At 38.1% G+C, this 288,358-nt stretch overlaps 1 protein-coding gene and 1 non-coding gene across 5 annotated transcripts; one reads left to right on the top strand and one right to left on the bottom strand.

Annotated features, from left to right (window-relative positions):
• Positions 1–67,021: 67,021 nt before the first annotated feature.
• PRDM5 (PR/SET domain 5) lies at positions 67,022–261,098 on the top strand. 4 transcript variants are annotated; one of them, XM_026499257.4, is made up of 16 exons: positions 67,022–67,403; positions 86,419–86,502; positions 131,493–131,615; positions 156,667–156,841; positions 159,101–159,275; positions 160,532–160,624; positions 160,888–161,009; positions 164,670–164,749; positions 169,215–169,299; positions 170,517–170,674; positions 189,224–189,317; positions 193,282–193,442; positions 196,571–196,664; positions 215,243–215,328; positions 249,718–249,822; positions 259,170–261,098. In XM_026499257.4, exons 1-16 carry the CDS (start codon positions 67,311–67,313, stop codon positions 259,332–259,334), a joined length of 1,893 nt encoding a protein of 630 aa, XP_026355042.1. In that variant the 5' UTR covers positions 67,022–67,310; the 3' UTR covers positions 259,335–261,098. The 4 variants fall into 4 exon arrangements, with proteins under 4 accessions (XP_026355042.1, XP_026355043.1, XP_057166022.1 ...); XM_048212274.2 differs by lacking the exon at positions 67,022–67,403 and adding an exon at positions 83,986–84,411; XM_026499258.4 differs by lacking the exon at positions 86,419–86,502 and having other exon boundaries at positions 67,050–67,403.
• Positions 166,216–166,327, bottom strand: LOC113255843 (U6 spliceosomal RNA). Its single transcript, XR_003316464.2, has one exon. It is a non-coding gene; the product is annotated as a U6 spliceosomal RNA (small nuclear RNA).
• Positions 261,099–288,358: the final 27,260 nt, after the last annotated feature.

The raw sequence follows: 288,358 nt of genomic DNA, 5'->3' as shown, positions 1-288,358 counted from the left end.
CAGGCCCTTTCCACTTGCCAAAGCTGCCTTCCTGACAGAAAACCCTAAGGGACTCGGCGGTGTCGCCACAAGGGTCAGCTGCCTGTCCCCAAGAGAAGAAGGTCCAGAGTGAGTGGGGCCACACCTTGCCACACCCCTGACTGGTGAGCTCAAGTGCTGAATTAATTCCCTCGACAGGAGTGATTCCTCTTGCATTTTGCAACATGTAATAGAACCTTCAAGTAAATGAGGGGTATTCCAATACTCATGTGAAAAATTAAAGTAAAACTCGGGGTTACTCTCTAGTCACAAGAGCTGAAGACAACTGCTCTTTTCCTTTGGATTTTGCATTATTTTACGAGGTTGAGCCCATTTGAGAAATCCCATGACATTTTTGGTTGACACAACAGTATTTCAGGTACGCATTGGGCATATCTGCCCTTCTCATTAGTGGGCTGATTAATAAGAACATGTTTTAGGTAATTTACCTAAGTTCACTATAACGTTCCTATAGAAAGAAATGACAAGGGGAAAAAGATATAAGCCCTCTGAAACCAAGAGAAAACTTTTATTTAAAGTATTCTGCCTCTGTAGAGCTGCACAAAAAGTCAATGACGATAAAGAATAATATATTTCTACAGAAAGTCATAAAGTCAAAGGAACATTCACTTTTATAAGTGGAGAAAGTATACAACGGCTTAGAAGACCCCGAACATGATCTTACTCTCCCAGATCGATGATGGACAGTTTAAGTGAAAGATTCTTTTCCCTTTAATCCGGGATCGCGAGTATGTGCACCCTCACCAGAATCAGCCGCCACAGAGAAGTCTGGAATCAGCACGCTTCACCAAATTAAAGACTCCATGTTTCCCCTCACGTGTTGTTGTTGATTGCTTGGAAAGCCAATATTTCCAGCCCATTTACTTCAAATTCATTCCACTCCAAGGTGTTATTTTGCATGGCCAGCACTCCCGTGTTACCCCTGGCACAGCTGTTGATTTCTCTGTAATTAAAATCCTTGTGGGGAGAGCAGAAAGCTGGCCTTTTACATCATTTTCTCATTAGTTTGGTTTTTCATTCCTCTTGGATCATTGTTTGGGCTTGTCACAGGGAAACTTTCATTAGGGTCTTTTGGCTGCAATGTTGTTCTAACAGAGCAAATGGAATTTAGAAACCCAAACAAATATCTCTTCATCGTTTTCAGTGGATAAAAGAAAGACGGTACTAAACAAAACAACTGTTAGGGGTGTTGTTTCAGCTGTTTTCACACTTGATCTTCAAGTTTAGGTACAGACCGTATTGTCTAAGAAAATTTTACAAATGTTAGGTCACAATGTTAAGGGAGTTAGTTTTCTGGAAGGTATAACAACTAAGTTCCAGAGACTCAAGAATGTGGAAACTCCGTCTGTGCTGTTGACTTCTTCTCTTGGTTAGGAGCATTAGTCTTGATTGCAGACCCGAAGAGACAATTAGAAATTGTTGCTTTGGGGCATTGCATGTCTTTTCATTTTTATTACTTTTGACCTCAGCCTTCTCTTTCCAGATTCAATTTACCAGGGCATATTTAAATGCCTGTTTAGGTATGTATGTATTAATCTGTAAGACACACATCTATATACCCACCTCTAAATTTGCATCGATTGTAGAAGCCCCTTCTAACTGTGGCCAGGTGTGTTATTGCTAGATCAAACAGAACAGAGTCGAGATAGTTGCTTCCCCTCATGCTTGTGCTCTGGACTAACCTTTATCACCAAGGCATTTAGGGAAGGCTGGTACCAGGCTTTCACACATAGCTAGATTATAGCAAGGAGCCATAAATAAATTCAAGGTTGCTGACACCATTGCAGACATCAGTTTTTCTCAAAAGAGAAAACTGCATTGAAACTAAATGCTAGCCTTCAATCGTTTTCTTTGTGTTGACGTTAGTTTTACTAAAGTTTCCTCTCACACTTCCTTTGCCTACTTATAAACCAGAATGGAGTCCCCAGAAAACACCGCTAACCGAGTCTCGGAAAAACACCTGCATTTGAAACTGTAAAAATCCAGTGGCTTCCCATTGCCTCCATCACAAAACAACTGTAGAAAATTTATCACTTCGATAAAAGAAGAAAAAGTATGTGTTAATAATTAGCTATGCACGGGGACCTGGCCAACCCTACCATTTAAATGTACTATCCAAACATTACACTTCACCGAGGGCCACCTAAAAATGACTGCTTGCAATAGAGGGTAAATGCCCTTCTTCGGGGTCTGCTTAATGTTATGACTTGAGCTTCTGTGATTAGTTTCTTTAACACAGGCCTCGTTCTGAGAAGCTTATGTAATGGTCCTGCTGTTTCAGTCCTAACTTATTAAAAACATTCTGTGACCCTCCACATTTGCCATCTAGATAACGTGGGTGCCTTGAAACAAGGGCTGTAAATCTACAGTGTTACGAAACAGATGGGCTCAAAGGATGAGAAAGGAACAATATACCTTGTCAACAATTCAGAAACAGAATGGAAACCACCTCACCCCTCCACACCAAGTAATTTCTAGCAAGTCATAAAATGACAGAGCTAGAGACTACTACGGATAATTAATCGTGGAAGAGCTCTCGCAGCGGATCCAGGGGACCGTCCTCAGTTTAAAGTCAAAGAAATGGTCTTAGAGCATTCAGCAGGTTGCCCGGGGTCACAGGGCACGTTACAGAGGCTGTTCCTTGATTCCTCCTCAAAGGCTTTTTTTTTTTTTTCCTACAATATTTCCTTTGTTTGGCACTTCCATTCACAGGCACAATTTTAAAATGAGTTAGCAAACTTTAACCTGAGAGTCGTAATTACTTTTCAAAAGTATGTTTAACCATCCAAACTCCCAAGTATACGTTTCGGAGTTCAGTGGGAAAGCGATGCTGGGAATGTGACCATCCATGACCTCTCCGTGTTTCCAACTCGCAATAGCACCGAGCATTCCAACTACTCACATTGGAGCTTTACTATAGAAATAGCATTTACCAATTTGCAATAAAAACATGAAAACGAGAGATCGGCCTAGAAGTCAGTTCTCCTCTTGGCCACGCTTCGGCCGCATTCCATGCCTAATCAAAGTCTATTTTCTTTCGGTAAACAAGTCCGGACCAATTCCCACTAACTGAGGTGTGGAGGCGCAGTGATCAGGGGGAACAACTGCGTAAAGCTTACGAGGTACCAGTTGTTTGCAGGCCTCTGCGTGGAACTAAACATGCTGCCTGTCAGAGCCAAAGGCATCGCCGGTAAATGCCAGAGCTGGTGCGCAAGCCTAGACATCCCCCCGTCCTTTCAAGTCAGAACGAGCCATAAACACCGCAAAGAAGGGTGGCCGCAGCGGGGAGAGGAGAGGATGCTGCTGCTGGGTTTTGTCACATGTGGAAAAATGCAGAGGCCTTGTGGAGAGGCCAGCCCTTGCAGCGCAGGAGCGGGGTGCAGCCCAGGGAGGCCAGCCTTTGCACAGAAGGAAGAGCAGGAGTGGGGTGCAGCCCGTACAGGGCTCTCTGCGGCGGCGGGCCTTCTGCCTCTCCCCTGCTACCAAAGCGCTGGCAGGAGCCCGTGATGGTTTCCGACCCCCCAGTCGGCAGCACCACTGGAAGCTTTTGTTGTTGGCTTTGTTTGTTTTTCCTGTCTCTAAGATATAAGATTTGGGGGATTTCAAGTAAGACTAGTGGGTGAAATAAAAATCTTAGCAATAACTCATGGCATGGGCTGCTTTAAAAGTAAGTATAGAAAGTTTACACTACAAAAGATATCCTCTTGTTTCCTTCTAAATGAAGACATAAATCTAACCCGAAAGGAGAAGTTGAGAGGGAAATGTTTTATTGCTCTGCTCTTGAATTCCAGAGCCTGACTCTTGGAAGGGAAGCATTTGGGGGACAATGCAACTGGGACCAAGAGAAAGAGAAAAGACAAGTTCAATTAAGCCAACTTTGAAAAAAATTCAACCACAGAAATCGTAACTATTTCTATGGGAAAACAGCACGGATGTCAGCTAACAATGTAACTATGACGGTTTCATTCCCTACAGCACGGGTGCTCCAGCCGGGGAGCCAATGGAAACTTACACAGAAGGGTATAGGCTGTTGGGAGATCTGGCTGGCTGGCTGCACAGGGAACCAGCTCTAACCCGCCATGCAGCCCTGGGAGTCAAGGGGTCAAGGCAAGGAGTCCAATACCCTGGGCCCTGCGTGGGGGGAGGGGGGATCTCACTGGCTGTGGGTGGCTTAATAATAAAGTTCTGATTCATAATATAAATAATTCTATGCACGCTTTACTTGGATGAAATCACTAAAAATGCTGAAAATGAAATGGCAGAGCAAAAAAGCGACATTTTATGTATGCAGCAATACTAAATGAAGAAGAGTTCATAAAACCTCTAGCAAATTAGGAAATGTGTTTCAGGAGTGGTAAAAAACCGACAGCTTTCCTAGATGATAAAAACTTTGGCTGTGAGCTTTATCCAAAGATTCGTTCATGTTTCCAGTCTAAGTAATAAAAGAGATCTTGGATATTTTAAAATCCAGTTTCTTCATCCGGTACAACCAAGGATACAACTTTACATTCAGATAGGTTTTCACACTATTAAACAAGTCCAATAAAAGGATTTAAATATTGCAGCATTTAGTACTTCCTGTGGACACATTTTTTCATAAAAATAATTTGACGGTATTATTTTTAACTGGTACAAGCGTAGAAGACCCCACACTAGTCACACCTGATATACTGGTACAGTGATTTACATTTTGGAACCCTCACACCCCCATGAATCCACCTAGCCCTCACAGTAACTTAGGTAGGTCTTTGATTCCTACCTTTTAGTTGAGGATAGCGGGGCTCAGAGAGGTTAAGTGACTTCCTGAGGGTCACACAGCGGCAAGTAGCAGAGCCAAGACTGAGCCAAGGGTTCTATCCTCAAATCCAGGTCTGCTTCTCTTTTAATTTGTAATAGAGCGCTGTTGTCTTTAGATGTGAGCTTCACTGGGCAGGGAGTTTCATCTCTTGCCCACCTCCCTATTCCTAACGCCCAGATGAGAGCCTAGCTAGTAGGAACTCCCATCAGATTTTGTTGAATGGATTATTGGTTATGTTATTATAAAATCAGTACGTATTTGTCATGGACATTTTTGAAAATCTAATAGGAGTTTTTTTTAAATGTTTTTTTATTATATTATGTTAGTCACCATACAGTACATCCCTGGTTTCTGATGTAAAGTTCGATGATTCATTAGTTGCGTATAACACCCAGTGCACCATGCAATACGTGCCCTCCTTACTACCCATCACCAGCCTATCCCATTCCCCCACCCCCCTCCCCTCTGAAGCCCTCAGTTTGTTTCCCAGAGTCCATAGTCTCTCATGTTTCATTCCCCCTTCTGATTACCCCCCCTTTCTTTATCCCTTTCTTCCCCTACTGATCATTCTAGTTCTTATGTTCCATAGATGAGAGAAATCATATGATAGTTGTCTTTCTCTGCTTGACTTATTTCACTTAGCATTATCTCCTCCAGTGCCATCCGAAAATCTAATAGGAATTTTAAAACAATACCAATATCTAACCATTCAACCATAAGCACTATTGTATTTTGGACAATTTTTTTTTCATTCTCTATGCACATTTATTCAGATTTTAAGTTTTTTTTTAATATTTATTTACTTTAGAGAGAGAGGAGAAGGAGAGATAACCACAAGCAGACTGCACTGAACACAGCGCCCAAGACTGGCCTTGATCTCAGGACCTGAGCCAAAACCAAGAGTTGGACACTTAACCAACTCCGCCACCCAGGTGCCCAGATTTCAGTTTTGTGTTGTACTTTATGACTATGATAGGATGTATCAGGCATATGTATGTATGTATATATGCCTATATGTGACCGTTTTACTCTTTCTAGCATCTTTTGAGAAATTTCACTATTCTTAATCCATATAGTTTAGCTGAGTTGATTTTTCTCCGTCAGAGCATTTAGCCTTTGATTGGTTCAATAATCATTTAGAAAAACAGCAATAATAATAGCTAATATTTATTCAGTGTTTACGATGCTCCAGGAACCCTAATAAAACATGTATTAATAATTTGCATGTAGAATCTCATTTAATTTCCCAAACAATCATATAAAATAGTGATTATTTTTCCTTCCATTTTTAAAATGAGAAAAGTGAAACAGAGAAATATAGTAACTTCCACAAATCACACAACTGGTAAATGGGAGAGCCAGGATTTAAACTTGGGGAGTGTGCCTGCAGAGCCACTCTAGGCCATGTGGGGAGAGCCTGCCTGAGAGTAAACCCAAGATGGAAGACCGGGATGGACAGAGAAGTTGACTCTGCCAGCATTTGTCTTCCCCAGATCCAGCTATTTCTGAGGACATTACCATTTCTAAATAGACTGGTACATGTGTGAAATATTCAAGGATACTTATGACTTCATTATCTTGATAGCAAAAGACCAGAAACAGGCCAAATTTGGCCATTACCAAAAAAAAAAAAAAAAATAAGAGTCCACTATATAATTTAGGAACTTTCTAGATCAGTTATCAAAAAGTACGTGGGACTTTTAAGGCTAGGTGGACACTGTAGGCACAGAATGCTAAATTCGGCTGAGATCACTCAACATTTTCTTTGGGAAAACAGATACGATCACATGTTTTTTAAACTAAGGAAAGTTCTCCAACAACCCCCAATCTTATATATGTATACTACATATATTAAATAATTATTATAAACTCTTCACTCTTTTTACCATAAATGTCCTGGGCAGGCATTGGGATAATGACTCAACTGCAAGAAAACAATCAGTAAGCCATTGCTTATTTCAGGTTGTTGACCCGTGTGTACCCACCTCACGTAAAAGCTCTTCTAACAGAGCTTGTGAACGTTTCAACTGATTTAGCTCTATTGTCTGCTCAAATACGATGACTCCCCATAATGTGCAGCCGTCAGTACTTCTCAGCTAGATACCTTATTGATATTCAAGGAAATCTTGTTAGCTTCCCTTTTAAATATCTCTATGCATTGCTATAATCCCTGAAACCTAGCAACACTCCTTTCTCTACCTAAGGAAGGAAAATCCCATAATCTTTTGACTTTTGTAGGATAATTTTTTTTTGGAAGCTCCCTTAGATAATCCTGATTTAATTTTGATGGTATCTAAAAATAAAAAATGGAAAACATTACACAGGTTATATTATCACAGATCAAACTTTACCATTAGAGTATGAGTTTCTGCCAAAAGTAATCTGTCAAATGGCTGAATTGATCGCTCTCCTCTGACATAAGCAAGTTATACAAGTTAAAGAGCAAATACTTATACCGATAGTAGGTAAGTGGATAGAACAGGCTGTGATGTAGGTTATGTTTGAGAATCAAAGAGGCTTCCTGAACTCTGAAGAAATAACGAAAATTATTGCACCCATACCCCTCAAAAAGAAAAAGGCTTGGAGAGATTCAAAGAGGTCTGCATTGCCAAAGGTAAGCCCTTGGTTTAGAAGAAGAAAGAAAGAAGAAGAAAGAAAGAAAGAAAGAAAGAAAGAAAGAAAGAAAGAAAGAAAGAAAGAAAGAAAGAGAGAAAGAAAGAAAGAGAAAGAAAGAAAAACATTGGCAAAAATCAGAATATATAGGGGAAAAGAAAGAAAAAATGGCAAAAATCAGAATATACAGGGAAAAAAAGGAAAAAAAAATGGCAAAAATCAGAATATACATTGTTTAGAGATAATTGTGGTGTTCACAAAACTGTTGTCTGATGATACAAAATGCTCTTCTTGGGTTTAGAAAAGAAATTCTTCATTTTCTTAAGAGTATTGCCAAGCGTGTTTTCATTATATGTCTTACTTGCCAACAACATAATCCAGGCAAGACTGTAAAGATGGGACATAGACAGGAATCAATGCTTCAAAGCTCCATTATATTCCTCCATCTCTCTTCACCACCACAAATGGGCAAAAAGTATCTTTTGGTCATTATTTGCTTCTTCTCAGGATGCATTGAGGCTTTTTGGCCCTGGAAAGGAAGTGGTGGTGAAAAATGATTTTTTTGTTCCTGATACGGGGAAATCTAACCCATCTTTCCAGGGACAGGGCATGCCTTTTACTGGGACTCTTATTAATGAATGTTGCAAAGCCTTGGCATTTATTTAAAAAAAAAAAATCATCCTCAGTCTTCAGGAAAATTAGAATAAATAAATAAAATTCTAAAACTAAGATTAGCAATGCTTTCAGAGGTATTCGACTTTCCTTGGCCTAAGGTATTCCATTAGTATTTATTTATTTATTTTATTTATTTATTTATTTATTTATTTATTTATTTATTTGAAGTAGGCACAACAGCCAATGTGGGGCTTGAACTCACAACCCTGAGATCAAGAGTCACCTGCTCTATGGACTGAGCCAGCCAGGCGCCCCTCGTTAGCTTTAATGATATTGAAATCAAGTACTTTTGGGATTCACCAGCTTTCACTTTATACATTAGTAGGAGACCACCACAACAAAATTATTTCTAGGATTTCATATAAATGAAACCATACAAGATATACTCTTTTGTGTCAGGTTTCATTTGCCGAGGATCATGTTTTTGAAATCAGTACATTGTTCCTTTGTTATTGCTGAGTAGTAATTCGTTGTTGAATGTACCACAAATGTATTCACCTATTGAAAGAAATTTGGGTTGTTTCCAGTTTATGGCTATTATGAATAAAGCTGCTATGAATGTTCATATTTAAGATGTTTTGTGGACATACATCTTTATTCCTCTCAGATAAAGACCTACAAAGAAAATTGCAAGATCATAGGGTAAGTGTATTATTTACAAGGAACTACCAAGTTTTCCAAAATGGTGCTATCATTTTATACATACGCCAGCAATGTTTAAGAGATCCGGTTGCTGTCCTTATACATACTCACTGACACTTGGCATTGAGATTATTATATGTCAGCCTTCTGGTGGGTATGTCATGGTACCTCATTAGAGTGTCTTTTTTGCAATAATAGGCCATTTATATATCCCTTTTCTGAAGTTTCTGCATAAAAATCTGGTCTGTTTTGGGGCCCTGGGTGGCTCAGTCGGCTAAGCATCCGACTCTTGATTTCAGCTCGGGTCATGATCTCAGGGTCGTGAGATCAGGCTTTGAGTTGGGCATGCAGCCTGCTTAAGATTCTTTCTCTCCCTCTCCCTCTAAAAATGTCTGGTCTGTTTTTATTGGCTTGCTTATCTTCTCATATTATATTATAAAAAGACATTATATATAAATATAGGTAAAGACCTAAATGTAAGACCTGAAAGTATAAAACTTCTAGAAGAAAACATAGGGGAAGAGCTTCAGGACTTTGGATTTGGCAACAGTTTCCTGGCCATGACACTGAAAGCAGAGCTAACTAAAGCAAAAAGCTACTAACTTAAAAGCTTATGTGCATCAAAGGAAATAATCATCATAATGAAATGTGAGAATGCAGAATGTAAGAAAATATTTGCACGTCGTATCTGATAAGGGGTTAATATCCAGAATATGTAAGGGCCTTCTACAATTCAACAACAATAAAATAGCCTAGTTAAACAATGAACAAAGGACTTGACTAGACAATCCTCCAGAGCAGATATACAAATGGCCAAAAAGCATATGGGAAGATGTTCAACATCACTAAATATAAGGAAATGAAAATCAAAAGCACAAGCAGATATCACCTCCCATCCATCGGGACGACCGTTCGCAGAAGCACAGAACATAACAAGTGTTGGTGAGGATACAGACAAATCAGAAGCCTGTGTGCAGCTGATGGGAAGGCACTCGGGTGCACACCTATGTTTACTGCAGCATTAATCACAATAGCCAAAATGTGGAAGCAAAACCCAAAGGTCCACAGAGAGAAAAATAGATGAAGAAAACGTGGTATATATATGTCATGCAAACTTGAGAAACAAGGAAATCCTGTCACATGCTACTACATGGACAAATCTTGAGGACATTATCCTAAGCAAAAGAAGCTGTCACAAAGGACACATATTATATGATTCCACTCACACGAAGCATCTAAAGGAATCAGTCATATTAACAGAGAGTAGAGAAAGGGTTGCCAAGAGCCGGTGGGGGGAATTACTGCTTAATGGGTATAAAGTTTCAGTTTTGCAAGATGAAAACATTCTGGAGATCTGTTGCACAGCAATATGAAATACTTAACACCACTGAATGTAAACAAAAATGATCAAGATGGTAAATATAATGCCTTTTTCATCTCATTTCAAAATTAAACATAAACAAAACCCAAAACAGATGTATGTCTGCACCCCACGTGAAAATGTGATCACATTTTAATACAATCACCAACCACACAGGACTCCTGCTGGTCAACTCTATTGATGATATTATTATGATAGGCCATCACGAGCAGAAAGTAGCAGACATTCTGAACACCTTAGTCAAATAGTTAGGTGCCTGAAAGATATCTAACCTGGAAAAGTGCAGTCTTTCTACCCTAGTGATTTTTTTTTCTGGAGTCTAAGACATAGCAGAGTATGATCTCCAAAATGGAAGTATGAAATACAAATTGTTGTACCTTGCCCCATCTCCGCTACCGCCAATAAGGAAAGGCATAGGCTTGAAGGGCCTTTAAAGAGAATTTAGGTTTTGAAAGAAGCGTATATCACAATGTGATAACTGTACATGTATATACATACACATACACACACATACATACAAATACACATGTTTCTCTCCACCAGATAAGTCATAAAGCTGCCAGCTTTAATTGGCCCTGGGCATGAGAAGTCTTTCCAGCTGGTTCAGTGTAGGCATTTTCAAAATCGATGACTGCATACCATATGCTAGGAGTGCGGTTGTAAATAGAGCACATCTGGAAGGGCAATTACACTTTGAGACACCGCCTTACTAGAAAAATCCCTTTTTATTCTCCAAAACCAAAAACCAAGTTAAAAGGGAGTTGATAGGAAACACCACCTCTACTTATTTCAAGTGTTTGAAGATGACACTAACGTCTGTAATCCTTCCAGAAAAGCGATACTGCTTTGGGTTAATAATTTGATATGGAGGGATGGTTACAAATGCTTCCTCTTGGCATTTTCATCAGAATAGCCTTATTTCATAAGTTAGTGAGCCAATGTTATATTCTGCTAATTGCCGAATATTCCTATTTAAAATCTACCTTAATAAATGAAGAGGGGCGCATGGGTGGCGCAGTCAGTTGAGCTAATGACTTGGTTTTGGCTCAGGTCATGGTCTCTGGGTTGTGCGATCGAGCCCCAATTCAGGCTCTGCACTCAGTATGGAGTCTGCTTAAGATTCTCTCTCCCTCTCCCTCTATCCCTCCCTCCCCCCTTTCTCTTTCTCTAAAATAAATAAATAAGTCTTTGAAAACATAATAAATGGAGGAAATAACTAAGGTATGATTGTGGAGCCATTATGTCTACTATGAGACAGTCTCAAGGCAAAATTCCTTGTATCACCTGAGCTTCATGTAATGATTTCCAACCGTCATTGGTAGAACATGGTGATATTTAAGTGACAAACCTTAGCATCAGAGTAGAGCCCAATAATCACTGAAAGTCTGGGTACACAGCAACTGACAGTAAAAGGTCACAGGTCCCTTTAGTGAAGTGCAGCATAAATGTCTACAAACCAGGCTCAGGCCTTATATCGGTGCCCTCCTTTAAATGCAGCACTCTTCAGTAACGGACCTCTGGAAATTGCATGAGAAATCATCTCTCTCTACTGTGGTCATTCAAGTCAAACTGTTGTGTTTGCTAGATGTAGGGTATTCTAGAACCTTAGTCAGTTCCCCCCTCTTTTTTTTCAGTTCGATGATCCCTATTTATCCAAAGTTCTCTAGAGGAAAGGTCCAAACTTTCTGACTACCATTCCTACCTCCCACCTACTACGATAACCATGCCTGTCTTTGCTCTGGTGGTTGAGAGTAGTTATTCAGCCGTAAGCCCATTTCGACAGCAGTATTTTCTACCTTCGTCCCTTTGGAAAAAGAGGGGAGTCAGCTCTTCTTTTGACAAGCAAGGTGCAATGAACCCTGGGCTCCGGGTGCTATGATTAATCTAAATCCCCCCAAATGTCTCCATTTCCATTCTCAGTTTCCCTGTCTCCCAATCAACATTCCAAATTTCATATAAAAGATCAAGAAAGCCTATGACTAAACTGCCTTTCAATGAACTAAGAATTTAAAACCCTGAGCTTTCTACCTCTTTCTTTAAATTTCTGTAGAAATCAGAAGAAACCACCTTGCCCTCCAGTCCTTGTACTCCCCACATAATGGCCCATCTCAGCAGCCCCCAGCCCACCCAAGCCTTGCCTTCAAAGGCCTTTATTCCAGGGAATAATTTAAATAACTATTTGCTCTTGCCATTTCCCATTTTCCATTGATAACTGAATTGTCTCTAATCAAATCTAAGAAAATCAGATAGCCAAGCGTTTCCCATACTTCATGTTGAGTGGCCTGCAACTCTTTTGAAACTAACAACTGAATGAGTCAAGTTTCAACTGCCAGAAATAAAAACTGTTCTAGCATTCATAAAGAGAAAGAGATCTAGTTGTTTACAAATCTAAAACAAAACAACACAGAACTCAGGAAGAACCAGATAAGCACACTTCAGAGCAACGCTGCTGAAACGGCCTGCCAAACTCTTATCATCCGCTAGATTGGAATCAGGGGCTGTCAGTGGAACTGTTGACTTCAAAAGCACGCTGCCCGCCCCACGTTCACAGCAGCATCATGCACAGTGGCCGGGAGATAGAAGCAACGCAAATGTCTGTCAATGGACGAATGGATAAAGAAAATGTGGCATACACGTATAATGGAATATTATTCAGCATTAAAAAGGAAGGAAACTCTGACACATGCCGCATGGATGAATCCTGAGGACATTACGCTAAGTGAAATAAACCAATCACAACGAGGCAAACATGGTATGCCTCTATACGAGCTCTCTAGAATAATTCAATTCATAGAAATGGAAAATGGAATGGTGGTCGGTAGGGCCATGGGAGAGCAGAAATAGAGCCATTGCTGTTTAATTAGTAGAGGGTTTCAGATCTGCAAGATGAAAAATTTCTGGAGGCTGGTTACATAACAATGTAAATATGCTTATTACTACCAAAGTGTATACCTAGAAATGGTTAAGATGATGAATTTTATGTCATGTCTATTTTATAACGATTAAAAATAAAAATTTTTAAAAAGCAGATCGCCTTAGCTGAGACCCAGGGATGAGGTTTTGACGCTCTTACTGCCATCACTGCATCTGGCTACTAATCGAGGATGTGACTGACACTTACCTCTGATGAATAAAAATCCCAAGGTTTCAAGGATTGGGCTTCTTAGCAGAGAACCTGAACAGTGGGCAAGTGGTCTCTGTCCCCAGGTCTTCACAACCCTGCATGACTATTTCCAACAGCCAGCACCTCCAGCCAGCTTCCGGACACTCTTGCATGGAGTACAGGAAGGAAGACTCACCAGAAGGGTCAGTGGATGCTAAGTGCCGGTCCACTATATCCACCGCAGAAAAATGTTGTTCTACAAAGGAAAAATACTTAAAATACATTTTCAGGACTTCTGGTTCTACTGAGAACATGGGCAATTTAGTTCTGAAATTTCCCACTTTCCCTAAAACCTATACAGAGAAATAAGGGAGAAAAATGGAGGAGGGACCCAAAAAGTTCCCACAAACTGCATTTTCTATAAAACTACAAAATGTAGAAACCCCCTAAACCACAGATCATACGTAAGAGGCATTACCACAGGCAGGGGCAGGAAAACTGCAAGGCCAAAGAACAGAGTGCTAGGAAGTTGGTAAGGACAGATTTCAGAGATGTCTAGAAAGTATCTGCTCCCAGGAGACAACATTGTCATGAGAGGGAGCTGCGGAGAGCAGTGTGGAGATTAAACAGGGCTCAATAATGCTCATATCCAGCCCCAGAATGGGGAGAGAGGCAGAGACAAAGAAAGTAAGGACTACAGCCAAGGGAGCCTACAGGTGGCAGACCTTTAAAAGATCTAGCAAAATATGGATCTGAGAGCGCAGGCATTCTCAGAAGACAGTGAAACTTCTTGATGATGGTCAGAAGGAGGCCTCTGGACAGGGAGAAGGGAGATTGAGGAATCCATGGACTGGCGGCAAAAGCCCTCCTGAGCCAGATATGACGCTGGCTAGTGCAGGTGTGATTACACAGATTAAAGAGAACATCTTTCACTCAAGCGCCGTGATTTTCAACCCAGGGCAATGTGGGCAACGTCGGGAGTCATTTTGGTTGTAATGCTAGAGAGCCTCCTGCAATGCTCAGAGCAGCCCCACAAGAAAGAATTACCAAGCCCCAAATGGCAATGGTTCCAAAGTTGAGAAACCCTGCTCTAGTGACAAAAAAGGGAGCCCTTGAGCCGTGATTTTTAGAATGCTACCTTGGGTCACCTCTTCCTCCATTGGAACTTCCTGCTAATGGTCCAGGAAAATCAAATTCAAATATTAAAAAAAAAAACAGCACAGATCCTATGAATTATACTATAAAGGAAACTGAAACAGAGGCTCAATTTTTTCCAAAGATAATGAAAATTCTGAAAATATTGCACTGAAAGAGGTGAACATAATAATCCAGCTGCCCTACAGAAATTTTGAAAACTGGTAGAAGACTACACAGAACACATATACCATGACCAAGGGAGAAGCCAGACACACGAAGGCATTGGGCAACTACGATTTGAGAATTTGAAGAGGACCTGGAGACTATAGGCGATTTAGAATATGCAGGAGTTCGAGAAACCACCTGAACAAAAATACAAAGTCTCTAAGACTTAGAACTATATTTTTTACAAGAGCAAAGAGGGGCACCCGGGTGGCTCAGTCGGTTAAGTGTCTGACTCTTGATTTCAGCTCAGATCACGATCTCAGGGTTGTGAGACTGAGCCCCATGTTTGGCTTTGTGCTGGGCATGGATTCTACTTCAGATTCTCTCTCTCTTTCTCCCTCTGTCCCTCCCCCTACTGCTCTCTCATAAATAAATAAATAAATAAATAAATAAATAAGCAAAGAGATCACATAGTGAAAAACATTTATTGACCGAGAAAATAATACAAGACTAAGATGAGACACAGAAGTATAAATGATTATTTTCACTGACTTTTTAAATGTTTAATAACTGATTCACAAAACCGATTCAGAAAAGTTAAACATAAAAAAAAATCAGCAAAGGTTAAAAAGGCAAATAAAAATCAAAATAAATTAAGACTTAAGACATTCTGTTATCTGAAGAAAGCTTTACAAGACTCTTGAAGGACACAAAGTAGATCTGAATAAGTGAAAAGGCATGTTTTTGAGTAAGAAATTTTAATGTTATAAATATGTGATTTTTCCTTGGTTAATTTATAAAGTCAATGAAACCCCAATTAAGTTACAAATGTTTGCAACCAAATAAGTTAATCCTGAAGTTATTCTGTAAGAATAAACTAAGCAGAAATGTCCCAGAAAACTGAAAAAATAAGTAAATACAATGAGAATTGACTAGACCAGTCATTTAAATGAAGTGTAATGTCTTAGTAAATAAAGTACCATGATGCTAGGGCAGGAACAGATGTAAGGATCAATACCGCAAAGTAGAAAAACCCAAAATAGACTCAAATCTGTACAGGTGCTTAGGATGTGTCAAGGGAGGTGTCTTCAATTCATGGCATAAAGACAGACATGGTTTTAGAACAACTGGAGAGCCGTCTGGCAAAAAAAAAAAAAAAAAATGGCGAAGTTGAAGCTTTTCTTCATAGGATTCTATGGGATAAATTTCACATGGATTTTAAATGTAAAATATGAAGGCTTAAAGTATCCTATGTAGTAAAAAAAGTGGAGAAGTGAGAAGAGGTGAGGAGAGACAGGAGAGAAAGGAGAGGAGTATGCGTACTTTCTTTTCACCCTTATGGAACGATTTCTAAGATATATTGCTAAGTGAAAAGAGTAAGGCAGGGAACCGAGTACCAGCGTACTACCTTTTATATAGGAAAGAGGGAAAGTGAGAATATACATGCCTAAGTACTAGAAGGGTATCAAAGAACAAACAATAACAAATAAGTAACAAAAAGTGATTAGCACTAGGGAATTATGTGACCTGAGAGCATGGGAGACAGATTTCTCCACATAAATCTTTTCATAGCATTCTGAAACTTGTGAATATAATACCTGTTCATAAAATAAATGAAAATTGTTCAAAGGATAGTAAAAATACTCACTGGTGTCATCTACAAAACATCAACTTATACAAACCTTCCAAATTTACTCTAGATCCCAATTCACAAAAAGAAGGAAAGAAGAAGTCACGGTCACTCTGTACAAGTACTCACAGTTCAGGTATCAGGAGGATTGTTTAACTAATGTATATGCAAAGAAAACTAATATTTTAAGAGAAAACAATCAAGTGGAATTTATTTTTTTTAATATTTAGTTATTTCGAGAGAGAATGTGAGTGGGTGAGGGACAGAGAGAGAGGGAGAGAGAGAAACTCAAGCCAACTCCATGCTTGTACTCATGACAAGGGGCTCAATCTCAGGACCCTGGGATCATGACCCAAGCCAAAATCAAAAGTCGGACACTTTCACCGACTGAGCCACCCAGGCGCCCCCCAAATTGAATTTATAATAATGCCCTGAGGACCTGCTGTGTGTGGTAGTCTGCTGTGCATTGTGACAGAACTAGAGGTGTGATCTTGGTGAGGAAAGAAAATTCAATATCCGGAAACATACACACCAAATCTCACCTCCCACGGAAAGGTAGCAAGGGGGTAGTAGTATTATGAATAGTGAACAGGATTAAAAACAGTAGGCAAATAGGGTCAAATCAAGTTAGAGACAATCGTAAGTTAGTTTCATGATTAACTATGAAGGGAAACTAGACGTCCGCGGGTCACAGACAACGCTGAGTTGGGAGTCAGGCTTCAGGAGAAATTCACACTTGTTCCACTTCACTCTTTTATCTCTGAAGTATTTGCAAGTTAAATTTGATTGAAAAGAATGATCAATAATATCAAACTTAGAAGAGAAAGAGATCTCCAAAGGGGATGACTCAGAAGGGCAGCCCCCCCCCCCCCCCCCCCCCCCCCCCCGGCTAAGAAGGGTGGGAGACAAGGACAAAGCTTTGTAAATGGGGCACTTTATACTTTACGTGCCAATAGCACGGACATCAGTCCCTACGGTCTTTTGTTAACACCAACCTCTCTCTCCCTTACTCTCTTCCCACCTAGTGTCTGGCTGGTTTCCACAGCAGCCTCACTTCCCTTGTCTAGCGAAGAGTACATGACCCTGGGCTGTTGCCCCAATTTATCAGACCTTAAGCACAGAGCCATCTAAGGAAATCTTCAACCTCTCATGGACCTCCCTAAGAAGAAACTTGACCTTCTGGGACATATCCTTTGTTCTGTAAGGGATGGGCTAGAGTGTTTGCTGCAGTATTTTCAAATGGCTTTATGTTCTGTATAAGTCCAAACAGCATCTTGTGTCTCTCAGAAATTTGGATGCCAACAATGCATATGTGAAAATGCAGCATTTTGCTGTAGGAATGGCTGCCAGAGACATAACCACAGAAGGACCAGATTTTAGCCTCGAGTAATTGGCTTTTACTGAGACATGGTAGCTTCTTGGACACAACCTTATGTGAAAGGACAGGGATTAATGCCATTAATATGATGAAATGATTTAAGACAGGATTCAGTCCTGATCTGGAAAGGGGATCGTGTACTTATTTAATGTTTGTTTTAACTCTGATTTCCTCAGTGGATTTCCACAAAGGAGGATCTTCTACTACCCATATCTTACGGAAAAGGAGATCTGGTGCTTTTTCTCCTTCCTCTCCCCCTCCTCCTCTGCCACCCCTTCCTCCTTCTTCTCCCCCTCCTTCTCCTTCTTCTCTTACCATTAAAGATGGTTTTAAAAAAATTTGTTTGACTGCACTGGCTTGATAGGTCTAGTTGTGAAAGGTTTTCAGAAACTGTGCAAATTAGCTCCAGTGTCCCAGCCCAAAGCCATCCCACCTCTGAAAAGCCTGAAAATGTACAGTTATTGTAAGGATCTGTCCCACTCACCCTAGCACCATTGGGTTCTTCCATGCTAGATCTGCCCCTACGTCTTTGGGAAGGTAATGTTCTTTCTGGGTGGGGAAGGGGGTGACATTTTATCTAGAACCATCCAGAAGTGAACTTTTCATAAACGGCTGTTCAGATGCTTGCAGGGGTATATAATTAATTACATACATGTGTGAAGCAGGCCAAGTGTGAGAGTAATGGTAAGCTGTTCGTATTTCAGAGTAAGGAAGAAGACAAGAAAGTGCTCCCAGCAGGGACACAGCAGTGTGAGCAAAGATCCTGAGGTAGGAAAATATTCAGTGTAATGAAGGTACTAACAGAAGGCCGGTATGAGCTAGAGCAGGGATTGGCTAGGGATTGACTTTGTGCTGTGACTGAAGAGTGAGCAATTGCAAAGGAGACAGTATGGCTTGGAAAGCCTAAGACATCTATTATCTGGCCCTTTAGAGAAAAGGTGGGCTGACTCTTGATGTAGAGAATGGAGAGGCCATAGCCAGGGAGGGACATGGCTGGTGAAGTAGGACCTGAATGATGCAAGCCCTTGAAGGCTTGAGGTAAACTATTTTGATTTTATGTTATGGGCCATGGAAAGCCACTGACATGTTTTAAAGGGAGAATGCCATAACCAGGTAAATATTTTCAAAAGAGCACACTGACTTTTATGTATGGGAGAAGTAGACAGAGACAAAAATAGGAATGAGGAAACTGGCTAGGCGGCTATTGTGGTAATGCAGAGATGAGGGTACTCCGGGCTGGGGTGGTGTCAGTGAAGAACCAAGAGGGGGGCACCTGGGTGACTCAGTCAGTTAAGCGTCTGCCTTCAGCTCAGGTCATGATCCCAGGCTCCTGGGATCAAGCCCCACATCAGGTTCCCTGCTCAGCGGGAAATCTGCTTCTCCCTCTCTGTCTGCCAACCCCCCCCCCCCCAGTTAGTGCTCTCTCTCTCTCTCAAGGTAGATAAAATCTTTTAAAAAAAGAAGAAGAAGAACTAAGGGGACTCATACATACATAGAACAAACTGGTGGGTGGCAGAGAGGAGGAGGAGGATGGGACGATGGGCAGAATAGGTGAAGGGGATTAAGAGGTACCAACTTCCAGTTATAAAATAAATGTCATGGAAATGAAAAGCACAGCATAGGAAATATAGTCAATAATATTGTAAAATGTTGCCTGACAACAACTCATAACTACTCTTATCATGGCGAGCATTGCATAATGTATAGGAATGTCAATTCACTATGTTGTATACCTGAAAGTAATGTAACATCATATGTTGACTATACTTCAGAATTTAAGGAGGATGGGGTGCCTGGCGGCTCAGCTGGAGGAGCATGCGACTCTTGATCTCTGGGTTGTGAGTTCAATCCCCATGTTGGGTGTAGAGATTATGTAAATAAACAAACAAGCAAACAAACTTTTAAAAATAAAAGGTGGGGGGAAGAAGTGTTAAGGGGTGGAATAGCCAGAATTTAGGGATTTATTTGATGTGAGGTTGGGGGTAGAAGGTGATATAAATCTTTTTTTTCTTCTTAGTTATCTTGCCTCAAGAATATCAACTGAAATTAGGAAAAATGGAACAGGAGATCCTTGAGGTCTCAGTTCCAAATGTCTTACTTTTGTGATGTTTACACACTGATAACTTTGTTACTTCTGGTTATTATTATTATTATTATTTTAAACTTACAATTTAGGGTATGTTAAATATAATTATCAAACAGTTTAAAATTATACTATTAGTCAAACATAAAATGAACATGTATCAAATATATTATGTAACTCATTAATAAATGAAGGACCAATAAAAGAGTTGTAATTGGTTCAAAGGACATTTAAGAAATACCTATCTGAAATTTCACAAAGAAATGTTAGAATAAAATCGCTACATTAGATATTAAACTGGTGATTATCTTACAGGATGATTTATGTCTGTGGTTATCTGTTCCACCAGACAGAAACTATTTATATCTCTGATGGACAAAAATCTGTAAATTCACCTTTGCTTCTATAGAGTTAAAACCCAGACAATCAAATATATCAAGCCCAGGACTACAATAAAAGAACACTCAATAATCTCTTTCCAAGTTTCATATAACTTTTCTGGTAGGTCCATTATGTTGTTCATAGTGAAATAAATGGCATTGCTCATTTAAACATAATTTAGATTTATATTAATTCTACTTCTGCTCTGATTTCTGTCATATTCATATCCAAGTAAGGGATAATCAAAAGACATCTTGGCCATAAGAACGATAGCAGGTGAAAGTGAGTTTTATGTAGAATGATGGTTAGAAGACTTCTTTCTGACTTTAAGTGCAAGTCTTCCATTTCTGGGCTATTCACTAAAATCTTAAATCCAAGAGTCTGCCTTTAAATACACAAACTTGAATTTGTAAGGAAAAAGAAATTCTTCTTAAAACTGAGAGCAAAATTAATGATAACTTATTGCAGCCAAAAACAAGATTTAAGGATATTTTTCTTACTTGTTTCATATGACCTTGGCTTGCCTAGTTGGCAGCTTTGTAATCTGAACATGGCCGCTGTGAACCAAAAAGCTGACGGTTTTTTTGAAGAGAAGATTATCAGGATTGCAATTGTTTCTAGCAATTGTACTTGTATGTAAGCTTCCTGTTCTTCTCACCTAATAGTCACACTTACGGAATGATTTTCTGTCATTAGACTAATTAGGAAGCATATATAACTAAATGTTGTAATACTCCATATTTATTTTAAACCTATATGTTTTCTCAAAGCAAATCTTTGTGGGCAGTAACTTGTATCATTATCCATCTCACTTGCCAGTGGGAAGTCTGAGCCATGAGAAGGAAACATCATGTCTGTGATGTCCCACTAAACAATTTGGAGAAACTAAGAATGTATTTTCCTGGGAAGTTGAAGGAATCAAATCATGAGGATTTAGTATTGGCCTGGAAATGTATCTTGAATGTCAAAAATAAAAATTCTGAGATGAATAATTTTATAGAGGAATTCTAAGAATCTTTGGCTATTTAATAGGTGTTGTTCATGACTAATGAGGTGTTCTATTGTGAACTTGGATAAGGTAACTCCCAAAGGTGCTTTCACGCAATAAGGTGGGAAGGAGGCCATATCACTCGTAGTATCAGACTTGGGAAATGGAAATGGAATTGCTCCCAGGGCTAGGATTTGTCTGTCATTTAGTACTAAGTAAGCTCGAAGGCCCAATTCTCTTTCTGTTCTCGGTAAAACTAATGCAAAAGCCAGAAGAAAATTAACTATGTCTTACTGAATTCGGACAGTTCTAGAAATAATCCAAATGGTCAAAGGATTTCTTTGGCTTGTGGCATGCATATCAGTTGCCTTCACAAGTCCTTCATTGGGTTATAGTCCTATATCTTCCTCATTTTCCACTGGCCATTCAGAAAAACAAAATGATGCTTTCTCACAAGCACTTGGGAGACCAGGAAATTCGGAGCAATCTTGTACTGGAGAGGAAGAACCCATGTTGCTTTATACCTATCACACAGGTAAAAAGTAGAGTTTTCGATAAAAAGCATTTTCCGTTATCTAAAACAAATTTAAATTCTCCGTTCAAACATAGAAAGTATTGATTAAATAAATAAGACTTCAAAACAATTTGTTTTAAAATGTCATGGATTTTTTTCAAAGAGTAGAACTACTTTTGGAATTCAATTTCATATCTAAAGAGAAACTTCAAAAGCAACTTCACTTTCTTCAACAATATCTATAACCAGAAAGAATCTAACACCCACATGTAAATATTTCAACATTAAGATGTGTGTACTTTCAAGCAACAGTCACATATATTAACTTGACTTCATTTTCCTGGATATATTTACTAGGGAAAGTTCTCTTTCTGTTCTGAAGGCTTAAGAGAATACATGCTTGGATCTTTCCCAGTTTAGCATGAAGTTACATCACCTATTGTGATATAGTAAAATCCTATTCATTCCCATTTTCTTCATCTTAGACAGTTGTGAGGTATTATAAGAAGTGAATGGGTAATCTCAAAGAGAATGGAAACTTCCCTCAATGGAGACTGAGGAAGGACCAAACCTAACACGCTAAAATCTGTCTTGGAATTACTTTTTCTACTTTGAGAATGATAGTGATAGCAAAGATGATGATGATGATGATGATGATGATGATGATGATAAAATTAATAGTAGTAACAGCAACAGTGACTAAACTTAACCAGGCACAGTGCTAAGTACTTAGCATTACCTCATTTACTCTTAGCCCTCATCTCTCTGTGATGTCTGCCTGCATAAAGGAACAGTCAGGTAAGCCAAAGTTATCAAAATCCCACTTTGGGGGGATCTACAGACATACTCCAAAGTGGCTCACTATATATTCAAAAATTTTTTAATTTCCTGTTTCATCATAATCATATATGTTAATTTTACATTCTACTTCGTGATACATAAGCCTTTATTTTACTATTAAGGTAATACATTCTAAAAGTTAACAATAGAAAATTTATATAGCTAAGTAGATATACAATAGAAGTATATATACAAATAGAAATATAATCAATATTGCTTACTTGATATTTGAAACTCACTTTCATTGAAGCAGTCTTACTTCATGAAGTAAAATATCATCAGAGATTTTTCTTAAAGATGTTAAGTCAACTTAATAAGCTAACCATTACTGGGGCTCCTGGGTGGCTCAGTCGGTTGGGCATCTGCCTTCCACTTAGGTCATGATCTCAGGGTCCTGGGATTGAGCCCCGCATCAGGCTCCCTGCTCAGTGGGGAGTCCGCTTCTCCCTCTTATTGTCCCTCTGTGCTCCTTCTCTCTCAAATAAATTAATAAAATTAAAAAAAAAGCTAACCTTATTGTTAAAACAACAATGAATTAATTCAGCTTATCCAAGATTTTTGCCCTCTATCTTTTCTTCTACCCTTGAAATTTTCCCCATGAGCTCAAAAACTTTTGATCAGTGCCTTCCATAGCTTAATCACAGAGAGTAGCCCAAGGCTAACAAAGCAGCAAAGCATTTGAGGCCACAGCTCTGTCTTCTCCCAAGTACAGTTCTTCAGGTCATCTACTGCACGAGTCTCGTTTGGTTTGTTCCTCTCTCAGGCCCTGCAAATACAGTCATCCTGGACATGAAACAATTTTGGTCATTCTGACATTCACCTTTTATTGCCCTCAATTTAGAGGAGTGAAAGAAAAGTGAGACTGTAAAACAAAGGCGGCGCACGTCCAATTTTAAGGTTCACCGTCTTCATTTACATACTCACAAAAGGAAGTCTTCATGTCCTCTCCACAGAGCCCAGGAAAGGAAAACTGTAGATGTGCTTGTACTAAAATTTCTTGGGAGTCTTTAACATCAAAGCAGTTTTTCTTCGGGGCGCCTGGGTGGCACAGAGGTTAAGCGTCTGCCTTCGGCTCAGGGCGTGATCCCGGCGTTATGGGATCGAGCCCCACGTCGGGCTCTTCCGCTATGAGCCTGCTTCTTCCTCTCCCACTCCCCCTGCCTGTGTTCCCTCTCTCGCTGGCTGTCTCTCTCTCTGTTGAATAAATAAATAAAATCTTTTAAAAAAACAAAACAAAACAGTTTTTCTTCAAGCCTTTCAATGAAAGTGACACTCCAAAAGGACCTGGCATTTTCCATTGACTTCTTGTATCCCAGCGCTTCACTGCAATGTTTTGAAGGTTCTTACATGTAAACTGAGAAGTCTTAGAGCAAATTTCTTTCAGAAAATTGTCAAAATGAGCTGCCAAGCATGGGTCAGTTGCAAGGTAAGAGGATGAAGGATCAAAAAAAAAAAAAAAAATGGAGACACTTCAGGAGAATTCAGTGGAATAAGAGCACTTACTTTGTTTAACTATTTCTTCCTAGGACTTGGGACAAACTGAGCCGCTTCACAAAATGAGCCTCTCAGAGGTGGCCTTAAAACCTTCCATCCTCTTCCTGCTAGTACGCTGTTGGTGGCCATAGGAGGATCTTAGGCTATGTTGACTTGTTGTCATATGTGAACTTACTGCCTTCAGACATAAATCAGATAATAATTAGTGAGGTGACAGCCCCTGGACTGCTTTTGAAAAGAAGGCTCTAGTAAAGAAGAGTAGAAGGAAAGATGGAGTGGGGTGTCTTATGAAAGGCCCCTCCATGTTCAGTCATGGTCAACGACCTCTCAGTCAGGTCAAAACAGAAAGAACCTATGTGAGATGAGAACCACTGCCATTCCACCAAGATGATTTTCCACTATTCTGAAACATTCATAGCATTCTTGGTGGGTTAAAAATTTTCCCCGTTGCCGTGGAAAGAGGGAGAAGAATGACACCGAAGAAAATAGAGGCAATGTGATTTTAAGTTGTGCTTAGTCCTTGATCAAGATGTAAACAAAGGTAGAGCAAATATATCTATTTCCTCAGTCTCTCCTTTCTCCTCACCCCTCCTCCCATTGACTGACTGACAATTTTCAAGTCCGTGCTCTAAGCGCATTGACTGGACATCCTGGTCAAAGGATTCATTCTGACTAGTTTCGCTGGTTTAATGCAATTGTTCCTGTCGCTGTACGTTTGATCAGTTATCTCTATCTTTTGAACTTTACAAATAATGAATAAGCCCTGCATAAGCTGGTTTAGAGGAAAATAGCAGAATAAACTTGTGTAGCCGAGGATTTTAAGGAACACCATCCCAACTGAAGCCATATTCCATGTGGATCGAGAGCAATGAAGAGCTGTCTTCAACACTGTGCAACTGATAAGCTTGCTTTTCGATTTCAATTCTTTTTAGAATTAACAACCGCTCCAGGGTTGTTACGGAGTTATATACAATGTTTTCAAAGAATTTCATTTGGTCAGGATGCAGCGACTCTACACTTCATCTATCATCGAGAGAAATCTGTCTGGGGGTCCATTTTGCAGGATACTCTTCATCGTGTATAGACGAGAATGCAAAGTTTTGAGGTAATTTTTTTTATATAGAGCACACCCTTGAAATATTTTTTCCCAATGTACTATTAGTTATGAAAACACTCAGAATGTGTCCATTCTTCTGCCAGTAAGAATATCACTTCTCTGGCAGTTACTGAATATAGTCTCTTAAGAGCTCTATCCATCCTATATAGCTATTTATCAACTTTCAAATATAATGTGATAAATGTTGTGCTGATCGAAATACTTAACACTTCACCTCGAACATAGGTCAATTGGCAATTACCCATTAGGAAAGCTTCAGTTGTAAAATCAGCCCACTTCTCTGGGAAATTACCAGCATGGAATTTAAGCTTTACGTCCTGTTCAACAGCATTACAAAAACACTTAAGACTGTTAAAGCTCTTTCAAGAGTTCATAATTAATTTATTGTACAGTTGTACTGCCAAAAGTAGAGAGTTAATTGATAGACCAAAGTAGTCCCTACATCAGCCCTAATTTATGGAGCTTTGCAAAAGGACAATCCCTGCGTAGGGGGAAATAAACCAAGGCTTCTCAAACACACCGGAGCCTCTTACTCACTTGGTTAGCTCTTCTACACAGAGAATAAATGCTGTGACTTTCAAGATCACATGCGCTCTTTCTGTGACTTTTACCCCCTTGCCTGCACCTGCACTTCTGTTGTGCTTGGATAACAGAGCGGACAGCTCTGATTCAAATCATCAAGAGCTCTGTGCACTTTGGAGTTCTCTTGTTTTCTTTTCTACTCAGTTTTGTTTGGCCTCAGTGACCCAGATGTAAGCTAACACCAGATTTAACGTACTTTATTAAAACTCCGTACAACTGAAAGAATAACCCCGTTAGGTTTGACTCTTGCAGACGTATTAAGAATTTGAATAACCTCTGATCATCACTCATCATCCTCGAAGTTATTGTATTGTACTTTTTTTTTAAAGATTTTATTTATTTATTTGACAGAGAGAGCTAGAGTGAGAGAGAGAGAGAGAGAGCACAAGCAGGGGGAGCGACAGGCAGAGGCAGAGGGAGAAGCAGGCTCCCTGCTGAGCAGGGAGCCGGAAGTGGGGCTTCATCCCAGGACCCCGGGATCATGACTGAGCCACCCAGGTGCCCCTGTACGGGAGCTATCATAGCCTCTGTTAGAGCACCAGCTTTCAAAGCTCGTTCTAAAATGCTATCCGTCCATTTATCCATTTATCCGTCCATCATACACTTGCTAGGCACCTCTTGTGTTTAAGCCATGGAGTGGGTGTTACAGGCTTTAGCATAATGTGGCAGATAACCAAAGAGAGTGTGAATCTCTTCACAAACTCAAGTAAGCAAAACACAAAATCTCATTTCTTTATTTTCTTTAAAGCCCTCATCCTGTCAAACTGGGAGATCGTCCAGCTTCAGTCATTACTAGGTGCCCTGTGCGTAAGTTGTGCAAAGGTCCTGGAGTTTTATATATGCTCCACTATATCAGAGAGGTCACAGCTGGTTGTTTCTTCACACCGGTCACTGAGAAGACACTGGGGGGTATAGCCTAAAGAGACCCAACAGGACCGCTTGTTCTGATCCTGCTACTCTACCCCTGGCCATGGACATTCTAGGGGTTCAAAACTGACTTCTTTTTTTTTTTTTTTAGATTTTATTTATTTATTTGACAGAGATAGAGACAGCCAGCGAGAGAGGGAACACAAGCAGGGGAGTGGGAGAGGAAGAAGCAGGCTCCCAGCGGAGGAGCCTGACGTGGGGCTCGATCCCGGAACGCCAGGATCACACCCTGAGCCGAAGGCAGACGCTTAACCACTGTGCCACCCAGGTGCCCCTCAAAACTGACTTCTTTCAGTGTACTACGCATCCATCGCGTTCAAGGCTCTGTCAGGAAGCAAGTGCTGGTCCCCTGTGCCCCTCAGATCTCTGTCCTCCCCCCAGTCTAGAAGGATCACGTGCTCTACTCTCCACTTCTCCAGGACACTGCCTGCTGGCTTCAGCTTTAGGAAAACGGAGCCACAGAAGGAAGCATCCAGTGGACATGTTGTGCTTTTTGCCTATGACATTAGTCACAATCCCCAAACAAGGAGAGACGCCAGAATCCCCAGAAATTTCCCTGACTTTTGCGCTGGTGAGACCATCCTTGAAATAATCTCTGCGGCCAGGCAAACGTCTGGCGTTCTGCAGGGCTGAACACGAGTTCCCTGCTCTGAGGTAAAAGAGATGGAATTAGCCTGACTTAGGCGTTAGTCTTCACTGCTGGAGGCTGGAGGTAAGCCCACCCAAACTGAAGAGCTATGACACAGAGAAGTTGGGGAGAGAGTCTCCATGTGTTTCATTAGACGGTTTAACAAAGTATTTTCATCCCCAAACCTCATATTATTTTCTGGTGACTCTGTACATGGAACATTTAAATGCCAGTTTCAACTTTCGTAGTTGTCCTAGTAAATGAAATGCAAGAGACGGCGAACCAAGCAATCGAAGCTGTGATTACAAACCACTCCATTACCGACCAGGCACATTTCATTTATTCGCCATTCGCTGCGCATCCAGCAGGTGCCACGTTCTATGCTGGGCACAAAAAATAAAAAGATAAAATAAATAATCCCTGCCCTCAAAGAACCCGGGTTGTGTTCTTCTCACTGATAGCTCCCTATTTCTCATACCGATTAAACATATTCCCTGCGTACCCTACTGTGCGCCTCGTGCATTGGAAGCAAATAAACATGTTAAAAGGGTGGCAAATTTGAAGACTAGGAAGGTATTTAAAAGCTTGCGTAACATCCCTAATGTAACTTCTGGCAAATGGATTTTCAAATCCCTTTATTCTCGATGCTTAAAAGCCTAACATTACAACAGCTCTGACCACTTCTTAAAAAAAATTCAAATGTCTCTTTCTCAGTCTCCCTTTCTGATTCTTGTTAGGTATTTGGTTCTTTGGACCACTTGGACCTTCTTGAAATTTCTCTTGCCTTGGCTTGGCTTCCAATTCTCCTCACCATTTAAATTTCTGTTTTGTCTTCACTCCTGCTCTTCTCTCCTCTTTACTAACACTTCCTTCCACCACTACCATCGCCAACTCTGGTTCTGCCTCCCATCCTGGCTTTGTACCCACTCATACCTGGGAACATCTCTCCATCTTTCTGGAACCTGCCAAACTTGATGCACTCCGCTAATTGCAGGTGTTCGACCATTACTTCTTCAGATAATTCTTAAACGAATATCACATTTCCTATTCTTTGCCTATATTCAGGTTCCTAATGTCTGAACGTCAATAGGACACCTCCCCCCCAAATTTTCAATATTATCCAGACATCATTTTAGCTCAAGAGCTGACACCTACTCTCACCGCTTGATAACTTTGAATAAGTCATTCCGCCTTCTAGTCTCCGTATCCCTGCACTACAGCCAGAGGAGGTTGGGCCAGGGGATCTCAAACATTTCATGCAATCCCAAAGATGTCATCCTAATTCATTTCCAAATCTGAAGTGATCTCTACCTCAAAAAGCACATTTTTTTATCCTACTCTCTAGTTTCTGTCCTCTTTTACTTTTGAACTCCTTTCTGTCTTTCATATTAACTGTCACCAACGTTTTTCCCTCTTCAAAATGTGTCTTTCTTTTGACTCCTAGTGTCCTCTCTTCTACCACTTTAACTATGTTTTAATTTAGTCTCCTTTTTTCATCTTAACCCAACCCTTCTTTATACCTTTCCTAAAATAATATTTTTATCATGTCATTCCCTGTGCAAAAATCCTCAATGCTTTTATTGTCAATGTCAACTTGCATCAAATTAGACCTATTAGATAAAAATAGCATGCTTACCGTTTACAAGAGATCTAGGTGCCAAGTCTAAGGCCTTCTCTGCAAGTGCAAAATTTCTTTTAAAATATTAAAGTGGATTTGTGGTTTATTTCACAATATTTCCATATAATAGCCATGTATGATGTAAGGATTTTGTCAGGGGCGGGGAGTAGTGCTGAAGTGGTTAAGTGTGTGGACTCTGTAGACAGACCAGCATTTGAAGTCCACTCCACTTCCTACCAGCTGGGTGACCTTGGACAGATGACAATCTCTTCGCTTCTTGATTATCCCCATCTGCCAAAAGGGACAATAACAATACCTATAATATAATCTTGTTCTGAGGATTAAGTAGTGAATGTCAAGTGCTCTGCATAGCTCCTGGCCCATGATAAACACTCAGTTTTGTGTTTGAGCTCCACACTCAACAATTAGGATTAAATTCTGGTTCCACTCCTTGCTAGCTCTGTGACTCTATGCAAGTCTCTTAACCTTTCTGAATTCTCTCGTCTGGAGGGAATGATAGTACTTACTTTGTAGGACTGACCTATAGATAAATAATTTGAGGTGGATTTACCATGAAACTAATGAAGTTTAAGTGTCGGAGCCTCTTATTTTCCTAGGCTCCTTCCAAGACCTCAATACTTAACAGGGTAGGGGCGAGGGGGGTTGGCGGGAAATCCACTTGTATGGTTATACGTTTTTATGAAATTTACAAAAGTAAGATGCTTCATCCACACTTGGTTATGACTGGTGGTGCTTTCTACTCCAACTTCACCCGCATCACGATTCCCCCGGGTGAGTGGAGTGGCCCGCGGCATTTTGGGGATTAGCCAAGGTAAAACTGAGCTGAGGATTCATTTAGTCTAGGTTTATGGGGATATTTTTCTCTGAATCACACAACTTCCTGTGTAGTTAAGTTACTTCTAGCTGTCCCTCGTGTAGACGTGATTTCCAGAAACACTGCCCCCCAGGCTGTGACATGACTGAACACTGCAGGGCCAGAGGTCATGGGATGAACATTCTCTACAGTGTCCAGGGCTGACATGTGTGGATAATGGTGGCGAACCTAGGTGCGCAATGCGCACAATCAGGAACCAATGCTTGTATTTTAGTTGTGATGCCTGTGGTGTATTCAATAATTTTCTAATATATCATTTTAGCTATAAATTGGAAAGACACTTTGAATAAGTGAAAAATTGTAGACTTTTGATTTGGTCCTATCTTTTGTCGTCTGTAAATCTATTTATTGAGGAACTAAGTGAAAATTTAGGTAAAAATTAATGAAATTTGAAATAAAAGTGTTAAGGTAAGTGATGAAATCAATGTAAATTATTCTGCTGTTAGAAGAAAATTATAATAAAAATAGATTATTTCAAATGCTGCAATTAATTAAAAGGAAGAGACAGGATTTGAATACAACAATAAATAGGCTCTTGGATTGTTTGATAATTAATTCATGAAGAGAAGTGAATCATATAAACACTAAAAAAAGATTTGTGTATTTTTTTTAAAGATTTTATTTATTTATTTCAGCGAGAGAGAGAGAGAGAGAGAGAGCACAAACAAGGGGGAGGGACAGAGGAAGAAGCAGACTCCTTACTGAGCAAGGAGCCTGATGCGGGGCTTGATCTCAGGACCCTGGGACCGTGATGCGAGTGAAGGAGATACTTACCCACTGAACAACCCAGGTGCTCCAAGATTTGCATTTCTTGATGATTGCATGTTAAATACTGGCAGTGACAAAGACACATAAAACACTCGTAGCCACCATGACAACCAAAGATACCCATTAAAAACTGGCTAATTGTCAATTTAATGAGTGTGATCACTCCCTGCACACACACACACACCTCGGCCACGCACAGAACTTGAAATGCCCCGAAGTCTTACAGTTTATTAAAAAAAAAAAAAAGTAGGAGCCTTTACTGAACTTGACAAAAATCTGGAGTATTTCTGTAACTTTACCAATAATGATCTGTGAGCTACATAATGCTTTTGTAAACTGTTGGTAATAAAAATAAATTTTAAGTAGTGGAAAATTTAAATTAGCTTCCTCTTCTCTCTGTGGAAAAAGATATTGCTAAATCTTTATCATCGGAAATGCAATCAAAAGGAATACACCAAAAATGAGGCAACAAAACTATTACAGAAGTGTGTCCAACATATCATATATTTCTCCCCTGGATTTTGGAATGTTTGTGGTTTCATCAGCTTTTCAAAATTTGTTTTTGGGGTATAATTTATACGCTACATAACGCGCTTATCTGTTTCTCAGCTATTAAAAATTTATAATCTATTATGTATTTTTTTCATTTAAGTAAATTCTCACTTTCATACTCAATTTTGTGTCTTAATTTTTTATTCTTTTTCTTTCATGTACCACCCCCCCCCCAAAAACCCAACAACACACACACACACACAACAGCCTAAGCATGACATCCCACAAAATCTGGATCCGCTCTGACATGTTTTGGAGGAGCGCCTGGTACATAGGAAGCTCTCAGTCAGTGTTCACTGTGATTGCTGTCCATCGTGTTTTATATTTCTGGGCTTTGGGAGAAAGCATGCACTAACAGATCGGGGCATTCAGGTTTGTGAGTGACAGTTTCACTTATCGAACTCAAATTCCTTTGCCTGATATTCAAAGCCTTCGTTTTCTTGGTTCTAGACTACCTCTTATGCAAACATTTGCCTTTGTCCTCAAGTTGTATCTTTGATTCTATTGTGATTATTTTCTCTTCATTACTGACACTGCCTTTGCTTTAATTGAGGAAAAAATTAAGCTGATGTGAAAATGTTGTGCACCTCCTGTACATTTTAGTGAAAAAACGTTTCTAAATCTCAACTCAAGCATACTCGTAACTCTGTGAAATGAAAGTAAATTTAGGTACAGAAAACGTACATCTACACATAATTATACTACTGGCTATCTCTGAATTGTATGTGGTGATTATTTTATTCTCTATGTATTTCTGTAAATGCTGACTGTTCTATAATAAACATTTACTCAGAAAAACATGCTTAAAATGAAGTGAATCAAGTAGATTTTATTTCGTTATTTTTAAAGGGGAGAAAGTGTCGTGAGTATAATGTGCCTTTATTCAGACTTTTCAATAGGCCATTCTTAAGAACATGGTATTCTAATTGGAGCTTAAAGGCAGGAACCTGGCATTCCTGTGATCTACTCCCAGAAATAGTATTAACTTATTCAGTAGCCTTAAGCTCTTCACTTAACCTTTTAGTTTACCCCTTTATCAAGAGAGGATAATAGCCATTCTTGGTGAATTACAATGGCAAATTAGCTTAGGTTTGTAAAGGGTTTTAAAGACGAGTCTCTGTATTAAATTGCTTTGTAATTTTTGGTATTAGTCAAAGAAATAATGATGATGGTAATTAATTATCTTAAGTGTCTACGTTCCCATGGTAAAAGAAAACAGAACTTTATAATAATGTATAGCGGAAAAGCTTGGGATGGGGCAAATGGCTTGGGGAATGAAAGCAGGCAGGCTTGACCATAAAAGTCAGGTGAAAGCATCAGAGTGTGTGTCCTTTCTCCAGGACCCACAGTTGGTTCTTTTAAAATTGTATTTATTTATGTACCTTTGAGTCTGAGGAGCAGTCAGGAAATCTGGGTTGAAAGACAACATTCTTGGCAATATTATTTTAATATATGAATAGAATGGAGGAAAAAAGCTATAAAATTGAGAAATTATTTTAAAGAAAGCCTCTTCCACATGAGGTAGCAACTGAGAGCATAATGTCACTTTCCGAAGCTGCTTTCTGCTGATCAAAAATAAAATTCTCCAGACCTGACTCAACCTAAACTTAACTTAGTGGGGGGGTGATGATACTCCTGTAATTTCTGAGATTTAAGAAATTAATGGACTAGCTTGAAATACTAATTAAAGTCAAATGGTTTTGAAATAACTTCTAAAGGCAAATGTTACCAGTTTTTATCTTCATAAATCATTTGCTCATAGCAGTCAAAATACATTAGAGGAGAAAAAACATGCTTTTTACATCATCAAAAGTGTAGGCAAAGAAAACAACATTATGGAATTGGGGGGAGAGGAGTAGAATTTTCCCTAAGGGTGGAGGGCCCTCTTAAATACTGACAAAAGGCCTTTTTAATTGTTTAAGAAAGTAGATTATGTCTTTGATTTCTTTTGAGAAACACAAGTTCAAAATCAGTAGTGAACATGTGGTTTGCGTTGAGTTCATGTCAATGCGATTTGTTCCAGGTCTTATATCTCTAACTGTCCTGGTCCTATCAACACCAGACTGTGCAGGAAAAAAAAGAGAGTGGTGAAGCTCAATCTCTCAGAAGCAGAATGTAGTACAGGAGACATTATATGACCTTGCCCATGCCCTGCAGTGAGACCACATCCTCGCCTTAATCCTCATCCCTCCCAGTGTCAAGGGGACACCCCCTTCCCGCGCCCGTGCGGAGTTTTGCTATGTAACTACAAAAGCTGTCAAAGGCAATTTTTATAAAGTAAGGTGTCACCTTCCAGACGCAGACCCTAAGACTTAGCCAAAAAGTGGCCCAGCAGTTTCACATACTCTCAGCAGCACCCCAGGAAGCTTGTTGCCATTATAAAAACTTAGCGGGGTTTGGTCTTGCAGGTTCTGGCTCTAATTTTGTTCTTTTGAACATTATCTTAAATTTTCCAGGAGTTCCTTGCAGGTTTACAATTTTCTTGATTTTACTTGCTTTGCCGTTCTGATGAGCCGCGAGTAGAAACAACTCAGTGCTAGGAAGTATGATTCATGGATTTGCTGAAGACGTTATTCACATCGCTCTCTTAGATATGTCCGTTCTCTTAGAACACAGGGCTTTAAAAGTCATGGACTTTTTGTTGTGTTGTGAAACGAACATATCTAAGAGTCTCTGCTTCTGTTTCAAGAATATGAATCAGATATTCCTTGTTTGATTTTCTGTCTGTAATGTCTCAATCACTAAAGTAAACGGAAAACATAAGTATGGAAGGAAAGTTTGATTCCAAAATTTCTTATGGTTCTTGCGACTAAATGCTTTGTCTCTGGGGCATAGATTTTTGGTCAGTTAATCAACAAAGAGAGTCATGATTATATAAGGAATATTAATAATAGTAAAAGATTAAATGTCGTAAGATAATACTAGATATGGTATGATGTGTATTTTAATAACCTAACATCTTTCACAGTTTGGCGTTTATACTAAAGCTCTTCACCTTCTGAGATTTTGGTATTATCTTTTTCAGAGTAATTTTTATGTGTTTTGCATAAACAAATACATTTGAATAGCAATTTTAAATTGAAGTGAACTCTGGAAATTCTTCACAGTTTTATTTAATCACTAACTTGCATTTACTAATAGACTCTCGAAGAACTTGGTGGGGAAGTCAGTCAACTCAGTTGCCTGAATAGAATTCAGAGAGAGAGGGCATTAAGAGCCCTTAGTTTTAACATTAACCCTCTCAGTTTAAGAGGAGAAACCTTGCTTTTGAAGCAGGCAAGCTGGGTCTGACAACCAGGGGAGGGTCCCCTAGGACCAGCCAAGAGGGTCTTTGGCTTCATGCAGGACAGAAATCAAACATGAGCTGGAGAAAGTGAAAACAGAGTTTATTTGATAGCATGAGTGACAGACAGTGTCTGGGAGACTCGGAAAGGAAAGGAGAGTGAGTCTCACCATCATCTGGGGCTAGGGGTGTATACTAGAGAGGGGTCTAGGGTTTGTGTTCCTTCAGGAGTCCAGGGTAGGGTCCAATCCCAGGTGAGTGTCAGGTGAACAGTAAGTGTTATTCTATAATTTACCTGAGGCAGGGATAGTCATGCCAGCGTCAGTTTTGTTAGAAGCTGAGTTTTGTTTGAAGCTAATGTCCCGGAACATGTTCGGAATCTGGCTCTTCTTAGGTGATAGCAGGTGTTTGGAGCCTAAAACAAAACTCAGAGAATGAATGACTTTCTCTCTCCGCCCTTGAAGTGGGAACATAGCTCCTTTGGCTTATTCAGAGGCAAATTACGGAACGTGAGTAAATGGGGCCTCGCAGAAAGACAGCAGAGATGGAGCCCTTCTGAAATGCAGTCCTTTCAGCTTCCCCATCTCACTTTCACTGGCTCGAGGATGCAAACTCTAGACTCTTCCCTCTACCTTATTAATTCCCTTAATGTCATTATCACATATTTATATAAATGTAGTCCATTGGTCATAGATCTTAAAGGGGCAAGAAAGTTGAGATTCTGGGGGTTTTGATTTAATTCAGCTTCAAGAAACATCTTTTAAAGTCAAAAGTTAAGTATTGTGCTTTATATTTCCTGAGCACACTTGTCAAAGTGTTGACCACAAGTTTGGAGGCCATATGCTTCTTCTAATCATCTTTGGGCAAAGAAGGATCAGCATATGCCCATCACACTTTTATCCACACCTAAGTAAAGCTTTCCAAGGGAAAATTACACATTGTTTTACATTTTTCGTTTCAGTTTCCTATTTACCTATGTGGGTTATTAACGATTGCCCATATCTCCATTGAGTTCCAGCCAGTCATGGTCCTCTCCCCTTCCCTCGGCAACTTGTAGGGACACAGTGAGTAAAACAATGGGCCACTCATGGCTAAAGTCCTTGAGATTTTTCTCAAATAAATAATATGAATCACTTTTGAAAAGAGTACAACACTATCACAGTCATATATTCTTAATTGAAATACAAATCTTGACCACTGATTTGCCTTATAGTTATAAGTGCTCCGTGGGTAACGATATTTTAGAAATAATAAGAATAACTAGCATTTTTTTTAAAGATTTTATTTATTTATTTGACAGAGATAGAGACAGCCAGTGAGAGAGGGAACACAAGCAGGGGGAGTGGGAGAGGAGGAAGCAGGCTCACAGTGGAGGAGCCTGATGTGGGGCTCGATCCCATAACGCCGGGATCACGCCCTGAGCCGAAGGCAGACGCTTAACCGCTGTGCCACCCAGGCGCCCCAACTAGCATTTATTGAACACTTAGTACCCTTAGTGTATACTAAGCTCTCGCTCTATGTTTCACATTCATCATCTCAAATGCTTTCTACCACAACCACAATAAAATTTAGGTTAAATATATTTTTTTAAGATTTTATTTATTTATTGGTCAGAGAGAGAAACAGCAAGAGAGGGAACACCAGCTGGGGGAGTGGGTGAGGGAGAAACAGCAGGAAGCCTGATGCGGGGGTCGATCCCAGGACCCTGGGATCATGACTTGAGCCGAAGGGAGATGCTTAACGACTAAGCCACCCAGGTGCCCCTTATGTTAAATATTTTAACATTCTACCTGATAATCAGAGTTTACTATGAAGTAAAATAATAGAATGGAAACTCCAAGCAATAACAAGATAATTTAGGCAAAACATCTATTTTGTACTTCATTGAATTATGTAAATCTAGGTAAAATAAATTATTTTCCATGTAAATGTATGTGCACACCTTTAGAAGTGTTTGGATCATTCAGGTAGTGCTCTGGTTCAATTTTTTGTATCTGAATAGTTTTTCTAAGTGATCTAAAAGTTTCTTGTGTTTGTTAAGATTAACGAGAAAGTCCCTGTGGGAATTCAACCAGTGTTTTACTAGTAAGTGCTCCATAAATACTAGCCTCTCTTGTTGTTTTGTTATTCATTCATAAATTTATTCAATAGTATTTATTGAGTGACTTCTATGTACCAAATATTATTATAGGCAGTAAGGATACAACAGCAAGCAAAATAAACAAAAATTCTTAGCTGGCCATGAATAATGAGAGAAGATTTTGCAAGGTAGGACTAGGCTGGAACTGAGGTTTATAATAATAGCAACTTCTGAATAATGCTTATTGTTATTTCTTACTATTAAATTCCTCACCTGGGCATTGTGACAGTTATTGAGATGTCTGTAATTTTGCCAATTTGACAGTCCTTTTAAAATTTTTACTTTTTTTTTTTAAATTCATTTGGTTGTATTTATAGCATGCCTCCTTTAAGATAGTTAATCCTCTGAAATGTAACTAAGAGACATTTAGCACCGAAGTGCTAAACTTTTGCATTTGCAATTCCTACATACAGAAATATCTTGCATAGACACACAAGCAAAAGATATAGTGAGGGGGAAGTATCCAAAATGTTAATACCAACAATTTACAAAAAAAGAGATGGTGACAACTTTTCACACTTGTCACCTATCATGGGTCTCCGGGATAGTAGCGTAGGTCGGATATTTGTCCATCCAAGAATTGTTAGGAGTCAAGTAGAACTCCCAGGGAATCTGTGGTGCTTCCTTCTTTTGGACCATTGAGCAATTCCTCTTGACCCCCATCCTTCTGTTCCTAAAGGAGTAAAGTCCAGAAAAGGCATCTTATAGATTTTGACAAAGACTCTGAGCCTAAATACCTTGATTTATGGATTTGTGGCCTGAGGTGTGGAAAGAGGTGCGTTCGATGCAAGGAGAACTGATAAGGGGGCTAAGAGAAGAAGGAGGGGGCAGAAGCAGACCTACTTCATAGTGGGCATCAAGTGGTGATTGGTGGTGAAGCGGCATACCCACTGGCTGCCACCTGCACAGGACTGTCCCCACATGGACAACTGATGCAAGATTTTGGATAAATGAATTATTCATCCGTTTTTATTCTTGGGGGACCATTTTTCTTGTGTTTAAACTTTTTGGGGGTGATAAAATTGTATGTATCACTATACTAAGACACTAAAATTCTATTTGAAATTGAATGGTTTAAAGAGAAAGTATAAAATTTGGCCATGAAAATAGCCATCAATTAGAGAATAGAAAGGGAGGCATCTTTCTTAAAATAAAATTTCTCATCTTTTAAAAAAATTCTCATCTTTCAAAAGTACAGCCAAAGTGATTTTGGGTTTCAAATATATGGAGATATTTGAGAAATTGTTTATATGCTGTAGTAACTTATATAAGGAAACGTGGTATGAACTTCGTTTTGGAAGGTGTGTGAAAAATATTTGAGTCTTAATCTGAATAGAAGTACAGTATTTGAATGAGATAAGTGGGGGGCTTTGATAATTTTCTTAAATATTAAGATATTTATAACTAAATATCTTAAATAGATATCATACATAAGCTTAAAATTTAAATATCTTAAATAGATATCATACATAAATATCATATTGTACCAATAAACCAGTCTCTGACTTTGTAGACAGCAGGGTAAAACCTAATTAAAGAAGCAAATTTTCAGTTAGAGTATGCTGTTTCTCAGAGACCTCTATAATTTCCTTTATTTATGAAAAATTGTGCAACATCCATATAAATGTAAAAGTACTTGTAATCAAAATGATTACAAGGAAACGGCAAGGTTTGGGCTAGCAAAGAGAAATGGACAGGCTCTTCCCGATTGATGGATTTAAATGATCAAGGACAAGAAGAAAAGAAGGAAGACTTACATGACCATGAGAAGATGAATTTAAGGAAAACAAGAGAAGAAATGGCAGTGGGTTGTTTAGAACCAATTACAGAAGCGCTATGCCTCCTGTCATATTAATGTATGAATCCTATAAAGTTATTAATATTTAATATTGTAATTACTGTTTGTAAGAGTTTAATTGAAGAAGGATGGATTGAATGAGTACTTAACCATGTATTGAATAAAAAGTTTGATGTAACAGATGAGTTCACCTTTGCAATTAATTTCCCACAAAATTCTTACACTTGAATGTGTGGAAGCCATGTTTTCCTTAGGTTCTGGGCAGTCTGATGAATGTCACTGAGTCTGAAAGCAATGCACCGTTCCAGAAGACCTGTGCTTCCCAGGGGAAATAACCTAGAATGGTACACAGGCATGGGACCCGTAAGGAGAACCTTTGGCGTGGATGTTTAGATGCACACGCATTAAGCCCTGTATTTACTGAAATTGCTTCCTTTTGCCTGGAAGGAAAATGAGGAAGAATTTAGTTTTAAAGTGATAAAATCTTGTGTAAATCTGGTTTAAATGACCTAACCTAATGAATAATTTACTTCTAAAAAAAGACCATTTATATTTGCTCATTGTAGAATCAAACATAACAAAAAATGTAATCACTGCTGTTATACATTACCAAGCAATATTTATTTTACTGAATTAAAAATAGAACAACACTTATCTATAAACAACTACTTTCTACAGCGTACCACTGCATCTAGGGATGAGCAATTTCTCTAGTTGAATAGTAAGAAATGGTTGACTCTTGAGTTCTTCCAGAAGGGGAGGTTACAATTTTGTGCTTTGCCTTTTAGTAAAAGAAAAAAAAGTCTGAAGATGAGTAGGAGAGAAAGCAAGAAAAATTATGGGTAACTTTACATGTAATTAATAGAATTAGAGATCACTTTTAAGTCCTCTCTTTACCAAGGCAGAATGGAAGTGAATTTTATAATTGTTACATATAATAAACTTTGCAAGGTTTTAATTAGTAAAGAAAATCAGCCTTAAAATTGTCTTCAGCAAGTTAAGCATATCATTACTTAAGAACTTGAAAACAGATTTGGACAATGGTCTTTAAAAGTCTAGTTGAAACGTTTCATGGATACTGTGATTTTTATAATTTAATATTAAAATAAAATATATTTACTGGAAATTCAGCTATTTGAATAAAAGATTATGCTTTTTATTTTTAAGATTTTGTTTATGTATTTGACAGAGAGAGAGAGCACAAGCAGGGGGAGCTATTGAGGGAGAGGGAGAAGCAGGCTCCCCACTGAGCAAGGAGCCCAACATGGGGCTCGACATGGGGCTTGATCCCGGGACGCTGGGATCATGACCTGAGCCAAAGGCAGATGCTCAACCGACTGAGCCACCCAGGTGCCCCAAAAGCCTATGCTTTCTTACATTTTTAGTACTTCAAATAATGGGTGACTTTTAAGCCATTTCAAAAGATCAATACATATTTTTTGGTTAGTAAAATTGAAATGCCGAGTTACATATTTGAGCACGTGAGAGTATGTATTTTATTTTTTATGAACATCTTTGAATCCAGGGTGAATGATGTAATAAAGACAGCCTGAAGGAATACTGGTATCTTGGCCAGCCAGCTGAGAGGACAGACTTTACTTGTGTGGAGTTTGGCAAGAAAGCACCTCTTAGTTTTCTGTGGGAAAGTGAAGAGTAGGGGTGGGAAATGGGGTGGGACGTGTGATGAAGGGCAGGATTCAAGGGAAGAGCAGCTCCGAGACACAGGTTAGACCATCGGGGTCCGGACCCATGGTACTCCATATTTGTGGGCCCAGCAACCTCTCTTACCTGTCTCATCTAGTCTCTCTGGCACCTCAGAATTCCCGGGGAAATTCATTTGCAGAATTGGACTAATTGATTCAGAATGCAGATTTTTTTTCCTCAGGAAACACTGGCAATCTGTGCAGGCTTCAGTAAGAGCTTCACACCACTTCCTGAATTTGCCATCAGAATTTGCCTGCGTTGTTACAAAGGTTGAGGCTGTAGGAGCACTGGCAGACACCGGTACGCGTCTTGGCTAGGTTTCTCTAGGTGTAGAATTTAATGTGGATTAACTAACTCCACAATCTCAGAGATGAGCTTGAATGGTTTAGAAAAGAGATGAAAGACAGAAACCATAGCATTCTGACAATAAGTTTATTAAAAAATCCATCAATGTTACATTTATTACACGAGAAATGTACTTCATATCTGGTTTAAACCCACTCTCCAATCTTCATCACCAGATTAGCTCCAAAAGATATTGCATTTTACAAATTCCGAGAGATTAAAAGGAGGCAATCGACTTGGAGAAAGAAATGCAATACCTTGACACTTGTTTTTCATAGAGGATCAGATTTTCAAAGGGATTTTGTTATTAAGTATCATTAGGGTTAGGCTTAATATCAGGATCCATATACCAAGGGCATGTTACATCCACAGTATTATAGTCTGAAAGGGCCAAAATGTTTTTGAAATGTGAGTAGTTTAGCTCCTATTTATTGGTAGGGCCTGATAAATAGCCTCCGATGTACTTTAAAATCTTTCTTATTATATTGTTTTCATGACATTCTTTTGAGTCAGGAGATTACTACCAACTGTCAATTATACTTAAGTGATGGAAGGCAAGGGTAGCAGAAAACTGTGGCATGTCGTTACGACAGCCCTGGCAAACTGAAACAATGAGGAAAGAATAGGAAATCAAGAAATAAAGACTTACAGATTCAGGTTACGTGCTAGAATGATCCATTTCTAGAATTCAAAGTTATCTTAGAGATTCATGGGCCCAATTCCCTTGTTCTGCAACTGAAGAAACTGAGTTATAGAAAGAACTTTGTAGCTCCGAGAATGCGAATAAGACAGGCCCCTTCTGTTAGACCCCATTTCTGGCCCTTTTCCCACAGTGGCTTGCCATGCTTGAAGAGAAAGGACCTAGAACCAAAGTCCAGAAAGGCTGCAAGTAAAAGAGACCAGATGGGTGAGTGCATCTGATGTTCAGCTTAGACAAACTTCACTTTCCTGAGACGACCATGGAGGGCGTCAAAGAGGAGGTAAAGGGTATATGTGTGTATGGGTCTGTGGTTCTGTGTTTTGTTTTAATGTTTAGGTTTGAAGGGTAAACAAATTGAAAGGCAGAGCAGTGAAAGGAGACATTCCAGTTAAAGCGAGTAGCGCACTCCAGGTGTAGCACGAATGCAGCGGGTGTGTTTGCACAAGGTGAAGGTCAGTTTGACTGCTGGATAGGGTTCCTGTGGAGGTTTAGTAGCAAATAACACTGGAAAGGTCGTAGAGGCCATGCCGCCGAGAGTCAGCATGGGGAAGGAAGGCCATTCTGTATGGATAGCGACATTAGGCCTTGCTGGGGGAGGGAATTTGCTTTGGTTTGGGGCCCAGGTGTCCTATCTGTCCAGATTCATGACTATTCTCCCTGGCAAGAGGTACTTGCCGATGGGTAATTCAGATTTGATTATAACAGCATCTGGAAACTACTAGAATTTTCTTCCTGCTTTTGATTCCTCAAACCTGGTCATTTGAGTCAATGCATGTGTGCTTTATATGGATATGCACAAGAGAGAGACCCCCAGGTGAAGCCCCAAATCATTACACGTTTGTTCAAAAAGGTTTGGTCCATTCTAGCTCATCTCATGGGTCTCTGGGCATTAGAATGCCATGAAAATCCCCCCAAGAAAGTGAATCATAGACCTTTAGACCCTATGTTTTTTTGAGATAGAATGTTTGTAACTTGCACTATTACCAAGAGGTAGAAGTGTTTCTTGAGGGGGATTAAATCTATTTATCTCTGTACATCTTCGAGGGGAAAAGTATTAAAAGAAGTTTTACATTGTGCAAATGCTCATTGATAGCCATTTTTATTACACGTGCATTAAGAATTCTTGCGATGTCGATGGACAAATTTTATATCCAGTGTATTATTCTTGCAAACATTCCTTACAAGCCATTTAGATCATGTGGCAATTACTGCAGAAAGATGGTAACTTATTTTTCCATATTTATAAAGTTGTCACAAGGTGAAGTGTTAACGACTTTATGATACCTTAAGCTGTGTAAGGCAAATGACTAATTTTTGAATCAAGGACAAAGCAAACTCAAGGTGATATAATAACACTTAATCTTTATAAGTAACACCTCTGTCCTCCTTCCTCCCTCAGACCCCAAATTGTCAAAGATTTTACAAATATCAATTTAGTCTCATTTTTTTCAGACTATTATCCTTTTTTAAAAGAAAATATATGGGTTGATTTAAGCCAAATTTTTTTTTTTATCTTGCATCACTAATTGCATTTGGACATACAGTTTTTAAGGCCAAATATTTTTTTAGACGTATTATCTCCATTGCTACTTGGGCACTGGTACATTATATTTTAAAGGTGGATTTTATTGCTCTGTGGAATTATGTACCTCTGGGCTTGCATCTAATTCAAATTAAAATAGGTCACAAATAACTAAGAATCCATTTAGTCCCAAATGTTTCTTTCTGAGTTACAGATGTTTCTTTCTTCATTTTTCTATGTTAGGTGCATTTGGTTCCTTTTTAACTTTATAAATGGAGTTAAATAAATAAACGTTTCCATTGGGAAAATTGGGAAAAAGAATTTCATCAGCTGCAAGCTTCACTGCATAGGTAAATTTATGTTTATTCTGTAGTAAAACAATAATGCATGTCCCTGGCCTGAATTCACAGCTAAAATTTAATCTGTTTAATTGGGCAAGTTCAGTCTGAGGTCCTTCTGTCCTTCATAAAACTGTACTCTGGCAGTTTACGATTCTAACAAACCTCGAAGAGTGAGTTACGGTTTGGTGCTCAAACTGGGAATATCCACAGGATTATTCAGAAAGTAATATCCCAATTGGGGGCACTTTATCTTTTTACAATGGGATATTTAATTTTACTGTGCCTAGAAATATTTGTCAAAGAGGCAAAAAAAAAATGTTTGTTTAAAGACCTTTGGTTCTTTTCCCTCATTTTCTAAGGTAATTAGTGTAATAATGTTTCAGTTCCTTTGGGGAAAATAAAGTGTTTCAAAGCTGTCAAATGAGTTTTAAAGAGCAGTTGAGGCTGTATACAGGTTAATGAATCATGTCTGAATTTAGGGCTTGAGTTCTCTCCCATCCCCTTGGTCGAGTGTTTTTCGGATAGATTAAATATGGACTGTGAACTCACAAATTAGGTGCACTCTCATGAAAGTCTTTAAGCACCATTGTGCATGCTCTGTTGTTGTTGAATGGAAAGAAAATTGGCATTTTTTTGAGTACCGGCTTATAAACATAGTGCTCTGTGTGTTATAAACATTAAATCATCCAATACTCTCTCTATACATATATCTCCATATACTTTGCATATGTATCTCTATATAGTAGTAACCCCTTTTAGTAAAAAAGAAAACTGATTTTCATACATTAGAAAAAAGTTTTCCACGTGGACCTGGAAGCCAGGGCATAATCTTTCAAGCTTCAAAGTCTATTCTCCTTTTTCCTTCATTTTTATTTTTTAAAATTAAATGAGTGATGCAAAAATCCATTCTCTTTGTAAAAAACTAGAACACTGTGTTTAAAGCTAAAATACCTTTAAAAACCACTTCTGATCCCAGTCTCCCCCTTCCCTCCGCTGAGACAAGCCATTTTATGCATTTATAATGTGTGTTTTTCAGAACTTCAATCTCGTCTACTTACATATAAGTATCCATAAAAATGTACAGCATAGTTTGGGGTGTTCTGTTATTTTTATGTAAATAATACTGAGTAGAAAATTATGCGGGTTGCTTTTATTGCTCAACATTATGTATTTGAGACCCGCGGATCTTGAGACACACGGATCTAGCTGATTCATTTTAACTGCTCTATCTGTGACTATATCATATTTGAATTTCTAATTGCAATTACAATGAATATTGTGACAACATTCTTTTACAATTCTCCCTGAGCATATGGGCCAGTGTTTCCGTAAGAGTGGGAACCTCCCTATAAGCAGAGCTGCTGAGTAAAACAGTATGTCCATATTTAGTTTTAACACATACTACCCAATTTCTCCCCAAAGTGGATCTCACACTTTACCTTTGTGCAGTGTGAGAGCACCGCACCCCACACCTTGCCAACGTTGGGGGCCTTGTTCAGCCTTCAGAGTTTTTGCCTCACTGATGGGACTAAAAATGTGATCCCACTGGGGCTTCAATTTGTCTTTTCCTGAGGACTACAGAAATTCATCATCTTTTCAATGGCCATTTACATTTTTACTTTTATTTACTTTTTCATTTTTGCCCACTTTTCTTTTAGGTATTTGTCTTTTTCTGCCGGTATGTCGTGTTATCTATATTGCAAATATTTTTCTTAGCCCACAGTTTGTCTTTGAATATTGTAATGGTTTCTTGAATGGGTCAGAAGTTTTAATGCTCCATTGTTTCAATGTTTTACATTAAAAAATAGTCTTTCAGTTTTCTCCACCCCAAAGTCATGGAGATATTCTTCTATATTTTCCTCTTGTAATTTTAAAGTTTTCACTTTTATGCATAGCTATGTTAGATGATTGAAATCTGTCTTGTCTCTCGAGGTTTCCATATAGTGTAAGGCTAACAGTGGAGACAGATCTCTGTGGAGAACAAAGTTACTAATTTCTCTGAGGTCGAGTTCAAAGAAGTCCTTGGCAGAAGATTTCCAGTCTGACCACAGGAGCCAGTAAGGTTAACCTGCTTTGACAGTCTTTACCAACCAGAGAAACAGGGAATTTAGAAACAGAGGGTACGTACTGGAAAGTGTTCGATATGCTTACGAGTACACCATTTTGTTCTCATCCCTAAAGGTTGGGGGGTGGTGAAGAGATGTATGTCTATAGAAATTTAAGGGTGTGCTTAAACATAAAGAGTAGAGCCAGATTCTTGTCTGAAGATTTGTGAAAAGGGGATAGCTATAGTCGTAACTCAGCCTTGCTGGTCATGGAGGGACCAGAGTGTAGTCTGTGTGAGTCCAAAGTTATATTCTAGAAAAGCCACACCAACATCCTATTTCCCCGTGAGCCTTTGAGTATCTGGAAGAGGACTCCAGGGGTTCCCTGTGGCTTTACCTGGAAAAGCATGGAGAGTAGCAAAGGGAAACTGAGGCCATGGGACTGTCCAGCTGGTCCCTCAGCTGAGCTCTTGCACACCCAACCTGGAGATCTCTATTGGCAGGTGAGCCCCATGTGAGTGCTGCAGGCAGTAAAGTGGCCCCTCAGTAGGGAGGGAGTCCTTTGCAACAGAGGCAACTCACGTAAAGAAGAATTGGTCCTTAAGAAAATCAACCTCAGGCCGGTGATGGGTAGTAAGGAGGGCACGTATTGCATGGTGCACTGGGTGTTATACGCAACTAATGAATCATGGAACTTTACATCAAAAACTAGGGATGTACTGTATGGTGACTAACATAATATAATAAAAAATTATTAAAAAGAAAAAAAGAAAATCAACCTCAAAGCAGACAAATCAGAGCACAGACACATGGACCGAATTTCTGCTCCCTCCTCCCCTCATATGCTATATAGAAAGAGGCTATTGTGAGAATTTAGGGTGGGGGTGGGGAGAGGAGAGAGCTATTCAACTAGAGAAAGAAAAGGGGAGAATAAGGAAGATGGTCACATCCATTTTTTCCCTCCCTGATGCCCGAGATACAAATCCAACAGCTAGGAAGTGGGGCTGTTGGGTTCAAATTCAGGCAGGTGGATTTCAACATTGATCTCTTAATGACTGCTAATGTTTCTTCTCAAGCATGGTATTTGCTCCTAATTTCTGGTTTATATCTGTTTTCAGATTCTGGACATTTCTTTTGAGTTCTAATTTGCTAATAATTTTCTTTTCAAAGATTAATAGATGGGATGCCTGGGTGGCTCAGTCAGTTAAGCATCTGCCTTCAGCTCAGGGGATACCAGGGTCCTGGGATCAAGTCCCACATCCTGCTCCCTGCCTCAGTGGGGAGCCTGCTTCTCCCTCTGCCTCTGCTGCTCCCCCTGCTTGTGCTCTCTCTCTCTCTCTCTCTGACAAATAAATAAAATCTTTAAAAACAAAAGATTAACAGCTGTTAGCTTTTATTTGAAAACTTCGGGGCAACTATTAAATTATTTTTCTGTTAACTTGTTAATATAGGGAATCAAAACAATAGATTTTCTAATATTGCATCATCCTTGTGGTCTATTTTAAATCTGGCCTGTTGTTAGGTATTGTCTTAATACACTGTGGAATTTTATTTGCTAATGTATTAACATATCATTGAGGCATTAATTCATGTTCAAAAGTGAAATAGAACTGTTCTTTTCTTGTGGTATTGTTTGTCCACTTTTTAATTCAGAATATTAGAGGCTGTGAGATTAGACGACTAGATTTAATATTTTTCTAAATTATGGATCTGTTCATATGAAAGGAGGATTGTGGGCTCTCTGATCTTAAATTTGTCTCGAGCCAGGTGCCTTCTGTAAATTATCTATGGAGCTTATGTTGTTGTTGTTCTATTGGGTTTTCCACTACTTCCCGTTTGGGTGATTTATATCTTCCCGGAAAACGATCCGATTCACGTAGAAGTTGTCCGAGGTCTCTGGTGCCTTGTTACTGATGGTAGTAACTGAAATCTGGTCATTTTATAAAACATTTTGAATCACTAATGGTCCCTTTTACGGCCCAATTGTTATTAGTTGCATCCTCACATCTTTCTTGATTATAATTGCCCTTAATTTGTCTTTTTTATTAGTTTTTTTAAATACCATTTTTTTTGTTTTAATCAATTTATTCCTTCTTTTGTTGTTTTCTGTTTTATTAATTTATTCTCTTACTATTGTTGTATCTGTCCTTCCACTTTCTTTGGGTTTGTTTTGCTTTTTCCACTCCATTGTTTTTTGATTAAAAGATGTAGTTCATTTATTTTTAATACTTCTTATTTTTTTAAATAATCAAGGCTGTATATCTTTTCAATTAAGTACCACTTTGTTTACACCCTGTGGGTTTTTGTTTTGTGGGGCTTTCTTTCTTGTTGGCAAGTTCTAAATAATTTGATTATTATTCATTTTTAATTTTATTGTTCTGTTCAATATGTTCAGTCCTTGTGACATAATTTCAGGTTGTTGTTTTTTTTTTAATTAGTATACATTAGTATACACACAAGTTTAGCTTGTGTGTCCCTGCAAGAGGGATTCTGGGAAGCTGTGCTGTAGAGGGCTATGCTTTGGCTTTTATTTTTTGAGTCCAATCACTGACTCTATCTCATAGTTTTTTTCTTCTTTTTAATAATTAAAAAAATTAATTGTGATAAAAACACATAACAAAGTTAACCATCTTAATTGTTTGTAAGTCTATAGTTCAGTAATGTTAAGAATATTTACATTGTTGTACAACAAATCTGTTGAATTTTTTAGTTTTGCAAAATGAAACCCTATACCCATTAAAGAACACTCCCCATATCTCCCTCCCCCTAGTCCCTGGCAACCGCCTTCTGTTTCTAGAATTCAATTATTCTAGATAGGTCATAGGAGTAGAATCATATAGTCTCTGTCTTCCTGTGACTGGGTTATTTCATTTAGCATAATGTCCTCAAGGGTCATCCATGTGGCAGTTGTCAGAATTTCCTTCTTTTTTAAGGCTGAATGGTTTTCCATTGTATGTTTATGCCACATTTTGTTTAAACATCGTCTGTTGGACATCTGCGTTGCGTCCACATCTTACAGATTATTTTAAACCCCTTTATATTGATGGTAATTCTATGTTTTGACTTTTTCTTCTTATTTTGTGTTTTCTCTTTATTATTCTCCCCCCTTCGTTTCTTTAACTTTTTCTACTTCTTCAGAATATCCTGAAAATTTTAACACATATACCTAACTTTTTCTCCAATAATATCTAGAGCCAATCAACCAAAATTAGGTCCAAACCTTAACATGCTTTTGCTCACCTCTGCTTTCCTCTGCCTCCTCCACACACACACACACACACACACACACACACACACATAATATATATATATATATATATATATACCTCTCGTTTGCCGTATCAACAATGTCTGGAATTATAGGTCAAGGTTGATATTTGAACTGATTTTTGGAGTTTTACAATCCATAATGGTGCAAATTTACTTATTTTTTGCTCGTCACCGTTAATTATATCACCGCGTCAACTTACTTTCATTTCTCTTCTTGCCGGATCACATCTTTCAGAATCTTTCAGTTTTGGGGGCAATGTTGTGAATCCATCTACATTTGAAAATGTCCTTATTTGCTTTTAGGTTTGCATGGCAACTTGGTTGGCTATAAAATTCTAGGTCCAGTTCTCTTTTCCTTGATCAGTTACCTGTTTTAAGATTTTGTTCATTGTTTTGCTGAGTGTGATATTGCTAATAAGAGGACTCATGAGAATCTGACTCTTGTTCCTTCCTGAGTTTTGTGTTCTGTTCCGTTTTTAGTATTATTTCTTCATTCATTTCCTTCTGAATTTAACTGGGATGGTTGCAGGTACTCAGTGGGCCCTTTTGATGTGAGATTCTGTGGCATTTACAAGATCATCCTGTTAGCTATTGACAAAATCAAGTCTCTTGACTCAGCCTTATGCTTTTTATAATGGTCATATAGGGGAGGAGATCTTACAGCTTTCGTTTAAAATTTTAGTCATGAGACAGGTACAATAATAAAAAACTCACTAGCTTATAAATAAAGAACAATTGGATCCAAATTGTGTTTCTGGCAAATGAATTAATTTGAAGTTACCTGCTCAGATGGCTAAAGCTTTTTACTAATATTTGTGGAGACTTCGATTTTCCATTTATCTAGTTTCCAAATAGCCCTTCCCTCTTTTTTTCCTTACGATGTGAACCATCTCCCTACAGTTTGCATTTCCTAGATATGGTTCTCAGGTCCCAGAGAAGACAGTAGAAAATTTATCTCAAAGGCACAGAGAAAGGATGTCGTTTCCTCCAAGAAGGAGTTTTGGGGTATTGGAGCCTAGTATCTGAGGTCTGGGTAATTACTATGTAAATTTTCCTTCTTTTTCTTGAGTGCTGATCAGTTCTGTTTCCAGTGCCCTGTTCCTTTACAATGTCTGCAGTCTGAATAATATCAAAGGGCTGACTCACCCACTCAACTACATTTTCTTCAATTCCCTTTTTTTTTTGACCGAAGATTTCCAACTAAGATGGAAGTCAAAACACTCTTCTGTTTTAGATTCAGAATCGTGTATTATTTTGAAATATTTTAATAAATCATTCCACAAAAACTTCAGACTGTTTTCTTTCCTTCTGGGTATGTAGTTCTATTTCAGCTTACAAGAGAAGCCCCCTTCATGCCTCCCCAAAAATTTCCAATCAGGCTCTGAATATCAACTTCAGTTAGGCCAACTTCTAATCATAAAGCTTCTTATAAAAAAATCCTTTCAAATATCTTATTACCAGGTTTCAGCCAGTACAAACAATAAATATTCCTGATTAGCACCGAACCCCTTTTAAAAGTTTTTTTTTCCCCCTTTATCTTTTAAAACAAAAGTATACCTACAGGTGACTCAAAATCAAAACCAATAATCTTTTTATGACTTAACCATAGATGTAAAAGGCATTCTCAAAGAAGATACAAAAGAAGCAGTCCCCCCAAGATCCAGGGCCACTCCCAAGGACAGCCAGAAGAAAGCAAGACAATTTCTGAGCTGGTAACAGTTGGTAGGACACAGATCTAGATAAACAGGAAAACACTAGCTATCCCTAGAAGGGAAAGGAGCAATAACCACCAGACACCCCAAAACCACATGCAGAAGAGTCACAATTCACAGAACGAATTCTTACAAATGTTTCTTTCCTGCTAATTTGAATTTGAAAAAGAAAGGTCCAAATAAAATGTAACCTTTCTCTGTGGACTGCACCCTACAGACACTGATCTCCAAGAGCTGACTCTGGTAAGAATTCTTATCCTTCACAGGCTTCTGCTGGTTTCCCAGGATCCCATCGTTAAACTAGTTAAACAAGGAGACCATAGGACTGATGTGGCTCCCATGCCATAGTGGCCTACAGAAACAAACCAATATCTAAGTCTGTAAATGCCCCAAGCTTACGAAATCAAAACACCGAGGACAAGCAATCACTAGCAGCCAAATAGGCTTGAAGCTATTGCCAATCAATGATTTCATTACTTTGTGTCCACCATTTCTCTATAAAAAGTTTCTCTCCCCTCCTATCATTGAAGCACTGCTCACCACTTCCCATTCGAGGCTGCCCAATCTGAATCGATTCTTGCCCAAACAACGTCTTAATAATTTTAGTATGTTTCTGCAGGGTTTGGAGCAAGTGGGGTGTACCAATGGGTCCCTTCCTTGTCACCAGAATTATAGGAGAGGATAAATAATATCTTTCTGAGTTCTTGCCTGAGACCCCCAGTAATAAAAGACAGATTAAAAAAAGAAAAACAAACAGAAGTTTATTAACATGTACGTCTCTCACATATGTATGTGGAAAGCTGAATAATTCCTCCAGGTGGCCCAAGCCATCATCTTAAATACCATCTTCAGCTAAAGACAAAAGATGTTGAGGGAGGAGGGAAGAAGCCAGTTATGGGAGGTTAGCGGGAAAAGCACGCTAAGGAGTAGGGTTCGTTATGTGGATTTTAGTCACTGCTTCTCCATAAATAAGTTTCTTATGATTTAAAACCACCCTGTCCTCCTGACGCCTAAAGGGAGACATCCTACAAATGAAGATGTCCTTTATAATTGTGTATTACCTTTGCAGAGGATAACTTCTCCTCTATTTTCAGAGCTTCTCCTGGGTCTGCTGTTTCTCGAAAATAAGCAGCTTAAAACAATCCTTTATGACCAAAACACATATTTTGAGGTGGCCAATTCTGCTACTCTTCCAGAGTAAGAAGTCAAAGGAGTCCACCAACTCTTGAGAAACTTTTGTTATAAAGAATTAGAGAAATGACGCAAGAAAAGTAGAAAACATGTATAAATGTTAATTTTATCCTGTATACCAGTCAGTTGCCATTTACAGTCACACAAGTTGTGCACTGCCCAGCCCCGGAGGGAGCCATTGTCACCGACTCTGTTCCGACTAAAGCCCTTAGAGGCATGTCATGTATGACGTGGGTCACTCTGTACTGTAGCACTACCTTTAAAGTGGGATGCTAGATAAATAAGGATATAAAATATAAGACGCAGTATCCACCTTCAAAGACCTTAAAATCTGTTTAGGTAGGTATGAGAAAGAAATGCCCCCCTGCCCCAGCACACACAAACCTAACAATACAAGATAGTGATTTTTAAGTGCCAAATTAATGAACAGACAACAAGAACTATGGCTCTATAAAAGCAGGAGAGATCACTTTCAATTTGGGTGATCAGAGATGGTTTCATGGAAAAGATGAAACGTAAATTGGACTGTGAAGGATGGTAGAAATTAAACAAGAAGTTAGTAATGAAAAAGATATCTCAGGTGATGGTAAAAAGGTAAGCACAGTATTGAGCCAGGTGAGATAAAGTTTGAGGAAAGAGACAATAAGTGAATTTGATTGAACGAGGAGTCTAAACGAAAGAGTGGGAGTTCAGGTTGGAATGGTGAGATGGAACAACGCTGTGGACTGCCTTTTGACTTCAGGATAAGGATTTTTTGAATATCCAGTTGGTTTGGTATGTGGAACCATTCAAGTTTTGAAGAAAGAGAATGTCAGGGTAATACTTAAGGAATATTAATCTAGCAGTGATGTCTACAATGTATTCAAGCGAAGAGGAGCGAGAGTAGCAAAATCGGATGTAGAGCTTTGAGGGTCTAAACTATGGATAGTACCCGTCCTATGGGAAGACGCAAAACAAGAAAGAAAGAAATCTAAGGCATCTGTTCAGCAGGGAGTCAGTATTTCAAGAGCAGATGCTGGCAGAACTGTTTCCAGAGTAGGAGAATCAGAGTGATTAAACGTATTGAGGTCGTGTCACTAAAGGTCTAAAACAAAACAAAACAAAAAATGAAGCCGGTTTGTTTTATTTAGTTATTTTAGCTATTTACTATTTGTCACTGTCTATTCTTCCTAGAACCAGGGTTTGACTCCTATGATTTCAACTAAAGATATTGTATGGATCAAAAAGGTTCTTTCTTAATAGAGTCAATACTTAGAAATTTTTCAGATTTTACATTAGAGCTAAATGTCATATGGACTATTATTGGGATAGGAAATATTTGTCCTTTGAAAGAAGTGATGTTGGTATGAATAAATATTTTTATATTTATTTTTTATTTTTTTAATGTTTTCTTATTATATTATGTTAGTCACCATACAGTACATCCCCGGTTTCCGATGTAAAGTTCGATGATTCATTAGTTGCGTATAACACCCAGTGCACCATGCAATACTTGCCCTCCTTACTACCCATCACCAGTCTATACCATTCCCCCACCCCCCCCCTCCCCTCTGAGGCCCTCAGGTTTCTCATAGTCCATAGTCTCTCATGCTTCATTCCCCCTTCTGATTACCCCCCTTTCTTTATCCCTTTCTTCCCCTACTGATCTTCCTAGTTCTTATGTTCCATAGATGAGAGAAATCATATGATAATTGTCTTTCTCTGCTTGACTTATTTCACTTAGCATTATCTCCTCCAGTGCCGTCCATGTTGCAGCAAATGTTGAGAATTCGTTCTTTCTGATAGCTGAGTAATACTCCCTTGTATATATGGACCACAACTTCTTAATCCAGTCATTTGTTGAAGGGCATCTCGGTTCCTTCCACGCTTTGGCTATTGTGGACAATGCTGTTATGAACGTTGGGGTGCATATGGCCCTTCTCTTCACTACGTCTGTATCTTTGGAGTAAGTACCCAGTAGTACAATGGCTGGGTCATAGGGTAGCTCAATTTTTAACTTTTTAAGGGACCTCCACACTGTTTTCCAGAGTGGCTGTACCAACTTGCATTCCCACCAACAATGTAGGAGGGATCCCCTTTCTCCACATCCTCTCCAACAATTGTTTCTTGCCTTGTCAATTTTTCCCATTCTAACTGGCATAGGGTGGTATCTCAGTGTGGCTTTGATTTGAATTTCCCTGAGGGCTAATGATTTTGAACATTTTTTCATGTGTCTGTTAGCCATTTGTATGTCTTTGTTGGAAAAGTGTCTGTTCATATCTTCTGCCCATTTTTTGATTTGTTTATTTGTTTCTCGTGTATTGAGTTTGAGAAGTTCTTTGTAGATCTTGGATACCAGTCTTTTATCTGTAGTGTCATTTGCAAATATATTCTCCCATTCCATGGGCTGCCTCTTAGTTTTTTTGACTGTTTTCTTGGCTGTGCAGAAGCTTTTTATCTTCATGAAGTCCCACAAGTTCACTTTATCTTTTGTTTCTCTTGCCTTTGGAGATGTGTCATGAAAAAGGTTGCTTTGGCCAATGTCGTATAGGTTGCTGCCTATGTTCTCCTCTAGGATTTTGATGGATTCCTGTCTCACATCGAGGTCTTTCAACCATTTGGAGTTTATCTTTGTGTATGATGTGAGAGAGTGGTCAAGTTTCATTCTTTTGCATGTAGCTGTCCAATTTTCCCAGCACCATTTATTGAAGAGGCTGTCTTTTTTCCACTGGATGTTTTTACCTGCTTTATCAAAGATTAGTTGCCCAAAGAGCCGAGGGTCCATTTCTGGGTTCTCTATTCTGTTCCATTAGTCTATGTGTCTGTTTTTGTGCCAGTACCATGCTGTCTTTCTGATCACAGCTTTGTAGTACAGCTCGAAATCCGGCATTGTGATGCCCCCAGCTTTGTTTTTCCTTTTCAACAGTTCCTTGGCGATATGGGGCCTTTTCTGGTTCCATACAAATTTAAGGACTATTTGTTCCAGTTCTTTGAAAAATGTCATTGGTATTTTGATTGGGATGGCATTGAAAGTGTAGATTGCTCTGGGTAGCATGAAGGTTTTACCTATGTTAATTTTTCCGATCCATGAGCATGGACTACTTTTACATCTTTTTGTGTTTTCCTCAATGTCTTTCAAGAGTGATTTATAGTTTCTAGAATATAGGTCCTTTACATCTCTGGTTAAGTTAATTCCAAGGAAACGTATGGTTTTTGGTGCTATTGTAAATGGGATGGATCCCCTAATTTCTCTTTCTTCGGTCTCATTATTCGTGTATAGAAATGCAACTGATTTCTGAGCATTGATTTTGTATCCCACCACATTACTGAATTGCTCTATAAGTTCTAATAGTTTGGGAGTGGATTCTTTTGGGTTTTCCATATAGAGTATCATGTCATCTGCGAAGAGAGACATTTTGACTTCTTCTTTGCCGATTTGGATACCTTTGATCCCTTTTTGTTGTCTGATTGCTGTTGCAAGGACTTCTAGTACTATGTTGAATAATAGTGGCGAGAGTGGGCATCCTTGTCATGTTCCTGATCTTAAGGGAAAGGCTTCCAGCTTTTCCCCATTGAGAATGATATTTGCTGTAGGCTTTTCATAGATGGTTTTTATGAGATTGAGGAATGTACCCTCTATCCCTACACTCTGAAGGGTTTTAATCAGGAAAGGATGCTGTATTTTGTCAAATGCTTTTTCGGCATCAATTGAGAGGATCATATGGTTCCTGAGTCTTTTCTTGTTGATATGATGTATCACGCTGATCAATTTGCGAATGTTGAACCACGCTTGCATCCCAGGTATGAATCCCACTTGGTCATGATGGATAATGCTTTTAATGTACTGTTGGATTCTATTAGCCAGGATCTTGTTGAGGATTTTGGCATCCATATTCATTAGGGAAATCGGTCTGTAATTCTCCTTTTTGATGGGGTCTTTGCCTGGTTTGGGGATCAAGGTAATATTGGCCTCATAGAATGAGTTTGGTAGCTTTCCTTCTGTTTCTATTTTAGAAATAGCTTTAGGAGAATAGGTATTATTTCTTCTTTGAATGTGTGGTAGAATTCCCCAGGAAAACCGTCCGGGCCTGGAGTTTTGTTATTTGGAAGGTTGTTTATCACTGACTCAATCTCTTCATAATTAATTGGCCTGTTTAAGAAATCAATTTCTTCCTGTTTCAGTCTTGGTAGTTTATAGGTTTCCAGGAAGGCCTCCATCTCTTCCAGATTGCTTAATTTATTGGCATATAGCTGTTGATAAAAATTTCTAATACTTCTTCCAATTTCATTGGTGTTGGTTGTGACCTCTCCTTTTTCATTCATAATTTTATTAATTTGGGTCCTTTCTCTATTCTTTTGGATAAGTCTTGTCAGCGGTTTGTCAATTTTATTAAATCTCTCAAAGAGAGAGAATTAATAAACAGCTTCTAGTTCTGTTGATCTGCTCTACTGTACTTCTGGTTTCTAAATCATTGATTTCTGCTCTAATCTTGGTCAACTGCTTCCTCGTGCGTGGATTAGGCCTGTCCCTCTGTTGCTGTTCCAGCTTCTTGAGGTGAGAATATAAAAACTACATTTTAGATTTTTCTATTCTTTTGAGTGAGGTTTGGATGGCTATGTATTTTCCCCTTAGGACTGCCTTTGCATTGTCCCATAGGCTTTGGACCGTTGTGTTTTCATTCTCCTGGTCTCCATAAATTGCTTAAATTGATTTTTGATTTCCTGATTTATCGAGTCATTCCTTAGCAGGATGGTTCTTAGTCTCCAAGTGTTTGAGTTTCTTCCAAATTTTTCCTTGTGGTTGAGTTCCAATTTCAGAGTGTTGTGGTCTGAGAATAAGCAGGGGATAATTTCAGTCTTTTGGTATCAGTTGACACCTGTTTTGTTTCCCAGAACATGGTCTATTCTTGAGAATCTTCCATGGGCATTAGAATAGAATGAGTATTCTTTGGTTCTGGGGTGTAGTGTTCTATATATATCTATGAGGTCCAACTCGTCGAGTATGGCATTCAAAGCTCTTGTTTCTATGTTGGTTTTCTGCTCCGGTGCTCTGTCTATTGCTGATAATGGAGTGTTGAGGTCCCCTACTATTAACGTATTTTTATCTATATGTCTCTTTATTCTGGTTAAGAGTTGGCTTGTGTATCTTGCTGCTCCCCTGGTGGGGGCATATATATTTTATAATTGTCATATCCACTTGTTGGATACATCATTTAAGAATAATATAGTGCCCTTCTGTGTCTCTAACTATAGTCTTTAGTTTAAAACCCAATCTGTCTGATATGAGAATTGCTACCCCAGCTTTCTTTTGAGGTCCATTGGCATGAAAGATGGTATTCCATCCCTTTACTCTCAGTCTGAATGTATCTTTAGGTTCAAAATGAGTCTCTTGTAGACAGCAAATGGATGGGTCGTGTCTTTTTATCCAATCTGCAACCCTGTGGTGTTTTATGGGAGCATTTAGGCCATTTACATTGAGACTGATTATTGAGAGATATGATTTTAATGATGCCATGTTGCCAGTAAAGTCTTTGTTTCTATAGATTGTGCCTTTCTGTTCTGTATCACTCTTGGGCCTTTTTACTTTTATAGAACCCCCCTTAATATCTCCTGTAGGGCTGGTTTCGTGGTTATGAAATTGGCCAATGACTGGCAATTCTGGAAGGTCTTTATCTCTCCATCCATTCTGAATGACAGCCTTGCTGGATAGAGGATCCTTGGCTGCATGTTTTTCTCTGAAAGAGCTTTAAAAATACCCCCCCAACCCTTTCTCTCATTCCAGGTCTGTGTAGACAGGTCTGATGTAATTCTGATGCCTTTGCCTTGGTATGTGAGAAATTTCTTTGCCCTGGCCGCTTTCAATACCGTATCCTTGGATCTAATATTTGTGAATTGCTCTATGACGTGACGTGGTGTAGGTTTGTCGTGGTTGAGCTTGGGAGCGGTCTTCTCTGCCTCTTGGACACGAATGTTTGTTTCCCTCGCTAGATTAGGGAAGTTTTCAGCTACAATTTGTTCAAATATCTCTTCTAGACCTCTGTTTTTCTCCACCCCGTTGGGGATGATTCTGATATTGGAACGTTTCATTGAGTCAGTAATCTCCCGTAACCTACATTCCTGTGCGTGGATTTTTTTGAGTCCAGATTCTATTTTAGTTTTTTCTTCTACTAACCCATCCTCCAATTTGCCGAGTCAGGCTTCTGCCTCATTCACCCTGGCCATCAGAGCCTCTAGTTTTGACTGCATTTGGCTCATAGAATTTTTAATTTCTGCCAAATTCGCTCTCATTTCCGCCCTTAGAGATTCTATATTCTCATTAACATTTTCGTTAATACTTTTTTCAAGTCTACACATCATCTTGACCATTGTTACTCTGAACTCCATTTCTGATAATTTGGTTATATCCCTATCCATTAGTTCTGTGGCAGAGGCCACAGACTCATTGTCTTTTCTTTGCTGGGGGGGACTTCTCCTTCTCGTCATTCTGATGAGGAGAGGTTGCGGGGTTGTCCAGAGCCCAAATTATTCACCGGGACCCAGGCCGTGCGCCCTTGTTTTATAGGGATCTTAGGGATGTGGGCTTCTTGATTTTTCCACCTGCCTTCTGGGGGAGGGGCCTGCCGCTCCGATACTCAGGCAACCCTGTTTGGGTAGAGACTCCATGTCCCCTGCGAGGGGGGATGGGGATGGGCACTCCCTGAGCCGGTCTTTCCAGGCTTTTGTTCTCTGGCGGCTTTCCCTGGCGGTTTGCTGTGCCTCTTCTGAGAGTCAGAGCAGCAGCGGCCGAATTTCAGCCTCTGTCACAGAACAGAGGGATCGCGGACCTTTCTCCACGAATGTTCTGGCCACTTTAACTCTGTTACTGTTGGTGCTGCTCAACCCTGCAGCGTCCCGGGATGTGCGCCCCACACCCGGCGTCCCAGCCCTCACTTCCAGGGCCGGCTCGTCTCTCTCTGTGTTTCTAACACCGCCAGCTGCCAGCCGCCCCTGCGCTCCAGGCTCACGGTCTCAGTCTGGTTCCAGTGAGCGCACCGGAGGTCTGTGAGAAGTCTGGTGGCGTGCTCCCCTGCTCACGGTCTCAGTCTGCTGTCTCCCGGGTGCCGGTCAGTGAGTCCACCCGCTCCCCCGTGCAGGTGGCTACCGCTTCCCGGCGCCCAAACGCAGCAGCTTCCTCCCCCTTCCATTTATCTTCCGATATGTGTGCCCAGTTTCACGGCTCCCCTCTTCGTACCTCAATACTCAGCGCTGGAGATGTTCATTTGTAGAGATCCAGATGTATCTTCCTGCGTCTCAGGCTGATTCCGTGGATGTTCAGGCTGGTCTGGTACCTATCCAGCTCAACTCAGGGGACTGGCTCAAAAAGGGGTCCCCTACTCCTCCACCATCTTAACTCCTGAATAAATATTTTTAAATGAATGAATAAAGCACTTTTTATTCCGTGTGTTCTTTAAAAATAAGTTAAAACTCTTCAAAGCTAGTTAAATTAACAATTTTTTTTAAGGAGGCTCCACACCCAGCATGGAGCCCAACTCAGGACTTGAACTCGTGACCCTGTGATTGAGACCTGAGCTGAGATCAAGAGTCAGATGCTTAAGCAACTGAGCCACCCAACAACTTATTAAATTTACTATATTATGCTATATTTTAATTAATTTAATTATATTATGCTATGTAGTTAATATAAGTTTGCTATATTTTAAATTAAATTTGCTGCATTATGGATTTTTAATGTCTTCCTTTTGGAAGTTCCATAGCTACTATATAATCATAAGCATGAGAAATATTTTACTTATTCTACAATCATTTTAAGTTTCATGGGCCAAACTCTTCCCTCAGATGTACTTTTTATAACTCACACTGAAGTGAGTGGAAATTTAGTTAGACTATCTGAGGGCAAAATTTGGAATCACATTTGCAAAGATATTGACTTTTCCTGATTCATGTTTTATTGAGAAATTGGACATTTAAATTGGCTAGGATTATCTGTAATAAAGTATTTGAACTTGATACCATTTAGACATATTGGGAAAAGAAGAAAAATAATGTTTTACTGCAAGTTGCTACTTTTCAGATTTTGACTTTCATTTCCCATGAAAAAAATATAAAACTGGAGAATTAAACACCTCCATATTTTTCCCTACTGAGCTTGAAAGTTAAAAGGCATTGCAATTGCATGAGTAAAATATGTTTTATAGCATACAATAACACTGGAGCTGCAGGAGACTGTCAGAAAAGGGGAAAGGAAATAGAAGTGTGGAAGAGGAGCGTGTATGTGCAATATTGGACCCAGGAATCCAGAAGGGTGAACCGAATAGTTTTAAGATTAACTCATATTATTTCATCTCTACGTTCTCATTGTGCGATCATTACAAAGATTTCATATGGTTCTGGTTTTTTTGCTGTTGACCTTAATTATCTTGCCTAAATATTAGAGGAATGCAGTGTACCCAGACCAAACTCAGTCCTGTGTAGACAGAATTCTGCAAGGGATCTGCTGCTTGTGCCTTTACACACTCTGGGCACCAGACTTTTGATGGCAAAGCAGAGAGAGAAGTCACTTAGTTCTACCGTCCATATTTAATTAATTTTGGAGGAATTTTTTTAGTTCTTAATGAAAGATTTGTTTAAGATGATCACGCCCATCCCCTTAATGAGAACGACCTGCAGCTTATTTCTCATACCTATTTATAATTTGCCGTGTGCAGAATTACTACATGTACTATCTACATGTGTTGGGTGTCAGTGTCTGTGCTGGGTCTCCCCATTTTCCAACCTTGTGTGTAAGGCATCAGCTCTGGCCCTTTTGGATCCTCTTCTGCGTCAATCGTGCTTAATATGTCCCCACAATTGTTCTTCCAGGTTAGAATGTCATATCAAGTTGTACCTTCAGGAACCTTGCTGATGAGTTTCATATTTGCTTATGCGCTCAAACATTTCATCCATAGATTATCAATTGTCATCAACTGATGTCTAGAAAAGGCTTTACTCTTCTCCTGTGAGCTCGGCACGGTGATTTGTGTGTTTGTGCAAGGCCAGAGCACTCCATCTCTAAGGTGACTTCTCCATATTTGTGTTCCCTTCCTATTGGTATATAAATTCCAGCGTGACAGAAATACTGTTAAAGCATCCTTGTAAGAAACACTTTATTTCTCCACAAATTCACTCTGCCTCCAACTGGGCAAAAACACAGATTGCATGAGACAACCTTTGAAATGCATTAAATAGACTCCTTTTCTCTTCTTCCCACCCTGAAGTAGTAGTATTGACTACCGTATTATTTTCATGTGTTGCTGAATTTGCAAAGTCTCATCACTCATATTGCTTATTCTCTGTGCTTGACCCATTATGAGTTCTATAAATGCTTCTTGCAGGAGTCTATGTTGATTTCAAAGATTTATCTTTTAAATAGATAATGTGTAATTTGAGTTAAAAATTAAAGAACTTCTACAAAGTTTTAAGTAAGTGGGGAGTATAATCAAGGACTTCAAACTGATAAAATTAATACACTTTAACTTCTGGAAGGTTTATTTTCTCCCCCATTGGGAGACACAAGTGGTTTATGAGCTCAGAGAAGGACTGCTTCCTACAAGTTCTCACTGGAAAATTTTAGTATCCTGCTTATCTCTGTGGAAGCATTCTTGTCTTATAGTCAGCATCATGTAGCTATGAAGATGCTCTTCTTGTCCTGGAATGATGATCGGGGGCTGCCATGTGCCACAGAGCAGATTAATGGACTCGCTTCTGTGTAATTAGAGCAAAACCTAGATGGCTTGGTGAAGAAGACTAAAGTATAGCAATGAAATGTAGTCCTAACCCATGGTAATAATAACAGTAACAATAATTTCTGTTGATTTTGAACCTATTTTGTGTCCAGGGTTCTGGAGAGCTGGCAGGATGATCCTCACTATAGTTGAGTGGCTATTAACCTTCCCTACGGCCTCATGTTAATACTCAGCTCCATGACTCAAACTCATACTCTGATTCCCGAATTCTTGCTGTTTCCATGGCTCCCTACCACTCCAGCAGAGACTGGGAAGCACTCCTAACAGAAGGGAGTTCCTCATGGTAGAAACAAAGGAGGGAGAATATTTTGGCAGTTGCGTCTGGGGAAGAGGTTTCCAGAAGCTATTTTTGTGGGTAGCCTATATAATTTACTACAGACTCTAATATGGTCTGCGTGATTTAAAAAAAAAAAACTCTTCTTGCTTCCTTCTGGCCTAAGATTCTTTATGGTGAAACTTTGCAGAAACGTTCAGAACTGATGACTTGAGGAATCAGCATGACGCCAATTTTTTTTTTTCACAGCTGCATAGTGTCCTTCAATAAAGAGAGACTTATAATAACTGAGTTCTCAGACAAAGGGAACAGCAGTGCAAAGGCTGGCTGGATTATAATTCACGAAGGAAACATTTGACCCAATGGTAAAAGAGGATCTGTTATTTTTGCCACATTTGATTATTTAAAATTTGTTTTGGTATCTTTCCTCTGGAGAATATACCTGTCACATAGCCAGAAGTCTTCCAATTTGGTTTTCCATATGTTGACAAGTTTCTTGTAACAATAGATTTACGTTACCTTCAGGGCAAGCAGTGTTGGTAACTTTCAGAATAATATATTGTTTCTTATTTCTGTCATGTATACAATTTCAGTACTTCCCAAATTAGGTTCGGATATAAAAGCTTAAGGTCTATAGACCTACTTCAGCAACAGAAAAGTTTGTTGGTATGTTAGAAATAAGTGACATTAATATAATGCAGACTAATTACAAAGACTTTTTAAAACACAGTAAAATAATGTTAATGAACATTACTGTCTTGAACTCACCTACTGACTAAATAAAAAACTATATTCTTTGTTCTTAGGTAAAATATGTTAATATAGTCCTGGGTTACAATTGGAAACAACAGAGAGAAATTTTAATATTATTGATTGCCAGTGCTAATTTGCTGTGATCGTACACTTAGCCTGAGAGGATGGAGTTAGAAGCTTACCTTTGTGGTGATGAAATACTACGTGAAACTTCAAGCTGTTGAACGTGAGAAAGAAACTGTAGAGAGCAGGCCTTATGGAGACCCTGATTCAGTGGGAATTACATCATTGGTTGTGTATGTGCCCCTTTTGATGGAGAGGTCGCCAAGACATCAGCACTCAACTGTGTTGTTTATTTGAAATAACATTTTCTAAGGAAAGCGTGGTTCGTGCCTCTCTGTGCTAAATAATTAGTAAGACATTATTATAATAATTATTAGTTTACTCTCTACATAGTTTCGGAGTTTATAGAAAATGATCACTTTAAGAGTTCTCCTTACTCATTTGGAATGGTATGCTGTGAAGGTACCCCCTCTACCCCCTTTTTATAGTAGTTCAGCTCTGAAGTCACCATTTTATTTCAACAAGGGAAATGAGTAGAGCAAATTGTGAAGTTCTGACAAAACTGGGGGCATTGGTATTGCTTTTTTTTGGTTAATTACGGATTCTTCTTAGTATTATCTCTTCTGTAGATTGAAATGTGTGGACGAACAAGACTGTAGTTATAAATAGGCCAAGCTTCAAAATATGTACCAGGTTCAGGGAAACTTTCTGTAAAAGCAGTGTCTTATCTTACAGTCACTCTCTGCAGAGGAAATGTTTTTGGAGAATCACAAGACTTGATCTTTCTATTCAATACAGTTGATTGAATCCAACTGGAGCATTGGACAACAGAGTAAGTATTTTATGGACTTTGGCCAATCAAATTTTCTGTCCAGTTCTAGAGGAGGAGTTGGGTGGGGCATTGGGAGGGGAGATGAGAGAGGGACACAGAGAGAGAGAAGTGGAGAGTTCCTCCCTCCTCTCCTAAAGCTCATGGGAAATGTAACTGGAAAGTGAACCAGACTGAATCAGCAGGAGACAGAATCAAGGACATAGGAATCAGCCAGTCCTGGGTTTGAATTACCTCCACCACTTCATGGATGTGTGAAATTGACTATGATTGATCACGTCTCTGGGATTCAGTTTCCTTGTGTGTAGAATGGAGCTAATAAAATTTACTTTGCCAGGCTGTTATGGTAGGGCTGTTAGGGCTTTAAGATAATGTTTACCAAGCACCTAGTCTGGTTTCTGGTATATACTAGGCTCAATGCATGGAAAGTACTATCCTTGGTTTCCTCCTTGGTTTCCTCCTTGGTTTCCTCCTTTTACTTTCCTTCAGCTTCTTGTTATTCTTCCATATGCTGCTCCATGAACAGCACTGACTTTTGGGGACATGACCCCTGATTTATCCTTTGGCTTTTCTTTTTACATTACTCACTTTATTCTCAATAATTTCTAAGTTTTTTCTTTTTTTCTTTTGGTTATTGTTATTGTTTGCTGTTGTTTGTTTGTTCTTTTGTAATCTCTACACCTATGTGGCACTCAAACTCATGACCCCGAGATCAAGAGTTACGTGCTCTACCAACTGAGCCAACCAGGTGCCCCTAGGTTTTTTCTAATTAAAGGATTTTATGATTATGTTCTGGTACTGTATACAAGTCTTTGGTATCATCACTTAAAAGCACTAGATTAAGGAAAATTAAATATGCACTTTTTCAGGTTTCAGGGTCATCTTTCCATGGTGCTAATGCTATTGCAGAATCAGTGCTAAGGAGAAATGATTTTAGAGCAAGAATCCAAAAACCCCACTCTGGATTTTATTTTCAGAATTTTTTTTTTTTTTTTTTGAGTTACACCAAATCCAAATAAATCTTTATTCTTTTCTTCCCAGGAAACTTGATTTTGTATTCATTTACTACAAAATCCTTCTGACTCCAGGAAACTAAAGACGAATAACCTTCACTGTTTTTTTGTTTTGTTTTGTTTTGTTTTGTTTTCTATCAGGCTTTTATTCTACCATGGCAGTTGGAAACAGTCGTTAATAACCAAGACACAATCAAAAGAATTTTGCAATATGGGTGGTAAAATAATTAATTAATATAGAATCATAATTCAAGTCTTTCCTTGTAATGAAAAAACAAGGCCTGCACCAGCACAGAAGCTTGAATTCAATAAGTAGAGTTTGCTTTTTTTTTCAATGAAAAAAATTTCCTCCAGAAGCAAATTAAAATAAGGAGAAATGTTTTTAGAGTCATTTCTCTTGCATCAAAATAGTGCAATATTTTCTAGAATAAGTAATTCAGGTGCATGGTAGTACATTGATGTCAGTATTTTGCTTTTCTTATTTTTTAAAGACTGGATTTCAACTCTTGATATAAAACAGACTTTTAATTTCCCGTTTTTCAAAGATAGTATTGAAAGGTCACTTTCTAGCTTTTAAAGTTCTAAGAAGTGACTCATTGTACAACTACTGTCTTACAGGCTTCAAAATCAAATTTCCGGTCAGTATTATGCATTTTGATTTGGCAAACATGTATCCTTTTTTGTGTGTTGTAACAGAGATTATCATTAAGAGCTTTTTATTACTGGTTTCCATCTTTTAGGCAGATCTTCTAAACAGTCCATCACATAGGTAAAAAGAACATTGTAGTCTTTGATGAAATCTACTGTTTGTGCCAGTTGTAACAAAATCTCTGAGAGAGATTCATAAAAGATCTGGAAAGCTTCTCATTTTATTACTTTCAGGCTTATCTTTACAAGCATTAGTTTTTACTATTTATTAATTAATAAAGATACATACATTCAGAAAGATGAGCATTCTCAAGCTGACAACTTTGCTCCCCAGAAACATAACACGCAACAAAAAGGGAGATATGCCAAACAAGGGTCATCAGTGAATGAGAGTTGTGTCAGACCAAGACCAGAAAACATTTCTTTTTCTCTCTAATGATCAAAAGCTGTGGAAACTTCTGTGCCCAAAGAGACATGGCAGAGCGTTTGACTGAAAAGCCAATGTGGCTTAAGGGCCAGAGCTGAAAGGCTGTACCTGAAAAATGACTGAGTGCTCTGGGGAAAATGCCATGACCACCCTCTGGATTGTGATCTGGTTCCAGCCGGGCTCCGTGGACCTGGTCTGGTCTGGCCTGGGTGTAGCACTGGCTTAAAGGACCCCAGGGAAACCAATTTAGTCCAGATTCTTTGGGGTACAAGTGAAATTTAGGCATATTATTCATTCACTAGTTTGAAAATCTCAGATTAGCCTCAGAATTGATTTTAATCAAGAAATATTTACTGAACACCTATTATGTGTTTCAAGGCCAACTAATTTCAAATTCCATTCAAATGAACTATTTATTTATTTAAAAGATTGTATTTATTTATTTTACAGACAGAGAGAGAGGATGTGCTCACATGCGAGCAGGAGAGGAGCAGAAGGACAAGCAGACTCCATGCTTGGCCCAACTCCAGGCTTGATCTCAAGACCCTGAGATCATGACCTGAGCTAAAACCAAGAGTCCAACGCTTAACTGACTGAGCCACCCAGGTGCCCCAAACTGTATTTATTTATTGATTCATTTCCACCCTACAGAAGGTTAGATAGTATCTTCAATGGTGGGTCAAAGGGATGGAAACTCAGAGAATAATTAAGGCATTGTTCTTCCCACCCCTGACAAAGCTACCCTTACATTTTTCAAAAAGAGGATCATTTATTCTATTCTTTAAAATCTCCAAGTATTATTATATGATTTTAATAAAATTCTTCTCTTTAAGAAATTAGGAACTATTTTTGTTCCAAGGCTTTTCTTAGTCAAGAAATAGAAATCATTTCCATGGTGTGTTTGTGTTGCTGAAAACAAGACAACAGGCTCAAAATGGAGTCACTTATGCTAAGCTCCATGTTACCAAACTGAGATTCAACTTAATTACTTTTGGCTCTTATAGAAATGCAATTTTAAACCAGTCAATCAGGAGTTGCCTGATGAGCACTAGATAGGTAATCTGCCAGATGGATACCTGCCATCACCTAAAAGAAAGTAACCTTGCAACAGCCAATCTGCTTTTTTGTTTATTATAATTTCCTTGTTCTTGCCTCCTTCTGCCTGTAAAAGTCTTTCATTTAGTACAGCTCCTAAAGCTGTTTTCTGTTTGCCAGATTGCATGCTGCCCTATTTGTGGATTGTTGAATGCAGTCAATATAATCTTTAAAATTTGCTTAGTTGAATTTTATTTTTTAACTATGTGGTCGTTAATGTTGTCAGAATTATTATTATTATTTTTAATGTTTATAAGCATCACCAAATGTTTTTAGGAACATCAAATGAGTTCCAAAAGAGCTCAGGGTGGAAAATTATCAAGAATATCAAGAGAAATGAATAGAAAGCTCCTAGTTTGTCTTAAAGGAGAAAATATCCTTTTAAAATTTCTTCTGAGCAGTACCAAACTTTATTAAAACCACTAAAACAAGACTTCTGTTGTTTTATTGCTGTGATACAGGATTCTATTGTTGGGGCGTTCTCTCCCATCTCCCCCTCCTCTTCTGCTTAGTTCTGAGGATCTACGACTGGTCTGGTGATTTCCAAGCAAGAAAGGACTCAGGAATGGTGTAACTTGGTTAGTGTTACGAACTTTCCCTGGGTTACAGAGCCATACAAGAACTAGTTTCTGCTGGATTTAAATATTAAATTGTTCGCAACAAATTTTGGATTAACTTGAAATGGATTCGTTGCAGACTGTGTACACCCCCCTTCTCTGTCCTTTAATCACCACACTTACTGATCCCCTATGAATTCAAATCCCTGAAACAAGCTTAAAAAAAAAAAAAAAACGATTAACTTAGATGTGAGAAGCACCCAAAGTTCCTAGTCCGCAGGGTTGGTTTTCGGTAGCCGGGCAATAAGCATACTTTCAGAGTCTGGAATTCCATGAAATTGTTTTGGAGGATGCCCCCAGCTGTGTCACGGTCATTGCGTTTTGCATCTAAAAAGAGTAAAATTCCCTGACTTGGAGTACTACTAGCTCGGCGGGGGAAAACCCAGAGCTGGACAAGGGCTGGTCAGTAAGTCGCCGCGCCGGGCGCGGGGAGCAGGCGGGTCCTCTCCTCGCGCCGGCCTCTGGGTTTGAGGCCCCGAGGTCAGCTCCGCTCCCGGCACCGCGCCCGGCGCGGGTCCGAGCCGCCAACTTCGGGCCAATCAGCGCGCGGCGTCTCTGAGACCGCAGCGCCCCGGCTCGCGCCCCCCGCGCCCCCGCGGCAGCAATGGCAGCAGCGGCCGCGGCGGCTCCGGGCTGAGCCAGACCCGGGACTAGGAGGGGCTGAGCCGCGGGGGATCCTGGAATCGGCGGGGAGGTGGGGATTCTGGGAGGAAAACTACATTTCCTCCTTTCCCGCCGGCCTCTCCCCTCCATCCCAGCACCCCAAATTTCGATGTGTCGCCGCCCGGGCGCAGAGCGCTGAGCGAGGCGGCGGCGGCCGCGGCCGGGAAAATGCTGGGCATGTACGTGCCGGACAGGTTCTCCCTGAAGTCCTCCCGGGTTCAGGACGGGATGGGGCTCTACACGGCCCGCAGAGTGAGAAAGGTGGGTGACCCGGCGGCAGCCTGCGCGCCCCTGCTCCTGCGGCGCTCAGTGCGCCTCCCGGGGTCGCCCCTCTGCCGGGCGGGGGCTCCCCGGGCGTCGCTGCCGTCGCCCTTAGCCGGGGTGGGCCGGGAGTCCCGCGGGAAGGCCGGGGCTGCCAGGGCGGCCTTCGCCTGCCCGCGCCTCCCGAGAGGGCTGCGCCACGTAAGTGCCCGCGGGGCGCGCTCCGCTACCGGCCGGTCCAGGGGCGGACCTGCCGCGGGCCGCCCTGCGGCAAGATGTCTTTCCTTTCCCCTGCAGGAAGTGAGTCCGGATGGAGCCTCCCTCTTCCTCAGTTCGGGGAGTGAGCTGCGTCTTTGCGTTGGCGGAGCCGCGCGTGGGCGGGTGTCTGCTTAGGCGCGCACGCAGCCCCGCCGCCGCTTTTCTTCCTTTAGGATGAGGAAATGTGGCCAGAAGCGCCTCTCTGTCTCTACAGGGATTGGGAGGCGGCGCCCGGAGCGCAGTTCCACACAGGCCTTAGATTCTCATTCAGACTTGCAGAAGTTCTTTCCCTCCTTCCAAAGTGGGTTTTGTGGATCCTGGCAGATGCCAACTGGATAATCTTAGAATCTCTGATCTTTTTTTCTCTGCCTTAAGATTTTCTGTGACTAGATCTCTCCTTCCAGAAATTTAGACGCACATGAGCAAGGCAGGCACATTGCAGTGTACCTGCGGGAACGGCCTGGAATGTTGGATGTTGAAAGCAAAGGCTTAGGAGGAGAAATTACTGGAAAATTCCAGACCTTTGGAGTTGATGAGACCTGTGTTACAGCTGTTTCACAGGATATGTAAAATCTGGAATCACGAAGGCAGTGGTGAAGTGCTCAGGGTAATGAGCCATCGTTTGTTGAGCAAATACTTTCGGCCAAGCCAGTACTTGGAACTTGACCTACATTAGTAACGTCACCAGCACAACTCCCTTGAGAACAGTAATCCTCATGTAAGAGATGAAAAAACAGAAGTACTGCATGGTTAAATTTCCTGCTAGGTTAGTGAGTTAGGCTTCAAGTCCATGGCTTCTGGGTCCAAAGCGCATGCTCTTTTCAGATCTATCCCTGCCAGGTACCCCCTCCCCACCCCCCTCCTCCGCTCTCTCCCTACAACAGAGATTTTGAAAAATGGAGGTTTGGGCAAGAGCAGGCTTGTTTAGCAGAGGTATGCTAGCAAGAGGTTCACAGAATGCACCCAGAGACACAAGGATGCTTTTCATCTGGGTATAAATCTCCCTCCAACCTCTCACCCAAAGAGCAGGGGGGGAAAGGGAGCCCCGAAGCACCCTTGACAACATGACCTAAAAGAATCTCCTAGGATAAGACTGGAAGAAGCAAACCCCATATTTACTTTTTCAAATGGGGGTTTAGAAGAATGCTCAAAGGTGAAAACCAGGAATAAACACTTTTTCTGAATTTGAGTTGAACTGAATAGATGTTTTTGCCAAATAGGTAAATGTCAAAGTCAACATTCTTTCAAGGCAGAAGTTGAAATTCTGCATTTAATCTTTTCTCACAGGATGTGAAAATTCCCAAATGGGTTTTTTTTGAGGGTCTTAGGTTTAAGTGTAATCACTTAAAAATTAAACACAGTTCTTATTTTGTTATTAATAGTTACATATTAAAAAGTTATACAATATTAGAATTATTACATAATTCCTAGTTGTCTTATAATACTATTTAGGTTTTTAGAAACAGCTGACCAATGTACTTTATTTTGATACTTTTATAAATTCCAACTTATTTTTCCATGTACTTATTTGGAAGGTTTTTATTATTTTTGGGTATAGAATGAACTGCTTCCAAAATCTCCATATTCTGTTTATTATTGCAGTACTAAATAGACACCTTTTCCTGCCTCTTGTAATTTCTACATGTAAAACCCATAGAGATTTTCATCCAGATGAAATCTAGAATGCTAATCTATATTTCAGGTGAATATGCAGATGTTTGTATTGAATTCAAATGACACATTATTAGTGATATAATTTAGTTATGATCACAAGATATTCAGTCATAAAGTCATTGATCATGGACAGGTTCATTGATGCCAGAAATGACCCAGAATTAGGCTTCAGCTCCTTTGCCTTCCAAAGGCCGAGGACCACACTGAAGCTGAACAACAGATTTTAACTGAGTGGTCAGGTGAAGCTAAATGCCCATGCGTCCTTACCTGTTTGCAGTAGTTTCTCGATTCTTAAATATTTTCCAGGTTACCTTTAATGGGTCTGCTGGCCATAAATCAAGGATCAAGGGGCCTGAGAAGACAGTATTTCAGCAGTTAAATTAAAGACCCTGCTTTAAAGTTAAAGTTTTCATATTCTTGGAATATATTTTAGAATGTATCGGGTAATATATATATATATATATATATGTTGAAAGTTACAAATTTTTGTCACACTTTTTTTTTTTTTAAAGATTTTTTATTTATTTATTTGACAGAGATAGAGACAGCCAGCGAGAGAGGGAACACAAGCAGGGAAGTGGGAGAGGAAGAAGCAGGCTCATAGCAGAGGAGCCTGATGTGGGGCTCGATCCCATAACGCCGGGATCACGCCCTGAGCCGAAGGCAGGCGCTTAACCGCTGTGCCACCCAGGCGCCCCTATAACACATATTCTCATATAACATTTCGTTTTAAAAAAACAGTTGCAATTCAAGCCATCTATTGATTTCAAATTCAAAGCATCTAATCCAGACTTGTACTGAAGTTGGGGAATCTTTTAGATACTCCACTCCTGCTATATTGATCAGGTCCCTTTGAGATTTCCTTTACAATGGGTCCCCTTAATCCTTTTTTACGTCCACCCCCCCTTCCCCCCCCTCCCCCCACGCAGTGATTTCTAGAGTGTGGTCCCTGCGCAGAATCACCCAATGCTCTGGCTCCACCTTTGCCCTGCTAGGTTTTTCCTTGGCAGTTATCTTTTTTTTTTTTTTTTTTTGCAGGCCTGCTGCCTCTCTCTCTATCCCCCCCTTTTTTTTCTTTTTGTATAAAGTCTGCATAGTGACAATAAAGTGAAAAGGAAAGGACCTGCTTTCCTTTCTTCCCATTATGGAAATTAGAGGTTAGATGAGGAGAAGGTCCTCTGGCAGCTATTTCTGTGTAAGCCATGAATTGTTCTTTGAGAAAGAATGGATGAGACTGTTGGAAGGGCCTTGAGTAGAAAAAGGATGCCTGAGTTTTTTCATGGTTATACACATTGCGATTTGCTAATGACGAGGATAGGTGGACACTTTTGCCTGCCGTGTGCCAGAGCCTGTTCTAAGTGTCTCCTGTGTGTTACCTCATGAGCACAGGTTTAATGCTTCAATGAAGATGTGGAATTTTAGATTATAAAGTACAATGCAGATTAAAATTAATATTATTACTTAGAGGTAATACATGAAATATCCATACAAAAAAAGTTAAGCAAACAAATACCTTAAGACATTGCATTTTTTAATACTGTGACCATTATTCCCCTTCATGGCCAATGAGATTAATCAGTGGATGGTGGTGGTTGACATTATGCTTGGAACCCAAAATGTGGACAGGTGAACCGCATGGTTCCTCCAAGCTCTCAGATTCTGTGATTTTATGGAAAGGGTTAAGGCAGGAGCTACAGTACTACCAGTCTTCCTTCCCTTTGGGTCTGTTGCAGACAGTTGGTTTTTCTTCCCCTCTGACTTTCAGTCCTTTAGCCATTCATACGTGGCAGGTGCTATGCTAGGCTCTGGGGGTACACAAGTGAGCAAGACAGAAGTGTTCTTCGTCCACAAGGAGCTTGTTTTCTTGTGTGGGGAGATAGGCAGTAAAGAAGTAAAAAAGTAAAAATTATCATGAATATTATCACAATAATTTCAGCCTGTTTATCTGGATTGATTTTGCTGGGCACTACATTAGGTGATGAAATTGCTGAATTAGAGTCGTTTTTAGTCTGGTCAGGGAGACAGCAAAGGAAATAGTTTTCATCCGATCTGACTGGTGCAATGACATTCAAGCAAATGAGGTGTGAAGCTGTGGGGTAAGAGGTGCTGCAGGAGTTCAGAAGGAGAGGAGACCCCCCCCCCCCCCCGCCATTGTCATTATAGTAAGTGATGAGAAAATGCGGCGGGAGGCTGGAATCAAAGAGGGCTCTATGGAGGAGTGAATTTCTTGGGGTTAGTCAAATTATTATTGTTGAAATATCTTTCGTATTGAGCATTTTAACTTCACACATCTGTTGGTGTGACACTTCAAGTAATGGCTGGGTGACAGAGACTAAGTGGTGGACCCGTGATACCGATTTCTATGAGTCTGATCAGATTTTGTGCTCTGAATCCACTTGGGTGGAGTTGAACAGTTTGTAGGTAGAATTGTTGGGAATAAAACAGAAGCAGTCCTTTAAGGGCTAGTAGCCCTTGTGACAGACCGTATTGCAGACGAAGAAAGTTGCTTAAATACTTCCACTGAGGCACCACCTTGGAGACTGGCAGCCTGAAAGTGTCACACACAATCACCCATAATGCAGTCTGGGTTTTCTGTTTCCTATGCACTTGTGTACGTTCTCTCATTTTATTGTACGACGGTCTTCGAAGGTTTATTCTTAACCCCATTTTACAGATTACATACTTGCTGGATCATTATATTTTGTCAAAAGTTTTGCAGTTGCCCTTATGCTGACCTTTAAATTTTTTTTCCTTTCCATTTCATTCTTCACTAGCAGGCTAAAGGCATTCTTCACTACCTGATCAGATACGTAGTTCTTTTCCTTTATATCTAAAAGCCCTTTAACTTGTATAAGCTTGAGCTGGGTTTGTATTTTTAAAAAGAACCAAAGACTAACAGGAAAGCTGAAGAAAAGCTGAAAAGGAAATAACTAAATATAAATGAAATAAAATTATGTCTCTCCCAGATTTCTGGTCCCCCAGTTCCAGAAGAAGCAGTAAAGAGCATTGCCGAGGCCTGTCTATACACCAGCTGCAGTGAATTGACCCCGCTGGGGTAGCTCTGTTCCTGGCTCCCTTCCCTCTCGACCTTGTGCTTTTTTGCCCAGGTGGCTGCTAAGTGGCACCCTGTGCCCATGAACCCTAGGGCAGTGTCCCAATCTAGTTTGCCTTTTTCATGGACAAATGCAGGTTCCTAATTCAAACTTTGTCAGATAAACTGGGATTTTATACACAGCTACTTTTCAGGACATACTATATTGACTGCTGGGGTATGAGTTTCCTGTTACTACTGTAAAAAATTATCACACATTTAGTGGCTTCTGGAGAATATAAGTCTAAAATGAGTGGGCAGAGCTGATTCCTTCTGGAGGCTCTAGAGTCTACCTCCTTGTCTTTTGCGGTTTTCTAGAGGCTGCCCACATTCCTGTGCTCATTCCTTTACCCCATATCATTCTGACCTCTGCTTTTGTGGTCGCATTTCCTTCTCTGACTCTGACGCTTCTGGCTTCTCTTGTAAGGACCCTAGTGGTTAGATTGGCCCAACCCAGGTAATTCAGGGTAATCTCCCCATCTCAAGATCCTTAACGTAATTACATCTGCGCAGTCTCTTTTTATCAGGTAAGGTAACATACAGATTCTGGGGATGAGGATGTGAACATTTTTGGTGGGCCATTATTATCCTACCTGGGCTCCAAAGTATAATTCTTCCTTGCCTAGAGTATGTGGAACATTTTACGATGACTAACGGGTGAGTCCTTCCCCACATACTGGTCCTGATAAAAAGTACCCATTGCAAAGCTACCACGTTGATGAATATTCTGCCTCGTTTTCAGTATTGATTCTGGAGAAGATCTTCAGAGTTCTCATTCATGCAATAAAACCTGGATGAGTGGTTCCCTTATAACGGGGAGGAACAGGTATATTTATAGAAGTAGAAAAAGAACTTCGGAAGTAATGGAATTTACCCATTTTTGTTTTACAAATGATGACACCGAAGCCCAGAAAAACTTCACGTGGGGCCTTGCAGCTAACAGCTACCTCTCAAGCTCCTTTCTTCCATAATGCCAGCTCCCTCTCTTTCAAATCAAGGCGAGCGCCTTGGTTCTCTTTGAGGAATTTGCAGTAAAGACATTTAGTGAGGTCAAATCCCAAGTGAAAAATACCTGAAAGAAAGGTTCAAATCTGAGTTTATGAAAAGAAAATAAGCGGGGGGGGGGGGGGGAGGGGAGGGGAGCAAGTTGTATAGGGTTAGAAAAACATGTGGGAAAGAGGTACCCTGTAAAGAAAATTAAGTAAAAACATAGAGGAAAAATCACCATGCATAGATGTTAATATAAGGGGACTGGATTTTGTTGAATAAAGTGTTTTGTTGATCAGCTTGGAAGGTGAATCTGGTGAAGAAACAATGGATCTTTATGCTAGGGCTAAAATTCTGCCAGTGAACGTTTGCTTAGATTTCCTGGTGGCTGATGATAACTAATCTGGAAACATAATCAGTGGGAAAATCATCACCAGGATGCCTGCCATATGTGCTATCTCTTTTTTATGTTTACACATTTACCCTGTAGGATAGTGACTCAATGCAGCTTTGTATTTCCTGGTGTTATTATAGATTTTAAAATGTATAACTAATCCACTTAAACTGAGGTTTTCTCAGAAGCTTCATATTTTGCTTATTTGTGTGTGATAATAATAATGACAGTTAATTTTTTCAACAAATATTTATTGAGCATCTGAAGTCGTTAGGCACTGGGCTAGTTGCTAGTGACAGAAGGGTGAATGACTGAGACCACAGTCACTGAATGCGTCCCACAGTTCACATGGAAATCCTACAACAAGCCTACACGGTGGCCATTATTATCCTTGTTTTATAGATGAGGGGATTGATTTTGAGGAAGGTTATGTCAGTAATAAGTGGATTAAACAGAATTTGAACTCAGATCATCCCATATATCCTTCTCACTGAAAAAAGAAATTTTTTTTCTCTCTACTGATAAGTGCTGTGTCCATGCTCATATAACATAATACGGGCACACATCCACTCACACACTTTTAAAATATTATTTTACAAAAATGAGAGAAGAGTAAACTCATTTCATCATCAAGCATTTCTCATTTAATGGTATCTTATGGGAATCCCTTCAAATCATCTACTTTGGCTGTAGTTTATTATTTTTAATGACTGAATATATTTTATGCTGTCAGCATACCACAACTTCCATTTATTCAGATCGTGTTTTACACAGTTATTCAAGATTTATCTTCATGACCAAAATCTGTACTGGCCATTATGACTACAGTAGCAAGCAAAAGAGAAATTATGGCTCTTGTGGAGCTTGTGTTTTACTGAGAAGAGACAGAAGCTAAACAGTGGACATATTAGATAAATTTTACACTACCTTACAATGTGATAAGTGCTTCGGAAAAAAGAAAAAGTAGAGCCAGGTATGGAAGATTTGGCAGAGTGCGGGGACACGGGTGTGGGGATGTTATTATAAATAGGTGGTCCAGTGAGTCCTCACTAAGCAAGGGAGGTTTGGGTTGTGACTTACAGGATGGGAGGAAAGTTGACTTCTAGAGGAAAAGCATTCTAGGCAGCAGCTAGAGCGAAGGCTCTAAGACCGGAGTTTGTTTGCTGTCCCAGGACAAGGAGGCCAATGAGGTTGGAAGGGAGTGAGCAGTGGCCGAGTAGGGGAGGAGGTCAGAGAGTTAGTGAAGGGAAGTGTACTAAGAGCCACATTTCTTTCTTTCAGGCCATTGTAAAGGTGTCGACGTTCCTTTGAGTGAAACAGGGAGCCGCTGCAGGGTTTTGAGCATAGGAGTGACATGATCTGACTTGAGTTTATCAAGGGTCGGCCGCCAGGCAGGTGTGTAACCTGGAAGACTTGTTAGGATTCTGTTGCAATGATCCAGCAGAGAGATCCAGCTAAGAGATGGTGGCTTAGACCAAGATGGTGGCAGTGTGGCGAGTTTAGTTTGAAGATGTCAGTGACAGAATATGCTGATGAGTATGGAGGAGAGAAAGGGAAGAATCGACGATGAGTCCAAGGATTTTAGCCTGAGAAGTTGGAAGGCCTGGCTTGTCTGTCGTCAACAACTGAGATTGGGATAGATTGTGGGTGGAGCAGGCTTGAAAGGGGAGGATTAGGAACTCAGAGGAAGGCAAGTTGATTTTGAAGTTTCTGTTAGACAACAGAGAGGGATGTCAGAGAGGAGGTGAGATATATTTGTATATTTTTATAATATAAAATAAAACCCGGGAGAGGGTTCCTATTCCTTACCCAATGGTAGAAATCCTCTTATGGTTATGGTGTATGTTCCTGAGCCTGTATTACTTCCTAACTTTCTTCTAGCAGCAGTGGATCTTTATTCGTGTTCTGGGGATGACAGTGTGCTACTTTTCTGGCAGTGGCTCAAGACTTCTCCTCATTTGGAAGAAAGGTCAGGGCAGGAGGTGTGGGGTATTGTGCCATTCTTGCAGGAGCTGCTGTTCCCCTCTTGCATGCCTGCAACACCGAGGAGTCTCTCTGTTCTCCTGTCTGTGTCCCAGTCTTTCTTGTATGGGAGACTCTTCCTTGGAGAAGAGTCTGCCAGTGTGTGTGAACTCCCCTTAGGTCTGGGGCTTCCACGGGCTCTATACATGCAGGCTGTCTCACACGCATCCTTTGGCAGACCACTAATATGTTAGTTGATTTCTTACCTGCTTCCCTGGTGGCTGGCCGCTGTTCCTTCTGTCATCTGCCACAGGTAAGCTAGTGCTCTCCTCAAGAAAAGTTATGGTTTTGTAGTTTGTTGGCCTTTTGTATTATTAGGGTAGGAGTGATACTCTTTTTAAATTTTTGGTGGATATTTAACTTAAAAAGTTTTAAAATTAACGGCACTTATTTTTATTTTTTTTAAAGATTTATTTATTTTTTTTTTTTTTGAGAGAGAAAGCATGAGCTGGAGGGACAGAGGGAGAGGGAGAGAGAACTTCAGGCAGACTCTGCACTGAGCATGGGGACCAACATGGGCCTCGATCCCATGACCCTGAGATTATGACCTGAGCCAAAATCAAGAGTTGGAGGCTTACCCAGCTGTGCCACCCAGGCGCCCCTAAAATTAATGGCATTTAAAAAAATATTCTTACATTTATTTTTATTTTGTTTTATTTCATTTCAAATTTTTATTTGAATTCTAGTTAACATATGGTAAAAGTGGTTTCAGGTATAGAATTTAGTAATTCATCACTTATACCCAGTGCTGAACACACGTGCCCTCCTTAACACCCATCACCCATTTAGCCTCTCCGCTGCCCACCTCCCTCCATCAGCCCTCAGTTTGTTCTCCATAGTTAAGAGTCTTTTATGGTTTGCTTCTCTCTCTTTTTTTTCCTTTCCCCTATGTTCATCTGTTTTGTTTCTTAAATTTCACATGAGCGAAATCATATGGTATTTGTCTTTCTCTGACTTATTTTGCTAAGCGTAATACCTTCTAGTTCCATCCATGTTGTTGCAAATGGCAAGACTTTGTTCTTTTTGATGATGGAGTAATGGTCTGTACCACATCTTCTTTATCCATTCATCAGTCAATGGAAATTTGGGCTTTTTCCATAGTTTGGCTATTGTTGATAAGGGTGCTATAAATATTGGGGTGCATGTGGCCCTTTGAATGTAGAAAACCCAAAAGACTCCACTTATTATTTTTATTACTTAATAAATTAATCACCCACTTTACGGGGCGCCTGGGTGGCTCAGTCGTTAAGTGTCTGCCTTCGGCTTAGGGCGTGATCCCGGTCTTCTGGGTTCGAGCCCCGCATCAGGCTCCTTCGATGGGAGCCTGCTTCTTCTTCTCCCGCTTCCCCTGCTTGTGTGTCCTCTCTCGCTGGCTGTCTCTCTCTCTGTCAAATAAATAAATAAAATCTTTGAAAAAAAAATCACCCACTTTAGTTCTTCATGCATATATAATATACATATGTATTATGTATATAATACATATATATTTTTTTGGTGAAAAGTTTGTTAATTTTTTAATTATTTTCATAAAATATAGATAGCCTAAAACTGGCTATTTTAAGCACTTTTTATTGAAATATAAGTAGCATACAATGTTATATTAGTTTTAGGTATACAACATGTTGATTCAACAATTCTGTACATTACTCAGTACTCACCACAATAAGTGTAGTCACTGTCAGTCACCATACAATATTATTGACTGTATTCCCCATGCTGTACTTTCTATCTTCATGACTTATTGTATAACTGAAAGTTTGGGCATATTTAGTATTTTTATACTTCTGTTTTCTCACTCTTATATCATCTTCATAAATATATTTTTTATTACTATATAATGCTCTGCCTTATTTTGTTTAGTGCATTCAGCAATTAACTTAATTCTTGTTTGATGTTGACACTATTGCCTTTCTGTGTATCTCTGTCTACTCATGTAAATTCACTCTTTATCATTTTCTTTTATATTTTATAATCATGTAGCTAGATTATATTTCCTAATGTGGTATTACAGTCTCTCATTTAATAAGAGAATTTAACTTGACCTTCTTATGTAGTGTAATGCCTGATATAGCTGATTTCATTCTTGTCATCTTTCTTTATGCTTATTACTTATTTTATATTGTGACTTATTTTTAAATTTTCCTTATTTTGCTGTCTGTTCAAGTCACTGTTCATTCTTTTCTCCCCTCTGATCACTTTGTTAGTTCTACTCTTTTTCTTTAGTGATTTACTTACTCTTTCCCTCTTTCATAATCAAATGGGTGTCATTTTATCCGATAGCTAGAGCTCAACTATTTTCCCACAAAAACACACAATTTCTTCTATAAGATGTTCCATTTCCTTCCTTCTTCCCTCTTCTCCTTCCCTCCCCTGCTGCCACACCATGCTGTGCAACTTTTGGGATGCTTTTGCCTTCCTGCTGGCTTTCCCCAACAATCCTTAAGTTCCATGAAATGGTGTGTTACTTAATAGAATTTCTTTTTAAAGTGTGTCCCTCTTGTTTCAAGAGTTGTTAGTTACCCTATGTAGTCTACACACCCTATTACTTGTCATTAATTTTGTGTGTATATACACCAGCTACTCATTTTCATTTGCCATCTTCTGTCCCCTGTTCTGATTCCTTTTAGTTAGTGACTGTCTGTGATTCTTTTTCTCATCATCATGTGGACATATTCTCCCTGAATCTGTGTATATCATCAAGTAGCTCTCCTTCCACCTGACTGCAAAGGACTTCCTGACTGGCTAAGTGATTTTCACGTTAGTCTATTTCTCTTTCAGCTCATTCTCTAAAAATATTCAGTTGGGAAATCATGCTTCCCCCCCACCCCCCGCCCTCTTAAAAGAGTGTGTGTTTGTGAGTGCGTGTGTGTGTGTGTGTGTGTGTGTGTGTGTGTGTTTGAGGGCTCTACTTGAATCTCTAAATTTCCTTATGCAATTGAGGTATTCCTTTTAATTAAAGTATTCTGTCTCCTGTAGAAGTTCTATTTTACAGAGTATGGTTCTCATTTTTCTGCCTGATCTTTCTCTCTCAGGTGGCTGGGCCCCTTTGTATATAGGCAATCTGCCTTGGTTGTTTTATCGAAGCCCAAGACTGTTCCTCAGCTGTCTGGGCTGTCTGGTCTCCTTGTACTTTCCTGGACTCCAAGCATGGAAAAGACTGTGGGCTGTGGCCCCCTCCCCCATCTCTGACTTTCAAAATGTTCTCTGCCTTCCTTAGTTTCCAGTCCTCAGTACTGGCTCTTCTGCTATTTTCCAGTTTATTACTTAGTCCACTGGAGAAAATGCTTCACACTTGTTCTTTGCCAAAACCTAAGGCTTCACTTACGTTCGGTTTGCTGTACACACTAGTAGCAGTTGTTTTGCTCAAGAGAAGCAAGTGACTTAGGGTTGGGGTTAACAGGAAGGTGCTATATCCATATACCCAGCATCTCTTCTTCCTCACAATTCTCCTGCATTTCCCATTTCATATTTATTTTATAAGGGACTCCTTTCATACAGAATGATTCTGTAATGTCTTGGGCACTAGTGCATTTCTTTTCCTTGACATTTGCTATCTCAGCTGAGAGTAATAGAGACAACTCCAGTAATCTAAACCTTGGGGATTATGTTCTCCCTATAATAAGAAGTTGGCATATAGGCATTTACTGCTATCAGTTCAGTGGCTTAAGATGTTGGGGTGGAAGTCTGCATTCTCTTGGCCTCCAGATGGCTGCTTTAGCTCCAGCTCTCATGCTTTTATTCCGGGTGGGGAGAAGGAGGAAATAACCAAAGCCCTAGGATGTACTTGCCAGCTGACGTAGTCCTCCTGTTGAGAGCCTTTGTGGTAGGTTCATATAATGATTTCTGCTTGCATGTTGTTAGCTCTCTTCCCTATTTAAGTGGGAAGCTGGTAAATGTTTTTCTACCTACGTGCATTATTACTCTCAACAAGGTCAGCATTCCAGTACTGAGGAGTATGGATATAGCATATAATGAGGCAATTTATCTCTGCCCCAACAGTAATAGTAGGGAAAGAAGATTGGATATTTTTCATACTGAACTTTTTAGAAACACACTTTGTTGAAGGCCTAATTGTACTTCGAGAGCAGCACATGGACCGTAGTTTAACATTGAAATATAATTACGTTCTAAGTGGGCCCTTAGACTCCTTCTGTGAAAAATGATCATTATTTCACATATGAATGATTCAACTGCAGACTGATTTACTTCAATATAATTTATTTCATTTATATGTATAAATTTTTTTATTCGCTGAGCCAGTTCGAAGTAAATTGTAGACATTATGACAAATTTTCCCTCAGTATTTCTGTATGAGGACATTCCCCTAAATAGCCATAATATCATTTTAACATCCAACAAAAATAACAGTAATTTCCTAACGTCTTCTAATTCCAGCCCATATTCAAATTACTCCAGTTGCCTCCAAAATGTTTTTATAGCTGTTTGTTTTTTGAACCAGGAGCAAATCAGAGACCACCTATTACATTTGGTTATATCTATCAAATCTGTTCACGGTCTCCCTTTTCCTGTTCCCCTTAATAACTGACTTTCTGAGGAGATCAGGCTAATTGTGGAGTATCTCACAATCTGGATTTATCTGATTGTTTTCCCAGGGCTTTATTTAATGTGTTTCTCTATCTTCTATATTTCTTCAAATCTGGAAGTTAGGTATAGATTATTTTACTATTTTTTTTTTTTTAATGCACTGACATTGTATACTAAACACTTCTTCCTACCCTCAGGATACTTTTTACATTGCAGTAAAGAGTGCAGTGTGAGCTGTGGGCATCGCAGGAAGCATCCACTTCCCTCTCATAGGTGTTTTATCCCTGCGCTCTCTTTCTAGGTAGCACGGGTCTCCCCAGGTGCTGGGGAGAGACAGGACAAGGGGGAAGAGGTCTGCGCGTGTTCACTCGCCCTTTTGCCCGTGGAGGTGGCTGGAGAGTTCTGCAAACACCCCTCTCACGTTCCTATGACAGACACTGGGGAATGAGGGGCTGGAATGGTTTACCTCAGACTACATTATAGCAGGGGTATATAATGTCTGGTTTTCCCCACTGTTAGTAATGCCAACACTGGGGTAACCTGATTTTTCCATTTAAAAGGGAACTTGTGCTTAAAGCAGTAATCTGTGAGCTGATACTAGATGAATATCTATTTCACTATCAGCCTTTTACCTAATGGTCTTAACATCCATTGATGACCCTTGCCTGAATCAGTTACATTTTTAGGGATTTCAAAATGGTTATTTCATTCAAATAAGTAGTGCTTCTTTATTATAAATTAGCATTCCTCTGTAAAGAAGAGCTTTCCCTCTATTGGTTGTTGTCTGGTTCTCTTGATCTAGGGTATTATTGAAAAGGTAGGGCAAAATGGTAGTTCTTTCCCTCTACTGAATTTTTTTAAAATATTTTATTTATTGGGGCGCCTGGGTGGCTCAGTCGTTAAGCGTCTGCCTTTGGGTCAGGGCGTGATCCCACTGTTCTGGGATCGAGCCCCACGTCAGGCTCATCATCTGGGAGCCTGCTTCTTCCTCTCCCACTCCCCCTGCTTGTGTTCCCCCTCTCACTGGCTGTCTCTCTGTCAAATAAATAAATAAAATCTTAAAAAAAAAAAAAGAGTTTATTTATTTGAGAGAGAGAGAGCATGGGGTTGGGAATGGGCTGAGGGAGAGGAAGAAACATGCTCTCCACTGAGCAGGGAACCCAGGGTGGAACTCCATCCCAGGGCCCTGGGATCCTGACCTGAGCCCAAGACAGGTGCTCAACCAACTGCTACCTGGCGCCCCTTTCCCTCTACTAATTTTAACAAGTTGTTACCCTCCAATGATGGCAAATGAGGTTTAAATTTTTTTCTCCTTCTCGGACAATCATTAAGAATTAATGTGTTTATGTGTTAATGTGTTTCAGTCACTTACTGTTTTGTTCTCTTTGATTCTCAAATTGTTCCAAAATGGGCCTGTGGAAGCTCTTTCTAACAGAATTTAAGAGCTGGCAGGAATCTTAGAAATCAGGTACTCCAAATCCCTAAGTTTTATAGGTGAGGAAACTAAGGCTCCGAAGTTTGTGACATCCTGCTGTGTCACAGCTAATCAAGGGCAGAGCAGGGATTAGGATCCAGATCTCTCTTCTTTTTTTTTTTTTTTTTTTAAAGATTTATGTATTTATTTATTAGACCAGAGAGAGACAGCCAGCGAGAGAGGGAACACAAGCAGGGCGAGTGGGAGAGGAAGAAACAGGCTCCCAGCGGAGGAGCCTGATGTGGGGCTCGATCCCGGAACGGCCCTGAGCCGAAGGCAGACGCTTAAGGACTGCACCACCCAGGTGCCCCAGGATCCAGATGTCTTGAAGCCTCAGCTAGTGCTTTCCCCACTGTTCTAAGAGAGAGATCTGTGGTAAATCTTGCTTTCAACTTTTGGCTAATATTAAGCGAAATGAGAGAAAATGGGCCATGTTTATAATCATTCATTTTTTGTTCATTGAAAGTTATTGTCTGGTCCAGTGGGTGGCCAATTGAATAGATTAATTATTTGCTTGTTTAGAAATAGCAGAGAAGCACCATTGTGGGCCGGGCATTGGGCCAGTCCGAGAGGTGAGTTTGCCTTGAACGGTTTGCTGTCTACAGGTTGAGTTTGTCTTGAAGTCACACTTTATTTGACCCGCAGAGTTTTGAAAGCTTGGAATTCATCGCCAACAGAGACAAGTAGTGATTTCATGTACACATTTGAGTTGTCAGCTTCTCTGAAATATTTGCAGATATCTAGCAACATGAGGTCCCCATTGTGATATACCAACTTCAACTTCAGTAGAAAAGCTTAAGTGGGCCTGCCCTTCCAGCTTGCCTCTCAGTCCCTCCCTAATGTGTCCTTTACGTGTTTGTTGTTGGATGACGGATGTCGTGCTGCTTTCCTGCCTGACCATGTAAGCATTTGATGTAGTGACCCCTTAGATAACTTGACGTAAAGAATTCTAGGAAAATTCTTGCAATGAAGGTAGCGTCAATAATGTAGGCACACACGAACATCAAGGAAATAGTACAGCTGACGGTTTTCCTGCTGCTAATAGGAGAGCTTCAGCAGCTTAATCACAGAGAGTAAAACCAATGATGTCAGCCAAAAAATTTTGAAATTTTCAAGAAGATAGTTTGAAATATTGGTTTTCTTCCTGTCATTAGTTGTAAACCTCACCTTAGGTGTTAATTATGCTAATGCATATGTATATATAATTTTTATTATAATGAATCATATGAAAAATGTTCATTTTGTAGGTTGAAAATGATCAAATATTGGTAATTTCATATGGTTCAACTAAAAGAAAAGTAATCACATATATATGGGGTGTGTACCCCAAACCTTCCTTTCACAAGTGTGTTAACCAAGCAGGTTTGAAGCCCACTGAGGTAGAAGAAGCTTAATCTTAGGTTAGAATTCCCATGGGAAAGGGTTGGTGAATAAAGCAGAATTTGCAATAAAATTACAATTAGAAGAAAGTACGACGAACAAGAGGTTAGAGAAGGGGTGGATAGCAGGTGGTAGGCTCCTTAGGGGAAGGCTTCAGAGTGAGAGTGAGTCTGGTAAGTACAAAATCTTCATCTAAAGTCAAATATAAATTGTTTTAATTATCTGCACTGTTTCATACCATATGTGCTAAGGATAATGAAGAGTTGGCTATTAACATTTTTGTAATCTTGCAGCTACAGAATCTCAAGTCTAGTTGATCAGATCATGCTAATATACTCACTGGCATACCTAATAAATTTGCCTTCCCCGTGTATGTTTTTATGTCAGTGTTTTTCAAACTAGATGGGAAGCCATCACTGAGTTGTGAAATTAACTTATGGGGTCAGAACTAGTATTTTTAAAAAAGTTAAGTGAAGTAGTGTATAAAATATAGGCTTGTGTTGTACAGAGTAAGGGTAGTACTGTTTCAAGAAATTTATAGTTTAGTTTTATGTGTGTGTTTCTATGTGTACATGTGAATATGCCAAGCTGAGATGCAAACTTTATTTCTTACTGTGGGTTGAAGAAAAAAGTTGAAAGCTATCTTATTCTAGTTTGGTATTTTGAGTTTATGATAGAGTGCTTGCTCACTCTTACTAGTGAGGCTTTAAAATCTGAGTCCTGATTCTTATTTTGAATTTTCAAATCTGTAATTCTTTTAATAATCTCACTAGACATTGCAACCAAGCAGTCTTTTCAACTGATTCCAGTGCATTTATATGGGTTTCCATCCCTCCTCTTCAGTCCTTTGAACACTGCTGGATTGATTGATTCATTTTCTCCCCCTCCCAGTTTGTACTGCAGAGACAAACTACCGGCATGGGTAGATCAGTTGCATCGGAAAGTGTGTACTTAGATTACTACCTCCTGCAGTGACTGATAAACACTAAATATGTGGCTATGAAAAGATGAACTACATGCATTAGTACCAAATCCTCAAATTTGTTACCAAAAACACACCTTATTTTTTGGTCTGCCTTCCAGATTGGCTTTAACAGCGGTCCATCAGTTTCTTCACTCAGTTCAAGAGTCCGTGTGTTGAGTGACTACTATGAGCAAGGCGTGGCCCACAGAGTTGCTAAAGGTTGTAGTTGATGGGAAGTGAGAAGAGAGGGGTGAGCTGCCTGGGCGCTGGGTCATACAGTCGTGAGGGTTTTGAGTGGTGGGTGGCATGGTGAAGCAGACCGTGCCTGAGCAGAATAGACCACTGCTTCCTAAGCTCTTCTCTGATCTTTGCTGGGTGGTTGACCCTAATCGAGCAAGTTATTTAAACTTTTTGATTCTCCGTGTCCTTCATTGTTAAATGGGGAAATTCTCACATAGGGTTATTTGGAGTGTGACCCACAGTAGTTCAGTATATATTAATTACCCTCCCCTCTTCTTTCATTTCTTTTTTTAAAAAAGATTTTATTTATTTATTTATTTATTTATTTATTTATTTATTTAGTGAGAGAGAGTGCATGCACAGGTGGGGGGGGAGGGGACAAACAGTGTGGGGAGGGAGAGGGAAAGAATCTCAAGCTGACTTCACTCTGAGGGTGGAGCCTGACCCAGGGCTTTATCTTACCACCCTGGGATCATGACCTGAGCCTAAATGGAGAGTACGATGCTTCAGCCAACTGGGCCACCCAGGCGCTTCATTTCTTTCATTTCTTGTACAGCTTTTCTTAACTGCCATTAAATACTGGTAAGGTCCCATGTTGAGGTGAAAAAATGATTACTTTTTCAAGGAAGGCATCTTCGGGGCCGTGGTAGCTGCCTGAGAAGTGAAGTGGCTAGTGAGGTATGACGGGTAGAGGAGGCAGAGCTGGCTTCTAGCCTCTGCAATTCGCTTGCTAAATTTTGTGTCAAGAACTCTATGCTATTATAAAGAGCAGTCTTCCTGTTTCTTTGATGTGCTTGTGCCTGGGTTATTTAGGGTGATGATCTCGATCCGAGGACCCTCTGTAGCTATTTTTTGTCCCTAAATTAACATTAAGGAATAGGCCTTTGGGTACTGCTGTTTTTTTCTAGCTTTTCAGGACCTCTTCTCTTTATTTGTAAAATGAGGGGCTGGGTCAGTTAGCTGTAATTCCTTTAAGGTTTAACATGTTGCTATTTCCAGGAGTTGGGTTTTCTGTTGTTCATTAAGTCATTTGTATTCCTCAAAACATTGCCTTGGTTGGTGGTGGTTTTTCCCTCCAACAATGTTTATCGGAGTTCCCCTGCAGATGTTGTTGGAGTTTTCTTCCTTTGAGGAAGGGAAGGGTTCCCCTGAAGACTAGGCCCAGGGAGGTTGGAGGACTCTCACAAAGGCACACGTGGCTCCGTGTCCTTCTGCACACGGTTTACAGACGGCCTGGCTGGACAAACCCAACCCTCTCCCTGGCTCTCCAGTCTCTGCTTTGGTCACCTTAGTTGAGAAAACAATGGAACCTGCCTCACAAGTAACTGCAAGAGCCAGCCACCTGTGCTTCTCGCTGGGAACTTGTCAGAATGCAGGTCCCCATGCCCCACTCCCAGGGTTTCTGATTTTAATAAGCCCAGGATTCTGAATTTGAAACCAATGTCCTTGTTGATTCTCATGCCAGGTGGGCTCTAAAGCCTGCACTTTGAGAAACTGGTTTACAGTGTGCTGCCTTCGCTGTTGGAAAGATTGGCAGGGGAATTTAAACTTTATTTATGAACGCTCTTCCTCTGAGAATGGCAAACCTGTTTCTTTCTTGTTCATAATTGGGATGAATTTATGATTTTTATGGAAACCAGGTGATTTTCTGCCTGGTGGGCTTGTCTCTCAAGTCAGGCAAAACTCAATGCTTGTCATTTTAAGACTACTTGCCAGAGGCCTTGTCAGAATTTGAATGTTATGCAATTTAACCCTTTTATGTTGGCTCCTGTATTGTGGATTCAGGCTCTCAAGCTAAAAACAGATTAAGTTGGATTTTAAATATGTAAATATTTTGTGTTGTGTAAATTAGTTAATACTTTAAATGTGTCTCACCCATTGGGCATGAAGGTTTGGAGAAAAAAAATTTCCAGAAAAGAAATGAGTTTATTTTTGTTACTTGATTATTGCACTAAACCCCCTTTCAATGTAATCATCACTACTCAGGGTGAAAAGTTTGGACCGTTTGCTGGAGAGAAGAGAATGCCTGAAGACTTGGATGAAAATATGGATTACAGGTTGATGTGGGAGGTGAGGATGTCATTGTTATTTTAAATATTTAATGTTTTTCTTTATACTATTTAGTACATTTACAAGGCTGTTAATAGGTATTGTTTCCAGTTGACTATTTAAACGCTGGAATGTTTCAGTTTTAAGGGACCTGAGTAACTTGAAAGTTTACCATTAAAAAAATACTGTTGAAATATTTTGCTAGATAATTCTTCTAGAGCTCTGAAGTTCATCATTGAAAAGGAGTTTTCCATGCATAAGGATGTTTGGATGTTAAAATAAGAGTGTTCTTGTACTGGATTAAGAATTCAATTTCAGTAAATGAAATTATACTTTAACTTTTATTTCCCAATTGTAGTTCTGATTTCTTAGAAACAGTTCTGAGCTCCTTGTTGAAATGAAAATACCACTTTAAAATGTACCTTACCTATATTTCAAGAAAATGTGACTTTGTAAATAGTCTTTTGCAATCTGAAATTTCCCTAATGCAGGGATCTGTATACGCAAATGTGCATCTGTCTGAGAATTTTCATCCTGGTTTATACCAAGTATATTTGTTGCTGTTCTTTTCTAATCATCAGAAAAAGAAGGGCCTAAGGGATAGAAATAGAGAAGTAAAGTTATAGGGGTTGTTGAAGCAAAAACTTGGAAAAAAGTCAGTTCCAAGAATTGCGTGTGGTGGGTTCCATGAGTAGGGTGGGAGCTGAGCTCTGTGTAGGTGGGGCTGAGAGAAGCAGGATCAGTAAATCAGAAAAGGGAAGAGTAAAGTGGTCGAGAGTTACATATAAAAAGTCTCTGAATGTGTGTTTATCAGTTCGAGTCTGCAGAGCAACAGAACCAATAGGATGGATATATATATATATATGTATATACTTCAACGACTTGGCTCACATGATTGTGGGGTGGCAAGTTGGAATCTGCAGGGCAGGCTTACAAGCTGGAAACTCGACTAGGAGCGGACGTTGCCGTCTTGAGACAGAACATCTCTGGCAGGCCTCAGCTGGCAGTTAAGGCCGTTGACTGATTGCATGAGGGTCGGCCATATGCAGCGTTGGCCGTCATCTCCTTACTGACAGCTGATGTAGGTGTTAACCACATCGGCGGAATACCTTCACAGCTACGCTTAGAGTAATACAATAACTGGCTACTATAGCCAGCTTGACACATAAAGCCATCACAGTGTGTTATCTGCAAACAAAATACATTTTTTTTTAAAGATTTTATTTATTTATTTGACAGGAAGAGAGAGAGAGCACAAGCAGGGGGAGCGGCAGAGGCAGAGGGAGAAACGGGCTCCGCACCGAGCAGGGAGCCAGATGCAGGGCTTGATCCCAGGACCCTGAGCCAAAGGCAGATGCTTAACCGAACTGAGCCACCCAGGCGCCCTAAACAAAATACATTTTTAACCATTATCCATATTGCTGAAACTGCCGGTGGTGGGGAACCGTGTGTGAGGAAGAGATTCTTGAAAGGTTTCTACAGTGCAGGTGATGGAAAACGGAAATTCATAATACAGTCCTCGCTAGAAGTGGAAGATGTTACTGATTTGCCTAATTTAACGTGCTGCTTTAGTTGTTTATGTTTGTGAGCGGGAACATATTTTCAGTGGCTTTCACTATTTTTCTGTACGGTCTTAATTTTCTCAGCAGCTAATTTTTTTTTTTTTTTTTTTTAGTGTGATGGGTTAATGTTTTGCACAGCTGGTTTTGAGGCACTGTGAAGCAGATAATGATCGTGATTTTTATTTCGAAAGAAAGACTTGCCTATAGGAAACGTAAGCAGGCTGCTTCTGAACTGTTCTGGAGCTGACAGTGCAGCAGTGGATCATCTGGTTTTATATGACTTATTCCCATGGGTCTTTAATGTCTTTACATGAGTGCTTGTTTTCACACACCGGTGCCCAAAGAACGATCGATTTTGTACGTTGTAGGTTCAGGTAATGTTACATGCACTTAGTGATTGCTATTCTCTATTTTATTTTACTTCTTAGTTAATATCCGGGTTTTGAACAAGTAATATTTGTACTTTTTATGCAACTCGGAAGAGAGTTGATGAACAATCGCCCCTTGATGAGCCTGCTCTTTTCAATTAAGCCCTTTGATCCTTTTAACCCCTTAGTTCATGTGTCCTTCTACTCCTTCCTCTAGTCCTTCCTCCTCGTAGTCTGGTTTTCAGTTTGGATTTTTAGCCAGTCTTTGCTGGGGTGGGGGTGCAGGACAGGGGAACACCTGCCCAGGGCAGGGGTGCAGGACAGGGGGCAGGGTGCAGGACAGGGAAACCTCTCTCAGTGGTTCGCCTTTTGGGGGAAACATTTGAAACACAATCAACACCTTTTGAGTTCCCCAAGTTTGCTGCCTGCTAGCTTTAATACTGTTACTTTTTAAGTTAACTGGATGAGCTTTTTCCCAGCCTTGAGTTATACTAGTGAAGTCCATTTGTGTTATTTAGTTTTGGAGGTGTTGGTCTCAGAAGGAGCAGAGAGAAAGGAGAATAACTGGTCCTCCTGCAGTCTTCCCCTCATGAAGCCCTTTGAGTCCTCTCAGATGGAGGTAGGGAGCTTCCCCTCTCTGGTGGGTACTTTGGGACTGGTTATTTAGGTCATTTCTAATTTGGCCCATAGTTACAAAGTTAACCACCTGCAGTTCTCAAACAGGTTGTCCTTCTCAAGCCAATAGTTAACCTAGTGTATGTGTGGTTATGGGACATGAACCGGATCCTTAGGCTAGCCTGGAAAATGGTGTCCTGCGAGAGAGCACGTGGCAGAGCTCTTCCTCAGTCTCTATTTGCACTTGGCTTCCGGTGCCAACAGTTTTGGTGGATCTCGGCCAGGAACCCCGAGGTGGCCATTTCATGCCAAAGAACTTGGAGGCACCAGTCAGGAATGAGCCTACCGGTGTGTATGAGTCCCTGTGAGTTTGGGACAGGATTTGAAGGGATCTAATGGGGTCAATTGCTGGTGTTTACTGCAAGCTCCTCCTCTCCCTCCAAAAGTACAGGTTGGAAATTTATTGACGCCCACTGCTTCAGAGAATTCACCAGCACCTCAGCCTCGTTCTGTGTTGGCCTCCAGAATTTGAGATTCAGGTCTGAAGAGACTCAGTCTCGCCTGTCCTTAAGACTTGTTGGTAACCTCAGATTTTTGCTTTTCTTTTAGAATTAAGCACGCTGGTAGAAGATTTATTTCTTGGCCCTGAGGCTAATCATAGAGCTTGAGGTTGGAAACCAGTGCCTGATTGTAAATGCTTCCCGTGGATAGTTTAGTGGCATGAGCCCAGTTGTCTGTATTGTCATCTATTCTGTAGAACAGTCTGTTTGTCTACTTTTTTCCAGGTGATTTGGAGCTTGAGGTCTATTTCCTTCCAGTGTGTTCCTGCTCAAACTTGCCCTAAGACCAAAATCCATTCATGTACTGTGGCTAAAACTCTCAATCGTCCTTCGTTTTTAAATCTCCAAGAGCTTCTTTTTCTATAATACTTTCTTCAGTATTTCAAGGCACAGTTCAAATACCTCTTCTCTAGGCTCTGGGTCTTTATGCTTCCTGCACACACATGCCTTTAAGTTTTGGCACCTGTAGAATACTACACAGATTGTACTTTTTCCTTGCCCAGCCTATCATTCCGGTATTCCAGAGTGGCTGCTGGTGAATCCGGTGTCTGCTTAAATTCTCCAAATACCTCTGCTCTGTTTGCAGTGGGTCTTCCCTTCCTTTTCCAAGGCATCCTTTTGCGTCGCCTGTAGGAAGTTTTTATTTAGAAACTGGCCTGGTAAGATCTTAAAACTTGGTGTCCTCCTGACATTGCCAGTGGAGTCATTCATTCCTAAACTTTGCATGTATTGTGAGATCACAAAAGTCTCAGTCCCATCCGTCTTTCTCTCCCACTCATGCTGGGTCCATGTTTGCTTCTCAGTCTTTGAACAGTTCAGCAGGTGTAGTCGGGTATTTGGTGGTGTGATGTGATGCAAGTTGAGCCAGAATACCATGCCACGGTTTAGTAATACTGATGGGTAATAATATAGAGGATGGGCCTCTGTGGACAAAACGTTCTTGCTGTTAGCTAGTTAAGAACTTATATGCAGAATCCCAGAGAACCAGATAAAACCTGGAGAGTCAAGTGAAATATCTGAATTCTGGGTGATTTTTTATAGGAAAGAATAAAATCTCTCTTATGTAGATACAGGTTGATTTCTTGCTATTAAACCTTAGAAGAAAAGTATCTACAACTTGGTAGAAAAGTAATCTCTATGCATTAAGAAGACAACAACACAAGGCTTAAACTTTGCTTTTTAAAAAGTCCATGCTCTTACTCTTAAGGAGCTTGTGGTCCAGCAGTAGCACAGGTTCCAGAAGTAACACATTGAAGTGCATAAAGTATGATGATAGCGATCAGCTTTACCTTACAATTATGACTTACTGGCATTTAAAAAGTTTTACATTTGTTTACTTTTCTAAATCTATTGCTTTGAGGACTGATGAGGAAAATTACATTTTTGACATCTGAGGCTAGTGGAATTACCAGGGCTATTAGTCATTACATTCTACTAGGTAGCTGCATATTACAAAATGCAAAATATCAAATAATCATAGTTTTATTTATTTTTGTTAGTGGAAAAGATTTTGTACCTCTGGGTAAATAACATGCTTTCAAAAATACAGCTAGAGAAATATGATTACAAGATTTGTAGGTGTTTGTAAGAATTGTTAATCTTCTACATTTTTAGTAAATTGTTATTTCAAAATAAATGTACGTATCAAGTGAACTGGGGCCCCTTCTCTGATTGGTCTTTAAAACATTGTTTGTTTTTGGGAACTTCTTTCCCAACTCCCAGACAGTACACACTGGCGATGTTTCCTAATTGATAACCCTTCTCTCTCTCTTTGGTTCTAACCAAGGAAGAATAGATAGGAGTCAGTTGAAGATTAAAATATCTCCCTCTAAGTTCATGGCTCCAGAAGAGCTGGATTGGAGAATATGACTGGGACCCATGGTCAGAGTGGGGACCTTATACTCTGCTTCTTAAATCTTGGTCTTCGCAGGCAAGAGTTGGGCCTGTGGAGTAGATTCTGAGTATATTTGCATGTTGACTGCAATGAGAAGTGTGACCTGTCTTGCAGGCTCTATTTGCAGCAGAGTCAGAATGGAGGATAAGCAGAGACAGACAGGTCTGCAGCTTGCTGTAGAAGACACATCCTGGGCCTGAGGGTAGGTTTGCTTACTACAGCAGGGAGTGGGGCGTTGATAGGAATGACTGTCAGGGTCTCAACCGTCAAATGAAGGCAAGGAACCATAGAGGAGAGAGACCCAAGGTAAATATATCTTTAATTTCTCTCCCGCATAGAGGAGAAAGTAAGGAAACATGAAGAGGGGGGAGAAAGAGTTTTTGACTCAGAATATGTAGATGTAGAATTAGTTTTTCTCTTTTCTCACACTGAAAAACAATGAGCCAGTTGGAATCTTTGTAGAGAAAAAATAGACATTGTCTTTAGACAACAAAAGTAAGCATGGTAAGTGAAGCATGATAGGGCAAGGAAGAATACAGGGTCAAGCAACATTCAGTCTGATTTTACCCTGTGGATTCAGTAAAGCCCTCATTCTCTTGGGACTTACGTTTCAGTATGAAAGTTAGACATAAAACACCCTTAATATGTAATACAATGAGAAGTAGTGATGTGGATGTAAAGAAAACAAAATAGGGCAAGAAAGTTTATGTCAGATAAGAACTTGAACACATCGATGTTACTGCTGAGATCTACAAAGACGGATTGAATACAAAAATGATTTGCATAACATCAGAGCTTTGCAAGGAGTATTAGAATGTCTTGAGGTTCCAGAGAGAAAACCTGGAGTGGTGAAATGACAACCTGCAGCCTCTTTTCACTTGGGAAATTGGTCAGACTTCTGCTGGTTCTGGATTAGAGGCAAGAGTCTGAAAATCTGATTTCAGCCCATGTAGAGCTGAGTTGTTTGAGCATAGAGGAGCAGATAGAGGTTTTGGCAGGCTTCTGAGGTTGGAGTAACAATATTGGAACTCTAAAAGAGCTAAAAACGTTGCTGATTCCCCCTCAAGACATTTGCAGAATTATGAAACTGCATGGCAGAATGCTAAGGTTCAGCCACACACTTTCAAAAAGCGGAGTGTATCAGTGCGTGGGTGGGTGGTTCAGTGGTAGAATTCTCACCTGCCAAAAAGCAGAGTGTTCTGCAGTCTCAGGTAGCCGGGGAGGGGCCCTCAGTGCACACTGCTTTCAGGTGGAAGCGCTGTAGTGCTGTGCTCTAGGAATATCGTTGATTGCGGCTGGCTAAAGCCTGCCTCAGCTGCAACCCAGCCTCCCCTCAGCTCACTCCCTGATTAGTTGGTGATGAACACTTTCTACTCTGCCTGGCAGAAGTCACCGTAAACCTACTCTGGAGAAACATAATACCTGGTAAAGTTTCTTTTTCTTTTTTTTTTTTTTTTTTAAGATTTTATTTATTTATTAGACAGAGATAGAGATAGCCAGCGAGAGAGGGAACACAAGCAGGGGGAGTGGGAGACGAAGAAGCAGGCTCACAGCAGAAGAGCCTGATGTGGAGCTCGATCCCATAACGCTGGGATCATGCCCTGAGCCAAAGGCAGACTCTCAACCGCTGTGCCACCCAGGCGCCCCGCTGGTAAAGTTTCTTAATACACAGTGTCCAGCACTTAATTAGAAATGACTCAGTGCTAACAGGGGTGCCTGAGTGGCTCAGTTGATTGACCCTTTGACTCTTGGTTTCAGATCCGGTCACGATCTCAGGGTCGTGAGATTGAGCCCTGTGTCAGGCTCCGTGCGTAGCTCAGAGTCTGCTTGAGATTTTCTCCCCTCTCCCTCTGCCCCTCCCCCTGCTCTTTCTCTTTCTCTGTCTAAAATAAATAAATAGATCTTTAAAAAAAAAATGACTTGATGCTAAGAGATAGGACCATATCTAAATCTGAAAGAAAAGCTGGGCAATGGAAACTGACATAGGATAAATAACATGTTTCAGATACTGTATTCAGATATTGATTAGAATTAGCAAATGAGGACTTTAAAATGATGATTGATATGTTCTAGCAAAAGAAGAAAAGATGAAACAAATGAAATAACCAGATGGGGAATTTTACCAAAAAAATTGAGATGTATAAATGTCAAATGGACATTTTAGAAGAGAAAAAAATATAATAAGTGAAGCTGAGAACTCAGTATTTGAATTAGATATTGGATATGACAGAGCAAAAGATAGGTTTAAGGATGAGAAAAAGAAGTCAATAGAAAATATTGAAAATGAAGCAGAGAGACTAAAAATAGATATGTGAGACAGTGAACATATCTCATATCTGTAATGTTATGAGTTTTTAGCATTTGAAGGGCAATAGGAAGAAAATGGGACATAAGCAAATTTGATGAGATAACGGCAGAGAATTTTCCAGAACTCTTTAAAAACATTACCTGAAAAATTGAAGAAGCTCTGTTAGGCCTCAAGCAGCATCAATGAAAAAAAGCAAAAACAAAAAACAATCTACCTACATATATATATACCTTAGTAAAACTGTTGAAACCTAAGGCAATCTTAAAAGCATCCAGAATAAAAAAAAAGAGACCTTACCTTTGAAACAGCAACAATAAACCCAAAAGTTTTTTTTTTTTTTTTAAGATTTTTATTTATTTATTTATTTGACAGAGAGAGAGAGGGAGAGAGAGACAGACAGCCAGCGAGAGAGGGAACACAAGCAGGGGGAGTGGGAGAGGGAGAAGCAGGCTCCCAGTGGAGGAGCCCAATGTGGGACTCGATCCCAGAATGCCGGGATCACGCCCTGAGCTGAAAGCAGACGCTTAACGACTGAGCCACCCAGGCGCCCCCCAAAAGTTGTTTTTTAACAGAAAAGATAAAAAGGTGATAAAGATGGTCAACAACTGGATAATATCTTTAGGGTGATAGAAAATAGTTGCCAATCTAGGATTATATACCCAGCAAAAATATTAAAAAGTGAAAGCATTGTTCTCTGAGCATCTTCAAATATAAACATCTTCATGTGTGACTGGTATTTTGGATTTATCTCACAGCATTAGCCCTAACCTTAAGTCTTTACCCTGTCTTCAAATGAGCAACTCAAGACCACTTCTAAATCCCTGCCAGGGGAAAAAATTTGCCGCTCTGGATTCACTGAAGGGAGGGAAAGAACAGTAGGAGGCATTTATATACACAGATCTGTAAGTCGAAATAGACTTTGCAAACAAGCCAGTGAGAAAAATTTCAAAGTAGAACAAAAGTGTAACAAACTTTGCAGACCATTCAAAAGAGGCCATAACTGATGTCCCAGATCCCAAATTTAGGGGTAATGTTTGTCAACAATGTGCAAATGACTACCTTGGTTTGGAATAAGAAGGAAGAGATACTGATGTATTTTCTCAAAACTAAAGTGATAGAATTTGAAGATATTGAATCATATTATAAAATAGGTTTTTATTTTGCTGAAAATCTTTACTTTAAAATACATTCATCTCATTAAGAGTAGGGACCCAATTTCAATGTTGACTGAGATCAAATGGGAATCTAGGGAGGACTTGATGAACTGTTCATGTCAGACACAAAATAAAGTTTTCTTGAAAAGGTACCATGAAAAATCTCCAACTTTCTTCATCTGGTTCACCAATGATTTGGATGCAGGAGCAGGTGAATTAGGAGACCTCATCAAAGATGCTGTTTGGTCAGATCTATTAAAAGGACAATTTAGCTTTTTATATGGATGATAGAGGAAGGGAAGGAGAAGAAGCTGATTTTCATAATGATAAATAAGACTTTGAACATATTGATGATGACGAGCATGAGAATAAAGGGGAGAAGGCGATGAAAATGGTGATGATGTGGAAGAAGGAGAAAGGCTAAATCAGAAGACAGGAAGATATATATGGGTTAACAGAATACTAATAGATTACAGCTTTCCTTTTATTTCTTAAAATTTTATATTTTCTGGGAGCAAGTTACCATCTCCTGTTTTTTCCTTTTTGTGTTGAATTGTTTTGTTTTAATGAGGTTTCTTTGTTTTTCTTCTCTTTATGATATGACTCTCTACTTATTTTATGGGAGACTATCTTGAGCAAAATGGGGAAAAAATGCCTATCCATTTTTGATCCAAGTTACTCGTTATCCCTTTTTGACTGTACTGGTGTGGAAATAACATATCACCATGCACTGTGGGAAAGAAGAAAATTTTCTCCCTTTGCTCTGCTGGAATCTAGAGTGTTCATCCTTGTGCTTAAAATCCTTGACTTCTACTTCTTTCTCCAAAGGGCTAGGAGAGTACACTATGTCTCTATATAAATATGGACATTTAGCATTATCACCCTATACAAGCACTTTGCTAAATAAAACAAATCTAAAGAAATGGAGTTATATTAAACAGGGAAAGGATGGGTTTGAGATGTTTGGGTATTTTAGTGTTAAAAAGAGAGGAGACAGAATGGGCAGTTACAAATTTGAAAAGATAATGGCATTAAGTGGGTATTTAGACAGCATGACCTATCCCTGGGCATGCCTAATTAAAGTTTAACATGATTGTCTTCTAATGACTTGAGTTCTGCCACTTGATGAAGAATCATTGAAATTGTGTAAGATTTTTTAAAATTGACACTTTCTGTTGTAATTTTGTTCTGTTTATTTTTAAATTGTGTTTTTCTTAAATGGAAAAGAAAAGAAAATAGCTCTAAATCTTAAAAGTATGTATAGATTTCTTTGTTACGGTAAAACTAAATGTATATCTAAAGGATTTGATGCTTTTTCCTTAGAACAGAGAAATTTAAGACCTTCCAAATGTGATTTGCTTAATAAGTAGTTTTGCTTTCCAAATTTGATTTGCTTAATAAGTAGTTTCGTCAAAAAATTAAAGGCAAATAAAGATGTATTCAGATAAGCAAAACCCAACAGACCTACACCAAAGAAATACTAGAGTAAAGGTAGCTCCTCTGGGAGAAAGAAAATGAATTATGGTGGAAACATGGAAATGCAGAATAGAGTGAATAGCAACAGAGGGTAAATATATGGGTGAATAAATATAAATGTTGGTGGTACTAAACAATTGTAGTAATGTTTTATGGGTTTAAAAATATGTACAATTTATATAATGATAATAATTTGAAAGGCAGGAGGGAAACAAAGGGAATTTAAGAGTTCCAAAGTTCTAGCATCAGCAAGTAGATTTTACTAAATTTTCTAAAATAATAGTAAAAGATTGTTTACTAAGAACTCAATTAAAGGAAAAAATTGGATAATAAAAGAATTTTCTTTATGTAAAAATCAGGCCAAGAGTGAGAAAAAAGAAACAACCGGGTCATATAGAAAGTAAATACTAATATGGTAGCTATCAATCCAACTAGATCAATAATTATATTAAATTTAGATGGACTAAGTACTTCAATTAAAAGACTGTTATTAATGGATTGAATGCAAAAACCAACCTGATGTTACATAACAGACAATTTTAAAATATAAAGACACAGAAAGTCTGGAAATAAAAGCATGAAAAAAGATATATCTTGCAAATGGAAAGAAATCAGATGTAACTTCACTAATACTTAATGAGTAGAGTTTAAGGAAGTGAACATTACTGGAAATGAAGAGGGTCAGTACACTAGAAGATATATATCAAATGTGAAAGCAAAAACCAAAAGAACTAGCAATAGAGATGGACAAACAGAGTCCTATGGAAGACTTAAACACATCCTACTCCACTGCTGAGAGAATAAACAGGAAGATAAAACTGGAAAGGATAGAAAAATAATCTCATCATGTAATAATAGACGTGCCCTAACAGACATATGTAGAATACTACCCACTGATGGTTGATCAAATGCACATGGAAAGTTTACCACAATTAACCATAAGCATAAAGCGTAAATCAGTAGGTTTCAAAAGATGCAATCCCATTAAAAGGATGCAAGTTTTGTTTGTTTGGTTGTTGTTTTGGTGGAAACTGGTTGTAAAATTGATGTGAAAATCCAAAGGGATATGAATTGAATTACCAAAGCAGCCTTGAAGTAAAAGATCAAAACTGGAGGACTTACACTATCAGATATCAATATAAAATACCTTAATATAAAGGCATTCTAATTAATACTGTAGTATTGGCACAAGGATAAAACAAATAGACACCGTTTTTGACAAATATGTCATCAATATGGTGGGGAAAGGATGGAATTTTCAGTAACAGTGTGCGGTCAAAATGATACCCTTTTAGAAAGAGTATTTAGACCCCTAACTCATGCTGTATATGAAAAATCAACTTAATATGATTATAAATGTAAACATGTCAGGTAAAAACAATTAACCTTTGGAAGAAAATGTAGGAGAATACCTTTATGATCTTAGTGTAGGTGGAGGTTTCTTAAATGAACAATAAACACTGTAAAGGGAAAAAATGATACATTGGATAACAGTAAAATTAAGAACTGTTCATCAGAACATATGAAGAGAATGAAAAGGCAAATAAAAAATTTGTGGAAAAATTTGTAATGCATATGTCTGAAAAAAGATTTGTATCCTGAATATATTAAGAACTCCAGTTTGATTTTAAAAATTAAAAGAAAAATGGGCAAACACTTGAACAGGCACTTCACCCAATAAGATATCCTAATGACCAATAAACATGAAGCGATAATCAGCTTCATTCGTCATCTGGGAAAGGAGAACCAAAAGCATAGTGAGATGCCGTGATATATTCGCCAGAATGACTAAAATTAAAAAGACAGACAATGTCAAATATTTGACATTATCTGAAACTCATTTGTACTGATCCTGGGTTTTTAAATCAATACAGTCACTTTGAAAAACTATTTAGTGGTATGTACTAGAGTTGAATATGATACAATGTGGCAATTCCGTTAGGCATATTCCCAGTAGAAATATGTCCATATATTTACTAGAAGCCGTGTACAAGAATTTTCCTAGCAGCATGATGAGAAATTGTCCCAAACTGGAAATAACCCGAATGTCCACCTATAAGTAAATGGTCAAATGCAGTGTAGTATATTATAAAGTTTTGTGTTATAACTGTGCTTAACAACATGGGTGAATCTCAAAAACACAACACTGAGTGAAAGAAGCTAGAGTCAAAGAGTCTGCATGATTTTGTTTATATAAATTTCAAAAACAGGTAAGGCTAATTTATGAAAGTATAAATCAAGGTTCCTGTTACCTCATGAGGATAATGACTTGGAAGTGGGGACCTGGAAAGTCTTTTGGGTGCTGTTTCTTGATCTGTCTGCTAGTTATATTGGTGTATTTACTTTGGGAGATTCATTGGTCTATACATGGAAAGTTTCTGCATTTCTTTGGTAATTATGTTACATTTCAACTAAAAGTTTACTTTAAAAAATAGAACAGAATAGTGAGCCAAATGCCCAGCTCATGAACTTCTACTTTCTCACAGTAGCAGGGCTGTCAGGTTGTGCTGAGACTAAACATTGAGAGCACAGCCATATGAAGAATACCTGGATCAAGAAGCCAGGGGGGAGCAGAGATGTCAATAAATTTGGGCTGTTCCAAGGCCAGAAACAAAGCCAGTGTGGCTGGTGGTTAGTGCTTGAGGGACCAGATATAGGGCATGGGGTTAGAGAGGTAGTTATAGGTCAGATCACAAGGTTTATTCCAGCAGCTTAAGGATTGGATCAGGAGAATGATGTGATCCTCTTCAAGCTCTGAGAAGAACTCTGTGTCTGCTGGCTGGAGAACATATTCCTGGAGGGAGCCCAAGAGTGGAGCAGGGACACGGGGTCTGCTACTGTAGTCCAGGAGTGATTTGCTGGCAGCATGGACTTGGGCCTCAGCGTGGAGTTGGTGAGAGGTGGTGGGCTTCTGGGTGTATGTTGTTGGAGGTAACTAACACTGTTAAGGCTTGCTGATTGCTTGTGTGTTGAAAGGGAAGAATTCAGAATGACTTTTAAGTGTTTAGCCTGAACCATATGGGTGGAAGGTGGCGACGGGTGTAAGATAGGGTATGTGGAGAGGGAGAATGAGGGGATGGGGGATGGGTGGTTTACTACATTGTAAACTTTGGAAGACTGGGCATCATCATATTAACCTGCACCCCTTAGGTCTTAGCACAGATCTAGGACATTAATATAATTGAATAAAAGTTAGATTCATTTAATAGTATTAAATAAATTATTCATATTCCATAAATATTTTTTATTGAGGTATAATTGATATATAACTTTATACTAGATTGAGGTGTATAAAATAAATGATTCAATATTTGTATAGATTGCAAAATGATTACCACAATAAGTCTAGTTAACATCAATATTCAGTAAATATATTGAATAAATGTATACACTGTTTTTACCATTGGCATTCTTAGAAAATATGTAACTTAAATGTTAAAAAAGAAGAAACTTACTGATTCCCCTGGTGTTGGGTTTGCCTACTTTGTAGACATTTCTATTTTCGTTGTGTGAAGATGGCGATTTGACTAAAATATGGTTTTTAAAGGAGCTGATTGGTTGGATATTAAACTGGACATTCTGTTTAGATATTTTTTTTTCTTTCTTTCTTTGCAGTTATTTTGTGATTACAGCTGTTCTGATGTTTGGGAACTTGATTCAGCCCCAGCTTTCCAATGTGTTTCAGTTTTTGGAAAAAATGTTTTCAATCTTTTAAAATCTTTTATTTTTCTTTAATGTTTATGGAAGTCCTTTTAGGTGTTTGGAACAAAGAAATCTCTTTACCAAATGTTTTTCTTTTGCAGATGATAACATTTTGTTTTAGGTTCCAAATGGAACCACTTAGTGTAGACATTAGTGGGAGGATACCACCTAGGAAGCCTTGTAGAATGCTGGGAATCCTACAACAAATGTCATAGTGCAGCAGTCTTGACACTAGTCCTATAATAAGGGATAAAGCAAAGCAATTGAATGTTACGTGTCTTCTGGAAATTCTACTTCTGGAACTTTGTTTTGTGGTTGTCCTTTGCCTGCCCTTCAGAAGGTGGCTCCTACCTGAGCTTGTCAACCAATTTATGTCCAATCAACCAAACCTGAGGTATGATTAGAACAATGTTGGGAATCTAGGCAGAGTAGTTTGGTTACCAAAACAAAACAAAGCAAAAACAACCCGATATCTGTATTGTTGGAGTATTTTCGCCACATTTGTGATTCTGATCAATGTAGAGCATCACAGAAATTTTATCAAATAGATACATTTGGCTACAAACAACAGCAGCTCCTATGTATTTGAATAATGAGGACATTTCCTCATATAAGAGGAAATTCAATAATACACAGGCTTCAGGGATGGTTAATTAATTAGCTTACTGATGTTATCCAGGTTCTTTCCACCTTTTGGCTCTCTGCTTTGCTGACTTTGGTAGTGGCTTAATTCTCAAGCTGACAGCAGGTAGCAAGCAGGTTTCGGACAAGATAGTGTCCATAAGGAACAAGAACACCTTTTCAAGGATCCTCTTCCTGATATGTCACATATCCATTCTTGAACTGGCAAAAATGGGATTGCTCGTATCCAGTCGGACATAACCTGGAGCTGGTGTGGGTCAGCTTTTTCATAGACTTCATAGGTGAGGGTGGACATTGGAACAAGTTTAGTGTTCTTTGAGGGAAAAGGGTGGACAGAATGTATACTCCCCATGAAAATGACTGCACTCGTTATTGGTTCATTCAGCAACTCTGTCTCAACGCTTACTCTGTTCCAGATGATATATTAGGTGGTGGGTTTATCAAGAGATACAAAAAAATACCTGGCAGAGAAGGTAAAGCTTAATATCTGGTAAGGAGTGCAATGTGTATATTTTCCATTATTTCTATATTCTCCGAATGTTTTGATTGGGGAACGTAGAAAGCACGCTTAATTAGTCTTTGGTTATCAGGACATTAAAGTCTTTGGTAATCAGATTAAAAGAACAATTCTAGAGTTTGGGGCAAGTATTTCACGTAGAAAGTATAAAGGAAGGGAGGGAAAGTATAAATGAAGAGAGATGAATGTATCAACCAGGTTATTGTTTTCAAAACATTTATTTTCATTACACAAGTCACGTGTGACTACATGATGTAAAAAATTAGAGCAATATACATGAAGTTAAAGTCCCACATTTTCTTTTTTCAGTGTATCTTCTCTTGTAGATCATTTCGTGTGCATTTCTATACATATGTAATACCAGTAGGAATTACATGAATTTTTTATGTCTTATTTCAACATATGCCATAACAGTATTGCACATCTGAGATGTGATTACTGAGAAAGCCTTGTCTTCTTCACTAACAGTTTACACATAAATGGAGGAGGCATTCGTGAATGTTTTTATAGCAGTTTTATTGAGATATAATTCACATACCGTAAAATTCATCATTTAAAATATACAATTCTGTAGTTTAAAGTATGTTTATAGAATGTGGAGTCATCAGCACTATTTGATTTTAGAATATTTTCATCACCCCAAAAAGAAATGCTGTACCTATTAGCAGTCATTTTTGAATATTTTATGTACCCCTCAGTATCTTGTGTAAAATTACATTTTAAAGAGCCATGTTTCTCTAAATAATTTTCTGAACACTTTAAGCCCTTATACTGAATGTTCCATTAACTCCTTAGGACTAGTTTCAGGGAGAATATTTCAAATCCTTAGAAAGATCTCTGAGCAATGAATATATGTTTTTTAAAAAAATTTTTTTTCTTTTAAGATTTTATTTATTTGACAGAGAGAGACACAGCGAGAGAGGGAACACAAGCAGGGGGAGCAGCAGAGGGAGAGGGAGAAGCAGGCTTCCCGCTGAGCAGAAGCCCGATGCGGGGCTCGATCCCAGAATCCTGGGATCATGACCTGAGCCAAAGGTAGACGCTTAACTGCTGAGCTACCCAGGCGCCCCAGTGAATATATGCATTTTTGGAAGTAGAACCTTTAGCAGTCTTGGAGATTTCATTTGGAATTGGTATATGTTTTGGCATTTATTGCATAAATAAAAATAAAGAAATTTCATGAAATTAGTGGTAATCACATTTACTGTGTTTTTAGATTTCTAGTTGCGTAATAGAAAAAGAAGACATTTAGCAAAATAAGAGAAAATCAACTTTAAGAAAGTACAGTGCTGGGGCATCAGAGTAACTGGTATTTGTTACCTCCTAACCCTATAATAGTTAATAATTTTATTTTCTTTATACTGAGAGCTAAAAAAAATGAGGGCCAAGGGGGACAACCTGAGTAACGTACTTAACGTTAAAATCTTTTAAAAGATTTCTGCCCTAGGCATGTGGGGTGGGTCTTGTGGGGTGGGTGTCTTATGATAATCACCTGTGACCAACAAAGAATAACCAGCCCCTGAAAAGGAAGTAAGCCACTGAAGGTGTTTCTCTGATTAGCTTTCTATAAAAGACCAACTCTAAAGGCCCTCATTGGTAACCCTGTCGGGATCCCTCTCACTCTTGAGAGCTTTTCTGTATCTTCAGTTAATAAACTTCTATCATTTAAAAAAAATTTTTTTTTAAAGATTTTAAAAGATCTCCTAAAATAACATTTTTTAAAAGCACCTTAAGTGTACAGCCTTCCACTGTCCAGTATGATAGCAACTGGCTACATTAATGGAGCTGTGAGCACTTGGTATCTGGCTAGTATAACTGATAAACTAAATTTTTAATTTTATTTACTTTTAAATAATTAAAATTTAACTTAAAAAACTAAAGAAGTGTAAAGTATTTTTCAGTTAAGCACTGCTTTATTTTTTGGTAAAACTACATTTTACTTTTCTTTTGTATCATGTGAGGTATCATTATACTGTGGGTGTGTGTCAGGCATGTGCATTGTTTTTAATATTTTATAGAAACATATCACCAGTTTATTTGGTGACATCAGAATAATTCAAATGGTTTTCTGAAGATAAATCAAATGCTTTTTTAATATACACCCATGCAACATCGTAATGTGTTTATTTGAATATTTTATGTAGACAGCATGAGTTATAATGATACTTTTGTAATTGGTAACTTAAAAGAAATATTTGTTATACATTATATGGTGTATGTATTTTCTATATAGACATTACAATAGTTTTAATTACTATACATTATATTAGCTTTCTAGTGTAAACACAAAGTATGGAAAATGTTTAAGCATATGAAGTATACAACTGATGCAGAATTGCGTGGAGATGCAGAAACTGGAACAAGAAAAGACAGAATGAGAAGGGAAGAACATACGCCACAGATTTCACAATAATGACAATTTTATTTTCTGTGACTGAGTAAGAAAAAAGCAATTTTCTTATAAAAAATAAGAAACAAATTAAAGGTAATAGAGATGACTGTGTGGGGTGCCTGGGTGGTTCAGTCAGTTAAGCGACTGCCTTCAGCTCAGGTCATGATCCTGAAGTCCCAGGACTGAGTCCTGCATTGGCCTCCCTGCTCAGCGAGGAGTCTGCTTCTCCCTCTGACCCTCCCTCTCATGCTCTCTCTCTCATTCTCTCTCTCTCAAATAAATAAATAAAATCTTAAAAAAAAAGATGACTGTATGAAGAAATATTTTCAGCAAATACAGAATGAAGTTGATGATAAGTTTCTTCTCAATATTAAAGAAAGAATTTATGAAATTGTTTGCCAGAAATCAGAATTAAATGTATAATAAAAAATATGTTTGATTTCAGCAGTATCTGAGAGTATAATTTTGGCCACCTTCATTCTCACTCTAAGGGAAAAAAAATCATTTTCAGTTGGAAAGATTATAGGAGAAATTATTTCAGTTATCAAAAATTGTTTGGAAAATTATGAGGAAAATCCTGAAAGTGAAAGATCAAACAATTGCCTGTAGAATACATGGTCATTCTGACAATAAAGATCAATTGAGCCAAAGTTTGAGAAATTGCACATATTTTTCTTTGGCTTTAGATACCACCCAGTTAATACTTTCCTCATAGTTTGTTTCAAAGAATTTTCGCATTTACAAAGAATTATCAATACATGGCCTAAATAAATGAACTTGGGGTGTAGACTTAAAAAATGTTTACATGGTTACTTTTTCATGGAGGATGGTTGTTCAGGTATGGTAGATTGAAATATTAAGATTTATGGAATTTTTAAAAAGAGATGAATGCTTCCCATATGACGTAATTCTATATGATACATATTGAAAATATTTGTATTCAGTTTTCTGAAGTAGACTCTATGAAGAGTATTATGGATTCAGTATAAAATTCATTCATTTATGTACAAGTGATTTTAATCATTGCCAGTTTAGAATCATTAAAAACAGTGAAGACAATGAATTTAATGATTTTTATGCTCTTTGCTAGTACTCAACGGTTGAGTTATGGAAGAGTTTTACAAAGATGGCTGTACTGCTAACTCTTGAAAAAGGAAGACTTGACAAATACTCAAAATCAAAGGCAAAGAACATTGTGATTTACATTTTCTCACCAATATCACACTGCATATAAATGAGCTAAATTTGAAGCTCTGAGGAAAAGAAAATCATTTTTTTAACCTAGTTGGTTGTTGAAATTGGAAATTTCAATAATACAAATCAATAACAATGTCTTTATATGTCTTAAAATGAATACATATACTGATGATTTTAATTATAATATACAGTGTTAAGTAAAGTTGCTGTGGAAAACCACAAGAACAATTTGATGAATGCTTTGTTGATAATGATAAATTTAGACTTTTCCATTTATACGGTATCTCTGAATTCAATTTTATGAATACTTTGTTGATATAAAAGCTAATTAATTTACATAACTTGGATAGATGTAGTTTTGAAACTGATATGCATTTTCTTCAAAGTCAAATCAATTCTTATAAAAATGTTGAACCAGTTTTGTCAGTGGGGATGTGCAAGTATAATTTCATTATTGGAAAAAATGTAAGTATCTTTGTAACATCTTTGTGAACCTTTTTTAAGTTATAAATTTTATGAAATCCAAACTGAGATTTAGTATTTCTGATTTAAAATATAGCAAACAAATTGATATGTGGCGTGCTATAAGTGTAAAATACAACCAGATTTCAAAGAGTTTGAATGAAAAAGGATGTAAAATGTTTTATTAATAACTTTTATGTTGACTACATGTTGAAATGATATTATTGTGAAATGTTAGGTTAAATAATATTTATATTATTATAATTAATTTAATCTTTTATTGTTGTTCAATGTGACTACTATGAAAATTGCATATGTGCCTTATAGAATATGTCTGTTGGATAGCACTGGTGTAGACCATGTCAGGAGGAAGCTGATCTCCTTCTTGGGGCTTAGCTCATAGGAGAATTGGATAGCAGCCTAGGTTATATTTATGGACAAAGTTAGCTTTAAAATTTTAGTTTGTGTATCCTTTACTTTAGGGTGTGTATTTGGCACTTGATCTTAGCTTCAGCTTATTTCTTTTTCTGGTGTGTGTGTGTTTTAAATTAATAGACCCTACTTTTTAGGGAAGTTTTAGATTACAGTGAAATTGTTAGGAAAGTACAGTCTCGCCTGCCCTGCCACACACATAGTTTCCTTTATTATTTACATCTTGCATTAGTTTGGTTCATTTGTTACAACTGATGAGCCAATATTGATACATTATTATTGAGCTCTGTAGTTGACATATGACTTCTATAAATGTTCTGGCAAAGATGTATATCTTTGTATTGTACATTCTTTGTGTTTTGACAAATGTATAATGTTGTGTCCACCGTTGCAAGGTCATATGGAATAGTGGCACTGCCCTAAAATTCCTCTGCATTCTGCTTATTCATCCCTCTCTTCCTTCCCTCGGTCATAATAGTTTTACCGTCTCCAGAGTTTTGCTTTTTCCAGAATGTCATACAGTTGGAATCATATGGTCTGTAGCCTTTTCAGACTGGCTTCCTTCATTTAATAATGTGAATTTTAAGCTTCCTTCATGTCTTTTTGTGGCTTGCTAGCTCATTTGTTTTGATCACTGAGTAGTATTCCATTCTATAGATGTACCACAGTTTGTTTATGCATTTACCTCTTGAAGGACACGGTACTTCCAAAATTTGGCAGTTATGAATAGAGCTGCTGTAAATATTTGTGTGCAGATTTTTGTGTGGACATGAATTTTTGACTCATTTGAGCAAACACCTGGTAGCATGATTCCTGATTGTATAGTATGTTTAGTTTTTTTTTTTTTTTTTTGAAACTTCCAAACTATTTTCTAAAGTAGCTGTACCATTTTGCATTTCTGTCAGGAATGAATGAGAGTTCCTTTTGCTCCACATCCTCCCAGCATTTGATGCTGTCAGTGTTTTGGATTTGGGCCAATTCTAATAGATATGTAGTGGTATCTCATTTTTGTCTTAATTTGCAATTCCCTAATGACATATGATGTTGAACATTTTTTCATATGCCTATTTGCAAATTGTACATTTTCTTAGGTAAGACGTCTATTAAATCTTTTGCTCATTTTGTTTTCTTATTGTTAAAGTTTTAAAAATTCTTTGTATCTTTTATATACCAGCAAAGAATATCTTCCAGTCTGTAGTTTATCTTTTAATTTTCTTCACAGTATCTTTTCAGAACAGAAGTTTTTTAATTTTAATGAAGTTTAAATAATCAGATTTTCCTTTCATGGATTGATGCTTTCGGTATTGTATCTAAGAAAGCCATTACCAACCTCTAGGTGCACCTAGGTTTTCTCCTATGTTATTTTCTAAGGGTTTTATAGTTTTTCATTAATATTTAGGTCTGTAATTCATTTCAAAAATTATTTTTTTGAAAGGTGTAAGGTCTACGTCTATTTTTCTTTTCTTTTTTTTCTTTTTAAAAGATTTTATTTATTTATTTATTTGACACAAAGAGAGAGAGAGAGCACAAGTAGGCAGAGTGGCAGGCAGAGGGAGAGGGAGAAGCAGGCTCCCTGCCGACTTTGGAGCCAGATGCGGGGCTTAATTCCAGGACCCTGGGATCATGACCCAAGCCAGAGGCAGACGGTTAACCAACTGAGCTACTCAGGTGTCCCAACGTCTATTTTTCTTAAGTTTATGTCCAGTTGTTCCAGCAGCATTTGTTGAAAAGAGTATCCTTTCTCCATTGAATTGCTTTTGCTCCTTTTTTAATCAACTTATTTTTTTAATGAAAATTCTTGCAGATTACTTTTCTTTTTCTTTTTTAAAAAGATTTTATTTATTTATTTGAGAGAGAGTGAGATCATGAGTGGTGGGGAAGAGGAAGAGGGATTAGCTGACTCCCCGCTAAGCAGGGAGCTTGACGGGGGCTCGATCCCAGGACCTTGGGATCATTACCTGAGCCAAAGGCAGATGCTTAACTGACTAAGCCACCCAGGTGCCCCGCAGATTGCTTTTCAATCAAGAAGTGACTTCAGTGAATTTGTTTCTTATGGTGTCATCGGTACAGTAAAGTACAGAGATAAAGTTCTATAGAAGTTAGCTGCTCAAAAATTGTGTTACGTTTGTTGAAAAAAAATTGTTCTACTCTCTATGGAATGTTTAGTTGCCATTTTGGGAATTATAAACAATAATAATATAATATGGCTTCATATAATACAATACTATAATGTAAATATAATGATTTTAAGTAAGTAATATTTGACATTTCAGATATAACTGGGTGACTTCACTGACATCTGATCTGAAAACAAGGTTGTCAGGTTTTTTTTCTAATAATTAAAAATGATTTCCTTATACTTCTTTTGTCTTGTCATGTGGCCAGAGATTCTTACATACTACATTTTATGATTTCCTGAGCATTTAACATGAAGTTAGTATAAAGATAAGGCCATTTTAATTGAAATCATTCAGATGGCCTGGAGTTAAACTTTGGTACCAGGAGTGGAAAAACAACTGAATTGCTAAATTGGAAAGTTATCCCAGGAACAGAATATGGTTATCACAGCAACTGGCCACATAAATGACTGCTAAGCTAAACAAATGTTAGCTTGATTAGTTCACTGGCAATTCCAACTTGAGTGATGTGGTACATGAAAGAAGCCATGATCAGAAATATGGGTGTTTGGGGAGAATACTATTTGCTACTTTTAAAGGTCATGTGTGTTTCAGGAACACAGTCTTCTATTTATATGGTGCCATAAAAATATAGGTGAACTCACCTCATGCTCTTTTATTTACTAAGCTTATGATTCTGAACTCTGATTTGTTGAACCTACCTTGTCTCAGAGTTAGGATTGGAGTCATTTTCAAAGCAAGCAAGTCTTTATGCTTCTCATAAAAAAAAGTATTTTTAATTTATAATAAATTATATGTGATGTTTCTCAGATGAGGTTTTTCTGGATAGGTCTTGATGACACAACTATTTTGAGTCTTATGACGAATGCCCTATAAGAGTTTGTTTTGTTTTTAAGAAATCCTCTGGATTTGACTGATTCTACATGACATTATAAATTTTTTTCCAGTATTTTACTGAAGTTACATAAAGCAAAATACATCTTGGTTCCTAAAGCAATAGAGAACGAAGGTGGTTTTTATTTTTCTAAAATTTTACATTCATTCCTTTGTGTCCTGGGGATTCCAAAGACTTGTTGTAAGTAGACTACTTGGATCCTTCATCAGATGTATCTCCACTAAATAATGCTTATAAAATTTTAATTTTATTCTGAAATATACATCAGACCTGGAATTTATTTCATGGTCTTAAGTGTTTTTTTCAGCTTTTTTACTTTGTAGGGTCTTCATGTTTTTAGACCTTGTTTCTCTTTAGCTATTTGGCTATACAGTTAGTCCTGCTATAATGTGTTATGTGTGTTCCCAGAATTCAATGTGCTATGCAGAATTGCTCAATAAAAACTATGAAGCTTATGGGAAAAATGGGGATAGGGCCATGATGTGAAAAAATTCTCCAGTGACATATAAAATAAAAGAATCTAATAAAAATGGTAGTAGTTTTACACATGTTAAATAGCTAAGCAATACGTAAATACTATAATAAATATGTCAATTTACTTTTAAAAAGACCTGAAGTGTGCTTGTGGAAGTATATGTCGGGAGGTTTGCAACTTGTGAGTTCCAAAGAGGTAGTGGAAGGAAGGTTATCTGAAATTGGATGGAAGGTTGTAAAATCCAAAATAGATGGATATATCTCATAACACATATGGTAAAGTGAGGTAGGAGGTAGATATTTGGGGTGGATGTGTTTTGTGTATTTCTGTGTGGCTCAGTTGAACTAGGTGCAGTTTTCTTCATCCACTTGGTGTTTCTGGGAGACAAAATTTGCACAAGCAGTTGCAAAATTTGTGTAATGCTGAAATTTTAGTGTTTTAGAAATAATTGTACTTAAATTACTTATCCAACCCAACATGGTACCTACCCTTTAAACAGCTATTCCCTGAAAAAAGAAATATCTGGAAGCATTTTCTTATTTAAGGAGTGGCTGCCAAAACACTCACCTGTTTGTACTTTGCTCCTTGTCTACTACTTTTTACTGAATCTGTCACTAACTTCATTGCTCTGTCCACATCACACTTTCCCCTTACCCTTAGATTAATCATTTCCCAGCATTTCCTTTGAAATTTAACTTTAGCTTCGTCTTTCTATATGGCCAGTTTTCTCACGGACACTTGGGTGAGTCCCATTCTAACTTGGCATGGCCCCCAGAAACCATGCTCAACCTTCTCAGTTGCTTTGCCTCCTAGGTACAAGTGAACGAACCTGTGGCTTCATGGTTGCCCCAGTGAGGTATTTGAAGTGTCTTGACTGGATGATACTGGCTGGGGAAGAAACCCCTGCCCTATATTTCTAATTCTACATCTGGTGAAGACAATGCGGCTGCTTTATCTCCTGATCATTCTCGGTACAGTGCTCCAGGCAGCCACCGTGGATCAGTTGGAATTGACATGCAAGCTGAAAGCTTTTCCCTCTCTTTGTTTTAATCTGTTTTCTGTGTTTATGTGGCACAGGCCTTGACTTCCAGGGTGGCCTGAGCCAGGGCCCTGGGTTGGCTAACTGGTTGATGCAGAAGGTTTGGCCACATGCCTTCAGTCACCAGTTTTGGCCACACAGTCCACTTCAGATATCCCAGTTAGTTCATCTGGGTGGGCCAGGCCAGTCCCGCTTGACATCACCATAGGCAAAGAACACTGTCCATCCACTGCCTGCTAGAGAAGAGATCCCGTCCACAGCCCAGTGGTGTGACTTGCTGCCTCGGAGCCAGGCAGATGATTATGCTGCCTGCTCCACAGGCCACAAGGCCCTGCCATTGCCTCATGAACAGTGGCGCTAGTCTCAGGCCCTAGGCAGTAGGGCCAGGGGCTCCTGTGCTTCAGAAAGACATAGAAGCCTATAGCCAGGGACTAGCTTTCTCAGGTTACCTACAATGCTTTCGGACTGGACAAGAAAAAGAAAGACATTTTCAGAGCAGTGTTAAATAATAGTGGTATAATAAGAAATCTTGTCTTATTCCCGATTTTAATGTCAGTGTTTATGTGTTTCACCATTAAGTATATTGGCTGTGATTTAAATTGGCTATTATTTTCATATAGAAATAATATCCTTTATTCTTAGGAATACAGTGACAAGTGAAACCAGTCAAATGAGTTAGGTCAGATGTTTCATTTTTAAAATCTTCTCTTGAGATTTTGAAGCAGATATCCCATTTTAAATTCTACATATTTATCTCTTTTTCATCTAATAAATAAAGACAAAGAAAAGATAACATTTTACTACCTCTGCTTCCTACTCCCACTTTCCAAGTTTTGTTGATCTTGGATGAAAGTCATTAATGGACTTCGTATCTTAATCTTCTGATTCCATAATAGCATTTTTTACTATTGGATTTTTGTGTTCCTGATTTTGATTACTTGGTCAATTAGGAAAATCTTCATCAATGAAAGTAACCCTGAATCTGGATAAACATTTTATAAAGTGTAGATAATAGCCCAAGATGCATGAAGAGCTAGTAAGAAAGCCCTAATTTAAATTAGTTTCTATCTGCAGTCCCAGAAAAAATAATATACCTGGTGCTGAAAGAAATGCTGTTCTTGCAGAAACCGTTTATTATTTTTTGAGAAGTCATGGCGAATAGGGCAAAGAAGTCCCCAGTGGGGAAAGGTAGATATTGGGAAATGATCAAGTTCTTCAACTACAGAATTTTGGAATGAAATACCAGACACGTTGCTTGAGAGTAGTTAAGTTCGGAAAGTGGTAAACACTAGAAACCAGTAGGGTATAATAGAGCTTGAGTTAAGTCAAATGTTTAATGGTTAATGGTTACATAAGGCCAGAAGAGGCTTGCAGATCTGAAACTCTGTACCCATTAAACAGCTCCCCATGTCCTCCTCTCCCCAGCCCCTGGTAACTCTCATTCCACTTTCTGTTTCTATGAATTTGGCTTCTTTTGATACTTCATATAAGTGGAATCATCCAGTGTTTGTCTTTTTGTGGCTGACTTCTTTCACTTTGCATGATGTTTTCAAGCTTCATCCATGTTGTAGCATTTGACAGGATTTCCTAACTTTTTAAAGCTGAATTTTTATTTCATTATATGTATACACCATGTTTTGTTTATCCATTCATCTGTTGATGGACATTTGGGTTGCTTCCACTTCTTGATAATTGTCAATAGTGCTGTTATGAACATGCGCGTGCAAACCTTGTTTTTTTTTTTTTTTTTTTTTTTTTTTTGAGATCCTACTTTCTATTCTTTTGGGTATATACCTAGAAGTGAGTTTACTGGATCATACTACTGGATTTAGTTTTTTATCTTTTTAGGAACCTTCACAGTATTTTCCACAGTAGTTGCTCCATTTTACAGTCTCACCAATGTTGCACAAATTTTGCGATTTTTCCACATCCTTGCCCAAACTTGTTAGTATTTTTTTTAATAGTAGCCATCCTAATGGGTATGAGGGATAGGTAATGTTTAAGATATATAGTCGATATTCAAAAGCTGTTAGTAACTAGAGTGATGGACCAAATGCTTATGTGATAAAGTATGGCTAAATGTAAAGTCAATTTTTGAAGTCTAAGATGGGAGATATCAGACTTGATATTGACTCATATGCAAGTGTCTTAAGGGTTTACTTGATTTATATGGACATCTTGGTTGGCAGTATTACTTGACAGCTTGATCAAAAACCCAGACTGCAAAAAAAGAAGTAGAGTTTTGAGATCATGGCAGAGAATAGTTCTTACTGTGCACTGGTCAGACCGTATCAGACTGATCATGTCACATTCTGGGTGTTAGCTACGGATCCAGAAATTGGTAAACAACTGACCTTCAAACAGAGAGTAGCTATACACAGAAAGGATTTGGAAACTGTGACCTGTCAGTCAGTTCTGAGAACTGGGGCTCTTAACCTGAAGAAGACCAGAATCATACTTGTCTTCATACGGTTTAACAAGTTGTCATGAGGAAGATGGTGGTGGTTTAGCTTTCCTGTTTGAGGACAGAGCTAAAAAGCAAAACGAAACAACACAACCCATGTGGGACTGGAGAGAAGCATGTTTCTCATGAACATGAGAAAAACCTTTCTGTCAGAGGGGTAGAGTTCCCCTTGGAGGGGAGTGTTTGAGCTCAGGCTAGGAGGAGGTAGGAGGGGTGCTGTGCAGGACAGTCCTCTGCTAGGTGGAAATCTGGCAAGATGGAGCTATGCAAAAACTGTTTGCGCATTCTATGAGCAAGAGAGTCTGAGAAGCTGGGAAAAAGACCAGTTCCATCCACAAAAAGCCTGAAATCTAGTAGTGTCCATTTTTGCCTGACCAATCTCAACCCTACCTAGAACTCCAAGCTAATAAATTTTCCATTAAGAAGACTCTGGACTTCCCAGAATCCACTCTGGGATGATGGTGAGCTACACTCTTTTTCCAAAGTGCCTCCAGGTGCCATCCAGAGCCCAAGACCTGACCCACCGCTAACCTCTCCACGCTTGTCCTCAATATTTCCTGCTTCACATTTAACTCTTTCATTGTAATTTTATAGTGCTTTCATCCCCCACACCCACCCCCAGGCATGCCTTTGCTTTTGCTAGTCTCTCTACCTGGACTATGCCCTTCTTTCTCTCCATCCCTGGCCCTCATTCCTACAGGCTGATGTAGGGGCCTCTCCTTACTGCTCTCTGAATACCTAAGGCAGGCTACTATTCCTGACTTTACTGCACTTTGGGGTATCTGTCCCCACATGCTGGACTGTGGAATAATAGAATAGTTGAATTTATGTATTTTTTTCAGTTTAGGTCATAACATTATATTGTTCTAGAAACCTTCAACCTTAATCTGGTTGCAATGTGCAGGCTGAACCTCGGAATCAGAGGCCAGCTGAACCTCTCCCCTCCTTTTTCGTCTCCTCCTCTTCCTTTACTTTCTACCCCTTTGCTCCTCCACCTCCTCCTTGTTCATCCTCTCCACTTCTTCCTAACTCCTTTGTCTTTCCTTCCTCCCTCCTCTTTCTTTTTAAAAAATGTTCAGTGTCCTTACACGGTGTTCTCATGCAGAGTTTGGCAGGATTTTTCTGTTCCATAATTCACGCATCCCTTAATCAAGCCCGAGTATTTCGAAGACCTCAGATGTGTAGATCCTAACAGAGCTTCCAGATCACTTTTGTGTTGACATGAGGGTTTTTTTTTTTTCAATATGGCAAATGAGGTTCAAACATACCTTGTTCAATTTCTACACATTTGTCTTTTTATTTACTTGTCTTTCTAGTTTTTTTTTTTTGTATTTGTGCCAGTCTCCTGATGCCAACCATCTGTTGATTCTTTAATATTATAGCGACACAGGCTCTGTTTGTATTCAGGGTGGTTTACATTTTTATGTTTGCCAAGACCTTTTGCTGTTATTATGTGGTAAATTAAACGTGAGAACAACAGGCAGGCTAGAAGTCTCTTTACGAGCAGGTTGATGGATTTGTATCTGAGTATTTAAGCTCTTGTGTGGTTACTCGGTTTTTGATCTGTTTTAGTAACAAATTGTAGCTCTAATTTATGTTTAACATAAAAAAGATTTAATGAATTTTTCCTTAAGTTCGGTATGGTATTTTCTACAAGTTAAAAACGCTAGCATTCATGTAACTCCTTTGCATACAGTGGAGGCTCTTCAAACATTGTTGAAAGTTTGCATAAAATTCTACCTGAGGGATTCCATGTTTTCTTTTTATATAGAGAAGATTAATGTTCATGGACTTGCATAAATTCCATCTAATGATTTGGCCTATAATTTCTTTACTGTATGATAAATGACTATTCTGAAAGTGCTTTGTTCTTTGAAGAATTTTTAGGACAGCTTAGATAATTAATGCTTTGATGTGCATATTTGTTACTTTTTAACTTGATTAACGAATCATGTTTTTCTGAAATCTTCCCTTCCATTAGGCCCTAGAGATCAGTCTAAACACATATTCTTTTGTCCACATTTAAGATGGCTTTGTATTTTACAAATCTCATAGAAATTTCAAAACCCGAAGGAGGGGCTTTGTTGACATATTGCCAGGATTTGCAAGTTGTCTTCAGGTTGCATATTAATAAGAAGATTGCAGGTGACCAGGAGAGGAATATATTCTTGTGTATAGAAGAGACTGTAGATCTTAGTATTATGTCCTGTTTTTATCTATGGGTGTCACTTCCAGGTCAAAGGGAGTGTGGGAGTAGTTCTCCACAAGGAAAATCTGTTTTCTTTAGAGTTGTAGTGCTGAGCAGCACTTTTATAGAGTACCTACTATCCATGCAGCTGTTTTCAGATTTAGCACGTTAAGGATCTCTGTTCCCACATTTCTTTAATTCTGTGGCATTGCATTTTCTTTTGGTACCATTGCCAGAGCACCTGTCATCATTCTAATAAATATATCACATCTCTATAGAGAAAAAGGACTCTAATGGGTTGTCTAAGCATTTTTTTACCTCTACGTTCATAGACCTTTATACGGAAATCTGAACTCCAAAAAGCTCTGAAAACCAAATTCCTGAAAATTAAAGCTTTGAAAACCAAATGTAAATTTTATATATATATATATATATATTTTATTTAGCAGCAAAAATGGACTTGAACTTATGTATGACTCTTTATAGCCTTTTGCTTTTATCCTATTTAGCATGACTATCCATACATTTAGTGCAGAAATGTGAATGTGTCTGATTATGGGATGGTGTTCCAAACTCTGTAGAAAATGTTGTGTAAACAGTTTATGCACTATATTATCTTTCTAAAATAAACTTTTTAAAAAATCAGCGTGCCAAAACATCTGGTTAAAGAATTGTGATATTGTATAGGAACATTTCTAATTTCTGTTTAGGTAAAAGCTCAAGAGCCGTAGGTAATTCTGTAGGAGAAAAAAAACCATTAAAGGGAAGTATAATAGACTAATAATATATGAGTAAAACAGTGGGTATTAGAGTCAGTAAGGGACTCTTTGTTACTGAAAATAAAATGTTATGTATATTCGTGAGCTAGAACATGATACTATCCACATGTATAAGTAGTTCTGTCTTGTGGAAGTTCATTGCTTCCAACTTCCCGACGTTGTCTGTCTCCCCCCGGTGAACACATTTGGAAGGTGATGTCATGGGTCTAGTGAGCTGATCATTAGAGTTTAATATTAGAGTTTTTGTGTATGCACAGGACGAGTTTTTCTCACTTCCGTGTTAACAGCTGCCAGAGAAGTGAGATATCTCTGGACAAAGAAGGTGTTGTTGCCACTTTTTAATTTTAGGTGGCTTATCTTTAAAGGTAGTTTGTTGAAAACTTAAAAACACTCCCTCAAGGAAAGCCCTAGATTGGTAAGCACACGGTTAAAAACTCAAACCAATATCGTATAGTACCTTTTGAGCATCAGTTTTTCCACCTTCTCTTTATTGTGTTCCACATCTGTATTCGTAATGGTTTATTATGTCTTTACGAGGTGGAAAAGTAATAGAAAAATATTTATGGTCAGTGGTTTCCTTATGTGTTAAATTCTTGATGCAAGTTTGATATCTCTGTTATACTAGTGAAAGTATACTGGCAGCTGTATAATAAATGTAACAAAAAAACCCCATAACTGAAGGTTTAAGATTTGGGAAAAACAGATGAAATGGGAAATGTAGAAACATTTTTTTTTTTAATTTTATAAGAGGAACTGATTATCTCTGTAACCCAAGAATTAGCATTCAAATTTAGAAATAATATGTAGTAGGTCCCTTCTCTATTCTTTTCCTCCCTTCCTTCATTTAATATAAGACTAAATCCCTTACATTAAACATTTATATTACGCTTAAAGGCATTTGCATCTTTTTATGTAACTAATACTATGTAGATTGTAAATCACCATTTATCATCTCATCTGAAGTGAAAGAAGCAAAGCAGTGAGGACTTGCCTTGGTCAGACAGCTTCAAGAAGCTGGAATTTGGCCAACAGCCCGAATGAGCTTGGAAGCAGATTCCTACACAGTCTTCCCTGCAAACCCAAAGCAGAGAAGCCAGTCACACCCATCTAGACTTCTGACCTACAGAACTGTGAGATAAGAAATGAGTATTGTTTTAAGCTATTCTGTTTAGGGTAATTGTGGTGCAGCCGTAGAAAATGAATACAGGTTTTGGTACCAGGAGCTGTGTATTAGTTTTGTTTTTGCCTATAACAAATCACTACACGCTCAGGGGCTTAAGCAGCAACCTTTTTAAAATCTTCCTTTCTGTAGGTGAGAAATCTGGGTGAGTTCTCTGCTTAAGGGTCTTAAAGCCGTATCAAGTTGTTGCAAGGCTGGGTTCTCATCTGGAAGTTTCGATGATCAGTTTGCTTCCAAGCTCATTGAGGTTGCTGGCTGAATTCAGTTCCTTCAGGTCATAGGACTGAGGTGTTTGTTCTGTTGCCGGCTGCTGGTCAGAGGCAGCTTTGGGTTCCCTATCAGGCCGCCTTGCAGCCCTAACATCTCAGTAATGGAAAATCCTCATGTCAAAGCCTTCTTGGCTCTCTGACTCCTCTGCTTACCAGCCGGAGGAAATGGACGGGTTTTAACTAATCGCATCTTGTGTAATTAGTTAGGCTCCCCAAGGGTATTCTCCCTTTTGTGATATCCTGTGATAGCCTGATCACAGGAGTGATATCTCATTGTCCTCACAGGTTCCACCTACACTCCAATTGCAAGGTATTCTCAAGGGTCATGAGGAGTCATCCTTAGAGTTCTGCTTACCGGTTGCCAACGAGGGACCAAGGCTGTAAGGATATTGAGTTAGTGTAATGTGGTGGGCTCTGGAATCAAACTGTCTTGGTTTGAACCCTAGCATCAATACTTAACTAGCTGTGAAACCTTAGATAAGTTATTCTGATTGTCTGATTGTGTCTCAGTTTCCTTATCTGTTAAACGTGGTGAATACATAGCACCTACCTCATGGGGTTGTTTTGAGGAATATATTGTATATTATGTGTAAAGGTGCTTATTAGCCAAGAGTGTGACACATAATAAACACTCAATAACTGTTAGCTGTTATTACTATTATTATTTGTTCTTTAAAGCAGGATCCTTTTATGTTTCAGTTTTCAGAGAATGAATTCGACTAAATACAAAGCATATGTTCAGTAGAAGTAACATGATACTGATCCAAATGGGAGACTTTCATCATTATGGAATCTGACTCACGTTAGCATCTCTCAGATGCAAGTGTGAGCGCCTTTCCCTGCTCTAGACAGGGGATGTGTGCTTCTAGACAGGCTGGGCCAAGTGTGTGTGGGTGTGTGCCTGTGTCTGGGTCAGGCTCAGCCAATGGGTAGTAGTGCTGGGCATCCCAGAGGAATGCCGGGGGCACTCACCTGGGTCCATGCTACTTTTTGGCTAGCCCCCAGAGACATTTCCCCTACCGGGGACAATGTTGTGGCTGGACTGGTCCTTGTGGTTCTTACTATGATTGCAAGATGAACCTCAGCAACAACTATCAGGGAATTTTGAAAAAAATGTTTATTACTTATGGGTCCTGGAGGGTGCATGGCATGCCTAGGGCCACATGGTGAGGTCATGGAGAGAGAGAGAGTGTGTGTGAAAGAGCGTGGACCTGCGGTTCTGCCTTAATTGGAGTTGAGTGTGGGGTGTCTAGGTTTTTGTGGGTTCACTCTTTATTGGTGAATTTAAAACATAAGAGTGGGTGGGGATTAAAGCAGGGGAAGGGAAAAACAAGTGGTCAGAAGGTCAGTTATCTATGTCAACCAGAGGTCTAAAAAGGGAACTTTATGAGTGGGGCAGCCAGGCTCTTTAGCTATGTGGCTGTCAATATCTTCATTCAAGATGGAGGTCTTTGAAGTAGATGCCAAGGCAGTCAGATCTTAATGTCAGGCATTTACATTACAGTCAGAAAAGCTAATTGTCAGGTGCTCACGCTGAGACCTCAGTGCAGTGGGAAGAGGATAGAGTGGCTCGAGCTGAGGTGAGAGGAAGTCAGCATGTGAAGACCTTGTATGTCTTGCTAAGGAGTTTGGACATTCGACAGGCAATGGGCAGCTTTTAAACAGCCCTCGTATGAGAAGATGTGTGAATTACAAAGAGAACTCTGATGGCAGGGTGAAGGATGAATTTGAAGATAGATTTTGAATCAATGTGGAAAAATACTCCATTATGAAAATGCTGTAAGAAAAGTTTAGGAAGCTTTGCTGGAGGTGAGGGTGGGTCAGACGAGGGAAGTCTGGACCAGGTGATGGTCCTGGTGGATGCTGTTGGCCAGGAGATATGAGCATCTGAGCCAGAAGCAGCTGGGTTTGAGTAAGATTTCGGTTCAAGGGCACATGAGAATCCAGGAGATCGGTCTATGAGGAGGGTCTAAATTAATGCCGGGGAGTATAATCCACCATTCTGGTTATGCATCCCAGAGAAGTGGGACTGATGGCATGTAGGGGACCAAGGAGTTCCAGCTGGCAGGATGGGACTGGCCTTCATCTGGCCTGGGGCAATCCAGCAGTGCAGGGCTACAACTCTGTCAAAAGAAGATTGAGATTGAGGAAAAAGAAGCCAGCCACTAGAAGGACTACACAGGGTGTAAAGCAAGCTGGGCAGGAGTGCAGTCACTTACGGACTAGGCTGGGAATGAGAGATTGTCCAATGGGAGAAACAAATCAAAAATGCAATTTTAGGATTTTACGATACAGAGTCAGAGCAGGGTTGATGTCTGGGTTGAACTGGCAACGGCAGATTGAATAATTTCAGTGTCCGCCCATGTTCTTAAATAATCCATGAACTGGCCTCAGAGGTGAGGAGATTGGAGAGTGCGGCCTGAGAGGCCTGAGTGGTAGAGTCAGAGGGCTCCACCCAAATGGCCCAGTTTCTGGAAGGGACCACAATTCTTGAAAGATCCCTTAGAATGCTTGAGTCCTTTTCTGAAGGGCTCCCCTCCAGGATGAGTTCTTAGTTCCACCGACTCCCTGGGCCCTTGGACATGTAACAACAGCTGCAAGAAAATCTGATCAAGGGGAAAGCCCCAGCTCGGTTTTTTCTTTTCTTTTCTTTTCTTTTCTCTTCTTTTCTTTTTTCTTTTCTTTTCTTTTCTTTTCTTTTTTCTTCTTTTCTTTTTCTTTTCTCTTTTCTCTTTTCTTTTCTTTTTTTCTTTTCTTTTCTTTTCTTTTCTTTTCTTTTCTTTTCTTTTCTTTCTCCCTTTCTTTCTTTCTTTCTTTCTTTCTTTCTTTCTTTCTTTCTTTCTTTCTTTCTATCAGAAAGCATCCTTTACTGCAATATTTGTGTTCAAGGTTTGGACAGCATTCCTTGCCAGGCCTTTTGTTGCCAGAGCAGTACTAGTGCCAGATGCAGCTTGGTCTGTAAGGGGAAGATATTCCAATTCCAGTGATCCTGCCTCCTGGCAACGCAAGACTTTTGGCAGAATTCTTGAAAATGAGCTACAGTAAGAGAGAAGCATGTACAACATAGATGTATGGCCCCTTTTGAGCCAGTTCTTCTGTTTATGTTTGGATGATAGGAAGTAAGAGCTTTAGCTAGAAATTTTGAGTGAGGAACCTAAATGTCTCAGGAGCAAGTCAAGATCAGCTTCTTGGAGAAGCCTTCTTTTTCTGAACACTCCTTAACTCAGGTGGTATGCTGCAAACCACCCTTACTGATACTGTTCTGTGACATACAAGGGCCTTCTGTGAATTATATGTGAGGGTCATATTTTGCCATCTTTCCACTGTGTCACTATATGATTCAAAGATGGAGAGTTGAGTGATGGGCCAACCAACCTAATAGGCTAGATGTGTGGAAGGAAGATTTGAGAATTGTCTACTTTCCTCTTTGTTGCATATAACATATATATATTATTTACATTTTGTGTTTCTATTCCTTCCTGTAGTTACCTGAAACATGCCTTTTGGTATGGTTTTGTCTGCTTTGGAGTCAAAGCTTCTAGAAGGTTAGTCTGTCAGATTTTCTCCTTCTATACTCTATTTTTCAGATATTAGGTATCAATGTTCAAGGCTTCTAAATCAACATTTACCACTCATCTTTCATTCTCTCCTGAAGTCTGGTTTTTAATTCCAAAAGGACATTTCTTTTTAGGTCTTCTTTTTATATATGAAAGTTCCCAAGCTGAATGCTAGGGCGTATCACTTCCTGTTTCTTGTTTCCTTCATGTAGACATTGGCTTTTCAATTCCTGTTAGTGTCAACTCCTGATCACCCAGGCTTACAGTTTTGGAGTATTTGCAACTTTCCTTAGACTGTACTTCACATCAATTTCATAAGTAGATTATACCCAGGTATTATTTTGCAGTTACTTGTTGCTTTTATTTTTAAAGCCATGACTTCCTTCCAGAACCTATTGATTCACATGAGAATCAATTGTTGGTATAATTTTTTCTATAGTGCAGTCATATCTTATGCAGGGCTTAGGTTCTGAAACCAGTTCTCAAGGCAAGAATCTCATATAATTAAAATTGTGGGCCATGAAAAGGAATGGTCCTTACTATTTAAATTTGTTTTCTTTCTTTGATTTTTTCCCTCATTTCCTATTTCCTTTGGTTGAGCAGATGTAGTTTAATTTGTGTAAGTTAAATATGTGTGCAGTGAAACTCTGTTGATTTTGAAATGACCTTCTGCCTCTTCTGTTGACAAATTTGTATCCCATTCATTCAGCACCTGGACTGAACTCATTATGTGTGGGGGGTCACCAAGACCACCCCCACATTTAGAGATTCACTAGAAGCATTCATGGGATTCAGCATATAGTTTTACTTATGGCTAAGATTTATTGCGGTGACCTAGTAAGGTTATATGGTCAGATCATAAGGAGGAAAGGCACAGGTAGAGTCTAGAAAAACCCATGTGTGGATTTCCTTATGCACTCTCCCTCCCATGAGTGGTCACACAGAGCATACACTTCTCTCAGTAATGAAAATGCAGCCACACACATGCGATATTTCTGTACAAGGAAGCCCATTAGAAATTTCGTACCCAAGGTTTTTATTAGGGACTTGTAGGTATTTTCTGTCTTGCATGTAACAAAATCCCAGATTTTTAGAAGAAAAGCAGGTGTTAAGCATAAACTAAATTGTTTGTACAGTCTAGGTACAGTGAACCACCTTGTCCACCAGAGTAGACTAGGGACAGTCTGAGAACCCGAGTTCCCACATGCCAGCCAAGGACCAGTCTTAAAGGCAGACTTTCTAAGCCTGACGGTCTCAGGCCTGGAAAGTTTATTCTTTTTGCACATCTTCTTGATTGGAAGCTTTCTGTAATGTACTCTTCTCTGCTCCGACACTGATTTTTCATGTTTGTCCATTCTTAGGACCTGGCACTGTATGTTACTTTACACCCATGGGCACTAAATGCTTTTGGAATGAATGAAGTTCATATATATATCACCTTATAATAATCAGCACATTGCTTTGTGAGTTAAAGAAATATTTGTTTTCTGTTTCCTCATTAATACTGAAGATGTTGAGGAAAGGAACTGTCCTCTAGACTTTCATTTGTGCCTTTCATAGTACATTTTAAAATAACTGATAAAGAAATGTACAGTAAATGTTATTTAATAAATGTTGTTTACTGATAAATGTCACTTTTTAGAATTCGTTCATCACAGAATTATGAGAAGGGAAAGGATAAACTTTAGTAATTGGGAAACATTTATTATCTTAGGTTCATTCTTATGCGAAGATAACTCATTTGGTCTGTGTTAACCATGTACATTTTAAAGATGTCAATGAAGAGAATATAATTCATTTAAATGGCTTGGGTAGATTTAATTTTAATTGCCTGTAGAAAAACCATGTACTTTAGAAAAAAATCTGAAAACATGATGACTATAGCAGTGGAACATGGGTTAGAAGATGAGGATCAAAGGAAAAGTAGATTTTTTTTTTTCATTTTTTTCTCTGTGTGGACTGCACTCTGCTCTTTGGCATTCAGTGTTTCCATACCTTTGCCTGAAGTTTCAGATACAAAGCATCTTATTCTAAAAATGCCATCAAAACTGTGATCTCTGGATCTTGGAAATTATCATTGTTTTTTACACAACCATTTCCAATGATTTCATGTCTGATGATTGGAATTTTGCTACTCAAATTTGCTTATTATTGTTTGGCACACTTTGTGTACCCTTTTAATATGCCATAGAGAATGTTCTCCAGAAGTTGACTTCAAGGCTTTAAGTCTGTGTAAGTTTCAAATCTATATTAAACAATTGGGTAACACTGTAGTCTCATAAAACTACTTAGACTTGAAGTTTTGTGAATTGTTTCTGATAGATCTGATGGATGTTACCAAACTGTCAGGAGACATATTGACTTTATTAATATGGTTTTCTAAGTTGTTAGTGAAATAACACTTATAGAGATGTCATCTGCCTTATGATACTGAAGAAAATCAAAAAGTAGACAAGCCACTAAGTAGTCAAAATAGATGCCACAGTATTCACACACTAACCCTTGCATATTCTTCACAGAAAACCCCTAAAGCAATGGGTATAAGAAGCTAATGTCAGCTGAATTTACCTTAGTCTTTTTTTTTTAAAGATTTTATTTGTTTATTTATTTATTTACAGACTGAGTGGGGGGGGGATGGGCAGAGGGAGAGGGAGAGAGAGAAACCCAAACAGGCTCCATACCCAGGACCCAGCCCGACCCGGGGCTGGATCTTACCACCCTGAGATCCTGACCTGAGCTGAAATCAAGAGTCAGACGCTCAACCGACTGAGCCACCCAGGTGCCCCTGCTTTATTCTTTATGCTTAAAACACTTGTCTATCCAAAAATGTCACTGAAATCTGAATACCTGAACATGTTTGTAAAACTATAGAAAGGGACAATGGCTGTGGAGGCTGTCTCATAAATTTACTCTGGAAAAGCTGATGCACTTTTGACTATGTCTTTCAGTTTGTTAGTTATTCCTTCTTTTAAAAAAATAGATCAATTTTCAAGATACCTTGGAAGGCAAGGAAGACTCAAAAAAGGAGTGCTTTTAAAAGTTTAACATTAAGTCTCTCATTACTCTTATAAAATATTTTTGAACTTTAAAAAGGAAATAAAGACAATGGCAGTTTTTTAAAAAAGACACATTAGCTGAGCTTCTGGTGAATAAAATATTTATTGAGACCATCACCAAATAAAAAGTTTCTAACCCAGAATGGTCAGTTGCCCAATATAGATAGGATGTACTTACCTACGTAAACTTGACCAAGTTGCTCCGTGAAACTTGCCTTTGTGTCTGACCGTATCTCGTGAATGTGCTTGATACAGGTTAGTTGATTATAAAGGCAAATCAGTCAAGTGTAAGATATGGAGCCGAAAAAGCCTTGTGATTTTAAGTTGCGTAAGTAGCCCTGACGCCCAGATCATGGGTCATATGGCCCTTTGTGTGCCATTTTATGTCCTGGGTGAAGAGAGCTTTGACAGATTCAGGAGCATCCATAGAGGACAACCAGGACAGTGAAAGAACCTAAATCATATCAGACAAGGAAAGTGTTACTTGTCTTGTAGAAGAGAAAATAAAGAGAAGGAGGGACTCTTGCCTTTAGAAATTTGGAGGTCCATGTGTGTAAGAAAAATTAAAACTACTGAAGAGAACAGGCCTGGATGGAGTTGATGGCGGTTGGTCATAGAGCAACATGTACCACTTTGGCCGGAGGTTAGAGTGTCGATTGAGCTGAAATGGGATCTGGATTTGCTACTACCTTCTCAAGGCACCTGCTCTTACTTCAGGTGTTCAGGCAAAGGCTATTTGAATATGTGTTTGGATGTGAATCATGCTATGTAAGGTGTCATTCATGTTTGTTCCTTGGAAGAAGTTAGCGTTGCAGAAAAATGGTGCCTGTATTTCCAGCTGTGCCATTGGAAAGCAGCGTTTGTGTTGAGGGTGTCTGTTAGCCACCGTCAGCCTCTGTTTCCTAATATTTTGTGATTGCAGATATCCATCGGTATACAGTGCTGTCCTGCATCTTACTTCATTCAATGCTCGCGCAGTTTCTCTGAGGTCATGAGGCAGGGACTATCACCCCCGTTTTGGAGGTCAGGACACCGTGGCTCAGCTCTGTGAGAGGGAATGACTCACCCGAAGTGATAGTCAGAGCTTACGTAACACCTCGCTTTTTGATTCCTAGTCCAGCATTTTCCCCAAGCCAGAATACTTTTCTGACGTTCCTTTCAGCTTGACATATTTAGGGCACTAATTATTTGTAATGAAAAACAGACTTGATTTTTCACATCAATCCTTTTAAGTCATTTAACTTCCTGTGCATTATATTCTGAATGCTGTTCAGTTAAAGAGACTGGGATCTGTAAAAGTCTGTTTTCTCTCTGTCTGCTTTTCCATCTGAAGATGGGGGAATCCATGGTCAGGGAGATTAGATAGTTTGCGCGGGGCGGGGGAGATATAAGCAGATATGCCACAGTGATATGTGTGTGTATGTGTGTGTCTCTGTGTGTGGGTCTGTATAAGCCCAAAACAAGCAAGAATTTTAAACAGAATCCTTTGAAAAATCAACAGAAAAAAACCCCATGCCCTTTGTTTAGAAACCATAAATCATTAGTTTCCTAGTGACAATCCTTGCTGATTTCTGAAAGTGTGTCTCTCTTTGGTTTAAATCTGACAAAGTGGGGCTCCTGGGTGGCTCAGTCGGTTGTGTCTGCCTTTGGCTCAGGTCATGATCTCAGGGTCCTGGGATTGAGCCCCACATTGGATTGCCTGCTCAGCAGTGGCGAGTCTGCTTTTCCCTCTCCCTCTGTGATCTCTCTTATTCTCTCTCTCAAATAAATACAGAAATTTCTTAAAAAAAAATAAATCTGACAATGTTGTGGTGTCTGAACTGATTACATGAGCAAACTTGTTTTCTGTGCTTCCAAAGATATCCTGAAATCTGTTTAATTAGACACGGAAGGCAGGGCATCTGGCCTAACATCAGTTAAAAACAGAAAAAAAAAATGCCTGTAATTTAAATATAAAAATATGATGACATTGTAAACTCTAAAGATATCCATACCTTAAATCTTTTTTTTTTAAAATGATTTTTTATTATATTATGTTAGTCACCATACAGTACATCCCTGGTTTCCGATGTAAGGCTTGATGATTCATTAGTTGTGTATAACACCCAGTGCACCATGCAATACGTGCCCTCCTTACTACCCATCACCGGTCTATCCCATTCCCCCACCCCACCCTCCCCTCTGAGGCCCTCAGTTTGTTTCTCATAGTCCATAGTCTCTCATGTTTCATTCCCCCTTCTGATTACCCCCCTTTCTTTATCCCTTTCTTCCCCTACCGATCATCCTAGTTCTTATGTTCCATAGATGAGAGAAATCATATGATAGTTGTCTTTCTCTGCTTGACTTATTTCACTTAGCATTATCTCCTCCAGTGCCGTCCATGTTGTAGCAAATGTTGAGAACTCGTTCTTTCTGATAGCATACCTTAAATCTTAGTGCTTAAAACTAGCTTCTTTGAAAAGCCTTGTTGAAAAATAGGAAAGGAAATATATTTTATTTAATAAATTAATCATATAACATACTGTGACTTCTTTTTAAGGACATTATTACTATATATTTTGAAACTGACTGTACTTCACTGCCATTAAATTTTACCATATGTTAAATAAAATTCTATTGGTTACATTTTGCCATGTCTGATGGCAAATATGACTGATCTCCTATTAGATAGTGAGTAAAAAAATTTCCCAGGCATTCAGAATAATAGAGAAGGAGAATAATAAATAACACTGTAGATTTTTTTCTTGTGAAAATTAACTATCCAAATAATAAATAGGTGACCCAATTTAACACAGAAAAACAATTAAATATAAGGAAAGAAATTTGTACTGGTTACCTATTGCCAGTTTTTTCCTTTTATTTGTAAGTTAGGGGGCACTGGGGTGGCTCAGTTGGTCAAATGTCTGCCTTTGGCTCAGATCATGATCTCTGGGTCCTGGGATGGAGCCCCGTGTCAGGCTCCCTGCTCAGTGGGGAGCCTTCTCTTTCTGCCCTCTGCCTCTCCCCCTGCTTGTGCTCTCTCACTTGTACTCTCTGTCAAATAAATAAATAAAATCTTAAAAAAAAAAAACAAGTTAGGATTTTTTCTCGCTGAGCTGAATCTTTTTGTGTGTGTGTGTGATTTCTTCCGTTTTTTACTGGGTGGGAAGACAAAATCCAGTGTGACTTAACATTTAGTACTACTCATCTTTGGTCTGAAAAAAGGGACAGATCCACAGTGGCATGTTCTCTTGGACACTTCAAAAGTGATGTCCGTAGCGTTTAACAGAGGCTAGAACCTGCCAAATTCCTACACAGTTACAATTTACATTTACTATTAAGTGGCAAATTCAGAAACATATAAACACCTATATGGAAGTGTGAATGTTTTCGTTTTTATATGAGGGTTTCTTTTCCCTTCCCCACCTTAGCTAATTTTTTTTTTTTTTGTGTAACTGGCTTAGGAAGTCTGTGCAAATCAGACAGGGTTTGGGATTGAGATGGTTTTTGCTGCAGGAAGAGACCATTCACTTCATTACAGGCCCCCAGGCATGCAGAAGGAGATCCTCAGTAGGACAGTAACCAATACATTTCATTTTCGTGAAAATTCAAAGAAAAGATGATGGTATTTGGAAGACCAGTTTTGACAGGAAAAAAAATACACTTTGGCTTCAGAGCTTAGTTAGATGCTGGAACATGATACTAAGAGGAATATCTTCTTTATTTGTTAGACTTTAAAGATGTTCAATTTATTACCTCAGGGTTCAGTATCAAATTAAAAATAGATAAATGGAGACTTTAATGGTAGCCATCTGTCTGGAGAGTTTTTACTTGGTTTCTCTGGAGTGGAAGGATGGCTTAGATTATCTTTGAATGTCTCTTTTAGATATTTCATGAGGAGAATGCTGTGGTTAGGGTGGGAAGATGCAAGTCATGTGTGCAGATTATCTAAGAGTTTCAGTGAAGTGTTGAAGACCGGGATAGGGGAATGAGGCATTGGAAAGTTGGAGAAGACAGGTAGCCTGCAAAGATTGCGGACGAACTTAAAAGTCATTTGGGTAAGGGTATTTAGAACAAAATAAACGGGCAGTGGTCTGTTAATGACCAAAAAAATTATTTCGACTACGAATTGTTATGAGAATAGAAGTAAAAGTGAATCAATATCTAAATTTGGATGTATTGAGGGACGCCTGGGTGGCTCAGTCGGTTAAGTGTCTGCCTTCTGTTCAGGTCATAATCCCAGGGTCCTCGGATGGAGTCCCACATCTGACTCCTTGCTCAGCGGGGACCCTGCTTCACCCTCTGCCTGCCACTCCCCCTGCTTGTGCTCTTTCTCTCTCTCTGACAAATAAATAAATAAAAATAAAATCTTAAAAAAAATAAATTTGGATGTATTGAAAGTGACAGATTTCACCAGAATTTTAATATGAAATTAAATTGTGCTTGTCTTTTAAGCTGTAATATGATGTAAGAAGGTAATAGGCAACGAGAGAGTGCTTACATCTAATGGACTGGAAATGAGTCACTAATACTGAATAATTGGACATAGTTGGAGCCAAAGGGCCTGGGAGAAAGCTGAAATATACGAAGAACAAACAACGCCCCTGGCAAAATGTGCTTACTATAAATCAGAGAAATCTTTGTTATATTTCACATCTTTGAAGAAAGAATTCCAAATGTCAAGCCCATCTGATACACACTGTACTTAATACCAGGCGATGAATGTGTGACTTAGAAGGGCCATTGACTAGTTTCTGTAAGTAGTGCTATCCTGTCAAACTGAGATATGTCACTGACAGAGCCATTGGTGTTTCCCTACATAAAATTGGCTGGATTGTGTGGATTTCAACAGTAGTGGTGTTATGGGTGAGTGAGAGTCTGTTGTGTGAATGGAGGTCTCAGTCCTGGGATTCCCCAGAAGATTTACGTGGGGATCTGCACTCCAATAAAGACAGCCAGCAGGAAAGTAGCAAGCACAAAGCAGTTCATTAAAGGGAACGTACACCCTCAAGGTGGGAGGGGGCAGATTCTGAGAGGTGGAACCCAGCCCCTAGGTTGTTTTGAGATTGGGTATTATTGGGTCTCTCTGGGTGGGATGGAGCTCTGACTTCCAGTGGGGTGGTCTCTAAAGGAAGCTGCTTCTAGTCTTTTGGGAAACTCCTCCCACAGGTTGGGAGGGGGAGTTTGACCCTATGAGCTTTGTGCCAGAACCTTCTTGGCAGCCTTCTCCCTGGGGGGAAGGGAGGTTGTACCCATAATGCAAATGTATTATAATCAGTCTAGGGGTTACCCTGGGGCAGAGGTGGAAGAAGAGAGGGCCCGCTCTGCACCTGTGGCTCTTGATCTGTCCGCCCCAAGGTCTTGGAAGCCGCAAGGTCAGGACGTTTGTATTCCCAGACTTTCAATGTGTAGCTTACTTATCACAGTCCTTGCCTCCAGCTCCTGTCTTTATCATTCCTCTCCCAGGATTTGGGACTCTGCCTTGGGGTATTCCTTCTACTGCTAGAGTCTAGCTTCTGCCTAGCAGTTGGAGGTTTTAAATTGTGGTGCTGAGAACATTTTTCTTTCAAGTGTCTAATGGCATTGCCGTTCATTCTGCTTAATTTAGCTGTTTGTCAATATAAACAGTTTTGTTACTGTCGCCGTGGAGGAACCAGGAAAGGAGACTTTATACCCCAAAATTTAAAATTATTTATTTACTCTGCCTAAAGGAAGGTGAGTTGATGTCCTCTTTGAAGAGACTTATAGAGGGTCCTTTCTATCTGTCAGTGGGCAGTGAGGGTTCCGCCTTGAGGGGCAAGTAGGAACATGGTACAGTTTTCTAGTGCCTCCTAAAGGAGATCTTCTCAGCATGAGGGGTTTTTTAGTGAGAAGTTACAAATTCCCGTAGCTTCACACCTAAACATGTGAGAGATAAATAGTAGGTGTTTATACTCCTAAGTTCTTCTTTTAGCAATTACAATATCAAAAATTAAATTCCTCCTCAGTGAGGTCTGGTGTTTCATTAGCGAGATTTTTAAAGGATTATTGAGAATCCTTTGGCACTGAAGAAATCAGGACTTGTTTGAGAAACACGGCAGTGAATATATAAGGTAGTAGGAGCAGGCAAACTATGTTTTCTGGACAATATATGCTAAAATCCTGACATATAAGTTTTTGTAGTGAGTGTAGCAGATTTTTCTATGTAAGTTTTCGGGGGTAACATGACCTGTGTAGATGGCTTCCTAATCTGGACGTCAGTGTGTGACTGGGCCTGTGCCGTCTGTCTGCTCTCAATGCCCTCGTTTTCTCCGTGGCTCCTTCTGTTTCACTTCCAGGGCCCTTCTATTTGCCTTTTCTGGGCTGTTCCCTCTGTCTGGGCACACTCTCTCCAGCCCTTCACTGGCCCCCGGCCAGTGCCTGCCTTCTTTAGAGCTCTTCTCAGGTCACCTCGTTTCAGACAGGCTATGCTTGACCATCTCCTCTGAGATTGCTTGGCTCTCCTCACTCTGCTTGTTCCCACTCTGCATTAGTTGTCTTCACAGCTCTTCTCTTTACCTGAAGTTATATTCTATGCTTGTGTGTTCTGAAGTGCTGCGACGTCCAGCTTCATTTGTCTTGCTCACGGAAAGATTCCCAGTGCCTGAAGCTGTACCTGGCACGTGGTAGGAACTCAATAAATTATGTCCAGTGAATGCATGATTGTCCAAATGTATCATGAAAATACATACCTTAGTAGCCTGGTTGTGCTTTATTAATTAAATAAAATTTTGGAAATGTAGAATTTGTTTATCCCCACTCCAAGTCTGCAAAGGTGAATTTATGTTCTTATATTTGTGTTACTTGGTGTTAGAGATCTGAAGTGCTAATCACTCATTCCTTCTTTCCTCCTCTCCTGGACTCCAGTTGAATATAAACACATAGTGAGTTGGATGGAGATTGATATATGCATTATTAAACTGAGCAGTGCCTGATAACGTACAGTGCCGGGGCTTCGGAGAAGTTCTGTTTGAAGCAACTTGGATTCAAGAATGTCCAATGGACTACCCACTCCTTTGGCAGTCACCTCCCTCCCTCCCTCCATCTGAATCTTGAATGGGTCTGACCAGGACGATTTATGGCATGAAACAAAAGGCAGAGGGCCCACCGTCCTCAGCAAACTATGAGCAGGCCATGAAAAGACAAAATGGAACCTGTTTTATTCATCAACTAGTTAAAAATGTGAAAATGTGGCTCAGTGGATGTCAGCTTCCACTGGTTTCATTAGCAAGTTCTCCTCATATGGAAATGATTCAGTAAACAGGTGGAGAGAGAAATTGAAGGGATTGCTCCAGCTCCACCCCCCTCAACTGGGAACCAAGCAGTAAACCCTCCTTTGTGGAAAAAGGGGGACAGGTTGCAATTACGGTTATCCCCTGAGTGATTGCAGTTGCAACACATATATTAAAATATACCTACAAACAAATAATTTTAACCAGAAAAGAGCTATCAACACAGGATGTTTCTGAGAGTTGCTTGCAATTGTGAGTCATCTAGACATCTGCCAAATAAAATAGGAGGCTCTATTTGTACATATGTTTAAGGGGAAGAATGGATGTTAATCCAGCATCTATTCAACACCTGTCAATAAGAAGGTATATATTTATGAGAAAATATCTTATCCTACCCTTGATATGTTTAGCATGACTAATACTGACTTCAAGTACAAACTCAGGAGCTTTTTATGTTTCAGGTTCGTGGGAGTAAGGGAGAAGTTCTATACATTTTGGATGCTACCAACCCACGACACTCCAACTGGCTTCGCTTTGTTCATGAGGCGCCATCTCAGGAGCAGAAGAACTTGGCTGCCATTCAAGTGAGCTTATTTGCTTCTTATTTGTACTATGCACTGTGAGGGCAATGAACTAATTTATAACTGCACTCCCTGTTTTAAGTTGACTCCCAATGACCTGCTTCAAATAACAGTAACTAACTTATAAAGCAGGGAAATCTCATCTATTCAGCATATGCAGGAAAGGGGCAAGTCTTGTTGTAAATTGACACCAGATCACTCTCTTGATGAAAATTCTTGAGGGAATGAATTTCATGGTCTGATACTGTCCTTGGCAGATTTTATTTTCAAGTACTTTTAATTCATTCAGTGAACATTTATTGATAGTTTCTTTATTTGACGGTTTATTTGGCTCATAGTACAATATTCTGTGTTATTGTTTGGGAAAGGCTTCATGGAGAAAGTTTACTGGGGTATATCCCCATGGCTAGATTTTGAGCTCCTTGAAGATTGTGTATTAGTCAGGATTTTCCAGAGAAACAGAACCAACAGGATCTATATATCTATAGCTGTAGCTGTATCTATATATACATAGAGAGATTTATTCTAAGGAATTGGATTATGGAGGAGGAGATTTATTCTAAGGAATATGGTTATGGAGGAGGCTGGCCAGATCCAAACTCTGCAGAGCTAACGTCCCATTTTGAGTCTTGAGGCCACGGGCTGCTGTAGAACAAGGAAGAACCAATGTCCCACTTCACACACTGTTAGGCTGGAAGAGCAGATATTCCAGTATGAAGGTCATCAAGCAGGAGAATTCTCTTATTTGGGGGAGGATCACCCTGTTGTTCTGTTCAGGCCTTCAACTGATTGGATGAGGCTCACCCACACTATGGAGGATGATTTACTTTACTCAAGTCCATCTATTTAAATATAAATTTCATACCAAAACACCATCACAGAAGCACCCAGAATGATGTTTGAACAACTGTTTGGGAGTCTCGTGGCCCAGTCAAGGTAACATGTAAAATTCACCATCCTAAGTAGGATCCATATTTTATTGAATTCTGTATCCCTGTATCCTAGTATAGTGCTGCACATAACATTGGGCTCTGAGAGAAACTATGAGTTGAACTTAGGTGATTCCTCAATAGAAATTAAGCCAAGAAGAGAAAAAATTAAGGCAATAAGTTTTTAGAGGGGTCCTCTAGTTAAAACTCTTTGATCAGATGATTAACAGAACAAAGGTATATTGCATTCTTTTGGGAAATTGGCTGATTGCATGTGAAAACACAGCTCCTGGTTCCTAAACTGCAAAAGAAGAAGCAAACCTATGGTTGGCAGAAGTAAGAGAGAAGGAAAAGAATAAGGGAACTAATATTTTCTTAAGTATTTACCATGTGTACTGTTCTATAAGCTTCATAAACATCATGTCTTTTACTCAGATCAGAAGAACTCTAAGTTTAATATTTTGCCGAGGGTTATGCTGATTTCATTTAATTCTGAGTGTAAAACCAACAGTCACAAGAGGGAAAATGCACAGAATTAGGTGTTTTTAAAGTAACCAGAAAAGAGAGTCATCTAGAATATTCCATTTCCTGATGTTATTAGCTAACCAAATTTTTTCAGTATAAATAAGTATTGGATTTCAGTACAAATAAGTCTTTGTCTGGATAAATGACAGATGCCTCTTACCAACAGGCTAGGTTGGGATGGAAAACAGGATCTTTTGGCAGTTATAGATATTCGAGCCATATTTTAGATTATTCATGACATACATTGATCCAACCACAGATTTCAGCTGATCTTTTTAAATGTGTAGACATTAACTTTTTTTCAAGTATTTTATATTTTTTTTGTGGTTTCCTAATGCAGTCATCTCACAGCATCTCCAGTTACCTCATAATTTTAATCTACAGACTCAGTTTTAGGATTTCCTTGTGAATATTACCACTATCAAAAAACCTACAGACCCATGAAATTTACTTTAGGCAAACCCATTGTTTTGTGTTCTTTCTTTATTACTGTGTTTTAGAGAATGTTATTCTATTGAAACTAGATTCTTTTCTCCTTGTGCTTAAATAATAACTTTAACCTTTGCTCAGATGCCTTTTGTTTGAGATGTTTCTTCCTATTGGCTGTTATTTCTGTAGCGTCCGAAACTCTCTCCATTGGCCCAGGCTTCCAAGGTGTTGCGTACTCAGCTTCGAGTTTTGTGTCAGGCTCTCTCAGATAAGCCTTGTTGAAGAGTTCCCTTTCACGGTATGTTTTGCTTGTAATGATCCCTTTAGGTAACGGACCACTCTGTCAGTAGGTGTTTATCTCCATCTTCTCTTACCCACATTCGCGACTCTCTGCCCTATTTATGTATTTCGTTATATGGGACCACCTGCATGGCTCTCTTTTTTGGTGACGGCAGTTGCTAAGACTTACACTACAGTGCTCTTCTTCCGCTAGGTCACCTGTTCTGCGTTCCTTGAAAGAGAGGAGGAATCTACAAGGGATGACTGTTGCAACTTTGACACCCCCAGAAATTATTATTTGATTTAAAAGAAGGTGAAGCAGGGTGGGACTAGAATAGGATTCATAAGCTAACTAGAGGCTCTGGGAAGTTTCATCCTCGAATTTAATTAGAATCTGTTCAGAGGCCACTGGGAGAGTCTTTGGGTGCAGAAGTGATGACAGTGCCTTTAATTCCTTTTAACGTTGTTTTGGCCTTTCCTTAGAGGGGGGTTGAGTGCACTCTAACCATGTTTCTTGCCACGGAGCACAGTATGGATCTTTGTTAGCTCCCTTGGTGAACGTCTGTTTTACTTGAACGGTAGCTGGAGTAGCAGATCGTTCAGGGTTCAAAATCACATCTGAGCTAGGGGCAGAGGACATAATAGTTGGGTCGCAGGGCTGACGGTGATGTCAGCCTTCTGATTCGTTGGGATAATCTCCTGAGGGCTGCATTCCAGAAACACTGAGTTGGTAGGAGAAGATCATAATGTTTCCTGCATAACATTATGAATCACTTACATTCCAAATTGTATCTGAAATTTGGGGTATTCAGGAAATTTTTTATTTGAGCTGTATGTCCCAGGAGTGGAGTAAATGAGAAACATTTGTGGCTATGTGGCTTGCTTGGTGGAAAACGTCAATACTTGGTCCAATTTTTTTGGACAAGGGATTAAGAATTTGAGGTCTGTTTTGGCAGAGGTTTGGAACTCCTTTTTGGAGACTTAGTTTACTTGTAGTTTTGCAATTTATTTGATTTTGGAAAATTTGCTTTGGAAATGATGATTTAAATATATGAATTATTGAAGGATCTTGTAAGCAAAAAATTCTTCCCACATGCACACATTTCAGAATAATTAGTTAAACTGTATGTTCAGACTTCTGAAAAATATTTCCAACTGAACCAGAAAATTCTAAGTGTGAAAGATGTGGCTTAAAATGAACCAAAAGAATTCTTCGGCTCCATAAAAAAATGGGTGATTCTTATTAAATATTAGTTGTGTTACACCAAAGGAAAAAAAAGGAATATTTGAAAAAATATTTGACCTACTCAGGGTTTTACAGGCTTTTAAAAATTTCTGATCTTTTCATAGAAAATTATTGATTTAGGTACAGAATTATGTCAGTCAAAGTTGAGACTGTGGATTCTTGGGGTATTTCAGAGATATATTTAAGGACGTATTTCCAGGCATCTCTTCCCGGGGACTTTTTTGCAGTATATTATCAACATAAATGAAAAGGTAGCTTGGTGTTATAAGGAAAACGAGCATATGGAAAAACATTTGGGTTTTGGTACACCTCATGAGGGATGTCAGGTTGTGGGGGTGGCCTAAATAAGTTGAGAGAGCACTAGGTATTGAGCCAAACTTGTGATGTCAGCACAGCTTTGTCCCAATTCTGATGTCAGTTTAGTTTTCCCGTTACCAGGAGAGCTATTTTATTACATATTATTTTCTCTGCTTCCTCTGCCTTGTGTGAGGATGAACAGTCTTAGGCAGTCTATCCTGGAGTCTTTTGGTGACATGTGATATTTCAAAATGGCAGAACTGGGAGATCAGATGTGGATTCCCTAGGAGAGAAGCAACTTGAATGTTTTTAAAGCACAGACGAGACTTTCTCCATTGTCATCAAGACACTGAGATCCACAGGCTTATTAAATGGTGTTGATGCAGCATTCAGACCGCAGTGATCCCAACCTAACAACCAAGGAACCAAAAAAAAAAAAAAGAAAGGAAAAAACCCCCAAAATATCAAAAGAAGTTTTCATTTATACCCCAAATTGTAGTTTTCTCTAATTCAGTTTCTTCTCGATTTCTGTTTCTTTCTATCCTATTTGTCTTTCATTAGGTTAAAGTTTAAACTGATGTACAATTACAAGCAGTTGGTCCTATGAAGTTAAATCCTAGCCCTACTGTGGCCACATACTCTTGTGGAAAGTAGAGGAATTATCATATTACTTACCAACTTATTATTTTAATTCAGATCATAGTTTATTGGCAGGTCAAATGAGTATTTATTGAAATATCCTTATGTATAGTGATGACCTTGAAATATATCAGTTAATCCTCAGTAATGATGATGGCAATGGCAGCTAACACTTACTGAATACTTACTATGTGCTAATAAGTGGTTATGTGTATTATAACCTTAATACTTTCCATAATCCTGCGAGGAAGGTGCTATAATTGTTGCCTCCCTTTGTCAAATGAGAATACTGATAAGCAGAGTTTAAGTAACTTGCCTGAGGCCACACAGAGTAGCTGGATGGAAATTGAATCCAGGTGATCTGTCTTCCCTGTCCACCCTCTAAACCTCTGAGCTCTAATACCCTAGAGTTGAGATAATTTATAAAGGAGTAAATGCAGGTTTTAAAAACCTTCCATGTGTCTGAACTTACTATTTATATATTTCTGAAACAGAACAGTTTAATTTAAAAATAAACATATTTTAGAGTTATTTACATCAGGTATTCCGTGATCTTTTTTAAGTTCTCAAACTATCCCGAGTTCATTCAAAACCATTGCACCTTCTTTTCCTTTATGCATAGGTCATGCTTAGGCAGTATCTGTCCTTGCCTCTTTTCCCCTGTGGTTCCTTTCTCCTCAGCTGCTAGCTAATGTGTTAAAAATTTGTTAAAGTTAGCATTTAGATCTCTTGAAATTAATAATAGTAAAATTTCAGGATCAGAGCATGTCAGTTTGGGTGCAGGGGAAAGTTTTGAGTAGGTGGGACGTCCTGAGCTTCTCAATCCAGAAACCGTACAGGTAGTTTCTTCTACTGCCTCCACTGAAGACCAGTTCTGCTTCCCAGTGACCATGTCTCACCCAGCAGCAAAACAGATGGTGCTGTTGCCTTTAGACTATGAGGATTCTGTGAATCACTTTTATTGGAGCATGACTTTTGAGTTATTTTTCAGAATGATTTTCATCTAGCCTGTCTTATCTGTATCTTTTTGTGATTGTGTTAGTTATCTATTGCTGCGTAACAAATTTCCCCCCAAATTTTAACAGTTTAAAACAACAAATGTTCATTATTTCATACATTTTCTGAGGATCAAGAATTTGGGAGCAACTTTCCTGGGTCGTTCTGGAGTTCTAGCTCAAGGACTGTTGTGATCAAGTGTCAGGGTGTTGGAAGCCTCCAAAGACTTGATTGGGATAGGGAGTCTACTTCCAAGATTACTCACATGGCTCCTTTACCATGTGAACCTACTTACCTAGGGCTCCTCATGACATGTCAGGTTGCTTCTCCAAGAGTGATGTGAGCGAGAGAGAGAGAGATGCCATCTTTTATAACCTAATTTGGGAATTGACATACCGTACCATTACTGCTGTGGGATGCTGTTAGTCACACAGACACAGACCCCAGTACAGTGGAGGAGGGGAATAGAAAAGGGTGTCAATCCCAGGAGGTGGGGAATCATTGGGGGCCATCTTTAAGGCTGGTGCTGGCAATGGTCAGTGAGGGAACTTTGCTTTGTAGAAGGAAGAGGAAAGGTTAGAGTCAGTGGACAAAATAAGCACTTTATATAGAATCAGAAGGAATGCAGAACTGAGCCCAGTTTGGATACTATTAAGAAAGGCAATTTAAACAGTAGATTCCTGGCTCGGAGCCTTGCTGGCTGAGCAGTTCGCTTTATGCGTTCATTCAGCTGAGAGCTCTCGAGCATCTGCTGTGTGCCAGGGCCTGTGCTGAACACTGGCGATATTATAGTTCAAAAGATGATCCAGTCGCTGTCTCCATGGTGGTAAAAATATTCTTGGAACTCTTCCTTTTTGTGAATTAATGATAATAATTCCTACCTCATTGCATTTTGTGAAGATTAAATTAAACGAGATAGCATATGCAAAACACCTGGTCCCTATGTGTGCCAATATACGTGAGCAAGTATTTTTGTCACAGGTCTGCCACGTTTATAGTTTTTGTCTCTATAGCTTTGTTTCTATATAAAACAGAGCAAAATCTGTTTTATTTCTTCTAAAATCTCCTCAGGGTAGCTAGTATAAATGCCAAGCATGTTGAAGATGTGTTTGTAAATAATCACCACTCAGGGAACAACCTGCTATGTGGAAATGACTAGACCCTAATGGGCCTGCCCCCAGCTATGACAGCAGCAGCCTGGCGCCCTGCTGGATGCTCAGGGAGGCGTGCGTCCACTTCGGCCACTTGCATATTGTTTACTGCACCATTGTACAGGCTGTGGCAGTGTGGCCTGTCTTCTCTTTGGAAAGATTGCTACGACTTTATAAACATAAGAAATGTCCTGCGGTGAAGGTGTCTTGTGCTGTGCAGAGATCTTTATTACAGATAGTGGTTTGGCAACCTCAGAGATAGGTTTAAGGTCGTTAGGATGCAGCTAGCCACTGTTGAGCTTTTGTAGGGACGTGGGTTTTGTGCAGGCCAGTTGTTTCTTAGGGAACATGTTGACGTTCTGCCTGCTCTCAGCTGTCTTTCAGAGTGCGGAACGCTGGAAGTGCGTAGGCAGGGTCTCTAGAAATCGTTTCAGAGACTCCTATGCTTTCCTAATTTGTAAGCCAGCAAAGGCCACCTCTGTGACATCAACCAGAGAGAAGCCGGAGTGCTGGAGAATGTTTGTTTCCCAATTGATGTGGGGCCTTTGTTAACAGGATTGGTCATAGTGGAAGTATGTAGTAGAATTTAAAATAGGAGTTCTGTGACATTATTCTTCTGGGAGAAGTGCTGAATCTTCTATTTTATGTTTAATTTAAATTTGTTATTACTACTAATTGAAAGTTAAATTCTATTTAAGATTTAATTTAAAATTTTTAATTTGAAACAAAATTATTTAATTTAAAATGTTCCCAATACCTCCAGAATAGAAACCCAAACTAAGTGATATATCCGTGGGCTCGCTTAGAGAAATGATTTACTTCTGTATGTGTTTCTGTTACTGGACTGAGTTCATCAAGAAAGGTCCATATCAGTTGTGTTTGTTTTCCCACTGCCCACGCCGGCTCCGGTGCATCCAGTCGGGGCTCAGTGAGCGCTGGGTGACCTGGCCTCCTCTGCTCTCTGTTGCTTCTCTCCTGATGTGGGACACCTAGCTGAAGGTAACTTGTCAATTTGGAAGAAAGCTTATGTCTGTTTCCTTTGAAATAGCAGAAGGCAAATGCTTCACTGAACTCTGGTCTGTAGTCTACGTGCACGGGAGTCTTCGGTCTGGCACAGCGTTACATTTTTACTCTGTGAGTGCCCAGTATGTACTGGTATGTGTGTACAGGTTTCAGTCTACTGTGTAAGTAAGCTAACTCTTAGCCAGATAGCTGCGTGTCCAACAGCACCTTGTTGTTAAGTCAGAGATCTTTTTACAGTTATTACCACAGATAATCAGAGCCTTAGATTAAGATAACTCCATTGACTAAGAACCCAAAAGTCCAGTCTGGACTGACTTGGAAACTTGGATATATAGAATAGCAAAATGGCAAAGGTTCATGGGAAAGATGGTATTTGCTGCGAACTGGTAGGTGCTGTTGAATTATACTTAACACATGTAATAATGAAAGATTAGTATTTAACAATTAATCACCATTGCATTAAATACACTGGGACCGTACTATATCATTACAAGGTTTAAGAAGAGATACAGTAAAAACTAAGAAGAAAGTTTAAAATCTTTAGTTGCTAAAAAATATAATGAAAAGAAGGGGCATTTCTGTTAGATTCAGTAAAGCAAATAATATGAATACCCCATTTATCAGAGGAGGAAATTAAAATAATATACATACATTTAAATGTTAAATCTAAAATCTAGACAACTAAAATTAAGCATACATTCCACTCGTTTCCAGGCAAGAATTTCTTTTGGTGTTTGAACATAAAGAAGAAAATGGCTTTGTTTTTGTTTTTTAAAATTGGAGATACATTTTACGATGAGTTTTACATTATTTTTTAATGATTGGTATTAAAATAGTCAATAAACAAACTGCACAGTGAAGTTAATTTAATGCATATAACATAAAACACTAGAATTAGCTACATTTAGTTCTTTATGAAGGGAAGTTGGGTTTTCTAGGGAAATTGTAACTCTGAGAAAAATGTACTCCATCCAGTACATGAGTAGATTCTCATAAAAGGTTCAACCAGTACTTAGCAATACAGAAATGCAATGTGAAGTTCTATATTCCATCACTGAATAAAAAAATATTCGGAAGAAGGTGTAAAATTTGTCTTATAATTTATATATCTTTCAATAAAGATTGCAGTAAACAAATTATACTGTATTCAGCTAAGTATATTAAATTCTGAGAATTTGAGAAACTGGCTCACAGAACCTTAGGAAAAATGTTTCTTAGAACCTAATCTAGTCATCCTTAATTGTGTCTTAGTCCTCTTTGCAAATCTCACATGATTCAAAAAAGACTGCTTGGGGAAAGGAAAAAAGGAAGATTGGTTACTGAGCTGTAGGCCACTGTTTGTGGCGCTTTGTTGCATCAAGAAGGTACAGGGCTGAATGAAAGAGGAGTTCTGAGATTTGAGTTGTGGCCTTCCCTTTTTTGGAGTTTAACAAGAGTCTAGAAAGTAATTAAATGTATCATCATCATGGCTGACTTATGTCAAAACTATACACACTTTTTATTATATTAAATTAAATGCATAATCAATTGACTAATGTGTCTATTATTTCTTAAGCTGGTATTTAACGAACATTTTATTTAATTCTTCTCAGTGGACAGAGATTAAAGCACCATTTCCTGGTTTCTTTTCCTGTGGTTAACTAAGTCCTTTGACATATGGCTATGCACAGTTAATGGCAGTTTACATATCTGTCTCTTCTATTAGTTTGTTTTCTTTCCTTCTTTTTTTCTTCCTTCCTCCCTCCATTCCTCTTTCCCTTTCTTTCTTTCTTTCTTTCTTTCTTTCTTTCTTTCTTTCTTTCTTTCTTTCTTTCTTTCTTTCTTTCTTTCTTTCTTTCTTTCTTCCCTTCCCTTCCCTTCCCTTCCCTTCCCTTCCCTTCCCTTCCCTTCCCTTCCCTTTCTTCTTGCTTGCTTTTTCCCATTCTATTAATTTTTCAGAAAGGAAAAAGGAACAAAAAGGAGCATGGTCATTCTTGCTGAGAGCTAACCTGATTCTTCTGGCAATAGCACGTAAACCAACTAGGCTTTTGACAGCTTTCCCTATGTGACCTAATTCCATGTGCCCATTTCTAGACTTTGGAACGTAGTGTGCTTGTAAGTAGCTTTTCTTCTCTTTCGTCATTTTTTTCTTTATCAGATTTAAAATGCATATTATTGGGCATTTATATGCTTGTATTCAACTTCCATAAATACATTTTGCTTTGTTTCAATTCATGATAGGACCAATGCCATATTGTTTTCAAAAGTGATATACAATGATCCCTAAAAATACTTCACATCTTGCCATTCAATAGCACATGCGATTTTTAACTAGAAAGTCAATCAATAACTAAAAACAAAACAAAATAAATAAAAACTGATTATCTGTACTTATGAAATGAGATTTCAGATTGCTACTTTGGCCCATTATAAAGATTTGTCACATTTTTGCATCAGCATTATCCCACTTAATTTCAACAGCCTCTCTCCCCCCAAAGAAGAAGTATTATTCCCATTTTGCAGGTGAAAAAGCTGAGCTCAAGTTTATAAAGCCTGGAAGTAGAGGAGCAGAGCTTTTCATCCCAGTCTGACATGCAGTTTTGGGATCCATATTCTCCCAGAGACACAGGGATGATGAGCACAATAGTCAAATTTTATCTAGAAGACTGGGGGGACTACATGGACATTTTAGAGCAATTCTGAATATGTGCTTCGAATACATTGCTTTTAGTCCCTGTGCTGTACATTACATCCCCAGGACTTATTTTTATAACTGGAAGTTGGTACCTTTTGACCAACTTCACCCATTTTATCATTAAATGCATTTTTAATAAATGAGTTGGGGTGATATTTACAACTGACCTATTGCCAAACCAGTGAACTATGTAACTGTGAGACTTAGAGGCGAAATCACAGAAGTCATTGGGGGTTGAGGACACTCTATTTGGGGGTTCATTAGTTAAGAGTATTTTTTTAAGAGTATGCTTTTATAAAAGAATATAGGTAGCCTGTTTCAATGTTTGGAAATACATGAAAATTAAAAGATATTCTAAGAAGATGCATTTACCACTTATTTTGGTGAATGTTAACAAAGGTGATATAAATAACACTGACACACCGATCAGCTTCTGACAGCACACACGCACACCTCTTTACAACTGCGCTCGCTCTCTTTCCTTTCGCCAAGAATAGAGAAGTGTCCCCTCCTCTTTCTTAAGAACAAGCCTGTGTACCTCCTTCTAATGAACACTTAGGATGTAGAGTAACCCCTCTCTTCACCTGATATTCACCCTCTCGCAGTGATTGTCATTGTCATTGGGATTTTAAACATTTAGACTTCTCCTTCTGTTCAAAATTGTTCCCTCTTGATTCTACATCCCCTTTCAGCAGGGATCCCCTCTCTTTCCTCGAATTGTCTACATGCTGGGTCTCCAGTTTTCTTACCTCCAACATACTCCCCAGCCCACACTGACCTGGCCTCTGCACTCAGCCTTCTAGTGGCTCTCTCTCAGGCCCCTGTGCTCTCTGTGTCACTACGGCATGCCAGGCTTTTCAGACCTCCTTCTGCTAGGTCGGCTCAGCAGCGTTGACAAGGAGCTCCATCATGAAGCACTCTCTGCCTTTGGCTTCCCTGAAACCATCTCCTAGCCACTCGTTTTCATTCCGTTTTTGCAGCTTATATGCTTTTTTACCCAGCTATTAAATGTCCCAGTTCTTTCCCCTTGCTCCACACATGCATTTTCCTTTTTCCCTTTGCTACATTCCTCTGTGTCCTTCAAATCTGAGCTAAGTCATCACATTGCCAGGAAACCATCCTTGAACTCCAGATGAGATCAGCTCTGTCCGTTATATAGTCTGGTAGCACCGTGTTCCTCGCTGTCCTTGCATTCATCAGGTTATTTTCCATTTCTTTGGTGATTGATTAATGGCTCACACTTAGTCCATAAGCTCTTTGAGGCTGGGCGCTGTGTCTGCTTTGCTTCACTGTGGTATACTTAGTCCTGGCATAGCTCTTGGCACACACAGGCTCAACTTTTTTTTCTCAAATGAATTACTTATCTCTGTCAGAAGTGTTTCCATCTTCATTAAAATGAAAATAAGTAGAATTAAAAACTATTGATATTGAAAGATTATTGCCCTGAAATTATCTGTAGGTTATTTAATGTTACATTTTTGTCTAGGTTAATATGTTTTCTCTGATTAGAAGTTATATCAAATGTACTTTAGTTTTTTATCAAATAGATTCTATTGTAGCAATATAACAAACATCTTAAATTTCAAGTTTGATTGTATTAGTCAGGATTCTCCAGAAAAACAGAATAGATAGGATGTGTGTGTGTGTATTTGTGTCTGTGTGTGTGGGTAAAGAGACTTATTGTAAGAATTGGCTCACATGACTGTGGAGGCTGACAAGTCCCAAGATCTGCAGGGTGAGCCAGCCAGCTGGAGATCAAGGGGAGCTGATGTTGTTATAGTTTGAGTCTGAAGGCCTAAGAACCACGAGAACTGAGGGTGAGTTTAAGTCTGAAGACCCTCAGGCTTGAGACACAACCAGTGTTTCAGCTCAGGTCCAAAGGCAGGAGAAAGCTAATGCCCCAGTTTGGAGGCAGTCGGGCAGGAGGAATTCTCTTTTACTCAGGGAAGGGTTATTCTTTTTTCTCTTTAGGCCTTCAACTGATTGGATGAGGCCCACCCATGTTGTGGAGGGCAAGCTCCTATACTCAGTCTGTGAATTCACATGTTAATCTCATCTGAAAATACTTTCCCAGATACACCCAGAATAATGTTTGACCAAATATCTGGACATCCTGTGGTCCAGTCAAGTCAATATATAAAATATACCATCATATTGATCAAATGAACAAAATTCCTTACAGGTTTCTATTTTTCGGTCTTTTTTTTTTTTTCTGTCTCATTAGTGTCAGGTGATTGCCTTACAGTTTTCTTCAAATGCTACAATTAACAGAGCACATTTAACCTGTGCCTGACTTCTTAGTCACTCCACACATCAAAGCCGCTTTTTCAGTCGACTTCTCTACAATGTTTCTGCAGTACCCAGTGTTATAGCTACGTTTGTTGCTTGCAATAACCTAAGCTACCCTTTGCAGTGCTGTGACTTTGCCAACATTGTTTTCCCTATTTTAATAGACCCACTTCTTCTGGATCTTATCTTGTCCAAAATTTATCCAGCTTACAAGGTTCAGAGTGAATTTCAAATGCTGTTGTGGAACTGTCTCAAAAAATTCCAGAGCTGTATGACTGTCTTGGCCCTTTTTGCTCTTTTTGGTAATTTAACCAGTTTCTATTCTATTCTATTTCCACCAAAAGCATGTAAAGTCCCTCAGAGCAGGAACTGGCGTGGGCATTCTTGTGAGTGTGGGTATTCTGCGGTACCGTGTGCATTAGTGCAACAATAAATGCGTTGAAAGAACTTTCAGTTTCTCTCCTAGGTTTTTGAACTGATATTTGGTACGTTGAGTGGGGTGTGCTTGGCCTGATTCTGGTTCTCTTTCCAGGAAGCACATCTGCTTGTCTAGTCTGGTCTCTTACTTCCAGTTGGTTAAAACACTCCCAGTTTTTGGCTTTTTTTTTTTTTTTTTTAAGATTTTATTTATTTATTTGACAGAAAGAGAGGCAGCGAGAGAGGGAACACAAGCAGGGGGAGTAGGAGAAGGAGAGGCAGGCTTTCCGCTGAGCAGGGAGCCCGATGCAGGGCTTGATCCCAGAACACCGGGATCATGACCTGAGCTGAAAGCAGACGCTTAACAACTGAGCCACCCAGGCGCCCCTAACTTTTGAATTCTTAAGAATTTGTTGGAAATGGGAAGTTGACTCTTCAACCCTTTTTGTAGCAAGTTCCACTTTCCTGATTGACACTCTTGCCTTTCTGGTCTTATTAATTCAAAAGGAAATGACAATTATTTTTCTCGTACTTAGTTCAGTTCAGTGGATCCTTTGTGGATAGCCTTCAGTGAGCAAGGTGTTGAGTCAGGCACTGAGATTTCTATACAGATGAATCTGATATAGGGCCTGACCTCGGGGAGCAAGCAATCTTTGGGGAAGGGAGGAGGCAGGGGGAGGAGAGGCCTGTGTTTAGCTAATTCTTATGCCATTTAGAAAAATAAATATTTCGCGGGGCGCCTGGGTAGCGCAGTCGTTAAGCGTCTGCCTTCGGCTCAGGGCGTGATCCTGGCGTTCTGGGATCGAGTCCCACATCGGGCTCCTCCGCTGGGAGCCTGCTTCTTCCTCTCTCACTCCCCTGCTGTGTTCCCTCTCTCGCTGGCTGTCTCTCTGTCGCATAAATAAATAAAAATCTTAAAAAAAAAAAAAAAGAAAAAGAAATATTTTGGGAATGATAATTTATATATAATTTGAGGTTATAATCCCTTCCCCCCCCCCCGGAGTTTATAGCCGAGTTGGGCGATGCAGTTAAATAAATACAGAACAGGGTGGTAAGTACTTTGATAGGGACAACATGGAGGGTTAGGGAGGCTTGTATGGGAAACCTATTGCTCAGACTTGGTTATATGATAATTTGGTTGAAATTCTCTTTTCTGATATAATATGGACCAATTCTTGGTCAGGTAATAGAAAAAGTTTGTGCTAGTAGGAATCGTAGAATTGATAATTGAACCATCTTATTTTAACTTAAGTTTTATAAGTATACATTGAGTCTTCAATTTTTTTGATTTATCACCAAAGCCTTTTTGATTCTGAGTATAGGTTTTCTCACTAGAGTTTGCTACCATATTTTTTCATAAACACTCCTGGTATTCAGTTTTGCTGTTTTAAAAGTCGTATGAGTAAAGCCTCTTTCTTTAAGGCAACCTGAGTGCAGAATCCTTCCAGATTTATGATTTTTCCCCATCTTTTATAATTGCTTTGCCTTCTGTATCTTGACAATTTTTTTTTTCCACAGACTTACCTTTGAGTCTTTTCAAAACATTCAACTGATTTTCTTAGAAGCAGTTGCATTTTTTCTTACTCATATCTTTGGTTTATGTAACATTTAATTAAGTTACTAATTAATATAACTTGTACAAGTGACATAAACATGTGTGGGAACAAACACCGTGGACTCTTGGGACGCAAGCATGCAAGTCAAGTGGCCAGGACAGAGGTGTGCAGGCAAAGCAGAGAGAAGGCTGCTTACTGAGAAGACTTTGCTTTGGGCGCCAGTTGGCAGATTCAGTGCAGTGTCAGGTAAATCCGGGAAGGAGTTAAGTGGAGGTCAGTTAAGAGCTTCTGACGTAAAATAGAGCAAATATGCTGTGGGAACACAGTATGCCCTCTAACTGCTTATATATAAAATAGCCACTCGGTTCCCTGTAGCATGATCTTATTTTAAAGTGTCTTGGCCTGTCAATATTGCTAACTTATGTCTAAGTAAAATAGCCGAGGTATAGTTTTTTTTTTTTTCCTGTGAAGAGCCTCTGTGTTCCAGGAGCACATCACGTGTTTTCTATGTAGCAAAATTTTCTTTTTGATTCTTCTGGTCTTTTCTGTTGACCTTTTTCTCCATGATGTCAGATTTGTTCGTAAGGTGCTTCAAAGATTACTATCTTTGCTTGAGCCCCTCAGAGAAAGATCGCATATATATCAGTGATTTGTGATTGTTGTTTTTTATTTTTGGGCTTGGTGTTTTGTCTAATATAGTATCTCATTCCTGGGAATCATATTAAACTGTTTCTTTGCTTTGTGGCTGATTATGAGCTGTGATTAGAAAAGAGACCATTTTAGGGGCGCCTAGGTGGCTCAGTTGGTTAAACGTCAGACGCCTGATTTCAGCTCTGGTCATGAACTCATGGGTCATGGAATCGAGCCCTGTGTAGGGCTCTGCACTCAGTGGGGAGTCTGCTTCTCTCCTTCTCCCTCTCCCTCTGCCCCTCCATATGCTTGCACTTTCTCTCTCTCTCTCTCTCAAATAATAAATCTTAGGGACACCTGGGTAGCGCAGTCGTTAAGCCTCTGCCTTCGGCTCAGGGCGTGATCCCGGCGTTCTGGGATCGAGCCCCACATCACGCTCCTCTGCTGGGAGCCTGCTTCTTCCTCTCCCACTCCCCCTGCTTGTGTTCCCTCTCTCTCTGGCTGTCTCTCTGTGTCAAATAAATAAATAAAATCTTAAAATAATAATAATAATAAATCTTTAAAAAAAAAAGAAAGACCATTTTATTTACATATGTTTGAAACTTCATTTTTCTTATAGGACCTGATTAATGCACCATAAATGTGAAATTAAATTACTTCACACAGTTCACTTTTTAAAATACACCTGTCATTTTCTTGCTTCACATGATTTTCCTTGGTTTCAAGATGTTTTCTTCTTATTCACCAAGTAAATAATTCAAAAAATATTGTTTTGCGTCATTGTATCAATCAACTTCTGCCACGAAGACTGCTCTAACAAACAACCTTGAAGTCTTAGTGGTTTGTAGCACCGAAGATTCGGTTCTTGTCCACACAAGTATAGGCTACTGGAGGCTGTGACTCTTTCCAGCATTTGGTTCCTCTTGATGTCCAGAGGAACAACCCTTACCAGAGACGTGTTTTTCTGGCAGAAGGGAAAGAGCAGTCACCCCAACGTGATGACTCTTAAAGCTCTCTCTTGCTTCCAGTCACATTTCATGGGTCGATACAAGTCACCTGCTCAAACTGGATCCAGTACACATCCCCCACAGACGACACTCTGAGACTCAGCTGCCTCGCGACCTGGTACAGTCCTCCTGGGATGGGAGTGAACGAATAGGAATGTGATGTTCTATTACGGTTAGGTCTTATTTTAAAGATTTTTGGTTTCATTGTTAGGTGAGTATTAATAGATATATTTTGTGAATTTTACTGTGGAAGTGATTTTTTCCTGGTATTTTTTAGCTTTGTGTATTGAGCTTTGCAGAAGTGATGTAGATATACAGGTTGAGACTGAATTAGGGTTTTTGTAAAGAAGAATTAAGTGAGAGGATATTAAATATGGAATTCTTCCTATTTCATTTCATTTTCTTTTCCCCGCCTTTGTCACTTGTCTCCTACTTCTATTGATAATTGAGTAGGAGTCCAAACTTTTTTTTTTCATCCATGCTGGTAGAGTTTCAATTTGTAACCTCAGGAATTTTGAAGATGATTTCCTATTGCTTTGATTAGTCATTAGTCATTTTGGCTGGAGATCTGGATTCTCACTACTTACTACCTTTTCAATACAATGAATTGTGTCTTTGCCAATTTCACAATCATGTTTTTTTCTTACATCATCCACATGTGGACAACAGTCTGCCAAGTAAAGAGAAACCAAGTTAAGTCACAGACAGGCGCAGCTGAAATACCAAATCACCCGTGGCCTCTCCTAGAGTTATATTTATTTGCACACAGTGGGGATTATATTTCCTTGCAAAACAAGAGACAGTTACTTTTGCTATTTTGAAATAGCAGAACTGAACCTCAAATGTATGGATTCATGAAATCTATCCTAGTGGGGCGTGGGACTTGAGAAGGGAGAGTGGGCAAATTGTCAGAGAAAGTTGAGGTCTGTGAGTGATGCTGGATGTTGGAAGGAGATAGGGAATTTGAAAAGTATATACATCTAGAACACCAGGAGTAAATGTTTTGTGGTAGTGATAGAATCGGAAAGAATTAGACTGGAAGGCATTGTGAGTTTATCTGGTCCTAGCTATTGCCACAATACAGAAACAATCACATTGATAAAATCTTATCAAGTGGTGGCTTACGTTATTCTGTGTAATTTCAGAGAAGCCACCTCCCCCCATCTTATAATGTTGTGTACCCAGCTTTTCACTGACATCCTACTTAAGTGTTTCTCTTCCTAGGGTGAAGTCTGAGAGGGGCAGCAGTGATCACAGCATCCTGTATGCATGCTTTTCTCTTTAGCGTCGTTAACTAGTCCTTTGGAAAGATGTCATTTCACTTGTGATTTAGTCTAGCTCTGGAAGGGATGAGATAATAAAGTCTACCTGCATCATTTTACAGATGAAGCAGAAGAGTTCCAAAGATGAGAAGAGGCTCGCCCAAGGCGAGAGGGCCCGAATGGGAAAGCTAAAGCCAGAAGAAAAATCTTAACTCCTAATTAAGTGTTCTTACTTTGTATATGACATATAAGTGGCTATTTTAAGAGTATATTAATATCAGATCTGCATAACAATATAAGTTTTTACTGTGCATGAGATTGAGGCAACATAGTTAAAAATAGGTGTATGACCAAAGAAAGGAATTATTTTGTGAGTCATTGAAAAGTAAGCAGAAAAAATAAAAAAATATTTTATGAGAACAAATTCCCTTTAGCCCTTAAATGCATTGGGTTATTTTAGGCTCCTTTAGGAAATATTTTATCCAGGAAAATTGAAATAGTAGCTGTCACAATTAACTAAATCTACTTCACTCCTGACCTTATCATGCCAGCTCTTCTCACGGTTCTAGTTCTAGACTGGCTCTAGGATTTACTAAGTGTGAGCTTTATAATTTATCATCTCCGAACCTCAACTTTCCCATTTGTAAAATGTGCACTGGTTGGAGCAGTTCTTCTGGGAGATGCTAACCATCTCTTAAGTGCCGACTGTCTACCAGGCATACTTTATATATTCCTTATTTTTTAATTCAAAGCAACTCCTTTAGGTAGGTACTATTGATCCCATTTTGTAGATAAGGTAGTTAAATGAAGTTAAGATAACTTTCCTAAGGATACATTGCTAGTAAGTTGTGTACTGGAATCCCAGGTCGTAAGTTTATCTGATTACAAAATAGAGTCTTTCTGTCCAATGTACTTGGAAATGCACCTGACATTTCCATCTGTATCTCACCAGGTTACTATGAAAATCTGATGAAATAAGGTACGTGAAATCTTTAGAAAACTGCAAAGTGCTATATTGATGTGAGGTATTGTTTTTCTTTTATGTGTTCTTAGCCACTTATCAGAAATTAGCAGTAAGATCCAAGGCATAAATAAGTTGTATTTTTTTTTGCTTTATGGATAAGGAAATCGACGCACACAGGGATAAGGAAGGACACCTACATAAGCAGAAAGGGGCAGAGTAGTGTCAGTTCCTAGTCTGGTTCTAAAGCCCGAAAGTCTAAAGGCTGCCTCCTTGTGTTCCTCTGTAGACCTGAGTTTTTACTCTGGCTAGGGGTTGATTCCATCACCCCCCGACTCTTTCCTGTGATGGAAATTCCCCACCAGTGTGCTAAGACAGTCTAGTGAGCTAAGAGTACGTTACTAGTATGAAAAGAGATAATGACATTGATGATAGGATTTGTTTTTAAGACCATATACATACAGTTAATCATTCAAATTCATGACAGTTGACTATAACAGTATTTATGAATTCAGAGACGGTTATTTTGGTGCATTAGGGTTTTCGTGGAGCACCTGCGTCAATTGAATGGTCTGTAGCAGGTCTGTCTGCCCCATGGCACTATCTCCAGCTTTCCTGTTGAATTAGCCCAGCCAAGTCACTACTTTTTTTTCTGGATTTGCTTATTTTCATTACCTAAGTTTGTTTCAAAAACCCTGACAATTAAGATATTCAGAGAAGCTATTGTGTGTGTAAATTTGCCTCTTAATCCGAATTCCATATGTGATCTTACCAAAATGATGAATCTAATAAAATCTAAGCCACCGTTATTTTTTTCACTGTCATTCAGAGAAACAGATCAGCATTCTCCTGTACTTTACTTAACTGAATCTATTGTCTGTCCAAAGGAAGAGCTTTGCAAGTAGTTTATGACCTAAGATAACTTTTTTTTCGATTGGGGATTATGAACGACTCTTACTTTGCAGATTTGTTGAAGAATAGTAATTAACTTTAACAGTGGCTGCATTCGGGGCGCCTGGGTGGCTCAGTTGGTTAAGCATCTGCCTTCGGCTCGGGTCATGATTCTAGGGATCGAGCCCCGCATCCAACTCCCTGCTCAGCGGGGAACCTGCTTCTCCCTCTCCCTCTGCCCCACCCCCCCAGCTTGTGCTCACTCTCTCTCGCTCTTTCTACCTCAAATAAATAAGTAAAATCTTTTAAAAAATGGCTGAATTGGGTAATATCTTGGGCACCTGAGTGAAGGACCACATGAAAATATATTTACATATACAGAGAAGATACAGATTCACAACAAAAATCTGAAGTTGGTGTTTTATTTTGAACCTTAAGAAGAATTGTTATTTAATAGAGTAACATCTGTGAATGCTTGAGGGAAAACTGTAACACCCCAGACTCATCCTCGACCCTTCTGCTTTCACACTGCATGTACATTCTGTCAGGAAATAGCATCTGCTTTCTCTTTGGATCATACTTAATACTTCTCACCATCTCCATTATTTCCCTGCCATAATCCTCCCAAGTCACCAGTATCTGTGACTTGCTTTATTATAATAGCCTACCACTAAAGGCAAATAAAGGAAAGTATCTGTAAACTTTTTTACTAATAAGTGCTTTTCTTCTATAGACACAAGCATTTTAGTATTCTTTTTTACTACTCATTATTTGTAAAATGTTGAGCAACTGTTATGAGTACAACTTATGCTGTGGGCGACACATGGTAATTCTTGTTTCCTGCCTTGAGGAAATTATCTTTGGGAAGACGAGATCAACACATATTAGAATTTGACTGATCATATGAATTAAATGACAAAAACCACAGAAATAAATTATAAGTGCCCAATAAAGTTAAGGCATTTTATATAGAGGAAATGCCTGGAGCCTACATGCATTTAGTAGATTAGAGAAGGTTTCATGGAGAAGGATGAAAATGAGCTGTGCCTCAGATGATGCTGAGGAGTTGAAACAGGGAGGCCAGGTGGCATCTTTGCAATTGTACTAAGGCAGGAACGAGGCCAGTGTTTTCTGAGAGGAAGTATACCAGTTGGACAGAAGAATAAGAAGTAGGTTCGTTTGAAGGGTAGTTGAAGATGAGAGGACAAAGTGGGCTCAGATTATAGGAGTTGATTTGATAAGCCTTTGGAGCCGTATTTGGGGATATGACTGGTTCTATAGGTTAAAAACCCTGAGTGGGGGCTGGAGATTGGGGGATGGACCCAGCCAACATTATTGGTAGGAACTCTTAAGTAGAGTTTAGAATGTGGTTTTGGAGAACATGATGGGTGCAGTTAGGGTGACCAACTGTCCTGGTTTGCTCAGGACTCTCAGTTTTGGCTGTGAAATCCCCATGTCCTGGGAAACTCCTCAGTTGCAGGCAAAGCAGATGGCTGGTCACGTTAGGTATAGTTCAGACCAGTGACTGGGATCGGACGGCCAAACCGGAGTGACGCATTAGCATATTAACAAGAGAACAGAGCGTGACAACCAGAAATCCAAAGCAATTCAGAGAGAGCTCTGGTAGGCAGTCAGTGGAATTGAATTATATTTTGGTTGAGAGCAATTTAGCCAAATGAGATTTAGTCAAAGGCAGCATTGTCATAGCAAATTTATGTGGCAGTTGGGTTGAAATAAATTTTGAGAAAAAGGAATATTTTAACCACTGGTTTTCAAGTTTTATATCATGATAATAGTAATAGTAATCATCATCATCACCCCCATCATCATCACCATCATCATCATCATAGCAGCTGCCATTCACGAATGCTTGCTTACCATATGCCAGGCACCTTACCAGATTTTACAAATATTCTCACTTTTAATCCTTACAACCGGCCTATGAGATAAGCACTGTTATTTTCTTCATCTTGCAAATGAAGAAACTGGTGGTTTGAGAGATTAAGCTGTTTGCACAGTTACACAGCCAATTAACTGCAGAAAGACTTTGAACAGCCCAAAGCCTGTGCTGTTTTGTCACTATGCGGTACCACTTCCCAGTGTCAGAGAACCAGGTCTGTTTATATTATTTCTTGTTTTCTTTCACTACAAAAGTAACACCTGTTAATTCTAGAAAAATTTTAACGTATGGACTAACAGAAGAAGACTCTGCAAAATACTTAACAATTACCTCTACTTAGAAATAAGCTCTGTTAACATGTTTGTTGATATCTTTTTCTTTGTGGGGCACATTGGTGCCATATATATTTTTGCCTATAAAAATTACATTTGGTAAATTTTAAAACCAATAGCTAGGCACTTAATTTATTCCATCTTCTATTGTTGGAGATTTAGACTACTGTAGCTTTTTGATGTATAAACAGCTTGCAGTAGAAATAGCTGAATGCCATATACAAATAAAGCAACATGAAACAAGACTAAGAAATAACAAATTCAGAATGATGGACAGTAATGCAAGAGATGGATAACAATTGTAAAACCACTCACTCTATGTTGTATCCTGATTGCCAACACAATGAAAACCACTGGCTGAGGACTATTTGCTTTTGGGGCGCCTGGGTAGCTCAGTTTGTAAAGCGTGGGACTCTTGGTTTTGGCTCAGGTCATGATATTGGGTTGTGAGATCATCGCCCCCTCCTGTGGGGCTGTGAGCTCAGAGTGGAGTCTGCTTGAAGATTCTCTCTCCCTCTGCCATCTGCTCCTCCCCCTGCTGGTGTGCGCATGTGCTCTCTCTCTCTCTCTCCCTCTAAAATAAATAAATAAATCTTTTTACAAAAAGGAATATTTGCTTTTGAACAGATCATCATGTTGAACAGCCTTCTTTCAGCTGAAGCATTTTTTAAAAAGATTTTATTTATTTATTTGAGAGCGAGAACATGAGCAGGGGAAGGAACAGAGAAGGAGGGAGAGGGACAAGCAGACTCTATGCTGAGCACAAAGTCCAATGTGGGGCCTCAATCCCAGACCCCCAGATTGTGACATGAGTGGAAACCAAGAGTCTGACCTCAACTGACTGAGAGACCCAGGTGTTCCCAGCTCGAGCATTTTCCAGCAAAATCACCAGGAGCCCATAACAGGAACCATAAGCAGGACCCTAGACCCCAGGCAGAGTCCAGGAAGGTGCTAAACCCTAACATGTAAATGTAAGGAGTGATTCTCTTATGAAGGGAATGTTGTTAAGGGGAACAAGCCACAAACCTGATGACCGGAAGTGATGGCCATAATAAGTAAATTTCAGGATCAAACTATTAAAACAGTCATCAGAGCTGGAACACAAGGTCAGAGCCAGGTGAATGACAACACGGAGTTGATGCTGAGTCTCAGGACTTTGGGTCAACACCCTTTAAATCCGTCTTGCCAAAGGGCATGAAATTGGGCCTGGGGGTGCGCCTACAGGTGAGGAATATTGCCTGAGGAGCTCAAGAGAGTTCCAGAGATTAGGAATCTCGCAGGTTCTAGCAATGGGAGGTTTTGAAGAAGGAGAACAATATAATGAAGAGTTGTTATGTGATTAAATTAGTGAATTGTAGGGAAAGAAGCAATTTAAGAGGATACTTCTTAAAACTATTGTGGTAGCAAATGAAAGGGAAGAGACTCTTGGTCTGGGTAAGGGTAGGAATTATATGTAGAAAGGTATCTGTATATTTCTATTAAATAAGTAGATGGGAGTAATACCCGTAATGGCATTCCTCTTCTTCCCATATCTTGGCCTACAGACAAAGCATGTAGTTGGTTCCTTGGTGGCTATAATGCTATTACTTTTATTGAATTGAGGTTTTAACTGGCATATTAATTTTTTTTTTCTTATGGAGTCCCTAAATAGGCATGCTGTATCTTATGATTGCAGTTTAAGTTAATGTTATCGTGTTTTAAATTAAAAATTATTATCTTTTCTTGGTGCTATGAAGGTCATCACAATATTGATGATTAATATTCTGGAAAGACATTTCAATTAAATTTCTTAGATATTGATCACATAAGCACTAAGATTTATGATTATTCTCTGAAATCTTCATTAGATGAGTCCTTTGTTGCTTTGGGTAACTCTTGGCAAGTGGTTTCCAAACCTTGGAAATTACTACTTCCAAATTAATTTAAAAAGAGACCTCTCTTTTGCTGAGCATCTACATTGTTTTTTGTTTATTTTTGTTGCACAAAGAGTAACAATTGTATAGAAGTTAATTGTGTTCTTAATTAGAAATAACTTTTTATAGTTTCTGGAGGTTTGAAATTCAAAGAACTTCCCAGGATGCTCTAAATATTATAGAAAGATCCTTTAATTAACTGTAGCTGATGGTTAGATTTGCTTCCATGCTTTGAACTTTTGCATCATGCCTTTCTTGCCCAGAAATGATGAATATGATCATTTCTGTCTCTTTCATGGAATTTTCTAATATATATTGTTTTAAAAATTACAAATATTCTGTTCATTGTAAAAACAAAAACAAAAAAAACCTAAAACAGTATTGAATATAGACTACTTTTTCTCCCAGCCTCCAAAAGATAACTGTATAACAGTTTGATGCATATTTTTCCAACTTTTCGCAAGAGTTCTGCTTGTGTATAATACATAAACACACACATACACGCATTTACACGTTCCTCTTCCTCCCTTCTCCCACTCACCTTACCTCTTCCCCCTCCTCCTTTGTCTCCTCCTCCTTAACAAGAGTGTGGTAATAATGCCAAGGGAGAGAAGGCTTTGTTCTGTGTTCTCTCCCCTATTGAATTTCACTCCTTGGTGGAGCTTATTGTCCTTGTCCTTCCCTCCCCTTGCCTACCACCAAGGTTCAATAAATTCAGACTATGCTTTGCTTCTCTTTATCCTTAGCAGCCAAACTAGGAGCCCTCCCAGAACAAATCCTCATCTATGTAAAAGACAGCAATTCTGGGTGTTTCTCCTGGGGACAGCGAGCTAAGCAGCCCCAGTTCTGGCCTCCCTGGTGATTGGCCGAAGGCCCAGAGGGGCTTTTTGTACCAGTTCATTCCAAGTGTGAAGTTTCTGTGGGGTTTCCTTGGGAAGTAGGTTCTTCTTTGTAACATTTTTCTTGTGTCTGTTATGGGTTGAAATTTCTTCTGCAATAGCTATCTATCATTTCAACCCTGATTTCTAACCTTCTAGAATTTTCTAAAAAAATTTTGGTGTGTTGATAGTGGAACTTCCTTTCTTTTCAGCTCTCCTGTCATTTTAGTGAAATTTAGGTACACATGATGATTCAGTCAATTCTTTGAACCTCTCAGGTGCCTGGTCTTTTTTCTACTCTGGTCCAGGTTTTTGGAAATTCTTTTAGGGTTCGTTTGCTGTTCCTCTGGCTTATGTTATAACTTGAAAGTTTTTTTTCCTTCCAGTTTTGGATTTAAAATTAATCATAATTAGGTCATTGATAGCATATTGTTCTATGGGTGGGGAAATGACACCATTACTTAAGAAATTTCTTTTTACTGCATTTACAGACCTCCACAAGGTGTTACTGCATTAGGCAAATTAACAATGTGAAATTCACTTTTAGAAATCTAAATAATTAGACTTTCATTTGTTATATATAAATGTGACTATCTGTAATATATATTCGTATTTTATTTGCTAGGTGACTGAATATTGTCAGTTTCCTTTTTCAGTATCCAGATCTGTTGGAGTTACAAAAAAATGAATAGTAACTTTTAATGGGCACATGGTACTCAATGTATCTTAAAATGATTTCTTAATTACTATTAGAAACAAATGGTTCAACATTTTAAAAATTATCAAGATATATTTGTCATACAACAGCGTATTTTTTAATTTTGTCTCAGGAAGGAGAAAACATTTTCTATTTGGCAATTGAAGATATAGAAACAGATACAGAGCTTCTGATTGGCTACCTGGACAGTGACATGGAGGCCGATGAGGAAGAACAGCAAATTATGACAATGATCAAAGAAGGGGAAGTTAAAAATTCTAAAGGACAATCAACAGCTGGCAGAAAAGGTATTGCCTCCAACTGGTGATCTGAGAGAACAGAAGTTGTAGGAGAAATACAGTTTGAACTGTGGTGGAATTATAGTCGCATTATAATACGGTGTTGTCAAAATGGTTATTTTGTCAAAACTACTCTCAGAGGATATCCGGCTGTAAGCCCCATCTGTCTTCCAGCAGGAGGAGAATGCTGGGCGTGGGTGGTAGATGTACCCTGTGGGATTGCTAAGGTCAGCGCCAGCTCCTGGCTCCTGCTGCTCTCCCTGGTATGGTGGGGTGGCAAGTAATGAGGAATTCTGTACTCCAGCCCTGAATCTTCCACTAGTCAGTCTTGTAACGGAGCAAGTCACTAACTCTTTGAGACTTTATGTTCTCATCTGCACCTGGGGAAGGGCAAGTGCAGAGGGGTACAGAGGACGCCGCTGGATGGACCCTATGGGATTATTCCTGGGCCTCCCTCTTGTTAGAGATCCTTGGAGAATCTGGAGCTTCTGGAAATCACTTCCTGTTCTGATTGTAGAGGGCTGCAGGACTGTTAGGTTGTTTCAGTTGGGTAACCAAAAACAGTGTGTTGACTGTGGGTCTGACCTGCTTAGAGACGTCCTACAATCCGGAGATGTCGCTTGTTTGCCATCTGCTGGGGAATAATCAATTATTATTGGGACTTGTTTCTGTTATGTTGTGTTTTACTCCTCATGGGGTTTGAAAGAAATATGAACGATGTGATAGGTAGTCACATTTTGTAACAGGCTGAAATTTACCATAGGGTATTTTTTCATTTTGTGTAGCAAAGCCATTTCAGAAGTGACACTAGTTTCTTTAGTCACCACGGTAGTGATGTCTTTCCTAAGAATTTCCCATTGTAACTGTATGTTACCAGCTGAGGAAGTATAAGCATTCCCAGCATTGCTAGCTTATGGTTCTGTTTCTTTATTTTAGTTGGATTATTTAAGGGGAAGATGAGGACAGGCTTTCTGTTCTATCTTTCAAATACGCATTTTGCTGTTTTGAATTTCAGACTTTGGGTGATGGGAATTATTTCTGTAGTATTCTGTGTTTACTTTTCCAGGAGTATTTATTTATTTATGTGAATTACAATGTTACTGACTACATTCCCTATGACTTTTTTAATGCCCCGCCTGGCCATGTTATTTTTGTGTCCACTATTTTAGCTTAAAAACTGTGTCTCCTGCTTATCTCTTATCACTCTGATTTTCTCTATTATTGATATTAACAAATATCAAATTCCATTACTTTTGTAAAAATAATCAACAGAAACTTAAATAGATTTTTAAAACATATGAATCAGGTACTTATATTATTGACATTATTGCTATTTTTATTTTAGAAATCATTTTTTATTTAATAAAGGAACCCCCCCAATAAAACACAAAACAACAAACCCGCAACACAAAAGAAACAGAAAATCCACTCAAATGTCAAACAATGGAGAGTTTAGTTAAATAAATATGGTAACTTGTATTTTTTTTTGAATTGAGAAAATGTTAAATGAACAAAAAGAGCAACAGATGAAATTGCATAAAAAGTATGATCATAAATGTGGTTAGACTGTGCCTAAAATGTGAATAGACAAAAGACAAATCAGACTTGAGAATATATTAAGTGATTGTCTCTTCCTTATGGGATTATTGATCATTTTCATTTTCTTCATATTTTCTAAATTTTCTAAGTCTCATCTTATTTAATAATCAGAAAAAAATCTGTCATGTAAATAGCACACTTTGAGAAGTTTGGGTGGAGCTGTGGCAGTCCATAGGGACGGACAAGCCAGAGACGCTGTAGAGCCTTACTACACCTGCCGTAATGAGTGCTGTTTTTATGACCTTGGTCTTTTTCACATTTTGTGAGATTCCCCTTGGTGATTCCACATTGTTTGCCTTGGTTGGATTTTTTTCTCTTTGTGCACTCAGTGAACTCAAGATGACCCTTTTCAGGGAAAACTTGCTTTCTCGTTCAACATTTGTAATAACTCTTTGATGCGAAAAGTGAACCTTATAGGGTAAATTAAAAATTGATTTTGATTTTATAGTTTGCTGAAACCAGAGAAATGAATTAAAAGATCATATATTTCTCCCTAGTAACACTTCCTATTATTTTTCATGAACAACATTATTAATACTCGCAGAGATAATAAGCATTTACTATCCTGATACTATTAAACAATTAATTTTGATTTTAAAAATGAGGATAAAACTGAGTTCTTGGCTCTTAATTTTTGTCTTATAAATCTGTTTCCTTGTAAACGTGCAGATCGCCTTGGCTGTAAAGAGGACTATGCTTGTCCCCAGTGTGACTCGAGTTTTACCAGTGAGGAAATTCGTGCTGAGCATCTTCAGACCTTGCACCAGAAACCGACCGAGGAGAAAGAATTTCAGTGCAAGAGCTGTGGGAAGAAATTCCCAGTTAAGCAGGCTTTGCAAAGACAGTGCGTACAGCAAAGAATATCTAAAATTATGAGCTAACACTTTTTTAACTATTCCATTTGATTTGTTTTATAGTTTCTAACCTGTGCATGTATGTGTACGTGTGCACGTGGGCGTGTGTGTGCGTGTGTCTGTGTGTGTGTGTGTGTGTGAGAAAGAGAGAGAGACGGAGTTGGGGGGGAAGAAAGTAAACATTGTATGTTGTCATTGTCATTAACTTATCTTTTTTTAGTATAGTTATGTTGATTTTTGAAACATTCTTATGAATGTTTCATATGAATTCTTATGAACTTCAACAAGTGAGCATTGTTTATGCTAATAAGTCTTTGTTCAGTTAATTGCTTGCCTTTAAATATCAAGCTCATTGGTTTACTAAGCTGAAATTCAGTTATGCAAAACTTAGTGCTCTGAGGTCACAGATCAAGTTTCAGTTGTCTACATTTGAAATTCCCTCTGAAATCAGTAAAAGAAAAGTTTAAGAAATGGAAAGTTCAGAGTATAAAGAAAACAGGAACTTTTTAGAAAAGAAGCACTGTTTATTTCATAACAACTTAGGAAGAACAATTTAACGATGAATAGGTATGGTATATGACATTAAGGTGGATTCAATGATCCTACCTCTTGGCTCTGTACCCTTTATTATTTTGACTTCATATTAACAGCATCTGAAGTTATCTTTTTGCTTAAATATTTTACAGTCTCATGAGTTATTAAAAGTGAGAAGGTAGATACATGTATTTTTATTTTAAAAATGCCACCTTGTATATGAGCAAGAAATCTTTAATACAGACTTACTGTTTCATTTTTTATTAATTAAAGTAAAATTCTGCAACATGCTATATTTTATATTAAGACAATTTTCATATATTACATGCATCCACTTTGCTTATGAAATTTGAGATGACAAATTTCTGCTCAAAACTTACACTTAAAACTTTTATAATAGCAAGAGATTAAACATTTGGAAATTCTGTTATAGGTTCTTGAAAAAAAAGCAAGGGCTGTATCCATTTTAGTGAATAGACTTGAAAACTGTAGTCTAGTCAGCTTTTATTGAATCCACACCAAAGATAGTTTTTGCTGAGCTGGGTCTTATAGTTAAATTAGGTACTACTGAAAGTTTTAAAGGGCAAAAGACAGAATGAAAACAGAGATCACAAACATGATTTTATTGAAATTGGAGGGATTTTCGTAAGTTTTTGTCTCACACTTCCAGTCTTTATTTCTTTTTGTTTCTTTTTTTCCTGTTTCCCCTCAGTGTTCTTCAGTGCCCGGCGAAAAGCAGTCTGAAGGATTCTTCACGGAGTTTTCAGTGCTCTTCCTGCAGTTCTTCCTTCAGTTCAGCATCGAGGTTTTGTGTCTGAGTTCTCAGATGGCTGTTTTCTGGTTGCGGGTCATTTTTAGCATGCGTGCTTTCCACGCTCCGTAGTGACTTAGTATCACAGGGCTGCCGTGGGAATTTAAGTGCTTTCCTTTTTACCTGCCCAGGTAATGCATGAAACGACCCAGAAACTCTGCTAGAGAGCATGCATTGCAAAAGCCTGCCGCGATGGAAGAATTAGGTATGGCTTTACCATCTCTTCTCCCTTTTCCCCTTGCCTGGCTGTCTTGTAGTTTTGAGCAGCACCAGGAGACCTGCCGGGGAGACGCCAGGTTTGTGTGCAAGGCCGACAGCTGTGGGAAGAGGCTGAAGAGCAGGGATGCCCTCAGAAGACACCAGGAAAACGTCCATGCTGGTGAGAATTTCCTACAGGGTCGTTTTTAAAGGGGCCTCCTCTCCCCAGGCTGCAGTGATCTGTTTTTAATTCTTGCTCTCAAGGAGAGAGCTTGCTTTTCCATCGGACTCGCACAGATGTGGAGCTCTGGCAGTGGACTTTTTTCTTTCACTGAACATTATTTCTTTTTCAAGTTGATTTCAGCAGTATTGGTCATTTTTCTTATGTCTGAAGTAATCATAGCTGGAAACCTAAGCTGGAACCTACTGGAGCTTGGTAGGCAGGTATATTAAGAATTAATAATTTTAAATAACAATTTAAAGGTGAAATACGAAGTTTCTCTTTAAGGAGATATATTGTAAAACTCTTAAATGATGCTCTTGTACCTTCATGTTTTTACAGTAAAATTCCATTTTTTAAATTTATACTTCTCCTATATTGGAGAAAATTACTTACTGCATTTTGACTTGGGAATTGAATGTATTTGGATTAAGAAAGCAGATACTATTTGAATTCTTTCTAATGGCCAGCTAAACAATAAAACAAATACAACATTTGACTGTCCCTTAGATTGTATCTGTTTAGCACATGGTAAATGTATTTAGGTTTAGGGATCGAATCTATTGCGCGGAGTCGAACAGATGGCTGTATCGTCAGAGTTAACTTTTCACTTCCTCAGTGTCTTTTCCTTAAAGGAGGCCGACGTTCGTTGAACTCCTCATATCCGCCTGTACCTACTCTTTTCTCATGTATTTACATTTGCCCTTGGCTTCTGGGAAATGTGTGGAACGTTGTCTTTCTGGATATGGGGAAAGTGGATTTCTCTTCCCCTGTCTTGTTTCGTCTCACATTCACGAGAACAGGATAACCAGTACTCAGCTTCCGTATCCTCTGTTCATTGTCCAAAAAGTATCACCTTTAATGTTAAAGTTATGTAGAAGTTAGTAGGAGTGTGACTACTGGCTCCCACTTTGCATCCCTGTTTGGGCCTCCTATTAAGTCTGAGCTCTATATGAAAGGTCTAAGTGGCAGGAAGTATGGCCTTGCAAAATACAGCTTCAGGATGGTATCAGTAGGACTTTACAGTGTTCTGACTTCTTTTTTTTCCTTTTGAAAAATATATGGCTGATTAGGGAAGGTGGCATTTTTCTGAATTCATTACACTTGGGCCTTCCCTATATTTACAAAAGGCAAACGTAATTTTTTGACAGACTTGTCTTCGTAGTTTTTTTTTTTTTAAACTGTCATGTTTAAAATGCTGCTCTTAATTTTCTCCATCTTTGTCTGCAATGTATTATAACAAATCTTTCATGTCATTTTTAAAGTTAACTTTGCTGAACTAAGTAAAAAACCAGATGCATGCTGAAGCTCTGGAAACTTGCATTCTTGTTATTGGGCATGTGGGCTTCAGGCTGTGCTATAAGCATAATTTCTTTGAGGCTTCTTGTAATTGGCCTTGGATATTATAATATTACTGATTCTGGAAACTCATGCTGACTTTGTAGGAAATAATTTATAAAAGGAATTTTTTTTATATTTCTATGTTGTGGAAACATACAAAATATGGAACGTACTGTATTAGTCAGAGGTTACTCTGACTCCCTTTTGCTGGGATCAGTACACAATCGGTCTCTCATTCATAGCGCCTCTTTTGTTTCTCCCCTTTCTTCTATGAGATACACAGACATTTGGAGAAAGAATATTCCACATTCAGAATAGCAAGCAAAGCAGTATCCACACATGATTGTAGAATGCCTGGAAGCATACTTAACCCATATTGTACTGAAACTCACAGTACTTAGGTGACTATGTATTTAGTACAGTTGTATGAATTTCTCATATATCTTCTTAATGTGTTCCCTAATGTTTTTGAAAGTTGAATCTGAAAGTCAAAAATCAGACTTACCTGAATATAGCAAAACTAAAATAGTATAAAGTCTAGTATGGCTTTGTAGATGCTGCTGTCCTTCAACCTAGGGAAGCTGGTAGAGTGGTGAGGACCTTCACAGTTACCCAGGAGGAAACAGAGAAAGTGAAGGGGCTGACTTCCTGAACCTACATCCACTTTTTTTTTCTTTTGTTTAGATTCTGTGGATGCTAAAACCGAGAAATTTTGTATTTATGGGAGATAACATTTGTTTGCACTCTCAGGCAAATTATCACAAGCTTTTAAAATATTTTTTTTTCTCAAAAGAGCTAGGATTTCAGTTGTAGGATGAAGAATAGAAGACATGAGGAGGAGAGGGAAGGTCGAAGAGTAAGGGTGGGGTGTGGTGTACTGCTTATGATTCCAGCTGGAGGGACAGTGGCAGGAAGGTGAAGCTAAAGTAAGAGGTGTGGTTGGGAATGTCTCCCTTCTTTCTCTCCGCTCTCCCTCAGGCTCTGACCTACCTCTTCGGGAAGGTTAGGGTCTAGTCTCAAGGAGCAGCTGGGATGAGGGACGAGATAGAGCAATAAAAGATTATGGATTGGAGGAAGGAAATGCCAGCTAGTGGGAGCTGGAAAAGAAGGAATATTCTTTCTCATTGGCCCCTCACATATTCAGTCTATATGTACAGAGATACTCATTTTGTTGGGAAAATTTTCTCCTTTAGTAGCCAAATTACTTGTCAATCACTAAGAAAAATTTTCTTGGCTCTAATACTCAGCATGCTAAAAATAGTGCCTTATATGAAATAAGTAACTTGAAGGATAAGACAAAAATTCGTATTTTTCTTTTTCTAAAAGTGTTTTTCTTTCATAAACACAGTCCTATGATAAAATAAAATCATTTTGTAAAACTTTTTTTAACTTGTTTTGGATTGTTTTCAAAATAAAAGATAAATAAGGGACGAGATGGGGTTGAGTTTGGGGCAGGAATAGCCATGGATTTGTCATTGTTGGGGCAGGTGATGCATACATGGTTGTTCCTCATATTATTTGTTTACTTTTGTATATTTGAAATTAATTAACTAAAAATTGAAAAAGCACTCCAGTTATTTATGGTAGTGCAGATGGTGCTATTATTACAACATATTTGAAAAAATTTTTTATTGAGTCTTCATCTCTATAACCACTGTGAAATTTGGAATATGAAATGAGCTACTATAATCACTATGTAGGAAGACAAAATTGGGCTTGTTTTGATTTGTATATTAATATGAATGCCAATATTATGTTTTATTGTACTTGATTTTATTTTATTCTGTTTTTTATTATTATGAGAAAGTATATGTTCCTAGATTTTGCAAGAATCTAGTGCTGGAAAGAATAATCTATAAATTCCATCTTAAAAGCACAGATGATTAAATGAAATATTCTGTTAAAATTTAAAGCAAGTAGCAAAATCAGCTTATGAGTTAATAAATCTAATTTTTTTAATAAACACATCTGATTAGTTTCAAGTAAAATTTTTCATGGAAGTGTGCTTTTTAAAATTTTATATTAGTTTATGGAAAGGTGAAAGACGTATTTTATTTATGAGGAAAGTGGTTTATCATGCTGAATATTTTTCAAAGTTAGAAAGAAAGGGTTTAAAATGCAGTTTAATGGATATAACTGTAACACTGAAAGTTTTGGAATTTTACGTTAAGAAGTGGAAATATCTGTTTTCAGAAATTATATATCACCTAGAAACATTGTGTCTGATGCTCCTCCTAATATTCTCATTTAAATCATGTTGGCATTTTATTTTAATTTTAGGAGATCCTAAGAAAAAGCTCATATGTTCAGTGTGCAATAAAAAGTGTTCTTCAGCATCAAGCCTACAGGAACATAGAAAGGTCAGTAAGATAAAGATTAATGCTCATCACAGTATAAGATCTTTTAGTCATTTACAGTGTGTGCCATGAAAAATTTTAGTTGCTTTTTATATTTATAAATACAGAGCTTTGTCATTAATTTATATACGAACATATTCTAAAATGCAAGACTGATGTGCAGAAAAGTAAGCTCTTGCAAAGATATATTTTGAGTTGTTTATCGTTGAGAATTAGTAGAAATATTCTCCAGTGCAAAGTGTTACGTCTAGTTGAACTTTTCAGTACAATACCTCACCCTGGTTTCAAGCTTTGTCAGTTGCTGTTGGCTCAGGAAATACCATATATTTGATGAAAACATACAGTTTTGTGTATTTATAATGTGCTCCGCTGTGGCACGTAGCTATTAAAATGGATGCATATTATGGTTAAGTCTGGCAGAACAAAGACAAGAGCTCTATTATTTTTTTTTAACTTTTTTTTTTTTTAAGATTTTATTTATTTGTTTGACAGAGATAGAGACAGCCAGCGAGAGAGGGAACACAAGCAGGGGGAGTGGGAGAGGAAGAAGCAGGCTCATAGTGGAGGAGCCTGATGTGGGGCTTGATCCCATAACGCCGGGATCGTGCCCTGAGCCGAAGGCAGATGCTCAACCGCTGTGCCACCCAGGTGCCCCAAGAGCTCTATTATTTTGAAGAACTAAAAATAACGTACAAGAATGTCAAAGTGTTGTTAGCAGGAAGGAATGATTATGTTTGCAGAAAATAAATTTAATACATTTTGTAATAAGCATAAATATTGCTAAATTATTTTAATGTGAAAATTTAACCTGAAAAATACACAGTAGTTATTAACCCTAACAACAGTTAATAGAATTTACAATAAAATAGAGCTACAGTAGAATTTAGATTTTTGTTCTTATTATAGCGAAGTCTAGAAAACTTCATATCATATCATGTTATCTTATATTGTAATAACAAAGATGAATGATTATTTTTTAATTTCACGTTATTGTTTCGTCAGAATATCTAGGAGCACATAATATTTTCCTTCAGTGATTTAATATCGAAGAAGAGAAGAGATGGTACTAGTGAATGTAGAATTTTACTTTTCTAGTGGTTTACAAAATTAATTGCTCTCTTTATCTGTGTATTGATACATTCCAAAGTAATCTGACAGGCTTTAAAATTCATATGACGCTCAGTCTGGTAGCTCTAGCCACGTGCCATGGGTTTAAGATGTTTAAGGTTCTATTTCATATGTTGGGTGATTGCGATCCTCGGGGAGAAATAGCAGAACAGTGGACTGAGAGTGAGGACAGTGGGTGTCATCATCTTCTTCTGTCTCTAACACTTCATGTAACATTGGGTCTCTGTTCTCTTCTTTTATTAAATGTGACTTGGAACTGATCTGAGCCTTTTAATTATTTTCTCTAAGTGCCATGAAACTTTTTTTTTTCATTTTCCAAATAGTTTTCTTATAGGATTGTTTAAAAAATAGAGAACTTGAAGAATTTGTATGTAACTCTTGTGCATGGACCGTGCTAATCTTCACTGTATCATTCCAATTTTAGTACTTCTATTGCTCACTTCGCCAGTATGGCTTCTGAAGAAGAACCCTAGGCTGAGACAAAAGATTAAATCCAATTGAATAGATATTTTCTAAATATCTTTGTACTTGTATGTATTTCTCATCTGTTTAAATCTTAAGAAGTTGAAGATATTTTACCAAATTAAAGATTTTGCCAAATTGAAAGTTTCAGCAAAGTTGGTTGTGGGGCATATTTCTGAAAAATGTTCTATTTTCCATTTATTTTTTTCATAATATAAGAACCTTTTCCCCAAGGAACATCTTGGCAGATCTAAATACTACCTGGTGATGGTAGAACATAGCACCCAAATTATCTCTGCAAAATGCTAATAACTTATTAGCTCACTGCAGCACTTCCTCCATTCTAGCATAGCTCCTCTAACAGCCTTTCTGAATCCATAGGCAGCTTTTACTGACTTCCATTTTTGACTCTATTCTTATGAGTTGGGTATGTTGAATGTCTAATAGAGTTTGGTTGCAGTATTTACCCTTGCCAGTAGAGGGTGCTTTATGAACATGCCAAATTATATTACAGTCTAGAATAGTATCTTACATTACTATATATTATCCTATGTTACAACAAGACATATGATCCTTCTTGAAAATTATCTAATTAGGGACTTCAAATTGTAAGTTATTACCCTCCATATCAATTAGTAAGTGGGACATTTTGAAAATTGTGCTTTATTTAGCATTAGGCATAGATAAATGGTATTACCTGTCATTTTCATTTGAAATCTGATTGTTTTATTAAGCTTTTCTGGAATTTTTAAAAATAGCTCGGGCCTGTAGTTTTCATTGTAAGTAAGGTAGTCAATGCAAAAATGCTTTCGTGTACAGTGAAAATTCTATTTTGTAATTATGGAAAATCAATTCAGTTGAACCTTTAAAAATATTTCATGTTTCCGGAGCTGCTAGATTTATGAAGTAAACAAGTATGGGTACTATACTGCAGTATTTATGTAACAGTTAACATTTTATATATGGATGAATAATTTTAAAAATTTAATATGTTAATATAAATTTCATATTAAAATGAAAATATATATGTTTTCATTTATGTATAGTTCAGAAGGCAAATCAGCTTTTTAAGGGTATATTGTTATTATAAAAGGCATATATCACAGAAACATAGAACTTAAGAATATAAATCTCTTCATACTATCTTTAAATAAACTTTTTGCAAAATATCATTGCTCCTTAAACATAGTTGTTCAATCAAAGCCATGGTGAGGGTCTTTGATGGTTGAAGAGGCTGTCTTTAAAATGGCTCAGGCTGAAAGTTTTTCTCCCGTACTGTGTAGTACTTGCTTTCTAAGTACTTGCGCAGATCCCACATTGTTTTCTGAGGAAGCATAGAACTCTCTGGACTCCATATATTCATTGACTGAGATTAGATGGCACCATATGTAAGTGGAGATGGAAGTCAGACTCTCGTGGAATGACATCGTTCTGCTTCTGCCTTGTTTATCTATCTTTTCTCTGCTTTTCCCAAATGAGTTTACTAACTCACCAAGAATCAGGTCTGACAGAAGCAGACCGTGGCTAGGTAGGCTCAGACCTGCCATGTGGCTGGGCATAGAATTAAGGCACAGACTGCAAACCTGGGATCTGTTAACTTTGCCCTAGCTTTTGTTTCCCTGCCTTGTCCTCTCTTTTCACTCTCTCTGTCTTGAGTTCTTCCATGGCCACTGAGATCAAGAGGACCGTTCACCAGGATACAGCCCAGGGCTCCCCTCTTTTCTCAGTGCTCTACCAGTTCATGGTCCTCTGCCTTGACTTCTCTCTGCAGTGGCCCTAGTTACTCTGCAGGGATAAGCATAGTACCTTGGCTTTCTGTGGAAGGGCTTTTGCTTGTCTGGTGTTTAGTAGTGTGAGCTCTACCTTTCATGAGGTTGAAACAGAAACATAACTTCACGAACACTGTTTTTGAATCTTTGGCAAAACAATGTGATGCTGTTGTTCATTGGGGCGATTGGTATGTCTCATATAAGCCTTCTTGCGATACATTCCTCTTAGAACTTTGTGCACTGTTTCTGATCGTAAACTGGGCCTCTACTTTTCATACCGCCCATACGATTTCTCTGATTTAGTGTCTGGGCGGGAAAGAGCTAAACTTAATATCCAGTTGTAATAATTATTTAAGCAGTTGTTTGCTAAAGTTATGCTCCTCCTCTTCTTACTTATTATGATTTTTGAGCTTTTCTTTTTACTGATGTAAGAATTTCACCATGAGCTAAGTGTTTTTCAGAATCATATATCTTCTTGCCGTTCATGGTAATTAATGTTTTGTTCTGTACTATATACATTTAAATTTAAAATAGTTTGACTACTGTAAAAGGAATCTTACTACCTATAGGTTACATATTTCCAAATCTAAATTTGTGCATAACAAAGAGGTAATTTAAATTAGGTATAACTTTTTTCAGAGTGTAGAAATTTAATATGCACAAAATCGGTCAGCTATATAACGTATTTAAATAACGTGCTGCAATCTTATATTTTCTTTCTTTTTAAAAAATTTTTATTTATTTATTTGAGAGAGAGAGAGAGTGGGGTGGGAGAGGGAGAGGGAGAAGCAGCCACCCCACTGAGCAGGGAGCCCAATGCAGGGCTCCATCCCAGGACCTTGGGATCATGACCTGAGGGGAAGGCAGACGCTTAACCAACTGAGCCACCCAGGCGCCCCTCCAATCTTGTATTTTCTTTTAATGATATGTTTTTACTTGGTAACATGTTCATTGCATTTTCAATTATGTGAGACGCTGTGAACAAATTAGGGCTGAATTATAATACATAGATATTGCAGTAGCAGCTATCCGTATGTTCATACTTTTACTTTTGCTCTAATTTATTTGGCTTTGACAGTTGACTTAACTGTCCACTTAACCTTTTGCAGATTCATGAGATATTTGATTGTCAAGAATGTATGAAGAAATTTATTTCAGCTAATCAGCTAAAACGTCACATGATCACTCACTCAGGTAAAATATATATTTTTCCATTTATATTGAAATCACTATGAAAGATTCACCTTGTCATTTTCAGGAGCTCCAAGAGTAGTAATCGGGAGACCTGGCTCTTAGTTCTGGTTTGGCCATTAACTAGTCATGTGATTTTGAAGAAGTTACTTAGCCTCTCTAGACCTGTTTATTTATAAAGCAAAGGTGGTTGGACTAAATGATATTGGTGATCTTCAGAGTCACTATTTAATTTGTAATCTACTCCTCTTTGAGCCTTAGATTCTTTTCTTTACCTGTGAAAATGTATCCTACCTTTCAAAACTGCTATGAAGATTAAATGAGATCGTTACGCATTGTGCTAGCATAGTGTCTGACTTTTAGAAGGGATTCAACAATTATAGTTTCTACCTTTCTAGATGCTTTGACATTCTAACTAAGGTACTATAAATGTTAATGAGAAATTTGTAAATACATTTTGAAAATATAAGTTTTTAAAGCCATAGTTTCATTTTAAGCAAATTTGAGTAATAGGTCTGTTAAACAGATTTTTCAAAAATAATGTCTGAGAATAAATTTTGCTTTATGAAGTCTCTTTCTAGAGTTTAGAACATCTATAATTGGAGGCCACTGAAGTCAGAATGTTCTTGAATATCCACTTTGCTTGAAGACAGATATAGATATTTTGACAAATGAAAACAGGAGATCAAACACCAGTAGCTCGGAAATGCTTTGTTTGAAACAAACAGTATTTTTTACATGAACGTTGCATAAATATGGATTTTATACAACAACCTAGTGTTGTTTCTGCTGAGAATTGAAGCTGTGCCTGTATGGGGTCACTTGTTCGAGTAGGAGGCAGATCTGTCATTTAGTTTTAGCACTGTCAGGCCACTCTTGGCATTCAGAGTTGTGACCCAGGTTTAAACTCACACCTATCAGCAGATTTTTCATCTGGAAGTAGGATTTTTTTCCTTGAATTTAAATTTCGTCCTTACATCTAAGCTGCTTTATACACGTAGTTTACAGTATAGGTCTATAAAAGAACTAGCTCACATCTCTTTTGTGAATAGGCTCACATATCTGACAGAAATGGATTGGTAAGTAGATTTTTTTGTTTCAGTTGTTTCAATCATGTCTTAGTTGACTTATCTGTAAGAAGTAATATAAGGTAAGGCTATTTCCCTTTTTATCCTTTACTTTTATATAGATGTGAGATTGTCTCCACTCATTTTTCACAGAAAAACGACCCTATAATTGTGAGATTTGTAATAAATCTTTCAAGAGGCTCGATCAAGTGGGCGCCCACAAAGTAATACACAGTGAAGATAAGCCTTACAAATGCAAGCTTTGTGGAAAGGGCTTTGCGCACAGAAATGTTTACAAGAATCACAAGAAGGTAAAACCTTATTAATATTATTATTATTTTTGCTGATTTGATTTCTAATTGTTTATGTTTTAAAGAGGTTTTTGTATATCTGGACATGCTCTGCATGTGGAATAATTAGAGGATGATTTTGCTTATACTTTCATAACCCCACCTGGCCTTGTTTCCGGTCTTCCATCCTCTGTTGAAACTGTTCTTATAAGCAAAGTGTCATCCAGTGTTTCCTGGTGTTATACTAATTGCAAAGTCTTTTCTTCTTTTCCTTTTTTCTCTAAAACTTGACACTCTTGTTCATGGTAGCTTTTTTGAAATTCTCTTCATCTTTGGTGTATAGTTGGCTCTGTGTTCCTCCAATTTCTGTGAACACTTTCATCTCTCCTCCCCCAGGAGGTTTTCCTGGGCGCGTTGGCTGTGGACCTCTTCTAGGTTCTCTGCGTCTGCCACATCGTGACTTCTACCCTCAACTCTATACCGGCAAATCCCAAATGATTTCTTTCTTTAACCCAGGCTTCCAACTCACATTTATTTTTCTTTATTTGATACATAACTAGGTATCTTTTTGACCTAATGAATTTAGCATGTCCCAGAATGACCTTTTCATTCTTTATGCTCCAGATAACCTCTCTTTTGGAGTTTCTTCTTTCTGTTAATGAGAGAAATGTATACTTATTCCTATCTGTTTCTTTAGTCTTAGACCCTTTTTAAAATTAGAAGCCAGTTCTTTTTCAAAATTATTTTTATTTTTGTTTATTCATTGTTTTTTTTTTTAGAGAGAGAGAAAGTGATTGAGCGGGGGAGGGTCCAAGGGAGAGGGAGAGAGAGAATCTTAAGCAGGCTCCATCCTCAGTGTGGAGCCTGACTTGGGGCTTAATCTCATAACCCTGAGGTTATGACCTGAGCCAAAATCAAGAGTTGGAAGCCCAACTGATTGAGCCAGGTGCGCCTAGAATCAGTTCTTAAAGATTCCACCCTCCATTGTCTCATCACCCTCGCAGTCATTCATTCCTTTACCATCCTATCATTCTGATTATTGCTCATCTTCATTACTTTAATACCTATCTAATTAGATTTTTATTACTTATCATTTTCCAGTTATCCATCCTCCTAGATAAGTTGTCCCACAGTACAATTCTATCACTCTTGTACGCTAATATTATGAGTAGATTTCCAATGCCTGTGTAAGTTATAGTATATACATGTTACCCTGTCCTTCGGAGTTCTCTACCTATGACCTCAGCTTACTTTTCTAGATTTTTATCCTTTTCGCTGCATTAGTCATACCTCAACAACTTGACATTTGCCTTTAGTCAGCATGACCTAATTTCCCCTTCTTCTTTTCTTTTCTTTTTAATTTTTTTAAAATTTTTTTATTTTTATATTTTTATTTTATTTTATTTTTAACTAAACTCTACACCCAATGTGGGGATTGAACTCATAACCCTGAAATTAAGAGTCTCTACTGACTGAGTCAGCCAGGTGCCCTACCCCTTCCTCTTTTCTCATAGGACTCCAAGTTATGATCTCTTAGTTTTCTTAATTAATTTTTGTTTGCAGGTCCTATGCTTTACCTTTACTCTGGTTCTTGTTTCAGAATGCATTAGTTTTATCTTACCTACTCTGCATTGATAATAAATAATATTTGAGTTGAATTCAGAAAATTTGTCCAAAGACATTCAATATCTAAATAATGTAGGGATTTATGATGTGATAAATAATTGATTATTGATTTTTTAAAAAAATTATTGAGGTATAAATGGCATATAGTATTATTAGTTTAGTGTATACAAATAGTGATTTAACATTTGTATACATTGTGAACTGATTACCACAGTAAGTCTAATTACCATCTGTCATCATACAAAGTTAATTCAATATTATTGACTATATTCCTTGTATTGTACATTATATCCCTGTTCACTTATTCATTTTATAACTGGAAATTTGTGTGTCTTGATTCCCTTCACCCATATCACCCACATAACCCTCTCACCTTTTGGCAACCACTATTCAGTTCTCTCTATGAATCTGGATTTTGTTTTGTTCTATTTATAGTTGTCTTTTTTTTTTTTCTTTTTTTGATTCCACTTATAAGTGAAATTATGCAGTTTTGTCTTTTTCTGTTTGACTTATCTCATCTATCCTAATCCCTCAAGGTCCATCCATGTCACAAAGACAAGATTTCATTCTTTTCTGTAGCTGAGTAATATTCCATTGTCTACACATGTACTGCATGTTCCTTATCCATCCATCTACTGAGGTACACTTAGGTTGTTTGCATATCTTGGCTATTGTAAATAATCCTGCAATGAACGTAGGGGTGCATATGCATATATATATATATATTTTTTTACTTTGGATAGATACCCATATGTGGAATTGCTGGATTATATGTAGTTTTTAGTTTTTTGAAGAAATTTTATACTGTTTTCCATAGTGGTTGCACCAGTTTACATTCCCATCAACAGCGTATGGGGTTTTTTTTTTTCCTACATTGTTGCCAACACTCGTTATTTCTTGTCATTCAGATGATAGCTATTCTGATAGGTGTGAGGTAATATCTCATTGTGACTTTGATTTGCATTTCCTTGATGATTAGTGATGTTGAGCATCTTTTCCTGTTGACCATCTGTATGTCTTCTTTGGAAAAATGTCTATTCAGATCCTTTGCCCATTTTTTAATGGGATTGTTTGGGTTTCTTTGTGCCTGAGTTGTATGTCTGCATTATATATTTTGGATATGATTTGCAAATATCATCCCCCATTCAGTAGGTTGTCTGTTCATTTTGTTGATGGTTTCCTTTGCTGTTCAGATGTTCTTTGATTTGATGCAATCCTATTTGTTTATTTTTGCCTTTGTTGCCCTTGTCTTTGGAGCTAGATCTGAAAAACAGTGCTAAGACCAATGTCAAGTAGCTTACTGCTTATGTTTTCTTTTAGTAGCTTTATGGCTTCAAGTCTTACATTCAAGTCTTTAACCCATTATAAATTAGTTTTTGAATATTGAGTAAGATAGCGATCTAAATTCCTTTTGCATGTGGCTGTCCAGTTTTCCCAATACTATTCATTGAAGAGACTGTTCTTTCCCCATTGTATATTCTTGCCTCCTCTGTCATAAATTAATTGACCATTTATGCATGGGTTTATTTCTGGGCTGTCTCTTCTGTTCCATTGATCTATGTGTCTATATTTTTGGTAATATCATACTGTTATGATTATATAGCTTTGTAGTATAATTTGAAATTTGGAATGTGATACCTCCTCTGACTTTGTTCTTCTTTATCCAGATTGCTTTGGCTACTTGAGGTCTTCTGTAGTTCCATACAAATTTTAGAATTATTGTTTCTACTTCTGTGAAAAAATGCCATTGGAATTTTGGTAGGGGTTGCATTGAACCTATAGATTGCTTTGGGCAGCATGGACATTTTAACAGCATTAATTCTTCCAATCCATAAGCCTGGCATATCTTTCCATTTCTTTGTGTCCTCAGCTTTTTTTATCAATGTGTTACAGTTTTGAGAGTACAGGTCTTTCACCTCTTTGGTTAAATCTGCTCCTAGGTATTTCATTCTTTTTGATGCAATTGTAAATGTGATTGTTTTCTTGATTTCTCTTTCTGATAGCTTCTTATTAGTGTGTGAAAATGCAACGGATTTTTGTGTGTTAATTTTGTATCTTGAGACTTTATTGAATCCATTTATTAGTTCTAACAGCTTTATTGGTGAAGTCTTTGGGGTTTTCTATATATAGCATCATGTCATTTGCAAAGAGTGACAGATTTACTTCTTCCTTTCAATCATGATGCCTTTTAGTTCTCTTTCTACTAAATTGCTTTGGCTAGGACTTCCAATATTAAGTTGAATAAAAGCAGAGAAAACTTTCAGCTTTTCATCATTGAGTTTAGTATTAGCTGTGGACTTATTATATGTGGGCTTTATTATGTTGAGCTACATTCCCTCTATACATACTTTGTTGAGAATTTTTATCATAAGTGAATGTTGAATTTTGTCAAATACTTTTTCTTCATCTCTTTGGGATGAGCATATGATTTTTATCTTTCATTTTGTTAATGTGGTCTATTATGTTGATTGATTTGTGAATATTGAAACCATCCTTGCATCTCTGGGATAAATCCACTTGATCATGGTATATGACCTTCTTAATGTGTTGTTGACTTTGATTTGCTAATATTTTGTTGAGGATTTCTGTGTCTATTTTTTTCTGGTATATTGGCTCATAATGTTTTTTTTTTTTTTTTTCATCTCTCCTCCTCCTCCACTTCCTCCTTCTCTTCTTTTCTTGTGGTCTCCTTGTCTAGTTTGGGTATCAGGGTAATATTGTCTTGTAAATGGGTTTGGAAGCATTCCCTCCTCTTCAATTTTTTTGGAAGAGTTTGAGAATGATAGGTATTAAATCTTCTTTGAATGTTTGGTAGAATTCACCAGTGATGCCATCTTGTCCTGGACTTTTGTTTATTGGAAAGTTTTGATTACTAATTCAATCTTCTTACTGTAATTGATTTATTTAGATTTTTTATTCATGATTTGGTCTTAAAAGTTTATTTCTGGGAATTTATCTATTTCTTCCAGATTATCCAATTTTTTGACATGTAATTTTTTTGTAGTTGTATGATGATTTGTATTTCTGTGGTATAATCTAACATCTTTCTCATTTTATTTATAAGAACCTTCTCAGCCTCTATTTCATGATTTCCATTCTAATCTTTATTATTTCCTTTCTTCTACTAGCTTTAGGTTTCATTTGTTCTTTGTTTTTGTTTTTTGTTTGTTTTTCTAATGGTTGGGAAAGATGCTTGATATGATTTCAATGTTTCTGAATATTTTGAGACCTGCTTTGTGGCCTAACATGTGATCTATACTGGAGAATATTCTGTGTGCACCTGGGAAGAATGTATATTTATCTGCTTTTGGATGAAATGTTCTGTATTTATCTATTAAGTACATTTGGTGTAAGGTGTTGTGTAAACCTATATTTCCTTATGGACTTTCTGTCTATATGATTCCTACTTTCTGTCTGGATGATTTATCCATTGGTATAAATATGGTGTTAAAAAACCCTACTGGTGTTTTTTTTTTTTTTTTTTTTAATGTTCTTGATGTCACATTCCACATCTTTTATGTATCCCTAATTATTTAATTAATTTTATTACTTTTGTCTTTTAACCTTCATACTAGCTTTATAAATGATTAATCCACTGTTTTTACTATATATTTACCTCTTCCAGTGAGATTTTTACTTTCATATGTTTTCTTGTTGTTAATCAGTGCCCTTTCTTCTCAGCTTAAAGAAGTCCCTTTAACATTTCTTTTAGGGCTCGTTTAGTGATGATGAACTCCTTTGCTTTTGTTTATCTGGAAAATGCTTTATCTTTTCTATTTTGAATGATAGCCTTGCCAGGTAGAGTATTCTTGATTGGAAGTTTTTTCCTTTCAAACTTAGAATACTTCATGCCACTGTCTTCTGGCCTGCAGAGTTTCTGTTGAAAACTCTGCTGAAAGCATTATGGGATTTTCTTTGTAGATAACACATTATTTTTCTGTTGCTGTTTTTAAAATTCTCTCTTTCTCTTTTAACATTTTAATTATAATGTGGGTTGGTGTGGATATCTTCCTGGGCTTCCTGGACCTACATGTTTGTTTCCTTTCCCAGATTAGCAAAATTATCCGTCATTATTTCTTCAAAAAGTTTTCTGTCACTTTCTTTTTCTTCTCCTTCTAACAGCTCTATAATGTGGATGTTATTCTGCTTGATGATGTTCCAGATTCCTCTTAAGCTGTCTTTACTTTTTTAAATTCCTTTTTCTTTTTGCTGCTCTGTCAGGGTGAGTTCCATTGTTTTTGTCTTCTAGCTTGCTGATCCGTTCTTCTGCTTCATTCATTCTTCTGTTGAGCCCCTCTACTGTATTTTTCAGTTCAGTTATTATATTCTTCAGTTCTGTGACTTCTTTTTGGTACTTTCTTATATTTTCTATCTCATTTTTGAAGTTTTTATCCATTCTTCTGAGTTTAGTGAACAACTTTGTAATCATTACTTTGTTTTAATGCCTCTTTCTCTCTCTCTCTCCTTTTTTTTTTTTTTTTAATTTTTTTTAATGAGTCTGACCAAAAGTTCACCAATTTTTCTGTTCTGTTGTTTGGGTTTTTTTTACTCTTTATTTCATTTATTTCTCCTCTAATCTTTATTATTTTCTTCCTTTTACTGGCTTTGGGCTTTGTTTGTGCTTCTTTTTCTAGCTCCTTTAGGTGGAAGATTAGTTTGCCTGTTGGATTTTTTCTTGCTTCTTGTGGTAGGCCTGTATTGCTATAACTCATGGGTCCAGAAGTGTAATCCCCATGGTCATGAGACTCCCCCCTACCTCAGACATTCAAGAGGTGGGCTTTTCGTGCTCATTGGCTGTGGTGGGATGCAGTTAAAGCTTGGGGGCTTGGAGTGCTTGCCTGGCTGGCTCTGGCATTGCTTGCTTATTGATTTCGGTTAATATATTTTAGCATGGTGTTAAGTAATATGTATATAATATCTTTTAAAATAACTTGTTACTTATTTTTCTCTTATAGTATTCCATTGGAGTTATAGTTATTTCAATATTTAATTGAGACTTGAAAGCATCATTCTTTCTCTTTTAAATCATTTAAAAAATTATGACATCATTTTAGCTTTAGCCTGAAAAGAAAAAAAAAAAGTTAGATTTACCAGAGAATAAAAAGGGTTGATTGATAGTGTCCCAAATCGTCTCTGCCGAATTTCTTGCTGACTGCCCTTAGGTTTAACTCAGGCATTAAATGATCAGGGGCAGGACCACATTCATTACTGCTGCTTTGGAATTGCATGACTGTAAAAAATTATCTGGCTAGTTTCCTGCTCAGTCTCTGGAACTCTCTTGCTCCATTCTTTGATGAAACTGATCTACCCACATTTACGAGGTTTTCAGTTTGGCTTATGTTATATGCCATATGGGAATTTGGCACAGGATCTTTGCACCATCTCTCATACATTCAGCCATAAATCATATGAAAGTAATAATGATGTCTTGGGAAGGATAGAAACAATGATGCCTATAATTTCCAAAGTGGAAAGCACATTCAATCCTTTTGCTATAGACAAATGTGCTTCTCACTGTTATGATCCTAGCATGTATTTGGTATGGTTAAGTGAAAAAGTCTGAAATATTCTCCAAGAGTTATGTGAAAAAAGCAAATAAACTTTTTCTTCCATCATTATTCATTAATGGCCAGTTAGGAAGCTGAAAAATAAGAATATGCAAGGAAATTAGAAAAAAAAATTAAGTCAAATGATCTCCATCATATAGCATGACCAAAGGTTGTTATTTTAAATAAATTATTCTTTTGGTTTCTTTGGTGATGTAACTTTTACATTTTTATTATACTTACTTTATTCATTTTGGGGTCAATTTTTCTCTTAACATTTGGATTTGCTTGAAAAGGAAATCACCTTTCAGTGTGATTATAACAAATCAAACTTTGAAGAAGTGATTTTTGTTTCTAAAACTTAATTACTTGTTTCATCATTTTGCCAATTATATAGGTTCAATAGGTCAAAATTAGTTTTTCCTCTCCTTAATCCTTTCTGACAATTATTTGACCTGATTATTAGTTGAATTTTTTTGGATCTATTTAAAATAATGATTGTTTATCTGGATCTAACTAGATCTGTAAATCACAACTGGACAGATACTTCAGAACTACAAGTGACAGAAACTAGTCTTCACCCTCCATTTTGTTCCTTATCAAATTTATTGCAAAGTGAAATTGAGATAAGGTGTATAGTGCTTCCCTCCTCCTGCTATAGGCAGGACATCTAGATGGACTTAATTATCCTGGATCGTGAAGCTAGCACTACATGCTCGATGATGGAAATGAGTACAGAGAGGTTTTGTCCTGATGGAGTCATAAACAAGCTTCTGGGGACAGAGGTATGTCTATTCAAATAAAAGACTTTTTCCTGACCCTTTACATATCTCTCCAGAGATGAACTTTAGAGGCCTACGAGGAACTCTGGTCACACCTTTTCCTGGAATAATTCCACTGGGCCTCCTATATTAATAACTCATCCAGTGATTTCCAAACTCTGGGCCATGACAACTTTGTGCCTTGAAATCAATTTACTGGGTCATGAATAGCCATAAAAAAATAGAAGAGAAAATATAAGAGTAAGGGCAATTTAATGAAATAATACACATGTTTGTGTGTGTATGTATATGTGTGTTGAGTTTTAATATAAAAAGTATCTTTTTGGTCATGGTCTGACAGACATTGTGGATCAGACCTTGCCCATGTAAAATTTTATTAAGCCTTCTTTAAAGGAAAGGATACATCTCTCCCTCATGAATCATGGATTAGGTTCTAAAACTACATAATATATGGCATAAATTTTACATAATAAAAAAAATATTTGAAAATCTCTAAAGAAGGTGCCATGTTGTAGACTGAAAGAATCACTCAATAATTCCACCACAGTCACTTTTTCCTTTGACTTTGTACCAGCTTTCTCTTCTTAAGGTGTACCGTAGGTGAAGTAGTGGGCGGTTCATTTGAGGTGCCAAGTTGTGGAAAATGATCTGTTTTTATGTTCTGGAAACACATTCACAGTGAGGAGATGCTCACACTGAGAGAGGCATGTAAGAATTGAACCTGACAGAGAGAAACAAGAGATGAGTGTTTATCTGAAGGTAACTTAGCTCATGGCAAATCGCTTATCCTATTTAAGCTATTTTTTCTGAAGCGCATGATGAGATGGCACTGAATAATTTCTCACATAAGCACTTTATTTTCCATATTAAACTGTAAGCTTTGAAGAGCAATGCGGTACTTTAATTCATAGCACTTATTGACCACATTGGGCTTTGAACGTGGCACATGTTTTCTGAATAAATAAAATCCATGAAAAGGTAATCCGAAATAAATAAGATTTACTGTTCTTAGTTAAGTAGTTGTTGTAACATGAGAAATGATTTAAAAGACTTGACTTGACGTTCACTTACTGCCAAATCAGTGATTCCCCTTTATTCTCTGACTTTAATAGAGAAACCTCCCTCCCAGCTTTATTTTACTCCCTCCACTCTCCCCACCTCCAAATATTAACTTGGGAGTCACCGACTGAAGACCATACCTCCTAGTGTTTGCCAGAACCACATCACTGCTCACTGCCCTTCAGACCTTCCTTGATCCCTGCTCCTCTGTGCCCAGGGCCTTGCCTCCCAAACTTCTGGCCTCCAAGTCGTGTCTCTGACTTAAAGCTTCAGACTAATGCTTACCTCCGGAGCTCACCTTAAGTGGGATAGCAGCTCTAGTCTCCATTCTGCTTTTTACCATCCTAGCCCGACCCAGTCCAGGGTTTTGAACTCCTTTCTCTTGCCCTGCCTGATCAAGTGCACATCTCTAACCCTCTTAAAACCACAAAGCTGGAAATATTGAAAGAGAAAGGTGACTATTTTGTTTTTTGAAATTTGATTAAAATTGTTTTTGCTTTTTTTTTTTTTGTAGTAGATGTCTTAAGAAAATAAAATCTCAAAATCACACATGAATGCATGGATACTCAGTTATGCAACTTAGGTTGTAATCCTTGACAACACCTACCTTCCCTCGTCCCCCGTAATTCCAGTCCCCTCCCCAGTGGATACTTTTTGGGGCTTTCTTAAATATATTAAAAACTGTACACATTATTTGTACAAATTATTTGTTAATTATGACCACATCTACTACTATATTCAAAGGCTGGTGATTGTAGTAATTGGAGGATATTCTGTACACTGAGTAAATATAATTGTTATTCTCAGTATAATGCTTTTGACATACTTTCTCACTGTTTATAATGGGTTGGAGTGTGGAAGATTAGAAATGAGTATGTGAGAGTTGTTAGTGTTTGGGTAGTAGAATTGGAAAGATGGGGCTAGGAACTGGGAAAAGCGACTGTTGGGAAGAGATTCCACAGTAAAGCCATCTCCTTCATCTCCCTAGTCTGATCTTCAGTAACTTCCTCATGTCACACTGATGTTTTTGTATAAGAGAACGTTCTTCTGGATAGAGCTTGGAGAAAAGCACAAGGTTTGTGCTGCCCATCTGGCAGATAAGTATATTTACATGTAAGTGGTATTAGGACATAGACGTCATTCTGGAACTTACTTCTTTTCCTTAACATTATGACTTGGAGAGTTTTTCAGGTAGGTTCATATAAACCTACTCATTTTTTGTAACTATTACAATTTTGAACAATACTTCAGTGAACATCCTTTTACATAAAACCGTATAATTATGTCAAGAGCATTAGTGCAAATAGATCTTAGTTATGAAATTTATGGAAAAGTAATAGTTTTCTCTATTAGAAAACTATTTTTCTTGAAAAGAATAGTAAGGTTTGCTCCTGCCCAACTGCCTTCTGAAAAAGCTCTTTCACTTAGCAGTGATTAAATTGCCCCTTTATCTGTACAATCAGCATTTGATTTTGTCAGTCTTTTTTTTTTTTTCAGTTTGAGAATTGAAAAGTGATATTTCATTGCATTTAAGCAATGGTTAGTGAAATTATGTTCTTTTTATAAGTTTATGTTCCATTTACATTACTTTTGAGAAATGCTTGTAGGTATTTTTTATCCCCTTTTCTTTTGGACTCTTTGGCTGCTTTGTCATTGGTTCCTAGGAGTTCTATAGATATTATGAATGTTAATCCTTTGCTAGTTTTGTTTCTAATATTTGTCCCCATCTATCAACTTGCATCTTTTGAATAAAGAAGTTTTACACTTTTATGTTTTGAAGTATGACATGGATTATAAGTTATAAAACTCATAATAAACTTCCGAGTATATACAGCTTCTGAGTTTTATGTCTTATTTAGAAAACTTTCTTATTCCAACACTATGCAAGCATTTATCAATGCCTTTAAAAGTGTATTAGTTTCCTTTTTTTTACCATTTTAATCCATGAAGAATTTGTTTTTAGGTGTGGAATGAGATCCTAATTTATTTTATTTATTAATTTTAAAAAGATTTATTTATTTATTTTAGAGAGAGAGTGAGTGAGCCAGGGCAGGGGCAGAGAGAGAGGAGGAGAGAGAATAAAGTAGGCTCCTGCTCAGCTCAGAGCCCCATGTGGGGCTCGATTCCACACCCCTGAGGTCATGACCTGAGCCAAAATAAAGAGTCAGCCGCCCAGCCAACTAAGCCACCCAGGGTCCCCTGAGATCCTGATTTATAACCACTGCTATCATATCGTTGAATGCCTGTCATGTAAAGCTGTGTTTGGATGTCATTCTTTTCCATTCAGTCTCTGTTCCCTTGTAATATCATAGTATTTTAATAATTGCAATTTATAGTGTGTTTAATATTTGTTGGATAAGGGCTTCTTTTAGTTTTCTTTTACAAAATTCTTTTACATGGTGGTTTGGGAAGATTGGCTTTAATAACCAGATTTCTTTCCACTGCTTCCTTTTTATCTTCTTGGAGGTCAATGTCATGTATTAAAAAATAGCTCCTCTTCACAGAAAGTCTTCATATATACACTTGCCCTTGTGAGTGATTTGGATCAGAAATGTTTTATTCTTTCCCCTCTTTGGTTGAAAGAACAGGAAACAAAAAAATAGCTCATTTTCCTCTATAATTATAAATTAATTCTCCATTATTGCTAAATTTCATGTTTTTCATGTATTAAAACATGTTATTTAGTAATAAGTTGGAGATCCTTTCCTAATCACTTTCACTTTTACTCTACCTGAAATTCTACCAAGTTTAATTGACCCATTTCCTAGCCCACAAGACCTATTAGAGAAGATTAAGTGGAGGAGGAATTAAAAAACAAAAACAAAACTTAGGTTGGGAATAGCCAGAAGATGTGGTAATGGCTTGTTACAGCCAGAGAAGACAAAAACTTTGAAAAGTAAACTCTACGACTCATAGAGCATAGCATACAGAGGAAATTTATCATGAAGTTAAGAAATATACCTATATGAACCCTCAATACATAGGGTAATGGATTTTTGAATGATATCAACAGTTTTGGTAGGTAGGTAATATAAATTTGGAAACTAAGTTAAATTAAATGGAAAATTGTATATTTTTGAAAAATAGATACTCTTCTCATATAACAATTTGTACCACAGATCAAAACCAGATGAAATACCACTTCATACGTGTCAGAATGGGTAGTATCAAAAAGACAAGAAATAACAAGTGTTGGTGAGGATCTGGAGAAAAGGGACCCCTTGGGCATTGTTGGTGGGAATGTAAATTGGTGCAACCACTATGGAAAACAGTATAGAAGCTTCTGTTTACTACTATTTACCCAAAGAATACAAAAACACTAATTTGAAAAGATGTATGTGCCCTTATTATTTACAATAGCCAAGATATGGAGGCAATCCAAGTGTCCATCGACAGATGAATGGATAAAGAAGATGTCGGATACACAATGGAATATTACTCAGCCATAAGAAAGAATGAGATCTTGCCATTTGTGACAACATGGCTAGACCTAGAGGGTATTATGTGAAGTGAAATAAGTCAGACAGAGGATGACAAATACCATATGATGTCACTTATATGTGGAATCTGAAAAACAAAACAAAGAACAATTTGTATTATACCAGCAAATGCCATAAACCTGTATCAGTGAAAACTAAAAACGCACAAATGAGAACCATATGTTATGATTAAAATATGCTGAAATGCAGTATTTTCAGTAGAAAATAAGCTTTGAACCTAATATCCCATCTTGGATGTTTTATATTTAAAATTAGAAACTGACGCTAAACTGTGATCTTTTGAATTTAGTTTACATCTGTATTAGGTTGAAAAATAGATTAGTTTTTATGAGGGTTTCATTGAGAATATGTCCTCTGGTAATGTTGACACTTAGATAATTGGATGGTGGCTTAGAAACATATACACACATACACACACATATGCAAAACATGCACACATTTTACTATCTGTTTGTCTATCTATCTGTCTATCTATCTTGTCTGGCCAAATATTTGAATCCTGTTATTCTCTTATTATCTGTTAGTCTTTATCCTTTTATTACTATTATTATTCGATTATCTGTTAATTTCTGGGGATTTCTATTTTAAGGAAACTTTCTTATTCAACTGGTATTAATATTTAGAAAGCATAATTTTATATAGGATTAGAAGCCTATAAAATCCAACAGTCCATTGTTGTTTGTCTGTTTGTACTTTAGGTATCTGCACTTGTTTATTTTTGAATGGCACATAAAGTTCAATTTAGCTATCTTGCATAGCAAACGAGTCATCTACTAGCAGAGCTGGTATAATTGCTATGACTTGTTCCATATGAGTTATAAAAATTAGAATGCCTACTTTTATTCAGAAAATTCTTCTTTACAATTGCTGTGATGTGTCTGAAAGCCATATTTTCATGAGTGAAGCTACAGGTGTCTGTTACCACAACAGTTTGTAAAGGGACATGGTTGCTGTTTCCATATGTTCAAAGAGCTTCCTTGTGGAAGAGAGAGGAAACTTGTTCTGTATGACTCTAGGCTAGCTTTAATAAATGGTGGCCATTGTAGAGGCAGAACTTTTAAATTAATGGTCAAATCAGCTAGCCTGAAGGGTCATATGTTTGAAGCAGTATTTGTTAGATGCATCCCTGGTTAGAAATATGAGATACCATGGTTTAGCGGTGTCATAGAGGGGAGAACTCCCTGAGTGGTAGTCTAAACTGCTGCCCTCTGAGGAAGACCTCTGCAAGTCTATGATTATTCCTTCTTTTAGCAAATTCCCTTTGCCCTGATCAGGGTATAAATTTGAGGCTTTAGTAGTCGGCTCCGTGGAGTTATGGCTTTGTACTAATGGAATTGTGGCTTTTCGTGTAGTGGAAAGGTTGGGCTTGGCCGTGAAAGGCTATGCTTCTGTAAAAGCACAACCTCAATTTTATAATCTTAACTTATCTGTGTGAAATGAGCTACCTTTTCCTGTGCCGAGCTGCTTTCTTTGATATCTCTGGTTTCCATTCATTTTTGTGAGGACGAGGCCCTTTAAGGAAGCCAGTTATAAAGCTGACAGTAAAAATTTAATCCACAGACCTTGTAAACAGCCAGATGACACACATTTTATGCAGCTTTAGGTTTATTATGTGACCCAGTGGGATAGTAGTATGCTTATGATAGGCAGACTTGAGACTTCAATAACAAAACTCTTTTTTTTTTTTAAGAAAAAAGAATAGTTCTGACACATGTATCTCAGGAATATTTTCTCCAAATTTATTTTATCTCTTGTTATTTCCCCTGAATTTTAAGATCGTTTTCTTGCTTTGCATCTGGCCCAAAGAAGAAATATCATTCCCAGTAATACTGTTACTAGAGAGCAATATATATTGGTGATAGTCAGGGTTATAATTTTTAATTGTGAATGGGTCTGATGAAAATTTTACTGTGTTCTCATGAAATTAATATTTGGTTTGTGTAGCAGTCTAATTTGGTGATTATTGTATAAAAATTATGTTGAAAACCTGAACCATTCTTGAGACATTTTATTAGGTGTTATAAAAAGTGGAACACATTTTCTAATGTGTTTTCTACATCTGCAACAACAATCAGACTTGGTTCACAAAAAAATATATGATATGATACATAATAAGATATATGTACAGTTCATGAACAAGTTAATCTGTTATGTCATCGGTGACTTGGCGTTTAAGTGGGGGAATGTTCTGTAGCTGAAGGATAATGTAATTAATAAGTCAGTGAAAACTATGGCACCCTTTAGAGATGCAAAACTGAAGAATAAGCACCCTTTAAAAAGCTGAATTTTATCTGGTACTTGTAAAGAATATTATGCCGAGACTTTGACAAGTCATGCCATCACAAGTCCATTGGTGGTATTGGAATCTTTGACAAAAATATTTCTTCACCTGGCTATGCACTAACAGCTTCCTACATAAAATAGCTCTTGACTTCAGGCCACATCTAGTTATTGTGGCTTTGGTTTGGTTACATAGGTGTGAGGCTTCATGCTGTCCCAGGTTATTTCATTATCAAGCCACTAAGTCATAGCCATACGTTGTATTGTTCTAGATTTGGAAAAAGAGAAAGAATTGGTTAGGGTGGAATGTCATATTTTTGGAAGACTAAAGCAACCCTTTGTTCCAATAGGGATGCTATAAAAACAAGTTTCTTTCTTTTTGTAGAAATATTATCTACTCTTCATAGAAAACTAAATATCAAAGAAAGGTGTAAAGAAGAAAGCAAATCGTGCTTTTGACACTCAAAATATGTTATAGTGGGTTTTCCTTGTCAAAATAAATATACAGTAACCACTCAAATTTAGTTAACCAGGTTTATATCTGTCAGTGGGCATTTAGGTGGTTTTTTTAAAAAGTTTTTGTTCATGTAAATAATTGCCCGATCTATGTCTGTCAAGGGAGTTGGTTAGTCAAAGAGTACGTGTATTTGTCATTTTGGTCAATAGAGTCACACTGCCACTCAGAAAATGGACATTCCTGGTTGCAAGATACGACATTGCTCGACCTTATGCTTTTGTCAACAATGAGTAATACCCATCTCCTCACCTTTGCCAATCTGATATACTGCAGAGAGTAGTTTTTTTTTTTTTTTTAAGATTTTATTTATTTATTTAACAGCGATAGAGACAGCCAGCGAGAGAGGGAACACAAGCAGGGGGAGTGGGAGGGGAAGAAGCAGGCTTCCAGCGGAGGAGCCTGATGTGGGGCTCGATCCCGTAATTCCGGGATCACGCCCTGAGCCGAAGGCAGACGCTTAACCGCTGTGCCACCCAGGCACCCCAAGAGTAGTTTTTTTTTAACTTTCATTCTTTCATTGTATTCATGGTTTTAAATACTAACACTATATAATCTGGCATCCCCAAATGTTCTACGCTGTAGTGCAGACTTGAAGTGTTCCACTGTCTACTTGACATCTTTTAATAGTCATTTGAACCCACCCAAAACTGAACCGCTTATCTTTCACCAGACTTGTTTCTTGCGTGTTCTTTCTTGTTCTTTCTTGCTGATCCATCCTACTGTCACTCTGGTCACAATCTTAGATCTTCTTTTCTGTGTCTCATGCTTCAAAATCAAGCATCTCCACAAAACCTGTTACCTTTCATCATATATCCGGAAGTCTACTACCTCTCTTTACATGGGTGGCTACCACTCTGATATAGGCCTTAATTATCTCTTGTTTGGTTTATTGCTAGTGCTTCTCTGGGTTCTCTGCATTTCCTTGTCCCACTCTGTCCTCTTCTCAGCACAGCCACCTTAGCCTCCTATGAAATGTCAAGCGAATCATGCCGCTCAGCTGCTCAAAATTCATTGGAGGTTTTCTATCTTTTTCAGTAAAAGACAAAATTCCTACAGTGGCCACTCAGTCCCTCCATGATTTGCTTCTCCTTCCCCTTCTTTTCCCATTTTTTCTGGCCTCATCTCCCCACTTCTGTGCTGCTTCCGCTTACTCCAGCCACACTGGCCTCCATAGTGTCTCCTGCCCAGATGTCTCAGAGGGAGACATGGCCCCTGCTCCCTCACTTCTGTCAGGTCTTCTCTCAAGCCACCTTCTCAGCTAGCATTTCTGTTTAAAATTGCTACCCCATTCTTTGAAACTTTCGCTACCCCTTTTCCCTTCTTTATTTTTTTCCATAGCATGTACTTCATATTTTATCGTTTGTTCATTGTCTTTCTCTCCTTGCCAGTGTAAGAGCTCCATGACAGCAGGGAGTTAGTCTTCTGTTTTTACTGCTGTATCACCAGTGTGTAAAACAGGCCTGACACATAAGGTCATGAAGTGCATAGCATGGACTGGGCACAAGATAAGTAATGAATGATATTGCAAAAGTGCTGCTTGGAATAGTCTTTTTGCCCTTTTTCTTTGGAGTTTTCATCTTTTCCTATTAATGTGTCATAATTCTTTATATTAGCAGCTTAAAATTTTTATTTCATGTTGCAAATATTTTGTCATCATTTTTGCCTTGCAGTTTTAAATTTAATGCCTTCTCTCATCTGTATATCTGAGTTTCTGCCATGCTTAGAAAGCCTTTTTCTCCTCGAAAAGTATTTAATAATTCACTCATATTTTCTTCTAGTATAGTTAGGATTTATTCTTCACATTTGAAAAAAAAAAGCTGAATCGAAATGAGATTTATTGAAAGGGGTGAATGAATAACAGATCCAGTTTAATTTTTTCCTAAATGTCTATATAGTTGCCTCAAAACTGTTTACTAAACAGTCCACTGTTCTACCAATTTGAAATGCCATATTTTCCTATGCTAAGTGTCCATATATTTTATGTAATGAAAGAAACTTACTCTGTTCTATTTTATTCCCAGCTATCATGTTCATTTATGAGGCTAAATAATACATTTGAATATGTGTAGTTTATTCCGAGTTTTAAATATTTGTTCCCCTCATCCTTTCTCTATATTTTTTACAACTGAAAACAGGTGTGATAATCCCTTTTTTACCAACATTATATTAATAGGTAAAACTTATATCTTGAGTGTTATGTTGTACATTAAACTAAGAAAATGTTTGAATTTTTATGCTATGAATAAAGTGCTTTATTTAGTCCCTTTATACCACATGTATCATAAAAACTAATGAATTATATGATTTGTTTTATTATCATAGGAGAATATAGTTCAATTTTTGGTATTTTAGCATTTATGAGCATTGTTATCTTGCCATCCATGGTAGAATAGGATTTTATACACTGACTTGTGCCAAACGTGTTAATACTGATGTGTAAGAAAAAACAGGTGAAATGAATAAGCATACTGTTTTGTTGTTTGTTTTGTTTTCATTTCTGGTTTTCTGTTGTTTATTGTTTCTCAGTGTATTTTTGTTTGTTACGTGTTTAAAGGTGCTTGCTGCATCTATGCTGTTTGATCTCTGGCAGTTACTGAAACTTTGAGCCTTAGTTTTTTCATCTGTAAAATGGGGACAGTAATAGTATATTGTCCATCAAATTACTGTTAGAATTAAGTGAAAAAATTCATGTAAAGTGTTGAGTGTAGCAGTGACACAAAATAAATATTAAATGAATGTTACCTGATTTAAGTATGAGTAAATGTTGTAGTTTAATTTAGGGGGAAATGGTATCTAGAACTAAAAATTATTGGAACTTAGGGAAGTGGAGGGGAGAAGGTAGAAACTGTCTCCTTTTTACCAGTTTCCTTTGATTGTGTTGAAAATGTTATACTAGCATAGCGAAAGCCTGTCCAGTAAGAAAGGTTTAGTCTTCAGAGAAATTACAAATCATTTTACTCTGCAGAGTAAATCCTGAGAAGTCTGTGTATATTCAGATTAGCATTTTGAGATTATAGGAACAATTTCCTTTATTATTTATCAAATTTATAATTAATGTGAGAACTTAAAAATACAGTTGTTTTTCTCCTATGAATATAGCGTATTTGTGTTTACAGTTTTATGGTGAAAGTACGTCATCAGAAGAAACAAGATATTGTCTACCTTCCCTTTCCACTCCCACATCATAAGTACAAGCTCCAATTATTGTCATGACTAGATGATTCTAGATCCTCCTGACTCACAGTTTCTTTCATCTGCAGACCCATTCTGAAGAGAGACCATTCCAATGTGAGGAATGTAAAGCTTTGTTCCGAACCCCATTTTCTTTGCAGAGACACCTGCTGATACATAACAGTAAGTCACAATATAAGCAGTTGAGGACAAACTGAATTATCTCAAACTTCGTTCTTATAACTTCTGAGACTGTAGGCATCACAGAAGTGGACCTACATGTAGTTACATGATCTGCTTTTGAACTTTAAAAAAGGCTGCTAATTCTGCCTTTCACCTTTTCTTCCTTTATCCTTGCTTTATTTTCCCACATTAAGATAGATTGTTTGATGAGACATTTTATTTTATATTATTTCTTTCCACTCTTTAAGGTTTGTATATAAAATCTTGTCTTATGTTCAGTCAGGTATCTTTGAAATTTGTTCTGAAATAGACATTTTTGCTCCCTTTTAAATATAATGATTAAGGAAACACGTCTGACCCTTTAAAACATGCAGATGTCTGGCATGATTTTATTAGATCACAGACTTTAAAAGTTGGAAAGGATCAGAGTACACATCTAATTTAACCTGTTAATCTGAAGGGAAGAGAGAAAATGGAGACTTGGAGAAACACGGTGACACACAGGGTTCTAGCTCTGGAGATAGCATCCAGGTTCCGGTCGTCAGGTGCTTTCTCTCCTTACTATACACCGCCTCTGACTTCTTACTTCTTTTGGCAGGAGCACTTCTTTTTCTTTTGGAGAAGTTGTACACATACATACCATGCAAAGAGCTATTTTTAGAATACAGCACCTTATACTCACATCCCTGAAAGGACACTTTACATCGCTTTATTTCAGAGAAAATGCTATTGCTAAGCTGAGTGTTAAAGTTGGTTCTGTGTTCAAATATTGGAGTAAGCAGACATTTGTTACATTACTGTATCTAAAAGTAAAGAAAAATGCCGTAACGTTGGTAGTATTTGTATTGACTTCTTTTGAGTTGTGTAATCAGCGGAGCATCTTCTGAAACAAAGTTCCTACTGCTGATTAATTTTTTAATATTTCTGAGGAAAGCGAAACAATCAGTTATGACAGCTGTACAGATAAGATAGTGTCTTGGAAGAAATATTCTCTGGTCAAGTAGAAAGGTCTAAAATTCAAAATACCAAAGATATTAAAGTTCTTAAAAATACCGAGTGGTAATGATCATGATGAAATGCCTCTTTTTCTATAGAAGAGATGGTGTTAGGGTCTCGTGCCATTCTACGTTTGACCTTACAGCTCTGGAGAATTGGTCAATACCACTTTCTATGTCTTTATTAAGGACAGCCATGCATTTAAGAACTAAAATTTGTCATGTAACAGCAGAAATTTCCATCCCATTTTGCTCTCATTTGATTAAGAAAAACAATCATTATGAGATGAATGGATTTAAGAGTAGGGATTGGGACAAGTGAACTTCATTCATACTATAAAGGCTTCTGTGGCCAATTTGGCCTGACGCTCAGGAAATTTTTCTTTGGATAGATGAAATTTAATTTCAGTAATGACAAGGAATTTTTATTATAAGGAATCTAGTACTTTTAATTTCTACTGATTGGTTCTCATACACTTGTGACAGAGGATTGAAGCAGCAGTGTAGACTGTCCTTATGTATTCTGTATCTAATATAATGTTGATCAGCACATTAATCACAGACTTTATGAAGCTGCACCAAGACATCTGGCTGGGAAGTCAGCTTTGTAATTGACTGAGTAAGTGGGTTATTGAAGGTTAAGTTAAATATCAGATAAGGCTAGTGAGCTAAAAGGATGGGAAAAACCAGAAGTGGACAGAGTAAGACAGAATACTAGATGTTATCTTACACATTATGAAAATTAAAACCTGTTTAACTTCAAAACATGCAGGCTGTTTTAGAAACTTATATCAGCATTCTGGCTCAAAATATGAAGAATAACTTGTCATCATTATTTTGGAAATTATTGCTGTTTTCTAACCCACCGAAAACCAAAAGTCAGGTTACTAGCTAGCTTCTTGGTTTTAAGATAGGAAAAATCCTATCTTTAATCCTATGTTTATTTCTTTAAGGCAAAGAAATCTGATAACATCAGATAAAATCTCATCAGAGTTAAAAAATTCTGATAAGCTTAAAACAAAGAAATCTGGAATTAAAATTTGAAAGAAGAAAGGTAAGGACTCCCTTGGTATAGCTTGATGAGCTCTTTGTATAGGAATCAATATTTGGATTCATGTGATAGTTTAATGGAAATGCTTTAATAGGAGAAATCTTGGAGGAGTACTTTTTGGTTTTGTTTTTGTTTTACTTTACTTAATTGTAAAGATTTACTCATTTATTTTGAGAGAGGGGGCAGAGAGGGACAGAAGGAGAAGAAGAGGAAGGGAATCTTAAGCCAACAACCTGCTGAGTGCAGAGCCCTAAGACACAGGGCTGGACCCCAGGACCCTGAGATCATGACCTGAGCTGAAACCAAGAGTCCGACACTTAACCGACTGAGCCACCCGGGTGCCCCTTGTTTTTGTTTTTTAATTTCTCTTTGTTCCTGAGTTGCTTTGGTATTATTTCTAATTTTATGTCATTGATATTTTCTTTTACTCTCACTGGTTATACCTTTTATACAAATAAAGTATTTAAATAAATCTAAAAAGTTACAGAAAGACAAATTAGGTTATAGTGATAGCACCCAGCAACAAAAATGCACAAAGGCAACATATAAACACAGCTCTGAGAACCTACACAATTCTTGCATGGTTTGGATGTGACTTTGTTCCAAGCGTCAGATTTCAACAGGGCTCTCAGAGATTTTAAGTTAAAGAGCCATAATTCTGTTTGAAAAGGGTCATTTGTCTTTTTCTTTTTTCTTTTTTCCTTCTTTTTGTCCTTCCTTCCTTAAATTTGATATGAAGAAATAATAGAATCTTCACATTTCTAAACTGATGCTAGTTATAATGGGGGGAAGCTAAAAGAGTTTGGTTGAAATTGAGGTAATCTCTTCTTTCAGTATAGAAAGTTATCTGTATATTTTGTCTCATATGGATATAATATGTGAATCTATACTAATACAATTGTTCTTTAGAAAGGGAAAATATATTCAAATACTAGTCTGTCTGATTTATATAATCGTGTACTACTTGCATTTTATAACTTCCTGAGAGATAAAACTGTCTTCTGATTGTGCACATGCATCGCTTAAAATGTATTTAAATAGGCCAGGAAAAGGTAGACTTGTTTGTTGAGAAGACCTACAAGGATAGCATTGTATGAAAGTTTAAAAAATACCGTCCCATATACCCCCTAAACATAGTTTGTGGAGTTGCTTTCCCTGCGGGCCTGGGCTATAGAATGAGAACAAGGTGAAAACCCTCACAGGTACCCAGGGGCTCTCGGTAGAAAAGGATAGTTGTCCCAATGCAGCTGCCTCTCCGAGAGGCAGCCCCCCAACCTGTCTGAGAGCCTGGGAGTTGAGCCCCTTCCCCAGCTAATCATATTAATTAGCAGACCGAGGACCATGTTAAGGAGCCTCTAGTCCAAGTTCCTGATACAGTGCTGAGGAAGGAAGGGGTGTTGTAGCCCTCTCCCTTCCTAGAAGGGGGCTGGCTCTGACCCATTTCTGTGTGCCCCAGGGGCTTCCATCCCCTACTGGTGCCCTTTCCCTTAAAGGCCATAAGGGGTGTGGTGGGAGTGTGGGGAGTTGAGGAGGGGCCCCAAAAGCCACTTACTCTGCTTGACAGAAGCCTTTTGTCACCACAAGAATCTAGTTACTTCAGACCTGAGCCCCTGCCCTAGAAAGACCTACTTTTAAAGAAAGTGCATGGTTCCTTTAGAAAATTAGCTGAGTCTCTACCTTTACCAGTTAAAGAGGCTGAGAACATAAGATTAAAGTACTTCCCACTGGTCACACAACAAATGAGCAATGGTAGAATCCAAAGATGTGAAAATTTACCTACTCTAGTTATAGTAAGTTGTTAGTAATAAAGCTAACTCTTTGGAAAAAAGAACATTACATCTGGTACCCAGGAGGGGGAGTTAACATCACCCTGCTTTGCATCTGATCCTTTCTCTTATTTGACCTTTTCATTTCTCAGGTGAGAGGACTTTCAAGTGCCATCACTGTGACGCTACCTTTAAAAGGAAGGATACCTTGAATGTTCACGTCCAGGTGGTCCATGAAAGACACAAGAAATACAGATGTGAGCTATGTAATAAGGCATTTGTTACACCGTCAGTGCTTAGAAGTCATAAGAAAGTAAGTAGAAGCCTTGTGTGAGTTTGAATGGATTACACACATCAGCAATATGGGCATGAATACTAATTATCATGGGATAATCCATTTTATATTAATCAATCAATATATTTCCTCAAAATGACAAGAGATGCATGGTTAATATGAGCTCTTTAGAAAATGTCTGTTCCCTCTACTTTTTCAGAAGAGATAAATAATTCGGATGAAGGTGAACCTAGATTTAGGTATGGATTCTGCACAGCGCTGAGCTATGGTGATAGATGGGTCATACAAAGTATTCGATGAATGGGAGCTTGTCAATTTTTGTACACTTTTGAGTTAATGTAGGTTTTTTATAATTAATTAATTTGTTTATTTTTAGGTTTTTATTTAAAAAATGATTAGTGCCTTAATTTTATTTTTCAAATAAATTTTAATTCAGATATTTATTGACAAATTATTAGATTGAGCTCTTTTCTAGGATTGGAATGGTCCTTCTTCATCTTGCCTCTTTAGGACCTAGGGAAGTTCCTGGCACAGAAGAGGGACTTGATAAGTATTTGCTTAACTCAAATAAAATGAGGTTCTTTCTTAGGGTGATTTGGAGATTATCTTTTTTGTGTTATGCTAATTACTTTAAGCAAATCAAGAAGTTATTTTTATTTGTTTTGTAAGTACATTTTAAGTGTATTTTCAAAAACAGCAAAATTCACAGTGTAACAAACACCGTTACAGGTTTTAATGTTGACTTTAGAAATGACAATGAAGTGCAGTAGATTAGGCTACTTCGTGTATACTGCTGAGTGAATGTGAGGAAGTCACTCCCACTTCAGTGTGACTTTTATTTTGGTACCTATCCTTAGTATGCTGTGTCAGAGGACTGTATTGAGGAACTTTCTTTTCCTGTTTCTCTAATGTCCAGTAATCATGATACTGTCTTCTTTTTTCAAATTTCTGGATAAGATAGTCTTTCAACTTTTTTTGCTTGAATTACTTTTTTGCATGAATTTAGTAAATTTGTGTCGTGTTTTAATCAACATGGGAAAAAATAGTGAGTTTTCAAGGGAGATGATAGTCGTTTGTCCACAATCACAGATTGTCACAGAGTACATTGGGCAGAGCATTGTTCATTTTGTCTCATACGTTTATCCAGGTTTGTCATAGCAATCTGTTTCCGTGCTTTCTTATTTATATTTAAGACCTTTTAGTATTATACCTTAAGTGCCTTTTAAAACCACTTAACCAAATTCCATATCTAATAATAAGATATATTTTAAAATTAAACCAAAGAGGCATTTTAATTCTTTTCACTAATGTTGACTTAATGTTGTTTAGTACCACTGACAAGTAACTTAGGTCATGTGAGCAATGAATTACTTATGGAGCAGCAAAAGAAATTCTGTGGATTTTATAAAGATATTATAAATAAATTGGTAGTTGCCTCTTTGGAATAATCCAGTGTTGTAATAATAGATATACATGATTTCTAAAGAACCGTACACTAATCAAGAACGAACTGTTGTATTTTGCCCCTTCTGTCAGGGAATGAGAAGAATATAGGTCTGCTCTATGTTAAAATGTTATAGAATTTCCTTTAAAATGAGCCATAATGGGGACCATGGGAGTAAAGGCTCTTACTGTAAAGAATGTATAACTGTTTTGTATAAGAACTTAGAGTGAAAATGGAAAGTTAAGTGCTTGCCAAATGCAGAATCAAGGAGATGTCTGTTGTAGCCAGTGTCATTGGCTAACGTGGCAGTTGGTTAGACTGTATTTCTCAGACTTGAATATAATGTAAATCATTTTCAATGGAAAAATATTGAAAAGGACACTGATGTTTGCTAAGGTATTTAGTTTATAACTGTTTTAAAAACTACAAATACAATAGTGTCTATCCAAATGCAGATTATAATTCAAATGTGAAAACTTTCAAATTAAATACCAATAAGGCTATGAAACTAATTATATTAAAGTTAGCAATTAATATGGAGAATGTTCTGCTACATTGATGGTTTTCTGAGATGAGGTAACTGCCCTACCCCTTTCACTCTATCCCGGCCAGTGCTTCACTTCTGGGAACACATCATTTAAAAACAAAAACAGAATCTTTCCTTTTCTTTTTACATTAGCCCATGGCAATCCCAGTAATTTGCACAAACCTAATGCAAACACAGGCCCTGGAAACTCTGTGTTGTGGTGGTAACCCAGACGATCCACTGTATGCTTTCATTGATGTGTAGGTCATCATTGAAATAAAAAAAATTTTAAGAAGTGTCACTGAGAATGTGTAGATATCTAAAGTAATTTCCTTCTTCTCCCTTCTTTTCCCCTTCTCCTAAGTTTGTAAAACAATGGGACTTGAAAAGTAGCTCTGACCCCTCACTTATTGCAATGACCTATTTTGATGCTGGTAGAGTAATGGTCTGATGAGATTGTGAGACAAGTTTAAGAAGCTCCATCTGCCTCCTCTTTTCGGGAGAGCTTAGGCTTTTCTTTGAACTCTCTAACATTCCATCAAAATTCACTTTTGATGATACATATTCACCTTTCCTTGTGCAGTTGTTTTCTGCTGAGATTAAAGGTATGTGGAGGGCGAGGATGTTCTTTCACATTGATCGCTCAATTAACACCTGCTGATTTTAAAGATCAAATCAGATTTATATTTCTTTTTGCTTTGCCGTAAAATCAATCCAGTCAGGCAAGCATAATGCGAATAACAGATTACTTTATTGAGATTAATTCTGTCCTCAAGAGTTAAATACACACAAAGAATGTGAAAAATGCTTCTAAGGAAGTGTTTCTTGGCAGCAGTCAAGGGCAGCTGTAACCCCGTTTTGATTATGTGGTTTTGCCAGCATATACTGGTTTTGTATAACTTAATCATTTTTACTTGGGGGCTCCATAAAGGTTTAAAAAGTAAACTGCAGAATTATTTTCAAATTAGCACTAATGCGTGATTCTAAGGTTTAGGGTTTTTTTTTGAACCAGTGGGAATACTCATGATAAATTGTTTAAAATCTCATTGTGATATTAAATCATTTTAATGAAACGTAATCCTGGAAAAAAAGGATTTACCATTGTCAGAGGCACTTAATCATTTTTACCGAATTCTTTATATTTACCCTCAACCCTTTTTATTTCTTTCCATTTAGACACATACAGGAGAAAAGGAGAAAATCTGCCCATATTGTGGCCAGAAATTTGCCAGCAGTGGTACGCTGAGAGTTCATATCCGTAGCCACACAGGTATGTAGATTGTAACTTGTGATAAAAAAAACTTAAAGAAATCAAATTCTGTTAAGACAGGGAATATTACAATATTACAAAATATCTCCTGGATTAAGAATTAATCTTGGCTGTTTTCTCTTCCTTAAAATTTTATAGAATCCAGTTCCTTACTTTGGAAAAATTTAAAATAAGTTTACTTTCCCAGACTAAGTTAAATAACTAAAATGGAAATAATTTGGCTAATATTTGGCTGTGATATAATTGTGATTTATTATATATTCTGTTCTAATGGAGGGATAGGGAGTAGCAGTTTCACTTTTTATAGAAGGCTAAGGGCCTCCTCTTAAAATCCCTTCCTATAACTGACATCAAATGTGGCTTTTTTAAATTTAGAAAGTCCTTGGAATATTGCCTGGATGATGTAGGATTTTATTGGATACAAGGGTGATGAAACCATAATGTCTGGTATGCCACGGATTGCTTCCTAAAGGGGTCATCCCCTGATTTCTTATGACTTTTTGTGCAGTTGCTCCCATGACAGAGGGCTGTGCCCTTGTGAAGTCTGAATAAACAACTAAATATTCTTTTTTAAAATTTTAACTGAAGTATAGTGGACACATAATGTTTGTTTCAGGTGTACAACATAGTGATGTGATAATCATGTACATTATAAAACCTCACCGTGATAAGTCTAGGATAAGTCTAGTTACCATGTGTCACTGTACAAAGTTATTACAGTATTATTGATTATATTCCCTATGCTGCACTTTTCATGCCCATGACTTACTTTATGACTGAAGTTTGTTCCCCTTATCTTCTTCACCTATTTCACCCCCCCCCCCCCCCGTCTTTCCCTCTGGCAATCACTAGTTTGTTCTATGAGTCTGTTTCTCTTTTTGTTGTTGCTGGTGGTATCTGTTTGTTTGTTCATTTATTTTTTAGATTCCACATATAAGTGAAATCGTATGGTATTTGTCTTTCTCTGACTTATTTCACTTAGCATAATACCCTCTAGGTCCATCCACACTCTTGTGAATGGCAAGATATCATTCTTTTTTATGGGTAAGTCATATTCCATCATGTATATATACCACAATTTTTTTATCCATTTGTCTATCAATAGCTGCTTACACTGTGTTGCCTCCATACCTTGGCTCTTGTCAATAATGCTGCAGTAAATACAGAGGTGCATACATCTTTTTGAATTAGTGTTTTCATTTTCTTTGGATAAATACCCAGAAGTGCAATTACAGGATCGTATGGTACTTCCATTTTAGTGTTTGGAGGAACCTCCAAACTGTTTTCCAAAGCAGCTGCACCAACAGTATATGAGGGTTCCCCTTTCTCCACAATTTCACCACCACTTGTTATTTCTAGTCTTTTTGATACTAGCCATTCTGATTGATGTGAGATGTTATCTCATTGTGGTTTTGATATGTGTTTTCCTGACGATGAGGGATGTTGCATATCTTTTCATGTGTCTGTTGGCCATCTCTATGTCTTCTTTGAAAAATGCTTCTTTAGGTCTTCCGCACATTTTTTCATTGGATTATTTGTTGTGTGGGTCTTGAGTTGTATGAGTTCTTTACATATTTTGGATATTAATCCCTTACTGGATATATCATTTGCAAATATCTTTAAACAATTAAATATCCTTGAAAGAATCTTGTCTGGATTTCATCTATTATGTAGAGAAATACTTGAAAAGACTTGAAAAAATACTCTGAATATCGATAGCCAGATTATTTCCCCTGAACCTTAATGGTTTTCAGTAGCTGGACTGTATGTGGTAAAATGCAACTGGATTACATCGCTGAAGCTTCCTATTCAAGACCAGAGTATTTGACTTTACGTTTTAGCCCCAGCACCTCAGGCAGTAGACGTCTAGCACAGTAGCTGTTTTGTGGATGAGGAAATGTTAGCTTAAATAGGCCAAAGAATCAGTAGTACAATCATTATATTTAGGCAGAGGAAAGGACAGCAGTGGAGCATAATTTCTTATTCTGGAAATGTTTTGGCTAAAGCTTTAAGACATAATGTCAAAGTAGTATTTGTAATCTTAGAGTGGCCTCTTTTTTTTTTTTTTTTTTTTTTTAAAGATTTTATTTATTTATTCGACAGAGATAGACAACCAGCGAGAGAGGGAACACAAGCAGGGGGAGTGGGAGAGGAAGTAGCAGGCTCATAGCGGAGGAGCCCGATGTGGGGCTCGATCCCATGACGCTGGGATCACGCCCTGAGCCGAAGGCAGATGCTTAACCGCTGTGCCACCCAGGCGCCCCTAGAGTGGCCTCTTAAATACTTTTAAATGATGCCTATAACCAAGAACATAGCAAACATTATACATGATGGATGTAGAATAATGGGTGCCCTAAAGAGAGAAAGCAGGTCTTCTTGCTTAGAAGTATCCAGGGAAAGTGAAGTTCTGGGGACCAAAGCAGAAGTAGAGAAAAACAAAAAGAAAAGAGAAAAACAAAAGAAAAAAGTGGTAGAGAGCCATGTTGAAGGCGGATGGACTTAAAATCGTGCCAGAGGCTTAGCACCGTGTCCTGATGGTACAGAAGAAACAAGTGATTGATATAATTTCTTATAGTATTGTTTTCTCCTTTTCTTAGGTTTTTCCTTCTTACAGGATATCATCCTGAGAATTTTATGTTCAATATCTTTCCCTTTCCTTTCTTTTAAGTTCAGCAAGATCTTAAGTCATTGAATTTGCTGAAACTTTAGTAATCTATAAACATACTCTTGATTGACTATTGATAAGAAGCTAATTTACTATCATGTTGTCTGGCATAAGCAATCATGGTTTTTTTTTTTTTTAATGTCTTACCCTTGGAAAAATGCACTTTTGATGGAAAAAAAAATGCATTTAGGTGGCTGTGTTCCTGGTTAACCTGACCTTTTTGTTTAATAAGTGTTGAAAGGAGAACTTGGTTGGAAAAATTATTTTTAGTGGTGTTTTAAATTCTGAACTATGTATTTCTCACTAACTTCTTTCTAAAATTAAACTGTAATGATCTCCAAGATAACCTTTCAAAAATTTAATTTACCTTGTCACATCAAACGTTGTCCTTGGCTTTTTAAATTATTACTATCTTCCTTATTAGGCATAAACCCAAAGTATGCTTGATTCCTAAGTCCAAAAAGAGCTCATAGGCAATAAAATTTGTTTAAAAAAGAATATTCTCCTGTTCTTTAAAGAGCTGTTGATAATGGGGGAAAAAAGTGGAAATAGAGCCTGCATATCCATTTTGTGAAGATAGGTTAAATAAATTATGGTATATCTATAAATTGGAATATTCTGTAAGCAATAAGAACAAAATTGTATATTAGTACATTATATATTCATTAACATGAAAAGAAATATGTTACAAAACAAAATGATGTATTTTTGTAAGATAATATATTTATATATAAAGGCCTTAGAGGTTAAATATAAATACTAAATTATTAACTGTGGTTATTTCTTTGTATTTATAAATATGGACAATTTGAATTTTCTTGATGAATTTCTGTGTTTTCATATAATAAGTTTCTTGTCTAATAAGATATTTAAAATATATTAACATTATGATTATGCAGGTAACTGCTATTATTAGATTTATGCTAAATTACTTAGGTGTGACATGTTTCTGCATCTGATTCTTAAATGGAACAGCAAAAAGCGGTGCAAAAAAATATATTTAAAAGAGGGAGAAATGAGAATGAGAAAGCAAATATGGTGACATTAAACTCAAGTGAGGGTATTTGTGGCTTATTGTACTATTTTTCCAATTTTTCTGCCTGTTCGAAAATTTTCATAATTAAGAGTGGGAGCATTCTCTTCCAGTGAGAACAACTGAGTGGATGCAGATGCCAGCAAAGGGCCGCTAAGAACTGTTTGCTGAACATCCAGCTTCACAGCCTACATCTTGTTCGCATGTCCCTCAAAGCCTAGTTCTTTCAACAGGACAACTTCTATTCTTTCAATATAAACAAACTTTTTATTGTTTGTTTTGTCACTTACAGTCATGCCACTCAGAGAAAACTCAGATTCTTCTGAAGAAGCAGAATTTCATTACCGTATGCTTAGTCATCTTCCTAAAGAAGGAATTCCTTGAAATTTGCTATTGGTATAGAGTTTTTAGAAGTTTTTTTTTTTTTTTAATACATTGTAAAGTATATCTTTTTTTTACAAAAGAAGTTTTAAAGAGTTGGTAAGGCTTACCCAGTCATGCTATTATCCTACTATATAAATCTAACAGTGGTTTCCCCTTGTTTTCTAAAAAATGACTGTCCCTTACCTACCATGAGACTCATCAACTACCAAGTCCTCTCCCAGTTGACATTCCAGGCTCAATTATTAGGCTTCTTTCACTTTCCCACAGTCTCCAAGTAAATGTAACTTTCTCCATGATATTTCTGTCATGTGACCATCCCTTACTCCCACCACATTAGGTGGATATTCTCCATCTTGTACTTCTCTCAACACAGCATGCTTCCAAGTGCTCATACTTCTTCAGTCATTGTAGATTCTCTGTTCCCTTAGAGCTGTGCCCATATCTGATAACTTACTTGTTTACTATTCAGAGAACTGCCTGGCATGGAGAAAGAACCTAGCGAATGCTTCTTGAATAAATAAAAGAATCTACAAGTACATTACCGCATCTGTGGGATAGTGGAAAGAATGCTGGCTTCATAGAGAGAAGTCCTGGATTTGAATCTAAATTTAATTGACCATAAAATCATTTTTTCATAAATTAACTATACAAACATGGAATTCACTTTGAGAAATGTTAGAATCAAAGAATAAAATTACTGAACTCCCTAATCTATTAGCCAGTCCCACCTCAATATAAAGTTGGGCTCTTTGCTCTCCTTTCAGTTCTTTACCTCATTGCTTTATCATGCTATTGGTTGGAAACAATTGTATAACAAATAATAGTTAATGGCATGGCTTAAAATTTAGCTCACCAATGTATATAAAATTACAGTGCTTAAATGAAGGAATAAAGAACAATATTTGGCCAACCAGCACTAAAAACTTACCATGACTCTTTTTAACTTGGCATCGCCTAGTTTTGAAAATTCTTATTAGAAAAAAGGTAGAGGAAATTGGTCCTGACAAATGCCCTATCCATTTTGTTTGACAAGGTCCACTCTACAGGAAATGGAATAATTACAAACAACTGTGTAGTATATTATAGTCTCTTGCTCTTCATAGCCTCTCACCTAGTGGAGATTTGGGGATCCCATTGTTTATTATATGTAAATATCTCTTTACAATTATGATATTATACTTACTTTGCATATCTGCTCCATGACTAGATTCTGAGCTGAAGGGCAGGGCAGATCATGCTCAGGTTTTTAATCAAGTTTAATGAAGGAGAGAAGCTCTTTCAAATATATTCTGAATTAATCCTTCCACAGTGTCATAGGTTTCTAAGACCATTCTCGTTTTCTAGGTAAGGAAGCTGTGATTCAGAGAAGCAAATGACCTATCCAGGCAAGGTAGTAAGGTCCAAATCTTTTGACTTCAAGTTCTATCTTATTTTTGTGTTCTCTCTTCTTTTTGCTACACAACTGCTACACAGTTGTTATAAGAATTACATACATTCTGTAAGTTCTCCAATATAAAAGATGAGGAATGAAATTCTGAAAGTCACATATTATTTTAGTAGTATGAAAATTTTATCTTTTAGAGTGAAATGAAAGGGGTGTGTGTGTGTGTGTATTATTCACATGTTCATTTTCTCCTGAGTCACCTTTAGAGTGGGCAATAACATGCAGAGAAAATGATGATTAAATTTAATTTTCCAGATTTTTTTGTCTTTATTTTTTAGAGAAGTTTTAGGTTCACAGTGAAATGAGGGGAAGATCCAAGGATTTTCCCACCTGCCCCCTCCCTCCACATGTATACCCTTGTCTGTTATCAACATCCCCAGTCAAAGTGGTATGTGTTACAACTGATGAACCCACATTGACACATTACAGTCACCCAAAGTCTATAGCTTACATTATGGTTCGCTTTTGATGTTGTACATTCTGTGAGACAAATGTGTAACGTGTGTTCATCAGTGTGATATCATACAGAGTACTTTCACTGCCCTAAAAATCCTCTGCTTTGCCTATTTATCCCCTAACTCTCAATGCGTGGCCATCACTAATCTTTTTACTGTCTCCATAGCTTTGTTTCCCAGAAAACATTTGACATTTATATAGTTTGACATTTTTCAGAATGTCACATAGTTGGATGGATTACTTTTTTTATTTCTAGGAAATGATTCTTGATAGTTGGGCCTTTTAAGTGAGATGGATGTACATTTGAATACACTGCAATATGATAAGATTTTTATAGAGGTAATAGTCTTTTCATGTTTTTCTCATTATGTTGAAGGAGTCAATTTCATTTTGTTTTTATAGTATTCAAACTCCATCAATATTTTGGGAAGACAATTCTCTTTTTTTATAACATCAAATGGCATTAAGTTTTATGAAGAGAAAACAGGACTCCTGTCTGTGTTTCTTCCTTCCAGTTTGCCAACTAGTATCGTTCATCATTTCCTATTTAGTATAGTGATGGTATTGCTTCGTGGAATATTACAGGCAGTTTCCTTCATATTAATTTTCTTAGAACAGGTCTTATTTTATTGGCTCATGACTAACAGTCGTTCTATAAGACAATGATAACTTAGCTAGTGGATTACTACCTCTTAGCTCTGGGAGGATTCTTAGTATTTATGCCTCTATTGTAATTTTTTGTTAATAGTGCTTAAAAAAAACATTTAAAAAACTTCTCCAATTCACATTTTGATTGGTTTTATTTTTTGCTACCTTAAGTAGCCAACCAGTTGTATCCTTGCTTCATCTTCTTTCCCCTCCTCCCTCCCATTCCCATTACTGCCAGTCTGTACTACTAAGGTGAAGTTAGACAAAACTGTGGTTTTTTTCCATTAATTTTGAAAATGTTACTTTTTACCCACCCTGTATCCACCTTCTGAAGTCCATTCATTCTCCATAATTACGTGATTAGCTTTTGCTTTTATAGATTATTAAAATACAGTACTCTTCACTTTTAGAATAGAAAGGAATTTCATAAATTTTCTAGTTCAAGCCTCTTAATTGAACCCATGCCCCTCAAAACACAGCGATTTGCTAAGGTTACACTTCTTGTATATTGTTCCTCCAGAGTTAAACAAAGGCTTAAGCTTTGTTCAGTGTACACTTTGCTGGTATTTTTAGTTCTTATTCTAATTTTTACTGTTACTCTTGAACTTGACTATAGAATTACATACATTCCTTCCATAATGTTTGATGATAGTATCTTGTTGATGTGTCATCCAATTAAGGTTAATAATCTTGACTTGGAAGCTTGAGGGTCTGTAGTTTGTTACCTAATTCCACTTATGGAGAAACTTACCACAAAGTCAGCTATCTCCACTTCTTGTTATTTAATACCTAGTTCATGTCCGAAGTATGGATCCTAGATCATATGACAGGCTTTCAAACTCCATTTTATGCATTTCCTCCCTGCTTGAGCTTTAATAGTAAGTTGCTTAACCTCTTCAAAGCTTAGTTTCCTCATCTAAAGAACAGGGGTAAGAAGAGACCCAGCGGGGCACCTGGGTGGCTCAGTCAGTTAAGCGTCTGCCTTCCGCTCAGGTCATGATCCAAGGGTCCTAGAATCGAGCCCCACATTGGGCTCCTTGCTCAGTGGAGAGTCTCCTTTTTCCTCTCCCTCTGCCTGCTGCTCCCCCCTGCTTGTACACGCTCACTGTCAAATAAATAAATAAAAATATTAAAAAAAAAAAAAAGAGAGAGAGAACAGTCCCAACATCATGGCACTGCTTTGAGGAACCAATGAAAAGTCCATGTCAAGAACCTTGCCCAGCACCTGGCGCAGTGTGCGCATGCGGCTTGTGAGCTGCTGCGGCCTCGGCTGACTGCTGTTTGCTTTGTCTTCGCTATTCGGCCTGTGCTTCATCGCGGTTACGCAACCTTCCTTGATATACGGTCTGACCTTCTGTTTCCAGTGTCATCATCATCATCATCTTTTTATAACCTTTGGCAGCAGCGTATAGATCATCTCTAGAACATAGAGGAGGGTTTGCTGTCAAGACAGGGCTGGTTTGGGGTGAGTGAGGGTGCGTGTACTGCGTGTCACTGGCACCGTTAGTGAAGGTGAAATGTTTAGGTCTGTGCCTGGCAGGCAGCTCTGTAATTGATCATCCGGTTTCCTATGCTACAGTGACAGGGATGGCACTCTGGGTCAGCCGAAATAGTAGGGCACATTCTCCTGTTGGTTTATAGCTTCTTAGGGTCAGTGAGAGCTGGGGTTAATTCCGCAAGGGAATCCATGGACTGTGACATGAATTCCATCAGTTGTTCATAAATTATGAAAGAAATTCTAGGAACTGCTTTTGGGGTTTTAAAGCTCTGGGCCAGAAGGTTAATTACTTGCCTACAGTTCCAACCAACTTTTCGTGTTAATAGATACCGGCTGTGTTGGCCCTTCTGTTCTAGGCTTGCTTGCACACTGTTGTTTGAATGTAGTAATAAATCATTGTCTTAGGAAACAGTTAATTTTTTTTAGTAAATACCTGAGATCAGCTTAGAAATAAAGGATCAGTATATTATAATTTGATTATACGTGGACTTTAGCCATTCTTTTTCTAAAGAAATTTATTCATTCTTTTTAGAATATTTGTTCAAAATTACAAAAACAGTAGCTATGGATAATTACAAACAACAATAAGACATATGACAATTATTAATAAATAAAAATAGACAATTAGCAAAGTAATTATGAACACAAATGAAAATTTAAGGCATGTTTTTCACTTTTTTATGAGAATTAGATAACTTGCCTGTGTTGAGAGGAAGCTTATTTTTCTGTATTTATTTCCTAAGTGGTTAGTCAACACTATTAGGTCATTTTGAATGTTCTCTTACCTGCAGATAAACTAAGAGTTCACAAAACAGTTGAGTGTAGATCTGCACAGAAATAAATGATAATCTCAGCATCACACTGTCAGAGCCTTCGATTTTCCCTAAGAAGTCATTTGTAAAGTCTTCAACTGCGTGATTTTTGTTCTCCGTGGTGTTTTGACACTTCAGATCATTTTTGAACACTGACCACATCCCTGGAACGTAGTGTTTCTGTCCTATTTTCTTCCCTTTCTGTACTTCGCTCCTCCAGGTTGACTTGGAGTTAGTGACAAGCATATATATAACAACTTAAAAGAGAGAGAGGTAGAAACATCCATTTTGATTTTCATTGGTAGTATTAATTATCTATTTTTTTACACTTTTTCAAAAATATCAAGGGCCCTAGTTTCTAATGCAAAAGCTATAATGCTTCTGTCAGCATTCGCCAGCGGGCAGATCGAGGCACAGAGGGAAGAGTGAGGGAGTGACATTCACCTTGGAATGTAGTACCATGAACCAAATGAAGTAGTAATACAGTCACAAAGACTCTAACAAGAGGGGTCACTTAAAAGGTATCATTGCTTACTAACTCTCTTTTTAGCACTTCTTTTTTTTTTTTGGATATACTGAGATCCTGAAAAACGGAAGTGGCCCAGGCAACAGTTTCCATCAGCTGTATCTCAACAGCTTTATCTATTAGTCCATTTCTACATAATATCATGAATAGCTACCTCTGTTACATTTGGAACACCAACATTGTCCTGTACTGCAGGAAAACGACAAGAGATTGGGTTTCCTCTGATACTTGCTTCCTCCTGCCATTGCTACCACAGTCCCCTGAGAACAGCTTCTCTGTGTGGTGTTTTCCCGTGACTCTGAAGTGTGCCTCACGGCTGGGAAAGGATTTATCTCTTTTCTAGTTTGGGGATAAGGAGAATCATTTTTGGCGTTTCTTGCTGCTCAAAGTTATACAGTCTTGATTCTTCCGTGCTGGCACTGTTAGCAGGAAGCCCCTCCATGGGCAGCTCCTGAGGTTTAACCACCATCACCGCAGGACCTCTGTTCACAAACTGCTCATAAGTACGAGGCTGAGTAAAACTTCTGGTAGAAATTCCTAAACATGGGAAACTGCTGGGTGAAAGAATTCGTCTTCCCACTGAAGTCTGACTCCCTACCTGCAAAACCAAACCAGTAATTACCTTCCCTTTCTCTACTTACCTACCCGAAAGTGTCCCTTAACACAGTAGTGGGGAGAACTCATGTAGGAGTTTTTCTTTCTTGGTCAGAACCTTGAAAACGTTACCAATGTCTGGATCATTCAGGCGTTTCTCCTGTTTGTGAAGCAGTCCCCTTTGCTTCTGTTGGTGCGCACATGAAGGACTTGGTGAAGGTGTCGTGCTCCCTCAGACACATCCCATGTGATGGGTGTCATTCATACACCTGGTCGACCGAACCCAGAGCATCTTGAGAAGGGAGTTTCAGACTTTCTCTTTCTAGCTAATTCTATGTTCTTAATTATTCATTAACTCTTGTCCTTTTTAACTCTGCATCTTGTGTCCTATTTTGTTTGCATCTGTAAAACTCAGTTTTTATTTTGCCTTCAACTCACAAATAGTTGTGGCTCTTTGTTTGAGACTGGAAAATTAGTGAGCACGTGACTCTCCTATTTTTCTGCTTCCCTGTGAACCTCACCTCATTTGATCTGGCATCTCTTCAGAAATGAGGGATGGATACTGTTAACTGTAAGATGATATGGAAAAGAATGCATCTTTTACTTTTTTTGTAGCTCCGTTCATAGAACCTTGCATTTTAAAAAAAGACTTGATTTCTTTTGATTCAGGTGGCGAAAGTATTTTGAGAAGTAAAGATCTCCTCATTCACAAATTCTGATTTTTTTATTTTATTGCCCATTTCCTTCTAATAGTAAACTCCTTAAACTCTTAAAAGTAAAATATCCCTGTAAATACTCAAGGAGAAAATGTCAAGTTCAGACTTTTGTTGTCTTTCTTTCAAAAAGGGTGTCCTTGGCCTTAACTTCTTCAGATCAAGTGAGATTTTGCAGGATTTGATTAATAGGAGCATTCCAAGAGTAACAATGTGGGGTTCCGTGAGGTCAGTGAGGTTTCATGGCTCTTTTTGCTACAGGACAAAAAAGTATTTCAAATCATAGAAAAGTGCCAAGAATGAACTTGAGCTACTGTCATCTGTCAGGGTAGCATTTCACTTCTCTCTGTGGTATACTTTAGTTTATTAGATGTTCCATAAATTGGGGAGATTGGAGTGGTAGAATTGGAAAAGTGACTGGGCGGTGCTTGCCCCATTACATTTTTTGTTTAATTTTTATTTAGAACGAGTCACTTTGATGTCTTATAACAATTTCCTTAGTCCACAAAAGCAAAATAAGCCAGTCCCATGATATTTGTGGAAAACAATTTTAAAGTTCTTAAGAATTCCCATATAGGGCTTATATTTTGAAGTTCAACCACATGGAACCATCTTATTTTTCATGAAACATACACTGTCAAGGTTTGCCTGTTCATTTGAAAGTTGCCCTCTCCAAAATTGATTTTTGTTGGAAAACTCAAAAGTAAAAAGTAAAACTGTGGCTTCAAAATCTTTAAATCTTATTTAATTTAATTATTTAAACGTTATTTAACTTGGAGTCATTGAAAGTGGGAGTTTAATTTTATTCCATCTTGAATTACATTTTCTGTGCGTGTACATCTTTTCATCTTTTTAGAAAATTATGAGAGCTCTCTGAAATCTCATAAGTTTTTAAAGATATATTGACAAAAAGAAGTTAAAATTATTAAACTGTTTTCTGAAAATAATCTATTTTTATCTTAGTCAAAATCTCTTAAAATGTATACATTATATATTCAGCTTTTCTGCTTGTTTAAAATCTTTCAAAGCATAGGTCTCATTGGCATTACACTTCTCTTTTTAATTGTGGCAAAATATACAGAATATAAAATTTATCATTTAACCATTTGTCATTTTAACATTTTAATTTTCAAGGTTGTGATCATGGTCATCATTGCTAAATTTGTTGCATTCAATGTGTTTAGTAGCTTGAAATAAAATTTGATCTCTGATCCCTTTTATAGAGTGGTCAAGTTTATTTCTTAAATCAAATCCAGGGGCTAATTTAAGAATACCAAGGTTTGCAAGATTTTGTATTGTTAGTTTCGTGTTACATAAACATAGATCTTAAAAGATTAGTGTCAGTATGTTGGACATTGAGTTAGTTTGGAGCAATAGATGGATAGTCAGTGATGCTGTGGCTGTAGGATCCTTTTATCATGAAGATGCGTGCTCACATGCACTCCCTTCACGCATTTTAAGATTCTGTTTTAATATTAATATGTTAATCCTTCGGTGAGGGCTAGCATTCTTTCTGATGTCTTTAATTAAAATTATATTGCATAAAACAATGGTAACATCAATAAATTATCACTCTAATGGCATATGTTAAACCAGAATCTGACTTTCTCCAATTGTTTTTAGCCATATTTGCCAGTGGATGATTGCTGTTGTAGTGCATTTTCTTCTTCAAAGACTCAAGGTAACTTGTTTGAGGGCCAGGCTAGACTCTGTAAGGTGTTCCATGTGGCATCCAGATGTCCCCTCTCATTACCACTAGCTGCATCTAGAAGGCCATCTCCAATTTTCTGGAGTTCTTTTCTGAACATCCTCCACCCTCCTCTCTACACATTTCAAATACTTTTAAGCTGCTTCCATCTCAGGTATGCCAGCAGTGAGAATTTGGAGGCACTTATTTCAAGCCCAGTGTGCTTAAATAGTTGTAATTCAAATATGAAGAGTTAAAAAAAAGTGTGGTTCAATCATGTGAAATTGGCATCAAGGATTGGCATTGGCATTCATTCATTTCTTTTGCCTTTCGTAACAACCATAGCTCAGTCCTTCAGCACACTCCTACAGAGGTCTTCCTTAAGCCTATTTCCTTGTTTTATTTTCTTCATAGAATTTATCAGTATCTGAAATTATCTTGGGGTCTTTCTCTACTTTTTCTTATCTTTCTCACTACACTAGTAAAATTGAAAAGACAGTGACTTTATGAATCTATTTGTAACTGCATTCCCAAAGCCTGGGACAGTAATGAGAAGAGGGTATGTGCTCAAAAAATGTTTAATGCTTGACTAAAAGTAGCTTCATGGAGTATCCACTTTGTGGCACCTTTGGAAATCAACTTAAAATCAACCTTCTACAATTGCCATCAGTGCTTCTGTTTATTCCTTGGTATGTTTGAAGAAAACGCAAGTGGATTTTAATGCTTAGTGTCAGAAAATAAAGAAAGAAGCAAATGCAAAGAACTCATCGATTTTCCATAGTTAAGTGAAAACTATTTTGCCATTACGTACACGTCAATATTACTTGTGCTACTTGTCATTAAATTTGACTATTGGTAGTTAAATCTCATAGGTATGTGTCAGTATTGTATTTACCTTCTACATATTGAAGGTGGTTACCTATATACAGTTCTCAGTGCACAGCTTTATATTGTGTTAGTATTTGCATTCACTTGGGACCTGCTTTGAGACATAACATGCATTCCTAACCTGCCCCCTACTTTTTCCTGAAGAGCTTTGATAAGTAAAAGAATGCTTGAATTTACCAGCCAGAAAGATCTGGTTAATGTTAACTGCTATTGCAAGAAGCCGAGTTTTTGTCAAAAACTTTAGAAAGTCTAACCTAATTTACACAAAATACTAGCTGTATTATTAATTTATGTAATGGCATAAGAGTTAAGGGTTAAAACTCTGATTTCACTACTTAATAGCTGTGTCATCCTGAGCAAAGTACTTACCCTTTCAGTGGCTTACTTTCCTCATTTGTAACCAGGGGTGGAATACTTAGATCCTAATGTTGCAAGAATTAAAATGGCTCACATAGTTCAGGCGTTCTGAACAGCAGAGGTTCCATATGTGTCGATTATTATTATTTCCATTTAGAGTGGTTTTTAACTATATTTTTAAGCTGTTTATTAGATTAATTAATATTCAGGTTAGTCAAAATTTGAACATTTTTAACTAGCCTGCGCAAAATGAAGACAATGTCTAGATCTGTCAGAGGTATTTAAAGAATAGTAGTTCTTGGGGCACCAGGGTGGCTCAGTCGGTTAAGTGTCCAACTCTTGGTTTCAGCTGAGATCATGATCTCAGGGTCATGAGATCAAGCCCCATGCCGGGCTCCGTGCTCAGCATGGAGTGTGCTTCAGATTCTCTCTCTCCCTATCCTTCTACCCCTCCCCCCACTCATGCACACTCTCAAATAAATAAATAAATAAAATCTCTAAAAAAATAGTAGGTCCTTGGATTTGCTTCATATTGTACATCAGAATCTATGTACTGGCAGTGTTCAAGAAAAGAAGAAAGATTTATATTCTCAGGGTTAACTCAAATTGAAGACTGGTTCCTGTTTGCTCCAGAATAATTTTATGTGTAGACAAAAGTATTTCCTAGAGACCTATTCATCACAATAATTTGAAATAATGAAGGAAAGTATCATATGCATAATGTGAAAAAAACTAAGAATAACAGCTTCCTCTAGTATGAAAATTAGGCAAATGACTTGAATAGTTATTACTGTTGACTTGTACAGATAACCTTCAGCTTCAGATTATGTGGGACTGCAAATGGCTTTGTCCTCAGAGTCTTAAGGGCAGGATTCCTGCAAAGAGGCTCCAACCAAATGGGTAGAGAAGGCAGCGATTTAAGGTACAGTCTAGGCTGATTTGCAAACCACACACTCTAGATTTCAAATGAATTTTGTTTATCAAAGCCATTTACCCAGGGACATCCTTCAAAACTGGAGTTATATTCTGGGAGAGTAGAATGAATGAGTAGAGTTGGACTTAGCAGCTCAGTATCCCTGGATCTCAGTGTTGGAGTAGGGATGGGGCAGAAATTCAGTCCTCGAAGAGAGGTACCAGTTTCTCCCCTGGGCAGTAGAGAGGGAGACATCAGTGAAAATAGTAACTGCCACCATTGTGAGTCGGGTGACTGTGTTAGTTTGCTAGGACTGTATTAGTTTGCTGTAACAAAGTACCACGAACTGAGGAGTTTAAACAATAGTTTGTTGTCTCACGGTTCGGAAGGCTAGAAAGAAGTCTGAGATCAAGGTGTCAGCAGGGTCCCATCCCCTCTGAAGGCACGAGGGAAGAATCTGTTGTAGGGCCTGACTTCTGTTAGTTTTTTGTCTTGTGGCAACATCGCTGTGCTCTATCTGGCGTTCTCCCTGTGTCTCTGTCTTTGTATGGCCATCTTCCTATAAGGATCCCAGTCAGATTAGATTAGGGATCCACACTACTCAAATAACATTTCTAAGGACACATTTTGAGGTACTGGGGTGGGGGAGTTAGGACTTCAACATATGAATTAGAGAAGGGGGGCACAGTTCAATCCATAATAGTTAACTGGGTATTTTTCCTGTCCTAACTGGGACGCTGGTGAAAGTGAAGGGAGTACTGTTAATCATTGTTCTGGGATAACCAGCATAAACTGAGACTGCCTTAGGCAAACCTGAATATATGGTCATTGTTCCTATGAGATAGATACAATTTATCCCATTTTTCAGAGGTTCAGTGAGGTTGAATAACTTCCCCAGAGTTATAACTAGAAAGAGGACAAGTATTATTCAAATTCAGGACAATCGGATTCTAAAAAAAGGAGAAAAATCTATGCTTTTAACAAAAGTTAACATTTTCATGTCTATAGAGAAAATTTCTATATTATAACACTAGGTAAGGTAGGGAATGAATTTGTTATGCTCCATTCTCTAAAATTCCTTAACTGTATCTCTTTCCTTGCTTAACCATTTTAGCTATTATGAAAGAAAATAATAACCTGGTGTATTATATTAGGCTTAATTAACACAATTTACCTGATGCCTGTGAGTCTTTGATTTTTGTTTGCTGGCTATTCTTTTGGTATTTGAAGAGCAGGAAAACACCTAAAGCTCCACAAAGAGAATAGCCATGAATATTAAATTATTTTAGGCTTGCTAGAAAATTTTTGAAATGACTTTTTGTAAGTGTAAACCACTTTACTGTTTTTAACATGCTTTATTTGTAATCTAGATTTCATTTGTTGATTTGTTAATAAATATTTTAACATTCTTCATTATCACTAAAGTAAAACAACTTTGAAAATCTAAAAGATTACTTTGCTTTTCATACTTTTGAAGAAGGAAATAAAAAATTATTTGGAATTCTATGATTCAGGATTTACCACCGTCAGCGTTAACATTTTGCTGTATGCTTCACTTCTTTTTTTGCGAGGAGGGGTATGCATGGTAAAGGTTAGATGGTCAAGAATTCAATAAATGATAGTTTTTGCTACTACTCCTTCTGCCAATGCTGTTGCTATTGCTATTAATATTATTTTCATTTTTGTCATGATTATCAAGGAGAATTCTAGAAATATCAGAGAAGGGCAATCAGTATGACTTAGAGACTGGATGTAGGGGGGCAGTGAGTGAAAGGAAGTATGTTGGAGGGCCAGGTTTCTTATTTGGTAACTTGGTGAGTGTAGTGTAACTAATCAGGACAGGATATACAGGATACCCAGGATCAGAAGTTGAAGACATGAATTCAGAACACTGTATTTGAGTTGTCTATGGGATATCCAAATGAAGATACCTGGTTGACATATATGGCTATCTCAAGACTGGGTCTCAACAGAGAGATCTGGAATTCAAATAAATATATATTATCAACTTAGTGTTAAAATAAGATTATACTTTCATAGTTTTTCAAATAAATTGGACTCTATGCCTTAATTCTTCTAACAATGAAGGCACACCTTCCTAGGGTCATGATTATTAGTAAAATCAAAAATTCCAGGTCCACTTACCTAGTACAAAGGTTGACTTTTATCTCACAGAAGTTGGCAAGTCTAGATAGTTCTTTAAAAAGTCCTGTTTCTATGAGAGACTATGGACTCTGGGAAGTAAACTGAGGGCTTCAGAGGGGAGGGTGGGGGATTGGGATAGGCTGATTAAGGAGGGAGGGTGGGGGATTGGGATAGGCTGGTGATGGGTATTAAGAAGGGCATGTATTGTATGGTGCACTGGGTGTTATACGCAAGTAATGAATCATGGAACTTTACATCAAAAACTAGGGATGTACTGTATGGTGACTAACATAATATAATAAAAAAATATTATTATTAAAAAAAAAAAGAAATCCAACTTGACCACCATAAAAAAAAATCCTGTTTCTGTTTGTACTGCCACTGTTTGTTTGTTTATTTATTTATTTCCATTTTGGATGGTTGTTATCATTTTACAGTGCCTAGTTCAAGGGGAGAGCCCTGGGTGCTCCTTCTAGGGAGGGGGGGAATGCTGCTGTGCTGGGGGTTCCCCTATATTCGGTCCCCCGTGATGTTACTGCTGAAAACACACAGTTCATAAAGCAAGTTCATAAAGCTCAAGATCAAGAATATCGCTGTCATCTCACGAAGCAGTGTCAGGGACCAGGGAGAGAGCAAGGAAAACCGTGACCACTGGAGCAGCAAGGAGTTCGTTGTTGACCTGATAGGGGAGTTCACTGGAATAATGTGAGTGATACCTGGATTGAGCGAGAATAAGAATCAAATGGGGCATGAGGGAGTAAAGGAGTAACGTGCTACTTATAAAAAGCCCTGTCCCTGAGGGAAAGGAAAGATAGGGAATTTTACATTTGCAGAAGGCAAAAATTTTAGCATATCCATCTTTGATTGCAGGGTCTAGCATCCTGCCGTTCAAGTGCATTGCTAAATAAGAGAATAAAGAATAAGCAGTGATTAGAAGTTACTGTTCTTGCTAAATAATTAGGCTTTGACTAGAGGGCAGCTTCAGATTCCTCCTGGAAACTAAATTTTGTCACACTTTTGTTATTTCATAGTAGAGTTGTTTTTAATGTGATGTGTATGTTTACTTGTTTTAAAAAATGGTGTGGCCCTTTTCTAAGTAATGACCTCTAGATGCAAGATACTCAGTTATATCAGCAGGTATAGATCAGTTATTAAACTACCAATGGTTCTGTTTAACCTGTATCAATGTGTGAAATTCTTTTGAAACTTATCACCCCAACTGAGAGAGAATATGAAAGCTTTCTTTTTTAAAACAAAGAATCAGTCAATCCAAGACCACTGTAATGAGTAGTACAGTAACAGAATGAAGGGATTAATATAAAAGCCTTTTAAGAGATTCTTAAAAATCAGGAGATTTAGTTTGGGCTCAAGTTTTAAAAGGGATATGCCAGGGTGCCTGGGTGGCTCAGTCGGTTAAGCATCTGCCTTTGGCTCAGGTCATGATCCAATCCCACATTGGGCTCCTTGCTCAGTGAAGAGCCTGCTTCTCCCTCTGCCCCTGTTCATTTGCTTTCTTGTCATTCACTCTCTCTCTCAAATAAATAAAATCTTCCAGAAAAATAAAAGGAATATGCAACAAGCCTGCTGCTGGCCAATGTTGAAATGCTGGCAGTGCTCTGGGCTCAGTCCCTCTCCACAGGAGGGGAAGGCACTGTCCATTGCCCTGAAGCGCATGGCGTGCCAGCCCAGCTGTGCAGGGAGCATCTCGTTGGCAGTGCGAAGAGCATACGTGGTGATTAGGATTGTGTGGAGGGAGTGATGGCAGTGCTTGCTTTGCTAGTTTACTTTTCTCTGACCTGGAGACTTCCTTTGCAGGTGAGCGTCCCTATCAATGCCCTTACTGTGAAAAAGGATTCAGCAAAAATGATGGACTGAAGATGCATATTCGTACTCACACCAGGGTAAGGTTATATTCTGTCTCATTAATATTTATTATAAAACTATACTTAGATTTTTTAAAGGTATTTAATTTGACATAAGAAAATGAAAGTGATGCATCTAAAATTATGTTTATATTTATGATGGACATTTGGGGATACGTTTTTAAAGGAAAAGTAAAAAGACAAAACAATGAAAGAAGCAAAAGTCCAAACTCCAAAAAGGTTCCCATTCTTTGTATTAGGAAGAAGTGCTTGGGAGTAATAGGAATTATAAATGGCAAACTGCTCAATAAATAGATCGCCAAATACATAAGCAGCAAACTGCCAAATAAATTAGATTTTAAGACTAAAACATATAGAAGATGCTGCCTTGCAGAGCATTCACCAGTAATAGGAACATTCTTCAATAAAGACATGTCTGTAAGCACGTGACCACTAATTAATATACATGAGCAAATACATTTGCAAGGAAGATGTTAAAAATAATGTACGTTATTGGAAGGGGCAGAAAATAGGAAAGGACAACTCACTGCTTCACAGGGTACTGCCTTCCATTCTTTTCCAAGGGTGCCCTGTGTTCTGTAGCTTGTCAACACCTCTCACTGCACTCTTGTCATTCTGTTGCATATGGCTTTCCCGAACTCAAGCAGCTGCCTCACCTGCTGTATAGAAACCCGTGAGCAGCTCACCCTCCATCCAGCTACATTTCTTAACTTACTCTTCTGTTTAGGGTACAATTAGATGAACTTTCCACTTGGAAATTTGATGTTTTAAATTATTCTTGACTCTGCTTTATCTTTCACGCAGTTCCTTTTCGGTCTGGCTTTTTAAAGGTGCTTATTGTCTGTACATAAATGACATGTTTTTCCAGCTTTGAGGAGACCTGCTTAATCGCCTAAGAGCAATTCTAATTTCAGCCTTTCCTGGATTTCATTTTTTACCTTAGCTATAAAATAAAAACTTTAGAGAAAACACATAATAATAATATCCCTTCCAGTATAATAATATTCTAGCCTTCCACTTCAGTTCTGTAGGCCATAAAACATACCCTCGGAGGTCCTGTTAAGAAAATAACTCTTCTTGTCTTTCTGGTGGAGGACAGAGGCAGCTTCTCTACTCATTAAAGCAAATCCATAGCAGGTTTCTCCTTCTGGTTTATAACATCATATTTATATTATATGAATATTAGTAATTGGAGTATGTACTGAATATTATTTCATAAACAATAAAGGATTAGACAAATATGACTGCTTATAATGATATGACTTACATATATATTTCACCATGAGCATTAGTAAAGAGATTTAAGTTAGTTTTAGTGCAGCTTAAGGAGTTATCTTGTGTATGCAGTTTTCCTAGTGGTGTTAATAATGTATTTTAAAGATGCCAGCATACAAGCTAAGGAACCTTGGTTCCTCTCAGCAAAACTAGCAATGTTAACCAAAATCTGGGCATGATGGGTACATAACTACGTGATCACCGATGATAGACATGGTTATACCACTGAAGAAAATCACTGCAGGAAACAAAGACCTTTCGGGTCCCCTCAGGAAAATGTGATATTGCCAATTCAACTAATCAGTTTTTTACTTTGCTTTAATATAAAGTTTATTAATGAGACGAATACAAAAAGTTATAAATACAAAGACCACTAGTCCCATGCCAGGTACTAGTCTGGGCCTTCACATTTATTCATTTAAGAAGCCTCTCAAAATTGAGATCTCATAACAACTTGTTAATGAATTTAAAAATTCTTTTAGGCCTCTATAACGTAGATATTATTATGATCTCTTTTTTAAAAAATGAGAAACTGAGGCACAAGCCAGTAAGGAGCAGAATTGAGATGGGAACCCAAGCAGATAGGCTGCAGACTCGACCTCCTTACCTAGTACATACGTTTGCCTTTTATTTACTTAAATATTTTGACTCTACTGACTGATATACTTTCTTGTATATTTTTAAACTAAACAAACTGCAGTAATGACCCCAAATTTAAAAGTCTTGTGTTCATTTGAATATTTGAGCCTTGACTGAAGGATCCTGCAACTGCCTCGAGGTGTCCAGGCACAGGTGGTACCTTTTATAAAAGCAGCTTTCCAGAACTAACTGCAGGAAAAGAAAGCAAATCCCAGCCTTTGATTAAGGGAACGCCCGACAGGGCTCCCACTAAAAGCAACCGGGATTTTAGATAGAATCCCACACAATTAGTGGAGTACTCCAGAGGAATAGGGTAAATAGATCTAAAGCCTCGCAGGTTTTGCCTCAAACTCTTCTTTAATTCTTCTTCATGCATTATTTGTATATTATCACAGACAGCTTTAGTTTTGAAATTACATTTCCTAAGCATCGAATGGATACAGATATTCTTTGCATATTAGTGCAGCTTTCCAAAAGCTAATCATCAGCTGATGCAATCTAATTAATGTCAAGAACCAAGAGACTTTTAAAAAAATTTCTAGAGAAACAATCTCTGCAAATTCATATTTTTCCCAATATTACTTGGGTTTTGTAGGACCAAATACGAAAACGATGTCATTACATTTGGACCATAACACATTTCAGTTTCAGTTTTGCATTCACATTACATTTAGTGTTTAGATAGTTCTAATTCTAAGCGTTTTTGTCCTATCTCAGAAGATCATTTTAATTCTGTTACAACAACAAAAACTATACTATTCAGCAAGTTACATCTGTGAGAAGTTTTGGTTAGTCTACAAAAAATGCCATGCCTGCCCCCTCAGATTCACGTTCTGTGGTTACTACATGGATGCCTTAGCCCAGGAAAACAAAATCCTTTCACTCTGGTTATCGTTCATGTGGTCGCATAAGAGCTGCAAGTGTGGGAGACAATTTTGCTAGAATCCACATTTTACTAAAAGGCTAAACAGTCGTTGGTCTTTTATGGAGGGGCCATGGCTTAAGTCCAAGGCTTAATTTCCTTTTATCCATTTCCTTCAATGTCTTATTATTCTCCTTATTTTTGATTTTTGACACTATGTTGTGCTAGACGTGTTTTTCTTTGTATCCATCCTGCTTGTATCTACAGTTTGTTATTAATAGATATATTTTGGAAAATTTTCAGCTATGTTTTAAAAATTATTTCTTTGGTCCCTTCCTTTCCTTCTTTTTCTTAAGGGATGTCGAGTACGTGTGTTAGATTGTGAGATGTTGTTCCATAGCTCTTGGTAGCTCTTCTCTGGGTTCGTTTTGTTTTGGTTGCTTTTTGATTTTTAATCACAGTGATTTTCTTCTTGTTTGTGTTTCTAATTTCCATTCATATATTTTCAGTGTCACTGAATCTTTCCTCCGTTGTTCTGTCTGCCTATTGAGGGAGTTCATCTTTGATACCATGTTTTTCACTTCTAAAATTTCCATTTGGCTTTTAAAAAATCACTTCCATGTCTCTGTTAAAATTACCCATTTGTTCATGCATGTTGTCCCCCTTTTCACTGGATTCTTTAACACATTAATTATAGTTATTTTAAATTGTCTGATAGTTTCACCATCTGGGCCATCCTTTGATCTTGTTGTGTTGTCTGTTCTGTCTGTTGATAACGGGTTTGGGGGAGTTACTTTTTGTGTGTCACACAGAATTTTTATTCAATGCCTATTACTGTGCATGAAAGAATAGTAGATACCAAGGTAAATATTATTTATACCTGGAAATAGGTACACCTCTTTGTCTGCCAGGTCATTAATGTGAGGGGTTGAGCCAATCTAGTTAATAGTTCAACTAGCTTTGGATTTTGTTGTTACTCTAGGTACCATAGGCTTTAAGCTTCTCCCATGGTGGGCTGCTATTTCCATGTTCTTACTGGGAAGTCTGGATGGTCACGGGTTTTCTGCAGTAATTCTCCTCTACCAAACACACCGTGTATGCCTTTGCCACAGAAGAGGTTTCTCTCTCTCTGTCTCTCTGCCTTTGCCCCTTTACTGGTTGTGATCTGCTAGTATGTGTTACTCAGCATGAGATGTGAGTGGGGCAGAGGGTTCTCTTGGTTCTCCTGCTCTAGCAATAGGGTGAGGCAGGTGCTACATACCTGAGCCTCTGAAATGGAACTTTCTCAGCATTCCTACTCTTGGCCTGTGGTGGACAAGTTCTGCCTCTGCCTTAGTTCAGGTCTAGACCTGCAGTGTCCTGGGCACAAGCTACATGTGGCTATTTAAAATGTAATTGTAATTAATTGTAATTAAAAGTCATTGGAATTTAATTAAAATTAAGGCTGATTCATAGAACACGTAGCTTGTGAAGGGCAGGTGGCTGAACTTGGCCTTGTGTCAGTGGAGCGTTCTGGGCATAAGTGAGGTTGCCACTCCTCTTCTGGCAGCGACAGACCTTTTTTTTTTTTTTTTTTTTTTAAGGTTTTATTTATTTATGTGACAGAGAGACAGCCAGCGAGAGAGGGAACACAGCAGGGGAGTGGGAGAGGAAGAAGCAGGCTCCCAGCGGAGGAGCCCGATGTGGGACTTGATCCCGGAACGCCGGGATCACACCCTGAGCCGAAGGCAGACACTTAACTACGCTACCCAGGTGCCCCGACAGCCCTCTTCTACACGTCATTGTGGATCTTGGGCAAAAGTAGGGCCAAGAGCACCTCCCCTTTGAGTTACTGCAGGGTGCAGGGTGTGGGCAAGGTTCTGTTCTTACCCAGAAGCAAAGCCCTTCACTTGGGACCAGCATGTGCGTGGGGTTCCTGCCTCACCCCCAGCGGTTGATGCTTTTGCCTCCTGATGGAGATAAGATACCAGACATGGCAGAGACTGAAGGCCTTTGTTTCCCATGTCAGAAGGGTCTGGCCTTGTGCTTCTTTCTGGGCAGTGACCGGTCACTGCCTTGTAGTCATGCAGGGACCAGAACACAGATGAGTGCCTTCTGGTATGTCTGTTCCACCCTGAAACCTTATCAGGCCCTGCGACCTGCGTCATGCCGGGGCTCTCCAGCCCTCCCGGCCTGCCCCTGGTCTTTCTCATGAGGATCTGATGGAGCCAAGGGAAAGGGAGCTGTGAATGGTGAGGACGTCCCGTGTGCCTGGGTCCCTGATTCTAATCCGAACCATCCCGATAGCCCCCAATGGACCGTTAAGAATCCTTTAAAGTTTTACTTGTTTTCTTCCTACCCACTGAGGTGACAGCTGCCTCATCCTCTGTGCTGTGACCAAGGGGAAACAGTTCTTGTCTTCTGTCTCTGTGGCATTCAGTTCACCTGCTTGTCTGGTGCCTCGCAAAACATTCCATGACCATAGGTTCAAAACAATGATGTAGATTATGCAGCGTTTTTTGTTTCTGTTTTTGTTTGGTTTTAGGGTGAAAGTGATGTCCTTTGTGTTTTTTTCACATTTTAAAAGCAGTAATTTATCTTAGCTGTCTAGGTTTGTTGGGATAACTTCTTGTACTTAATGTCTCTAGATAAATTTTCTGCTTGGAAGCTGATAGAAGCAGAAAATCTTACACTCCCTGACCAGTTAACACCTCCATTTAATTAGGGAAGCATCCCTATTTACAGGCCCCTGTGGTTTAAGCCATTGTGTTAGGTTTGGACAAAGGGGTTCTGTTTCCCAGGGTGTGGAGGGATCAGTCTGCCTCAGGGCAGGGCTTGGCAGGCCTCCCACAGGGCAATGCATTATCTCTGTCGAGGTTCTCTCCTATCCACCTTCTCATTCATGGGCTCCTTTCTTTGCTTGGGTGTTGGAGGAGACAGCTTTTTGTGGGGAGGAAGACTTGTTTTGCGTGTGAATAGGAGTGATTCCTTAGTTTGGACCCTGTGGCTTCAAACCAAGCCTTTCTGAAACAACCTCAAAAGGAAGTTTTCCTTTTCCTAGGGATTTTAACCTTGGAGATGCTCCAGGCACCCTGGCAGATCCTCCCCTCCTTATCTCTGTTGTCCTTTTGTCTAAAAGGTCTTCTTGACCACCCTAAATTATATCTGAGGCAGATATCTTTATGTGTAATGTCTCAAGTCCCAAGTTAGTACATTACACTTAGGAACAAAAATCATTTGGAAATTATAGACCTTAGGTTTTTATTGTCTTAGACACATTGAGCCCAAACACTGTCACTGAAATGGGGCCCATGCTCATAAATATCCATTTTGTAAACATTAGGTTCAAAAGGAATTGTTTTTGTAATTATTTACTACAGAAGGCTTCACATCTTAATCATTTTTGAATTTCAACATGGAAAGCACCTGGACCAATTAGAAAGTTATTTCAGAGAGTCTGCCTTTTGGACACCACTTAGAAACCCAATTAGCTTACGTAAGTTTCAAGATCACAGCTGTCTCTCCAGCCTTGTTTGTGGGAATAGCCAGCTTAGTTCTTACAAATATGAAAATGCAAGTAATTGCCAGCGGTTAAAAGTAACAGCAAGTCTTTTATGTTGTTTTATATTTTGCTAATTTTCTTTCACGAAACTGCCTGTCTCCTATCCTCAGGTACTTCAGGGTTTTGGTGGGTTTAACAAACTTGTGCACTTTGCACTTTTTCCTGACGCCATGCGGTGAGACCCTGGGTCTCTGAGGCCAGACCGGAGTGGAATGTCTGAGAGTCCCTGGGCATCAGGCATGGCTGAATTTATCTGGAGGCTCTGCGGGTGGTACACCAATGTAGCAATTTGGAAACAGTACAAAAATATCTGACCAGAGCATCCATCTGGTGCCTCATGTGGATGTAATGGAAGCATGATGTTGAAGGAAAGAGAAGAGTTAATTCGTTGCGTGAAGATGCTGGAAGAGGAGTGAGAAGTGGATACTGAGGGGAAGAAGAGGCAAGAAGAATTTTCCCAGCTACGGGAACATTGTATAGGATTTTTGTAGCCATGGTTGAGAACAGAAAGGAGTCTTTTAAGGGTAAGAATCAGCTTGTAGTCCTCATGAACACCTTATGAGGTGCTCATAAAAAGCCTAGAGAGAGATGCAGAAGCAAGCCTGTTGAATTGGGAAGGGAATGGGTGAATTCATTCCAGGAAACGCTCAAGAGAGAGAGGGTGGTATTTGAGTTGAGTTTTGAGGAACAGGGAGGAGGGCACGCTAGGCAGAGGTAACCGCCGGGGCAAAGAGAGAGAGGTAGTAGCTACAGATCCCGTAGGGCGGCCTCCCCACCATGACTAAGTGTGAGGATACATGTTGGAGTCCAGCTGCAGTTATGACAGGCCGTAACTGAGGAGTTGGTATGAATACTGGAAGCGTGTTGTTTTGTGTGATGTGTTTTACTCCGAGTAGAGGGCTGACATGATTAGCTCTCTTTTAGAAAGGCTGCTCTGAAGATATCCTCAAGTGTGAATGAGAGGAGGCCATACTGGAGGCAGGGAGACCCAGTCAGGAGATGTGGGAGCCAGCTGTGCTGGACAGGGAGCCCACACCAGGTGGCCGTCAGACTTGAAAGTAGGAACATATATGAGAGACACCTTTGAAATAGTATTGAAAAGGTTTAGACATATATTGCGGGTAGATGGTGAAGACTAGGGGGGAGTCCCAGATGAACCTGAGATGCTCGGAAGGGGCACTTCAGGATGTGGTGATATTCCACGTAGAGACAGAAGAGTAGCTAGTAGGTTTAGAAATTTAGATTTAGGGGTGCCTGGGTGGTGCAGTCGTTAAGCGTCTGCCTTCGGCTCAGGGCGTGATCCCGGCGTTCTGGGATCGAGCCCCACATCAGGCTCCTCTGCTATGAGCCTGCTTCTTCCTCTCCCCCTCCCCCTGCTTGTGTTCCCTCTCTCGCTGGCTGTCTCTATCTCTGTCAAATAAATAAATAAAATCTTTAAAAAACAAAAAAAGAAAGATTTTGGATTTAGAATGTTTTTATATCTAGAAAAGAGGAAGAGATTAAAAACAAATTTAATAACCTTTTAAAAGTTTATTATGGCTTGAGAGAAAATATTGAAATGTGTTTTTATTTTGGATTTTTCTAAATTTCACCAGCTTTTGTGCTTGTGGGGACAAAAGGTATGGCTTATTGCCACTCTTTGAAAACATCTTTAATTTGGGTTTAGAATTAATAAATCGTTGATTGTTTCTACACATATTTCTTGGGGAATTTAGATGCCTTACAAATGAATCATTTTAGATAAATGGCTTTGAGATACTGTTGTATTTTATTTGGCTCAGAAAATACACCTGCATGAAATCGAACATTCTTATTCTATCACAGTAAGCTGCCTTTCCTTTGGAAAAGGAAAAATCAGACCATTTGAAAAATAACTTCCCTTTCAGGGACTGACAGCATCATTTTTTCTCTTTCTTTTTCCCTTTTTCTTTTCTGTGAAAATTCTTTTTGATGGTCATCGACCCGCTTGGCAGAGCGCCTCCTTTTCTAATTCTCTGTGCAACTATGCTCATGAGCTAGTCAGCTCTCTTAAAATCACCAGCAAAGAAACTTTTTGGTTCCCTTGTTAGGGGTACTTCTCTGGCACATCAAATGATGTTCCCAATTTAAAATAGGACTTCTGGTCCAGGCATTCTAGAATGGGATGATTGCTTCCCTGAATTTCTGCAGGCTTTCTTAGTAAGAGATGAAAACAAAATAAATTGGATTTCATACTTTTGACAAATTTATTGGGTTGGTAAATTATCCTATAGGAAAATAGACAAAAGTCTTTTGTGGAGTTAAATTCTCTTTCACTGTATTTCGGGTTTCCAGGGTAGAGTTATACTGATGTAAGGGAGTGAACTAGTCCCAGGCATCAAATATGATTTTTCTGCAAAGTTTTTTTTTAATGGGACTTACATTATCATTCAGTATTTCTCTACTTAACTTGATATTTTGGAAACAAACGAACAAACCTAGAACCTTTCACCTGAAACATAATACGTGTTAATGTGGTAATGGTGTCTTCAAGATGGTTGCGATCACATTTTTCCCCGTCTTGCATGCACACGCCATTCTTTACCTCTACAGGTAGAGTCTGACTTCCCTTCCTTTGAATCTGGGCTGGCCACAGTGACTTGCTTGACTAATAGTAGAGTGCAGCAGAGTTAATATTCTAGGAGCTCAGGGGCTCCATCCTAAGAAAGCTTATAAGGTGAAGCTCAGGTGGGCCGTGCACCCGGGGCTACCGCGTAGACCATGGACGGTCCTCCGCACTGCAGCCTCCTCTCCCACTGCTCATTGCTCCTTTACGACAGCATTTGGCATGAAGATGAATGAGAGCAGTGTCATTAGGGAATAACGTGAAAACCCATCTCATTTGCAGGGAAGAAAGTAGGTAATTCACATAGTTTAGTACTTTGTTAGTAAGGAGAAATCATTTTACAAATAAAATATATCACTGTGCCAAGGAATTGAGGTTGTGACCATTGATCTAAAAGTTGTCTTTCTTAGATCCCAGGATGTGGAGAACTTATTTCTTCTGCCAGCGTTTATTGTGCGTACTGCGTGCCAGAGTTATGCTAAGTACTGGGGGTACATGGCTGAATCTATAGTACAAGGTACCTAGGAGTTTCAGGTAATTTTATGCGATGGATCGTGGCATATATAATAATAATAATAATAATAATAAGGCTTCCAGGATGAGTAAAGGGGACAGATGAAGAGGGCCATTGAGAAGCCCTAGAAGGTCTGTGGCCTCAGAATTTTGGCTTTGTCAGATTCTGCTAAATACTTCGTTTCTAGCTGATGACTGGCCAGTACCAGTCACACTCTGATTGTCGAATTACTGTGTTCAGGTCTCTTTGTTCTCTGATTCAGTGATCCCTTGGACTCACCTCAGCTTGCCAATAAGTTTTGATTATTCTGCCCAGGGAGTTTTGGGTAGGGATAAGGGAGTGTTTCAGGAAAATACTCCCAGGCTAAGCGTCCCTGGAGAAACAGCCAATCCTTTTCTAGTGTCTTTTTCCTAGGATCCGTTTGGCCTCCCTTCTTTTTCCCACTGCTTTAGAGCAAGGAATAAAAAACAAACTGTGCCTAAAATCAAAAAGCCTCGTTTCTCATCCTCCTTCCAGACCTGACAGGAGAGCTCTTCTCAGCATTTTAAGTGAACAACTCTTTCCTGCACAACAGGGTACACAAAGACAGATGTAAGTGCCCTTTTTTTTTTTCATCTGTCACATAACCTTCAGTCTGGGACTATTCCCACAGCTGGGATGATATTTTAACCGAGGTATTGATGAAACTTTGAGCTTACGAGTAATGTAAAATTCAGACAGATTTTCATTTGAAGGGATTATTTATGGAATAGTTGGTTAACTGATTGGTATTACTGTTATCCTGAATGACAGAAATAAAATCAGATCCCGGTATTGTAAGTTGCAAATACTTGTGATGACATATGGCCTTTCTTGATTATCTCATATAAAGTCTTAAAAATGAAAAACGAAAAGAATTTATCATAGAGGTTTCTGCGACAGTTTCATTTTAACTTCGCTTAACAACGTCTTCAAATATTTGTTGCATATGTAGAGGACTCCTGATTAAAGAAACTTCCTTTGACCAATGTGGTACATTTCTAATTGCAACTCTTTAAGATTTAGGAGAGCATATGTTTAGTCTCAGTTGGCCAAGTAAGTTTTATTGAGCCAACTTCTGTGTTATGTGCTGTGTATTCAAGGAAGGGTTAGGAAAAGTCCTAGCCCTGAAGGCTTCTGGACAGAGCATCTGCAGGAGATGATCTGCTGGAGCAAGGCAGGGCCCCTGATAGGAGTATCCCCAGGGAACTGTGAGCCCACGGGGTGGGGGTGGGGGGGGCACCTGCCTCACTCTAGGAAGAGAGTGCAGGCCCAGGAAGGTGTCAGGAGAAACACGGGAGTTTAGTCTGTGTGAGTAGAGGGCTCGTTCATGAAGTCTCCTTGAAATGAAAGTAACATGGCTGAGCAGCAGAACATCCCCCAGAAGGAAACTGAGGAAGAGCAACCAGAGCAGCTGAAGGAGAACCAGGAGAAAAGAGATGTTGTCAAAGCCAAGGGAGAGGAAGCTGTAGCCATATGTGCCGTCTTCCTCGGAATTCTCTCATCTCCAGCGTATTACAGCTTCTGAAAAGCCCAGCAGTAAAGACATCTCTTGTAGTATGTTTAACTTAGCATTTGCCAAGACGATTTGAGCAGAGTGAGTGCGTAAGTGAGTGAATGTGTGTGGGGGGACGTGTGTACGTTCTGCTGTATCTCACCGGGGCTAGTGTTCGACAACACACAATTTGAGCAAAGCTGGTCTAATCCATCCCATGTACGGCTGCCACAGTAAGACTTACAAAGCCGGATTCGATGCTGTGTCGCGGTTGCCAGAGAAAACACAACAAATAGAAGCACCCCCGAGGATCTCTCACTGTCTGCAGTCTGGCCACCGGACAGGGCAGCCCAGGTGCCCTGTGCCCCACTGGTCATACACCTGCTGCTCCCCGGCCCTGAGCACACACACTCTGGGTTTTGGCCGGTCTGGACCAGGTATCTTTATCCCAAGGTTCACCATGTTTTTCTGCTTCAGTGTTTCTTGATGGTACAAATAAAATAATCCTTGTTTTCTGGCCTCTTTCTTTTTCATCCTCTCTTCCCTGCTCACTTCTCCCTGTGGAGATCTTAGCTTCCTAAAGCTCCTGGTCAGGCATCACTTTCTATCCAGCCTTCTCTGCCTCTTCTGCCATGGACATACTTTACGGATAGCTTAATTAGACTATATTCATTCATTTCTTTTCAGTTTAGAGCCTAATTTCTTTTCTTTCTTTTTCCCTTAGAGCTCATTTCATTTATTTAATCATTCAAGGATATAATTTTATGTCTTGTAATTTTATAGTTAACCTTATTAGTATTTATGTCTCTTTTCTGTTAAAATGGACTTTCTAACTAGGTCTTCATTGATGGTGAAGGGACACACTTTCTAAGACTTGTTCTCAGCCACCAGGAGTTTTCTGTATACCCAGAGGGGAGACAGACACTCATATTATTAAAGTGGATCTTCTTTCAAAGAGAAGATCCACGTGTGACAGGAATGTTGGAACGTGGAAAATATAGCAGTTCACTTTGCCCGAGGGAGACCAGATAGAGTTCACTGAAGAAGTCTGAATTGGGTCAGAAAAGAGGAGTATGAGCTTTCTAGGGAAAGGAGCAGAACTGGGGGTAGGGCACGCCTAATCAACGGAGCGCTGTGTGCAAAGTCAGGAAGTTGTGCTTTGTGAGTTGGTGAGAAGCCCGGTGGTGGAGCCTATGGTATGTGTTGGAGAGAACTGAGCATAAGGTGGGGGACTAGGCAGGTTCCACAAGACCACGATTTCTGTGCTGAGACAGAAAAATACGATTGATTCCTTAGACAGTAATGAGTCAACACAGGCTTTTGTTTCCCAGGGAGGGAATGAAGGAAGAAGAGAAGCAAGAATCATAGGTGTTTTCCGCTTAGGAATACAAAACTGTGAGATAAAGATAAGTGTTGCCTCCAAGCAACTCTGTCCCCTAAACTAACATTTTTTTCATCTTTTATATCAAATTTTTTATACAAAAACTGTCTTTTGTATTAAGACTCACAAAATTATAACTCAATTGCTAAGGCTGTAGTTATTACTATTCCTACTGTGAGAACAAAATATAGGACACAACTATCTTCATTCCCCATGGCGTCCTCAGTGGAAACCTGACATGTTGTCTTGGGGTTGCTTCCTCTGGTTGAGCTTGTTCCTGCGACGGCTGGGGCAGAGTGGTGCCAGGGAAAACTTCATCTCCCTGGCTTGGACAGCCCCCTTTGCAATAATAATGTAGTTATTTCAGAGACGTCTCCTCAATTCCTTTGTGAACGTGCTGTATCAACAAAGAGTATATATATACAGCAGTTTGCAGATTTAGCTAAAATAAAACTCTATAAATATTTAGCATTTCAGCTAAATGATGATTGCTGCCTCGCTACCACTATATTATCTTTAGACTTTAATAATATACTTCAGGATTTAAAGGAAAGTACATGCTGTGTGAAGTGTATAAAGAGAATTTTTCTTTGTTTTTGAGATAGGCAATATACAATTAATTTTTTAAAGAAACGGGACCATTATTCTTAGAAAAGTAATACATTTTCTATACCATTTTCTCTCTGAAATGGAATTTTATATTCATCTTGCACTCTGTTCAGGGACTTTAATTACTAAAGTATCATAGGAATCTTGAAATAAAAGACTACCTATTTATATGAAGTTTCCATTAATGGATTTCAAGAACAATGCTATGTTGAGGTTCGTACATAATTTCCTTTCATCATAAAATCACCCCAGCTATATCTGCCTTATTTTGTGTGCCTTTGTCAATTTTGAATTACATTATTTATGTGCATATATTGATAATACATAGAAGAAAGCAGGTTAATATGATACATAAAATACCCTTCTTTTTTTTTTTAAAGATTTTATTTATTTATTTGACAGAGATAGAGACAGCCAGCGAGAGAGGGAACACAAGCAGGGGGAGTGGGAGAGGAAGAAGCAGGCTCATAGCAGAGGAGCCTGATGTGGGGCTCGATCCCATAATGCCAGGATCACGCCCTGAGCCGAAGGCAGACGCTTAACCGCTCTGCCACCCAGGCGCCCCAAAATACCCTTCTTGAATTCTTATTATGACCCAAGCATTACAATAAGCAAAATCCAATGACAAAGGTATAAAATCTCGTATTACAAATGAGAGAAGTAAGGTGTAGAGAGGTTAAGTAGCTTGTCCAGTCATATGACTAGTGGGCAGCACAAAGATTGAAAATTAGATGCCTTTATCCCTAAAATCTTTATTCTTTATTACTACATATATATATAGTTTTCAAGATGTTTTAAGGGATTACCTTCCATATTGTATGAACTCATCTTTTACAATTACTCCAAGAAAGCGTGCTGAATTCTCATTCAGTTCAAGAACAACTTGTGCTGCTAAGTACCTTTTAAGTCCACGGCTCTCCTCCCCTCTCCTTCCCCATTGCAGGGTTCGTGCTGTGAGAATGCTCCAAGAGGACTGTCACAAGGACCCTCCTCATCAAAAATGATTCCACAGTACCAGTATGACCTCTACAGGCATTTTCCCTTCACTTGCTCTTTTTAAGCTATTTTCAGTAAAATATTGTTAATATTTGAAAGCCATCAGGGAGGGATGTTTCCTGCCCCCTTGTAATCCATTTTTATAAGTGCAGGGTCAATGTAGGGAGATTTACTCTTCACGTTTTACCTGAATTCCTCATTTGCAGGTTCTCTGCATCATTGGAAATTCAAACACCATTTTCAATGTAAGAACCTTTCAGATCTTTGAAGATCGTTTTTCGGTATAATATTTTAGGCTATTTTAGATATATTCCTCCAGGAAGCTATGTCTAGGCCAGGAATGACCCCCAGTAGGACACATGGTAAGTTGATATCAAGGGCAGTGGTCAGGTTGAGTGAATTACGGTTTTGAAGGACCTATGAGGCCTCTCAGCCGTCCCGCCTTCATCTTAAGGAGGTTGTGAATATTTTTTAAATGCTTTGATTTCAGTAATTCTAGGTATTAGGGTGAAATTTATTCTTAAACTCATGAAGGAAGCAAAGGGCCTTTGAGATAGAGGTCATTTATTTTGGTTTCAGTTTAAATTATAGTTATGGATATACCCTTTTTCTCCATAAAGGAGGCATTATTCTTTGATTTCTTTATTTTTCACTAAAATCTATGAGGCAGCTAGTGGTTCCAAGAACATGTTTATCATTACAGTCTGACCCAAACCACACTTATATTGAAGTCAAACCTGCTTTCCCTGAGAAACATTAAAGCTCTGGCTATCGCTTTCTTCTCTTTATGCTTCAGACGAAAGCCTTATGCTCCGTATCAGCCGTGATTCAGTAGAGAGAAAAGCTGCTCCTTCCGGGGCGCTAGAGTCACAGCTGCGAGGCAGGCTTTAGCCACACTGCTCATGAGGAGTACTTAAGTGTGCTGCTTGTAAAACCCCGTTTTCCTTCAGTTCTCATCTCAACTTCAGTTCGTCATTGTAAATTATCTTTTTGGGGGTCACAGATTTGGGTACTTTCCAGTGAAATTATATTTGTTGTGTATATTTTCTATGTAGTTAGTCTACTCATTTTAGGAAATCTGTAACGCAGATACTGCCCTTTCTTACGAGGTCCCTTCTTCCCAGAGAGTATTGGAGTATGAATATTGAAGAGTGAATGCCATGGAGGAGCCTGGGTGGCTCAGTCGGTTAAGTGTCCAACTCTTGGTTTGGGCTCAGGTGGTGATCTCAGCTCAGTGTCATACTGTGCTTGGAGCCTGCTTAAGATTCTCTCTCTCCCTCTTCCTCTGCCCCTCTGCCCTTGCGTGCACACACTCTCTAAAAAAAGTTGAGGGGCACCTGCACCCCAATGTTTATAGCAGCAATGTCCACAATAGCTATGGAAAGAGCCCACATGTCCATCGACAGATGAAAGGATAAAGAAGATGTGGTGTACACACGTACACACACAAAGGAATATTACTCAGCCAGCCATCAAAAAGATGAAATCTTTTTCCATCCACGTAGATGGAACTAGAGGGTATTATACTAAGTAAATAAGTCAATCAGAGAAAGATAATTATCATATGACTTCACTTATATGTAGGATTTAAGAAACAAAACAGACAATCATAGGAGAAGAGAGGAAAAAATGAAACAAGATGAAACCAGAGAGGGAGACAAACTGTAAGAGACTCTGAATCATAGGAAACAAACAGGGTTGCTGGAGGGGAGGGGCATGGGGTAACTGGATGATGGTCCTTAAGGAGGGCATGTGATGGAATGAGTACTGGGTATTATATGAGACTGATGAATCACTGACCTCTACCTCTGAAACTAATAATACATTCTATGCTAATTAATTGGATTTAAATAAAAAATTAAATTAAAAAAATAAATCAGCCAACTAGTTAACAAACAAACAAAAATAAAGTTAATACGATGATTCTAATGCCACAGAAGGCAGAATATGCATGTGGGCTGGGTGTTGTTTGCTGGGAAAGTGAAAAGTAAGAGTTTCTACCAAAGAAATGAATATAGCAAGTTCTATGCTAGCATGTGCTTACAAAACAAAAACAGAATTCACTTAAAGAATAACCAATTGGTCTTTTTCTTTTTATAAATATTTGGGTACTAATAGTGTAAATAGATGTTCTCTAAAATCATCATTGCATGGAGTCAGAATCAGAATATATAATATAAATATATAATTATATAATATATAATTTATATATAACAAATATATGTAAAATAAATATATATAATGTTTCTAATTTTATAAATATATGAAAGTAAATATAGATTTTTATAATTTTATAAATATATAAATAAAGTAGAAATATATATATTTTTCAGCTTAGTTCCCTATATGATTTTATGTTCAAGATTGTAGACAGAAATAATAGGAACCAAAATTGAGAGCAAATTTTCAATGAATTTTTGTCATGAAATGTTTTATATTTGTACTTTTTTAAGTATTATTTTTCAAATTTATTTGTACTAAAGACCTATCACACAGAGGCATTGTTTTTCTAAAGTTTTTTTTTTTTTTTTTTTTGCTCGTAAAACTCTGCTTTACAGTGATTATGATAGTGCTGATTGTTTGTGGTCCTGATACCCGATTAAAACAGATGCATGCGACAGATTACTGAGTTGAGATTTGGTGTTCTGGAAATCGTGAGGCAGAAGAAATGGGCAAGAAACTCTGGAGGCTGGTAATCAGATCTGAAGCCCTTCACGAATCCAGGGTTAGTGGCTGAGCTAGGGTAGAGTTGTGAGTGACAGAAGCCACTCGTCCAGGGACTGATTCTTAGCATGGCAGAAAACGGATGGTCTGAGGTTCTTCAGTGGTACTTTCAGAGCGGAGAGTGCCTTCCACCTTACCAAAAAGTGACCAACACTTGAAAACCTTCTTGACCTTTACGACTACCCTTGAGGGTCCCTGACTGCCTAGCTGCCCAGCCCTAAAGCCCTAAAGCCTGGACGAATTCCAGGTCTCAGACATTCCAAAGCGTTCATGCGAAATTCAGGCTGGATCCCAGTGCCAAAACTCAGCACATCAGTGGGGACAATTCTAGTGGTTTTCCTAGGACTAGTCTCAATATGCATTACATTGAATTAATTTGAATTAAATCCATTTAACTCAAACCTTTGTCATTATCACATATGTTGTATATAAATATCTATCTCTACGTAACTATACATATTATATACATACATGTATATGTACACGTTTCTTAGTATGTGGCTGGCTATTTCAGCTCGTCCTAGTCGGTGGACGAACATATTTGGTTTACTCTTCCAGTACAAATTAAAAGCAACATTTTGCTGGAATGTGATGTGCTGAGTGCTTTAGATCTATGATATATATTTGGCTTTCTAGAGGCAACAGAAGTGAAGGAACAAAAATTAACATGTGTTTTTAGACATGTAAGTAGCATACCGAGTCATTGCCAAAGAAATGACAATCCATTGACAATATAGTCTTTAACATGCGGGACAGTTTATCACCAAGTAATATATGACTCAATGGTTAAATTTTAAATTTTCAAAATATTAAATTCTGTTTATATTTCCCCGTTGGCAGGACATGAGTTAGTTCTCCAACATCTGTCCCGTTAAGAGCTGTTGCCAGAGCTGTGGCTGCCGCGTGCTCAATGTCTGTTCCTTTTCCTGCAGTCCTGAGTCTAAAGGCCCCGAGGCCTGCCCTACTGTGCATCCCCACCCTCATTTTTGTGTCTTGAGATGACCAGTGTATGTTCTTTCACCCCTGTTTGGAGAGAGGTCTTTGGAGATTGGTTCTACACTTAATTTGAGAGGAAAGTCATGCACTTACTGACCTTTCTCTGGGCATTTGGCCCTCTTTGTGGCTTAGTTCCTTTGTGTGCATAATAAAAATTGTGTTAATTGAATCTTCCACCAAATGTGTTATTTACATTGATTTGCCTTAGAGGATATGTGGCTACTAGTAGAAAAACTCATGCCACTGCAAGTATAAAAAGAACAAATTTCTAAGAGATTGCACTGGCAATTCTTCTTTTCTTACGTGTGAGCACCCTCTGAGGGGACTGGTACATGTAAACCAAGGAACAAAGACAAAGAATGAAAACGTTCAACAAGATCATTTCCGTATGCAAAGGATTGGGTCAGAATTGAGATCTGCAATTCTATTAGGCTTTCTGTGTCTTGGAATTTAGTAAAAACAAGGAAATTGCCTCAATTCAAAGTCTTTTCTTTTACCTAATATGTTCTGAGAGAGAATGAGTGGTTGATTTCTGAGTAATTCTGACAGCTCATAAGCAGCTCTCTCTGTCTAAATGTTCTTCCTTTAAACAAAACAACAAAGCAAAACCATCTTTTTGAGGGGGAAAAAGGCACTTCACCCTGAAGTACTGGTCCTCTTACCCGTCCGCCATCCTTCATCCTCCAGCATCTTAACTTACGCCGGCTGGGATGAGAAGCCACTCTTCTCAGCGGGGACAGTCAGTACTTGCCTGAGTAGCTGAGTTCATCCTGCCAATGAGGTGACAGACCCTGATCATTCATACCTGGGATGAGAGAGCAGAAGAGAGAACGACGGGGAGTGTAGGCAGGCCTTGTGTTACCGAATCTTTCCTGTTTCATTCATTGTCCTATTGAGTGACAGCTGAGCACATTTATAGGGATGATGTGTATAATCCCTAGATGATATATAAATGGGGCATTACAACAGGTCATTATTCCTAAATTCAGGCGGTGGTGCTGTTTAATATAGAAACCAACTTGGCATCATCTTGCTCTTTGCCCACACTGAGGAGATTCCTGAGGTGTGGGGCTTTCAGGACTGAAACTGGGCTCGCCCCGGGTAAACGGGGACAGTTGGTCATACTAATCAGAGTTCTTAAAATAAATTAATGCGAAGTCTCTTCTCAAGGAACATACTGAACCCCAAACAATCAGAAGCTAGTGAGTGAAGTCACCATTATGTTTAAAAAAAAAATGGCAAAATTGGATTGATTACTGGTTACTGTTGATGATGGTAGATCATTTGTTTTGGGGGTAAGAATGGTATTTTGCAAAAGGTAGGAAGTATATAGTAGCCTGCAGTCTGTGTAGTACCACCAGAGATTAACCAAAACTTTTCACAAGATAGTCACCCATTTGTGAAAGAAGATTGAGCTCAAATTTACCTGCAGAACAAAACCATTCAGATGAAAAGGGGAAAGAGTGAAGATGCTAATTTTGTGAATAAAAGTAATGTTCTGGGGTTGCCTTTGAATTAAAAATGTTCATGATTTTAAATTTCAAAAACAAAAATGCTCCCATTACAATAATCCTGTCCTTCCTTCCTTCCTTTTTTCTTTCTTTGTTTCTATCTTTCCCTTTCTCTCTTTCTTTTTCTTTCTTTCTTCCTCTTTCTTCCTCTCTTTTTCTTTCTTTCTTTTCTTTCTTTCTTTCTTTCTCTCTTTCTCTCTTTCTCTCTTTCTCTCTTTCTTTCTCTCTTTCTTTCTCTCTCTCTCTCTCTTTCTCCATCTCTCTGTTTCTCTCTGTCTTCCTAACCTTACAGGCTGACTGACTTTTTGTCAAAACATTGTATGACTCAAGCACATTCAAATCTAGCAAGATCTCTGCCAGGACAGCCATGGAATCCTCACCTGTGCAAATAGACAGACGTTTTTTCAGCATTTTTGAGGTTTGAAGGGGGCAGGTTTATGCTACTAGCTCGCTGCCATCTGTGGAGTGTGTTGATTCAGAGATGTAATTTATATTGATGATATGATTTCCTCCGACTTCTGCCTGTGCCTTGATGGTTGTGTTTCACCTGTTGACATGAACTTGGCTGAAATGAATGCTCCCTTGGCCATGGGTGAATTAGTTGCATGTGTGATAGCACCTTTCTGCTGTGTTCTTGTTATTTTCAAAGTTGCGTAATGGGATAAGTATGTTATTCCTTTAGAATTAGATATCCCTTTTCTAGGGCTTTGCATTTACATAATTCCTTTCTCCTACAGACCTCTGAATAAACTTTATGGTTTTATTCAAAGATGGATTACACTTGCCACCATCACATATGTCAGAAAGCATGCTTGTTATTTTTGGAAGTAGGCAAGTTGAATTAAATCAATTCTCTATGGACTAATTGGATTTGCTTCTTAAATGTGAGAGTCTATGGCTATATTGTGTTCTCATTTCACATTATTCTTTGTAGCCCATACCACTATATTATGGCTCCTAAATTGACAGAGATATTTGGTATTTGCTGCATATTATTATATTTCAAATTGTGTAACCACAAAAATTGAAGGTTGATGGACAAGTAAACCTCAACTCCATTTACTCCATCTGCCCTTTTTGCAAGTCTGTTGTTGGACTCTTCTTAAGGATAAGGATTATGTCTCAAAGCTTGGGTCCCCCACAGTTCCTAACACAGTGTCTGGCTCAATAGCAACGGAGACTTTCGCTGATGAATTTACCCTCAATTACACCATCACCTAATCATGGGGGTTATCATGATTGGTGTCGGATCACTTGTAAATGGAGCTCGACAAATTTAAATTAACTGGTAGGTAAGGTTAGATATAGAAAAGGACTAGCCCAGATATAGAAAAGGACCTTTTTAAAGAAAGTAGTTAATATTTTTCTTCCTAAGTTTGCCTTTGGTGGTGCGTTACTATGTCTTGAGACCACATTTTTCAGAAATACCCCATACGTAAATGAAGCAACCCAGAACATGAAAAAAAAAAAAAAAAAAGAGGCTGTTTAAAACTTCTAAGACTTACTTTGATTTTCATTAGCAATTTTTTAAGATACAACACAAAAATGTTGAAGACAATATGTGACAAAAGAAAAAGTCGCATTAGTGTCCTGTGCTCTCACAGCTCTAACAGCTTGTGGTCATGATTGCCTTCATTTCCTTTTCTTTTTTTTTTTTTAAAGATTTTATTTATTAGAGAGAGAGAGAGCATGAGTGGGGTGAGGGGCAGAGGGAGAAGCAGACTCTCCGTTGAGCAGGGAGCCAGACGCTGGGAGCATGACCTGAGTGGAAGGCAGACGCTTAACCGCCTGAGCCACCCAGGCGCCCCTGATTAGTCATTCCTGATTGTTATATGAAACTCAGCATTTTTGGACACGATATGTGTGTGTGTGCATATATATATATATTTATTAGAACATATACATATAAATATAGATACATATACACATTTATCTTTTATATTTTTATATTTATTTCCCTTCTGCTCCCGTCTACCTTCCTTATATTTCCTCATATTTTTGTTAGAATTTGCATTTATATTTCAGAGTTTGATTTATAATTTTGTAAGATGGTGAGAATAACTTTTTCCTTATTATAAAATGTTCGTGTTCATACGCTTAGTCTTCTTTTGTAAGATTTTTGAGAAAAATCTAAACAATTAGTCATTATGCAGGGAAAGAAATCATTTCCCTTTAGATAATTTAAATAATAACACTTTCACTTAACTAGCATTCCTTTTCTTTCAAGGATTACAAAGAACATCCTTTACAATGCACAAATCTCACATTGTACTCAGAATTCTTATCAGCAAATATATTTTCAGCTCCTTTCTAACTTTCTTCATGTGTATCAGAAAAATGCTGCTGTCACTCCCATTTTTAGAGCTGAGGCTCTTAGACTGGGTTGTGCATCGTCCTTTCTAAGAGCCAGCCACTGACTTTTTGAGTTGTTGATTTACCGTTGTAGCATTGTACTTCCATCTGAGCAAGAAGTTTCTCTGTCACTGGCATAGTGCCGTTGGAATGTGGCGTGATGATTAGAAGATAGAGATGGTAGAATACTTCCACTCCTAAGTACCCAAAAGCCCCATGAAAGGGTCTCAGATGATGAAGATGTTTAGTAAGTCACATAAGGAGAATTCAGAGGCAGGGCCGTCTCGTGGTTGGTTAAGACAGTGGCTCCACAAGATCTTCAGTGGCTCAGGTTCCTCTCATCTCTCCTGCTGTCCTCAGCCAGCTCCTCACATGCTACCATGTGGCTGCAGCAGCCCACACATCCCAGTCATACGTGGTCGGCTGCAATAGGCAGAAGCCTTTCCCCGAATCCCCCACTGACGTACTTTCTCTGCTCAGTAACCAAGTCCTGTGACATGCACCAATCTAAACCCGTCATTGAAAAGGAAATGGAATTGCCATCACTGCTTAGCCCAGCGGTTCCCAAATGTGTGTCTATATCACAGTCACCTCCGATCCTTTAAAAATGCCAAAGCTCAGGCCACACCCCTGAGCACCAAAATCACACTCTCGGGGGTGGGTCCCAGGCATCAACATTTTAGGAAGCTCCCAGGTGATTCCATGCAAGCAGCTTAGCCTCATCAAGATTCTCTCTCTTGGCTGGGTTAGGTAGCCTCCTCTTCCACTGTGCTCGGCCGGGAGGAAGGGGTTTGATGGGGAGGAAGCCACAACACAAGGAGGTCACTACAGACACCGGCCCTGAAGTAAGCTTGACCTCTCTACCCGATGATGTAACCTTGGTCATATTTTAAAACTAACACTGCTTGGGGCGCCTGGGTGGCTCAGTTGTTAAGCGTCTGCCTTCGGCTCAGGGCGTGATCCCTGTGTTCCGGGATCGAGTCCCACATCGGGCTCCTCCGCTGGGAGCCTGCTTCTTCCTCTCCCACTCCCCTGCTGTGTTCCCTCTCTCGCTGGCTGTCTCTCTGTCACATAAATAAATAAAATCTTTAAAAAAATAAAATAAAACTAACAGTGCTTCATCTGCAAGTGAGAATAACCGTGCCAAATTTGCAGCATTGCTTAACAATTAAATGGAAAAAAAATTTAAAATTCCCAGCGCTTTACCAGCCAACATGAAGTAGACATTCTATTTACATCCACAATAATGCCTTGGTAGGAGAGAATCATAGGAAGAAGAGAGAAATAGAAGTTATTGTTGCTGTTGTTGTATTTTTCAGTAGTAGTTCTATTATTACTTGAGAAGATGGTGGATCAGATTAGAAGTTCTCACTTCTGGTTGCACTCTCACTTCTGTGCCGTCGCCTGGCCACACCCAGACCAGCTAAGTCAGGCTATCTGGGAATGGAGGCCAGGCATCAGCGTTTCTGAGAAGATTCCCTGGGTGATTCAGGTGTGCAGGCAGCCGCAATCCATAGGCTAGAGACTGGGAGAGTGTGAGGGAGGAATGTAGTTAGGTCAGTTTGCCTCATTATTCCAGATGACCAGTCCGAGTCACCAGTGTAGCCGCAGGGAAACAAGGTTTTCGAACTAGTTTGGATGGTTCTTCGCTTGCTTTGTGCCAGACAAGCTCTTCTGTCACCTCTGTGCAAGTGATAGGACTTCACTGTAGCCATTTAACTTACAAAAATTATTCTGTAGGCCTCAGGAGTGGGTTAGAAAGGGACTGAGTGCCTTCTTGTTTCTATTTAGTTTGTATACACCACTTTAATATAAGAATTATATTCTATTTACTGTGCTTATTTTTAGTTTTCTATATGTGTGAATTGTGCAATCATTTTCCTAGTTTGTAGAAAGTGTGTTTTCCATTAGCTACGATGCAAAACCAATTACGGATGTGTTATGTAGAAACCTGCTTTAAATATTCTCCTAGCTTTCTGTAGGCTTCCCAAAGAGTTATAATTTTTAGGTGCATTGTTTACTAGGCCGTGGGTATGTTTTGTCATATGTTGAAAGATCACACCAGCTATAAAAATGAGATGGTGAATAAAAAGCCACAAAAGCTGTAAACATCTGTAAAAGAAGTTTTCTAGGCAAGGCTGCTCGTTAGAGGGAAACTCGGTGCACGTTGATTGTGTGCAGCTGGTGGCACGTGACCTTTCAGGAACGGGGCCATTAAGAGGAGCTGTTAGATCTATGGCGGCCGCACTGTGGGCCGTTAGATCTGTCCCCTCAGCTGCGTGTAATAGCAGCCCGTGGGGCCGCACTCGCAGAGCTCCCTCTAAATTCCACCGCGACTCTGTCGTGAATTGGGTGTTTTATGGAATTGGGTAGTCATCTTTTGGTCACAAAACCAGTCTTACCAAGAGAATTAGCTCGTTCCCAGTAAAGCAGAAAAATCTGGAAATACCAGTATGGGCTTCACAGTGTCTGCCACCCTGAAGAGCACGTGTCAAGGCTGACCTCTGGTCCGTGTCAGGGCCACCGCAGGATGCTGCCTGGAGCTCTCATTTATTATTCTTGGAGGATCTAGCATGTGAAATGCCACGTAAGGTATGATGCTGACCCAGTTAACCAAATGACCCCATTTTACAAGAGCGCAAGAGACCCCCTGCTCTGGACACATATCTGAGCAAACAGCCTGGGTGTGCTGGGCCTGGGGGGAGAGGGACTGGTGTGGAGAATCTACTCACCAGAATGCGTTTTTGTGGCTGGCAGTGGGACCAGTCACTGGAGCATTGGGTCTTCTCTGGGCAGGCATTTCTGAGACAGCGTTTCTGACTTCTGAGATGATTCACTGTTGACAGGATCCATCTTCGTGATACCAGAAAGTTTCCCTTAAAAAAAAAAAAAAAAAAAAAAAAGACAAGATATTTGAAGCAGAAGAACGATTGTTAAGATGTTTTAAGTTTTAGAATAAAATGAAAGCAATTTTTTAATAAAATTTCCTTTATTTATTTATTTATATATATATTTTTTTTATGTAAAGTTCGATGATTCATTAGTGGCGTATAACACCCAGTGCATCATGCAATACGTGCCCTCCTTACTACCCATCACCAGCCTATCCCATTCGCCCACCCCCCTTCCCTTTGAGGCCCTCAGTTCGTTTCTCAGAGTCCATAGTCTCTCATGCTTCATTCCCCCTTCTGATTACGAAAGGGGGGTTAATCCTTTAACTTTTTATAAGGAAAAAATTAAACCCACAGAAACAGGGAGAATAGGGGAATGAATTTCTATGGAACCTCACTCAGATTCAACAAACATTAATTTTTTTTCCATTTATAACCTCTCCACTACCCCCAACCATAAAATTTGGAATTTTTATATATATACTATTAAAATGATATTTAATTCAGAGTTAGGTGTAATTCTGTTGGTAGTTATCTTTTATGTAAGATGTATGATATAATTTGTTCACTTAGATGATGAAAGAACTGAATCACGGGCATCTGTGATCGGACATTTTTGTTCTAGACCCATGCTAGCCGAAGTGTGGCTTGAAGACCACTACCAGCCCACAAACTCTTAGTTTCTGGTCTGTGATGAGATTGGCATAGAAATTGTGAGGAAGTACTTTGGACTTTTATAACATTTTGGCATTGCTGCACATCTAAGTGCATGATCATTTTTTTAGTAATTTTTTTTCATCCTACTTTGCAAAAGTATCAGTCAGCAGCCACTGAGAGCAACACAGTCTTTCACTGCAAATAAATCAGGAAGTACTCTTCAGTAGGGCACGTCTGTGATTTTGCCCTCCAGGGGACAATTGGCAATGTCTGGAGATATTTTGAGTCAGCACAATTGGAGAATAAACTTAGAGGGGAGAGGTATATGCTACTGACATCTAGTGGGTACACAGGACAGCTCCCTAAAACAGCATTATCTGGCCCTAAATGTCAGTGGTACTGAGGTTGAGAAACCCTGCTCTAGACCACAGTGGAGGGCTTATGCTGTCTGTGCCTTGCCTGAGATTTGGCAAATGGGTCTTACCAGGGTGCAGGCTGACCAGAGTCTAAGGCTGTTTGTATGTGACCTGCCCTTACACAAGAGTCTCCACATTCTACTTCGGAAATTAGCAAGACCTTTTGCAGATGGAAGAGTTTGACTGTTAAATGACTTTGCCCCAAATGGTATAGAAATATGATGCTTTTATATATAGTCACAAGTTGCGTGTTTCATCTCTGCCAGAGTTTGTAATGTGCCCAACAGGAGAAAGTCAGCCACTGCTGCAGCGGCTGAGAACATGGGGAACTAGAAATTTATAAAATTTCTGTTTATTTAGAAATTTCGTATTTAAGGGGCGCCTGGGTGGCAGAGCGGTTAAGCGTCTGCCTTCGGCTCAGGGCGTGGTCCCGGCGTTATGGGATCGAGCCCCACATCAGGCTCCTCCGCTATGAGCCTGCTTCTTCCTCTCCCACTCCCCCTGCTTGTGTTCCCTCTCTCGCTGGCTGTCTCTATCTCTGTCGAATAAATAAAAAAATCTTTAAAAAAAAAAATTCGTATTTAAGAAATTCGTACCAAATCCCTGCTTCATGAGGTTTTTAAGATTTTCTTTTAAAGTTAGAAGTAGGAAATGATCATCTGATGAAAGTCGTCATTTTTCTGAACTTTAATAGGGAAAATATGAATAGCTAGAAATATTTAGTCTAGAAAAGATAATCAAATAAAATTAATTTGGAACAAGAGATAACTTGTATATCCTAATATACTTGTGTGTGTGCATGTGTGTGTATGTGTGTGTGTATGTGCGTGTGTGTGAGAGAGAAAGAAAGAAAGAGAAAAAGAGAGAGAGACTTATTTCCACATCTGATTCCTCTTCAGTGAGTTTCTTCTTTCAAATTGTATTTGCTGTCCAAGTTACTCACATGGAAGTAATTTCATTAACACCATGGACATTCTGGCCTTGCTTGGTGTAGCTTTGAGCAAGACAAATAGGGAAGAGTTTGTCCATCAGGTATATCCACGTACTATATAACAACCAAGAAGCCAGTGTTTTGCTCACAGGTTGAACCCTGTCATAAGCCAGCTATGTTTATATATGTTCAGAATACCACAGGCGGGGCGCCTGGGTGGCACAGCGGTTAAGCGTCTGCCTTCGGCTCAGGGCGTGATCCCAGCGTTACGGGATCGAGCCCCACATCAGGCTCCTCCCTATGAGCCTGCTTCTTCCTCTCCCACTCCCCCTGCTTGTGTTCCCTCTCTCGCTGGCTGTCTCTATCTCTGTCAAATGAATAAAAAAAAAAAAAAAAAAATCTTTAAAAAAAAAAAAAAGAATACCACAGGCTCTGCCAGTCCTCCTCATCCTCACTAGTCTGCCTGTTTCAATTGCTTACTGATTTTTATTTCTCAATTTTATTGGAGTCAGGCTACCACTGTCACAAAAGAGTATTTATTAACCATCATCCTATGACTTCCTTAAACCATTTATCTTAACCTCTGAGTACAAGGGAAAACGCTCACTTGCCATATTTTCTGTTTCTATTTGATTGGGCCTAACATAAAAACAACCAAGGTAATATTCAGAATACCCACCTATGGCATGCTGATAATCTACCCATGATCCACCCTTGTCTTTGGTAGTCTTTGTAGTGGAGGACATGCTTCTTTACCTATCCTGGCAAGCAGTCCTAACAGGAAACCACCAATAAATTTCTATTTTAAAGAACTTCAACATTCAGATCCCTCCAAGATTTATTAAAAATGTGACTTTGTTTCTAAAGTGATTCTGAGATTTATTAATTCAGTTCTTATTGGGAAAAAATATAACATTTGAAGTTATTTTTTATGTAGATGGTCATTAGCAATACAAAAATAGGACTTATTATTAGCTACATAACAAGGTACAGGGTGTGGAGCTCTATAAATCCTACCTTTTGAATGAATTCTGCCAAATGCTGTTTGATTAAAGAGAACTGATTAGACTACTGATTAATTCTGCTTTTGACAGATTACACAGTTTAACTGACAAATAGATTGCCTCCATTTAGTAATGATTCCCCAGTTATGATGACAAAGGACAAGCTATTTGTCAGTTAAACTGTGTAATCATTCAGAAACAGAACTAATCAAGGACCTAATCATTTTGTCTCCGGTTAAATCCCGCTAATGAGTTAAAATGTGTAATTTATACTACAGATTCCCCTTGGAAAGTGTTACAATTTCCATGATGTTTTATTGAATCGGATTTTGTGCCCATATTAAAGATTTTGTAATGGAGGAAGAGATAGAGGAAGACAGGTAGTGGAGTTATAAGATGATTAATGTCAAAATGTTGCTAGTGTATGAGTTCTTCGTGGGGGAGGAGCAATGGGGCCTTTGGAAGTCCGACAGTATCCGAACTTGCGTAAACACTTTGGCCACACCAGCCTGCAGATTGTTTTCCAATGTGTACTTGGGATGGTAGCAGAGAGCTCAGCCTCACCTCTGTTGCCTAACCTGACAGTAAGAACTCAAAGATTTCCTAAGCTTTCTATGTCACATGGTCTCTTGCTGTGTCCACCACTCTGTAGTTGTCTAACCACTGTCATCCTCAGTGAACCATATGGTAAGGGCAGGCAGCGAAGATTAGAAATTGAAGTTCTCTTCCTTCCTCTCACACAAGCATGGATGCTTCTGGACTGAGAAGTTAGGGCTAAGAATATTTAGGAATGCTCCAGAGGTGACATAGATTTTTTTCACAATTTCCAGAGAAAAGGAGAGGAAGAAAAGGTGAAGGTGTAGCTTATTATCTATGCCCAACTATGTTTACCATGTGAAAGGTGGTATTTCTTTCATATGGCAGACTAGGAATAATTGGGAAGAAATTAGTAAAGAAGGGGGATGAGGGTTTTGTATTGTTTCTTTTTTCCTGAAAAATAAAATGCAGTTTTTTTCTTCTTATTTCAGTTCATTTGGTTTTCTTAAATTTGAGATGAATGCCCTGTGATCTTCTGGCTCTGCCTCTGGTATAACAGCTGTTTACTGGAGCAGGAATTCTCTCATACTTGCTTTGGCATCATTCACTGTAAATTGGAATCTTTTCAGGGGCACGCGGGTGGCTCAGTTGGTTGAGCGTCTGACTCTTGATTTCAGTTCAGGTCCTGATCTCAGGGTCGTGAGATTGAGCCCCGTGTCAGGTTCCACACTCAGAACAGAATCTGCTAGGGATTCTCTCTCCCTCTCTCTCTGCCCCTCCCCACACTTGTTCACATGCACTTGCACACATGCTCTCTAAATAAATAAATAAAATCTTTTTTAAAAAATGGAATCTTTTCAAGGGTGGGCATTAAAGTTCTTTCCAAGGAGCACAATATGGCATTCTGACCGAATCTGTCAAGAATTATATCCTTCCTTGTAATTTCTCCAGGAAAATTGTAGATTGTTTAAGACTTGCGGATAAAATAGATGGACAGACATATGAAAGGCAAATATGGCTTCTTCTTACTATACTTTGCTATGACCTAAGGACTCAGAGAACCTTTCTTTGTAGACTGACTTAGAAGTGTGATTGTAGAGTCCTTTGTGAGCTAATAATCTTAGGACAAAATCCCAGGGAACCTTCAGCTTCAAATGGTTCCTGGTAGAAAAGAGTGAGTCCAGGCAGATACAGAACTGCTTCATCAAATGGGTCCCTTTCCCAACTATAATTCTCAATTTTTTAAATTGGAGAAACCTTTCTAACATTATAAATTTCAACCCCAACTTTCCTGCCAACACACACATAGAAGCACATGCTGGTGGTTGTACTTTTAATGCCTTTTATAGGAGAAAATGGATAAGTGAAGGTAATATAATTTCAGTGACATTTGTAAATAAAGTATATTGAAATAATCAGTATTTGGTTAAATACCAGCAGTATTTACAAACATTTGAAAAATACCAATATATGAGTGGGCGAATATGTGTGTGTGTGTGTGTGTATAAAACATTATTTATTCAATCCAAGCCAATGCATAATACACATTTGAGTTTTTGAAAACTTTTGTGATAACTGCAAAACCCCTCTGCCTTTCCAGAATCTCCATACACTGGTTTGGAACCTTTCTCAGTACCCATGGGGCACTGTAGGATGCTTACCTAGACAGTACCTGCTAAGAGGAAATTTAGGAATGAATGAGAAGGGTGTTCTTAATCAGTGATGCTCAGACCTTGGTTTTCACTGCCTTTTCCTCCTGGAAACTTCCCGTCACTCTCTTAGGATGTCATCCAGATAACTGGTCCTGTCTTAGGTTGTTCTCTGCCAGATACTTACCTGTCGTTGCGGCTGCCACAGTGATGTGCCTCTTACTTCTTCACAAGATCTTGTTTTACAGATAAATTGTAGAGAGAAGAGCTTTCCTTTTTTTCTTTTCATAAGCATCATATTGATATATCTTTATACGTTTTTAAAATATAAGTTTAAGTAAAACGTTTGGATATCATGAAAGTCCCAGCAACTCCAAGAAATTTCTCATTTAAATACTTACAACTACATTTTCAAGTTTTTTGTTGTTTTTTGGTTGGTTGGTTGTTTTTAACTGGGCAATATTTGAAGAAATAACAGGCACCAAAAACCATGCAATATGTGAAAAGAGATTGTATTGATTTAGACTAGCTGACAAATGCAGTAAACATATTTTTCGGACGGCCAAGAAAAATGCGATGTTTTTCTGTTTCCTTGAGCAGTCATTTAAAATACAGACGCCCGGGGCGCCTGGGTGGCACAGCGGTTAAGCGTCTGCCTTTGGCTCAGGGCGTGATCCCGGCGTTATGGGATCGAGCCCCACATCAGGCTCCTCCGCTATGAGCCTGCTTCTTCCTCTCCCACTCCCCCTGCTTGTGTTCCCTCTCTCGCTGGCTGTCTCTATCTCTGTCGAATAAATAAATAAAATCTTTAAAAAATAATAAAATAAAATAAAATAAAATAAAATAAAATAAAATAAAATAAAATACAGACGCCCTATGTAAAACACCTATCCGTGCTGGATGTAATAAAGCAAATAGCAGATATCTGAACTTGGGGGGAGGGGGGAAGTAACAGTAATCCCCAGGATCCAACAAAGCGAACTGCAGCCAAATGCCAGGGTGATCAGGTCAAGTTAAGAATGAGAACACCTTCAGGGCGTTTGCCAGGATCTGTACATTCAAGGGTTGGTTTTTAATGGTGACGGAAAGGGAGGCAAGCGCTGGGCGTAGGTGGTAGGGCAAGATGGAACCACATCCCACCACAATGCTGGGACCCTAGAAAAGCGATACTCAAAATGAAATCAGGAACTGGAAATAAACGGAGGTGCTTGGGACATTTAACTGTCTCAGAGTCATTGCTGGCTAGAGAAAAAGAGTTCTCCTTGGAGTTTGTAACCACAAATCTCTCCCTCAAGTGTGTTTAGAGTTCAGACTTAAAATGCTTCCCTGACCAGAAAACCCTAAGGCAAGAACTAAACTTAAAATGGTCTTTGATTGATAGCATCCCAGAATGCCTGGCAGAAGCAAACACAAATGGTGTCTGGAGGGACTTACCCTCAACCTAGGGGTCACAGAATTTTAACAGATAAAGACCACCAAACAGGAGCCCATGATTCCAAATTCCAGAAACACCCAAGGAAACAAGAACCATGAGCAGGAGACAGGAGAAACCGCAAATAGCAGAATTACATTTCCAAAAAACTTAAGATAATGATTTATCAGATGAGGTAAATTATACAAATGTCTAGAATATTTTTTAAATAGACATAAGCAACATGAGTAAAAAACAAGATTTTATCAAAAATTAAGCATAATTGAAAAGAACCAAATAACTTACAAAAATTTAAAATATAATGGAAATTAGAAAATCAAATGATCCTGTTAACAAGTTATTCATACCTGAAGATAATTGATCAACTGAATCTAAAGAAATTACATATACAAGAGATGGAAATGGTTAAGAGACGTGAAAAATAGTCTGTTATACATCTAATTGGATTTGTAGACTTTCACTTAATAACAAATGAAAAATAAAGTCATTTTCAATCAAATAAAAACAGAATTTACCATCATCAGATCCTCTGAAGTTCAGTTAAGAAAGCCTGAAAAGTAAAGAAATTGTTAAGCATGTATAAAACTAAACCACACTGATGTGTAAAGTAATAATGATTCTGTATCGGGCATTAAAAATCAAGACACAAATAAGATACTGTTACATATAACATGTAATATAGGAGAATTCTGCAGGACTTGTTATTCAGTAGGAGGGAAAACATACAGATAAACTTTAGATTGTGTTAAATTAATGGTAGAATTGTTAAGGATAACCATTAAGAGATAGAAATAGTGTTCATGACTTCTATGATAATACAAGGGGGAAATCATCAATCCAAAACATGCAAGAAAATACAGGGGAAAAAAACCTGAGAAGATTGGCAAGATAAAAGTAATGCACAAAATAAAATGTTAGAAATATATTCAAATATATTTTAATAACAAAATTAATAGATAAATACCCTAATATATTTATCATAACAGTAATTATAATAAATGATAATGAATATTAAGAAACAAAACTTGCTATCTTAAAAAAAATGATATAAGGGTAGGTTAAAAAGATCCAGTTGATAACAGTTTATGGAGACACTCCTCATCGATAGGATATAGACTGAAAGTAAAAAGATGAATATACCAGGCAAACACTAATTTTATTTTTTTTGCCTCTTTCTTTTAAACTAAGGCATAATTGACATATAACATTATATATGTTCAAAGGGTGCAAGGTATTGATTTGATACACTTATATATTACAATACGATTACCACCATAGTGTTGGCTAAACCTCCACCATGTCATGTAATTACCTTTGTGTGTGTGCGTGTGTGCACATGTATGTTGAGAACATTTAAGATCTAGTCTCTTGGCAACTTTGAAATACATACGACGGTATTGTTCACTATAAATCACAATTCTGTGCATTAGGTCTCCAGAACTTACTCATCTTCTAACTGCAAATGTGTACCCTTTGGCCAACATCTCCCCAATTTCCCTACCCCCCATCAAATACTAATTTTAAAAAGCTTTTATAGGTATATTAAGATGAGATTAATTTTAAAGTAAAAAGAATTATTACAGGTAAAGAAGATCACTTCAACATGATAAAAGGTCCTATTTTCTAGGAACATAATAGTTTTAAATTTATATACACTCATCATGTACCTCATGAGTCTCAGAATTTGTAAAATACAGTGATAGAATTATAAGAATATACTGGATGTTGGAGTGTAAAACGGTTTATCCACTGTGCAGAGTTTGGCCATTTCTAGAAAAGTTGAAGGTGCAGTCCCACTTCTAGATATACATACCATAGGGGATCACACTGATCTTCACTCAAGTAAACATGTACAAAAAAATCCAGAGCAAATTTGTAAGAGTGAAAAATTGGAAAAACTTGAACCACCTATCACTGGATAATGTATATAAGCAAAATGGAGCATAGCCATTGAATGTAATACGATATGGTATTAAAAATGAGTGAGTAGGAACAACGTGTGTTCACCAAATGAAATTGGGGACTAGAAGCTCATAAAGGTAGTGTTGAGTAAAAATAAGTCAATTTCAGAAGAACTCACAGAGTTTGCATCTAGTATCATACTATGTAAGTAAGTTTAAAAGGCAAAATAATACTATGTCTTACTTAGAGATCCTTCCATTCATGTGCAGTAAAAATATAGAGAAAAACAAGGGAATGGTAAGCCCCATAGCCAGCACAGCAGTCACCTCTGAGGACATGGACAGGTGCTGCAGTTAGGGAGTGGGGGTGGGGGATGTGTTGAGAAGCACACCTGTCCTGGTAATGTTTGATTCCTTGAGAGCTAGCTGGTAGACAGACACATGTCGGTTTGGTTTTGTAGGTCTGAAAACGTTTATAATACTCTTAAATACTAAGGAGAAAATATGCATGGAACTTATGTACATGACAGGAAATTAAATACACACACACACACACAACCTCAATCTAAAAAACTATTTAAAACATTTTTGAAGATGTGTTTGGAAAAAAATCTCATTGCAAGTTTACTTTAAACCTCATTTTTTCCCTCAAATCTTTTTATTTATGCACTGTTTAGTAATAACCAGCTGTTTGGGGGGGGTTGTTTTGTTTTGTTTTTTAACGGGCTGTTTTAGTGGAACAGTGTTAATTTATTTCACAATTCTTTCCAAGTGAAAAGGTTGGTGATATAAGTGCCTGGTATCAAAGGTGGATGAGGAATGTGGACATTTTCTCTTTTCCTGTGGAGATATTTTTTTTTTCCTTAAGAGTCTATAACAAACAATTTAAAAATGCCTCATTTAAAAAAGTAACTTAGATTTTATAAAAGAATGTTCTACCTAGGAAAGAAAGATTGGGCAAAAGAAATGAAAATACTTAAATCACAGTTGAGCTGTAGTTTTTTAAACTTACCCCCGAAATCTGATGACAGTTTTGTTCTGAAGTTTTCATTCTCAGGAATTCCTCTGAGATAGTAAACAATTTGTACCATCTAGATCAGGGGTCCCAAACTTTCTTGGTCCGTGATGCCCTTAGTATCTCAGGGAATTTTTGCAGCCCGTCAAGACCAAAAGAAAACCTAAGAGTTCAGTTGTTTTAGTAGTTGGATCATGCCCATCATTCAGAAGCCAGCCTTGCAAAGGTATGACGTAATTAAAGACTGTCGTACAGTCTAACGCTGGAACGTGAACTGCCCTGAGCGTGTAGTTCAGTTTCCCAGCAGATGGTGAGTAGTGCCATTTCTCCTGAATACTTAAAATAACTCGTGGCACCCGTCTGGATTTGCCACAGCACCTACAGAACTAGATAAAATACCCCCCCTCCACGTACACCTTAGTAAGGAGGGCTCTAAGTTCACTCGAATTCATGGCGATCTCTTTCCATTGACCGCAGGAGAAGCCGTACAAGTGCTCAGAGTGCAGCAAAGCCTTCAGCCAGAAGCGAGGCCTGGATGAGCACAAGAGGACGCACACTGGAGAAAAACCTTTTCAGTGCGACGTGAGTTTGGTTTCTCTTCTCTTTCCCCAGTGTCCTCCAGTAACAGAATGCGCTGGAAGAGTGTGTGTGTGTGTGTGTGTGTGTGTGTGTGTGTGTGTGTGTGTCTGCATCTGTGCATCTATGTGGGTGTAGGTGTGTGTGTGTGTTTTGCAGTGCTGGTCTTTCTATTAATGTCTTGTGCTGCTTATATCTTTTGATTGCATAATCTGTGTAACCACTTTGAGTAATTTTGTTCATCCTAGTTTGCTGGCAGCAAATAAACTCTGATTTTCTTTAAGGCACACTTGCACGCTTTTTTAATGCAATTGAGTTGTTCTTTCAAGGTATAAGTGCATGATGATTCAAGGCAGCTTTCATGTGTCTACCCAGATCTTTGACAGGTTAATGACACTTAAACCAGAGATTTCACTGGTCATAGATATTATTTATTTTGTTACAGCCTAACTATGGATTTCTAAAACATGAACAAACTCCTTTGTTTAAATAATATTGCTAATTGTTTAGATTTTCTGTTTATGACACTTGAATTGAAATGAAATTATCAACATAGTTGTTTACACTATTTATGAAAGGAAAAATACTACCACTGTCAGTAAAATTAATCTAAGTGTTAATTAATTAAGGAAAAATTTGGTTTCTCAATGAGCGGTGTCACGATTCTGTGTAAGATTGACGGTAGACAGAAGATTGATACAGGCTTTAGGGAAAACACTTGGATGCTTATTTCCAACACAAAAATAGCAAGAAGAGTATTAATGTAGCTCAGTAGAAGAAGCAGCATTAAAGTTGTGTGTGAAATTGCACAGTAGAGAATTATCTTTAAATGTGGAGGGAAACCCGAGGACTTTGTCCCATTGGCATATCCCAAAGGAAAAAGTATGGAGTAAGCGGTCCACATGAAAGGAAACTCACAGACACAAGATGTTTTCCTTGTCTTTCCATGAAACTTTGGTGGTAAGGTTAAGGCAACAATGTCCTCCCAGTGGGTCTACTCATAAAAATACTTATGAACAGTGAACTTCTTTAAGGCAAGAAGTACTTGTAGAGAAAGCATGTAGAGCTCTATCCTGAACCGGAGGTACAGCCCCAGCTTCATAATTTCAGTTGGTTTAATTCATTGGTGCTTTTACTGGAAACAATTTCTTATAGGCAAAACCTATTTAGATTACTAAATTGTACAGCTACACAAATAACTGATGGGACATAGAAATTAAATATTAACTGTGTACGGACACCTTCCTACCATCATATTCAACTCAACTTTCATTTATGTGAAATATTTTTGTTGACTACTTCCTAAGCTAAACTTGGCCATGATATTTATTAAAAAAAAAAAAAAAACTGTAATGTTACAAGCATGATTTTTTCTATTTACTTCTTTTTTTAATTAATTTTTTTATTATTATGTTCAATTAGCCAGCATATAGTATATCATTAGTTTTTGATGTAGTGTTCGGTGATTCATTAGTTGTGTATAACACCCAGTGCTCATCACCACACGTGCCCTCCTTAATACCCACCACCCAGTTACCGCATTCCCCCTCACCGCTCTGGTCTGCAATACTCAGTTTGGTTCCTGGAGTCCAGAGTCTCTCATGGTTTGTCTCCCTCTCTGATTTCTTCCCATTCAGTTTTCCCTCCCTTCCCCTATCATCTCTTTCTATCATATTTTCAAAACTCTCTGATCCTTTTCTATGGCTCAAACTGGTCCATTGAGTAGAGATACAATGCCTCCAAAACCTCCCTGAAATGCAGCATGCTCAGAGAGAGAACTGGGTGTCTTTGTTCCAAAATTTTATCCTCTTAACCTACTCATTCTGGATAGAAGTTGTCCTTTCTCACCCATTCCGTCTTTCTCCTTCCTAAATAACACTCAAATCTATTACTTCCTCTCAGTTTCTATTTCCACTAGCAGTGCACAGCCCAAACCCTCCCTGTGTTTTATTACATTCAATCTCCAGTGTACGTGTTCATCACCCTTTCAAAGTAATGTTTTTTTTTAATTGAGATGAAATTCACATAACATAAAATCAATCATTTTAAAGTGAACAATTCATTGACACTGAGTACATTAACAGTGTTGTGCAACCGTCACCTCCATCTCATGCCCAAACATTAATGTCCCAAAATAAAATTCCATACCCATTAAGGAGTTATTCCCTACTTTCCTCAGACCCTGACAATTACCAGTCTTCTTTCATTTCAATAGATTTACCTATTCTGGTATTTCTTGTAAATGAATCATACAGGATGTGACCTTTGTGACTGGCTTCCTTTACTTAGCATAATGTCTTCAGGGTTTATTTACATTGTAGCCTGTATCAGTACATCATTCCCTTTTATGGCTGAATGATATTCTGTTGTATGTATATGCCACAACTTGTTTATCTATTCATAATTGATGCGCATTTGGGTTGTTTCTCCCTTTTGGCTATTGTGAATTGCTCTGAGATGTGCATACAGGTGCTTAAGTACCTGTTTTAAATTCTTTGGGCCGCAGACCTAGGAGTAGAGTTGCTGTGTCATATGATGATTCTGACTTTTCAAGGAGCTGCTGTCTGTTTTTCATAGCAGCTGCACCATTTTATATTCCCACCAGCAATGCCCGAGAATACCAATTTTTCCACATCTTTGTCAACACTTTTAATTTCCTGTTTTTTAAAATTATAGTCCTCTTAGGGCATGTGAAGTGATATCTCATTGTGGCTTTGATTAAAGTTCCTCAAGGATTAATAATATTGAGCATCTTTCTATATACTTGTTTGTTGGCATTTGTATCTTCTCTGGAGAAATATCTCCTTAGGTCTTCTTCCCATTTTAAAATTCTGTTATTTGCCTTTTTGTTGTGGAATGTAAGAGTTCTTTGTATATTCTAGATACTAGACATCTTCTTACATTCCATAAATTATCTTTTCACTTTTTTAATAATATCCTTTGATGCATGAAACTTTTCAGTTTTGGGGGTGCCTGGCTGGCTCAGGCGGGAGAGCAGGCAGCTCTTGATATGGCCGTTGTAAGTTTGAGCCCTACGTTGGATGCAGAGATGACTTAAAATAAATAAAATCTTAAAAAAAAAAAAAAAACTTTTCAATGTTGAAATTCAATTTATCTGTTTGTTTTTTTCTTTTTTCGCAACATGCTTTTGGTGTCAAATCTAAGAACTGTCAATTTCAAGGTCATGAAGATTTACTCTCCTGTTTGTTTGTTTGTTTGTTTGTTTTTTCTAAGAGTTTGATAGTTTTAGCTCTTACATTTAGGTCTTTGATCTATTTTAATTTTTTGAATATAGTGTGAAGTAGGGGTCCATTCTTTGGCATTATTTTTCGGCTTTTCACCAATGTGATGTTAGCTGTGAGTTTTTTATAAATGCCCTTTATTATGTTGAGGAAGCTCCCTTCTCTCCTATTGTTCAGTATTTTTATCAAGACAGGGTGTTGGATTTTGTCAAAGGCTTTCCTTCATCAACTGAGATAATTGTTTTAATCTTTTGTTCTGTTAATGTGGTGTATTACATTGTTTGATTTTCTTATGTTGAACTACCATTGCAGTCTGGATAAATTCCATTTGGTCATGACTTGTAATCCTTTTAATATACCTTTGAATTTGGCTTGTTAGAGTTTTTGTTTTTTGTTTTTTTGTTAGTTTGAAGATTTTTGCATCTGTATTCAAAAAGTTTTCTTTAATATTTTTGTCTGGCTTTGGTATGGAGGTAATGCTGGCTTCACAGAGCAAATTAGGAAGTATTCCCTCTTCTTTGTTTTTTGGGAGAATTTGAGGAGATTAGTGTTAATTCATCTTTAAAGGTTTGGTGGAATTTATCAGTGAAACTGTCTGGTTCTAGACTTTTCTTTGTTGGGAAGTTTTTTGGGTTTTTCTTGTTTGGTTTGTTTTGTTTTTTTGATACAATCTCTTTACTTGTTACTGGTCTCTGGAGTTTTTCTGTTTCTTCTTGAATCAGTTTTGGTTATTTGTGTGCTTCTAGGAACTTGTTCATTTCATCTAAGTTATCTAATTCATTGGCATACAGTTCATAGTATTCTCTTAAAAATCCTTTTTAATTCTCAGGTGTCAGTAGACATGTGCCAATGTGATTGTCTCAAAGTAAACTTAATCATGTGCCTCTCTGTGATAGTGTCTCACAACCCACAGGGTAAAATCCACCTTCTTACTTAACTGAAAAATTATTCTTTTTGTCAATTCTTATTATTAAATCTTAATCTCTTATCTGTCAGTAGTCTACATTTTACTTGTACTAACACTGAGTTTCCTAAAGCAGTGATGCTGTTCTGCATCCCTGACCCTTGTTCCATGTGGCTACATGCACTACTTCCTCTGTTTGGAAAGTCCTCTCCATCTCTTGTTTACACTGCCTGCCATTCACACACACACACACATGCACACACACAAATGACATTTGAGTGGCGTTTGAGCAAAATTGTAAAGAAAAAACTGATCTATGTTGTTCTCAGTTCGTTATAAGTTTGCTCAAATGCCACTTCACTCATCAACACTAGCGCCTTAGGCACAGGCATTCCACCCCATGCAGCTCCCCCAGCATGCCTTAGCTGTTGAGCTTCTAGTATCTTTGTTACTATCCCCATGGTGATGACTTCCAAATCTCTCTTTCTCCTGCCTAGAATTCTCTTCTGAACCCTAGGCAGACATTTTGAAGCTGCTTATAAGACATCTCTCCTATCTTCCACACTGAAATCAGTATCTCCCCAGCCTTCTCAGTCACAACATGTACATCTCTCTGAGGGCTCCACCGTCTCCAAATAACTCAAACCAAAGCTCTGAGCCTCGTGCCAGATACTTTTTCCCTAAGCCATGACCAATAGCATCATCTAGTTGAGCTTCTATTGTGGGAAAGACACAGTGATCCAGTTTCTATATATTCTCTCTCATCTCCACTACACCCCAGAAATACCCAGGTATTATTTCCACTTCTGTGGAGCAATTGAGGCTCACTGAAGTTGAGTGACTTGCCTCTTCTCTACCACTTATTACTGGCGAAGTCAGTAGTCTAGGGTTCAAACCCAAGTAGCTCCCGTTCAGTCCCAGTAATTCCCGACAGTCTTTCCTTCTATATATTTCTCAAACTTTTTATCTTTTTTAAATTGCCATTGCCCCCTTCACTCTTCTCTTTTTCTCACTCCTGACATCCAATCCAGTAGCAAATCCAGTTGGCTTTACATTTAAAATAAGTTGAGAATCTGAACACTTTTCACATCTCCCCAACTACCATCTTAGTCTCCTGCAATACAGCAGTAGTTTCTTAATTTATCTGTCTTTGATCTTTGCTTCTCCCAGTCTGTTCTAAGCTTGCCACCCGGAGTCATCTTTTTAGAACCTGAGTCAGATTTTATATATTTTAGATGTAGATTGTATATGTAGTATATTTTACTCATTTGCTCAAACCCTCCAATGACTGTCCATCCCATTTAGAATGAAAACCAAAGTTTCACCATGGTCTGAAAGTCTCTATGGATCTGCACCCCCACCCTCCTATCCCTACTGCTCTCACTTCACCACCACTGTCCACCTCACTCTGACCACATCATTTCCTTGCTGTTTTTCAGACACATGCAGACACATTTATATTCCAATAAATAGGTCTTTTTGTTGTTGTTGGGGGGGGCGGCTGCTTCCCTTGTCTGGGACACCCTTCTCAAGTTATCTTTATGGCCTTCTCCTGTACTTATTTCAATTCTCAGCTCAAATTCTTCTCTTTCTTATTTCCATTACTTTGATAACCATCACCCCATATTCTTCTCCTTCATGGCACTTACCTGAATATCACATATTTGTTTGTCTAATTATTTATTATGTATTATAAGTTCCATGACAACAGAGTTTTTTTCTTTATTGTTTGTTGCTGTATCATAAGGCCTAGAACATTGCCTGGCATACAGGAAACATTTAGTGAATATTTTTAAGAGCATAAATCAATGAATCAATAAGTCCTGTCTTAGTTCATATCCAAATCATTTCTGGCTTAGAGTGGAATAATAGTATTGGCCTTGCTGACTCAAGCTTGCTGACTAAATGATATTTTAGTTTTAGTCTCTATTTAGAATCCTTTAATGAATCCCCACCACTTGCTGAAGATACTTCTAGTGTCTTATTATGATTACCAGGATCTCCAGGGTTTGGCTCCAGCCTTCAACTCTAACATCTTTTTCAAGTTATTTCTCTTATTTATTTATTTATTTATTTATTTATTTATTTATTTATTTCAGCTTGTTGCTCTAATAATCTATTTCTTCAGCCTTAGTGAACTGTTTTCACTTCCCCACATGAGCCTTGCTCGTTACAACCCCGTACCTTTGCACGTTCTCTTCCATCTCCCTGGGATATCATTCCCCACCTTATGACCTGACAACACCTGTACATCTAGGAAGACTTGATTGTCCTCTCCTCTGTTCCTTCTTCTAGCAGTATGTTCATGGCATTGAAAATATTTCTCTTTAGGACTGTGGACTCCATAGGGCAGGACAGAGTGCTCTTTGTTATTCTGTTTCTAACTGAAGTGGCAAGGCACATTGTATGTGATTGATAAATGTTAATTAAAGATGTTTATATAGAATTTTAATATTCTCTCTCAAGGTACTTTGATAAATGTGTTGTTTCACTTCATTTTAAAACAAAATCCGCTTACTGCTAGCCTAGAGAAAGAATAAATATTTTCCTGTTCTTTGACAGGTGAATAATACTAATTTGGAATAGGTGGAAGGGTTTGCTAAGAACTTCAGGTGGAAATAAAGAAAAGGAAGCATTCCTGTTGACTATTTGAATTCTTTCTTGCTCTCCCATAATTTTAAAATGACCATGAATGTCCTTGTATTTGACCGATTTATACAGAACATCAGTTTGAAGTCTGTTAATGACTGTTTAAGGTCATGAAAACATAGCTTTTAACGTGTAGGTAGTCACTTTCACAACTGTGACATCAGCTACCCTCTACTGACATTTAATCCTCGGGCCCTCATTCAAAAATCCATTGGGTTGTTCTCATCCCAGCTCCTGTTGGAGCTTCGAGGACTCCTTAATTCAGAGCCATTATCAATGACTTCAGCATCTTGCTCCACTTCCTTTCCATTTCTCTAGCTTGCTGCTGCTGTAATTTTCCCATGGTGACCATGTAAATGAACTTGAACTTGTATCCCTCACAACACACTGGTGAGCTGAACTGTCTGAGAACCTCCTTTATTTTTTCAGAGAGGTTTTTATTCCTTAAAAATGGTGTCAGCCAGGCAAATGGAAAAAGTACAGTTAGCTCACATATCTTTGTTTGAAGTTCGAGCCTTTAATAATAGTCTGTCCTTGGGGTTACAAAGACTCTGAATCCACACTGCGTGGGTTTAAATCCTGGAAACCACTTCCTAGTTCTGTGACCTTGGGCAACCTGCTTGAGACACTGAAGTGAAAGTGTCAATTTCCTTCTGTAAAATGGGGTTCATAGTACTAGTATCTACCTAAAAGGGTGAGGTGAGGATTGCACAAGTTATTTTATGAATTGCAAAGAATGGTTCCTGGCATATAATGAAAGCTGATGTTAGCCCTTCAACCTACTTCCTGTGCCAAATACTGAAATGAGACTGAAGTGAACAAGACACTATGTCCCCTGTACTCACAGACCGCTCATTCCTGTGGGGTATAGACATTGAGCAAATAAACCTGAATAAATACCTAATTGCATTCTATGATAAAGACTGGGAAAAAATTTAAAAAGGATGAGGGGGAGGCATAAAAGAATAATTCAGGAAGAAGTCTCTGAGAAAGTAACTCTAAGTAACCTAAAGGATGAGAAGGAGTCAGCCATGGGGGAGAGAACATTCCAGGCTCAGGGAATAGTATAAATCAAGGCCTGTAGGTGGGAACGAGTCTGGGTATTAGGGGAGGTAAGAAGGCAGGTGAAGCTAGAGCATCGTGAGAAGGAAGGGATGCAAGTGAAGTTGGAGAGCAAATTGACCGGCCTTTGAACCATGGTAAGGAATTTATTTTGAATCTACTTTCAATGGGAAGCCAGTGAAGAATTTGGTATCTATTGCTCATTACATGGGCTTTAGAGAAGGAGCCAGGGAAATAGAAGATAGGGGATATATTATAATTCTACGTTATTTATAATAACAAATTTTGATTATACTTATAAAAACAATTTGGAAATTTAGAGTTTCTTTAACTTGAAAATAATCTCTCTAGGTACCTTCTTCGATTTCTCTGGAATTATTCCACAGGCTTTGGTGTACTTACATTGCTCATAGGACTTTTATCTACCAAACATCTTAACCACTTTTCTTTCCCTTTCTTTCCTTCCTTTCTTTCTTCCTTCCTTCCTTTCTTTCTTTCTCTTTCTTTCTTTCTTTCTTTCTTTCTTTCTTTCTTTCTTTCTTCCCTTCGTCTCTTTCTTTCTTTCTTTCTTTCTTTCTTTCTTTCTTTCTTTCTTTCTTTCAACAAATATTAATGGAATGATTACTCTTGCCCTAATGTTTCTTAGACCAGTAAGGAGACAGACATAAGAAAATCACCTAATTACATTCAGGGTAAGTGTTTTATAAAGGAGAAGTAGAAGCTACTATGAAAGCATTTAACCGAGGACTTCTGGCAGACAGATCATATAGGCTTCCCCGAGGAGTCAGTAAGAGGAAGCTACATCAAGAGAAGTGGGAAAGTACTGAGGCAGGAAGACCTTACATCTTCTGTGGTAATTTAATATTTGTAATTATTAGATAGCTAACATCTGTTGGGCCAGGTGTTGGTGATGTGGCAGAGCTTATATGAAATAAACATGTTAGATGCCTTAGTTAAATGAGTGTATATAATAAGAAATCAAGAATTGGAATTGTGGGTAATAAACTTCCACTTAGGATGCTTAAAGCAGTGTTAACCTTTTACTTCACAAGTGGGACTAAATTGAAGGGGTCGCTGGCGAGACATGTCTTGTGCTATTTATGTCATATGGAGAGATGCCCTGGGCCATTGGGCATTTTGTTTAAGAGGTTTACTATGAAATTGTCAATACACTCCATCATGGGAAGAAAGATATTATTCCCAAGGAGTTATTTCTCTAGACATGTTTAAATACAGTAGTGGAGGAGGAGAGAGGGTGGTTAGGGTATAAAAGACACACACATTAAATGCAAACAGCTTTTGGGAACTAGAATTAATTTTCTCTACCCTTTAGTTGAGATGTTAAATTCCATTTGTTTCAAGCAATTTTTGTTCTTATGCCCATCGGTACATACTTGATAATAGGACTATGCATAATGTATATTGTATAAATGATAAATCGGCATATCTTCAGGTTTTTCAGTATAATATGATTGGATTCTTTGGGTCTTTTCTAGGTTTGTGACTTGGCTTTTAGCCTAAAGAAAATGCTGATCCGACACAAGATGACTCACAATCCCAATCGTCCACTGGCAGAGTGCCAGTTTTGCCATAAGAAGTTTACAAGGAATGACTACCTCAAAGTGCACATGGACAATATCCACGGGGAAGCTGACAGCTAATGGTAGCTGTAAAGGACCTCAGCCGTTTAGAAGGGCTTCGAATAGGAAACCCAGATTTCTCTCACCTGATTAGCATAGCAGAAGTAGCTGAAAGCAATTCACTGGTCCCATAGTTCTTATCTGCTACCTTTAGAGTTTGTAGGTGCTTATGCAAAAAAAGAAGAGAGAAAAAGAAAGAAGAAAATCCTACTTCTACCAAAAAATGGTACAAATGGAAAAGAAAACTTTGTAGCCTTGCAAAATACTTCTCGTGCTCTGTTTTATAAAATGGAAAAAGGAGTCATGGCTTTCCTTCTTGGCCACGTCTCTGTAATGAAGTTTATTAACATACACTTTATTAGACCTTTTTATTTTATGGTCATCTTTGTGTGTGTGTGCATGTGTGCATATGCTGGTTATTACAACTGGCTACTACTGATTTAGCCAGAAAGAAATTAATATACCAAAATATTTCATTGCAGATGAGGATAAGGTGAAGAGTTTTTAAAGTATCAAGCATACGATAACAGGATAAAACTTGCTCTTTTGTGAAACAGACCAAAAGTTGATCTTATTTATAGCTCCCTACAACAGTTCAGTTTAAAATAAAGAGGTATTTAAGAACTAAAGCATCTATTGAATTATTCTCCTTTTAGACAATTCTTAATAAGAAAAACATTATTTCCTCTAATCATTTAGATGCAGACATTCCTGGTCTGCAATGCTTACGTAAGATCTGTACAGGACCAGACACTTAAATATATATCAGACTGATCCTCCCGAGTTTATACTGGTTATCTTTAGAAATTAACAATATACAAATACATATAACTAAAAATTGAAACAAAATAGGTTCTCGGTGTTTGTTGACTGACAGAGTGTCAGCACATAGTGGCATTACAATATTAGTTATGATGAACCTAGCCCTTTACCTTCTCATTCCATAAAAGTCACAGAACATGTTCGTGCAAATGTAATAGAGTCCTCAGAGCATTAACATTCTGTTTTGCAAAAGACGTTTTCAAGAATCTTGGCAGTAGGTGAATCTGAAACACTTTTGAATTACCCTCAATTGTCCTATATAATTAGGAATCCAGAATAAAAAATACAAATCCGGCAATTGTTATGATTGTAATTATCACTGATGCTTAAGGGAAATTGAAGCAAGAAGCTTAATTTCTTCCTTTAGGTTATATTTCGGTAACATACTTGAAAGCAACATACAATGAGCAACTTGTTTTGGGAGAAGGTATGATAAAATATAATAGTGATGTCAAAAGAGTATAAAGGAATCCAAAACCAGGAGAAAATCAAAATGAAGTCCAAGTCATGATTTTTTTCTACTTAATGCTCAGTCAAAAAGAGGAAGTATAATTTTAAGGAAATTGGTTCTAATGATTTAAGGAGAAAGGTTATCTGAAGACACGGTTCTTTGAAGTCAGGAATCTTGTTTTAGAATTATATTTTTGCTCAGTTCCAGTTTTAAAAGGAAACATAAAGATTCAGTCCAGAGATTTAAACTCTGTAAAAGTACTAAATTTGAAATTCACCAGAGATAACTTTAAAAAATATAAATCTCAGATTATAATTTAGAAGATATCTAAGTACGGTTGTATGTAGCATTTTTGTATCTGAAATTATAGACTGTATTTTATAAAAATAGATTTTGGTCTTGTTTCTCACTCTGTCATTTGTTTCAACAGGGTATTTTTAGATCTAAAATGTTTTCAATTTAACATGACAGTCTGTTTAATATCATTTGAATATAAAAGGACAGCTGTAAAATTGGGTGTGTGTATTATTTAAACACGTTCCTTCCTTGGGATGCTACCTCCTCTTATGGGATGGATGCTTCATATCCCGATTATGTGATGAATGTGAAACTTGAAAAGAAGCCAAATTCAATTTTGTATAATCTTGATGACTCACAATTTACAGATCTGCTGTAATTGGAAATTACCCTTGAAACCATGTTGTCTCCATGTTGCCGCATAAACTGATGAGGAAGAGCTGCTGGGCCTTATCAGGCTGAAGGTTCATAGTCAAGGAAACTTTAGAAAATGGTGTGTAGGGGCGCCTGTGTGGCACAGCGGTTAAGCGTCTGCCTTAGGCTCAGGGCGTGATCCTGGCGTTATGGGTTCGAGCCCCACATCAGGCTCCTCCGCTATGAGCCTGCTTCTTCCTCTCCCACTCCCCCTGCTTGTGTTCCCTCTCTCGCTGGCTGTCTCTGTCTCTGTTGAGTAAATAAATAAAATCTTTAAAGAAAAAAAAGAAAGAAAGAAAAAGAAAATGGTGTGGAAAGACCTACTGGTCCACAGTCTTTTTTTTTTTTCAAAGCACTGACACCAAAACAAGTCCTTAGAAGACTGTGTGCTGTTACCTTTATCCAAAAGATGATTATTTATAAGCATTTCAGATATATTAGTATTCACATCCTGCAACTTTTAAATCCATTCAGCAATATCGAAAAGATGAGAATTTATTTTTTTTTTTTTTAGGTTTGAGAATTAAGAACATAAATAGTTACAGAGGAAAAATCCTATTGGCAAACTGGAGTACAGGTACCCACTTGGAAGTGTTTTTCTCTGTTTTTCTGCTATAAAAGATTATGGCTCAAGTGCTTTCTTGGGAACAGACCAAACTCTCAGGTACCCATGAAGTCAGGGCTACCTAATTTTAAGAGGTATTCAGTAATATGAGTGTGTTCAGATAGCCTCTTATGATCATTATCTTTGTGTATTAACATTCAGGATATTGATATATCTTGAATTCCTTCTTGTCTCACAATCACGAGCTTATATTATTTTCCATCTTGTTCTTTTTGTTGTTGTCGTTGTTGTTCTTTGGGCTAGATGGGAAACTTTATTGATTAATCATGATCAACAGTTGCAGCATAAAAGTATTCATTGGTGATTCCTTCTTGGGGTTATACAGGGTAGTTTAAATGCTACTTTTAAGGACCGTGTATCTTATATCGTGTGTGTGTGTGTGTGTGTGTGTGTGTGAGAGAGAGAGAGAGAGAGAGAGAGAATTGGCAGTGGATCACTTTTACTCGGTGCTTTACAATGCAACTACATTACTCGGCTCAAAATTCTTCTGACCTGTTGCAGCCAATTCATTGGATATATGTGATCATGGATCACAGGTCCTACAAACGTTAATTTGTGCATGAAATTTAAGTGCTTCTGTGTCTCCCAAAGCTGGAAAAGAAGGAAGGCAAGAGAATAGGTACTGGAAATATTCGTTTTTTTTCCTTCACAAATCTAAACATGGCTTATGAAAACTCATCTTGTGGTTGTGAATATATGGAGATGGGTGGGCAGGAGGAAATGTGTCTCTTTAAAACCATAAGATTTTATCATTAGTATTGAGGTGTATTTGCAGGTATATAAATGTAGCATTGTAAATATAGCAGAACTTCAATAGCATTTTTATTGTTTAAAAGTCTGTGATAAATCTGTGTAAATCACTGCCACAGTTGGTGTTAGCATTGTATTTTAATATAAAACTAACACAGTTCTATAGTAAAATCCATATGAACATTTTAAATTTGTTTTTGATGAAAGAAGGAAATATAATTGCTCTTACACCCAGGCCTCATGCTTTTATAGTTTACTTCTAAGCATTTCTAAATCTGGAAAATATTTCTAAATTTAAGCCGAGTTGGTCTCAGGGCAATAAGAGAAAACAGCTTCCTTATATCTCATCTCATTATTGGTCATACATAAACAACATGTGAAAAGGAACATCACTGAAAACAAAAGAAACCTGATTTATAGAACCATCTCCGAGCAAAAATATCCTGAAGTTCACAAATATATTGTAAGGGTGATAAAAGTTACAGCTAATGTTTTAGGTATTCCTTTTTTCAAAAGTGGTGTTCATTATCTTGGTGTTGCCCCAATCTTGTGAGTCTTCCCTGATACAAAAAGTCACATCATCATCATCATCATCATCATCACCACCACTGCCATGTCTCCAAGGAGTGGATTTGGAGATGATGAACTCATTTAAATTTGATTTCTCAGAATCAGCGAAAGCAGTAGTTCTTTGGAGCTGACTCTCGTAGCTTTGACTGCGTTGGGCTCAGAACTGTGTTGTCACCCTAGGTTGTTAATTTGTTGTGTGACAAAATAGAAAACTGACTCTGGAGCCCTCAGCATGGGCCATGTCAGAATATTCTAAATTCCCTAGGCCCATGAAATAGTACAGAATGCAACAGCTAGCTATCTTATACTAATGGTGTTGCTGATCCAATGTCCGAGTTTATTTTCTTCCTGTAAAAAAATGCTTAACACAATACTGTAAAACAAATGTTTGTATTTGTTACAAAACAGTCTCCCTAAATATTTGATGGCACATTTAACTGACTAATCCTGTAAACATTAGGCAATTAGGGTAAGGTTTTACTCCTTGGGCCCATGCCACCCTGGCATGTTACATAGCAGAAGGAAACTAAGATTTTGAGTAATGTTCATAATTTATATGCTGAAAATTGAGAAAGGATGTAGAACCATTGAAACTTGATTATCTAAATTAATGTAAAGGAGTTCATATGAAATATCACTGTTTCTGACAAGAAGCACTATAAACTTACTAAGAATTAATTCCACTTAGAAAGCAGACACACACAAAATCCATTTGCCTTTACAAAATAGTATAAAAAATGAAAAGAATCCCGGCTCACAGGAGACACTTGAAACATTCCATTACTTCATTTTTAAATTTTGTCTTCTTGGAGAATATCAAGTAATGCTCTTTTCTTTAAAGTTAATTTTGTCTGACGTCTTTTGCATAATGTTTGGCTAGTATACCTTTTCCCCCATTCTTCTACTGAAAACTGTTCTGTGAGTATATGTAAATTTTAGATGTGTTTCTAATAAACAACCTATGGTAAGATTTCACATTTTTATCCTGTTTGACAGTGCTGTGTGCTTTTCAGGCTGTGATGATGAATTTGCCCTGCCTTTCCCACAGTCTCATGTAGCCTCCATTCGGATGCCTGACTGGGCTTGTATTGGAGTCTGTACTCAGAGAGAAATATGCTCCTTACACCCAACATATGAAATTCATCATCACCAACGTGTAAATCTGATAAAAGCCTGACATTGTAGACTTAATCCTAGACCCTCCTCTGTATGGTTCTCGCTGACCCAAGGTAGCTACCGATGCACAGCCTAAAGCAAAAGAGATTCCTTAAAACTGCTGAAATCTGAACGAATACACTACCAGTATTGGGATTTAGTTGTTGAAACGGCATATCCTCTGTTCGTTCTTTAATATTTGATAAAGCAACCCATAAAAAAGGGAAGTGTGTTGGCTTCCAAGTCTATATATATATATTTTTTTCTTTTTTCCTTTCTAAAGTAAGTATTAGCCGGCATCTGGAAAGCTGAAATTGCCTTTGATGAGAAAAAAGGGCCTGAAATTATCTTCTATGAAATTGAAGGGAAATATACACTTCCTATGCTAAGTAGGAATATAAAAGTATGGAGACAGGGAGATACCACATTTACTTGATTCTAAAACTTTTTTTTTTTAATTGGCAAACTGACGAGTATTCTGTGGAATATTACATATAGTAAATAAGACTTCTGAAAAATTAAATTTTGTGGAAATTAACCAGTCAGTACTTTTGACAGCCTTAAGTCTAGTCTTATTATTGAAATCTAAGAAGTCCTCTCCTGACCTCACATTTTTGGTAATCAGATTTATCACACTAGTGACAGAACTAACCATTTGCAGCTCATCTTCTGCTTGACAAACAGAGCACACAGCATTCTCCAGAACATGAGCTAAACTAGAGCAGTGCTGGGGCGCCTGGGTGGCACAGCGGTTAAGCGTCTGCCTTCGGCTCAGGGCGTGATCCCGGCGTTATGGGATCGAGCCCCACATCAGGCTCCTCCGCTCTGAGCCTGCTTCTTCCTCTCCCACTCCCCCTGCTTGTGTTCCCTCTCTCGCTGGCTGTCTCTATCCTGTCGAATAAATAAATAAAATCTTTAAAAAAAAAAAAAATAAACTAGAGCAGTGTCCAGTATAACACACTAAGTGTCCCCTTCAGCCTTTCCTGCTCTTTTCGCGCGGAATTCCTTTCTTGTGCTGTTCAGCTGCTGCATAACGTTAGTGTGCTCTCCAGTTTCACCTTCAGCTGGGCTTTGAGAGTGACAAGTTGGTATTGTTCCCGGACTCAAATTATGATATTTAGGATTTAAGTTGTATCCTTTCTCCTCTGACTATAAAATATGAAATTGGGGCAGACGAATTTAGTTGATTACAGTATTATTAGACTAATTTGTGAGTTGAACCAATTGGCTTTATACTGCTAAAAACTATTTCATACCCCTAATTATGCCGATTCAGTAAAGGGCATGGAGCTCGTGGCCTACTACAGATCCTGGGAGAGAGGGTGGCACAAAGTCATGAGGATTGAAAGGAATTCAAAATGTATGCCCTCTACACGGGAATACAATACTCTCCTAAAACCGGGTATGTTGGAATTAAAATTTCAGGTAAGAGTATTACAATGTAGGAATTCAGATGTCTTTCCTAAGGCGTGTATGTTATATAGCATTAAGATTAAACCCCCATCTCCTGACGTCTTTTTCTCTCTTCTCTTACTGGAGATAATCACTTCACACTTATACAACACCAAATCTGAGTCTGAATTTGATATACGTTAACTTCCTTAACAATGAAATGGATTTAATAGCATCTACTTGTTGGCTTTGTTGTAAGAAATATATCAGAAAATGCATTCTGCAAAGGATGCCTGGCACATAACTGGGGTTCGAAAAGTAATAATGCCCTAGTGTCCCTCCAAGTAACTCCCTTGTCATCTTGTATATCCGATCAGAAACTTCCACTACTCTGCAACATTCCAGCTCATACCTGGAAGCCAACTTGTCACAAGCCAAATTAGATAAAATTTAAATTGTGTATCATTGGTATAATTACAGTGATAGGAGCATTTCATTTGGGAATGTTTTTGAAAATTCTTCCAATTCTATCAATTTAGCACGGTAATGCTTTCACAAAATTACCTATTTTAACTCAAGCATATAAATAAGATATTTTTGTTGATGCCTAGATTATCAGGTGTTTTTTTATTGTGCTAAAACTACGTCTTGCTCTTAAAATATAATCTAATCAATAATTCTGATTTTGTAAGACTTGAGCTGTGTACCTCTTCATTAACAAAGTAGTAGTACCCAAATGTTCAAATAGGAAAAAACCTTATTATATTATTCATATTTTAAATGACATAACTCAAATGAAGCTCTGCGAACAAAAACAAAAACTGGGTGTTAAAAGTAATTTAATTGCATCAAAACCCATGAATTAATCAAGTATGGGCAAATGAACATTAATACATCTTTCCCCTTTAAACACATTGAAAAAGAAGGAAGGAATTTTCTGAGAAGATTAAAAAACCAGAAAAATGAGTAAGTTCAGCTATTACTTTGAATGGAAAAAATAAGGTAAAAGTATATACATGAAGTGAAAAATAAGGTCAGATTTTGAAAAAATGATATAAATCAAATCTTGTTATTCATACAATGATCCTTTATTCATGTAATGATCCTGAGATAATTTTTGAATAGTGATTTTCTTAAGCAAATGAACAGTAGTGAAATATCCTAGAATAAGGGTATCTTATTCTACAAGGTATCTTATTATACAAAATCAATAGTTTATAGAGAAATTGCAAATAAAGATTCTGAAATACATTGGTAGAAGACAAAATAATTTTTCCACTTGTCTTCTGAAACTCGTACCACCAATATAATTAATATTTCAAGTATTTAATTGCATAGAATGTTAGACATGAGCACTGTTGCAAGTTAGACAAACCACAACAGTGAAACATCAAGGAAAAATGTCTCACTGTGGCTGATGAAGGGAGCCCAGACAACTAGAAATGATAAGAAACATGAAAACCTTAACATGACTTTTCCATAACTTTCAAATTTGCATTTTGATAGCCTTTGCAGGCTCTGAATCCTACATTATATTAGGGTCTCTGGGGAAAAAAAAAGAAAAAAACAAAACTGGTGTTTCATGTTCTCTTTGGCATTACTGTCATTAGAAGTTCCAGGAGCAGTGGATTTAATTTCCTCATCATTCATTTGGGTCTCATACTTTGCAAATTGGATATGTTCAAGGAACTGGTCAGAATATATCCCTCTCTGTTGTTGACAAGGGTGTTGTTATCTTAAGAGAAAATGTTTTATCAATTAAAATACCTTGTCTTCTATAAAGGGGACTATTGAATGTTTTGGAACTTCTGATATTAAAGGACCTGCTAAATGGTGAGGCTCACAGGACCTAACGGTTTTTTTTGTTAATTGTTGCAATGTGTTTTCAGACAGAATTTTCTGGACTGAAACATTAAGTGTTAACTGTTCTTTCTCCACACAAATCCCTGTGGTAGGTTGTTTCATGAGTGAGTCCCAGTGAATCATGACTCTTGGCATCCATGACCTTGTAAGGTCTCTTCCCACATTGGCTCCAGCTTGGCCTATCACATACTTTGGCTGATGGGACATATACAGACATAATAAAAAAGCTGTGTCTCACTTCTTTGGAATGTTGCCAACCTCTATCATGTAAAGAAAGGTCAGCATCTTGAAGGATGGGAGAACACATGAAGAGAGAGACCTAGCCATTCTATCTAAGCCAGCTCTTAGCCTAGCTGAACACAGTCACATGAGGGAGCGTAGGCAAGACCAGTAGAAGGACCTTTCACCCAATATACTGAATCATGAGAAATAATTATTGTTTGAAATCCTTAAGTTTTAAGGTGGGCTGTTGTAAGAGAGAAAACATTCGGAAATTAGTATATATTAGTATGCAAAGGGCTTTTACTTTAAGAAAAACCTATAATATATGACATAGGCTTTGAGACTAGGCAGTGGATATATAGGCTGGAAAAAGTGGCAAGTAAGCTGCCGGCCAAAGCGGAAGGAATGGCAGACAAACTTTAATGGATGCTGAAAAAATGGGGAAACTGCTATTGGAAAGTTGAAAAATTCATCATAAAAAATTTTCTTGACTGTCCCTGTAGTAAAAATGGGACTTAGAAAAATTGTACCTAATGAACTTGTGGATCTAGCTTAAGGAGATTTCCAGCAGAATGATGAAACTGCAGTGGATTTCTTTGTGTGTGATAAGATACGAAAAGAGATGAATTAAGAAGGGATAGTTAAGTTTGCAAAATTCAGAAGACATAGGTATCCAAGTATTGCTGGGTTGAGGAAAATAGAAAGGTTTTGCATTTCCATCTCTCCAGCCAGGGCTTTTTCTTTAGCCAACAGATTCTCAAAATAAGAAACAGCCTTAGGGAGGAAATCAAATCAGAGATGTTGTCTATGAAAACCTTCATTAAGAGCTCAGAAAGATTGAAGGTGGTGCCTAGTAAGCCCCCAGTTCAATTAGACAAAAATATTTCTAGGAATGTTAAGGGTGTTGTTCCATGGCACTTTGTCATTCCATGCAAAGTACAGAAACATATGTCTGAAAAAGAATTATTGATGTGGCATTGGGGACATGGAGTAAGTTTCAGTTAGATTCATAGAATACCCAAAGAATATCAGCTTGGATTAAAAGGGACTGAGTCAGTTCAAAATGAAAAAGCATCTGGACACCAACATTCAATGGGGAAGGAAGCAGACTGGAAAAACTATTCAGTTACTCAAAAATTTCAAACACAGGCCATTTGCTATGGAAAAGGAAAGACCTCCCTGAGGATAGAACCAAGGAGAACGATTGATGAGAACCACTCCTATAGAACAGACCCGGGCTCTAATCAAGAAAAGTACCTGGGCCTTGAATGGAAGCTCTGACAGCATGTGTCCAGTTGGATTTCAGAATTTTCAAGGACTTTCTGTGTGTCTCTCATTCCAAATTTGTCATCTGTAAATAGAGACAGTTTTATTTTCTTATAAGACTATTCAAGTTGTCTATTTCATCTTGGGTGAGTTTTAGTAGTTTGTGGGTTTTGAATAACCGGTCAATTGGACAATTTTATCTAAGTTGTCAAATTTATGTGCATAGTTGTTGGGAGCATTTTTTTTTATAATTGTTTTACTATCTTGAGGTTGTAATATCTTCTCCTTCATTCCTAATATTGATAATTAGTTTATTTTTTCTTATTTTTCTTGGCCAGTATTGCTTAGGGGTTATCAATCAAATTGATTTTTTTCAAAGAACCAGCTTTTTGTCTTTTTTATTTTGATTTTCTGTATTCTATTTCATTGATTTCTGCTCTTACCCTATTGTTTTCTTCCTTTGGCTTGCTCTAGAAGAACTGTGCTTCTTCTAGTTGCTTCTGGTAGAAGCTCAAATTACTGACTAGAGACCTTTTTTCCTAAAAAAGCATTTAATGCTGTAAATATCCCTCTACATTCCACAAATTTTGATATGTTACATTTTTATTCCATTCAAAATATTTGCTAATTTTCCTTCAGACTTACTTTTTGGCCCATGGGTTATTTAGAAGTATATTGATTAGGGGCGCCTGAGTGGCACAGTCGTTAAGTGTCTGCCTTTGGCTCAGGGCGTGATCCCGGCATTCCAGGATCGAGTCCCACATCGGGCTCCTCTGCTATGAGCCTGCTTCTTCCTCTCCTACTCCCCTGCTGTGTTCCCTCTCTCACTGGTTGTCTGTCAAATAAATAAATAAAATCTTAAAAAAAAAAAAGTATATTGATTAATTTCCAAGTACTTGAAGACTTTCTGCTATTCTAATGTTGATTTCTTATTTAATTCCATTATGGTCAGAAAAATACTTCGTATGATTTCAATTTTGAAAATTTTGTAATACTTGTTTTATGATCTAAGATGTGATATGTGTTGAAAAATATTCCATATATACTTTAAAAGATGTATTCTATTGTTGGGTGGAGTGAGTTCTGTAGAGTCTATAGTTAGATACTTGGTTAATGGTGCTAATTCTTTTGTACCCTTGCTGATTTTTCCTGTGGCAGTTCTATTACTCTCTATTATGAGAGAGGAGTTGATATCCCCAATTATTATTGTGGATTTGCCTATTTCTTCTTTCAGTTCTGTCAGGTTTTGCTTTATGTATTTTGATGTTCTATTGTTGGGTGCATACTCATTTAGGAATGTTATGGTTTTTTGGGTTTTGTTTGTTTTTTTTTTTTTTTTTTTTTTTTGGCGATTGGCCTTTTTATTCTTATGTAATATTCTTCTTTATCCCTTAGAACTACACCATCAGATTTTTTGGTCTCCAATTTACAGGCAGCAGATTGTCAGACTTCTCAGCTTCTATAACTGATGAGCCAATATCTTATAATACATCTCTTACTAAACAGTGACAGAGAGAAAGAAAGAGAGAGAATAGGAGAATGAAGTTTCCTCTTGATTCTGTTTCTTTTTGTACTAATTGGAGAACCCCAATTAGTACAATATTCTCTTTCTTTGCTGAGCATTTCTATTTTCCCATTGTTTTCAGGAGTGCTCACAACTGCTTGCTGTAAGATTATTCCAACATCTGTGTCATGTTGGCATTGCATCAGTTCATTTTCTTTTCCCATGTGAGTTGAGATTTTTCCTGGTTAGTTGTTTTGTAATTTTGCATTGTATCCTGGACATGTTGAATATTATGAGACTTTGGGTCTTGTTTACCTATGGAGAATGTTGATATTTTTATTTAAGCAGGCAGTTGAATTGGTGGAGTTCAGTTCACAAGTCCCAATCTTCCTTCTGTAGGCTATAGTTCCAATGTCAGTTCCAAAGCAGTTTTCAAATTCTTTGCAGTGCTTTTTGCAGTGCTATTTGGATCTACCTCATATGTGTGCCACCCTGTAGTCAGTCTTGGACCTGTGTAGAATTGTATCATTATTTCAGCTCCTAATATTTTTGGCATTTTTTGTTCCTATTTTGAAATAGGATCAGATCAGATTCACAGCTTAGGAGTGGGGCCAAGAGTTCATAATCCACTCTAGGAGCCTGCTTTTCTGAGTTCTTCCCTTTCCACAATCTTTCTGGCCTTTCCAGTTCCTTAGAGCTCCTCATTTTGGTCCTCCAACTCCATATTACCCTGCTCTGCTGTATACTTCTGCAACTTCATCTGCATCTGCAGTCAATTCCCAGGACGAAGGAGAAAACAGAGGAGAGCTGGACACTCTTGCTATGAAAGCATCCACTGAACAGGGAGCACATTTTTATTCCCTCAGGGTTTTGACTCCTGCAGTTCCCTTTTCTGGCTGTGTCTCATCATCATGGGATGACCTAGGGGATGGAGTGTGAGAGAACAGAAGAAAAAGAGAAGGAAATAAGGGGATTCCCATACTCTCTCTGAGACTTACGTGTTTCTTTTCCTGCTTTGTGCACCAGAGCTAGCACGCTTCTATTTGCACTCGTAATGCCCACTGCATTTGGTCAGGGATTCCAAGGAGGGGGAGTAGTATACCCACCATAGATTAATTCAGACTTGAATTCTGATCTTCCCTAATCCGCTTGCTATCATTTACATTTCAGATTTCTCAAATAACTGTTTTATACAGTCTGTCCAGTTTTGATAGTTATATTCAGTGAAAGAGGCACTCCCATTCCATTTTTCCCAGAAAAAGAAACCCATTCCTCTCTTTGAAAGGGAAGACCTATTGAGTCATCCATCCCTATCTCACTACAACATATTGGGTTAATAGGAACAGATAACTTGTCTTTTTGTTCAGGTCTCTGGATAAAAAAGAGTTGCATATGGGGACCCTCAATCACACCTGCCCCAGATACAGATCATTAAATTACGGACTCAAAGACCAATGCCATGATTGGATGAGACCTTGGAGTCTTGATAGAAATTAAATGCATTTTGAATGTGGAAGGTGCATGGATCTCTGGGGGCTGTGGTAGCCATGAATATGGACTACTCAGAGCTTCTGCTGTGGGGAACATAGCTGAGTGATGGCTCTGGGGATTGCCCCTTCACTGCTTTCATGCTGAAGCCATGCTTCTGAAGCTGACTTTGGGAGTTATAATGGAGGCCAATTCCAGTGAGCCTAAGGACACCTCTGATGTACAATTTTGGCTCAAAGACTCCCCACTGGCCTGGATGAACCTTTCTTAGACCCACCTACAGTCTGAGGCTCCTACTACCCCATCCTCTTTCTTACTTCTTTCACAGAGAAAGGAGTGACCTGGATTACAATCTGAAGGTGCTCCATGCCTCCTCTGGCTATCTCCTGCTCTTTCACATTTTCTCTAATAAATCTAATATCTGTCTAATGCCACCTTGGAAACTGCTTATTAGAAGACAGGAAATAACACAGGACCCAAGGACAAATTGCAGTAGATTGTTACTTAATGTAGCATGATTGTTACCTGATGTATCATGCCTCTCATTATCTACCTCCTTGTGTAGCCCCCAGAGTAATCAGGCTTTTTCAGAGAAACAGACCAAAAGGATATATACTTTATAGATATACTTATTTTATTTTAAGGACTTAAAATTTGCAAAGGTAAATCCACAGCTGGATTACATTCTAGAGGTATGTATTCTAATTGTGCATTGAGTGTGTGTGTGTATGTGTGTGTTCACATGCATACACATGGTAAGCTTTATACAGAGATGTCCTAAGACAGTTTTAAGCAATTCTAATCATTTTTTAGATTTTAACCCCTGGAAAAATTATAATGGTCTCAAAATGAATTTTATTTACTATATTTCAGAGAACCAAGGGTTTAAGAGTATCTTTTAAAACAACTGACAAGATCCAGCCTATAGAGGTTGGCTCAAATTATTATTGTTTTTTAAAGATTTTGTTTATTTATTTGAGAGAGAGACAAAGAGAGAGAAAGAGAACATGAGCAGGAGAATCAGGCTCCCCACTGAGCAGAGTGACCCTGAGATCATGACCTGAGCCAAAGGCAGACACTTAACCCACTGAGCCACCAAGATGCCCCTGGTTCAAATTATTTTTAATGTCCTTTCCATGTGCTATATGACAGTAGATTTTACAACTTGCGAGAATTTGGGTAAAGAGAATTTACCTTGCAATGTTTAAATGGGGAACTCCTCAACTGTTTCTCACTAAGAAAATGGCAATTACTTTTTTAAAAAGTATTTTATCTATCTATCTATCTATCTATTTATTTGAGAGAAAGAGACCACAAGAGGGGGGAGGGTCAGAGGGAGAAGCGGACTCCCTACTAAGCATAGAGCCCTATGTAGGGCTCTATCCCAGGAGTCCAGGATCATGACCTGAGCCGAAGGCAGATGCTTAACAGACTGGGCCACCCAGGCATCCCGAAAATCGCAATTTCTCAAGTCATTTTTTTGTTTTACTTAATGTAGCATTTAACTAGCTTTAAAGAAAGATGCTCAAGGAGCCATTGGCTTCTAATACTGAGATTCCATAGAAAACAAAACATACTAAGTTCTAGAGCAACAAGCATTACTAGAACTAATCTTGCCAGTATGTTGAGCAATTGCAGCTGTTTGTAGCCCCATTTCCAGAAGGCAACCTTTAGCACATACTTGTCCCAGATTTCCTACTGAACCACCAACTTGAATATACTCATACTACAAACTTCTGTGATATTTCACTTGATAATTTTTATAGTTTTTATTTTTAATTATTTATTTTTAGTTATTTGAGAGAGAGAGCAAGAGCAAGAGAGATCACAGGGAGAGGGAAAAGCAGACTAGCCATTGAGCAGGGAGCCCAATGTGGGGCTTGACCTCAGGACCCCAAGATCATGACCTGAGCTGAAGGCAGATGCTTAACTGACTGAGCCACCCAGGTGCCCCAATTTTTATAGTTTTTTGACAATAGCTACTTAATTAGTGTCAACTAATCTAAAAGATATTTGCAAATATGACTGGGATTTGGGGATAACCTGCAGGATAACCTGCACTTTGAAGAAGTAAAAGAATCCCAAATAGTCTGTCAGCCCTGGCGTTTTTGTCTATTGTGGTAGAGCTATGACGTGTGCTGCTCCAATTGCTTCCCGTCTGCAGGTGGCATTTAATTGTGAAATGGATTATATTCATTAGTTCTTACCATATTTCTCTTGTTCTGCTGACCACTATATGCCAAAGTCATGGCTGTACCCAAAATGGAAGTTAAACTAGTCCATTTTATTCCAGTCTAGCCTTATTAACTCCTCAAGTACGACTTGAATATATCTTTCAGATATAAGTGCAAATGAGCATAAGGATCATATTATTGATCATATAGCTATTCAGTGTTAACTCAGCAATGACAGAGAGAGAGGTTTCCAAAATATAATAATTCAAAAGACCTTTACATTTGTAATGTGATTTCTATCTTTGGAGACAATTGATATAGCAAAACGGACTTCAGTGGCAATGGAAAGGTTTAGAACAACCCACTAAAGTAGGAAGGTCATAAGGGGAGAGGTAGAGAGAGGGATGATGCAGAGAAGTTTCCAACAGGTATATTATAGCATTCTGAGATTCTGGCAAAAAAAGTTCAGGCCACTCATGTTGTGGTATAGGTCAGAAGCAGCTAAGTAACATTAACATTATGCAGATAGGCAGAGCCCCGCGACAGGAGTCTGGGAATGGACTGGAGGACAATTGGCTTCATGGAATGGTGCTGATCAGCACGGAGCAGATCCCCAGGTGCTGAGTTAAGGTTCAGGGATGGAATATCAGCAGCTAAGGTAGCAAAGATAAGCCAGAGCTTATGTAGACCGTGTCCTGCTAAAATGAGCTAGAAACCATTAGTACTTCAGATTCACCAGATGCCATATCAGGCATGAGTCTCTGTGGCCATCTCTCACCACGCCATGCCAGATGTCACAGTCTCTGGGACCTGCGTCATCCTAAGAACTGCACGTATGGGGACCACAGTGTCTGAACTGTTGTTTAGAACATGCAGGAGTCAGATATTGCAAATATTTGCAGTTGCTGTGACTGATTTCATATAAAGGATGATTCTGTTAGTTCCTGGACTCTCAGAGCATCCATCCAGGTCATGCACTTTCAGTCAATGTTCAAGGTGTAAGTTTCCCAACTGTCGAAATACTGTATCATATTTTCATCCCTATAATGTTCTGAATCATCTTGTTCCTAGAGCAAACCACACCATTCACCATCAGCCACCCTGAGGCCCTGCAGTATACTACTGCCCTAACCCTTCTCCCATATCTTCTGAAACTGTCTCTCTGTTGTCAGCAAGCACTCCTCTAGTTGTCAGTTTTTTGTGATTTTGTGCTTCATCTTCCAGCTTGGCTGATACATGTCCACCTGAGTTGGTGAATACTTTTTCTCTCATGTCTCACAAACCTTAGAGTCAGTAGATGGAATTGGTGTCAAGGAAAGCAAGGTTGGTTTAACATTTGAAAATCAATGTACTTCATCATGTTAGCAAAGTAAAAAAATGAAACTATCATCTCAATAGACCCAGAAAAAGCATTTGACAAAATTCAACATCAATATCTGACAAAATTCTTGGTAAACTAGGATAGAATGGGCTTTTCTCAGCCCGATATAGACCACAAGCAAAAATCCATAGCTAGCGTCATACTTCCTGGTGAGAGACTGAATGCTTTTCTCCTGAGATCAGCAAGAAGGTAGGATGTCTGCATTTACCACTTCTGTTCAATACTGTGTTGAAGGTGCTAGTCAGTGTCACTCATCGACGCAGGATCATCTATACAGGAAACCTAATGGAATCTACAAAAAGCAATTCGATAATAAGTGTGGTTAGCAAGTTTGTAGGATACAAGATCATTATACAAAAATCAATTCTATCTCCATATACTAGGAATAATCAGAAATGGGAATTTAAAAATGAAATTAAAAACAATATTAAAAATATGGAATATTTTGGGATAAATCTAATAAAAGATGTGCAAGATCAGAAAACTAAAAAATATGACTGAGAGAAATTTTAAAAGACCTAAGTAAGTGAAGAGAAATTTTTCATTTAATGGGTTGGAAGACTCAATAATGCTAAAAATTACAATTCTTCCCAGATTGATCTATAGATTCAATACAATCCAGACAAAAATTTCAGAAGGCCATTTTTTTAAATTTATAAAGAGATACTAAAATTCATGTAAAAATGCAGATGATCAGGGGCGCCTGGGTGCCTCAGTTGGTTAAGCATCTGACTCTTGATTTTGGCTCAGGTCATGATCTCAGGGTCCTGAAATTGAGCCCCGTGTCAGGCTCTGCACTGAGCAAGGAACCTGCTTGAGATTCTCTGTCTCCCTCTTCCTCTGCTCCTCCTCCCTCCCTGTTCACACTCTACCTCTCGTAAAACAAACAAACAAAAAAAAACCTTTATAAATAAATAAATAAATAAATAAATAAATAAATAAATAAATAGAAAGAAATGCAGATGATCAAGAATAGCCAAAACAGTTTTGAAAAAAGAAGATTAAATTGGGGGACTTTACTTAATTTCAAGTCAAAGTAGTCAAGAAGATACAGTATTGACATAAGTATTAGACAAACAGAACCAAAAAGAAAGTCCAGAAATAGACCCACACATATATTAATGGGTGATTTTCAATAAAGGTGCAAAGGAAATTCAGTGGAGAGAGTACTGCCTTTTCACCATGTGGTGCTGGAACAATTGCATATCCACATAGAATCATGTGAGTGAGACAGCTCAAATGCTGACCGACCCATGTGGCTCTACTGGGGACAGAAAGGCCATGGGCAGTATTGCCATCTTCGGTATGATATTGAGAAATGGTGAGCAGCTCTTAGAAAACTTTCAACACATGAAGAGCAAAACAAAATAAGGCGGTCGTATCTCAAACGGTAGTTACGTTCCTGGAAAAGTTAGTATATATTAAAATTATGCAAAATGATTTATGTTTATATATAAGATGAAATCAGGCTCAGATAATTAGAATGAGTGGGTGGTGCAAAATGTGCATTCAGTAAAGGTTATTGAACAAATTAAAGAAAGGCTGCTTTCTGACTTCAACTTCTTGCAACACCCTCTCCACTTTAGTTTTAAACTTTCTCAAAAGCTGTGAAAGACAATGGTGAGATGTTTCAGATCTCAATCATTTAGTTAGGGATATATTTTACTCTGGGGAATCCAAATCTCCAGACTTACCTTTCCTACAATAGATAAGCTGTAAGAGCAGGGACTGCCGATCCTGAGCCATAGTTCTGGGTTAATGTCCCTGCAGAAAAACCCGCTCTTTACCTTGCAGGGAGACACCATTCCTCCCTTCCACTTAACGACGGTACAGTTCAAAATAATAGGAAACCTTAAGAGTAAGATGTAGAGCTTTATTAAAGTTGATCTATTGGTTTTCATTGTAATTAACTCACATGTCATCCAGAGTGGCCTCAGCCTTTTCCTACTGCAAACCTGTGGTCAGTTGCAATGTGTTCAGCTTCCCCTTGCAGGAAGTGAATCAGAATCATTAACAAACCTGAGTGTTTCACATAAAATTTTCCCTTGAATATAAACTGTATCAACTTTCATATTAACTATAGTTATTTTGAAGATCTTAGTCCCCTGAAAAATGTTTGAGGACCAATTTCACTATTTCTTTGCCATTTCTGCACAACTACCAAATTTGATAAAAAAAAAAAAAAAACCAAAATGCACAAAAATGCAGAAAAATGAGTTTTATTGTTGAGCAGTGCATTTTTTACATCTTATGAAGGCACAACCAGTTCTGAAAACATCACAAGCACCTAGTGAAACCTGGCAGCTCCCTACATGAAGTAATCCACACCGTGGGTGTGGAGAGGTGCAGGGAGTTCTGGATGTATACTTTGGCAACAGTAAACATTGAGACAAGGTTGCAAAGCATAATATGTGTTTTTCTTTTTTTTCCCCCTAGTTTTATTTAGAAATAATTGACATATATCACCGTGTAAGTTTAAGGCACACAGCGTGGTGGTTTGATTTACATATATTGTGAACGATAGGGCCAACTAACATCCTTCTTCTCATTAGATAAGAAAATAAAGAAAAAAAGGAAAACGTAATGACAACTCATAAAATTTCCTCTCTTCACTCTCCCGTGTATGATACAGCAGTGTTAGTTATAGTCATCATGTTGTACACTAGCTCCCCAGTATTTATTTATCTTATAACTGGAAGTTTGTACCTATCGATCACCTTCCTCCAGTTTCCCCTCCCCACATGTTCCACCCCAGGTAACCACAAGTCTGGTATCTTTTTCTATTAAATTAAATTTGTTTTCTTTTAGATTCCACATATATGTGAAAACATACAGTATTTGTCTTTTTCTGCGTGATTTATTTCATTTAGCATAATGCCTTCAAGATCCATCCACGTCGCAAATGGTAAGATTTCCTCATTTTTATATGGCTGAATTCTTTTTTATGAATATATCCTGCATCTTCTTTGTTCATTCTTCCATTGATGGGCACTTAAGTTGTTTCCATGTTTTAACTATTATGATTAATGCTGTTATGAACATGGGGATGCAGATATCTTTTTGAGTTAGTGACTTCATTTCTTTTGGATATATTCTCAGCAGTGGAATTGCTGGATCATACTAGTAGTTCTGTTTTTAACTTTTTGAGGATTATCCTTACTTTTTTCCATAATGGCTGTACCAATTTATAGTCCCACCAGCTGTGCCCAACGGTTCCTTTTCTCCATATTCATGCCAGTTTTTCTTATGTCTTGTCTTTTTCATCATGGCCATACTAACAGGTAGAAGGTGGTATCTCTTTGTGGCTTTAATCTGCATTTCCCAAATAACTAGTGATGCTGAGCATCTTTTTAATGAAGCTGTTGGCCTTTCCTGTATCTTCTTTGGAGAAATGACTACGTTTTAATTGGATTAATTGGGTTTTTTCCTTTCCTTTTTTTTTTTTTTTTTTTTTTTTTTTACTATTGAGTTGTATGAGTTCCTTACAAATTTGGGTATCTTATTAGATAGATGGTTTGCAAATATTTTTTTTTTTCCCATTCCACAGGTTGTCTTTTCACTTTGTTGATGTTTTTTGTTTTTGTTTTTGCTATGTAGAAGTTTTTAGTTTGCTGTAGTCCCACTTGTTTATTTTTATTTTCTTTCTTGTGTTTTAGGTATCCAAAAAATCATTACCAAGACCTATGTCAAGGAGTTTTATTCCTTTGTTTTCTCCTAGGAGGTTCATGATATCAAGTTTTAATTTAAGTCTTTAATCCATGTTGAGTTAACTTTTTGTGAGTGGTGCAAGATAGGTGTCCAGTTTCATCCTTCTACATGTAAATTCCAATTAGCTCAACACCATTTATTGAAGACTGTCTTTTCTCCATTGAGTACTCTTAACTCCCTTGTCAAATATTAGTTGGACATATATATTTGGTTATTTCTGGGTTCTCCATTCTGTTCTTTTGGTCTATCTGTCTGTTTTTATGCTGGTACCATACTGTTTTGATGACTACAGCTTCATAGTATAGTTTGAAATCAGGAAGTATAAAGCCTCCTGTTTTGTTCTTCTTTCTCAGGATTCCTTTGGTTATTTGGGGTCTTTTGTGGTTCCATGTGAATGTTAGAAGTGTTTTTTCTACTTCTGTAAAATACGCCATTGAAATATTTATAGGGTTTATATTGAATGTAGAGATGGTTTTTGGTAATATTGACATTTAACATTAATTCTTCCAGTCAATTAACAAGAGATACCTTTCTATTTATTTGTGTTTTTGACAATTTCTTTCATTAATATCTTGCAGTTTTCAGAGTAGAGATCTTCCATCTTCTCTCTTTTTTTTTTTTTTTTTGAGATCTTTCATCTTCTTAACTTAATGTATTCCTAAGTATTTTCTTTGTTCTTGATGCTATTGTAAATGGGATCAACTTCTTTATTCCTTTTTCAGAAATTTTGTCCGTGGTATATGGAAACACTACTGATTTTTGCATGTTAGTTTTGTATCCTGCAACTTCATTGAATTTATTGGTTAGATCTAAAATCTTTCAACCTTTTATTATTGAGTATTATGTTATCTGTGAGTTTGTCACAGATAGCTTTTATTATGTTGAGATATGTTCCTTCTGTGGTTAATTTGTTAAGAGTTTTTTATCATGAATAGATGTTGAATTTTATTAAATGTTTTTTCTATATCTATTGAGATGATCATGATTATTTTCTTTCATTCTATTAATATGATGTATTACATTGATTTATTTGTGTATATTGAACCATGCTTGCTCTCCAAATCCCACTTGATCGTGATATATGATCCTTTTAAGTGTTGCTGAATTCAGTTTGCTAGGATTTATTGAGGTTGGTTTTGTTTTATTTTTTTAATCTCTATTCATCAGGAATATTGGCCTGTAGTTTTCTTTTCTAGTAGTATTTTTTTTTTCTTTCTGGTTTTGGTATCACAATAATGTTGGCCTTGTAAGAGGAGCTTGGGAGTGTTCCCTCCTCTTAGATTTTTTGGAAGAATATGAAAAGTACTGGTGTTAATTTTTTAAATGTTGGTAAAATTCATCCTTGAAGCTGTCTGGTCCTGGGCTTTTCTTTGTTGAGAGATTTTTTTATTACTGATTTAATCTCCTTACTTTTAAATCATCTATTCATAAAATTCATATTTCTGAGAATTTTTCCAGTTCTTTTATGTTGTTTCATCTTGGGGCATATAGTTGTTCATAGTAGCCTCTTACGATGTTTTATACTTCTATGGTATCAGTTATAATGTCCCCTTTTTCATTTATAATTCTGTTAATTTTCATCCTTGCTGTTTTTTCCTTGGTTAGTCTAGCTAGGGGTTTGTCACTCTGTTTACGTTTTCAAAGAACCGACTCTTAGTTTGGTTAATCATTTCTATTGTTTTTCTGTTCTTTATTTCATTTGTTTCTGCTCTAATATTTATTATTTTCTTCCTTCTAACTTTGGGCTCAGTTTGTTCTTTTTTTTCTAGTTCATTAAGGTATAGAGTTGGGTTGTTTATTTGGAGTTTTTCTTGTTTCTTATATATAGGTGTTTATTGCTATGAACTTCCCTCTTAGAACTGTTTTTATGGCATGTCCCAAGTTCTGGTATGCTGTGTTTCCATTTTTGCTTATCTCAATAAACTTTTTTTTCATTTCCCCTTTAATTTCTTCTTTGACCTATTGGTTGTTCAGGAGACTGTTATTTAATTTCCATGTGTTTGGGATTTTCCATTTTTCTTCTTGTTATTATTTATAGTGTTATGCCATTGTGGTCAGAAAAAATACTTGGTATGATTTCAATCTTTTTGAATTGCTAAGACTTGTTCTGTGGCCTAACATATGGTCTGTCCTAGAAAGTGTTCCATGTGTGCTTGAGAAGAATGTGCGTTCTACTGTTGTTGGATACAATGTTCTATATATGTTTTTTAGGTCCATTTGGTTTATGGTGTTGTTCGAATCTGTTGTTTTCTTATGGCTTCTCTGTCTGGATGATCTACCCATTGCTGAGAGCAGACTACTAATGTCCCCAACTATTGTATTACTGGAGTTTTTTTTATTTGTTTTTGTTTTGTTCTGTTTAGCTCTGTTAGTTTTTGCTTTATATATTTAGTTGCTCCAATGTTGGACGCAAAAATATTTACAATTGTTATATATTCTTGATGTATTGACAATTTTATCATTATATAATGACCTTCTTTGTCTCTTTTTACTATTTTTAAAGTAAATACATTTCATCTAAGTATAGCTACCCCTTCTGTTTTTTGTTGTTATTGTTGTTACTATTTGCTTGAAATGTCTTTTTACATTCTTTTAATCTCAGTCTGTGCATATCTTTAAGGCTAAAGTGAGTCTCTTGTAAGTAGCATATTGTTGGATTTTTTTTTTTTAATTAATCAGTAATTCTTTGTCTTTTAACTGAAGCATTTAATCTGTTTATATTTAAAGCAGTTTTTGATAGGCAAGGACTTACTATTGCTATTCTGTTGTTTTCTGGTTGTTTTGTAGATGTGGTGTTCTTTTATTTCTTATCCTACTGTCTTTTGTTGTGTGTTTTGATGTCTTTTGGTATCTGTATGCTTTGACTTCTCTATTGTGTTCTTTTGTGTAATTTTTATAGGATTTTCCCTTGTGGTTATCTTCAGGCTTACATAAAATATCTTAAACTTATAATTCCCTATTTTAAACTGTTAACAACTTAATTTTAATAGAATTCCTAACTTTACACTTTTACTTCTCTTCCCTCTCACATTTTAGGTTCTTGCTGTTACACACACACACACACACACACACACACAGAGTTTTATATATATTGTGTAACTAATAACAGATTATTGTAGTTCTAGTTATTTTTACTAATTTCATCATTTTTTTTTAAACTAGAATTGTAAGTGAATTTGCACCACTGTTGCCACATTGCTAAGTTGTGTTTTCTTGTAATTGGCTTAATTTCCTTAAGATCATTATTCTGAATTCGTTGTTTCCCAATTCATAGATCATCGTTTCTTTAGGTCAGTTACTGGAACTTTATTAATTTCTTTTCGTGGTATCGTATTTACCTGATTCTTTTGTGATCCTTGATTGCTTATGTTGGTATCTGTACATTTGAGAAATGGGGCTCCTCTTCCAGACCTTACAGGTTTGATTTGGCAGAGATAGTTCACCAGTCAGCTCATTTTGCCAGTGTGTCCACTGGTAATGTCATTGAGCAGGTGGGGTGTGCTCTTATACTCTGTTTTGGGGCAAGGCCACTGTTCAAACTCTGAGGATAGAAATGGGCGCAGGAGGTGTGTGAGGTGTGTGGCACACATTGGCTGAGAAGAGTTGTACAGGGTTTGTTGGCTTGGTTTTCTTCCCAAGTGAGGCTGTAGGGTGGGTTCCATGGTCGCCTGGATTTTCTGATCAGGCTTATAGATGGTCAGGACTGGTTACTATATTCAGTAATACGTGGGGCTATTCATTAGTGTCCTTTCCTAGGCAAGGCAACAGGATAGGACCCACGGTCACTACAACTCATTGTTTAGGGATTCAAATCAGGCCAAAATTTGTACTGAGTTTACTGGTCAAGTGAGCCCACCAATTGTGTTCTACTGATGGGGGAAGGCTTGGGCTATGCTCTATGGACTCTGAGGCTTCCTTTGTGCTCAGGTTCAGCTCCCCAGTTGGACAGGTTGAAGGCTGTGTTCAGTGATGAGCAGGGCTACAAATTAGACTCCCTACCTCATCATAGAGGGAAAAGCAGCTCTAAAGCCAGTAAAGCTCTTGGTTGTCTTAACTCAAGCCGATCTACACCCCAAGTTCCCTGACTGAACAAGGCCATTGGTTTTGTTCTGCAAACTATCAGTTGAAGCAGATTGTGTTTATTTACTTTTTATAAACCTTCCATTTTCCAACAAGCTTTTAGGTAGCTTAGAAAGGATTTTGTTTGTAGAAATGTTTAATGGAAGTTAGTTAAGAGTATTAAGTGACTGGAAATCTCAAAAATCCTGGGGTAGACAGTAATTCTCCATGCCTCATCTGGTGGGTAATATGGGATTTTCTTGTTTCAAAAAGATAAGAAATAAAAAACATTCCATTCAAAGAGGCTTCACATTAGAGAAAAACTTCCATTATTCTTCATGTATCAGTTTTTAATTCCCACGAATGTTTATACATTATTTGGTCAATCAGTTGTCTGTTTATTTTAGAGGTAAAGCAATCTGCCTGTTTCTGATTCTGGTGGGTACAGGACTCAATGTTACATGTAAATCAGTTTGGGCTAGTAGATCTTTCTTTGTGTTTTACACATAACTGAAGGGAAGAGATGTAATTATGTCTCCCTTTTATATGTGTTGCAGCTTGTCTCTTTACTAAATCACTGTTTTTGCTATTCACTTCTGTCATTATTTCTACCATCGTCATTATTTCTCTCCAACCCAGAGTGAGACATTTACTCTAACTTTGATGGAATATGAGAAGTGGAACTTGTTGGTCAACACATTAGACAAAACAGATGGGGAAGCAAAGAAGTGTGTGACATAAGACATGCAGAAATTTGGATCTCTCCAATTAATCATGGTTCACAGCTGACAAAAAGGTGACAATAATTGATGTAACCCTTTGAGAAACAATCTGGAACTTCAGCACCCTGGGAAATCTTGTTCAGCTTTGCTCAGCTACTACTGAATTAATGTGTGTTATAAATTGCTACTCAGAGGGGCACTTCATAAAGTCAGAATTTCTGGAACAAATCCCATACCACGAGACATCCTAGAAATCATCCTTTTTTTTTTTTTTTTTCTGGCTTCTCACCACTGAGTGTTGTGTTACCTACTGTAACAAGCACAGTACACAGATAAAAGATGAAAGGGCCAATTTGTCTGCATGCATTTTGCCAATGGAGGCAGTCTCCATAACTCAGTTCAATCCCTAGGAGGGTTACATGTTAGCTCGAAATGTCTAAACTAGTTGTCTATTTGCTAACATGCAATGCTACATGCCATGTCCTTTACTGGCTCTGCAGCTGTAGGCCATGCAACCCCCACTCTTTTAGATGTAGCCTCCATATAAGAGACTTCCCCTCAAAAGATGATGTAACTATTGACCAGGCATTTTTCTCCTTGTAAAAGGTGGGCGCTTACACATAGGCACTGCTTCCAACTTCCACACCTGAATAAGGCAATGTAACACAGATCTCCAGACAAGCACAAATGTGTGAAGCATGAACCACTGGAGTTGCAAGAATATATTATGATTTGATTCATAGTTGATTTTTAACTAGAAAAAAGAAAAAGTTTCATTATTTTGCAACACAGAGATGGACACTAGTCGCCTTACTGAGTCCATATATTAGAAGGTCACGTGGCACATAAAGCAAATGAGGTAAGGGCTCCACAATGTGGAGAGATTGCCTGTGGCATTCTCGCGCACTCAGTGCTTTCAGCATCTTGCCAGGCATTGTAGCTAAACAGACTGATGGACTGTTACCTAATTTTGATCACTGTTCTTCACAAAATAAACATGTGCTTTAAAAAACATCTCTTTAAGTAAATCATGGATTACCAATAATATCAATAATGCAAGTGAAAGCAACCGAGAAGGAGATGGTAATACTGAGAACTATTCCTAGTATCATCTCCTCATAGACCACATTATAAGATAAGAACAATGGGGCGCCTGGGTAGCGCAGTCGTTAAGCGTCTGCCTTCGGCTCAGGGCGTGATCCCAGCGTTCTGGGATCGAGCCCCATATCAGGCTCCTCTGCTGGGAGCCTGCTTCTTCCTCTCCCACTCCCCCTGCTTGTGTTCCCTCTCTCGCTGGCTGTCTCTATGTCAAATAAATAAATAAAATCTTTAAAAAAAAAAAAAAAGATAAGAACAATGATTATCTAATCAGATCTTCTGAGATAACGGCCACAATAATTTGAAGTTATCTAGGAGGCTATTCGAAATCAGGATTTACATATGCTATCATTAGCTATAGTTAATAGGTTAAAACTCAAATACTGTATTTCAGATTTAACTCTTTAAGATTCATAGTTTTATATAATTTGTAAAGGATGAAATAGTATAGTAAGATATGTATTTTTTTGTGAATGAAGGTATATTTATTGAGGATACATACTCAAAAGTTTAAGAGACCAACTGCATATTCAAATATAAACAATTTTTTAATATTCAAAATAAGTGAAGTGTAATCAAGCATGAAGGATTGTTGAGATTTTAAGTATTCAAGGTGTTTAGCTCTAAAGTTATATTTATTTCAGAGCACCTGGGTGGCTCAGTCGGTTAAGCGTCTGCCTTTGACTCAGGTCATGAGCCCAGAGTCCTGGGATCCAGCCCCACTTTGGGGTCTCTGCTCAGTGGAGAACCTGCTTCTGCCTCTCCCTCTGTCTGTTGCTCTGCCTATTTGTGCTCTCTCTCTCTCTCTTGCTGTCAAATAAATAAATTCTTTAAAATAAAGAGTTAAATTTATTTCAATAAAAATTCAAACATAACTTCAATAATCACATGGGTTTTCTTTATTTCAATCTTGAAAACCTAAAAGGCCATATAAGTAACCAATAAGAGTCCTAATCGAATTAAACAATTATATTCACAGGTGGAGGGTCTTAACATTAACTTAATAACATGTCTAAGACTAGAGAGAATACTCCCAAATCTCAAACAGAAACCTCATATTATCTTCAAGCCAAAATCAACCCAAAAACTATACCAATAATATTAAAACCAAGACTGTTTTATTATGAACTTGGGTGAACATAATCTAGGAATGGACTGGTATACATTGCAGAGTGGTGCACACTGGGTCAAACCATCACCCCTACCACCATCACTAGGAAATGACAATGCCTTCACCTGCAAGCAGGCCATGAAATGAAGGTGAGTAATAGCTGTAACCTCTACCTTCTGGGTACTTTGTAATGTGCTAAACAGCGCATTTCACCCTCACATCAGACACCAAATTGACCATTTTTATGCACCTTATACAGATGAGGAAACTGAGGTTTAAAGTATTAGAGTGATTTCACAAATCACTAAGCTGACAAATGTCAGCTCTGATATGGGAGTCCATACTAGAAGTTTGGTTCTGTCAGAAGCAGGAACAGATGTGAAATTCAGAGAAACAAATATTTCTTCCATATGATAAAGAGTTCCAAAGAATTTGATCTGTGAGATGCTTCTAGGGGATGGCTTCTCTCTTTCTGGAGATAATGATGGAGTGACTGGGTAATTTCTATTCAGTGATTTACAGAGAGGGATTCAGATGTTGGCTAGGGCTGGAGAATATATGTTCTCTTTCACTATCCTCACTCTATGGTACCATGATTTTATCCCACTAAACCTTTCTTGAAGTTTCAAAGTTTTCTGAAGCTAAGGGGGATTCTGTTTACTACTATAATGCTCATTATTATCTTCACTTACACCGATACACCACATCATTTCTAAGACAAGCAAAAAATCCTAAGAGTTAAAATTGTTATGGCTTTGCTAATGGGCAATTTAAAGGGACATTTATTTGCTATATAATTTTGAGGAAAAGGTCAATTATTTCTTTCTTTTTGAAGCTCAAGAACTAGTTATTGCTGTGAAATTGGTAATAAGCGTATCTATTGAAGGTAAATAAAATTTTTAAAGGATTAAATGTGATTCTGATTTGCATACATGTAAAAGTATGCTTTTTTTTCAAGTGATGAATATGCAGTTGTCATATTACAAATAATTAAACATGTTTTTGTAAGCACACTTATGCATAACAATATGGATTTATTACAGTAGCACACAGAGATAGATAATACGTATGCACACACACATTCAAACATCTAACATATATGCCTTTAGAAAATGATAAGGACTGAAAACTATCTGTTAAGAACTTTGAAGGGTCTGAAATTTTACCCTACTTACAAGGTAACAAATTAACCTGCTGGTTTCAGGGATGCTTGCAGAAGACCTGAGACCGCTGGGTCAGAGACAAAAGACAGTTTATTACTCATAGCAATAGCAATAGCCAGAGTATCATCATTTTTGTACCAATTCCCCCAAGTCATATGGGATACTGTGAAGAAGACCGGGTAACACCTGCCTGTGCACCAAATTGAGTAAGAAAAAAGGAATCTTGAGCTTAGGGAACCAAATCTTTATAATGGGTAAGTCTACCTGCCTTAACTCCAGAGAGACATTGTTTTTCTTATACTGGACAGTAATCAAACCTGCTCTTTCTTCTGGAGGGAACATGATTTCTCTTTTCCAAGACTGTTTGCTAAACTACTACCCTTGAAAAGATATTCCTGAACAAAGGGAGTCAGTGCCTGTGTCTAAGACATGCAGAAATGCAGGAAACTCATGGAAAACTGTCTCCCAACACCACCAGAAATATTTCTTGTCAGCATTTGGCTTGGAAAGGGGCACATGGCACAGCCCTTTTGAAAATCATCTGGACTTTGATCCTGTAATAGCCAAATACAACATTAAGCCATGTTGAATGTATGGACTTTTCCCATCATATTTCCTGGAAAGCACATGTTTCCTATTCAGGGGTCAGTCTGACACATTTGGTCCTGGAGACCAGCGCAACTAGACTTGTGTCTGCATCACTTGCTGCCTGGGATCTGTTCTGCCAACCGGCCTTCTGGGACCCTGCAGAAGGGTGAGTAATGGAGCATTAAATACCAACAATCTGGCTATCACAAGGACTTAATCTCT

This window comes from Ursus arctos, unplaced genomic scaffold (assembly GCF_023065955.2).
Source record: "Ursus arctos isolate Adak ecotype North America unplaced genomic scaffold, UrsArc2.0 scaffold_11, whole genome shotgun sequence".
Lineage (NCBI taxonomy): Eukaryota > Metazoa > Chordata > Mammalia > Carnivora > Ursidae > Ursus > Ursus arctos.
Note: the sequence above shows the minus strand (reverse complement) of the source record. Positions and strands in the feature narration are given on the sequence as shown.

Excerpts from the sequence above, each read along its gene's own strand:
- PRDM5 (XM_026499257.4), top strand. The coding sequence starts at position 67,311 with ATGCTGGGCATGTACGTGCCGGACAGGTTCTCCCTGAAGTCCTCCCGG. Across the intron at positions 67,404-86,418 it reads CGGCCCGCAGAGTGAGAAAG|GGTGAAAAGTTTGGACCGTT; the intron begins GTGGGTGACCCG and ends ATCACTACTCAG. Across the intron at positions 249,823-259,169 it reads AAAAACCTTTTCAGTGCGAC|GTTTGTGACTTGGCTTTTAG; the intron begins GTGAGTTTGGTT and ends GGTCTTTTCTAG.